At 45.1% G+C, this 288,358-nt stretch overlaps 2 protein-coding genes across 15 annotated transcripts in view; one reads left to right on the forward strand and one right to left on the reverse strand.

Annotated features, from left to right (window-relative positions):
* Positions 1 to 219: 219 nt before the first annotated feature.
* On the reverse strand, positions 220 to 143,752 carry GPR107 (G protein-coupled receptor 107). Its single transcript, XM_068248460.1, has 18 exons — positions 143,614 to 143,752; positions 130,063 to 130,188; positions 122,349 to 122,399; positions 115,066 to 115,145; positions 112,035 to 112,336; positions 107,932 to 108,101; positions 106,993 to 107,034; positions 103,940 to 104,041; positions 91,366 to 91,499; positions 74,600 to 74,675; positions 73,640 to 73,713; positions 67,481 to 67,598; positions 63,920 to 64,050; positions 58,921 to 58,964; positions 17,762 to 17,811; positions 12,335 to 12,418; positions 9,970 to 10,097; positions 220 to 906 (listed from the first exon to the last, which is right to left on the reverse strand). Exons 1-18 carry the CDS (start codon positions 143,710 to 143,712, stop codon positions 810 to 812), a joined length of 1,908 nt encoding a protein of 635 aa, XP_068104561.1. The 5' UTR covers positions 143,713 to 143,752; the 3' UTR covers positions 220 to 809.
* A 36,693-nt stretch (positions 143,753 to 180,445) lies between these two features.
* FNBP1 (formin binding protein 1) overlaps positions 180,446 to 288,358 on the forward strand; it is a 243,885-nt gene continuing 135,972 nt past the window's right edge. For 13 of the 14 annotated variants that reach the window (XM_068248463.1, XM_068248464.1, XM_068248465.1 and 10 more), the window contains exons 1-2: positions 250,190 to 250,374; positions 287,500 to 287,556. In XM_068248463.1, coding sequence (XP_068104564.1) covers positions 250,193 to 250,374; positions 287,500 to 287,556 — 239 coding nt within the window. In that variant the 5' untranslated portion in view covers positions 250,190 to 250,192. Of the gene's footprint in view, positions 180,818 to 250,189; positions 250,375 to 287,499; positions 287,557 to 288,358 lie in introns of those variants that run through there. The other variant, XM_068248467.1, reaches the window with a different exon arrangement.

The following is a 288,358-nucleotide window of genomic DNA, read 5'->3' on the forward strand; positions in this document are numbered from 1 at the left end:
CAGCAACTCCTCTCAGTCTACTTACCCTGTCCACAAGGGACAAGAGGGGCTTTAATTCTTGCCTAAGCCCAATTGTGGCTGGTTTTGTTTGCTGTACCATACATAAAATAACACTCTACAGCTCTGTGAATGGCAGTCTCATCAAATCCAATTAAAATGTTCATTTTCTCTACATTATATCTATAAACCCGTTGTAATGAACGTCTCCTACAAAAAAAATTATTATATGTATATATGTACACAAACTTTTATTCTTTAGCTAACCGAGGCGTAGATATGCAGCTGACATAGGGTGTCGGGGAAATGAGGGTGGAAATCACAAAAAGAAAATAAGTGTCAAAAAATTCTGCCATATCAAATAGCAATTTGCAACCGAGTGCAGTAATTGCACAGCCAGCAGATCCCCAGATAAAATAACTTATGTACCACTCATTCATTGGGCTAACGATCTCCGAAATATAATATACAAACCTGATTTGGAGAATTACATTTTGCTGTTTGGATATCATTAGTTCAAATGGAAAAAAAAAAAAAGAAAGAAAAAAATTAGAAATTTAAAAGGTCTGTTTATACTGAGTCCTATCATCTCAGGTGTTGGATGATCAGATGTGGCAGAGGATGCCACATGGCGGGTTACGCTCGGAGGTGCGGTTGACCAGTGCTGGTTGTTAGGTCCGTTCTGTGTCTGCTCAGGGAAGATGCAGCATGTGATTAGTGAGATGGAAAAGTGGCTCCTCCCTGACCAGCTTGTTTTGTGTGGATAAGAAGAGTTGGTAATAAATAAAAAGCCGATTGGTCAACGTGTCCATTCACGCAGAGCTCTCCCATTCCGAACGAGGCTCTGATGAGCCGTTGATCACCTTTTTCACCTTCTTCACCCCCTCTGTGGCTCCTGTGGTCGTCACTCTGCAATTGACAAACAGAAAACTTTATTGCATTTGCCTGCTACGACTCTCCTTAATACTTTACAGCTATGTTTAATTAAAACAGCAAGGGGTTTTCAAGGTTTGTAAATTGATACTGCTACTTAAAGGTTACCTAAAGTGTTGGTGGAACTATTAACCCACTTGGGACTAGCATGCGTTGTCACCTTAAAGAGAACCAGAGACGAAGCACCCTCATGTATTTTTTTACATTTATCAGTGGGAACATGACAGTAAACACCAACCCTGCTTTTAGTTTTAAAGCTGGCCATACACTGGCCCGATTTGCCGCCGTTTCGACAGCAGATTCGATCACTAGGATCGAATCTGCTGCCAATCGTCGCGCTACACGCCGAATTTCGATCCATTTCGTCCGATCCCGTCGATCGCTCCGTGCGGAAAATTACTGTTGATCGCCCGCGGGTAGGGAGCGCGTCGCTAGCGGCGTTCGAGTGCCCGACGACCGACGCAATAGAGCGGCAATACATTACCTGCTCCGCCGGCGCGACTACCCCCGGTCACCGCTGCTCCGTGTCCGCGCTGGTCTCCGGCATGCTTCAGTTCCTCCTGCCCGGCAGGAAGTTTAAACAATAGAGGACGTTCTACTGTTTAAACTTCCTGCCGGGCAGGAAGAAGTAAAGCATGCTGGACCTGGAGACCAGAGCGGAGAAGACAGCGGAGACCTGGGGACTGGAGTCGCGCCGGCGGAGCAGGTAATGTATGCGGGCGGGGGGAGAGGCAGCACCACCACCACAACAGATTGTGAACGGTTTCAGGCTGAAATCGGTTCACAATCTGTTTGCAGTAAAGGTAGCCATACGATCCCTCTCTGATCAGATTCGATCAGAGAGGGATCTATCTGTTGGTCGAATCTGATGGCAAATCGACCAGTGTATGGCTACCTTTATTCTTCTCAGTCTAATCTATCTGTTATCAACTGTGATAAGAATCCACCGACTGATTCAGTCTATGTTTGACCTGGAATCATTATAGCTGAGTCACTCTTCTGTGGAGTCTTTTCAAGCCCAAGCCTGCCCCCTCCTGGCTCAGATTTCCTACTCAGAGCTGTTGACATGGGAGGGGCTGCTGCTGCCGAGAAAGAAGCTCTGACACACACAAGTATATCTGTGTGCACTGTGCAGCCAGTCATTATCTACTGTATGCAGTTTCATTTCTATGAGAGATACTTCCTACAGGCAGCCACACAGCATTCCAGAATAATAGTTGAAAGCAGACAGATGAAAGGCTGCAGCAGCCCTGCTTGTCTATAGTCTCATAGAGGCTAGACAGCACATCCAAAACAACTCATAACCCGGAAGCAGAACAGGTATGAGCCGGCGGCCATATTGGATATTTCCTGGAGCAATAATGGATAAACAACACTCAAAAAGGCACACCAGAGTTGACCAAATTATCAGGTAGAGCATTTATTCTTTACAAGCTATCAACTGATATGTTTATTTTGTGTGAATTGTTCATCTCTGGTTCCCTTTAAGGACCAGAGCATTTTTTTTTTTAATTTTACACTTCCTGATTAATGTGATTGGCTTAGAGTGATAAGGCAGTCAGGAGGCAATGAAAACAGTTCCTGCCCAATGTACGGAGATCTGTGTGGGTGGGGAGGCGCTGTTGCGTTAAACATATAGAAAGGTGCCACCACTCAATGGGTAATGCAAATAAAGGCAATCTTTAATGGGTATATGGTAGGAAACACGATCACAATACATCTAAAACCATTTAAAACATAAGTGATGGAGCGCTCCACTCATTACACCATGGCTCTCTCCAAAATGTTCAGCCACCGAGCTTCTGTATTCTCCATTCTTTTGCACACACGCCCGGATATCATTTAAATGCTCACCAATTCGTTTTTTGAGAGCTCTCGTTGTCATGCCAATGTAAATTTTTGGGCAAGGGCATCTTCATTGGTAAACAGTCCATTCGGAGTTGCAATTAATGAAACTCCGAATCTCCCATTCTTTCTTGTCTGTGGAATTTGAGAAAGACTTTGTCACATCCACCAGCTGACACACAGAGCACCTACCGCACCTAAACATCCCATTCAGTGGTTTTCATTTCAACCGCATTGAGTCACTCTTCGGGGGCAGACAAGGCTATTTGTTTGCTGCTGCTACCCTACAGCTGGCTTGCCTCTCTTCCCCCACCACCACCTGAAGATACCACTGTTTGTGTGTGTTTTGCTGGTACCGGTGTGTGGGGGTGAAAGGATTGGCTGTCGGCTGTGAGTGTAATGTGTGGAGTGCTCCTTCACTTATGTTTTAAATGGTTTTATTGCCTTTATTTGCATTACCCATTGAGTGGTGGCACCTTTCTATGTTTACTGCTTATTGCCCTTTGGTGAGGCCATTCCTGCCTTGTGCAGTTGATGGGAGCATATGCGTGGATGAGTATGTGCATAATATGATTGTGTCAAGGCGCTGTTGCGTCCCGTGCATGTGAGCCACCGGTGTTAAAACACCACCACATCAGTCCTAGGCAGCCACAAGTGTTGTGTAGCTTTAGGCCTTTGGCAGTCAATTTATTTAGAAGCTTGCAAGTGCTTCAGCTAATTTATTTTAACACTTTCTAATTGGTTACATTTCCTTGCTACTAAGTAGTACTGTTTTAATGTGTATTTATGACCACTTTTAGCTACGGGGCATTGTGAGACAATAACAATAGACTGCTGCTTTCAGTTTCTATATCCTCTGCTAGCAGAGAGACATCAAAGCATTCCAAGAATTTACAGCACAACGGCTAAAAAGCATTGCACTTTCCTTTGAAGCTGCTAATGGTTTAACTATTGGCAGTCGTGAGCCAGTTAAACTAAACATGCCAACAGGTACCCAAACCCCCACCATTTTAAAGCAAAAGGTTTTACTGTTCTGTCACAGTCTTATACTGGGTAAACATGATTCAATTGACTGGTAATCTGATGGGAAGTTGTATCGTGTGTACATGGCCAAACTGCTCCCAATCGACAAAGGGATCGATTTTCCAATACCTTTGCCAAATCAATCCCTTTATTGAGCAGAAGCAGATCGAACATGTTGGAAATAATCTTCCGATTCCAGTCAATCGGCTGGGACATTGAATAGTCTGCAGCTAGCATTATGCTATGTATCCACTGGGGATCACTGCTGCGCCTTGCAATTGTGCAAGCGCTTTGTGCAGTGATCCCCAGGGCGATTGGCACCACGATTCTTGAGGAATGTGGAAGTTCTGATTTTGTGTGGGAATAAATAGAGAAGTGCTTGTGACCTCTTGCTAGGGAGCAGGGCTACAAAAGCCAGGACATTGGTACACCTGGTAGGTATATTAAACTTCATAAAAAAAATTCAAAAAAAAAAATAAATTGACACAAACCCCCCTTTCCCCAGTAATATAGCTTTTGAAAAGACATTTAAAAGTGATTTTGCAGCACTTGTACCTCTTGCATTGGAGAGCAATCTCTCCCAAAACTCTGCAGGACCCACGCAATTGCGATTTACCCTTATTGCAATCACTCGAATGGGTCCCCCTCAAACTTGCTTTGGAATCGTCGCATTTGTCGGCGATCCATAAACGCTGCCAAAAACGCTCAAGTGTGTCCCAGACCTAACTTTAAAAATCTCCCGGTGACCTGACATGACACAGGAAATTTGGTTGTAACCCAGAAGCTGAACACGCTCCCTCCCATTCTCACCCAGTCAATGATGCAGCTTTCCTGTGAAAGAACAGGAAGGTGAGCTGGGGCGGTGCTACTGGCTGGGCAGGGATGAAAGGAGTAGTGTTCAGCGCTTTCCTATGAAAGAACAGGAAGGTGAGCTGGGGCGGTGCTACTGGCTGGGCAGAGATGAAAGGAGTAGTGTTCAGCGCTTTCCTATGAAAGAACAGGAAGGTGAGCTGGGGCGGTGCTACTGGCTGGGCAGAGATGAAAGGAGTAGTGTTCAGTTCTTTCCTATGAAAGAAGAGGAAGGTGAGCTGGAGGCGGTGCCACTAGCTGGGTGAGGATGGGAGGAGCAGCGTTCAGTGTCCGGGTTACAGCCAAACTTCCTGTGTCATGTCAGGTCACCACGAAATTTCTAGTGTTACACTGTGGCTGGATGGTATGACCTTCTGCTGTAAAACAATAGCGCTTGTCAGGCAACTGGCATGGTTTATTGGAGAATAAAGATGGCAGCCCCCCCCCCCCCCATCACTTCAGGTTACCTTTAAGGGTTTGTCCTTTATTATATACGCCCTAAAGGGAAAGTAAAGCTAGAATCTTCCTGGCTGTTTTTTTGTGTTTTGGTTACTGGAGATTATTTTTATCTACACAACCCCCATTTTGTTTTTGTGATTGGAGTTACGATCCCCAGAACACATGGAAGGAACATTACCACCAGGTCCTGAAAGGAGAATTGGGCAGCAGCCATTGTATATACACACACACAGACCATCCCTGGGAGATGGGACTACAGAAAAACAGGCCCATAGGATGCTTTGATGTTTTAGGTGGGGGGTGGGGGGACTGGGCTGCCTAAACTAGGACATCTGACCGGGTGGACACAAAACAGACACGCATACTGCAGAGGAAACTGCTTCACATGGAAAACTCTCCCTCATCTACGGGGGATTTAAAAGACTTTCTCCATATTAAGAGCATTCAAGGTGATCTTCTCAGGATCTCAAGCAAGGTTGGCTTGACTGTTATTCTGATGAACCAACCGCTGTGGAATCCTGCTTGTTCTTCGCTCAACTAATGTAAGAATCGGAACTACCATTCCTAACTTTCTGACCAGTCTTTTCTTTAGGTGTACAGCCTGTCCTTAGTGTTAGCACGAGCTAGCAGCAGTCATAAATAACAAAAGCAGTCAGCAGCGCTGCCTTGGCTTTTCAGAATCTCTATTACCAATGACTAGTCTGTAAATGTAAGGGATCACCTGCACTCTTAATTTAAACAATTTTTTGGGAGAATGAAATCTAAGGTGTATATGAACCAATGCTGGGTACACACGATGCAATTTCCTGTTCGATCGACGTGTAATCTGACAGAACGTTGCATTGTCTGTACATTTCCAAACTGATTCCGGTTGTTAACGAGATCAATTTTCCTTTGATAATTTTGGGAAAAAAGATCCCATTATCGAACGGAAATAATCTTCCAATTCCCATTGATCGGTCGGAAAATTGCATAGTGTGTTCCCAGCATGAAAGCTTCCAGAGCACAGTGATCAATGCCCCGTTACCCCTGTCAGGGCACTGTTTCAATCGCTCACCAGTGCGCACTCAAACCATTCTCATCACTGCTGCCAATTTCATTGGCTCCTGACCCTGTGATCACTGTTAGCCAATGCGAACGATTTCTGTGACACCCCTTGGTATGTAACACACACTTTAAATAATGGTCATCCAGACAGATTCTGGGGAGGTTGTACAGATGCGCAGGGCCGGGCCGAGGCAGAGGCTGGAGAGGCTCCAGCCTCAGGGCGCAGTGTAGGAGGGGGCGCACAATTCATTCAGCTGTCATTCCTAATTGTGTATAAAGCAGAAAGAAATAAGAAAAGGGGATACATGGCAGTGACTGCAAGCCAGATAACTAGATATTAAGGTGTTGGGGAGGTTGTGGGCCCTGTGGCACCTCTTAGTCTAATAGCAATCAGTGTGTGATGGCTGGGGTGGCAGGGATGGAGGGGCGCACTTTGGTGTCTCAGCCTTGGGTGCTGGAGGACCTTGTCCCGCCTCTGCAGATGCGCAGCATAGAAGCCTGTTTTGTTCTATGGAGAGGGGACAGGCACCCTGCTGCGAGGAGTGCAATAGAAACTTGAGTCGGTCATGAGTCGGAGAGTGAACTTCAAGATTTACAGCAGCTAGGAGTCATTTAGACCAGATGGGCTTTGCACTGAGGGCTGTATGACAGTTTGATCTGTGAGTGACTCTGTTGAGTGAGCACCTGTGTGGGGTGTGGTGAGTTTACCTGAACATTGGATCAAAGATATGCATTGCAAGATCAAAGAGCTATATTAGAAGATACTGACTATTAATAGTGTCTTGATTAAAGGGCACCCGAGGTGAAAATAAACAAATGAAATAAACAATTGTATCTATCCACCTCCTAAAAATGACTTAAGATATTCCACAGTTTTATTTTATATTTAAATCTACTTTTTAAGGGTTTACTGTTTTATTGTTTTTGATCAATGACACATTCAATGAAGTATGCCAGAGTTAAAATCTATGAACCATTGACGCTTTTTATCTCTTTCCTGCTCTCAGAAGCCATTTTCTGCTAGGAAAGCGTTTTATAGTTGTAATTTCTTATCAGTGAGGTAGTAGTGTATATAGTAGTATCACTGTAGTCTGACCCAGTCCTGACTCAAGAACTGCCACTTACATAACTGATGTTTAACTCTTTCAGGCAGAGAAAGAAAAAAAGGAACACAGAATACGGTAGTTATTTGTGTGCTTGGCACGGTACATACACATGTCTATCTCATGTCACATGTCACCTCGGGTATCCTTTAACCATTTTACTGTATATACTATAGCTATTTTAGCAGTACAATCTGAGTTAAATCTTGTACCATACACAGTGGAGGAGACATGCCAGTATTACAGTACAGAGCTAAAAATCAAGAAAAATGCAGGGTATATTGCACAATTGATGAAATTGCTGTTTTACAACATTTTAAAGTGACATGAAACTCAGCATTTCTTCTTTGCTCTAAAGCAATACATGGTATCATCTTGATTCAAAACTTCTTTCGTTGCTCTAAAAGATTCTATACAGCATAAAACATACTACCAGGAAAAAAAATGGAAGCAGATCAGCATTCAAATAGTTAAACGCAGTACTTCCTTCTTCAGTGGGAAGCTTAGCACAGATGCTACCCTACAGCTGCAGCATCTGTTCGCTTTCATTGCAGTTTACACAGTACCATTTCTTCTTGAGGGATCTCCACCATCAGTCAATATATCAATCCTAAAGGTTAAAAGCTTGAAGCTCTATCGGGCGGAGGCTGGGTTCACACTATGGCAGAGTGCATGCGTGCCATCAAATGAATGGCAACGCAATCTGCAGTCAAGATCTGAGTCTTTCTAGAGGGTCAAAAAGAACAGATTTATGTGAATTGATTCACAGAAAAAAAAAGTCCACTGGCTATTCCATTAAACTGTAGGGCAACAAAGCCATTGTGACTCACTGTAAAAAGTCAGATACTTACCTAAGAAAAGGGAAGGCTCTGGGTCCTAGTGAGCCTTCTCTCCCCTCTCCCGGTGCCCATTCCAGCTCAGGATCCCCCATAGCAGCATTGACCAATTTGGTCAAATGTTGCTCTCTCCGCTGCCGAAGAGAGACTTCGGAAGTCTTCGGGAGCACAGGCTGCTCCATACAGCGCACGTGCAAGTGCCCTCTACCGCATAATTGCGCGTGCGCAGCATGGAGCCACCTGTCTTCGGGAGGACTTGGCTCCCGAAGTCACCCACGGCGGGAGATTTGAACAGAGGATCCTGAGCTACACGGAGGGCAACAGGAGAGAAGAGGGAAGGCTCATTAGAACCTCTCCTTAAAGGACTTACGAGGCGAATATTAGAAAAAAAGTTAGTTACCTTATTGCAATATCAGACCTCAGGGCAGACGATCAGTGCTTCCCCTGTGCGTGTCAGGCACTCTGTTATCTAAATCCAGGATTCATTACAGGTCCCGACCCTCTGCAGGGTCGCCTGAACTGATGGGATAAGAATTGCCACTTTAAACAACAAACGCCTGCGCAGTTTGCATGCCGCTGGTGCGGCTGCGCAGGTTTCCAGCCCGGTATACGGGAGATTGGTTAATCTCACGGTGACCGCAGTATTTAATAGATGTAGATTATAAGTTTATTTATAGGGTCATAGGAAACCCAAGACAACTGTACAGAGCAAGTCATGGTGGCCACATTTGTATCCATTTTGCATAAACAGCACTTCAGAAGGATCAGCAAGTGTTTTAACGTGTTATAAAGAATATTAACTAATCCATAAATCCTGTTTGGTATTCCGGCTCGTCTGTGTTCTCATTTAGCTGCCTGTTTGAAATCGGCAGGTAACTCATTCCACGAGCAAAAAAACAGACTAAACTAATACATTACTCAGAGGAATTACTCTTCTCAATCGGTTTCTTTCTTTTTTTTCTAAATGATTATTATTTCAGTATTCTAGAGCCATTTACTGTTCTTAGTTTATCTTTTGAAGAGGTTAAAGGAAACCAAAGATCAATATTAATCAAATATTTAAACATACTTGGGGCTTTCTCCAGCCCCATCCGCATGGATCCCTCCCATGCCGCTGTCCTCTGCTGCCTGCATCTCCAGTATCGGGTCCCAGTACAGTCTGCACAAGTGAAGTGCGCTGTCTACTTAACTCTCCAGTGCTGCTGGAGAGATATGTAGAGAGCGCACTTCCTTGCAAGTGCTCCAGGCCAATTTATTTTAGCACTCCTCCTCCTATTTCTTACTTGTTTACATTTCATTGCCTTCAAATTAGTACTGCTGTAATGTGTATTTATGGCCACTCATCACTAGGGGGCAGTGTGAGACAATAAGAGGACTTCTGCTTTCAGTTTCTGTATTTTTTGCTAGCAGAGAGAGATCAAATCATTACAAGAATTTACAGCACAACGAGTTCTGCTGACTGAAGTCAAAAGCAGTGCACTTATCCCAAATGAGATAACTCTATTCAAGCTGCTAATAAGTTAATGGGGGATCCACCAGTTTGACAAGTATATCATGCCTACAGGTACCACCTGTGGGCTTCACAGGGAGAGATATTTTATAGTACACATTGCCCAAAAAGGCTAAAAGATTGGATCCATCAACCTCAGGTTTGCTTTAAAGGGATCCTAAGTGGAGCACTATACAACAGCATGAGATGGAGCCCGACTACAAGTCCTATGTGAAATACCAATTATCCGGAGTCCCTGACAGTCCTTGAAGTGGGATAAAAACTGACTTCAGCTCCAGCAGCAGGTATGAGGAACAGCTAGGAGCGGTTCAGCAAAGTATTAGTGGCGATTCAGAGAACGGAGAGGCTCGGGTTTGTTTTTACTTACACGGCTTCCATTTCCAGGTCATCCATGTCTTCATCCTGTGGAAGCTGAAGGTACGGGTTGTCTGACGCTGGTCGGAATTTGTACCCGGTCAAAACAATGAAGACAAATGTGGCCAACTCATCCAGGAGCTGCAAGAAAGTCAAGAGGAGGATACGTTTGTTCAATCAAATACACAAGCTGTGTGGCCGATTTTGTGGTGAAACCCTCCCACAGTGTGATGTCGGGGCTGTGGCCATGACAGTTTTCCTGTCTGTGAACTTGATTGCATTGGGCTCTATTCACAAAAGCTCTCATAAATGTCTTATCACCTAATTGATAAAAAAAAATACCCTTTCAGCACATTTACAACCAAAATAATCACTTAAAGTAAATTGTTCCTGATTAACTTAATTTCAATATTACTTTTCTTATCTTAAAGTGGACCCAAATTAAAAATACAAGATTTCAGAAATAAAAGACAGAATCCAGCAAAATGCTGGAGTAGGTGGTGTCCGGCAATGGAGGAATTGCTAATGGCTGCCACCTGTATAACCCTAGTTATGAAAAGAGAAGGGTGAAAAGCATGCACTGAAATGCTCATAGGTTTGAAGGAGTGTGTATTTATCTTTGTATGTGTCAGAGTGGTGCAACTAAATATTTTGAATTAAAAAAAATGTTTGGTTTGGGTCCGCTTTAATTATATACTATTTTTTGCTCTTTGGAAGATTAAAAATGTAACAAAGATAAGGTGAAAACAGAGGAAAACCGGTGAAAAAGCTTTGTGAATTATGCCCATTGTGTTAGATATCGGCTGTTACCAACTGCCAAGCAAGCAGCATATATACTTTATATTTTGGACTATAAGACTCACTTCTCCCCCAAAAGTGGTGAAAAAAGTCACTCCATCTTATAGTCCAAATGCTGGGAGTTCCTGACTTGTGAACGCCTGCCAATACCAACCTCCAACCCGCTGCTATGTCGGGGACTCCCTATACCAGGCTTTCTCAACCAGGGTTCCCTGGAACCCCAGGGTTCCTTGAGGACTCTGCAGGGGTTCCTTGGCATTTTACCCCATCGTGGGGGAAGTATAATACAGCACACCATAATAGGTGGTACTGTAACAAGAAGCACTAAATTGGGGGGTCAGGAGACAGTATAATGAGTGGCACTGTAATAGGAGATAGTGAAATTAGCAGCCTAACCTACTTAAAGACCATGCCTCCTGAAAAATAAAATGTAGGGGTTCCTCGAGACCAAAAAAATTGTTTGCAGGGGTTCCTTGAGATCCAAAAGTTATTTACAGGGTTCCTCCATGGTAAAAAGGTTGAGAAAGGCTGCCCTATACTGTGCCCATGCAGAGGGGGACACAAAGGGGCATTGAGGAGGACACAAGGGGGGCAGAGGCAGACACATGGGGACACAGGGAGAGACAAGAGGTACAAGGGGGCATGAGGTATAAACAGGGGCATAATCCACAAGATGCCTCTTCACCAGGTTTAGTATATATTTTTTCGATTATAATATATATTATAATTATATTTTTAGTCTATCATATTGTTAGTGTGTGTGTGTTCACAGATGAGGGCAGTTGGTGCAGTCCTTTGTTTTTCATGCCTGCCAGCAGTAAGGCTTGGTTCTCACGTGAGCGGATGCAAAATGGACACAGTAATGGACATGGTAAGCGCTCTGTCCATCTTGCTTCTGCTCCATATACGCCCTCTGTCCAATGGATTGCCGCTCACCTGTTCCACTGCTGATTGTCACCACTCAGTCCCTCTATACTCAGTGCAGACGCTGGCAGGAGCATGGGGCTCTCCATAGGCTGCATTAAGACAATTCTCCCTAGCAACTGTCCAACATAAACCAATGAGAACCCATTGGTGTTTTGCAGCCCAAAGGGGAGCCCCATGCTTTTTTTCCTGTGTACAGGGAGCGAGTGGCGGCGGGGCGCGTAGCCTGGGGCAGATGCAGATATATCTGCCTGCTGGGGATTATCGTGGACTGCACAGTGATGTAGATTCCGCATATTATTTGCAGAGTGACAAGTGTGAACACACTGTTTAGCATTCACCGCTCTAGTGGGAACACAGCCTAAAGATGCTGCCCTACTGGCTCACAGAGGATCAAACAACATGAACAAATTATATGGCGAATAGCAATCATTTCTTGATCTATCTTCTACTTTTTTTTTTTTTACTTCTCACTTTGCAATGCAATGGTTTATTTCCACCCTACCCTCCTACTATTTTCTGTAAAGTTCATCTTTAGGTTTACCTAACACATTACAAATCCACTTTCAGTTCACGTATAATTAGTAGAGGCGTTCAATCGATTGGCAGCATTGTAAAGATAATGTCATGCGCTAATCAGCAGTGTCCTTACTTACCTGGTACATCCATTTCCATTTGAAAGGGACAGCGAATCTGATGAACATAGCGATGATCCGGGTGAAATAGATGAAGCAGACAATCTGTAGAAAGGAAGAAAAAAAGAAAACAGGACGATTGAGATATGACCCTGCAGTATAGAATGTGGAGGCCCAATCCCTTCCCACACAATAACTCAACTCCTCAGCTCTGTATGCTCTCCCCCCCAGTCCTCAGGGCTGCTTGACAGCGACCTGCCATCTCTATGAAACGCATGTCAGCCTGCGGATCTGGGATTAATCTGGCTGAGAGGAATTTATGGCACCCACTTAATAGATTGCTCTGTGAGCTGCAGGTTATTATGTCTGCATCTCAAGCACCCACGGCCATCTCGCAGCTAGATTAATCTAATACAATTACTGCGGGAGCCAACTATCTATCCATCCACCCACCCTGCCAGGCGTCCCTTCTCATTCGCAGAGGGGACGGTAATGGCTTTAGTGTCGCTGCGGTTTTAAGACCTGCTGGGTGTCAGCTGCAGAGGAAAGTGGATCAGGTCCGCGGCTTGTTAACAATATAGGTGACAGGTGGTAATTAATCACAAGAGACGGGCTTGGACAAGGTAACAGGCGGCTACAGGACACATCCGAGATGCGTTAGACCATAAACTTGGATATCTATTATGATTCAAGGGAACCTGAACTCAAGATATGGGGGATGCCAACTTTAGCACCTTTTAAAAAAAAAAGCCAATTGCACTATTTTAATGTGGATCTTCGGGTTGTATTATTTTTCTGTGTCTCACATCTACAAAGGCGTGCAAGCCAGTGCAATAAAAATCTGTGATCTGTATATATGATCTGTGTCACCCATTCAAGATGTATAAAAGGCAGAGGATCCTAACAGCAATAGAACAGCAGTGTAAGGCTGGCTATACACTGATCCATTTCTCTAAACACAGATTCTGCACTCAACCCGCTCACTTCCTATCCCCCCCCCCCCCCCCAACTGTATGGTGTAGTTCACCTGTCCGCTTCGGGGTCCTGGTCTCTGCTCTACTAGTCGGCCTGTTGTTTCTTCACTCCAGAGTTTCAAGCGCCTGCGTGACACAATGACAGACACTAGGGACAGTGTGGCACACACATTATGCAACCACTAGAGGCCACTAGTGTTCGTTACGTCACACAGGCGCTCAGGAACTCCCTGGAGAGAGAGAGGAAGCAGCAAGCGGGGAGAGAAAACACCGGACAGGTGAGAGAGTAGCTCCTGCTGCTACATTGATTGACTGCTCGTGACATGCTCCTGATCTGCTGTCGATCGACCAAAATGTTTCGTGTGACTGAACGATTTTGGCCCAAAAATGTTTGACTTTTTCGATCAAATGATCGAATTGGCTGGATATTGATGCAAAAGATCTACTAACGTAACTTGTAACTGTCCCCCAATAGTCTGCACCAATCATGGCCACATCACAAGCTGAAGTGAGGCCCTCTACCAATCAATAGAGGGAGGGTTAGTGTGAGATAAAAATTAGGTTTAGCAATAGTAGAATATCTGTAACAATTACTGATATTCTACTATCTTATTACCTGTTGCCCAATAGTAGAATATCCGTAATTAGTGGCTATTCCTGGTGCCTTTTTACATGTACCTGATTTTCCAACATATCTGATCAGATTCAATTGATAAACTGCACAAAATCAATCAAAAGTCACTTAGCAGGATATGTTGGAGCAACACATTACTGATAGACACCAGCTTTACTTAGCTATTTGCGCTCCGATAACCCATCTGTGATGCATTTATCAGCCTGGACAAAGCTCTCTGCATTCCCCATTTTTCCTGCCCAGGATCAGACCTGACAAGCAGACATTTGATCACAGGTATGTGAATCACAAGAAATGCATTGAACCAAAGTGGAGTGTGGACAGCTGGCAGCAGTCACAGCACTATATAAAGTCTACAGAATGCTGGTAAATGGAATTAGGTTGATAATGAAGTAAAACCATGGGAGCCTCAGACCTCCACTGAAAGCATCAAGGATGGATTTGAATCACAATAATGAGCCATTTTGGGTTTAGACAGACTTCAATGCAAACCTGAACTGAAAAGAAACTTATGAAATTATTAATTACAGTGGTTTGTATTCAGCCCCCTTGAAGTTTTTTTCCACATTTTGTCATATTACTGCCACAAACATAAATCAATTTTATTGGAATTCCACGTGAAAGACCAACACAAAGTGGTGTACACGGGAGAAGTAGAACGAAAATCACACATGATTCGAAACATTAGAAAAAAAACAAAAAACAAACAAACTGCAAAGTGAGGTGTGTGTAATTATTTAGCCCAGAGTCAACACTTTGTAGAACCACCTTTTTCTGCAATTACAGCTGCCAGTCTTTTAGGGCATGTCTCTACCAGCTTTGTACATCTAGAGACTGAAATCCTTGCCCATTCTTTGCAAAACCACTCCAGCTCAGTCATATTAGATGGACAGAGTTTATGAACAGCAGTTTTCAGATCTTGCCGCAGATTTTCCATTGGATTTAGATCTGGACTTTGACTGGGCCATTCTAACACATGGATATGTTTTGTTTTAAACCATTCAATTGTTGCCCTGGCTTTATGTTTAGGGTCGTTGTCCTGCTGGAAGGTGAACCTCCGCCCCAGTCTCAAGTCTTTTGCAGACTCCGAGAGGTTTTCTTCCAAGATTGCCCTGTATTTGGCTCCATCCATCTTCCCATCAACTCTGACCAGCTTTCCTGTCCCTGCTGAAGAGATGCACCCCCCGAGCATGATGCTGCCACCACCATATTTGACAGTGGGGATGGTGTGTTCAGAGTGATGTGCAGTGTTAGTTTTCTGCCACACAGCATTTTGCATTTTGGCCAAAAAGTTCCATTTTGGTCTCATCTGACCAGAGCACCTTCTTCCACATGTTTGCTGTGTCCCCACATGGTTTGTGGCAAACTGCAAACGGGACTTCTTATGCTTTTCTGTTAATGGCTTTCTTCTCGCCACTCTTCCATAAAGGCCAACTTTGTGCAGTGCATGACTAATAGTTGTCCTATGGACAGATTCCCTCCACCTGAGCTGTAGATCTCTGCAGCTCGTCCAGAGTCACCATGGGACTCGACTGCATTTCCGATCAGCGCTCTCCTTGTTCGGCCTGAAAGTTTAGGTGGACGGCCTTGTCTTGGTAGGTTTACAGTTGTGCCATACTCCTTCCATTTCTGAATGATTGCTTGAACAGTGCTCCGTGGGATGTTCAAGGCTTTGAAAATCTTTTTGTAGCCTAAGCCTGCTTTAAATTTCTCAATAAATGTATTCCTGACCTATCTGATGTGTTGTTTGGACTTCATGGTGTTGTTGCTCTTATTCTCTTAGACAACCTCTGAGGCCGTCACAGAGCAGCTGTATTTGTACTGACATTAGATTACACACAGGTGCACTCTATTTAGTCATTAGCACTCATCAGGCAATGTCTATGGGCAACTGACTGCACTCAGACCAAAGGGGGCTGAATAATTACACACACACCACCCTTTGCAGTTATTTGTAAAAAATGTTTGGAATCATGTATGATTTTTCCACTTCTCACGTGTACACCACTTTGTATTGGTCTTTCACGTGGAATTCCAATAAAATTGATTCAGGTTTGTGGCAGTAATATGACAAAATGTGGAAAACTTCAAGGGGGCCGAATACTTTTGCAAACCACTGTATATGTGGAGCACTAACAGTAAATAAAACATTAGTAACACAGAACAGAGATTGCTTTTTAAAAAGCAGCCATGACAGTCTGAAGAAAAAAAACGGCTTTATTTAGCCACAAACTAAACAGTAGTAAGGAGCTTTTGAATGGTACAGCATTAAAATGCTATCAGCAGTGTTTTCTCCGCGAGATTTAAGTGTTTTGCGCGCAATTTACTTTTTAGGATAGCAGGTTTGTATTAAGACTTGCAGTCTGACAGTATAACTTGTACAGATAACAGAACTAGTAACACTTGCAGTGCAGGAAAGTAGAAAGGGGATCTCAGACAAGTTATTAGTAGGACTAGTATTATATGTGCCCATTTGTATTTTCAGTTCAAGGGCTACATTTTTAAATAGCAGCCATGACAGTCTGAAGAAAATCTGCCTTATTTAGTTGTAAAACAAAACAGAAGTAATGAGTCAGTGCTGATAGCATTTTAGTGCTGAATAGTTCAGTTTCCTCAGCCAGTTAAAAGTGTTTTGCCTTCTATTTACTTTTTGACATCAGGTTGTATTAGACTTGCATTTTGACTGTCACATTTGTATATATATATATATATATATATATATATATATATATATGTTATGGCCAGAACCCGAAGTTTGGCCACTTCTCGTTCTGGCTGGCCACTTCAGGTTTTGGCCGGCCAATGTGTGAAGTGGCCGCGGCGCTGCGGCCAATGTGAGAAATGGAATGATTTCTGTAACATTAATGTATCTTCTGGCCGTCTCGCTGCGGCCAAATTTATCACAAGTTAATTTAATGAAATGAAGCCGGCGGCAATGTAGGAGATGAAGCCGGCGGCTTTTGCTCTGCCTCCCTCCCTCTCCTATGGGCAGCCGGCGGGGACACGCGTGTCCCCGAGAGTCGTTCGTCGCGCAAGGGAAGCAGAGCGGGGAGGCTGCAGACATTGCTTCTGCCAGCACCCGCTCTGCAAGAACGGCAGGATTCCCTGCCGCGACTAATGACTCTCTGGGACACACGTGTCCCTGCCGGCTGCCCATAGGAGAGAGAGAGAGGCGGGGGGAGGAGAGAGAGGCAGAGCAAAAGCCGGCGGCTTCATCTGTCACATTGCCGTCGGCTTCATTTCGTTAAATTAACTAAGTTGTGATAAATTTGGCCGCAGCGAGACGGCCAGAAGATACATTAATGTTACAGAAATCATTCCATTTCTCACATTGGCCGCAGCGCCGCGGCCACTTCGCACATTGGCCGGCCAAAATCTGAAGTGGCCAGCCAGAACGAGAAGTGGCCAAACTTCAGGTTCTGGCTGTAACATATATAACAAAATTTATAAAACAACTGTAGTGCAGGAGCAAAGAAAAGGGACCTCAAACAAGATATGCACCTATATTTATCTCATGTCAGATCAGGAACACTTTAAGCAGGCCTAAATGTGAGAAACCCTGGACAAACTGCTGTTCTCACACAAAGGCGAGGAACTTTTTTCCCCATATTAAAGATTAAAATGAAATTACACAAGCAAGCAGAGTACAGCATGTACCGGAATCGCCTGTAGATGTGCATTATAAAATATTGAACTTGTTTTGAAATTCAGTGAGTGCTTTTTACTAGAATGGTAACAAAAGAACCAGCAGCTCCGCTGACGAGGATCAGTGACAGGGGCTTCCCAGCGACCTCTCATCTGCCCCGTTACACCGAGCGCCAGTCACCTCCTCACACTCACCATCACATAGTAATGTCTGAAGAGCTTCAGCTTCGCCAAGTTGATGGCAGCTGTGAAAACAGAGAAGGAAAAAAGTCACACAGATGACAAGAGAGCAAATGAGGCATCGGCTGTTTGACAGTTACTGTGTCTACAAACGCTAAAACCCCAGACACGTTAGATAGACCGCGCAACCTGTGAACGCCTCAGAGTTCACTCTTATTTAAAAGGCCACTACAGTGAAAAAAGTAAGCAATTGCCGCTTACTGACAGAAATCTGAGAAGCAACAGGTTTTGGACTCCATCTCCTAATGGGGGATTCTCAGGGTTTTGTTCGTTTTCAAAAGCATTTCCTGAATGGCAGTTGCTCAGTCTGACAAATAGTGTGCAAGCAAGTAGGGTGGCTGGCTGGTATCTTACTATTTTGGCAGTAACACTTTGCAACTGCCATTCAGGGAACGCTTTTGAAAACAAATAAAACTCAGAGAATCCCCCATGAGGAGTTGGACTTGTCCAAAACCTGTCAGTTCTGTCAGATTTTAACTGCTTACTTTTTTTTTTTTTTTCTTTCTGTAGTGGTTCTTTAAGGCAGACCTGAACTCAGAACTTCCTCTTTCCTATAAAAGATAAGAAACAGCCTAATAACCTTTACAGAAAAACATTTTGTTACGGGTGGTACAAATCCTGCAATAAATTCGCAGTGTGTCTACTTCCATAGAAGCAAACATAGGGTTAAAATCCTGTCTTCACAAATTAGCTGCTCTGCAGGTCTGTCGTAATTCCTGAGCTGACAGCCCCAAGAGATTAAATTACACCGGTTTGTGATTAGTCATAGATGAGGGGGGATTGGACAGGCTAAACTCACTAACTACATACAGGGTGGATGAATCTCTGTTTTCCTTCTGTCTGGTGCAAGAGTTCAGGTCCACTTTAAAGGGGCTGTCACCGTGGGCAATGCAGCTTATGTTGCTTTATGGGCAACAATAGCTGAGTGGTTACATAAAGAGTGTGTGTGTGTGCGTGCGTCCTAGGTATAGAGGATTGAGGAGAATATACATGCATAAGCTAAGGGTCAAATCATTTCCGCTTGCATGCTAAATATAATGCAAATTGTATGCCGTTTGGAACTGGACCAATCAAGATCAGTAGGAAGTGCATTTGATCAGGAACTTGTTATTGCTGCACATTGGTGGTAGTTGAGCATCTGTTTTGCTTGGTTATTTCCCATGACCATCAACCCGCATGAGACCGCCAAAAGACAATGGCCTCAATTCTGCTAGCTATGTGAGGTAAAAAAATTTTTGCAGGTAAAATATCTCATGCGGTATTTTCCTCTTTTTTGTTTATGTTTAAGCAATTCTGATTTTTTTTTAAATTTCCGAACATACGGTAAAACGTGCGGTAAATGCATAAAGTGCGGAAAAACGTGCGGTATTTCAGCGGTAAGCATGCAGTAAAATGATAGTAGTCTTCAATTGTCTTCCATAAGTTAGGGTTAGGGGGAGGGAAAGGTGTATTTAATTATGTAGCCACCTATGAAAAGTATATTTATAGGCATCCCCTATAAAAGAAAAATCCAGTAAATGTTTGGAGTTTTATTTCTACTATTTTTTCTATTACACAGCCTGAATAGGAACTCCACTAAAACAGCAATAGGAACTCCACTAAAAACTGAAAAATGCATACAAATTGACATTACCTCCAGGTACAGGCAGGTCTTAAACTGATCAGTAAATTACGTGCCAACATGCCCCCTAATTTCCACAAGAACAGCTATTTTCGGTAACATTAATGCAAATTAACTCACGCATTACCTCATAATTTACCGCATGATGCAAAACATGACTAAAAGCTACCAGAGGTGCTAAATGCCATTACCTCATGAGGTAAATTACCATACAGGTAATTTGTTTGAAAACCCTACCAGAATTGAGGCCAAAGTAAGTAGTATCCTCTAAACAGGCCAATGTCAATATTAAACATCAGTGGGAACAAAGGTCACTATTAAAGCCCTGTGACAATGAGGAAACACCTGCGTTAAACGCTTGTGTGAGCCGAACTTAAAACCAAGTACACACATCCAATTTTGGTTGGCCATTGATTGCCCAATTTTATCAGTTCCATTTAGAAGAAGATTTGTTCATAGTATTCAAAAGTTTGTTGGTCCCCATACTTCATGGATTTGGTAAAATTGTTCAGCAATTGGCCAATAAAAACTGGATGTGTGTATGCACCTTACAAGAGACCTTACTGTTAATCAGTTTATTACTAACTTTGAAGATCTCAGAAAATCATCTTCAGCTGCATAAATAATCTTTATACAAGAACAACAATTTCTCATCCTGGCATACAATGCTAATAGGTTATTTTTCTTTAAACCTCTCTGCAGTGTCTAATGATGGGGTTGGGACACCTTAATTTATGTTGGTTTTTTTTTTTGGGGGGGGGGGGGGGGGGGGAAGAGAGAAAAGTGGGAGGAAAATTAAAGCATATATACTTAAGCGGAATATAACCCTGCATTTCAACTTTGCTCTAAAACATTATTTACAGCATATTATATGCAAAAAGCATTTTTTTTTTTTACTAGACCAGCATTGGAAGGGTTAAACACAGAGGTTTTAAAGAGACTCTGTAACAAATTGTTTATCTTTATTTCTTCTATGCTATAAGTTCCTATGCCTTTTCTAATGTGGTCTGGCTTACTGCAGCTTTTCCTAATTGCACAGTAGCTGTGTTATCTCTGTTATATGATCTAATATTCTCTCTATAGTCGGCACAGTCAGGCTGAGGCAGTCAGACTGGAATGTGCAGGGCTGCTTGTGATTAGCTAGAAGCTGTACACACCCCCTGCAGGCTCTGTGTGACTAACACACTCTGCTTAGCTGAGCCTATTAGAAGCTGGTTAGTTTGTTTGTAAACACTGCCTAAAACTGGCAATTACAAGCCAGGTTTGCAGCAGAGAATGGCAGAAACAGCACAGAGGGGACCAGGAGCACATAATGAATAGAATGGTATGCTTTTTATTGTAAGAATTTCAGAGTACAGATTCTCTTTAAGTTCCGTGCAGACATTCAGATGGTTACATTCTATTTAGTTAGTGTGTAACTGTTTATCAATAGATACATCTCTTTGGCTGTCCTCCAAGCTCCTTCTCAGTGAGAGAGATGAGTCATAATAAACACATATTTGTAAACAAAAAGTATCTAACTCAAGTTCGGATTCGGTTGCAGAAATCTCTAGGGACTTTAAAGCCCTGTGTAACCCTTCCAATGCTGGTCTAGTAAAAAAAAAAATGCTGGTTGCATATAATATACTGTAAATAATGTTTTAGAGCAAAGTTGAAATGCAGGGTTATATTCCGCTTTAAATAAAAATAAAAAAAAGGAACAAATGTATTAAGGATATATTGAACTACAGCGCTGCACTATTCGATCCCAGTGCAACACTGTGGGACGTTGATCTGCCGCAACTCTGGACCCGGCTGCCGATCAACCATGATTTTCCATCTGGACCAGACAATCTATTCGACTGATTTTGTGGAAAAAAAAACCTGTTCAATTGATCAATCAAGCCGACCACTGCGACGATTTACTGCGGGTTCAATCGGAGTGCTAAAATCTGCCAGATATTGGATGGGCACCTGTACTATTTGCGGTAGTGTAATAGATAGATAGGTACCTTAACCACTGAAGCCCACAGGGTTGAAATTTTTTTGCATCGGAGCAACTTTCACCTCCCATTCATTTGCCAATAACTTTATCACTACTCATCACAATGAATTGATCTAGATCTTGTTTTATCCGCCACCAATTAGGCTTTCTGTGGGTGATACATTTTGCTGAGAATTTATTCTAAATCCATTTTAACAGGAATATTAAGAAAGAAATTGGAAAAAAATCATTATTTCTCAGCTTTTCGCCATTATAGTTTGAAATTAATACATGCTACCATAATTAAAACCCATGTACTTTATTTGCCAATTTGTCCCGCTTATTACACCATTTAAATTATGTCCCTATCACAATGTATGGCGTCGATATTTTATTTGGAAATAAAGGTGCATTTTTTCAATTTGCGTCCATCACTATTTAAAAGCCCATAATTTAATAAATTATATTGACATGCTCCTTTGACATGCATATTTAAAAAGTTCAGACCCTTAGGTAACTATTTATGTTTGTTTTTTTTATTGTATTTTTTTTTAAAGAGACGGGGGGGGGGGGGGGGGGGGGGAGTTCCGATCAGTGAATGGGAGTTCCTGACTTGTGAACACCTGCCAATACGAACCTCTAACCCGCCGCAATGTTGGGGGCTCCCTGTACTGTACCCATGCAGAGGATGTGTCGGAAGACAAATGGAAGACACCAAGAGGGACGCATAGGGGCATAGAGGACGTCACAAAAGGGGCATAGAGTATGACACAAGGAGGACAAAGGCAGACACAAGGGGACAGAGGAGGACACAGGGAGACACAAGGGGGCATGAGGTACAAAGGGGGCATAATCTACAAGATACCCCTTCACCGTGCATGCACCAGGTTTAGTATATATATTTTCCCACTGGTTTTGCCCTCTAAATCTAGTGCGTCTTATAGTCCAAAAAATATGGGTAACTGCATGATACTGTCACAGTTTAGAATCCACACTCTGCCTTTTAAACTGTAAAAGAAGGAGAAGTAATGACCCTTTTAAGTCTCCTGTTGTAAAACCTTATCTCAAGCTGCCTCTCACTGTTTCTTGGTTGTATAGTCTCTATTTGCTTTCCAGAAAACTGACTAGAAGCTCAGTGAAGCTCTTTTGCATAGATAACACTCAAGGATTTTTGTGTTTTTTTGTTTACCCTTCCTGTACTGGAAAAATACTTTGCATAATTTCTTAGTAAGACTAGTACTATATGTGTATATGTTTATCCCATCATGTCTCATGCTGCTTTTGGTTCATATTAGGGCACTACTAAAAACTTGCGTTGCACAAGGTGGGGTGCTGGGTATTGCGTTATTTCCTGAAGTTCAGCTTTGAGAAGACACCGCCACCTATTAAATGCTGAGATCTAAGAGATGACTAAACCAATAATGACAAAATGTTATTAAAATCAGATAAACAAATAACAAGAAAGCCAACCTAATGCCAGAGCAACAGAAAGGTTCTCATGTTTCCTCTACTTGACTGAAAGAGCTCCCTTCACCAAAAGGACCTGCAAGTGGTAAGCTGATCCCTGAGGGCTGAAGTGACATCCCAGAGAGGGTAGGAGGAACACCACAGCAAAGTGCTGGGCTCACACACAGGACAGCTCTCAGCTAATGTGGCCAAATATTTATTTAGGAAAACACTGAGCAGATGAGGAAGAGCGGGAGATTTCTGCACTCGGTGGGCCATGTGGACATTGTCTGCAGGCAGAAGCCCTTGTGATCCAAGAAGCAGAGGGCTCTGCTCCAGCACAGAATTACAGGCTAATTGCAAGGAGTTTATTACATGGTTCCCCGAAGAGGCACTTGTTCTGGAAAGGGAATCTGTAAAATCTATTTAAAGAGAATCTGGCCTTGACTTACGAAGAGGTCTACGGACTGGAGATCGCTGAAGAACGCAAACAATCCTGCACGACTATTCTGGATTTATTAACAATGATCTGATTTTACATGTCAAGTTGGGTATTACAGACTATGCTGAGAACTGCTAAAAGGTCAGTGAACACCCACAGTGAATCTTTTTTAATGCCCAATAATATTGCGATTTGGTAACTTGGACATGTACCCTATTAATTGGCGTGAACAGGCCTGGATTTACCTCACAGGAGCCTATAGGCATAGATGTCCTGGCTCCTTAGGCTTCACCTCCATGAACCTACAAACCCCCACCAACCTGCACTGCAAGTGTGCTGACTGTCCCAGCTGTCACTTCACCCTTACTTCCCTTGCCCGTCATAGGTAGTTACAGGTACACCTCAGTATTAGGTAGCCAGAAGTACCCTCAGTACCAAGTAGCTAGAAGAGTCCCCAAGTATTAGGTAGCGAGAAGAACCTCAGTAGTATTAAGTTGCTAGATGTGCCCCTGACTGAAGGGGGATCTCATCAGTGGAATGCTGATGGAAGGGCGAGTGACCTCATTTATAGCCTCATCAGGACTACGCATAAGGAGGGGGGGGGAAGGCGCAAAGATCTGCCTTTCCATCATCAGGTGTCTATAGGCACGTGCCTACAGTGCCTTGTGGTAAATCCGGCCCTGGGTGTGAAGTTTAAAAGTGTAACACAATTACTTAAGTGTAAAAAACGGTGATTCATTCTATATTCGAGAAATGAGGTTTCCAAGGATTTCCAAGAATGAGAAATAACTGGGAAAGGAAACAGACGACCAGGTGCCAGATGGTGCAGTATGTCTAGGTACTCGGGCAATAAATAGTCTGATTTTATACCCACAAAGGTGGGTTGCAAAAATTGCAACCAACAGAGCCTGTGGGGAGATGCCTGCGCCGCTCGGGTTTTCCAGGTACTGTGCTGCAGGAACTGGATGGTCACATTCCTAAAGGGTTATGTAGGGCCAAACTAAAAACAAAAAAAAACACACCTCCCAACTGAGGTGTAACTCGATAAACAAAACACTATTTTGAAGGCACTCAATGCAATAATAAGAGTTTTAAAAAGGAGAGGCAGTATTTGTCTTACCTCTCCAGAAGAAAACTTCCAGAACAAGATGGGTTTGTAAGTTTGTATTGAGCAGTATAACAAACAACGTGTTTTTCTGGACTTTCCCTGCTTCCTCTGGTCTGTACAACAAAAAGGCCTATCAACTGGCGCAAGCAGGTTTTATTACCTCTTCCTGTTGTGCCAACATCTTGAGAAATGCGTTGTCCACTAAAGCGCTCAAAAAATGGCATGGATCCAGTTTTTTCTGGCTGTCTTCTTCAAGAGAGGAAAGACCAACACTACCTCTCCTTTTTAAAACGGTTTTAAGTGTATTATTACATCAGGTGCCTCCAAAATAGTGTATTTATTCATTTTAAATGCATGCTACTGGCAGTTTGACTGCCTTTGCCCCCAACTTTTTAAATGCCTAAAGACTAAAGCTTAGTATGCATATTTTCTTGCTGACCTCTGGAACAATTGGTGAATATTCCAAATGACAGTTTCAGGAATAAGTGCTGTACATGTATGCTGTCCTGCTATTGGCTGTTCTGTCTGATGTAGAGAGGAGGGTGGATAAGCAGTTGCTTCCTTCTGCCATAGGAACTATGAGCCCATCTGTCATTTAGGAATGCATCATCATAGATCACCAAGAGACGCTGTGGGACTGCTATACGGCAGCAGTTTCTTTTACACGAAAAATTGTTAGACAAAATTCTGGTGTGTGTATGTACCTCTACTGCTGGGCTCATACCCCCTTCCGCTCCCTCACTTATCTTAAAAATGTGTGCATGCTAGTTTTTTTTTATTGCAATACACCACCACACCCCCCTTTCAAACTTATTTGGGAGTCACTAAATGGGCTTAAGTCCTGCTCCAGATGCTGCATCAACTCTAGACCATACCATAGGGAAGAAAGGGAGTGGGCCATGCTGCCTTCCTTGAAGCAAGCCAGTAACCTCCATGATCATTACACCTATCTGGGAGGGACTTTTGGGACCCTTCAGTGTTAGGTGCAACAACTACCAACATTTGTAAAGTGCTTTTCTCCCGTGGGACTCAATGCGCATAAGCATGGCTCAGACCAGTAATTGGTTGATTGGTAAATTTTGGTGTAGAGGAGCAAGTGCCAGGCTATACAGGTGGCTTTTCAGTCTGGATTTGAATAACTCCAGGGAAGGGGCTGTCCCTTACTGTGTGTGGCGGGGGAATTCCAAAGTGTAGGGGCCGCATGACAGTAAGCTCTGGCTCCAAAGGTTTTTAGGCACACTCTGGGAGTAAGCATGTTTCCTAGACCTAGTTTCAGCAAGTCCTTCATGTATCATGTGTGTGTGTTTGTGCGCGTGTTCGGTTTTTGAGTCCCCAGGGAGAAAAGCGCTATAAAATTATTGTTATTCAGTCTACATTTTCTGTGGTAATAGTCATTCTTTTTCCCACAGCCCCACCCAGGGCCAGATTCACCATAAGGCACTGTAGGCATGTACCTACAGTCACTTGATGATGGAAATGTGGCTCACACCACTCTCCAAGTGCCTCCCTCCCGCCTTACCTATGCAGAGCCGAGTGGGGTGTAAATGAGAGGTCACTCAACAAGGTCTCAGCATTCCACTCACCAGATCTCCCTTCAGTCAGGGGCACCACTAGCTACCTAATACTTGGGGACACCATTAGCTACTTCATACTGAGGGTACCTTTGGCTTCCCTAATGCTAAGGGGCACCTGTGGCTACCTATGACAGGCAAAGGAACTATGGGGGAAGTGACAACTGGGCCAGCCAGCACACATGCAGTGCGGTTTGGCAAGTGTTTGTAGGTTCATGGAAGGTGAAGTCTAGGGGGCCAGGACATCTATGCCCAGGGGTGGGCTTCAGAGTCCAGAAGGACTAGAATTCGGAATTCAAATGAAGTCTAATGACTTCAGATGTGAGCACAGGCAGCAGAGAGTTAACTTACCCAGAAGTCTTGGGGACATCTGTGTTCCATGACTCACTATCGCGCTTCCTCTTTCAAGCCGGACAGTTACCTCCCTGCTGCCTGTGGTCACACCTGAAGTCATTAGACTTCATTTGAATTCCAAATTCGAGTCCTTTTGCACTCGAAAGCCCACCCATGTCTATGCCTATAGGCTCCTGTGATGTAAATTCCGGCCTGGCCCTACCATTGGCTATTCAGCAGTTCATGCGACTCTTCTCAGCGCTACAGGAGTTATCAAGTCTTGCAGCAGAGACTGCTGTCCTGCTGATGAATCAGCAAGCCCTGTTCACACCAGGATATCACTGCCAAAGCTAAACTTGAAATGAGAAAGAAAAAGTACAGTACTCTGGGTGGACTAAGAGTTTAAATCATTCCTAATGCAAGTCCAAAGCTGCAAAGGATAGAGTCTTGTGAGCTCAGCATCAGTTTTAATGATCCTCCAAGATAAACATATTAAATCACTCTAATACATTGGAACAGAAAATCGAAGCTTTATCTGCAAATGCTAAACTACGAAATACACAGATAAGGCCACTTTGTACCAATTACGCTCCCTACAGCGCGCCTAAATGATTAATGGCTGCAGGGCGGCAAGTGGGGAACCGGACAATGGTGGATACAGAAAGCAAGCCAGGAAGGAAGACCAACTCATTGTGACGAAGGCTCAAAATAGTCATAATCACTACCTTCAGATCAGGCTGTTAATAACGCCCTGTCACTATGTCTAACCGACGCAGAAGCTCTGCTCCAAACTGACTGATGCCAAGAGCATTATGGGAAGGCCTGGACTCATAGAGCAGATAGGGATCTGTACATTGCGTGGCGTCTGCAGCCAGGGTGCCTCTTCCTCTGTGTTTAGGATAGCGCACGCCACCATTAATTTCCTGCATTTGCCAATGTCAGTTTGTATTGTGGAGAGCTGGTATGAAACGCTGCCCTGCTACTGCTCTTCCAGCGATCAAAACTACAGATAATAAAACACTTAATGTGAAATCAATCCCCACCTAAAATATTACAGTGTGTCTCCCTAGGATTAAACTAGGATTTCTGTAGATATAGCAATGAGTTTCATTAACTAGGCTTATATAAATCAGATTTTTTTTCATAAATGTATTATATTGTTAAATCAGAATATTAAAGAGGCAGTGGAGTGACATACAGAAGAATGCAGTAAAATTACAGCAAAGTACCCAGTATCCAGCACTGACGGAGTCCGCCTGATACATGTGCTTGCGGTTACTTGGGCAGCCGGCCTAAAAAGCACAAACCCCCCAACAGAAACCCCCCTCCCCATGCAGAATTAAATACCGAGCCTCCAGTGATGTCCTGTAGCTCCTGACAGCTTCCCAGCATCCTCCCTGAACAGCTTGTCACCTGACAAGCATGGACGACAGAAAGCCGCTAGGAGCCACTGGACATCGCTGGAGGCTCGGTGAGTATTTTAAAGGGATAAAAACAGAATTTAGACTTACCTGGGGCCTTACTCCAGCCCACCGTAGACCGCGAGGTCCCCGGTGTCGTCCTGGCTCCTTCCCTGGTCCTGGCTTCGGTTACAGGACGAATTCAGGCCTGCTACCCGCCTTCTGTGGATTGCGCCATTACACCGGTTGGCTAAGTGTCATCATGCCGTCCAGTGTGAGAGTCCTGCTCATGCCCGCTTCAATCTTAGAGAACCGCTCATGCGCAGGACTCTCACGGCAGCGGGAAGCAGACCTGCCAACTTCAGTCCGAAGTCGTCCTGTAACTGGAGCGGGAAAGGAGCCAGCAGGACGCTGGGGGACCTCGCGGCCTACGGTGGGCTGGAGGAAGCCCCAGGTAAGTGTAAATTCTGTTTATCATTTGCTCAGGGTCCCTTTAAGGCCGGAAATCCCCCTTTTCCCATCCCCCCCCCCCCCCCCCCCCCGCAAAAACAGTTCTCGTTATCCCCTCAGGCATGCCAGTTAGTTAGACTTCCGGTTGTCCAAGTTTCAGATAACGGGGACTTTGCTGTATTCAGGATACCCACTTTTATAGTAATTTTCCTGGTTTCCGCACATCAGAAACACTTCCTATAGCTATCTATATCGCTGTATACTGTATGTCGCCCCGCCGTTTCAGCGATGTTTAGCCTAGGCTGATTAGGTCTTCCCTCCAGAGCATTCTGGGAGACAAGGTATATTTTGGAGAGGAAAGGAAAGATTTTACAATGGGCAAAACACTGACTAAATAGTTTATAAATGAATATTGTAAATATAACTAAAAAAAAAAAAAAAAAAAGCAATTTCATGCCTTAGGTTTTTTTTTCACAATAGTTTGAGGCGAGCCAAATTCCTCCTCATCAAGTAATTACAAGTGTAATTTGATCTCTCAGCTGTGTCAGCACAGAAATTCTGCAGTCCTCAGTAAGCACAGCTTATCTGTAAGCCCAGGATGTTAACCCTATGTCTGCTTCCATGACAGCAGGAAGTAGACACTGCAGATTTATTGCAGGATTTGTATCAGCTGTAACAAAGAAATGTCTTTCTTTAAAGGTTATTATGCTGTTGCATATCTTTTATAGCAGAGGGGAAATTTTGAGTTCAGGTCAACTTTAAAGTGCAACTCTAGAGAAAAATGGAAGTTTTTCTACATGTTTTTCTACACACTGACTTTCTGAGTTAACTGACTTCTGTTTACATAACTGACGTATGAAAGAATGATGGTGGACGCAGCGTTTCCTGTCAGTGCTCCGCCCATACAAGACGGGAAGTCTTGAAGTCAGTACATTAGTCATGGGTGGTTGTTTTCCAAACAGTCGGGTGTACAGTGACATTTTGATGCATTTGCAATTTCCGACGGGAGAAAAAAAAAATGAGCGGGTAAAATATTCTGAATGGCCAAATTGTGAAAAATTGCACAGTACCAAAATTGCTAGGTGATTTTTCTGCGCTCGTAGTCAAAAACCATATACTGGCTGTAGGAATAGAGGCACCAACAAAGGTAATAATCAATAACTTGTTTTATTAGAATACTAAATGCAACACGTTTCGCAGGTACAATCCTGCTTCATCAAGCAAATAGCAAGCCAAGTGCCTCTGGGTGTCAGATTTTTGCTACCTACAAGCAACATACGAAAAAAGTAATTTATGGTGCACTGTACTCTAGAACAAATGTACATCTTATAGGTACCGTATGTGTATACGTCGATTTTGGTTTTGATGTTCCAACATTTTAAAAAACAAGCTTAAAAAATGAAATTCTCTTCCTAGCAGAATGACACTTTAGAACTGTAAGAAACCAAAATATCCATGTAATGGTTGTGTCCTTACAAAGCCTGCCTCCTGCGTTGTTTTAATCTCTGCTGGAATGACGCGCTAGCAGACAGCTTTGCAGTTGACAGGTTGATAATTAAAATGTAGCAGTCCCCTCCGCATGATTGGGGCTAATGTAAGTAATGGAGGTTTTGTTTACATGCGTAAACATGCTGTGTTCCCGGGGTCACAGCGTCACACAGACAAAGCCAGCGGCGTATCCCCAGCCCTTATATAGACAGGCCTGGAGGAGAGGTATGTGAAAGCGCAGATCGGCTACCTAGCACAACATGATTAATTACACAACACAGCACAAACAGAGCCCAGTGATGGGAAGATGAGTGTGCAGAACAGGCCTATGTCCCAACCTCATGATATGTCACCTTTACTTCCACCTAAGCCTGGCCACCTCTAACCCAACATCTGCTGAGCAAAGAGAACTTCCTTATCTCTACAGCAGAGCACTGGCTTGTGGTCGTTCCACTAGAATATGGGTAGATAAGGAGGGAATGTCCACATGCTGAACTCTATAAATGCAAACCTGAAGTAAAAAAAAAATCCATTTATGAGCTATGTTATTTTAGCTGGAAACCTCATCTGAAAGAATGAACTTTATAGAGTTCCGTACTCTAAGTTTAAAGCACACCTGACCCAAGACAAAGCTACCTAAGGTAAGCACAGAGGCAAGTTCATGCTGGATCCACATACTGTACAACACATGTGCATTGTCCACTCTTCTCATTCTACCCCAGTCCAGACTTTCTGCTAAAGTCAAATTTTCAGACTGGAAGAGGCAGGCCTGCTGCAACGTTACCGCCAATCAACCTTCCATTCCCTACACTTGAAGTAAATGGGGTGAAGACAGACAAAATTCAGTTTTTTCAAGGGCATCCTTTAACCTCCTTAAAAACCACTTAAGGACCAGGGGTGTTTTGCCTGATCTGTGCTGCGTGGACTCTCCAGCCCGCAGCACAGATCAGGATTATGCCAGGGCGATCAGACCTACCCCCCCTTTTCCCCACTAGGGGGGATGTCCTGCTGGGGGGGTCTGATCGCCGCCGGCTTGCTGAGCTTTGCGGGGGGGCTCTTCAAAGCCCCCCTCCGCAGCGTTTGACGCTTCCTTCCTCTCCGTCCCTCCCTCTCCTTTCATGGGCTGCGCAGGACGGATATCCGTCCTGCGCATTGTAGGATAGGCTTCAGCCTATCATATGCTGGCAATCCCCAGCCAATCAGAGGCCGGGGATCGCCGATCTGCCTTACGGCTCTGCTGCGCAGCAGCAGCGTATGATGTAAACAGCAGGGTTTTCTTCCCTGCGTGTTTACATTTTGCCGGCGAGCCACGATCGGCGGCTCTCCGGCTGTTCACGGAGACACCCTCCGTGAACTGACATGGAAAGGATCGAGCGGCCGTTTCCATGGTAAACCACTTAAGACCTGCCGACGCCTATCGGCGTTAGGCGGTCGTTAAGTGGTTTTTAACGGTAATGACAAGTTCAGCTCAGGGTGGAACAAACATGCCAGGAGCTGTATGGTATCCCTGAGCTGAACTCGTGGTAGCCGCCGGAAGGTTACTTGAGAGTATAGCGTGCAGCGGGCGTTTTAACTCCCCTCCCGGGGGATCCCGACATTGGCGGCCATTGTTCTTCCTCTCCTCCGAGGCTCTGCCCCCCCCTCCCCCGGTGAGATCGCCGTCTATCATCATGATGACAGCCGGCAATTTCACAATAGGGTTACAGCACCACCCGGAGGACGGAGGGAAAACTGCAGTGCTGGATTCTAGGGAGGTGAGTGAATGCTGAGCTGCTGCAGATCTCCCTAGCTGCATGATTTTTTTCCAGGTTTTAGGATCTAAAAGCATGCAATAAAAATTGCACCACTTTAAAGAGGAACTGTAACGACAAAACGTCCCCTGGGGGGTACTCACCTCGGGTGGGGGAAGCCTCAGGATCCTAATGAGGCTTCCCACGCCGTCCTGCGTCCCTCGGGGGTCTCGCTGTAGCACTCCGTACAGCCGTGACGCAATATTTACCTTCCTGGCTCCTGCGCAGGCGCTCTGATGGCTGTTGGCGCCGAAGTAGGCGGAAATACACGATCGCCGTCGGGTCTGCTCTACTGCGCAGGCGCAAGTTTCCGGCGCCTGCGCAGTAGAGCGGACCCGACGGAGATCGGGTATTTCCGTCTATTTCCGTGCCGAAAGTCGCCACAGCGCCCCCGCTGGAGCCAGCAAAGGTAAATATTGAACTGACAGTCGGCACAGTCGCCGGCTGTTCGGAGGGCTGCGGCGAGACCCCCGTGGGACAGAGGACGGCGTGGGAAGCCTCATTAGGATCCAGAGGCTTCCCCCACCCGAGGTGAGTACCCCCCAGGGGATCTTTTTGTTGTTACAGAGTCTCTTTAAGACCCTAAAATCCGGAAAGAATCATAACGCCAAGGGGGTTAAGAGCCAAATACATAGAAGGCAATGTTGCAGAGATCCCTCAGCTCAAGTCTGTGTGAGTAACGTACTGGACATTCATGTGATGATGCCTACAGGTGCTCCAAGTTGTGTAATACTTTCCCTTAGACTATTTACTGACCTGAGGAAACAGGTCGACTCCCATGAAATGCACGGTCTAATTTTTTTTCTCTCTTTACAAATAAACAACCTTTTTTTTACCCTAAACTATGTGTCATCCTGAGATAAGTTCCTTTTAATTTTTTTTTTATACTTTTTGGGGTGCCTCAGTCCCTCCCAAGTTACATTACAACCCCCTATGGGGGTGGTTATCTGTTTGGGAAGTCAACGGTCTCCATGTTTGGTGACCCTAACTACATTTTTTTTTTTTTTTTGAGAGTGACCCATTTCAAGTTGTCTACCTCCACAAGTGTGATTGGATACACACCCAAAGCTTATGTACTGTGGTTATAGTTCCACAACCAGAGTTCGTGAATAACCCTTTTATTAGTCATAATTATACCATTTGCAAAACAATACTGCACCCCCCTCCCCCCAGGACCAAAGAGGAGAGACACATCAGCTGTGCATTGCAGGCACTGGCACTATGCTTACCTCCCTATGCTTCCTCCAAGACAGCATCTCCTCTCTGCCGGTCCGCAGCAACTAAACCCCAGGATGCCAGGTATGTGCTGCACCTGCACCACATCACTCACCTGCACTCAGCAGATTAGCGATGGGATCACCAGCCACACAGGAAGTCCCGTCATTCACGTTGCTTCATGGAAGACCCAGCCCTGGGCAAAGATCAACACCCTTGCATCACTAGACTTTTCAGGCGTTTGTGCTACAGTAGCTGCTCTGTGGGATAGGGCCAGGCACACTAGAGGTCACTTCCCAAGCATGTGAATAAACTGTGGGCTCCATGACTGTCACCAGTGAGCTGGTTCTTCATCCTTGGACTAGTTTAGTAAGCGCTAACCACTGCACACTGGGAGTATATCACAAGACCTGCTTATTTTGGAGATACTCAGCTGTCCGGTCATCACACCATGACCCTTCTAAAAATGGCTCATATCCTTATTCTAGTCCATTCTTCCTGCTTCCAAAACATCCGCTTCAGGAAGGTATTTACTTGCCAATTTATCCTATCAGCAGGTGCCATTTTAACGAGATCATCAAACGCTATTCATGTCACCTGCCAGCAGTTTTAATGCTGTGGTCCATTTATGTATTACTTTATCCTGAAGAGATAAAAATCTAGTATGAATACATAGATACACATTACACATCAAAAATAGATCTTTAAATCTGGCCATACAAATAGTACACATACAGTCCTATGAATTCATTTACAAAGGTTTATATATACATCCCGCTAAAGGGTTTACAAAAAGAGGTACCAATCACATAATTGGGACATATTAAATCCAGTGGATCCCCAAATCTTTAAAAGCAAGCTTCCATTAATCAGGGTATAAATAAGTTGAGTGTATAGATTTTTTTTTCGTATAGAGGATATGTGCAAAGATCTCAAATAACTCCTCATAAAATTGATAAGCACATAGGCGTGCAGACATGTTATGTCCACAGAAATCTCATGATGCATCTAGTTCCAAAATTAATCATATTAAAGCGGACCTGAACTCAGATCTTCCTCCCTGTTCTAAAATATAAGCAACAGCATAATAACTTTTAAAGAAAAACATTTCTTTGTTACAACTTACAGAACTCCTGCAATGCATATCTGCAGTGTGTCTACTTCCTGGTTTCTTGCAAAGAGACAAAGGGTTAACGACCTGCGTTTACATATGAAAGTGGACCCAAATGAAAAATACAAGATTTCAGAAATAAAATCTATTTTCTAAATAATAATAATAATAAATAGCAGCCTTTTTTTCAGCTGCATGATGACAAATATAAAATATTTTACGTCTATTGGAGGAACCCCTCCCTTCCTTTCATATTGCCGGGGCAGAATCCGGCAGACTGGTGGAGTAAATGCATAAATCGATGAAAGATTGCACACCACAATTGAGGTGCAAGGACCCATATAAGTCAAACGAGAAGATCCAAGAGGTCCGCACACTCAAATGGTATATTTCCAAGATTTATTTAGACAATGTGACAACGTTCCATTCCAGATTCCAACGATTCGTTTCGGGGCCCCGTGGGGTCCCCTTTGTCAAGGCAACACAAACAGAATGGTTTGTGTTGCCTTGACAAAGGGGGCCCCACGGGGCCCCGAAACGAATCGTTGGAATCTGGAATGGAACGTTGTCACATTGTCTAAATAAATCTTGGAAATATACCATTTGAGTGTGCGGACCTCTTGGATCTTCTTGGTGGAGTAGATGGTGTCCGGCAAAGGAGGAATTGCTAATGGCTGCCACCGGTATAACCCTTGTTAAGAAAAGAGAAGGGTGAAAAGCATGCACTGAAATGCTCATAGGCTTGAAGGAGTGTTTATTTATCTTTGTATGTGTCAGAGTAGTGCAACTAAATATTTTGAATTAAAAAAAGGTTTGGTTTGGGTCCGCTTTAACGGTGTCTGCCAAGGACTGCCAAATTTCTGTGCCGACGCAGTTAAGAGGTCAAATTACACTGATGAGGGAGATTAGACAGACTTTTCTCTAAAAACACAAGGTGCATTTCTCTAGGTTTTCCTTCTGTCCTGTGCAAGAGTTCAGGTCCACTTTAAGAGAAGATATAATATTCTAAGCAATATTTAGCCAAATCAAGTGATTAGCGCTATTTTTGTTGTTGCAAAATCCTTTCGGTGGTATGTTCATATATTCATCATCCTACTATGGGTAAATAAGTCTACTGGATTTTATGTGTATTAGGTGTATAGCCAGATTTTTGGATTTGGTACCAGTGTCCAGTTATTTTTTTCTCTCTCCTGAGACTTACAGGTTTAGGGTTAGGTAGTCAGTGAGGAGAGAGTTAATATTTTAACATTTAGAGTTAGGGGGAGGTATTTGGCCAGGAGTTCATTTTTTAACATTTAGGGTTGGGGGAAATAAAATTTAGTGAGGTTAGGGTTCATTTTAACATTGAAAGACAAAATTTGAATGGCCGATGTCAATGGAAAGATATTGCAGAGGAATGATTTAATTTCTCAAATGAAAGATCATTCTCAGCCTGATCTGCTGGGACAGATTCTTTTTGGCTATGCATCAGGGGAGAGTGTGGTGTAACCATGGCAATCCACCTGGAGGCGAAAGGAGTAGTATTATTTACAGCTGCAGCAGATCATCACTGGCTTTAGTATATGGCAGAAACAGGGTCAAGCAGCTCTGCTGAAATAGACATTGCTCTGCAGCGGCTATGCTTAGCTATTCTACAGATGGTAGATGATACAGATAGATGATGCTCGGTTTTCCATCTTGTATAAGGTCCCATTCCCATGCACTTTTTTGGGCTCTCGTGCCATTGGGGAATTGCAATGACCTGGGCTTTCTCATGCAATTCTTGTCATAAATACAAATGCATGGCATACTATTTTTTTTATACATTTGCAATTAAACGGGACTTCGTAAAAAAAAAAACCCTGTAGCAAGTGCAGAGGAAAACCCTTATGTCTTTCCTTTGGCACTTTATAGAGGGAAATGGCCCTCCAAAACTGATAGTGCAGAAAGGCTGCATCTGAGTAGCGTCATTAGCTCTAGAATGTTGCCCCCCCCCCCCCCCCACTTACTTAAAGAAGAACTGTTGCGAAAATCTTAATATTTAAAACACATACAAATAAGTACATTTCTCCCTAAGTAAAATGAGCCATAAATTACTTCTCTCCTATGTTGCTGTCACTAACAGTAGGTAGTAGAAATCTGACATTATCGACAGATTTTGGGCTAGTCCATCTCTTCATGGGGGGGGGAGTCTCAGCATGGCCTTTATTCTTTATAAATACATTCTCTGAAAATTACTAATACAAAGATGCTGGCCAGCCTCCCTGCTCGCTACACACTATTTTGGCAGTTGGACAGAGCAACTGCCATTCACTAAGTGCTTTTAAAAATAAAGAAAACCCTGAGAACCCCCCCCCATGAGAAGATGGGCTAGTCCAAAATCTGTAATGTCAGATGTCTACAACTTACTGTAAGTGACAGTAACATAGGAGAAAAGTAATTTATGGCTCATTTTACTCTGGGAGAAACGTACCGTACTTCTTATTTGTATGCGTTTTAAATTGTAAGAATGTCCACACACCAATATTCCAAATGACTAGGTCATTTAAATACTGTGAGCGCAAGTGGAAGCGACATTTCACATGGCGTGCGCGCATGAAGTAGAACAGGGCTGGCCAACTGGCGGATGTGTCCCCCGGGCTGCCCTCACTTGCCCGGACCATTTTTATTTTTTAGGCCTTCTCCTCTGGCAGGCCCACATTTGTTTGCACTTGGCTCTGTACCCTGAAGCCAGGACATTGATGCTCTGCCCCCTCCTTTTGAAAAACTCCGGTGCTGGACACAACCCTTGCCCATGCAGTTGGACAAGCACTGCTGTACAATTTAGTGCACAATTTCTGCCTAACAGTTGATCCTCCACTTGGATCGGGTAAATCCCAGATATCTGTCTCTCGCCGTTCTCATTTGGCTACATTTTTCACGACACCCGGTTTCACCCCATTCCCTGCACAGTGCATGTCTTGCGGGAGGAATGGCCAAGACATCAAGTATGCAAACGCACTCAATAAAGTACCATGCATTTATATGCCAGTACTATCACATAGCCAATACTGGAGTTCCTACATGTTGCTTCTTTATTTGGGCACCAGCTATTCCGTTATCAATGGACGGGTGTTTTTTTTTTTTTGGGCACTAGTAATCAGCTAATAATAGCTGATGCACCGGATGGTAAGATGTTGAATCACAATGCTTGGATTTGGCTCTGAGGGAGAAGACAACAGAAGGGGATTGTCTGCACTTTTCCTCAGCTCAGTGACACTGATGGGGAACTGAACTAAGGGAGAAAAACAAGCTTTTTTTTTATTGAATGCTTTTAAAAATACTGGACGGTCTCTGGATTGTAAAAAAAAACAAAACTGAAAGGGCTTTGAACAATTGGATAATTTGTAAACCAGCATGGTACTTTATTGAGTGCGTTTGCATACTTGATTGGCATACTCGGGAAAAGCCAGGTCATCAGTGGGCGGAGACCAATACAAATTTCACTGGGAAAATGTAAACTGCAGCCATTCTTACACTATTAATGGCAGGGTTCTTAAACTTTGCACAGTTGGTCACTGGGTGACTGGGATTAATATTCAGAAGTGGGCTGAGCCTACAAAAGCCAATCAAAATTCACCTATTGCTTTTGAAGGGGAATATGTAATTGCTGCCATTCTTGCACTATTAATGGCACAACCCTCAAACCTGGTACAGTTGGTCATTGGGTGACTGGGGTCCAAATTCAGAAAAGGGGGTGGAGTCACAGTCAGATTTGTTTCATTTCAATGCAAATTATTGATGACAAAAAACGCAAAGCTCAAAAACTAGGTCACTGAGTAACTGAGTAATTTCTGTTAGAATTATAAAAAAATAGGCGGAGCCAACACGAGACCAATAAATACCCGGGCAACGTCGGGCCATTAGCTAGTATTTGCATAAAAATGTACATAATTCTGCATGAACACGGGACTATTTGCATCTCATCGATCATCACTAATCACAGCATAACGTGTCGGGTCTGTGACAGCCACGCAAAGCGTTTCAACCTGACAAGTTCTTCCTCAGGCCATCAGGACACAATGCATTGCATCTTGACAGCCTGAGGAGGAACTTGTCAGTTGGAAACTCCGTGTGTTGCCATCATAGAGACCTGGCACATTATGCTGTGATGTTCTATCCTTCATTTTAATGAAGATACAGTTTAATATTGAAGTTTTAGGCAGTGGGATTCTTTTGAATTTCCACATTGATTATCCCTTCCACATCAAGGGGTGGATCCTTCACGCCGGTGATTTGCATTGGTGCTTAAAGCGGACCCAAACCAAACATTTTTTTAATTAAAAATATTTAGTTGCACCACTCTGACACATACAAAGATAAATAAACACTCCTTCAAACCTATGAGCATTTCAGTGCATGCTTTTCACCCTTCTCTTTTCATAGCTAGGGTTATACTGGGGGCAGCCATTAGCAATTCCTCCATTGCCAGAAACCATCTACTCCATCAGTTTGCCGGAAAAATCCCGGCAATTTGAAAGGAAGGGAGGGGTTCCTCCAATAAATGTAAAATATTTTATATTTGTCATCATGCAGCTGAAAAAAGGATGCTATTTATTATTATAAATTAGAAAATAGATTTTATTTATGAAATCTTGTATTTTTAGTTTGGGTCCACTTTAAGCTCTTCACTGTATGGTAATGAGGAGAGGAACGAACAATGCACAGTTATGTGGATCCAGCAGGAACATAAATCTGTGTTTATCTCATCTTAGGTAGCTATGCCTCAGGACGGTTCTATGTTAAAGGTGCCGATACCTCAGGCGATGATGAGCAGATTCGACCAAGAGACAAATCTCTCTCTGATCAAATCTAATGGGAGCAAGATTTGTCGGCTGCTCATACACCACAGGCCGATTCCCGATCAATTTAAAGAGAAACTCCGACCAAGAATTTAACTTTATCCCAATCAGTAGCTGATACCCCCTTTCACATGAGAAATCAATTCCTTTTCACAAACAGACCATCAGGGGGCGCTGTATGGCTGATATTGTGGTGAAACCCCTCCCACAAAGAAACTGAGTACATACTCTTGGCAGTTTCCTGTCTGTGAACCTTGCTGCATTGTGGGAAATAGCTGTTTACAGCGGTTTCCAACTGCCAAAAAAACATGCAGCAGCTACATCACCTGCCAACAGTAAAAATGTCACCATATGATAAATGTCAGAATGTAAATCAGGAAACAGGAAAGATTTTACAATGAGCAAACACTGACTAAATCATTTATACATAATTGTAAAAATGAAGCATTTTTTCTTATTACATTATTTTCACTGGAGTTCCTCTTTAAGTATGAAATCTCAAGGGAATTGGCAGAGTCGGGGTTCCCTAGTGTGCAAATGTGCATGTATGCGTGCGTTTATACATTCCCTGTCCTGTGTCACGGTGCCCAACCATCTTCCAAACCTGCCGCTCTTCATTAGCCCTATACACGCTGCCAGCGTGCGATGTCATATGCGTGCCACGTGCCAGCAGCATGAATGAGGCTGATGGAAGAGCGGCGGATTCCGAAGACAGACACCGTGACACAGGACAGGGAATGTATAAACACACATACATGCACATTTATACCCTGTTGCGTTCGTCCCAATATCACTCGAGTTACCACCGCGCAACCAATGAATCAAGTCGGCCCTGCATTTTGCAGCACGTCTGACCGGTTCATGCGACCAATTTTGATAATAAATCGGATGGTCGATCGGCTGCCAAGTCGCCTGATGTATGGCCACCTTAACAGGGCAAGTAAGGGATAGGTATCAAAAGGGGGGGGGGGGGGGGGGGGGGGGAGGGCAAATAGGAATAGGTAATGAAAAGGGGGGGGGGGTGAGAGAGACAAAACCACTGATAAAATTAGTGTAGTAAAGCCTGAAAATACACAGACCATGCGGGATATCAACCTGTCTACTATACATATATAGCGCTCGTATGGTAAATCATAGATAGCAAGCAAGGGAGCACAGAGCAAATATCTATACGACATTTATTGAAGAGATATAGCAATGTAAGCAAACTGACCAAAACCTAAAAAAACAAACCTAAAATCAAGCAGAACCATCAGGGCTAAATACACCTATCCCAAATCGGAATGCACTTCCTAGAATTCAGGCCCAAGCTGGAACTGCAAAAAGTGACATCCAGAATACAGGCTAGCATACAACAATCCTCAGCACCCATTACCCCCCCCCCTCCCCCCCGTGTGCACAAGTACACGCCTCTGTATACAAATACATACGCAACCATTACTGACATACAGATCTGATGTTTGTCAAACCTCACCAGCATCATGCTGCTATGCAAGTGTGGTAACAGCTAAGCAAAGGGCACTTTCCAAATTCAGATGTATACGTTACAGTCCTACAGAATATGGTGATGCCATTCCATAGAAAAATATCATCAGCTTGGTGCTTAACTATATTCTCTCAACAGAAACAAACATGCCAGCTTATGTCATTCCACGGTAGGCTTATCTCATGCCTAGGAGCCGATTTGTGATAGTGGAATACCAGACAGCAGAAGACCCCGTAGGGATCTCGTCACATTGCAGAGTCTATGGAGAGCAGATGATCACCCCAGACCACTCAAATAAGCTCAGTGGGAAACATTCTAATAATATTCTGCGAGTCTCAGATCTCGGTTACATGACCAGATGGTAGAGGCTGGAAGTCAATTAACCTTGTGACTCGAGTGACAGTGATGGGATTACATAAGGGCAGAGTGGTATGGACATGGGTAATGACTACAGATATAGCTCAGAAAGCCCGTAACAGCATTACCAACAGCATCCACGCCATCACTTCATTAGCTTCACACTGACTGCAGACTGATATTATCTGAGCTTCAAGACACACTGCAGTTCTCAGGTTATACATCAAAGCAGACCGGAACCCAGAACTTCCTCTCTGCTCTAAAAGATAAGCAACAGCATAATAACTTTTAAAGAAAAAATCTTTGTTACAGCTGATACAAATCCTGCAATAAATCTGCAGTTTCTACTTCCTGCTTTCATGGAAGCAGACAGAGTTAACATCCTGTGTTTAACAATTAGCTGCTCTGCCAGGACTGCCGAGATTCCTGAGCTAACAGCAGAGAGATCAAATTACAGTTGTGATTAGTCACAGATGAGGGGGAATTAGACAGGCTAAACTCTCTAAATACATACAGGGTGCATTTCTCTGTTTTCCTCCTATCCTGTGCAAAAGTTCAGGTCCACTTTAAAGGACAACTGAAGTGAAAGGAATATGGAGGCTGCCATATTTATTTCCTTTTAAACAATACCAGTTGCCTGGCAGCCCTGCTGATCTAGTTGGCTGCAGTAGTGCTTGAATCACACCAGAAACAAGAATGCAGCTAATCTTGTCAGATCTGACAATAATGTCAGAAACCCCTGATCTGCTGCATGCTTGTTCAGGGTCTATGGCTAAAAGTTTTAGGGGCAGAGGATCAGCAGGGCTGCCAGGCAACTGGTATTGTTTAAAGAGAAATAAATATGGCAGCCTCCATATACCTCTCAGTTCAGGTGTCCTTTAAATGGAACATGATTGCAAACACATGTAAAAAACTGTACTGAAAATAATGCAATGAATAAAATTGCTTATTTTTTTACAGTATTCATTTATAGATTATTTAGTCAGTGTTTTCCCATTGTAATATCTTTTCTCTCCCTGATTTACATTCGGAAATGCATCATAGGTGGTGGCATCTTTAGTACTGGCAAGTGATCTCTGGGGAATGTTTGGGTACTGTGGGTGAGAGTCATCAAAGCATTACCGACAGTTTTTTTCTTCTTAAACTGTTCTAACCAGCAGGGGGAACAGTTCTGCATAAGAAGATTCTTAAAATTCTATGTAATAGCGTCAGTTTAGCATACATTTCTAGAGCTGCACTACAGTTAAAGAACAAGCGACACCCATGCTAACCTAGAAATAAAAAAACATATATATAAGTAGATAAGTACTACTTCTACTTACATAACAGATCTATTGTGCTATCCACGTAATGATTCCTGTGAATTTTACAAAGGAAAAGCAGAAAATCCTATTCTAGACAGTGGCCATGTTGCCAAGCTAATGCTGACATTATATCCTCCCTGACTCTTGTTTTCCCCCCCCTGTTCTCTTGCTCATTGTGTATTCATTAGCTGCCCTCCTGGCAGAGTCTTCAGACACTCCCACTGAGGTTTATACTAACAACTGCACTGTCTTTTTTTTATTTACACATCCAATCACTGAGTCACCTTAGCCTTGCTTGTGAACACAAGTAAGCAGAGGGTGTTTCTGATAAGCAGCTAGGCAGGGAAATAAATGGAATATTTTAGATAAAAAGAACTCCCAGCATTCAACTGTTTGGCACTAGGGTCAGTGTTCCTCAAGTATGTGAAAACTCCAAACCATAACAGCAGAAAAAGTTTTGCAAGTTTTGAATGCAGGATTAGCATCTTTATCACTTAATACACTCAGACCAATTGCTGTAGAAAATTGATTTTTATGGTGACAATTCCGTTTTAAGAAAAGTGCAAATCCATCCCTAAACGGCTGCAGATTAAGAAGTGCTTGAAAGCAGTTCTACAGATGGTGCAGAGTGCAGGGTAGAAAGGATTTGTGAAGTGCTCCTGCCCCCTGCTGAATTCCACAGTCAGAGCCTGCCAGTAACAATACAGCAGATGTATTGGTTACCTCAGCAACAGCAATTCCCCTCACACACTGCACTGTCTGAGAAGCCTTCCTAGCTCATCCAATGTTATAACAGCTTAAGAAGGAATCTGCACTATCTAGTGATTCTTAAGATGTCTGCATGTTCTGCATGGATTTCTAAAAACCTAATATTTTGTCTCAGACACTCTTGATAAAAGGTCCCGCTGAGAGGAAACATCCATATCCCTCTCAGTTAAGGTTCCCTTTCTGCAGATCAGCAGTACACACAACCAGAACATAGTTCCGCTAATACCCGATTCATGCCACAAGTCATGTTTGGCCAGCTGACAGCTATGGAACTGACAGGGGAAGAGGGAAAGGTTACGACTAGCGGGTATGCAAGTGCCCCGAAGTCGGCAAAATAAATACTACGCCCTTCTCTGCCATTCTGCAGTGCCGCAAGTCCATAAGCAAGCCTGCACGATAGCAAAACAGAGTGAGAATCCTGCATGAAATCTCTTTCCTATCTGCACTGGGAAGCCTGTCCCTGTCAGGCCTTGTTCACATTATAAATCGCCAGTGCAACCGCAAGCATTGAGAGATTGAGAGCTTTTCTAAGCGATTTCAGAGTGATTCTCGCTTTTTGTGTAACGATGTTTTGTTCACTTTCTGACGTCAATCGGGAAGTGAACTCTTTGACCTGGAATATATTGGTAGGTGAACAGAGGCGCCAGAAGGATAAAAGTACATAAAATTTTTAAAAAATTGCTGGGGGGAAGTGGTGGACTCGCCTCCGTTAAAGCAGACACCAAGGACTGTAAATATATAGATATACACATTTAATGAAAATACCCCAAAGATGCAACGCGTTTCGCGGGCACAGCCCACTTCTTCAGGCAATAATCAGGGGATAAACAACAGCAATTCAGTTATAGCAAGCAGAGCACCTCTTTGACCTGGAAATTAATAAATACAATGTATTTATTCATTAAAGTGAACCAGAGACGAAGCACCCTCATGTATTTTACCATATATATCAGTGGAAACATTAGAGAAAACATCTACCCTGCTCTCCGTTTCATCCTCACTGCGAAAAGGGTCTGTTATCAGCTGTGATAAGAATCCTGGACTGAGCATTCAGTCTGGCTTTGCAGGGAATAATTATAGCCGAGTCATTATAGCAGAGCCACAAGGGGGCAGGCTTGGGCTTGAAAAGACACCAGAGAAGAAAGACTCAGCTATAATCATTGGTAGCAAAGCCAGACTGAATGCTCAGTCGGGGATAACAGTCAGATTAAACAGAGAACAATAAAACAAAGAGCAGATTAGGTGTTTACTGTCATGTTCCCACTGATTTATAAGGTAAAACACATGAGGGTGCTTTGTCTCTGGTTCTCTTTAAAGCGCTCAAATCGCTTTTTCAAGCGCTTGTTGATTTTGCTATGCTTTCTATTGAATAGCAAACCCTCTGGAAATGTTGCAGGAGCCGCATTTGCGACTGGATAGAAAGCTCATCGCTTATGTGAGAACACTCACATAAGCTACAGTGTTCTCCCCAGAATTTTTTTCAAGCCGGGTGGTATGAAATAGTAGCCGAATGGCATAAAAAAGTAGCCGGGTGGGGTGAGATGAGAGAATGCAGGGCCGGTGTTTCCGTTTGCCACTCTGCTTACAGCATAGGAGGAGGTGAGCCAATGACAGCCGGGTGCTCATCAAAACTAGCCGGGTGGAGCACCCAGCTAAAAGAGCCTGGGGAGAACACGGAACTAACATTGCACAAGCACTTTTAAGGCGATTTTTAAAATCACCAGCGCTTAAAAATAAGCAAAATCGCCCCTAATGTGAACAAGCCCTCACTGTTTCCATTACAGGGAAAAAAATCTACTCTAATAACAAACCTCAAAATAAAGCACACAAGGCTGGAATGTAAGTCAGACCAACAATAAGGAGCCCACACATCAGGTGATGTATGGGCAGATCGACCATGAGAAAGATCTCTCTCTGATCGATTCTGATGAGAGGATATGCTGAGTGCCCATACACCGAAGACCAATTTCCAATAGATTTCAGCGTGAAATCTATCCAAAATCCGCCTAGCACCGCCGCCGCCACCACCTGGCAGCCCCCCCCCCCCCCAACAAACGTATAAAAATGTTCCCCCAGGTGCCTAGGCTCTGTTAATTGTCACCTGTCCGCTAATGTAATTCTGGACCTCCTCCGCAGTCACTGAAAGCACGTGTATCACATGGCAGAGAGAGATGCGCCTCGTGCCACATGGTAAAGGCCGAATTTATACTTTTACCGCCCATAGGCCAAGTATGTTGGGTCTCCCCTTCTATGAGCAGCGGCGCCCCTCCCATTCCATGTATTGCCCCTCTTATAAAAGTAACAGCCCCTCATGTGTGGCTCTTTTGAGCATTAGCTTCCCTTTTTCATGTGTTGCTCACAGTTTGCAGCTTTCTCTTTCATATGTAGTAACCCCTATTTCAAGTTCAGATGCTCCCTAGGGCTGCAACCACCCAGGGCCTGGGCCTTTCTGACATTTCCAGAAATCCGACCCTCCAGTAGTGGTGGACACGGAGGTGACGGCAGAGTAGGTCAGGAGTTGTGCCAGGGGACAGGTGAGAATTCAACACAGCACATGGGGGGGGGGACAATTTATACTTGAGGGGTGGGGCGGGCAGCCGGGGATCCATCACAATATCAATGGCCTATACCGCCGCGCAAATGATCAAGAACGAGGTTTTCCAATTTCGCCCCGAAATTGATCAAATCATAAATCAGGCGGACATGTTGTGGCACCGATTTTTATCTGATTCATGACATTATCGAAGCGGATGGTCGATGGCTAGAGGTATGGGTACCAGATTGGTGATCTGCACCTCACTCTGCGCAGCGGATGGTCGATGGCTAGAGGTATGGGTACCAGATTGGTAATCTGCACCTCACCCTGCACATCAGATGGCTAGAGGTGTGGGTACCAGATTGGTAATCTGCACCTCACCCTGCACATCGGATGGTCGATGGCTAGAGGTGTGGGTACCAGATTGGTGATCTGCACCTCACCCTGCACAGCGGATGGTCGATGGCTAGAGGTGTGGGTACCAGATTGGTAATCTGCACCTCACCCTGCACAGCGGATGGTCGATGGCTAGTGGTATGGATACCAGATTGGTGATCTGCACCTCACCCTGCACAGCGGATGGTCGATGGCTAGAGGTGTGTGTACCAGATTGGTGATCTGCACCTCACCCTGCACAGCGGATGGTCGATGGCTAGAGGTGTGGGTACCAGATTGGTAATCTGCACCTCACCCTGCACAGCGGATGGTCGATGGCTAGTGGTATGGATACCAGATTGGTGATCTGCACCTCACCCTGCACAGCGGATGGTCGATGGCTAGAGGTGTGGGTACCAGATTGGTGATCTGCACCTCACCCTGCACTGCTCTGCCTACATTATGTATGATGGAAGAACATCTTTGTGATCCAGTCACCCAGTATAAAAGTACAAAGATCAGAATGGAGGATTTCCTGCAGCTTCACATCTACATTCCCAGCGCCTTCTGGAGCGATTACCCCAGCGGGTGTCACCCGTGACCCACAAATCACCTGCCAGCGGCAAAGGCCGGGTACTGTGGTAAATAAGCAGAGTGAGGGCTGTAGGAAGAGGGGAGGAATGGGGGAGGGTGAGGGGAAAGTACAAGAGAAGCAGTGTGTAATGTCAGGATACACGTCTGATGTGGGAAGAGGCGGTAATAATAGCGGAATTAGGCTGCGGACGGGGAGGTGAAGAAGGGTCATTGCATCTCATTTCAGCCTGACAATGCAAGGCAGAGTATCACAAATGCTCTGCAGAAGGCAAGAAGCCCTCATTTTATACAGCTGCTCCGCACAGCACAAATATTGTACAGCTAAAAAAACAAACCAGCAACAGATAATGTAGTTACAATAGTAAATATCCTGCCACCCTTATGACATAACACAATATTCAAAATTACAACACCTTCCAGATTAGGACGACACCAAAGTAGGAAATATAACTTTTATTCACAACTTTAGATATAAAAACAATCCCGAATAAAACAATAAGGGATTTAAAAACACCAAGTAGTGATACAATTTAGACCTCTGGATACACAGGGCCTGACCCTCGAACCTGCTGGCAATATTGCCGTGCACAGCCAGCCATTAGCATCACCAGCCATACATGAGTAGCACACGTTAATGTACTTGCATTCATGCATGCAAGATTTCTCTTCCATTGGAATCCCCTTACAAAACACATTAGTCACTCTCCAACCTTTGAATTCTTTAAAGGACATCTGAAGTGAGAGGGATATGGAAGCTGCCATATTAATTTCCTTTAAAACAATACCAGTTGGCTGGCAGTCCAGCTGATCTCTATGGCTGCCGTTATGTCTGAGTAATCCACCTGAAATCAAGCATGCGGCAAATCCAGTCAGAAACATCTGATCTGCTTGCTTGCTTGCTCAGGGGCTACGGCTAAAAGTGTTCGAGGCAGAGGATCAGCAGGATAGCCATGTAATTTACATTGTTTAACCTCTTGAGGACCAAAGGTTTACACCCCCTAGTGACAAGGCTGTCTTTTTACAATTTGGCACTTTAACAGTTTATTGCTCGGTCACATAACTTAGCCCCCAAATTAATTTTACCCCCTTTTCTTCTCACAAGTAGAGATTTCTTTTGGTGGTATCTTTAGCTGCTGCAATTTTAATTTCTTTAAAGATTTTTTTTTAATAAAACCCCCCTTTTTTATTACACCCCCCCCCCCCCAAATTAACCCTAGGCTACATTACACACACACACACTACACATCTCTTACATAGACATCTGGCTATGACAGGGATGAGATTATGAGCCCCTCCTTGGGACACTTAAAGGAACACTGTAGGGGGGGGGGGGGGCGAAATTAGTTGAACTTACCCGGGGCTTCTAATGGTCCCCCCCACAGACATCTTGTGCCTGCGCAGCCACTCACCGATGCTCCGGCCCCGCCTCCCGTTCACTTCTGGAATTTCAGACTTTAAAGTCTGAAAACCACTGTGCCTGCGTTGCCGTGTGCTTGCTCCCACTGATGTCACCAGTAGCGTATAGCACAAGCCCAGTATGGTCTGTGCCTGCGCAGTACACTCCTGGTGACATCAGCGTGAGCAAGGACATGGCAGGCACAGTGGTTTTCAGACTTTAAAGTCTGAAATTCCAGAAGTGAACCGGAGGCGGGGCCGGAGCATCGGTAAGTGGCTGCGCGGGCACAGGATGTCTGTGGGGGACCGTTAGAAGCCCCGGGTAAGTTCAACTCATTTTTCCCCGACCCCCCTACTACCCTTTAATTAAGCGATAAGGCTTTACTTTGTACATCGCTGTGCAAGATCACAGCGATAGATCAATGTTTATTTCAATGGCTGGGCGCTCGCGCATGCGTAGTAAGGAGCGGCCCGTCTTCGGGAGCCCGAGTGCTCCCGAAGGCTTCCAAAAGCTCCCTTCGGCATGTGGAAGTGGCAGTATTTGACCAAACTGGTCGAATACTGCCACGGGGGATCCTGCGCGGGACCGGGCACCGGGAGAGGAGAGGGAAGGCTCATTAGGACCGAGCCTTCTCTCTCCTTAGGCGAGTATCCGACTTTTATTTTTAAATTGGTAAACACTCACTTTAAGAGATAACATCAATTGGATTGGGCCCATTGTATAATACCCCAACCTCTTGTTTGCTCCCTATTCCTTTAGATTGGAAGCTCGCAGGGCTCTCTCACCCTTCTGCGTCCTGATATTTGCTATACATTTTGTTCATGCTGTTACATCTGTCACTGTAATTATTATGTCTACGAATTCTGCATTTGCCAGTGTTTATATTTGGTGTATACCACTTTCTGTATTATGTTCCCCATATTGGTTTCTTACTCTGTCCAGCACCATAGAACATGTTGGCACTTTGTAAATCAGTAATAATTATTTCAAACCAGACGTCTCTCGCCGCAGTTCGCGGGCTCTGCCTGTCTCTATGACGGCAGAGCCATGCGAGTCGGTCAAGAGTCGATTTCATTGGCTCCTGGCTGTGTCTATCAATGTAAGCCGCTCCCATTGATAGACACGGTCAGGAGCCAATGAAAGCGGCTCCTGACCGGCTCAAATGACTCTGCCGTCATAGCTGTCAGCAGGATCCCGGCGTGCGGCGGCGAGTATGCGTGGCAATTCGTCTGGATTCCGTCGTCTTTGTACCAGCGGCACTTAAGTGGTTAAAGGATACACGAAGTGACATGTGACATGATGAGATAGACATGTGCATGTACAGTGCCAAGCACACAAATAACTAGGCTGTGTTCCTTTTCTTCCTTCTCTGCTTGAAAGAGTTAAACATCAGGTATGCAAGTGACAGTTTCTGTCCAGTCAGGACCTGGGGGATTATAGTGTAACCCTCACTGATAAGTGATTACAGCTTTAAAACACTTTTCCGGCAGAAAATGGCTTCTGAGAGCAGAAAAGAGATAAAAGGGGTCAATAGTTCATAGATTTTAAGTTAAAAGTAGAGTTAAACCGTGTGCAATCTTAAAAAAAAAAAGAAAAAAGAAAAAAAGTCATTTTAGGAAGAGAAGGATAGATACAATGTCAGGTAGGCCCTGTCGGTGTCCCTCTGTTCCCTCTGCACCCATTTCGAGCTGCAGTAAAATGTGAATATCCACATACAATAAGCAATGAAAACGAAATCTACATTGAACTGATATTTGAATAAAAAAAAAAAATCTTTCCTGCATTTGTCTCCATGAACAAAAAGCAAAAATTATGCAAAGCCAAAAGGGTTCGAGAGGCTCTCATTCAATGCTCACATTCACAGCTTGCCTTCAGAGTCAGATAAAACGTATTAATGAAGAAATGGTCTGGTTGAATCATCTTTTAAAACTTATATAACCAGAATCAATGCAGCGCTCTGAGATCAGTGACGCAGTACCTTCAGCGCATCATAAAACAAAGGACTGCTTACACTTATGAAACTGTACTTTGGAGGAAATGGACTTGATGCACTTTTATGTCACTAGGACACGAAGAGAAAAACTCTCTATTTTTTACTGCAGGGGTGGAGTGAGCTAAGCAGGATGGGAAATGTAACAACTGATGGCTGTTTGTCAGAAAGGGCTCTGGAGAACCAGAACAGGCCTCCGCAGAGAGGAACCTGAACAAACAGCGCTAATGAATTACAATATTTTCACCCAAAGCTAAACTCCACAGGCAGAAGGTGCCAAGTGTTTGGGTTTCCCAGACGCGGATCCTGCAGCGCTGGCGCTGCCTCAGGCACCCCCGAATACACAACTCCTAAAATATGCAAACATTGAGCTACAGAATATCATTGTGAGAATGAATGCCAGCTCCATGTTTTCATGTGTAAATATTGTTTATTAAAAAGAGTACCTCCAACATAAAAAGAGAGCCTGTCATGTCAGGGTCTGTATTAATGCTGCAGGGAAGGGGAGGGGGGAGGGGTCCTCAAGGTTAACCATTTACCTGATCCTATGTAATTGGGACACAGGTGATGCTCCGCCTCCTCAGCAATGCAGTCACAGCCATGTTTGTTGAAGTGGATCTGAGATAAACTTTTAATCATTGCATAATTGAGTTCCTTTCATATAGTTTATAGGATATTCCTCAAGCCGAATACTTTTTTTGTTTTGTTTTAATACTCTAATTCCCTATAAACTAAACAAGCCTTGTCCATGGCTCCTTTTGTGCCTTGGCATTGTAGCAAGGGCTTATGGGAGCTCAGTTTGGGCAGGAGGAGGAGGTTACTAGCCATTGATTTCAGAGGCAGAGGGAAGGAGGAGAGGGGATAGAATTTACACACAGGCAAGCTGATAGCATCTCCAGCCCTCAGCCTGTGACAATGTGACAAACAGAACATGGCTGCCCTCATTGTATCACAGGAATAAATCATAAACTTTTTAAGTCGTTTGCAGCTAGATATGCCGTGTAATCAATCTAAACTTTAGATAAGATATATAGACAAGCTACTTGTTATAGTTTTTCATCTCGGATCCGCTTTAAGTCTGCCGAAGCTCGTCTGAATTACCCCGGCCCACCCCCAGCTCAGAAGTCACAAATTGGGTTGTGGCTAATGAGCTGGGGGTGGGTCATTGTAATGCTGATGGATGTGGCCAGAGACTCGGACGAAATATGAAAAAAAAAAACCTGTCAAGGCAGCAGGTGCTAAGTGGGGGTGGAGCGACCCCCTGCCTGCATGAATTACAGTGGATCAGGTAAGTATTTAACCCTGAGACCCAGCCCAGTCCTGTCATAGCAGGCTCTGTTTTTTTTACTTTTGTTTTCTACCCATGGTAGATGGACCTCGGCCAAGGTGGCCTATTCAGGGGCCAGGGGCGTATCTGGGTAATATAGAGCCTTTGGCAAATACTGAAATTGCTCTCCCCCCCCCCCCCCCCCCCTCCAGAGCCCCTTTCCCCTATAAAAACAGCATCCTTTCTCTTGTACATTTATATGGTTACCTGTGTTTTTTGGCTCAGGACATTGCTGAAGTTACATTTTTGGGGGAAATATTTCTGTCCTCTTTTCTAACACTAAGCAAAGTGCGCCCTACATACATAAGCCAAGTAGCCATGAATCTGATTTGAGGTCTGAGTGCCTGGAAGGCACGGAGGCAGGCATGGCAGCACAGCACAGTGGCAAGCATGGGTGCACAGCACAGTAGCAGGCATGGCACACATGGTGCTGTGGCGCCCATGCCTGCACCCCTCTAGATACGCCTCAGTCAGGGGCGGTCTTAGCCGAGAATTTACTGTATGTACAGCCTGTCCTGATATGTTGCTAGAAGATCATGAATGCCAAATCATCTTGTGTATGCATCGCTCCTCTCCTTACCCCAGCTACTCTAAAATGCTCAATCATGATCTGTGCTGTCACCCCTCCTATCTCCATAGCGACAGTATGTCTTTACGAGGCTCGTTTCAAACAGCGCCACCCACAGGATTAAGTTAGATCCAGATGGACATTGCTAGCGGAAGGTGTGTACATCTATAGAGAGGAGACAGCACAGCTTCCAGCGTGACCAGGATGAATGCCAATAGTCTGATTTCACAGGGAAAACCTGGATGCGTTAAATAAAAATAGAGTACTTGTTTTTAGTCAGTGCAAATTTCAGTAGAAAATTTGTATTTATTTAGTACTAGCCAGTGGCGTGCACCAAGCTGCACAAGGCATGAGTACGCACACCATCTCCTTAGCCATCTCGCATGCAATCCCACTGCATGCATGCCATCCAATCAGCGCTGTGGCCAATCGTAGCAGGGCAGATGGACACACATAGGGTTGACAGCTTGGAAATTATTACTTCTTTACATAGCGCTGAAAACTTCTGCAGCGCTTTATAAAGTGTAACGTCTTGTCACTAAGTGTCCCTCAGAGCTCACAATCTAATCCCTACCATAGGCTCCTTCCACAATATGCACATAAGGTTGTGATTGCTATGCAACAGAGCCAGAAAGTCACATCCCAGGTTAACAGCACCATGCGGCCATACAGTGAGGCATACAGTACAATGAAAGTAAGCCTCAATGCCACTGTAAACGTGTATGTTACCCTGTAAAGGCCCTGCATACTGCTCATTATCCTAATGGAACCCGCTGCACTGCACTCAGTGCGATAGCCCAATAGGAATATCACTGGGCGACGCAACATGCATTGGGGTGTATGCAATAAACAGGGTTAAAGCATACCTAAACTCTTAGACAAGACAGAAGGAAAACAGAGAAATGCACCCTGTATGTATTTAGAGAGAGTTTAGCCTGTCTAATCCCCCTCACTTGTGACAAATCACCACTGTAATTTGATCTCTCAGTTGTGTCAGCTGGCTGCCTGGGCAGAGCAGCTAATTTGTAAACACAGGATGTTAACCCTATGTCTGCTTCCATGAAAGCAGGAAGTAGACACTGCAGGTTTATTGCAGGATTTGCATCAGCTGTAACAAAGAAATGTTTTCCTTTAAGGGTCATTATGCTGTTGCTTAACTTTTAGAGCAGAGAGGAAGTTCTGAGTTCAGGTCCGCTGTAAGCAGCATCACCTGCATGATGAGTAGAGTGTAATGCATTACATGTACACATAATTCTGCTTAACACAGTTGATTGCATACATCCCTTAGTGTGAAAAGGAGGGGTCCGGGAGACAACTCTCCAGTATGTTCTTGTGATGTGGGGAGACATCAGAACATGTCGAAAACTAACGTTAACAACATACAAACTCCAGAGTCCTGGTCCAGATTCATATCAGGGAGCTAGTGCTGCTAAGAGAGAATTGCTAAGCACAGTGTGTAAATCACATGTACAACACAGTTACACCACACGGTTGCATACCACCCATCTGAAATAAAAAGAGGGACACTTAAGCCACACCCCTGACACACCCCTAGTCCCACATACCATAAAGAGTTCATAAGAATAATGTGTGGTTTTATAATTCAAACCCTATTGGTCATTTCTATCTTGGTTCATTTTCCTTCTTATTAACACTTGAAAATAAGAAATATTTCAATTGGGTGGGACTAACTTTTAAGTCAATTCAATACATTTTGCAGTAGAGAAATACATATTTTGACACAGACCCATACAGGAGTCCTGAAAGAGGGACAAATGAGGAGGAAAGAGGGACAGAGGGATTGGGTTCCCAAAGAGAGACTGTCCTTCCAAAAGATGGACACTTGGGAGCTATGCGGATTGCTAATAGACTGCGATATGGAAGTGTCCAGGCTATGCCAGTCTCCGCACAAGACTGGGAAAGCAGACTGACCGTCAAACCGCGGACAGGACTGGCAGGACAGACTGACTAGCTGGAAAAACATCATGGAGCCACACTGTAGCTGATTAATGCAAGTCCGAGAGCCTTCACAGCACAGTATCTGCTTTAGTAAATACTGCCACCTGGTGGAGGACAGCTGCAGTGAACTGTAACAGTAAAGCTATTTTATAAAAGCTTTGTATACAAGAACTCCCTTGGTCTACTCAGACTTCCTAATTTTGCAGTGGTGGTAATGTTATGGTAGCCTTACTGGCTATCTTTTTCTCACTTTCAGGAGAACCTGGTGTTTGTTGTACATTTCTCAGGTGGATCAACGCATGCTCACCTATCTACCAGTTATGATGTTTATGTATCTAAATGCTGTATTTTCTTTTTCCTTAGTTTATGTTTTTGTAATTACGCATCCAGATATGTATGTACGCTGTTTGACGTTCTGGTCCATTTCTTGTTTTATAAGCGGATTTCTGTTAACTTATAACTCAATAAAACTAGAAGTTTAAAAAAAAGCTGTGTTCACGCCGTCACTATTTTTGTGGTACATTACTTTCAGTTTTAAAAAGATCACTGTACAGACATGCTCCTTCTATTCAGACATGCTGTTAAAGAGGAACTCCAGTGAAAATAATTTAATATAAAAAGGTGCTTAATTTTTACAATAATTATGTATACATGATTTAGTCAGAGTTTGCTCATTGTAAAATCTTTCCTCTCCCAGATTCACATTCTGACATGTATTACATGGTGACATTGTTACTGTGGGCAGATTATGTAGCTGTTCTGGCTTTAACAGACAGCTATAAACAGCCATTTCCTGTGTGTGTCATTGTTACATTGTGGCAGTTTGCCCAGAGTACCGTATGGTACCAGAGCCTCTTGTGGGAGGGGTTTCAGCACAAAATCAGTCATACAGCGCCCCCTGATGGTCTGTTTGTGAAAATCATTATATTTTTCATGTAAAAGTGGGTATCAGCTACTGATTGGGATAAAGTTCAATTCTTGGTCGGAGTTTCTCTTTAAGCTCACAGTGGGGTTGTTTGTTACGTGCGTTACCGTAGTAACGGTCGCACTACACAAGTACCGTTTCTTACTGGTGTTAGTAAGGGTAATATTGCAGTGTGCTGTGTATATGACTGGGCAGATCGCTACAAGGAAGGCCGGGGAAATTAATTGAAAACCTATACGGCCTTCGGATTCCAGCTGAATTGTTTTAGAAGGATCATTTCAGCCAAGGAGTAAACAGTCAGACGTCCATTATAACACATCACATTTAATAAACTACATCTACTACAAAATGAAACCGCTGATGATGTACCCAAATGTATTGTAAAACAGAGAAAAAGGCCCCCCTGCCATAAAGGAACAGAATCACATGCTACTACATATAGGACAAAGTATGATCAAATCATTCATTTATTCAAATACTTGCTACGAAAAAATATAAATACATTTAAAAGCAAGGCATGGCCACGGGAACCTCCAAAATAATAATAATAATAGTTGTGAGAACGGGGAAAGCAGAGGCAGATAAGCATAAAATACCATGTTAGCCCCTTGTTGGCCAATGTAAAATAAGCACGGTCCCTGTCCAATTAAAGCAATGTCAGGGAAAATAGTCTCCGCAGTTGGTCAGATGCATTCAAACTAATAATATATAGTTACATAGTTATTTTGGTTGAAAAAAGACATACGTCCATCGAGTTCAACCAGTATAAAGTACAACACCAGCCTGCTCCCTCACATATCCCTGTTGATCCAGAGGAAGGCGAAAAAACCCTTACAAGGCATGGTCCAATTAGCCCCTAAAGGGAAAAATTCCTTCCCGACTCCAGATGGCAATCAGATAAAATCCCTGGATCAACATCATTAGGCATTACCTAGTAATTGTAGCCATGGATGTCTTTCAACGCAAGGAAAGCATCTAAGCCCCCTTTAAATGCAGGTATAGAGTTTGCCATAACGACTTCCTGTGGCAATGCATTCCACATCTTAATCACTCTAACTGTAAAGAACCCTTTCCTAAATAAATGGCTAAAACGTTTTTCCTCCATGCGCAGATCATGTCCTCTAGTCCTTTGAGAAGGCCTAGGGACAAAAAGCTCATCCGCCAAGGTATTATATTGCCCTCTGATGTATTTATACATGTTAATTAGATCCCCTCTAAGGCGTCTTTTCTCTAGACTAAATAAACCCAGTTTATCTAACCTTTCTCGATAAGTGAGACCTACCATCCCACGCATCAATTTTGTTGCTCATCTCTGCACCTGCTCTAAAACTGCAATATCTTTTTTGTAATGTGGTGCCCAGAACTGAATTCCATATTCCAGATGTGGCCTTACTAGAGAGTTAAACAGGGGCAATATTATGCTAGCATCTCGAGTTTTTATTTCCCTTTTAATGCATCCCAAAATTGTTAGCTTTAGCTGCAGCTGCTTGGCATTGAGTATGATTATTTAACTTGTTGTCAATGAGTACTCCTAAGTCCTTCTCCAAGTTTGATGTCCCCAACTGTATCCCATTTATTTTGTATGGTGCTAGACCATTAGTACGTCCAAAATGCATGACCTTACATTTGTCAACATTGAATTTCATCTGCCATGTATGTGCCCATATAGCCATCCTATCCAGATCCTGTTGCAATATGACACTATCTTCCTGAGAGTTGATGATTCTGCACAATTTTGTATCATCTGCAAAAATAGCAACATTGCTCACTACTGCATCTACTAGGTCATTAATAAATAAATTGAAGAGCACTGGACCCAGAACAGACCCCTGTGGGACCCCACTGCTAACAGTCTCCCATTTTGAGTACGATCCATTGACCACAACTCTTTGTTTTCTGTCCATTAGCCAGTTCCCTATCCATGAACACAGACTCTTCCCCAGTCCTTGCATCCTCAACTTTTGCACCAGACTTTTGTGGGGAACAGTGTCGAAGGCCTTTGCAAAGTCCAAGTATATCACATCTACAGCATTCCCAATATCCATATTAGCATTCACTACCTCATAAAAGCTGAGCATGTTAGTCAAACAGGACCTGTCTTTAGTAAACCCATGTTGATGCTGAGAAATAAGATTATTTTCTACTATGAAGTCATGTATAGTATCTCTTAGTAACCCCTCAAATAGTTTGCATACAACTGATGTTAAACTTACAGGTCTATAATTTCCTGGATCAGATTTTTTACCCTTCTTAAATAATGGGAAAACGTGGGCTGTACGCCAATCCACTGGGACTCTGCCAGTTGCAAGAGAGTCACAAAAGATAAGATAAAGGGGTTTATCTATAACTGAACTTAATTCCCTTAGGACCCGAGGATGCATGCCATCTGGGCCAGGTGCCTTGTCTATTTTTAATTTATTTAGTCTTGCCTTCACTTCTTCCTGCGTTAAGTATTTAATATTACAGTTAGAAGATTGAGACTCTTCCGCCTCTGTAGTTTGCAACAGTGCTGTTTCTTTTGTGAAGACAGAAGCAAAGAAAGCATTTAATAACTCTGCCTTACCTTGGTCATCCACCATTGAGTTCCCATCCTCATCCTTTAGGAGTCCTATACAGTCAACCTTTCTTTTTTTAGAGTTAATGTACTTGTAAAACTTTTTTGGGTTAGATTTGATATCCTTAGCGATTTGTTTTTCAGCTTCAATCTTTGCCTGCCTAATTTCTTTTTTACAATTTTTATTGCACTCCTTATAATTGCTTAGTGCAGCCTCAGTCCCCTTCTGTTTTAAGACCTTATAGGCATTCTTTTTCCTCTTCATTTTATCTTTAACCTTTCTATTCATCCATAGAGGCCTTTTTTTATTCCTAGACATTTTGTTTCCATATGGGATATACATACTACAGTATTGATTGAGTATAAGTTTAAAAGCTTGCCATTTCCCTTCAGTGTCTTCCCCTTGTAGTACATTATCCCAGTTCACCAAACTTAGTGCCTGCCTAATTTGAGTGAACTTTGCTTTTCTAAAATTCATAGTTTTTAGTGGTCCCGCTGCCCCGTGGCCTATCAGTCACCAGATCAAACATTATCATGTTGTGATCACTATTTCCCAAATGTTCTTGAACCTGCACATTTGATACATTATCTGGTCTATTAGAAATTATCAGATCCAGTAACGCATTCCCCCTAGTTGGTTCAGTTACCATTTGAGTCAAGTAATTGTCCTGTAGTGCTGCCAGAAATCTGCTGCTTTTACCAGAATGGGTAGCCTCAATACTCCAGTCAATGTCTGGAAAGTTGAAGTCGCCCATAATTATGACCTCATTTTTACCTGCAGCTTTTTCAATCTGCTGTAGTAATCGCAGTTCTGCAGCTTCATTAATAAGAGGTGGCCTGTAGCATACCCCAATAAGCAATTGGCAACTTTTATTTCCACCATGACTAGCCAAAGGCTGTACTCCCTGCAGAGGAAAGTGGCCAGTGCTTGGGGGGAGGGGGGTGGTGCAGGAAAGGCCAGTACAGTACGGATTCAGTAAGGAGTCATTGGGCAAGACTTCCTAACACTGCAGGGTGGCCTGTTGAGCACGTCCCAGTGGCTGCAGCTCTCAAGTGCTTTTAGTCCGACAGGAGAAACACTATAGAATGTTAGGATTATTAAGAGGAAATGCATATGCTTTGCAATGCTTGTAGTTGAGCAGTACATAACTTGTGGTGGCAGCAGAGTACATGGCATTAGATTAGATCTCTGTCGACATCTGATGTAATATCGTCAATGAAGTAAATTATTAATATCAGGTAGGTTTAGATTGTGTTACACATCTTGCAATCTACCAGGAAGCCTCCAATTTTGAAACACAAACGCCATACTAAGCCGCCACCCACATCTGTGCTGCCCAGACTAAGTTGCTGGCGCCCACAGGCGCGTCCGTAGATCTACCACACTAAGCCGCCATCTACAAGTGCTTTCGGGTCCCTGCATATTTACAACCTTTGGTTAGTATAAAGGATGTCAACCTTAGAGACAGTCTCACCATTTTCCTTTAAGCTTTTCTCTTCCATAACAGACAGTGAATATCTAAAAAGCAGCAGACCGGTCCAATTTCAACTGGCATAGATTAACAAAATCTGCCTCATTCCAAAATCATTAGCATCCCTGATTATCTCATTTGACACAGACTTCTGCTACGTACACACTTGCGATAACGATCGTTCGCTAGGAACGATAATTGAAAGACGAACGATACGGCAACGATAGGAATGCAACGATGGGATGCAGCGATCATCATACACATTTTAACGATCGTTCTCGCAGAAAAGAACGATCAGAAGGAAATGTTGCGTACATATTTATATATAAAAAAAAAAAAAAAAAAACACCACTAACATGGAGTTACAATAGATAGAAATATAGGATTGTTAACTTGAGCACAAAGTTTAATTGAAATGAGCAATGTAACAATCTTTACGGCCGCGCTACAAAGGAAGTACTGAAGCTGGGTACAGGCACATTGGCCCTTGTAACGATCATTCTCGGCCGATGTCTGTACACACTATAGTTTTGTAACGATTGACGGTAGATACGATCTGTCAGGTTGGATATTTCCATCTTCCCGATGTCGTTCGTGTTAATGATCGTTGGGTAAAGTTTTTTTCCCCCGATTGCCGGTGGAACGATCGTTAATTACCTGTTTCAAATGACCATAGTCGCCAGTGTGTACGTAGCATTAGACTGTGATTAGAGCAGGGTGACTGGCCAAATTGGTACAGATTTACCTTTTCCATCTGTTGCCGATGCCTCCTGTAGATGCCGGATAGACCTGATAGAAACAAATATTAACACTGATTAAAAAGTTTTTAAAGGAATGCTACAAACATGGATAGTTTATTTAAAGAGAACCCGAGGTGGGTTTTAAGAATCCTATTAGCACACAGAGGCTGGTTCTGCATATAATCACCAGCCTTCGTTACTATACTGTTCCCCCAGGCCCCCCCGTGCTCTACTGTCCCCCATAAATCAAACTGCCGTGCTAGTGACATGCAGACCGTCACTCTCCACTGCTCCCGCGCCTCCTCTATATTGCCGCTCCCTGCTTGTGGCCCTTCCCTCCAATCAGCTTACAGAGGCGAGGAGGGAAAGGGCGCAGGCAGGGAGTGGCGCTATAGAGGCGGGGAAGCGGCAGAGAGCGACAGTCTGCATGTAAACAGCCTGCTATCGACACGCTGCGTGTCGCTAGCACGGCGGTTTGATTTATGGGGAACAGCAGAGCGCAGGGGAGGTCTGGGGGAACAGTATAGTAACAGAGGCTGGGCATTATATGCAGAACGAGCCTCTGTGTGCTAATAGGATTCTTAAAACCCACCTTGGGTTCTCTTTAACCATTTCAACCCACAGGGATTTTTCACCTTATGCATCAGAGCAATTTTCACCTCCCATTCATTCGCTAATAACTTTATCACTACTTATCACAATTTATTGATCTATATCTTGTTTTTTCCGCCACTAATTAGGCTTTCTGTGGGTGGTACATTTTGCTAAGAGCCACTTTACCGTAAATGCATTTTAACAGGATTAATAAGAAAAAAAAATGGAAAAAATTCATTTCTTCTCAGTTTTCGGCCATTATAGCTTTAAAATAATCCATGCTACCATAATTAAAACCTATGTATTTTATTTGCCCGTATGTCTCGGTTATTATACCATTTAAATTTTGTCCCTATCACAATGTATGGCGGCATTATTTTATTCCGAAATCAAGGTGCATTGTTTCCGTTTTGCGCCCATCACTATTTACAAGCTTATAATTTAAAAAATGTTTGTAGTATACCCCCTTCAAATGCATATTTAAACAGTTCAGACCCTTAGGTTACTATTTATGTGGGGAATATTTTGGTGTGGGACATAAACAGTTAATTTTAATGTTGCTATATGTGTAAATTGTAATGTATAAAATGTGTAGATGTAGTTTTACTATTTGGCCACAAGATGGCCACCTACGTTTTTGGTTTCCCTCCTTGTACTTCTCGCTAAGCGGAAGTACAAGGGGGATGCGGAAATTCTTCCGGGCAGAAGAACTGAAGCCTCACAGGTGAGCGCTTCGGTTTTTCTGCAGGGGAAAGGGATCGGTGATCGTGAACCATGTTCCCTTTTACTGATCCCAGGGCTACCGGGGGACACCACGGGGAGACGGGGGAGCGTGCCGAAGTGCGGGAGCGCATCAGAGCAGCCACCTGGACATGAGCTTCACGTCTGGGCGGCTGAAATGGTTAATGACTACCCCTGGTCAAAAAAGTTGAATGGCAATACATATATGTACTCTATGCACTGTGTACAGTTAGAGCGACATATAAAGTTTACATCTGGTACATTGCAGTGTCTAGAACAGACACATTTAGATCTGTACAGTAGTAGCAACTCCATCTTTCTCCTTATGCAAATGCCTTGCAAGTACACTGCAAGCATTGTGTCCTCCCCTACAGCTTTGTGCCCTCCCCCTCATGCAAATATGCCTGTGAAATCCTGCACATGCCTTGTACAGATTATCGGCTGGACCGATGACATAAGTGCCAGGCTTGTTTTGGTACATACAGCACTTGGGAAAAAAATGAGATAAAGATAAGAAATCTGAGACCACATGCTATAAATTCTTTTCCTAGATGTCTGCCTGGATCAGATTACATCTCTTTTCACAGTGAGTGTGGGCTGGAGCCATAACATCAACCCCCAGCATCCTCTGCGCCCATGGCTAGGAAAGAAAAACATTTACAAGGGCCGATTTCTAACGGGGGCAGGGATTGCAAGCCCATATGTGGAATACGAACCCTGGGGGTAAGAAAATAATACTTTATTATTATGTGTGATTTAATATATTTTAGCAACTTATTAGGTTTAAAGCAAACTGTAATTCATAATCATGGCTGGGACATCACCAGAGGTAGATCACTGTATGGAACATGCATAAAAGAGGCTTGTGTGTGAACTTGGCACCCATCTAATAGCTGGTCTGCATTGACATTTGAGCTGATCAAAAAGGAGACAGAAGAGCATGCTGCACTTGAGAAACTGAGGAGCAGTTTTCAGTTTCCTCCGTGGCCAGGAAACATCAGTCTGCTGTGCTGAATGTGGACCCTAAAGTTGGACATAAGCTTTTTAGGGGAAAAAACACAAAGATATCAGTTACCTGGATGACATGCACCAATAGATATCCAGGCAGCAACTGATTGGAATGCCACAACTACATGGTCTACATCCCTTGATTGAGTACAAAGCTAGCCTGCCAAAAGCTGCACCCTGTACACCATTGTTTGTTTGCAACCCCCCCCCAATTAACTTTCTATATCTATATAATGGTATGTAGTCCCTGCCTTCTCAGAGATGCCACATCCTAGGCTGTTTAGCTATGCGGAATTATCCTCCAAGTACATTTTGGGAGACCAGGTATTATTTTTTACTGACTTCAGGAGGTCTCAATAATCAAACATTCCGCACAGATGCACCGGCCAGCACTGAAGAAGTCGCCACCTGTGATAAACTTCAGATTGTAAATTAGGGGGAGGAAAGATTGGGTAAATACTGACTAAATAATTTATAACGTAATGGATGATAGGCGACTGTGCGGTCTGAGGTGGCTCAGGACGTAGCAACTGAGCTGCGAATGAGGAAAGAAGAGCAAGGGGCAATCTCAGGACAAGTTGAGTATTTATTTGTTTAAGTATTTACATAGGGCCGACATATTACACAGCGCTGTACAGAGCAGGGCTGTGGAGTCGGAGTCAGAGTCGTGGAGTCGGAGCAATTTTGGGTGCCTGGAGTCGGAGTCCGGAAAAAATGCACAGACTCCAACTCCCAATGAATTTAAACTGTAATTAAAATAGAAAATATGATAAAATGTTCTATTTATCAGATAATAGTCATTATAAATAATGTATACATACAGTAATAGCTGTGCTTAGTCCACAAAAATGAAATAAACCAATCAAAATGAGTTACTTGTGCTGCTTCAATAAAGCAGTCCCCGTATTTTTAAAGTCCCCGTATTTTTAAAGTCAGATACAGTACACATATCTGATTGTGACTGTATATATGATGTGTACACAGGAATCTCTTATATATACTAAATAACATCTATGCTGTAAGAATAAAGCCTGATGTGTAGCCGTGTCACTAATAGAGATGGTCAATGAGATAGAAATAAATCTGCGTTGATTCTGATTTATGCAAATGTACACACTCTTTTCTCATGAAATCAAATAATTTGATGTTAAAATTTGGTTTGGTGACTACGAATTAAATGGTACCTGAGAAGGATGAAAAGTAAAGTGTTATACATACCTGGGGCTTCCTCCAGCCCCCTTCAGGCTAATCAGTCCCTCGCTGTCCACCTCCACCACCTGGATCTTCTGCTATGAGTCCTGGTAATTCATCCAGTCAGCGCAGTCCGGCCGCATGCCGCTTCACCAGCCAGGAGCGTTCTGCACCTGCGCAATAGTGCTGCGCAGGTGTAGTACGCTACCGGCGGCGGAGTGTGTGCATGCGCACTACGCCAGACTGGCTCAAGTACCTGGACTCATAGCAGAAGATCCAGGTGGGGGGAGGAGGACAGCGAGGGACTGATTAGCCTGAAGGGGGTTGGAGGAAGCCCCAGGTATGTATAAAACTTTAATTTCATCTGTCTCAGGTTTACTTTGTTACACAGTAGTACTATACTCTACATATGCACTCCCCACAGAGCTGCAGGGAATCCACTGAGAATGTTGTGCACATTGAACACAGAGGTGTTGTCTATCACCCATAAACCGGGTTCAGATTGTGCATGAAGAATGTGTAATAGAGGAAGAATCCCCTCATTCCCCTGCAGAGTACTTGCACATCACTCTTACATGTACCCACAGTTACATTGCCTAGGGCCTAATAGATGTTCTTTGTTCCAGTCTGTACCTTTTACAAGTACTCTTACCCAAGGACTAGTTTTAGTCTATGACTAAAGGGAATAAATATGGCAGTCTCCATATCCTTCTCACTTCAGTTGTCTTTTAAAATTCCTAAGCACTGGCAGTTAAGAGACGAATTTCATGTTACATACTTTCAATCAACAAGATTTTAATATGCAAATCAGAGGAGTCTCCACAGCCCTGGTACAGAGTATATAGTCTTGTCACTTAACTGTCCCTCAGAGGGACTCACAATCTAGACCAGGCATGGGCAAACTTGGCCCTCCAGCCGTTGAGGAACTGCAAGTCCCACAATGCATTGCAGGAGTCTGACAGCCACAGTCATGACTCAAAGGCAAATGCATTGTGGGATTTGTAGTTCCTCAACGGCTGGATGGCCAAGTTTGCCCATGCCTGATCTAGTCCCTACCATAGCCATAGGTCTATGTATGTATTGTGTAATAGTGTATGTATCATAGTCTAGGCTAGAGTTAATTTTAGGGGGAAGCCAATTAACTTATCTGTATGTTTTTGGGATGTGGGAGGAAACCGGAGTGCACGGAGGAAACTCACGCAGACACGGGGAGAACATATAAACTCCTTGCAGATGTTGACCTGGCTGGGATACGAACTGTGGACCCAGCGCTGCAAGGCGAGGGCGCTAACCACTATGCCACCGTGCTGCCTAGTAGGAGACTACTGTCAATTAGTCCCACAGCCCTTCTCACAGTACACTGGCACATGCATATGAATCCCAAACGTAACATACACTTCAATCTTTTATGAGAAAGAACCAACTATTTGTTCTGCGCACAGGGTCACTTTAACAAAAGTAGCGACTTACCAGATGACTGGGAACAGAATGGCACCACAACACAACAGGTCGACAAGGAACAGAATCTCTATCCACAATCCATAATCCGTAGTGCCCCGCTCTGTGGACTCTATGATGATGTATGCTACATTGGCCAGCACCTGCCAACAGAAGCAAGCAATTATCACCTGCACACGGGTGGATTTCATCAATGACTCTGTGCTAAAGTCTCTGCCTCAGTCTCCACAGGGTTATGTGTGGAGAATTATTGCCTTAGGCAGTCATATTATAAAACAAAACTGAAGTGAAAATAAACTAAACTAATGGGATAAACATTGGTATCTACAGTCCTAATCCCAAATAGACATTGCTAGAATCCTATAGTCTGATTTTATACATTAAAGTTAAAATCTTCTTTTAAACTTTTCTTCAGATACATGAAGGTTGTGTATAATGTAACTCAGCTCCCACACAAACAAATCTTATAGAGAACCCGTGGTGGGGTTCTAAGAATGATATCCAAACACAGAGGCTGGGTCTGCCTATACAGCCCAGCCTCTGTTGCTATGTAGTGTCCCCCCAGCCCCCCCCCCCTGTGCTCTGCCTCCATCAGCGGGGAGGGAAGAGCCCCGGGCAGGGACCGGAGGAGGCAGGGGGGAGCGGCGAGAGTGACACTACATAAACACAGCCCGCTGCGACACGCTGCCAGTCAACAGTGCGGCTGTGATTTATGGGGGCATAGCAGAGCGCAGGGGGGGCGCCTGGGGGGGACACTACATAGCAACAGAGGCTGAGCTGTATAGGCAGACCCAGCCTCTGTGTGCGGATATCATTCTTAGAACCAAACCTCGGGTTCTCTTTAAGCTACTTATGTAGTTTTCTGTTCCTTGCACTGAACAGATGCATTGACATGTATTTTTCAAAGCTACACAGAGTTTTACAACCCCGCTTCATTTTTTAATTATGAGTTACGCTAAAGTTAACTGCAGAGAAACTGTAATTTTAACTTGTGAATTCTTAACCCTTACAGCAAGGAAAAAAAAGGCCTAGTTCTAAGCAGGTATGGGACTGTAGATACAAGCATATATTACATTGCGTCACTTCAGGTACCCTTTAGGCTACTTTCCCAGCAAGACATTGCGTTTTAGGGGACGTTATGGTCGCATAACGTGCCCCTAACGCAACGCATGGTGATGCGTAAGTTGGACGTCAGATTGAGCTGCGTTATGCAACTCTCAAAGCATCCGCTCCAGGTTAGTGATAGGAAGTCCGGATCTTTTTAAGGATTGGGATCATTTGAATTGGATCATTGAAAAGATCCGGATCTTTGAACCGAATCATTTGAATCATTTTACTAGGGAAGCAGACTGGGTGAAATGACTAGCAGGACAGGACTTTCCCTGCACTGTACATTCTGTATGTTCTTGTTTCAGACAGACATCCACTGTGAACCGAATCGTTCATTGTGGTGATCCGGATGATTCGACTCACAAAAAAGATCCGGATCAAATGAACGATTCGTTCATGATCCGGGACAACATTAGGAGTTCCACCACAAGTCACCACAGTGCAGTAAATATTAATTAGCCATGTGGCTGGCCGCAGAGGAGGAGGGGAGACCTCCTTCTCCAACATTACTGAGCATGTGCAAACAGTCTAACGTTACTTAGCCCAGTATAACGTACAGCATGCAGCACTTTGTTTAAATGTGCTGCGTTACTGTGTAATGCAACGTGGGCACTGTGAACAGCTCAATGATTTTACAGTGCTGTGAGTTAGGCTGCGTTACTGGCTGCTGTAACGTGGGACTTTAACGTCCCACTGTGAAACCAGCCTTAAAAGGACAAGAGAAGCCGCAAAGTAAATCTATCTTTACTTACCTGTGGCTTCTTCCAGCCCCTAGAAGTCACATGTGTCCCTCTCAGCGTCTTCTGCGCATGGTGCAGTGCACTCCCTATGAAGTGGGCGCATACACCGACCCATCGGGGGCTGGCGATACTTCAGAGGCTGCCAGCGGGACCCGGAGCTGTGGCGAGGGACACACGTGACTAAGGGCTGGAAGAAATCCCAGGTAAGTAAGGATAGCTTTATTTTGACGCCTCGCTTGCCTTTTAAAAATGTATATAGCACCATTACATTCCATGGTGCCATACCCAGTAAGATACAAACAGTGAGTAACAAACAATACATACACAGTACAAGTAACAGCATCTGTATATTACAAACACACACAGAGTTGGCTAAACATGTACAGCAATGACAAGAATCCACAGACAGAAGGCCCCGCTTACAAGAAGGGAAGAAACACACACAGGTAAGGCAATGAGTACATGTAGCTGAGGTAGTGCTCAGTACCCTGTCAGCGCACAGAGAAGGAAGTGGAAGTGGATCCATATCTTAAACATAACTAGGTCAGATTAGGTGCTGCTCTGAAGAAGAACATTTTGAACTAACAAGTGTTCCATGTTTCATGGGCATGATGGCTGCCTATCCAATATCTGTCAGCTGCTTGGAAGCTATGAGTGCAGCTGAGTTGCAGTCAGCACCACCTTATCTCCAAATTCAGGACTGCATCACCAGGGGCGTATCTGGGCAATATAGAGCCCATGGCAAACACTGAAATTACGTCCCTCCCACCCCCAAGCCAACCAATACTAATAGGAAGCCAGATGTGCCACTGAGCATTATGTAGCCAGATGTGCCCCTAATATTAGGACAGATGTAGCCCTCCAGTATAGGTATCCAGAAGTGCCCAGTATAAGTAGCGCCCCCACCTAGTGAAGGTAGTGAGAGGTGTCCACAGTTCCCTCCCCACCTTTGTTCCTTTTAGTATAGGGAGCATGCCCCCCTTCCCCCATTAGTGCATTGCATTGGTGTCAATGGGCTTTCCATAACTCACAGACTTCAGATCACCAGCAACGAGAGAGAGAGAGAGAGAGAGAGAGAGAGAGAGAGAGAGAGAGAGAGAGAGAGAGAGAGAGAGCGAGAGCAAGCACAATGCCCGCGTGACGCACTACACACACACACACAGGAAGTAAACAATGACGTAACTTGCGCATATGAAGTTTTTGATGTCCCCGGTCACTGTGTCAGGGGCGTAACAATAGACCCTGCAAGGGATGCAGACGAAGGGGGGCCCAGAAGTCACAGGGGGCCCCGTCCTGAGAGACTGACAACTAAGGGAAGGAGAGAAAAAGCTTTCTGATCTCTGCACAATTGTTCTAATGACTGCATCAGCTCAGCCACTGACAAGGAATCATACAAAGTTTTGCAAAGATTTGTAGACAGTCCCTATTCAGTGGGCAGCGTCTAGCCCCCAACCTCTCTACCCCTCCCCGAGTGCTCTGTCCTGGCAGGAGGGGGCCCCATCCAAAGCTTCTCAGGGGGGCCTAGTGATTTCTAGTCATGCCCCTGACTGTGCTCCCTCTTTCTCTCTTCAGGTGCCGCTGAGCTGAAGTCTGGTGTGACGGGGAAACACCGGGGCAGGCACGGTGGCGTGCAATTTTTAGAATTGCATTTCTGTGACGGTATTTAGTCAGAAAAACCTTTCAACTCTTTTGTGAAGAATGGGCAGTGTTTTGTAGCACTGACCTGCAGGGGAATCACAATCATGAAGATCTTCTTGTCCTTGTCAGAGAGGATGTGCTTCACAAAGGCCCAGCCTGTTCCAATTAGAGCTATGGTGATAAAAAGCAGCGCCCCCTTCAGCCTGGAAGACAACAAAGATAGAAATTAAACTGACCTGCAAGGCCATACAATAGTGCTTGATGGAAATATGAAGATGTTAAGGTGTCCATACATGTATAGATTGGCACACAATGTGGCAAAAAGACAGACAAGACACAGAACTTTAATATTACGCTTTCCTCCCGGCAAACTTAAAGCGCCAGAGCTGCAGCCACTTGGATGCGCTCTATAGGCAGTAGCAGTGTTAGGGAGTCTAGCCTCAGGTCTCATCACTGAATAGGTGCAAAAATATATTCGTTCAGTCCCTAGAGACTGTATTAGCTCCGCCCTTAATCCACAAAAACATTAAAAATATATAAACATTAAAACAAAAATCAAATTGTACAATACAATACAGTCCTATACTTCTGCTCTTGTGCAGCTACACCAAGCCACACAATGCAGATTGAATGAATCAGTCCAGCTCAGTGCCCTCAACACTTACGGAACGGAAATAGCCGATCTCTGTCGGGCCGCTCTACAGCGCAGGTTCAAGTCTCCTGCGCCTGCGCAGTAGAGCGGACCAGACGGAGATTGGCTATTTCCACCTATCTCTGTTAGAAGAGCCGAAACAGCGCCCCCGCTGGAGCCCGAAAAGGTAAATATTGAACAGGCTCTCGGATTTGTCGCGCTGGGTTTGAAGGGCTGCAGCGAGACCCCCGTGGGACAGAGGACAGGGAAGCCTCATTAGGATCCTGAGCCTACCCCCCAGGGGACGTTTTTCTCGTTACAGTGTCTCTTTAACCAGTACACTATCCAGCCAAAATCAATCCATCTCTGATCTGAATCTGATCAGAGAGGGTTCAAATCCCCCCATACACTGCACACAGATTTTGAAAAGATTTCAACAGGAAAGCTATTGAAATCTATCAAGCCGCAGCATTGTACTGATAGATACAGTGCACCGTTATACGCCATTGATCTTTCACCATTCCAGACTCATTACCGAGTGTTCAAAATATTTTGACCAGCTCGATCGTAATATCAGCAAATAGTTGCTGCAAGTTGATTGATGCAGCTCGTAGCGCTACGGCTTTCCGGCAGCTTCAGAGTGACTTAATCTGCAGGGAAAAACAGATCCGTGTATGAGGAGCAGCGGGGAAGAGATGCGCAGTGAGTGAGAAAAGACAGACTGCTGCTTTTCTCCCACACAAATAAACAGGATATGAACAGGATAGGAGGTATACATGAAATGGCTGTACCCAGAACTAGTTTTAAGCCCGTACATACTCTAGATTAAAGTCGGCCGAGGCAACCGTTATCGACCGCCTCTGCCAATAATCTGGCGTGTGTACAGCATCCCCCGACCTTCACTCGGCCAGCAATCAGCCATGCGATAGCTTTGTGCTCACCGTGTGACATGTCTGTGCCTCTCCTCCGGGGCTTAGCCCCCGCCCCCCCAATATCGCAACAGAACACATTGTTAGCCTGTAGGCTGACTGTACATGTGTGTCTGTATATGCTCGTCCAAATAATAGCACCCGAGGTTTAGAAATCCTGATCCCCATTGGGCGACATTATTTATTTATTGTATTTATAAAGCGCCAACATATTACGCAGCGCTGGACAATAAATACATCATCAATCTAGGATTGTGATGTTTAAACAAGCAATATTACAAAGTGCTGATAACATATGAGGTAAGGAAAATAAAAACCAGAAGCTTTGGGGAACAGTATAGGAGCTCAAAATTCAAGAAGTCAAGAAATCATCACAGCATGTGGGTAGTTTACAATCAGGGCCCGTTCTCACTTGAGCGGGAACCGCTACAACATGTAACACATGGCAGTGTTCTCACTGCCGCATTTGTGGTTAGCATTAACCGCAAACGTGTCACATGCAGCGGTTTGCCGGTGATTCGCGAGTAGCGATCGCGATTAGCATGCATAGCACCGCTAATCGTGAGAGCTCCAAAACCGCCAGTGATTTTTCTGCGTTAATCGCGGGAAAATCACACCAGCAAAACGCCAGTGGTAATCACCGGTGTTTTGCGGTTTTAGATGTGAACGGACCCTCAGTATTAAAGCAAACCTCAACCAAAAATAAAACGGATGATAAACACTTTATCTATCATCCTACACCTACATAGGACTTTTCTTGATGCTCACCATTTTATCCTGCGTTTTAAAACAAAAAAAAAAAGTCTGGAAATGAAACTTCATACCTGAATTCTTAACCCATACAGTAAGATAAACAACACAGCCTGGTTCTATGCAGGAATGGAACTGTTCCTTCACATGTTTATCTGATCATATCACATACAGTGGGATGCGAAGGTTTGGGCAACCTTGTTCATCGTTATGATTTTCCTGTGTAAATCGTTGGTTGTTACGATAAAAAATGTTGGTTAAATATATCATATAGGAGACGCACACACTGATATTTGAGAAGTGAAATGAAGTTTATCGGGTTTACAGAAAGTGCACAATTATTGTTTAAATACAATTAGGCAGGTACATAAATGTGGGCACTGTTATTTTATGGATTCCAAAACATTCAGAACAAATTATTGGAACTCAAATTGGCTTGGTAAGCTCAGTGACTCCCTGACCTACATATACAGGTGAAACCAATTATGAGAAGAGTATGTAAGGGGGTCAAGTGTAAGTTTCCCTCTTAATTTTCTCTGAAGAGTAGCAACATGGGGTCTCAAAACAACTCTCAAATGACCTGAAGACAAAGTTTGTTCACCATCATGGTTTAGGGCAGGGGTCCCCAATCGTTTTCAGTCAAGGGCCGGGTCAATATACTTCAATGTAATGTTTTCTACATATTATGTATACTCCGGCCCTCCATTAGTTTGAACCTAGATAGTGTAAACTATTACCTGTTAACTTGCGCAGCCCTTTTGTTCCCATTTAACCAAAGCAGATATTATGCCCCCAATACAGCATGTGCAGATGCAAAAAAACTCTTCTCACCAGACAGTGAGGCATACTCAGGGGGTAACCTGTTGCCCAGATGGGTAGCAGTGTCACCTGATGCAGAATTGGTTTGGAATCCAGCGACAATACTGCTCACTGGCTTTCCTGTGGATTGATGGTACCAGCACTGCTATTCTATATGCGAGACACCAATATTTAAAGATGTAGTGGACCACATCTATAAGTAATACATTTTGTGAGTGGGGGGCCGGTGAAAACGCCTTAGGAGGTTGCATTCGGCCAGCGGGCCTTAGTTTGAGAACCACTGGTTTAGGGGAAGGATACAGAAAGCTGTCTCAGATATTTCAGTTGACCGTTTCAACAGTTATGAACATATTGAGGAAATGGAAGACCACAGACTCAGTTCAAGTTAAGGCTCGAAGTGGCAGACCAAGAAAAATCTCGGATAAACAGAAGCGACAAATGGTGAGAACAGTCAGAGTCAACCCACAGACCAGCATCAAAGACCTACAACATCATCTTGCTGCAGATGGAGTCTCTATGCATCGTTCAACCATTCGGCGCACTTTAGAAAAAGGAGATGCTGTATGCGAAAGTGGTGCAGAGGAAGCCTTTAATATGCCCATAGCACAAACAGAGCCGCTTGAGAAAAGCACATTCGAACTTTGAAAACTAGAAACCCTTAGGGCCCATTCACACTTGTGCGGGAATCGAGCGATTCCCGCTCACGGCAAACCGCTAGCGGTTCTGCAAGAACCGCTACACAATGTAGCGAGTGGCAGTGTTCTCACTGCCGCGGTTGCTGTTAGCGATAACCGCAACCGCGCTGCATGCAGCGGTTTGCCGGCGACGAGCGTTCCGCGATTAGCGATCGTGATTAGCGTGCACTCAGGTGTCTAACATCTGAGTTTTTGCATGAATGAGTGGGATAGACGCCAAAAGTCCCGGGGAAAAACCTGGATTTGACGCAAAGCAGTGTTTTAAGGGCAGAAATCCCATTGCATGCTAAATTGGAGGCCTAAAGTGCTTTAAGACATCTTGCATGTGTATACATCAATCAGGGAGTGTAATTAGAGTACTGCTTCACACTGACACACCAAACTCATTGTGTAACGCACCGCAAACATAGGATTGTGTAGTGACGGCCGTGATGGACTGGTGCGCACCATGGCGAGAGTGCAGGCGATAGCGGTTTTCAAGCCCATATGGTCGCCAGTCTGAGGTAGCTCAATGACAGAAAAAAAGTGACTGTCCAGCTGATCGAATTTGGTCTGTCCACAATGAAGCAGCGACCTTATCTTTGGTGTGCTCCCCCCCCCCCCCCCCGAGGCACCCATATAGCCGGCGGTCATTGCTTCATTGTGATATGTAAGCCCCTTCACTGCGGCAAGGTAATGATCACGAAGGGAAATTGACACATGTACATGCCTTTTGTTTTGTTGTTGCAGCCACAGTGCAGCCAGAAAAATTAGGCTGGCATGTACACACCAGAAAAATTATTATAGCGGCCGCTGCTACCAGCGGCCTAAAAATTCAGGAATCCACCTGGAGTCCTGGACCCTGTTGGTGGTGGCTGAGAAGGCAGTCAAGCGGCCTGCAGGCAGAGATGGTGCGTGGGGACTGACTTACGGGCAGGCCTGAGTGTGCTTTGCAGACCAGGCATCCGTGGTCAGATGGACCCTTGACCCAACGCTGTGTGCCAGAGATGTCACCACTTGCCTTTCAACATCACGGTACAGTTTAGGTATCGCCTTTGAGAAAAAAAAATTGTGGCCTGGTATCTTCCACTGCGGTGTGTGGCTTTGCTTTTGTGTGCTGCTTTTCCACAGGTGGTCATCCCATTGCACTTTGTGCTTTGTAGTAATGCGCCTTTGTAAGGTAGTTGTCCCTACACGGGTCTTGGTCTTTCCACGGCTCAATTTTCGATGGCAGAGAGTACAGATGGCATTGCTCTCATCTGAGGCAGGCAAACAAAAAAAATTTCCACACCACTGAGCCCTGGGGTGATGGCACTCTGGTGGTGGCGGCCGACTGAGTGTTAAGTGGGGTGCCAGGATCAGAGCGGGAGGAGGAAGAGATGTCACGCTTCCGTGCAGAAGCTGAGAAAGATGAGGTGTTCTTTGTTAAATAGTCAACTACGTCCCGACAATATTGGGGGTTGATGGCACGTGCCTTCTTCTGAACACTGTACTTTGGTTGAGGGCCGCACGAAATCACAACAGCGCGACCTCGAACAGACCTGCCAGGTGGCCTGCCTCTGGCTCTGCCTTTTGTTTTGTCCATATTGGGGGGATGAAGTGAAAGGTATGCACTGACTTGACTTATACAATGTACAGTTACACAGGTGCAGTGAACAGGTATGCAGTGACTGCTGGTACAACAATGTGCGGTTACACAGGTGCAGTGAACAGGTTGCAGTGACTGGTATTACAAATGTGCAGCTGCCTGACACACACACACACACACACACACACACACACACACACACACACACACACACACACACACACACACACACACACACACACACACTGAACAGGTGCAATGACTGGTGATATTAACAATGCGTGCGCTCACGTAGGTAGGTAGGTGCACTCAACAGCAAGCTCTCCCTTCTCTAATTACTACAGCCACACGAGTGAGTGAAAAGACTGACGCTGCCTGCCTGAGTGTAGCCTGATTGGCTACAATGTGCCTGCTGACTGTGATGTAGAAGGTCAAAGTTGACCCTAATGATGCACTATGGGGGTGAAAAGAACTTCCGCAAGTTTGCGGTTTTCTGCGAACGACGGAAGTTTGCCGGGAACCGTTCGCCGGGGAACAGTTCAGGCCATCTCTACTTGGGAATCTTGTCAAAGTTGAGAGATGTATGGATTCCACTGAGTATCAGCAAATTCTGGAGCCCAGCAACTGGCTTTTTTCAAAATAGAATAAGCTTCTATAGCATACTTATTACTGGTTTCCTTACTGAGCTCCTCAGCTTTGACTGGAACTCCTACCTTCCCAGGCTCCATTTAAACACCTAATGCTCCTCCCACAATGATTTTGATGTTTTATTTTAGCTGTTTACGCAAACAGCACATATTTTAGGTTTTCCTCATACAAGTTAATCAAACAGTATTGCCGGCATAATACTTACAAGTGGGTGATGTAATATACCACAGCCCATGCCTCAATCGGGGAGCCTTGCGTTGAGATGTAATGATAATCAATCTAAATCAAAAAGAAATTCAGTAATAAAGTTAACATGAATACTGCATATTTCTACACAGAAGCACATTCCAGTTTGTGAAAAAAATTAAAAAAAAAAAAAAAATTATAAAAAAACAAAAAAAACAAAACGTGATCACATCAGATACGGTTGCCCAGGCTTCACAATTGGGAATGGTGCAAATAATTCAGAAATGATGCAGGATTATACAAATTCTGTATGCAAATATACTCAGCTTGAAAATGGACCAATCAGATCCTGTCAAGATGGAATTCAGGTGGTTCATTTTAAAGCTGCAAAAACGTGCATAATCCTGAATCAACTTTGCACTGGATACACTGAAAGAACCTGTCTGGCAGCATCAAGCTGATCCTTACTATCAGGAGAGTAAGCGTTCCTTCACCAGCAGAAAAAAGATCACCTGACCCAGCCCACCTCCTCCCACTGCGGAGGTTAACTGTTTGTGACCAGCATTACAGCTACAGTTCCTTCTTCTTCAGTGTGTAATAAAAGCTGTGTGTACCTCTCAGCATCCTTCCCTGCATCTAATAAGAAACAATTTCTCACTGCTCTGTTATTTTACTTTTTTGTACACTCTGAGGAGGGTGTGTATGCATGGTGTCAGGTGATACAAACTCTGTGTCACAGTGAACAGCTGTTCCTTCTCATCTTCTCCCTATGAGGGATGATGGTATAGGTGAGGAGTATGGTTTGTTCATAGACTTAATTCAGTCTAACCAAGCGGTGATTAATGTTAGGAAGAAGAAGTGGTGGGGAATGGGGTAGTGTAAGCCATAGGTTGAGGTGGTTAGTGTTAGCTGGAACTAGCTATTAGGGTTGAAGGAGAGCAGCGTTTTGTGCATGCATCTTCACAAGTAGGATACTTACAGCATGGAAGACCAGGGACAGGGACTTGGTGAAGGGCAGAGCAGCCATCAGCCAATGAATCTTGAACACGTCACTCCTATGGCAGAAGTAAAAAGCTGTTAATACTGCGGTCTAGATATAGGAAACATCCAGATCCATTCCTTTACAAATGTGCACACTGTGGCCAGCAGAGGTGGTCAATGAGATGGAAATAATTGTTGGAGTTGATGCAAACAGTATGGTAGTTTAATGTAAATATATGCAGCTTGGATCAATGGACCAATGATTTGCAGTTGCTGCATTTGACATCTTGAATCTACATACATTTATCATACAACTTGGTATAGTTGCCCAGGGCAACCAGCCAGAATACTTTTTTCCTTCAAAAGGTGAAATCAGACTGGTCGCAAACGGTTTCTTGATCACTCAAGATTTTCTTGTGCCTTTCATTATAAATCAGCCCCTCAGGTTGTTCTGTTTATTTTAAAGGAATCACGTCAGCTGCCTGGACTAAATGCTGATATCTCACACAAATTAGTACAAATGAAATTAGCCTGTCAGGAACATATGCGAAAAATATAACTAAAAGCTCTGATATGTGGCAGTTATCAGCAAGAAGAGAAACAGAAGCAGAAAAGGCAGTATGATTTGCAACTGAGCACATGTGCCTGAAAATATATAAAATAAAGAAAAAATATAAAATGGATCTCCCCATAAGGGAAGTTTATAATAGAGTGTGCCATGGTGGCAGGGTGATTGTCCGTATCTACGTGTGCCCGCCGCAATGCATGCTGGGAGATATCATTAGTGGATGAGTCCCGGCAAATGCGCAACTTCGCTGAAATCTTTAGGCTACTTACACTCCAGGACGTTGCGTTTAGGGGACGTTATAGGGCACATAACGTGCCCCTAACGCAACGCCTGGTGGTGCTGGAGCAGGACGCTACCAAGAGCCGCGTTACAAGCAGCTCTTGGAGCGCCTGCTCTGTCGGAGGCGCTGTGGAGACCACGTGAGCGGAGCTCTCCGTATCACGTGGTCCCGCCAGCCAATCAGCGGCCGCTCCAAGAAGAAAACACTGCAAGTGCAGTGAATATTAAGTAGCCATGTGCCTGGCTATGTAGCGGCCTCTCCCTGCCTCCTCTCCGCCCCCAAAATAAAAAACCCACCCTTACTGAGCATGTGCAAACAGTTTAACGCGCTTCGCCGCGTGTAAAGTACTGCATGCAGTACGTTATCTGGACCTGCTGCGTTACAATGTAACGCAACGTGGGCACTGTGAACAAGCCCATTGATTTTTCATTGCTGTGCGTTGGGGTGCGTTACAGGCTGCTCTAACGTGCGCCTGTAACGTCCCACCATGAATCCAGCCTTAAAATGCGCCACAACTTGCAATCTCTCCTGGGGAAGATGGCAGATCCCAAACGGACAGGGAACCAGAGGAGCAGCACCCCACACCCCTTAAGGGGAGGTTCATTTTATATATTTTCAGTCACAGGTCCCTTTAACTACAGTTTATTTATCCCTAAGTAAAAAAAAACAAAAAAAACAAAAAAAAACAAACCCTTCACTGTTATGCTGGGCATACACGGGTCAATCCGGTGGCCGATTAGCCGCTGGATCGACTCCCGCCGCGTCCCCATGCGGATCGATTCCCGCTCGTCCCCGCCGGCGCTCCTTATCAGCCGCTCGATTCCCCGCTATTGTCCGCCCGCGGGGATAGAGCAGGGAATCTATCCGGCAGGTCATCGGACCTGTCGGATATTATCTATCGAGTCATCAGCGGCTCGATTGATAACAGCGCACCTCGACGTGTATGCCCATCATCCGGGACGATTTCCACTTCTGAAATTCGCAGAGTTCAAATGATCACAAAAGCCTATTCGTGTAAGATTTGGTTCCTGCAGTGGCTATTAGGACAGAGCACTTCCAAAGCTCTTGTGACCGAGGCAACGGAAGAGCAGATAGATAATCTGGTAAGTGAGATCAGCGGTTATCTGATTAAACTTCAAAAGCACCAAGGACAAGAGTCAGAGGGATTACTGAGCACAATTCTCATTTTATCAAAGCAGACAATTTTACAGCTGAACAAGAGCTACTTTAGGAAGAAGCACCAATAAAATTACAACTCTATTAAAAGGGCACAAATTAATCCGTCTTTTTCCTCCAAATACTCCTATATACGGTAAGCAAGAAAAAAAAAAGTCCTCAATTACCCAAAGATTTAAGCTACACTTCGTTTATGGTCCCTTGGGATGGTTAATGAGAGGTTAAAGGGACACCGAGAAGTGCATAAAAACAAAATCTGAACTTACCTGGGGCTTTCTGCAGCCCACCGTAGGTCGGGAGGTCCCTCGGCGTCCTTCTGGCCCATCCCCCAGTCCCTGCTCCGAAATAGCTTCCGGCGACACCGGGGTCGAGTGTCGGGCTCTCTCTTCCTGGATGACGACGTTAGATTAAACCGCGCATGTGCAGTACTGTCACGCCGGCCGCCGTGATGATGCAAGGCGGCCGGCGGGACAGTACTAAGCATGTGCGGTTTAATTGCGCATGCGCAGTACTGTCATGCCGGCCGCTGTGATGACGACTAACATCTTCCAGGAAGAGAGCCCGACATTCGGGCCCGGTGTCGCCAGGGGCCATTTCGGAGCAGGGACTGGGAGATGGGCCAGAAGGACGCCGAGGGACCTCCCGACGTACGGTGGGCTGCAGAAAGCCCCAGGTAAGTTCAGATTTTGTTTTTATGCACTGCTCGGAGTCCCTTTAATAGCCCAAAGTTGATGCAAAGTTTATGAAAATGTATGCAGCTCTAATTAGTTTAGGCATATAACTCTTGCAAGTCTGGTATAAAGCTGTGTATCAAGACAGAGGAGCTAAGCTTGATACCAGACTTGCATGAGTTATATGCTCTGTTCATAGCCTGAGGAAGCGGGATATGCCTGTGAAACGCGTTGCACTTTCTGGAGTATGTAAATGAATATTTTTGTTGAATAATATCAACAGCGTCTCGTGTCTGCTTGGAGGAGGCAAGTCCACCTTGACCTCTTATTTTAGCGATTTTTATCCTTTTGGCACCTCTGTTTTGCTTATACTGTACATTACTAACAAACATGTATAAAGTTGTTCATCTGACCCACTAACTACTGCATAAGGGTGCCTATTAATGGTACATTTTTTCCCCCACAATCCTTCAGGGCAAAGTTGAGACGTCGCTCCTCCCAGGAACAGACAGCAATTCCCCTATAAAAAAAAAGTCACATGGTTAGTCCACCCTCAGTGCTGTTTGTTCCTGCGTCCAAGCAGGTCGGCATCTTCCCTTTGGGTGAAGCCTGTGTGCTGGGCTGCAGGTGGATCCTTCTGGGTGGCTGAGACTGCGGTACTGAGGCAGTCTGGCTGTGCGCCCCAGGCTGGAACTTTTGCTGGGGTTTGCCTACCTTTCTCTCCTGCTTCTAGGGAGAGCAAGCGTGGAAGGTGTGGGTTTCCCCTTGGCGGCCTTGCAGCAGAGGAGCAGGACGGAGGTAAGTTGGCGGCCATGTACAGTGTGGAGCATTGCGGCCTTTAAGACTCTTGGCCACATCCGGATGCGTAATTTCCGGCGCGTATGCCGAATATAGCAATTTGTAGATGACGGCTCATTACTGCTTCTGAACTTCCGGACCGCCCCTCGTCCAATCGCGGCAGGCCAGATGTGTTTTAAAGGGGAGGCTGCGCGGGCCTGTTAGCACTGTTGCTAAGAGGGAGTTTGGTCCTGCGCTGGACGTGACAGTTTGGAGACATGTCACGTCCCTGAGAGGATTGAGAGCAACCAGACCGCCCAGAAGGTGAGAGAATGGTTTCTCTTTCTGGGCTGAATGTGCTATAGCTGTGAACAGAGTTACATGCCTTGTTGTTTTGCTTGTTTGCAGGCCAAACTGAGGCTGCTGCTAAAACTGCTGAAGCTGCTGCTGCAGATAAGCATAGGCCCCCTCCTAATTATAAAAGATGCCCTTTGTGCAATTTTAAGCTGATGTTGCCCTATGCAAAGACTGTCAGTTGTGCATAGAAAGGGTTATGGGGAGGAGCCGGGTCACTCTGTTCAGGAGACTTTGAAATCCTTTAGAGAGGAGATTAATGCTTTATTGGAATCAATTAACCTCCTTGCCGGTTATCCCGAGCTCAGCTCGGGGTAACCTGCGCAGGAGGATTTCTCAGGCCCCGCTGGGCCGATTTTCACAATTTTTTTTTGTTACATGCAGCTAGCACTTTGCTAGCTGCTTGTAACATCCGATTGCCGCCGATCCGTGCCGACCCCCCCCCCCCCCCCTCCAGACCCCTTGCGCAGCCTCGCCAATCAGGGCCAGCCAGCGCTGAGGGGTGGATCGGGATTCCATCTGACGTCCCGACGTCCATGACGTTGGTGACGTCATCCCGCCCCGTCCCGTTCTGAGCGGGATTTCCTGCTTACTCGCGATCGGAGTGGCTGCAGAGCTGCCGCTGCTCAGTGGCAAGGGGGGTTAAGTCCTCATTATTGAATGCTAATCCATCTACTTCTCAGGTTGCTGTATCTGGAGTATCTGTGACTGAGGTTGATGTTGGTCAGGCTGAGGTTGCAGCTAGTTCTGAGGATTCAGACACTAGAGAAATAGAATCTGAATCTGCTTCAAAGTTTAAATTCCGTATTAAGGATATGGAGGCATTGATTGCTGCCATTAATCACTCTTTTGGAGTTAAGGATGTGGTAGCTAATTTGTCTATTCCTGATCAATTTTCCATGTTTCCATGGCAGCACGATAGGGTTAAGTCCCACCCACTTCACCCCATAGGACCAAGAATGAATAAATTAAATCCCTCAAGTGTCCCTCCCCAGTCTTTTGTCCTCGCGAATCACCTCACCCCTGGGACCGGTGCTAATCAGAAGTTCAGGGATTACTAACATGATGACCGATAGTCTGCTTCCTTCTACCAGCAGGTTCAGCCTCTCCTGCTGAGGTTCCCTGCCAGCAACTAAATGGCGCAGGCTGGTGAAATCACCATTTCTGGCCATGGTGCAGGTCGTATGGTTGCAATGCTCCCTGTTATGATCTTGTGTTACTGTATTCAGATGTGTAATGCACTTAATTGGGTACTCCATACCTCTCCTCTTACTCGTTCTCTCTCGCTCTGATTTCGGAGACGCACTGGCGTGCGCTCCATCTCCCCTCTCTTCTCGCTTCCATGTGCTGGGACGCGCTGGCGTGCGCTCCATCTCCCCTCTCTTCTCGCTTCCATGTGCTGGGACGCGCTGGCGTGCGCTCCATCTCCCCCGCTGGGATGCTTTGGGAGTGCTGCATCCTTACTTATTAAGATTCATTCTTCTTCCACAGCAGGATTGCTGTAGTATGGAGGCATCCTTACCTGACAGTGACCAGCCTGATGGCCAGTGGCGTAGCTAAGGAGCTGTGGGCCCCGATGCAAGTTTTACAATGGGGCCCCCCATGCACTCTATACATAGCAATTGAAATGGCGCACTAAAAGCTGCCAATGGCAACTACAATGTCAGAGGTGCAAGAAGGGGATGGGGAATAGTTTGTTAATGATTACCACTATTCAAAGTATATATATATAAATGATTATTATGAGCACAGGACCAATATAGAGCTAATACTGTAGTTGAGGGAGGGCCATTCGGGGCCCCTCTGGCCCAAGGGCCCTGATGCGGTCGCTACCGCTGCACCCCCTATTGCTACGCCCCTGCTGATGGCCTAAGGTAGGAAGCAGATAGTAAGTGGCCTATTTTTGTTTAGGTAAAAAAGAGTGCTTATTAATTAGGCTCTATTTGTTTTTCAGCCTAATGCAGGAGCAAGTTCGGGGATTGGACCAGTCAAGTTTATAAGAAGGTCCTTCGGAGGCATACTCTCTCAAGAGGAGACTAACCCCTAAAAGGAGATCTCCATCTCGATCCCGTTCCTAATCACGCTCCAGCAGACGCTCCTCATCTAGGAGACAAGACAGGAGCAGATCGCCTAGACGTAGAGACTGTCGATCGGATTCAAGAAAGAAATGCTGGGCCTGCGGCAATGACGTGATGAGTGGGAAGCTAGTGTGCAGAACTTGCTTTAACTCTATGGCCAGGGAGCCGGAGCAACACATGGACATCTCCAGCATGATTTGACAGGCGGTACAGGAGTCCATGAACCAGTACAAAGCCTCCTTACCCGCTCAGACCAGCCATCAAAATAGAGAATCTGAGACCCCGGTGGGCCTCTCGGCTAACATGGAGACTGATCCTGACCAACCGGCAGTTGGTTTTGAATTTGGTTTAGTGCAACCTTATATTAAGTCTGTGAGAGAGGCCATGGAGTGGCAGGACGAGGAAGTACCGTCTACGTCAGCACAGGCACGAAAGGATTATTACGCTCACCTGAAGAAAAGTACTAAGATGTTCCTGTTTATCGACAGGATTAATGAAGTCATTCTGGATGAATGGAAGAAGATAGATAAAAAGCCTTCTTTAGCCAATAAATTTAATAAGCTATACCCTCTGGAAGAGAGTAAAACGGCGGTTTTGGACGAACCGCCTAGAGGGGCTGCATCGGATTTGAATTTAGCCAGGCATGTGACATTACCCCGTGAAGACTCGACTTCATTCACTGATCCTTTAGAGAGGAAGATTGATTCAGAACTGAAGAAATCGTATGTTTCGTCAGGAAGTGCCTGCAAACCCGCGGTGGCGCTAACAGCAGTGGCAGAGGCGTTAAGGGGCTGGACAGACAATATCGAGGAAGCCATAAGATCAGATGCGGATAAAGTTGTTACAACGGTTAAACAAACAGAACACGAAGTTAGAGGTAAGATTTCACCATGATCCAGGTGATCTTAACGAGGTAGAACACAAAAATAAGCTGGTGAGTTCCAGTCTGACCTGGTGGAAAAGGTTTCCGGCGATGTTCCAGGGACACTCGGACTGGGCCTCTGCAGTTCAAAATTTCTTCCTACACCCACTGGTCGTCGGGATGGGGATGACAACTTTGGGCATTATTATCCAGGTGAGGTTGTGTGTCAAATTACGCAAAACAAATTAACCTGGTCAAGAGATTGGTGCCTCAAACAATTTCATGAACCAATATTTCCAAATTAAGGGACATACAGGGTTACGGGTATAGGTTTAGTAGTACCTGTGATGGAGCCGATTGTATAAAGGCGCTCTTTTAGAAGCAAGTGACGCAAATGCTGAGAATGTGGTATAGAGGGACTTAGAAGTAGGGCATCCCCAGAGAGCCTGGTTACAGGAAGACCAAGAGGTCTTTCCCTCTCTTCCAGGGATAACCGCCTAGAGCAGAGAAGTTGTGTGAGCACGGGCATCGAAAAGTGAAACATAAAGGAAAGAAACAGGTACTGTTGGGTTCCGAAGCAGGGATCTGCGGATCAAGCCTTTTTTAGGGGGGGGGGGGGGGGAATTGTTATAATTTAGGTAGGCCTCAGTGATTTGGACTGAGTTAGTCAAAAAGGCTTGGGGTGCAGACTTGCCCTTTAAAGAGAACCCGAGGTGTGTTTAAAGAATGTTATCTGCTTTCAGAGGCTGGATCTGCCTATACAGTCCAGCCTCTGTTGCTATCCCAAACCCCCCTAAGGTCCCCCTGCACTCTGCAATCCCCCATAAATCACAGTCGTGCTGTGAGGCTGTTTACATCTGTAGTGTCAGTCTCGGCTGCTCCCCCGCCTCCTGCATAGCTCCGGTCCCTGCCCCCATCCCTTCCCTCCAATCAGCAGGGAGGGAAGGGATGCAGGCGGGGACTGGAGTTCTGCAGGAGGCGGGGAGAGCAGCAGACTGACACTATAGAGATAAACACAGCCAGCTCTGACAAGCTGTTTGTCAGCAGCGTGGCTGTGATTTATGAGGGATTGCAGAGTGCAGGGGGACCTTAGGGGGGTTTGGGATAGCAACAGAGGCTGGGCTGTATAGGCAGATCCAGCCTCTGTATGCAGATAACATTCTTCAAACCCACCTCGGGTTCTCTTTAAAGAGATTTTCTCTTTAGAGAGAAAATCTACAGTTCTGACTGGTAGCAGAACTAGTACATACCAAGAAGCTGTTCTGTGGGCAAGGCCACAGGTCTCACTGCCCTTAACATGGACACCATAATAACAGTAAACAAAGCCATGTTTATTCAACATGGAAATTCTTTGTATCTAGGGCACATGTCTTATAGAATATTAATCGAGTAGGTGTGTGTCCTGACATCACAAGGGATCTGAACCAATCATAGATGGCTCAGATGATGTCACATTTAACTCTTTCTGGTTCATATAAAACCCACAGCCGGAGTATGGAGTAGCACTTTGTCTTGCTACCTGTCCCTGCCGGCTTAAACCTTTATATAATCCATTTCTGTTTGATATCTTGTATGCTATATCTTGTATGCTGTATATACTTAGTTTAGACGTAACTTAGTGTAGACATAAGAGGACCGGATTACCTTCAGCAGGAAGGTAATCACGAAGCTGTAACGCAACGCAAGAATCTGTATATCTGTGTATTGAATAAACAGCTTGGAACTTGAAAACGCCTGAGAACGGTCTATCTCCAATAATGCTTGCTGGTTTGAGAGTCAAGTTATCTCACAGTCTGTGAGGTGCAACTCTAAGAAGTTGCTGGTGTCGAAGCAAAAAGGTGAACAAGATAATTATAGCAGCTCTTGACGATTTTAAGTTAACAGCCGACTTTGTCGGTGAGGCAGCCTTTGATATTCTCCGTTGCTCATCAAGATCCATGTTACATTCTGTGGTTTCCAAGAAAGCCCTATGGCTCAAACATTGGTTGGCAGACCAAGGTTCCAAGCAGGAGTGGTGTAAGATTCCCTACGATGGAAAGAACCTGTTTGGACAGGCTATGGATTCTGCCATCAGTAGAATGACTGGAGGAAAGTCCGGAATGATTCCCCAGGACCATAGGGGTAGGAAGCCGACTTCAACTCAGAGGCCAGCTTATCAGCAGGGCAAGTTCAGATCTACAACCGGGTATAGACCTTCAGGAGGTTTTGGACGAAACTGGCAGAGCTCACAGACAACCTTGCAGAGACTGAATAAACAGAAGAAGACTACCCAGGGGTCTAGCCAGCAAAAGTATTTTTGATGGTTGGACCGCTCAGGCATTGCCAGTAGGCGGAAGGCTTCAGGCCTTTGCGGATGTCTGGGTGGACAACATCAAAAACCCCTGGGTAGTACAGACTGTACGGTCCGGACATCGGTGGAAGTTCACCACAATGCCCCCAAGAATATTCAAAACTACAAATATTCCAGTATCGCAGGAAAAGAAACACATTCTGATGGAGTACATTCAAAGTCTACTAGCAAAGAATGCGATCATTCAGGTTCCTCAAGTAGAGAGAGGGAAGGGTGTCTATTGCCCGTTCTTTGTGAAAAAGAAATCCGGAGACCTCCGTCCAGTGATGGATCTAAGAAGATTAAACAGACATAAGTCTAACAAAGTACAAGATGGAAACATTACAATCACAAAAGGTAATCATGAAGAACGACTGGGCCCTCTCAGTGGATCTAGAGGATGCCTATCTGCACATTATGATCCACCCTCATTACCAAAAAGATTCCTCAGATTTGCCATTGGCAACCTTCATTTCCAGTTCCGCTGTCTTCCCTTCGGGATCTGTACAGCGCCAAGGACTTTCTCAAAGATATTACTATCTCTGGTGGAGATCCTGAGAGTACAAGGACTCAAGCCCCATCTACACGGAGGGACATTGTAGCGATCCGGCAGCTCGATTAGCCGCCGGATCGCCTCTTCCGCGTGCCCGCCGCGTCCCCGCTCGCCGCGCGTGCGCCACATTCGATTCCCCGCTCGTCCCTGCCGGCGCCGCTTATCTCCCGCACGATTCCCTGCCATTGTCCCCTCGCGGGGATCGAGCAGGGAATCGGCGGTACGGAGATCCGTCCTGTCGGATCTTACAATCGAGCCGCATCAGCGGCTCGATTGATAAGCAGCATCGCGGCCGCATCTACTCGTGTAGATGCGGCTTCAGACTGTTCCATTACCTGGACGATCTGCTACTGTTAGATCAAGACAAAGATCAGATACTGCTACACAGACGCACACTATTATCACAGCTGGAAAACTTTGGGTGGAGAGTGAATCTAGTAAAGAGCCAACTAGAACCATCAAGAAGGATCATATTCTTAGGAGGCTTGTTCCACACCCAATTGAACACCATAAGTCTTCCGCTGGAGAAGCAAGAAAAGCTTATTCAGAAAGTACGGAACATGATCTGTTTGTCAGCAACATCAGCGTCTAAGTTTACTTGGAACAATTACTTCAACGATCCCTATGGTTCGGTGGGCGCAGTGGCATTGCAGGACTTGGCAGATTGGTTTCCTGATTCAGTGGCACAGCAGGGAGATGTCCCAGCAGATTCTGATAGCTCAGGCAATGAGGAACAGCCTGTTCTGGTGGACAGACAGGAAAAATCTGACAGTTCCCAGCAAACATACTGGAGATACGTGCGGCCTATCTAGTACTACACAAGTTCAAAGCACGCCTAAAAGGAAAGCAGGTTCTTCTACGGATGGACAACCGCACCGCGGTAGCCTATGTCAACAGGCAGGGCTAAACAAGGTCCAGGCGACTTCTGCAGGAAGTAGCTCCAATATTCTATTTGGCGGAGAACCATTTACTCAATCTAACAGCAACATATATTCCAGGTCCCGAAAATACACAGGCGGAGTTTCTAAGCAGGAACCGCCTGGACAACAACGAGTGGTCCCTCAACGACGACATATTTCAAAGGATCTGCAACCAGATAGGAGTACCAGAGGTGGACCTGATGGCAATTGCCAAATAGCCAATTGGTTGGTCAAGAATATCCAGGAGGCGTATAGGATACATAATCTGGTTCCTCCAGAACAAATCTGTGCACACTCAACAAGAGGTTTGGCAGCCTCTTGGGCAGCGTTCACTAAGGTGTCACCCGAAAAAATATGTCAAGCCACAAATTGGAGTTCAATTAACACCTTTATGAGACATTACAGGGTAGATCCAGCTGCGAGTTCCTCTGTACAGTTTGGTACAAGTGTGTTATCTGTAAATACTGTGTGATTATCATTAAAACTTCTGAATTGCACCTCATCCCTCCCTTTGTATTATTTGACTAGTTAGCTCCCTATCGTGCTGCCATGGAAACATATGGAATAAGGAAAAGTGTATACTTACCTGCCAGCAATTTTCCTTTCCAGATGTGTCCATGGCAGCACGAGGCTCCCTCCCTAGATTCGGTGATTCCAAGTTACAAGACTGGGGAGGGATGCTTAAGGGATTTAATTTATTCATTCTTGGTCCTATGGGGTGAAGTGGGTGGGACTTAACCCTATCGTGCTGCCATGGACCCATCTGGAAAGGAAAATTATCGGCAGGTAAGTATCCAATTTTCCTCAATACAAAGCTAAAGGATCCACTTGATAAAAAAAAAAAAGAGGATGCTTATTTGAAGGGGTCTTGGGAGGCTAGTGCGGCTATGTTTAGGCCAGCTGTTGCCTTTTCATGTTTGGCCAGAACTTTGGAGCTGTGGATTAATCAGCTCAGAGCTAATATACTGGCTGGTGCACTTGTTGAGCAATTGTTGAATTCTATTGCAATTCTCACTAAAGCTGCTGCATATTTAGCAGATGCTTCTGCTGAAGCAATTAGGTTTACAGTCAAGTCCACTGCTCCAATGAATGTTTCTCGTAGAGCTTTGTGGCTTAAAACATGGGATGGCAACATGTCATCCAAAAATAGGCTGTGTGCTGTGACTTTTTCAGGAGAATTTTTCTTTGTACCAGAGCTGGATTCAGCTTGAGAAAGAACATTGAATAAAAATAAAGTTTTTCCTAAAGAACAAAAAACGGTTGCAACTAAAATTTTTTCGTAAGCCAAGGTATGAACAAAAAGATGCCTCTAAAGATCAGAAAAAAGGCAGGAGACGGACTTTTGACAAGACCGGGAAAGGGGGCTTTAAATCTAAAGCTCCGAAGACCCAGTCAAAATCCCAATGACTCGTGTCAGGTGGTGGGAAGAAGGCTAAGATACTTCTCCCTCAGGTGTGCAAAAGTGGCAAAGAGCCCGTTTATTCGCCAGACAAAATTTGTTTACCAGATAGAGTTTGCACTCCCTCCACCATCAAGATTTGTGGTCTCAAAGGCCCCAAGAGATCCCATTCTGGTTCCAGAGATTGAGTATATTGCAAAACATGCTAAAGCAGAATGTAATTCATCCTGTGCCAGTAAAAGAACAAAAGCAGGGTTTCTATTCAACTGAATCCATTTATGAAAAAGAAAGTTTTGGATGGAATAAATCTTTTTAGTAAGGGAGCTACTGTTTCCAGGGGCCTTTGGGACATTTCTGGATCTAAGAGAAGCATATTGGAAAAAAAAAAAAAAAAATAGCAAAAATTCCTAAGATTTGCAGAAAGGGTAAATGGGATGGTAGAACACTACCAGTTTGTTTGCCTCCCGTTTGGGATCACTTCTGCCAAGAGTGTTCTCAAAGACTCTGGGAGAAGCATTGATTCCATTAAGAGAGCAGTCAATTGAAATCATTCCGTATTTAGACGACTTGCTTATTTTCAGAAGTTCAGCAGATCAGCTGAAAAACCATTTAAATCTGGTATCGGATCATCAACCTGAAGAAGTCCTCTCTGATTCAGAAAACTCCCTTTCTTGGCATGTTAGTGGATTCAGTAAAGCAGATGGTTTTCCTTCCTCCAGAAAAAATTGCAAAGAGAAGTTTGGCAGTACACTTATTACAGAGGGAAGACAAAGTTTCCCTAAGGATTATTTCGTCTGTGCTGGGATTAATGTCATCCACAATGGTGGCTCTTCCCTAGGCGCTGGCGCAAATCAGGAAGCTGCAGAGTTTTCTTCTAAAGAATTGGGACGGTCGTCCACAAACATTAGATTTCAAAATCAAAATCCCTCAAACTGTTGTGTTGTCTCTGCAATGGTGGTTGGAGGAATCCAACCTTGTGAAGGGCAGGCTTTGGAAGGAACCTGTAGACAAGGTAATAACTATGGATGCAAGCGCTTGGGGCTGGGGAGCTCATATAGCTCACCAAGCCTTTCAGGAGATATGGACAAAATTGGAGTCTCAAAGGTCATCCAACTGGAGGGAATTAAGAGCAGTAAAGCTGGCTTTATTTCAGGCGCAATAGATACTGTGGCAGTCCAATGTTCTGATCCAGTAGGACAACGTTACGGCAATAGCGTTTATCAACAAACAGGGAGGCACGAGATCCCCGTTGTTGCAGGAAGAAGTGGAGGAGATCTTGTCTTGGGCAGAAAAGAAAATGTTATCCTTGAGAGCAGTTCATCTCAAGGGAACACTCAATATAGAGGAGTATTCGACAAGGCGGCCTCTACATTGGATTGGTAGCCGTAAAAAAAAAAAATTACATCTTTGGTTATCTGGCTCTAAGTTTGATAGCCTGTCAGTCCCAGCAGTCCTGGATTTTCTTCAGGATGGTTGGGAAAAATAGTGCAGATTGCTGCCTTATCAGGTATCCCCTTGTCTTCCTCTCCTTTGATAGTGAGGTTTCTGAAGGCTCATTCCAGAAAACTGCCAGTTTACAAACCATACGTTTCCCCTTGGGATTTATATCGGTGATTTTAAAAGGGACTGTCCAAAGGTCCTTTTGAGCCTCTAGAGGACATTAAAGACGGTATTTTTAGGAGCCAATACTACAGCCAGAAGGGTCAGTGAGCTACAGGCCTCGTCTATGAAAAGTCCTTATTTTCAGGATAGGTTAGTGCAGGCATGGGTAAACTTGGCCCTCCAGCTGTTAAAGAGGATCTGTAACGTCAAAAGATCCCCTGGGGGGGGTACTCACCTCGGGTGGGGGAAGATTCCGGATTCTAATGAGGCTTCCCACGCCGTCCTCCGTCCCTCAGGGGTCTCGCTGCAGCCCTCCGAGAAAGATGACGTCAATATTTACCTTCCTGGCTCCTGCGCAGGCACTCTGACGGCTGTCGGCTCCGAAGTAGGCGGAAATACTCGATCGCCGTCGGGTCTGCTCTACTGCGCAGGCGCAAGTTTCCGGCGCCTGCGCAGTAGAGCGGACCCGACTGAGATCGGGTATTTCCGTGTAGTTCGGAGCCGAGAGCAGCCACAGCGCCCCCGCTGGAGCCTGCAAAGGTAAATATTGAACTGACAGTCGGGCCTGTCGCCGGCTGTTCGGAGGGCTGCAGCGAGACCCCCGTGGGACAGAGGACGGCGTGGGAAGCCTCATTAGGATCCGGAGGCTTCCCCCACCCGAGGTGAGTACCCCCCAGGGGATCTTTTTGATGTTACAGAGTCTCTTTAAGGAACTACAAGTCCCACAATGCATTGCAGGAGTCTGACAGCCACAGTCATGACTTATAAAGGCAAATGCACTGTGGGACTTGTAGTTCCATAACAGCTGGAGGGCCGAGTTTGCCCATGCCTGGGTTAGTGTTACAGACAGATCCAAAGATTTGTCCGAAAGTTATGTCCAAGTTTCACAGGTCGCAGGATATTATTTTGCCTACTTTCTGTGTGAATCCAAAGTGTGAAAAAGAGAGGATTTTTCACTCATTAGATGTGAGGTGATGTGTTCTGGAATACTTGAGCGGAACTTCAGATGTCAGGAAGACAGATTCCTTATTGGTTTTATTTTCAGGGAAAACAGTAGGTCAGAGAGATTCTAAAAGGTACATACACACGTCGGAGTTTTCCAAACGACCGGTCGTTTGGACGTCAAATCGGGCGTGTGTACAATTGGTCGTTCAGCAGATAACGCTGGTTTTGACGGATCCGTCTGTCTGTTCCTGTTACTGGGAGGAGCGACGTCTCACCTTTACCCTGAAGGATTGCCCTGAAGGATTGTTCAAAACAACGTTAGCAGGTACTAACATTGGTTTTCATCAGATGGGTTTTTTTGACGCAATTTTTGGCAGTATGATTATTTCTGGATCTTGGGTCTAAAAGCAGTGCACTTCTTTTTCTGCTTTTAGAGACTCTATAGTATAGAAATAAAAAAAAAAAAAAAAAAAAAAAAAAGGACACGCCAGAAGGATCAAGCTCAGGCAGCTCTCCTACAGAACCAACTTTCCCTGGATCCAGACCAGTGCAGCATTTCTGCCTCCTATCCTCCAGGGGTGCTCTCTCTCTATGGTGAGAACGCCGTCTCTCATGCGACAGGTGGCTATCTCACCCGAGAGATGGGGAGCCATCAATGGACGCGATAAAGACGGACTGCGCTCTCTGCAGATCCTGCCCGGCAGTCTCCCCAACCAAATCTTGGGATTATAACAATCAAACACCAAGGATTAAGGCTAGATAGGGCAATGAACAGACAAACACATGGATTTTGACCCCATTATCTCAAAGTGGATCCGAGATTAACTTTTACTCATTGCATGATTGTGTTCCTTTCATATAGTTTATAGGGCATTCCTCAAGCCAAATACGTTTTATTTTAATATTCTAATGCCCTATAAACTAAACAAGCCTCGCCCACAGCTTCAGAGTGCCTTGGCATTCTCAGACTCATGTAGCAAGGGCTTATGGGAGCTCAGTCTAGGCAGGAATAGGAGGAGGCTACTAGCCAGAGATTTCAGAGGCAGAGGGGAGGAGAGGGGATTGAGCTGAGGGCTGGAGATGCTATCAGCTTGCCTTTGTGTAATTTGACAAACAGAACATGGCTGCCCTCATTGTATCACAGGGATAAATAATCCCTGTTGACGCTGCTTGCAGCTAGATTTGCTGTGTAAACTATCTAAACTTTAGTTAAGATATATAGACAAGTTACTTGTCAGTTTTTCATCTCTCAGCTTGTGCAGGTGGAGATGGCCATGAATGGCCTCACAGGGCCCTCTATCCACTCTGTATATGACAAGATGATTTGGTTTAAAATCAACCCTATAGATATTTGTAGTATAATAAATTGTTCCCCCTCCCCTTATATCCTTTGGTGATGGTGTAATAGCCCTGATGTTATAGATGTATGATTAAAAGTTAAGTTTTAGGTAATAATTACCATCTCCTTAACATATAATAGGGTCTTTGGGGATTGCAAAATCCCAGCGTTTGTCGATTATTGATAATAGCAGGATTTGTGTCACCCCAAGCCTGGGTCAGGAATACCAGCAGGTAGTTAGCAGTTGGCTGATGGTGTAATGGTTAAGGGCTCTGCCTCTGACACAGGAGACCAGGGTTCGAATCTCGGCTCTGCCTGTTCAGTAAGCCAGCACTAATTCAGTAGGAGACCTTTGGCAAGTCTCCCTTACACTGCTACTGCCAATAGAGCGCGCCCTAGTGGCTGCTGCTCTGCTCTGGCGCTTTGAGTCTGCAAGGAGAAAAGCGCAATATAAATGTTATTTGTCTTGTCTTGTCTTGTCTAGTTAAACAAAACCAGTTGCCTGGCAGGCCTACTGATCATTTGGCTTCAGTAATGCCTAAATCGCACACATGAAATAAGCATGCGACTAATCCAGTCAAACATCTGATCTGCATGCTTGCTCAGGGTCTATGGCTAAAAGTAATAGAGGCAGAACCTCAGCCGGACAGCCTGGCGATGTGCTTTACGGAAATTAATACGTCAGCCTCCATACCCATCTCACTTCAAGTGTACTTTAAAGGAAAAAGGCAGGAATGTGAAGGCTGCCATTTTAATTCCTTTGAAAAAGGACAGTTTCCTGGTGTCACACTGATCTGCTGGGTTCAGCATATTTAAGCTCACAAACTGGAAATCTATCATAAACGCAACAGACATCAGTTCTCATATCCAGCCCATCTTGCAGCAATATAAATGAGTAGCTAATTCTACACCTGCGCTTCCGGAGGATGTGAACCCAGACAAGGCCGGCCAGGAAGAAGAACAGAGCCATGGAGATGTACAGCCTGGGTAGGGGGATCTCATCCGCAGACAGGTAGCTCTCAGGGTTCCGCTCTGTGATGTGAATCTGCAGGAACACAACATCAAAACAAGGATTTTCAACAAAGAAGAGTCCAGAACAACTGTCACTGGCAGCATGTAGAAAAATGGATTCCATAAGGGCAAACGTCCACCCCTCCAGCTCTCACGCTAAATGTAGAGTCCCTGTTTATTCAAACAATTATCTAAACAACCAATCCTGGGAGAAGTACAGGGCATGCAGCTAAAAGTCATGTGCTTCAATTAGTGCTCCAATCAAACACCTGAATGAGGAATAAAAGTGACCTCAGCAAATTTGATCACTGGTATGATTGTTGGTGACAGGTGGGTGGTTTGGATATTTCTTCTGAAAATAAATTTGCCTTTTCAGCGTAATGAGAATACAAATGAACTCCAAAGATGCATCACAGAGTATAAAAAAAATATTCCTTTATGTCCATGCAAAGCCAAACAACTTCAAGTCTGCTGCTATACATACTTTTATAGAGCCGTGTCTGCTACTGAGGATCTCTGTTTGGTTTCTCAGGGACATACAGGAATGCTCTGCATCTTAATTCGCTAAGTGGAAGTAATGCATCATGGGAGTTCCTTCCTGCTCACACACAGCTAAATGATAGCAAGTACCTTCTGTATTAAGACGACAAATGCATATTCAGCACAACTTTTTTTTAATTTGAAACTCAAAAAGTTAAAGCACATCTGAACTAAGCCAAAAGATGTGATATTTACTTACCTGGGGCTTCTTTCAGTAGCAGAATTCAGTTTCAGTATGCAAATAATAGTCCGTTTTTAAAGCGGATCCGAGATGAAAAACTAATAACAAGTAACTTGTCTATAGATCTTATCTAAAGTTTAGATAGTTTACACAGCAAATCAGCTGCAAACAGCTTCAACAGTTTATGATTATTTATTACTGTGATACAATGAAGGCAGTCACATTACACACAGGTAAGCTGATAGCATCTCCAGCCCTCAGCCTGTGGAAAATTTCACTCCCCCCTTCTCCTCCCTCCTCCCCTCTGCCTCTGAAATCGATGGCTAGCAACCTCCTCCTCCTGACCAGACTGAGCTCCCATAAGCCCTTACTACCTGGCAATGAGTGCCAAGGCTCTCTGAAAATCTGTGGGTGAGGCTTGTTTAGTTTATAGGGAATTAGAGCATTATAACAAAACAAAAAAAGTATTTGGCTTGAGGGATGCCCTCTGGCATCACAGACCCTACTCCACAAATAAACGCATGCTTAGCTGAGCTTCAGGAGTGGATGAATATGAATTGGCTAAAACTTAATGCTGGCAAAACTGAGGTACTTGTTATCGAGGGCCAGGGCTCAACAGCAAAGCAGCCCCAGTCTCAACCAACACCACTAAGGATAGGGAGCTCAGACCTCAAAAACTCAGACTGTGTGCGCAGCCTGGGAGTACTGATTGATAGGAAATTAAGCTTCAGGAATCAAATCTCAGCTGTTGTGAAACATTCCTTTCATCTAAGGAATATTGCAAAGATTAAAACCCTAATTCCTTCAGAGGATCTTCCAACCCTAGTCCATGCCTTCGTCACATCAAGGTTAGACTACTGCAACGCCCTCTACACAGGCCTGCATAAGAAAGACTTACGCCGCCTGCAATTAGCATGGAATGCCGTCGCAAGGCTGTTAACGAGCCAACCCCGCCATTGCCACATAACACCAACCCTGAGTTCACTCCACTGGCTACCGATAAAATGGAGAATTCTGTTTAACCACTTCAGGACCACAGTCTTTTCGCCCCTTAAGGACCAGAGCCTTTTTCTCCATTCAGACCACTGCAGCTTTCACGGTTTATTGCTCGCTCATACAACCTACCACCTAAATGAATTTTACCTCCTTTTCTTGTCACTAATAAAGCTTTCTTTTGCTGCTATTTGATTGCTCCTGCGATTTTTACTTTTTATTATATTCATCAAAAAAGACATGAATTTTGGCAAAAAAATGATTTTTTTCACTTTCTGTGCTGACATTTTTCAAATAAAGTAAAATTTCTGTATACATACAGCGCGAAAAATGTGGACAAACATGTTTTGGATAAAAAAAAACCCATTCAGTGTATATTTATTGGTTTGGGTAAAAGTTATAGCGTTTACAAACTATGGTGTAAAAAGTGAATTTTCCCATTTTCAAGCATCTATGACTTTTCTGACCCCCTGTCATGTTTCATGAGGGGCTAGAATTCCAGGATAGTATAAATACCCCCCAAATGACCCCATTTTGGAAAGAAGACATCCCAAAGTATTCACTGAGAGGCATAGTGAGTTCATAGAAGATATTATTTTTTGTCACAAGTAAGCGGAAAATGACATTTTGTGACAAAAAAATAAAAAAAAAAAAGTTTCCATTTCTTCTAACTTGCAACAAAAAAAAATGAAATCTGCCACGGACTCACCATGCCCCTCTCTGAATACCTTGAAGGGTCTACTTTTCAAAATGGGGTCATTTGTGGGGTGTGTTAACTGTCCTGACATTTTGGGGGTGCTAAATTGTAAGCACCCCTGTAAAGCCTAAAGGTGCTCATTGGACTTTGGACCCCTTAGCGCAGTTAGGCTGCAAAAAAGTGCCACACATGTGGTATTGCCGTACTCAGGAGAAGTAGTATAATGTGTTTTGGGGTGTATTTTTACACATACCCATGCTGGGTGGGAGAAATATCTCTGTAAATGACAATTTTTTAATTTTTTTTACACACAATTGTCCATTTACAGAGTTATTTCTCCCACCCAGCATGGGTATGTGTAAAAATACACCACAAAACACATTATACTACTTCTCCCGAGTACGGCGATACCACATGTGTGGCACTTTTTTGCACCCTAACTGCGCTAAAGGGCCCAAAGTCCAATGAGTACCTTTAGGATTTCACAGGTCATTTTGCGACATTTGGTTTCAAGACTACTCCTCACGGTTTAGGGCCCCTAAAATGCCAGGGCAGTATAGGAACCCCACAAATGACCCCATTTTAGAAAGAAGACACCCCAAGGTATTCCGTTAGGAGTATGGTGAGTTCATAGAAGATTTTATTTTTTGTCACAAGTTAGCGGAACATGACACTTTGTGGAAAAAAACAATTAAAATCAATTTCCGCTAACTTGTGACAAAAAAATAAAATCTTCTATGAATTCCCCATACTCCTAACTGAATACCTTGGGGTGTCTTCTTTCTAAAATGGGGTCATTTGTGGGGTTCCTATACTGCCCTGGCATTTTAGGGGCCCTAAACCGTGAGGAGTAGTCTGGAAATCAAATTCCGCAAAATGACCTGTGAAATCCTAAAGGTACTCATTGGACTTTGGGCCCTTTAGCGCAGTTAGGGTGCAAAAAAGTGCCACACATGTGGTATTGCCGTACTCGGGAGAAGTAGTATAATGTGTTTTGGGGTGTATTTTTACACATACCCATGCTGGGTGGGAGAAATAACTCTGTAAATGGACAATCGCGTGTAAAAAAATCAAAAGATTGTCATTTACAGAGGTATTTCTCCCACCCAGCATGGGTATGTGTAAAAATACACCACAAAACACATTATACTACTTCTCCCGAGTACGGCAATACCACATGTGTGGCACTTTTTTGCACCCTAACTGCGCTAAAGGGCCCAAAGTCCAATTAGTACCTTTAGGATTTCACAGGTCATTTTGCGACATTTGGTTTCAAGACTACTCCTCACGGTTTAGGGCCCCTAGAATGCCAGGGCAGTATAGGAACCCCACAAATGACCCCATTTTAGAAAGAAGACACCCCAAGGTATTCCGTTAGGAGTATGGTGAGTTCATAGAAGATTTTATTTTTTGTCACAAGTTAGCGGAACATGACACTTTGTGGAAAAAAACAATTAAAATCAATTTCTGCTAACTTGTGACAAAAAAATAAAATCTTCTATGAATTCCCCATACTCCTAACTGAATACCTTGGGGTGTCTTCTTTCTAAAATGGGGTCATTTGTGGGGTTCCTATACTGCCCTGGCATTTTAGGGGCCCTAAACCGTGAGGAGTAGTCTGGAAATCAAATTCCGCAAAATGACCTGTGAAATCCTAAAGGTACTCATTGGACTTTGGGCCCTTTAGCGCAATTAGGGTGCAAAAAAGTGCCACACGTGGTATTGCCGTACTCGGGAGAAGTAGTATAATGTGTTTTGGGGTGTATTTTTACACATACCCATGCTGGGTGGGAGAAATAACTCTGTAAATGGACAATCGTGTGTAAAAAAATCAAAAGATTGTCATTTACAGAGGTATTTCTCCCACCCAGCATGGGTATGTGTAAAAATACACCACAAAACACATTATACTACTTCTCCCGAGTACGGCAATACCACATGTGTGGCACTTTTTTGCACCCTAACTGCGCTAAAGGGCCCAAAGTCCAATGAGTACCTTTAGGATTTCACAGGTCATTTTGCGACATTTGGTTTCAAGACTACTCCTCACGGTTTAGGGCCCCTAGAATGCCAGGGCAGTATAGGAACCCCACAAATGACCCCATTTTAGAAAGAAGACACCCCAAGGTATTCCGTTAGGAGTATGGTGAGTTCATAGAAGATTTTATTTTTTGTCACAAGTTAGCGGAACATGACACTTTGTGGAAAAAAACAATTAAAATCAATTTCCGCTAACTTGTGACAAAAAAATAAAATCTTCTATGAATTCCCCATACTCCTAACTGAATACCTTGGGGTGTCTTCTTTCTAAAATGGGGTCATTTGTGGGGTTCCTATACTGCCCTGGCATTTTAGGGGCCCTAAACCGTGAGGAGTAGTCTGGAAATCAAATTCCGCAAAATGACCTGTGAAATCCTAAAGGTACTCATTGGACTTTGGGCCCTTTAGCGCAGTTAGGGTGCAAAAAAGTGCCACACATGTGGTATTGCCGTACTCGGGAGAAGTAGTATAATGTGTTTTGGGGTGTATTTTTACACATACCCATGCTGGGTGGGAGAAATAACTCTGTAAATGGACAATCGCGTGTAAAAAAATCAAAAGATTGTCATTTACAGAGGTATTTCTCCCACCCAGCATGGGTATGTGTAAAAATACACCACAAAACACATTATACTACTTCTCCCGAGTACGGCAATACCACATGTGTGGCACTTTTTTGCACCCTAACTGCGCTAAAGGGCCCAAAGTCCAATTAGTACCTTTAGGATTTCACAGGTCATTTTGCGACATTTGGTTTCAAGACTACTCCTCACGGTTTAGGGCCCCTAGAATGCCAGGGCAGTATAGGAACCCCACAAATGACCCCATTTTAGAAAGAAGACACCCCAAGGTATTCCGTTAGGAGTATGGTGAGTTCATAGAAGATTTTATTTTTTGTCACAAGTTAGCGGAACATGACACTTTGTGGAAAAAAACAATTAAAATCAATTTCTGCTAACTTGTGACAAAAAAATAAAATCTTCTATGAATTCCCCATACTCCTAACTGAATACCTTGGGGTGTCTTCTTTCTAAAATGGGGTCATTTGTGGGGTTCCTATACTGCCCTGGCATTTTAGGGGCCCTAAACCGTGAGGAGTAGTCTGGAAATCAAATTCCGCAAAATTACCTGTGAAATCCTAAAGGTACTCATTGGACTTTGGGCCCTTTAGCGCAGTTAGGGTGCAAAAAAGTGCCACACATGTGGTATCGCCGTACTCGGGAGAAGTAGTACAATGTGTTTTGGGGTGTATTTTTACACATACCCATGCTGGGTGGGAGAAATAACTCTGTAAATGGACAATTGTGTGTAAAAAAATCAAAAGATTGTCATTTACAGAGGTATTTCTCCCACCCAGCATAGGTATGTGTAAAAATACACCCCAAAACACATTATACTACTTCTCCCGAGTACGGCGATACCACATGTGTGGCACTTTTTTGCACCCTAACTGCGCTAAGGGGCCCAGAGTCCAATGAGTACCTTTAGGCTTTACAGGGGTGCTCAAAATTTAGCACCCCGCCCACTTGCCAGGACAGTTAACAAACCCCACAAATGACCCCATTTTGGAAAGAATACACGCTAAGGTATTCCATGAGGGCCATGGTGAGTTCATAGAAAATTTTATTTTTTGTCACAAGTTAGCGGAAAATGACATTTTGTGAAAAAAAAAACAAAAACACAAAACCACAATTTCTGCTAACTTGTGACAAAAAATAAAACATTCTATGAACTCACCATGCACCTCACGGAATACTTTGGGGTGTCCTCTTTCCAAAATGGCATCATTCGTGGGGTCTGTCCTGGCATTTTAGGGTCTCTGCAATCATTACATGTATGGCCAGTATTAGGAGTTTCTGCTATACTCCTTATATTGGGCATAAGGGTAATGCACTGTGGGCTGAAAGGAAAAATGAACGTCAAACAATCAATCAATGTGGATGCCAAAAAATTTTGAAAAAAAAAAAAGAGGAGGAAGGCGTCTGCCAGGACATAGGAGCTGCCGCCCCAAAAATCCAAACCCACCAGCTCGTATGCCCTGGCAAACCTGATTTATCCATTCACACTGATCGATGTGGATGAACAAATCATTGCCAGAGTTCTTTTTTGATACAAAGTGTTTGCCAAAGCATATGAATCCCCAACACCACTCCTCGGCCCATATGCCTCGGCAAACGTATCTTTTTGACTGCGGAGGAGAAATCTCGTCCTGCAGCGCTACATGCACCGACTTGTGTGTAAGCTGACAGGCGCGCAATGTTCTGTCAGGATGCACCATCAGTGCTGCAGCTGATTGGTCGGTCTGGATAGAAAAAAAGACAAAACAATACAAAAAGGAGGGGAAGGCGTCTGCCAGGACATAGGAGCTGCCGCCCCAAAAATCCAAACCCACCAGCTCGTATGCCCTGGCAAACCTGATTTATCCATTCACACCGATCGATGTGGATGAACAAATCATTGCCAGAGTTCTTTTTTGATACAAAGTGTTTGCCAAAGCATATGAATCCCCAACACCACGCCTCGGCCCATATGCCTCGGCAAACGTATCTTTTTGACTGCGGAGGAGAAATCTCGTCCTGCAGCGCTGCATGCACCGACTTGTGTGTAAGCTGACAGACGCGCAACGTTCTGTCAGGATGCACCATCAGTACTGCAGCTGGTTAGTCGTTCGCTCGGTCCACCTGGAAGGTTATTGGATGGAAAAAGAGAAAAAAACCCCCAAAAAACAAGCAAGCAGCAAAGCAATTACTTCATTAACATTAATAACCTTTGAACTTTTTTAATAAAAAACTTAACATTGCAAACCAAACATTAACTTCTTTGCTTACCTGTTTTTTTTTTTTTTTTAACTTACCTCCCGAGGACAAACCTCTCCTCCCCCATGGAACAATGTGCGAAGTGCAAATCGCACAGAGTTGTGGCGAAATACATTACGCAATTTGTCCCAAGTGAAAGGAGAGGTTTCTGGCAGCCCTGTGTATTAGGGTCGCTGGAAACCCGATGTTTGGTTTCACACTGCATATTGACATATCCGGTGGGTCGAGCCCGCCGCACCGTATCGTCCAAAACAGACCTTCAGGCAATACCACAAGAGTAGCATTCGGCCTAGTAATGAACTGCGTCGCCATAGACTAACATGACTTCCGCGCCGATCGATATTGCCACAGAAGCCACGCAGTAACGTAGGCATGCACTAGCGTTAAGTCAAGCACTTCCGGCGTAGGGGGGGACCGCAAAGTGTGACTTTTGCTAGGCATTTTGCCCTAACGCATCGCAGCAGTGTGAAATAGCACTGAGAGACCCTTGTGTGCCTACCGCTGTGTGTGGAGTTCCCTATTCTCTAATAGTGTACCTGCTCGTGGTACCTCTCAAAACACTCCCCTAGGCATAGGCCAGGCTGGTCAGGACAGGTGGGACAATAAACAGTGGTGTCACGCCTTATTCCAGCCCTGCTGCAGACACGACAGCGTTTTCTTCGGATTCGTTGACCTGGGGTAGTCGGAATTGGATAGGCGTAATGCCTTCCATGTAGCCGGCTAGTTGCATCTTGGGGTTGGGCCACGGCACCTCCTGGATACAGGAGTTCCATCACGATCTGTTTATTAAATTGAATAAACGAGCCAGTTCTCCCAGCCTTACTGTAGAGAACAAAGCTGTTGTAAATTGCCAATTGAATGAGGTAAAAAGACACTTTTTTATACCAGCGTCTTGTTTTTCGGGCAACTAAATAGGGCGCTAACCTCTGGTCATTGAAGTCCACCCCTCCCATGTTAGTATTATACTCGTGGACGACAAGGGGTTTTTCAATGACCTTAGTTCGCCGTTGAATTTCAACTGTCGTGTCTGCGTGAATGGTGGACAGGAAGTAAACCTCCCTCTTGTCCTTCCATTTCACCGCGAGCAGGTCGTCAGCACACAAGGCGGCCCTCTGCCCCCGTTGAAGTTTGGTGGTAATGAGCCGTTGGGGGAAGCCCCGGCGACTAGGCCGCACGGTGCCACAGCATCGGATTTTTTCTATTTTTAAGTGCTGAAAGAGGGCCACACTTGTGTAATAATTGTCCACAAAAAGATGGTACCCCTTCTGGAACAAGGGTGACACCAAGTCCCACACAACCTTTCCACTGCTCCCCAGGTAGTCAGGGCATCCGACCGGCTCCAATTTTGAGTCTTTTCCCTCATAGACCCTAAAATAAGATGTATAGCCTGTGGCCCTTTCACAGAGCTTATACAGTTTCACCCCATACCGGGCGCGCTTGTTTGGGATGTACTGTTTGATGCGAAGGCGCCCGGTAAAGCGTATGAGGGACTCGTCTACGCAGATGTCCTGGTCAGGGGTATAAGCATCTGCAAATCTGGATGACAGGTGGTCTATGAGGGGTCGAATTTTGTGGAGCCGGTCAAAAGCAGGGTGGTCACTTCGATGACAGGTTTCGTTGTCATTGAAGTGCAGGAAGCTCAGGATGTTCTCAAATCGTGTCCTGGACATGGCAGCAGAGTACAGGGGAACATGATGTGCTGGGTCCGTAGACCAACAAGACCGCAACACATTCTGCTTTACTAGTCCCGTGTGAAGGAGAAGGCCCAAAAAAATTTTCATTTCGGAAACTTGGACTGGTTTCCACCGAAAAGGCTGGGCAAGGTACTTTTCTGGATTGGCGGTTATATATTGTGTGGCCTTACGGTTGGTCTCTGCCACAATTAAGTCCAAGAGATCCTGGGTGAAGAACAGATAGAAAAAGTCTAGGGCCGATCCTAGATTATCTGTCTCCACCTGGACTCCAGACTGGGCGGTGAAAGGGGGAAGTACGGGTGCGGCGGAATCAGGGGATTGCCAATTTGGGTTTGCCAGCACCTCTGGTAAATTAGGGGTAGTACGGGCCCGTCTTCTTGGTGGCTGCGACTGGGATCTTACTGCACGTGCCACCGAACCAGTTTCAACTTCCATGCTGGTGCTCGCCACTTCACCAGGGTCTACGGAAGTACTGGTGCTAGGTCCAGGAGATGTTGTGCTGCTGGTGCCTGCCCCACTATGAAATCTCAGACCAGCACGAACACCACTCTGCTGCCCTTGAGGCTGATCCTGCGCCACCTGCGGTCCAACAACATGGGGTGTGGTACGCCTGGCTTTAGCCGGGACCTCAACCTCGTCATCACTATCGGTCAGTGAGCCACTGCTCAATTCAGGTTCAAACTCTGACCCAGAAGATTCGTCGAATGAGGCGTCCCAATCGTCCTCATCCGACTGGGCCATGTACCTGAGAACCTCATCATCGGAATACCCCTTTCTTGCCATGGTGGGCTGCTAAATTTAGGGGGTATTCCTCTGAGACTACGCAGAAAAAAGAGCACCTACCTAGCAAAAGGGAGTATTTGAGAGGTAGAAAGCTGTGCTCACTGAGTTTTGATAAAAAAAATAAATCAAAACTGAGGTTTACAGTGCCACAGCTATTGTACAGTGTTTTTTGCAGTGATCAGAAAAAAAATTCTGTCACTGCGGTGGGGCGGGCTGAACGCAAGTGCAGGCGAACGATCAGGCCTGATCGGGCAAACACTGCGGTTTTTTTTTGTGGATCCTAGTGACCCTAATAGATCTGACTGCGATCAGTAATGATCACTTACAGATACTATATAGTACCAATGTTGATTAGCGACAGTGATGACGCTAATTAGTGACTGTGGTGCAGTGGGCTGAGCACTAACTGACACTTACAAAGGGGCCTAGCTAACTGGCCTAACTGCTAACACTAGTGATACTAAAAAAGTGACAGTTTTCACTGTTTTTAGATCACTTGGATAGTGACAGGGGGGTGGTGGCGAGTGGGGAATCGGAGGCAATCAGAAACAATCACAGGACAATCAAAGGCAATCACAGGGCAATCGCAGGCCAATCACAGGGCACTCAATTCCCGGGACAATCAAAGTCAATCACAGGGCAATCAAACCAATCACGACACAATCAAAGCCGATCACAGGCCAATCAAAGCAAATCACAGGCCAATCACAGGCCAATCACAGGCCAATCACAGGCCAATCACAGGGCAATCACACCAATCACGACACAATCAAAGCCGATCACAGGCCAATCACAGGCCAATCACAGGCCAATCACAGGCCAATCACAGGCCAATCACAGGGCAATCACAGGGCAATCACAGGGCAATCACAGGGCAATCACAGGGCAATCACAGGGCAATCACAGGGCAATCACAGGGCAATCACAGGGCAATCACAGGGCAATCACAGGGCAATCACAGGGCAATCAAAGCCGATCACGGGACAATCAAAGCCGATCACGGGACAATCAAAGCCGATCACGGGACAATCAAAGACGATCACAGGCCAATCAAAGGGCAATCACAGGGCAATCACGGGACAATCAAAAAAATCACGGGACAATCAAATACAATTACAGCACAATGAAATTGAATGTCAGCACAATGAAATTGAATGTCAGCACAATCAAATACAATTGCAGCACAATCAAATACAATGCACTGGGAAGGTGATTGGGGGGGGGGGGGGGAGGGGGCTGAGGGCGATCTAAGGGTGTGGGGGGTTGATTAGGTGCCCGCACGGGGCAGACTGGGTCCTGATCTGGTGGGTGGCAGACACAGGGGGTGACGATAGGAGATCAGTGAGGGATTACAGGGGAGAATAGATGTAAACAATGCACTGGGGAGGTTATCAGGAGGGGGGGGTCTGAGGGCAATCTGAGGGTCTGGGTGGGTGATCAGGTGCCCCCAAGGGACAGTTTAGGGTCTGCGCTGATGGGTGGTGGTGACAAGGGGTGATAGACAGGTGATAGATGGGTGATAGACAGGTGATCAGTGGGTAAGACAGCTATATAGCTGTATACAGCATACAGGGGGGTGGTCTGGGAGGGGGGTCTGGGGGGGATCTGAGGGTAGGGGGGGTGATCAGGGGACCCTAGGAGGCAGTTAGGGACCTAACCTAGGGGATAGCGTCCCTAGATAGTGACAGGGAGTGATTGATGGGTTTTTAGGTGGGTGGTGGGGTGCAGATGCTGGTGTGCTGGGGTGGTCAGGGGGGGTTCTGAGGGCTGGGGTGGGCGATCGGGGGGTCTGTGTGGGGCAAAGTGTGTTTTGCTTTCACCTAGCTAATGGCTGCCGTCCTCTCTGATGGTCGCACGACGAGTGACCATCAGCGGAGGAGGCAGCCAGTATAATACACTTTGTTACAATAACAAAGTGTATTATACTCCTCTGATTGGCCGGATCGCCGCATTTGAAACCCGCCGGCGCTGCTAATTGGCCGGCGGGTTTCCGTGCAGAGTGGGCGGAGCCTATTGCCGGCGGCGATCGCGTCATTGATGACGCGATCGCCGCACAGCCACCGCTGATGCCGCCCCCGCCGATGGGCGTATTGCGGTCGTTTGGGCCCGGACTTTGCCGCCGCCCATCGGCTGGGGGCGGTCGTTAAGTGGTTAAGATTGGCTTACTGACATTCAAATCCTTGCACAATCTGGGCCCTGGATACCTGAAGGACTTGTTGCAACTGCATCACACCCCCCACATTCTTAGATAAAAAGGACGCAACACCATGGTCACCCCCAGAGTCCACCTCAAAACCTTTGGAGACAGAGCTTTTTGTCAAGCTGCCCCTACACTTTGGAACTCCCTGCCACACCCAATCAGGACAGCTCCATCCCTGGAAGCATTTAAGTCTAAACTGAAAACCTACCTCTTTAGTCTGGCATTCATGAACATCTGACTATCTCCTCTGTAACACAACCCAGCCTGCAACCCTGTATTAATCTGAGACACAACTATGCGCTTTGAGTCCTATGGGAGAAATGCGCTTTACAAATGTTATTGTATTGTATAGTATAGTATAAACTATATGAAAGGAACACAATCATGCAATGAGTAAAAGTTAATCTCGGATCCACTTTAAGCTGCATTAATTTGCATAAAAAAAATGTATATATTGGTGTATCAACTCAAAAATACTTGCGCCTCATTGACTATCCCTAATAACGAGTATCGCAAGTGTCCTTCCTTACCTCCAGGCTGAATGGATTCTGATCCCTCAGGTCTTTAGGACAAGTGTGAAAGTACAGGCTGTACAGTCCCTCCAGGGAGGGCGAACACACGGTAAACACAAACTAAAATTATAAATTGGAATAAAAAAAGGATTAGGAGTCATCAGATTACAGAGACCGGTTGCATACTCATAACACAAAGCAATAACAAATCTTCCTAAACCAGCTGCTTCCTGCGATGGTAAATATGAAAATTGTTAGTACTCTGCAGGAGTATCAAGTTGTGGGGCTCCAGAGAACCCTACAAGCAAGCCTATGGATAGTTTTACAGTACTGAAATAGGTTAGAACGAAATAGGGTATGTATGGCTGTGTAAAGCCTTCCTTACACTACTAGATGTCTTTAACCTCCCTTGGCAGTAACCCCCAGTCAGGCTCGGGGTCAAAAAAAAAAGTCAAGAGCGATAAGCCCGAGCCAGACACTGGGTAGCCTTTTGGAGGTATGCAGACAGCGTAGCGTGGCGATGTTTCTAATTCACCTCCCCCGGGATCCAGTTACTGGCAGCCATTTTTCTTCTGGTCCTCAGAGGTTCTCAATACCTCAGGTTAGATCGCAGCTTGTCGTCATGACGACATACAGCAATCTCACTTTAAGGGTACAACGCCACCTGGAGGAGGGAGGGAGAATTGCAGTGCTTGATCCAGGAGGGCGAGTAATTTCCAGGGCTGCTGCAAATCTCACGGCTGTATGGATTTTTCCACCTTTTTTTAGGGTATTAACCACTTGCCGACCGCACACTCATAACGTGCGTCGGCAAAGTGGCAGCTGCAGGACCAGCGACGCAGTACTGCGTCGCCAGCTGCAGCCTAATTAATCAGGAAGCAGCCGCTCATACGAGCGGCTGCTTCCTGTCAAATCACGGCGGGGGGCTCCGTGAATAGCCTGCGGGCCGCCGATGGCGGCTCGCAGGCTAGATGTAAACACAAGCGGAAATAATCCGCTTTGTTTACATTTGTACGGCGCTGCTGCGCAGCAGCGCCGTAAGGCAGATCGGCGATCCCCGGCCAATCAGCGGCCGGGGATCGCCGCCATGTGACAGGGGACGTCCTGTCACTGGCTGCACAGGACGGATAGCCGTCCTGTGCAGCCCCGATCACCGGGGGAGGCAGCAGGTAGGAGAGGGAGGGGGGAATTTCGCCGCGGAGGGGGGCTTTGAGGTGCCCCCCCCCCGCCACCCACAGCAGGCAGGAGAGATCAGACCCCCCCAGCACATCATCCCCATAGGGGGGAAAAAAGGGGGGCAATCTGATCTCCCTGCCTGCACCCTGATCTGCGCTGGGGGCTGCAGAGCCCACCCAGCACAGATCAATCAAACCAGCGCTGGTCCTTAAGGGGGGGTAAAGGGTGGGTCCTCAAGTGGTTAAAGCTTGAGAAAAAAATAGCAACGCTTTTAGACCCTAAAATCCAGAAATAATCATACCGCCAGGGAGGTTAACAGATCAGACATTTCAGATCAGACATTTAATTCAATAAATATATTGAATGGAATGAAAATCCATTAAAACATGGGCCTACTCAATTTCTGTTTAGAAAATTCGTTGACCAAAAGGCAGTTTGAGCTTATTAATACTGAATAGCGCAAGGCAATAAAAAGATATTTATTCCCCATATTTTGATCGGGGAAATAACTATCACTATGTTTGACCCCATATTTAATAGTGTATGGTAACCTTAAAGTGAACCAGAGACGAAGCACCCTCATGTATTTTACCATATATATCACTGGGAACATTAGAGAAAACGCCTACCCTGCTCTCTGTTTCATTCCTCACTGCACAGCTTGCTGCTTATTAGCCCTGATAAAATCCCAGACTGAGCATTCAGTCTGGCTTTGCTATAATGGCTCAGCTATAATGATTCCTTAGCAGAGCCACAAGGGGGCAAGGCTTGGGCTTGAAACAGACACCAGAGAAGACAGACTCAACTATAATGATTCCTGCGCAAAGCCGGGGATTGCTCAGTCGGGGATTTTATCAGGGCTGATTAGAAGCAAGCTGTGCAGTGAAGAATGAAACAGAGAGCAAGGTAGGTGTTTTCTCTTATGTTCGCACTGATATATATGGTAAAATACGTGATGGTGCTTCATCTCTGGTTCACTTTAAAGGAAAACAGAGCTGGTATACAGCCAACATTTTATACATACCTGGGGCTTCCTCCAGCCCCATACGCACGGATCGCTACCACGTCTCCATCCTCAGTCTTCCCGCAGCTCAGATACTGGTCCCGTCACTTCAGCCAGTCGGGGCCAGTCTTTGCAGAAGTGCGCTCTCTACGTATCTCTCCAGCAGCTGCTGGAGTGATACGCAAAGAGCACACTTCTCCTGCGTCAGACTGGCTCCGACTGACAGGACCCGGTACCGAAGCTGCAGGAAGGCTGAGGACGGCGGCGTGGGACCGATCCGTGCATATGGGGCTGGAGGAAGCCCCAGGTATGTATAAAACGTTAGCTTTATACCAGCTCTGGTACACTTTAAAGGACACCGGAACTGAGAGAGATATGGAGGCTGCCAAATGTATCTCCTTTTAAACAATACCAGTTGCCTGGCATCCTGGCGATTAACTGGCTTCAGTAGTGTTTGATCACACACCTGAAACAAGCATGCAGCCAATCTTGTTATTTTTTTCTCAGAAACACCTGATCTGTTGCATGCTTGTTCAGGGTCTATGACTACAAGTATTAAAGGCAGGGGATCCGCTGGATAGGACTCCTATAAAAGGTACTTGCAAGAAAAAATAAATATCCTTTTCCATGAACATGAGAGAGAGAGAGAGAGAGAGAGAGAGAGAGAGAGAGAGAGAGCGCGAGAGAGCGAGAGAGAGCGAGAGAGAGAGAATGAGAATGACCAGCCATTCACAGACTTACGATTCTATCACATGTTCACTAGAACTTCTCTTCCAGTAGCTTAGTGTTCTTAAATTATGCTATTGATCATCAGTTATGATCGCTCATTGGCTGGAGTCTACGTTACACCTGTCCCCCATGAATAAAAGAAACAAGGAAGCAGAAAACATACCTGGAAAGATGCAAAATCGTTTTCAACATGCATTGGATAACACTGCAAAAAAGAAAAAGGAGGAAAACAATTAATAAAGGTGAAGTGATTACATGTGAATTACAAATGCAACAAGTCCAGCACTGGTTGCCAGGGGCAAACACACCAATTGTTCCCATGCTTGTATTGTTGCTCTGTCTAGAGTGTTTCTGATTAATCAAAGATGGTGATGTTAGTCAAGCTACACATCAATTGTATGCATCTGTTCTTTTGTCACTGGTTATCCTGATTGTACAGTATGTTAAACTGCTTATGTATCTATGCTCCCCATTGCTTTATGTTTTACAAGTTATACACAATGTTACCGCAACATAAGCAAGAGGAAGGTTGTTTTGTGAAAGCAAACTTCTCTCCTTTAAGGAAAAGGATACGAATAAAGAGTATCTTCCTTCACAACATGCCTGGTTAATCAACTGGTTCACAGTTAATGGCTTCAGCTTCATAGTACCCCATCTCTGTAAGTCATGCATAAGGTAGTATTTCTCATAAACAATACAAGGTCCTCATTTCAGTGGAGGGACATACACTTTAATGATCTGATTGAAGTACTAGTAACATCCTGTTTGCCTCTTAAAATAACATTTTTAAATGGTATCTATACACTCCTACACGGTTTTGGCTACCGACGCAATGTCAGAATAATGCAAAGGTTCCTGGGATGCGGCAAAGGACAAGCTGTGAGGGGCGGAGTCAGGTCAACACCTATCAGAGCCAAAGCAGCTTCATATGTGCTTCAACTCTATGGACTGTCCAGTCAGGTGGAGATCATGTGATCTCAAAGCTGAAGACCCTCAGAGATGAGTAAAGGGACGTGGGAGTATACAGCCAGGCAAGTTGGGTGGGAAAACGAGGAGAAAAAAAAAATCCTGGACCAGAGTTATTATTAAGGTGGTAACTTACTAGAGGATCGCTAGTTTCTGTCTTTTCTGCCTTTGGAACAGGTTTATCAATCCCTTTTTGTTCCAGTTTCAGATCTTTTGCTGCACCCGGATCAGATTTTCCATCAATTTTCGGTTTTGATGGTTCTTGTGCCTTCGTATCTATGTTCTCTTTCTTATCCGGCTCTTTACCTAGATATAAAATTTGACAAGTCATTACAAATGGCGTATCACAGGATGCTTAGTGTTGTCCACAAGCTTTGCTAATTATCCCTCAACCAGCACACCCATGTGATGCTAACTTCCAGAAGACATTTCCACGGTACAGTTTACATCTGCTAATTTATATGGTCTGTGAATGACCTCTCTCAGTGGTGCTACGCTTATAGACTGTAACTGATGTTATAGATCCGCCCCTTCTAGTTATCCTATGCATATCTGTCTGCATGGTGTACCACCTCTTGCTTACTTCCAACACGAGTCTCATTCAGAGAACCTCAGAATGCATCTGGGTCCTGTGAGGAGAATTTCTGCTGTAATAAGCCTGAGTAGCATTTCTCCCCACATGTTAAAGTGGACTTAAAGAGAATCTGTATTGTTAAAATCGCACAAAAGTAAACATACCAGTGCGTTAGGGGACATCTCCTATTACCCTCTGACACAATTTCGCCGCTCCTCGCCGCATTAAAAGTGGTTAAAAACAGTTTTAAAAAGTTTGTTTATAAACAAACAAAGTGGCCACCAAAACAGGAAGTAGGTTGATGTACAGTATGTCCACACATACAAAATACATTCATACACAAGCAGGCTGTATACAGCCTTCCTTTTGAATCTCAAGAGATTATTATTTGTGTGTTTCTTTCCCCCTGTTCTCATGCACTGAAGTTTCAGGCTGCTTGTTTCTTCCTGCAAACAGCTTTGCCCTTGTCTGTAATTCTTTAGTATGTGAAAGCCCAGCCAGCTCAGAGGACGATTTATCCAGCTTGTAAAAGATAAGAGAGAAGAGAGAAGCTGCTCTAATCCTAAATATCACACAGGCAGTGCGCATACAGGGGCCTGGAAAGGGGAGTTCATAGCAGAACCACAACACTGAAGAACTTGGCAGCCTTCCAGACACAGGCTGACAAGTCTGACAAGAGAGAGACGAGTTGATTTATTATAGAGATGGTGATAGTAGAACGTGCTGCAGTAAGCCAGAACACATTAGAATAGCTTTTTGAACTTGTAGGATGATAAAAAAACAGGATGCAATTTTTGTTACGGAGTCTCTTTAAAGTTAAAACCTACCAGTAATCTTATAATGAAATTCAACGTTTCTTAAATAACAATTCTGAGACTAATAAATGCAATACAAGCCATTCTGTACTGTAATACTAAAAATTATACTTCCATTTTGGAGTGCGCTATAAATATCTTAGAGCAAACCTGGAGTGAAAATAAACTTACAAATGAGTTCATATTTTTTTCACCTCCCCAGCACGAGTATCTACATCCCAGTATATAAACAAATATAAACACGTGTAAACACTTGGTTCTGTCTTCTATTTTTAGAACACACTAACTATCTCCATCTTGTGTCCAAAAAGTAAAACCACATCCAAATACCCCATTATACACCTTTCCATAGAAAAATGAAATGCATTTTCATTATTTTTAAAACCCCTTGGAGCTGAAGTAGCTTAAGTGCATCTGAAGGGAAAAAAGTGACCCTAGGGGTTACTTACCTCTCTGGATCCTAAAGAGGCTTACCCCATGCGCCTCAGGAGAGGCAATCCAGCATTGTGACTCCAGAAAATCCTCTGACTAGGAGTGGTCAGCGGTGCACGCAGGTGCAGAAGCTTCAGCAGAAATAGCCAAGCCGGATCGGGTTCGTTCTACTGCACAGGCGCAGCTGGTTCGTGCCTGCGCAGTACAGTGCGCACCGCTGAATGTAAATATCATTGTAAGTTACACTGCAGGGGTGCCAGCGCTGGAACAACCTTGGCTGAGGATAGGGGAAATCTCACTAGGATCAAGAGGCTTCTCCCTCCTGAGGGGTTCTTTAAAGGGGTTCTAAGAGGGTTAAAAAAAAAAAAAACAAAAAAAAAAAACACAAAACACTGACACTTACCTGGGGCTTCTATCAGCCCCCTGCAGCTGTCCCGCGCTGTCCTCTACGATCCGCCATTCCCTGTCTAATTCGGCATCTAATCCAACTGCAGCTGTGCGGTCTTGGCCGCACGTGTCATCGGGTGATTACTGCGCAGGTGCGGTACAAAAAAAACTTTGAACTGCACAGTAAAAGCCCAATGACGCGTGCGGGAGTGGGCCCTATTCGTCTATTTAGATGAATAATAGGCCGATGCCAGCGGCGGGGAATGGCGTATCGTAGGACGGCGCGGGACAGGACAGCTGCAGGGGGCTGGTAGAAGCCCCAGGTAAGTATCCGTTTTTTTTTTTAAAGCCTCAACAGAACCCTTTTAAAAGAGTCATCTGGGGTTTTAAATGAAAATAAGTGCTACTTACCTGGGGCTTCTTCCAGCCCCAAGCTCCCAGCATGTCCCTTGCCGCAGCTTTGTCCCGGTCCCCGGCGATGAAGTCAGGGCGACCTCCAGGTCGGCCTGTACTGCGCGCCTGCACGAGTGGCGCTGTCAATCACTGCCACGTGGACCGGAGCGGCGGTGATTGACAGCGCCGCTCGCGCAGGTGCAGTACAGGCCGACCTCCAGGTCGGCCTGACGTCATCGCCGGGGACCGGGATGGAGCTGCGGCGAATGGCTGACTGCAGAGCTGCGGCGAGGGACATGCTGGGAGCTTGGGGCTGGTAGAAGCACCAGGTAAATAGCACTTCTTTTCATTTAAAACCCCTGACGACTCCTTTAAGGACTTCATATTAAAACTGGATTCTAAACAGCAGCTGTGACAAATCTGCTTTGCTGAGCTGAAAAATAAACAGAAGTAATGACCCTTTGAAATTTCCAGCACTAAAACCTTATCAGAAGCCTTGACTCAAATTGAAAAATGTACTGATTTCATAGTAAAAAAACAAAACAAAAAACAAAAGTGGGTGCTTGTCCCTCAACGCTCTCTGTTTTAAGCACATCCTGTCTACTACTAGAGGCTGAACTAATTTTCTGCATGGAGGGGATTAGGGGTTGCCCTATCAACTCCTTGTCTTATGCTCAAATAACCCCCTTGCAGTAAGAATGTGTTACTGTTATGGAATCGCCACAAGCAACCATGCAATAGCCTATACCAGGAAGTATAACATTCACTTTCCCAATAACCAGTGCCGCTGCACTCTCGCCCCGAATACTGGATATGCACTGCACTCTGAAGGCAAAGAAATGGTTCAACTGACACTCACCACCCTTTCCACTATAATCATCTGAGAAGGTTGTGGTAAAACTGACAATAACCTCCCCTTCCCATTAGCTTGAATAGATGAGGAGGCGTAGCCAGCAGATGGGAAGGGGGCGTGGTCCAGGCAGAGGGCCTTAGAAAGTGTGAATGGGTGGAAGTCGCTGAAGCCACACAAGCAGCAGCAACAAAACAAACATCTTTGTGATCAATGTATTTTGGTATATGTGATTGAGCCACTGTGGGCGTTAAACGAGTTGAGGTGGGGGTGTGGGAGTGACATTTTAGGTGGAAAAAGCTTTACAGTATAAACATTTTTATCAGCTATATTGGAATATGGAATGGGTGGGAGGAACTGCACACCAGAAATTGTATTATAAAGAAAAAATAATGAATCTTACCTCGAGTGAGGAGTAGGTTATAAAAAAAAAACAAATTTTTGGCCACATCAAACGACGATGCGTTTTACAGGTCTTGCCTGCTTCTTCAGGTCAAGGTTCCAGTGTAAATAATATAGAACACCAGAGACTTGGAGCACCTAGTTTGTGGTGTTGCCCGTTACTATGGTTGCCTCTTAGCAACCAGTTTTGTTAGTAGAATTCCCATTTTTCTAAATACACTATATTAGTGCTCCGGGTGTTCTGTTTCTTCTTCTCCCCCCCACTTCCTGGAATTCTTTCATAGAAGTTCATCCACCGGACACACCCACTATATAGGAATGTAGCTGAGAAGAGACAGAGATTTCTATACATTTCTAGCTAGAAGCCCATGTTCTACTGAACCTACCTGCATCTCTGCGCTGTTTTTGTGGCGGGTCTTTCTTGGGCTCCTGTTTCTCTCCCGTGTCTTTGTTGGGCTCCGGTGTGTCTTTCTTGGGCTCCGGTTTCTCTCCCGTGTCTTTCTTGGGCTCCGGTGTGTCTTTCTTGGGCTCCTGTTTCTCTCCCGTGTCTTTCTTGGTCTCCGGTTTGTCTCCTGTGTCTTTCTTGGTCTCCGGCTTCTCTGCTGCGCTGCTTTTCGCTGTGGCGAGCACGGGAATGCTGAATACCAATTCCGGTAGCTGTGCATCGGTGAAGTTGGTCAGACAGATGCTGTGGAGACAAAGGGAACACAATAAGTAATATTTACCAAGAAGGAAGAGCACACGAGCTGAGGAAGCACTGCTTGTTCCATTCACAGCACGTATTCAGATGCTTCCCAACCCGACCCAGCCGCAGAACTAAGCAGCGGATCTCCAGACGGTGTCACACAGTATCTCCAGACACAGGTGTCACACAGTATGCGTGAAACATCTCATCTTCCAAAATATTTTTAAAGAGAAATCCACTTCTCTAGAAAAAAAAATTAAAAAAAAAAAATCAAGACTTTCAGCTTAGCTCTATACAATATACTCTAAAAATGAGAGACACCCCTGATTTGAAAGTAAACCAGTCCAACAGTGGCGTAACAAAGCAGAGTTGATTATACAGTATAAGGAATACTCATCTTCCGACGACGTAATTATCACGGAAGTTAACGTCAAAGTGGGTAAAACGAAAGATTTAAGTGACTTTGAATGAGGGATGATTGTCGATGATTGTGCTAGCATCTCAGAAATGATGATGATTAAGATTTTCTCACCCAACAGTATCCCAGGTTTTTAGAGAGGGGCAGTTGAGAAAAAAAGGTCGACCCATCGCAATATCGGGGATTCCCTGTATTGTACCAGTGTTCTCCTCCGCTGCTGCCACAGCTTCAATTGATTCAGGGGGAGCAAGCTCCAATGGATTAGGTAAGCTGTGCTGCCACATCTTTCATTTTTTCAGGTAAAGCAGAAGGAGACGTCGGGGACCCACGGGGGACCAAAAGGGAGACTCATGAGGTACAAAGGGAACACAATAATTGGCAAAGAACGTCTGCAAGATGCTTCTGACCATGGACTGGGGGGGGGGGGGGGGGGTGAGAGAAGATCACTGGCCACCTATACTTGGGGGGGGGGGGGCACTTTGGCTACATATAATGGAGGGGGTTCTGGCCACCTATACTGGAGAGCTATGGTACAGGGGTCTACCAACTACAGTACAGGAGGGCTACCTAACACTTGTGTCCCCACGTCTCTGGCTGCCAATCCTGGAGAGGGGGGGGGGGGGGGCATTGTGTAACCTAAGGTCCAGCCCTGGAAGTAGTGATTGTTTTCACAAAATGTCACCTCTGCATTTCACAACAAGGTCAGTTCCAGTTGCTTGGCTTTTGCTCTGATCTGCAGCTCAACATTTCCTCTTTGTTCTAAAGATCAAAATCAGATCAGACGTTGCAGATATTATTTATAGAGCCCTCTATCTGCTGAAAAGAAACTCATTGTGTATTCCCAGCATAAGTTACAGCCAGCCACGTGCTGAAAAGGAACTGCACTGAGCTGACAAGCAAAGAGATATGATACATTATCACTAGATAGCTGCTGTATTTATATATTACAATCTTTGATTAAAATGCAATGGCAGCTTTCAGAGCAGATAAACTGTACTTTGGGAACTTGTAATTTGTAAACAGACAATATTAATTGAGCACAAAAGCAAATATGGCAACTGTATGGGCAATAAAAAGTAGGAAAACACATTTTTATTGAATGTTATGTCAGAGTTTTATACCACTTTAAAGTCGGGAACAAAAGCCTTTGTGAATAGCCTAAATCAGTGCTGTCCAACTTCGCGGGCATGGAGGGCCAGTTTTTTTCCAGGCCACATGGTGGAGGGCCGGCAGACAACCCCCCCCCCCCCCCCCCCCCCCCCGAAAAAAAAAAATCTAGCAGCAGTTTCCCCACAAAATGCACTCAGATTGGCTGCAGATGTACCCAAAAAATGCTGTCAGATTGGCTGCAGATGGACCCACAAAATGCTGTCAGATTGGCTGCAGATGGACCCACAATATGCTGTCAGATTGGCTGCAGATGGACCCACAGAATGCTGTCAGATTGGCTGCAGATGGACCCACAGAATGCTGTCAGATTGGCTGCAGATGGACCCACAATATGCTGTCAGATTGGCTGCAGATGTACCCACAATATGCTGTCAGATTGGCTGCAGATGTACCCACAATATGCTGTCAGATTGGCTGCAGATGGACCCACAAAATGCACTTACATTGGCTGCAGATGTCCCCACAAAATGCACTTACATTGGCTGCAGATGTCACCACAAAATGCACTTACATTGGCTGCAGATGTCACCACAAAATGCACTTACATTGGCTGCAGATGTCACCACAAAATGCACTTACATTGGCTGCAGATGTCACCACAAAATGCACTTACATTGGCTGCAGATGTCACCACAAATCGCTGTCAGATTGCCTGCTGTAATGTAATATTTCCAGCCCCCCTCTGCTCCTCTCCTCTCGTCTCGTTCCCCCGTGCTGCCGCCGCCACACCTCAGATCAGCCGCGGGTAGGAGATAGCAACCAGCCACACCAGCGCTCGGCAGCCGCGCGGTGAATTTAAATGCAGGAAGTGACATCATCGGTCACGTCCCGCATTTAAAGTCCCCCGTGCGGCTGCCGTGCGCGGTGTAGCTGGTTCCTATCTCCTGCTCGCCGCCGGTCTGAGAGTTGAGGCGGCGGCTGCATGGGGGAACTAGGGGAGATTAGCGGAGGGGGGCTGTAATTTATTACATTATATCAGAGGAATGGGGGAAAAGTTTATAAAAAAAAAAAAAAAAAGCTCTGGGGACTCGGAGGCTAACACTGCCACAGCAGGGGGGCCGCATTAGAAGGCCTGGCGGGCCGGATGCGGCCCGCGGGACGCCAGTTGGACAGCACTGGCCTAAATTAAAAAGCAAGTACTCACTGCTTTGTAGAGAAATTCAGTTTCAGGAGAGTGACCCCTGTTGGTCGATTCTGTAGAACGCAGCTATGTAATTCTTGATCCTAAAACACAGAACAAAAAATAATAAACAATGGGAGAAATAAGGCATACAGCAAAGATGCCATAAACATGTATCAAGGCTGAACATATGTTCTTGTAGTTTAATGTTATTAAAAATGATATTTACATTTTAATTTGTTGACAAACATCAATTCACCTAACTGGTTGCGAGGGCAAACAGGACTATTTTCTAGCCTTGGATCTGTTAAGTTTTTACTGTTTCATTGTCGAGCTCAATTACACCTTCATTGAAGTAAGCCAGAGCTCAAATCTATGAATTATTGACCCCTGTTATCCTTTTCCTGCTCTCAGAAGCCATTTACTGACAGGAAAGTGTTTTATGGCTGTAATTACTTATCAGTGAGGATTGTACTATAGTCTGACCCAGTCCGACCCGGATAGAAACTGTCACTTGCATACCTTATGTTTAACTTTTTCAGGGAGAGAAAGAAGAAAAGGAACACAGCCTAGTTATTTGTGTGGTTGGCACTGTACATACACATGTCTATCTCATCATTTCACCTTGTGTATCCTTTAAAATGGCCATACACAGATTTTCTCATTTGATTCTTTGCAGATTCGATTTATCTGCTGGGAATCTATTCCACAGGAGGTGTGGGGGAGGCTGGGCAAGAGCATTGGCAGATCGATATTGATGGCCTAAAGCTTTTCACTGCTCTGAACAGTGCAACTCTGCAGTTTGCTTGGTTTTCAGCCTCTTGCACACTGCAAATCCGATTTCAATTTTCCCTGAATGCTATAAACACAAGAACAGAAAAAAAACACAGAAAAAAATGCAGCATGCAATACTGATTAAAAATCCCAAATCGGAATCATATGTTAAATCGCGTCAAAAATCGCAAACTGGAATCACATGTAGTGTGCAAGAGGCCTTCCATAGAGTCCCAGCTGGAATCTATTGGAGATTGATGCGCAGTGTATGGTAGGAATTGATTCCTTTTGAATCTATTCTTTTCAGAAAGGAATCCATCGTTTTAGAACATGGAGTGAAAATCTGTAAGTGTATGGCCAGCTTTAGGGGAGATTATTCTTTTATGGAGTTTTTTTTCCCCCAAGAGATTTTCTGAAGTGAACATAGGTCCTATAAACTGAGCATCAGTGTTGCCAAATCATTACTTTAATTATGGACACATCTAAGTTATACAGATTCTTGGGCTACTAACAGTGCTTAACCACTTGAGGACTGCAGGGTTAAACCCCCCTAGTGACCAGGCCATTTTTTAGCAAAATTGGCCACTGCAGCTTTAAGGCGAAGCTGCAGGGCCGCACAACTCAGCACACAAGTGATCCCTCCCCTTCTTTTCTCCCCACCAACAGAGCTCTCTGTTGGTGGGGTCTGATCGCTCCCTCCATGTTTATTTTTTTTTAAAATAAATATTATTGTTTGTCGTTTTTGTTTAAAAACCCGTTTCTTTAAGACCCTTCCCTCCCTCCCTCCCCACAGCCGGCCAATTATGGCGATCGGCTGTCATAGGCTTCTGCCTATGAGAGCCGATCGCTCTCTTGTCCCCCATGGGGACAGCCGTGTCACACAGCTGTCCCCAGTGCAGCGCTGCTGCTCATCGCAGCGCTGCACGTAGTAAATAGACGGCGTGATCGCCGTCTAACAGTCTCCCGAGCGGCAATAGCCGCTCGGACACTGAAGGAGGGGCGGAGCACCGCCCTCCGAGCATGAGATGCGCGCGCACCATGCGCGCGATCTCATGCAAAACAGAGCCCCAGGACTTTACGCCAATTGGCATTAGGCGGTCCTGGGGCTGCCGCCGCGGCCACGCCTACTGGCGTGACGCGGGCAGCAGAAGGTTAAAGTGAACCAGACGAAGCACCCTCATGTATTTTACCATATAGATCAGTGGGAACATTAGAGAAAACACATACTGTGCTTTCTGTTTCATTCCACACTGCACAGCTTGTTTCTTATCAGACCTGATAAATTCCCAGACTAAGCATTCAGTCTGGCCTTGCTATAATGACTCAGCTATAATGATTCCTGAGCAAAGCCAGCAGGGGGCAGGCTTGGACTTGAAAAGACATGAGAGAACACAGACTGAGCTATAAATATTCCTGAGCAAAGCCAGACTGAATGCTCAGTCAGGGATTTTATCAGGGCTGATTAGAAGCAAGCTGTGTAGTGCAGAATGAAACAGAAAGCAAGGTATGCGTTTTCTCCAATGTTCCCACTGATATATATGGTAAAATACATGAGGGTGCTTAGTCTCCGATTCCCTTTAAAGAGACACTGCAGCGAAAAAAAAAGATATAATGATTTGTATGTGTAGTACAGCTAAGAAACAAAGCATTAAGAGCAGAGACATAAGTAACATTTGTTTCCAGTACAGGAAGAGTTAAGAAACTCCAGTTATCTATGCAAATAGCCATTTAGTTCTATGACTTTGAAAGTTGCAGAGAGCTCTGACTTCTGATAAGGTTATCTAAACTGCATTGTGTTTTAAGGTAGCCATACACTTGTTGATTTGCCATAAGATTCGACCAACAGATAGATCCTTCTCTGATCGAATCTGATCAGAGAGGGATCGTATGGCTGCCTTTACTGCAAACAGATTGTGAATCGATTTCAGCCTGAAACCGATTCACCATCTGCTAAGCTGCCGCTGTCGCCTGTCTCCCCCTCCCCCCCCCCCCCCCCGCATACATTACCTGAAGCCTGGTCCCGGGCATCTTCTCCGCATCACGGCATCCGCATATAACTTTCTGTCACTCCAGTGACAGCGTAAGTTCCTTCCGCTGTCACTGCAGTGACACAGGAAGTTATACATGGATGCCGTGATACGGAAGGTGATGTGGAGAAGATGCCAGCCGGGAGGTGATGTAGAGAAGATGCCGGCAGCCAGCTTCAGGTAATGTATACCTGCGTCGATCGTACGCCGCTAGCGACGCGCACCCTACCCGCGGGCGATCAACGGTAGTTTCCCTCACGGAGCTATCGATCTATTTCGGGACGAAACCGATCGAAAATTAGCGTGAATGATTTGACAGCAGATTCGATCCCAGTGATCGAATCTGCTGTCGATCGGTGGGTAATCAGCCTAGTGTATGGCCAGCTTTACTTTTGCAGTGAACAGTTCAGGACAGGTCAAAAGTTTACTGCCTGTTCTGTAAAAAAATGTATAATGCTGAGTAGTGTGTAAATTGCACACATTAGAGAATGATGCAATGTTATAAAAATTAAAACAGCTGTATAAATGAAAATAAAAATAGGAGATTTTTTTCTTTTTTGCTACCAATGTTCTAGTAATGACCCCTACTACACAACCAATTCATGATATAATTTTTTTTTTTTGCTTCAGTGTCTTTAACCTCCATGGCTGGATTTCTGAGCAAAAAGTGGTTCAATTTTCATGAAATGTTTTCCTGTAACTTACCAAAATGTGTCATGCAAGGGTCTAGAATACATTTTGAGTATCCATCTTGGCACAAAATAATGTCAAAACTAAAATTTCTTTTGATGTTGGAAAAAAAAAAAATTAATTTCATTTTCCCCTTCTGCCAGGCAAAAAAAAAATAAAAAAAATCCCGTCTTCAGCTTTTTGCCAGAAAATGTGCAGTTTTTGCATGTGTTTTTTCGTATTAAAATTTGCATTAGTGTTAGTTAGGATTTCCAGAGCATGCAGAAATTTGCATATGAACGCAAATTTTAATGCAAAAAAAAAAAAAAAAAAAAAAAAAAAAAAAAAAAAAGTGAAAAAAATGGGACCCTGCCTTAGAACTGCTGGCCGAGTCTGACTCATCCATACCGGTTTCAGGTATTTTTCTTGGATGAGTCAGGCTCGTCCATACCTCCAGGGAGGCTAAAGGGCTGAGTTTGCGACAATGCTGAGCATAGAGTCTAAAAACAAAACAATGTTAAACAATGTTAAATGAAAACTGCACAAGAAAGTCAAAGGGAAGATCCGAGAAGATCTACTCACCTGGTGCTTCCTTCTAGCCTCCGGCAGCCGATATGTTCCTCACCGCAACTCCACTCCCAGCCGGTGGCCCGCGGTTCCCTCCATTGCAGATGCCGAACAGCATCTACTGCGCAGTCGCACTTACGTAGCCTGGAGCGTTCTGTGCCTGCGCCTACTACTGCACAGAACACTCCTGACCACGTGAGCGCGATCACGAGCGGCGCAGAAGATGCCAACCTGGCCAGATCGGCATCTGCAACGGAGGGGACCCCGGGCCACCAGCGGGTAGCAGAGCTGCAGCGAGGGCACAGGACGGCTGCCAGGAGCTGGAGGAAGCCCCAGGTAAGTAGAGCTTTTATTTTGCTTGGACCTTCCCGTCAAGGAGCGTGCTACTGATTGTTAAGAGCGTCAGAAGATACTTCCTCCAATTTGATATTCCACGCCACCCTACTGGTCCTGTAATCCTTCACCAACAACTATCTGTACTGTGGCTTTCCCTTATGCTTGGTACACACCATGCAATTTTCCCATCAGATCTGCTTCCAATTGAGAAAGGGATAGATTTTGTGCAGTAATGATCTCAAAATTGATCCCTTTCTGAATCGGAAACAGGGTCAGTCAGTCTGATGGGAAAATTGCATGGTGTGTATTAGGCAATGGCATTGCATCTACTCCAGTCTGCTGACATCTCAGACTTTTACAGTTTTGACTGAAGATTACCTCTGTTTAGATTTTCTGTCTGTCACTTTGAAGAGAACCTTTACATATTCACCTATTACTATGCCAAACATATTCACCTTCTGAGTAAATATTAAAGCGGACCTGCACTAAAACATAAGCAACAGCATAGTAACCTTTAAATAAAAAAAACATTTCTTTGTTACAGCTGATACAAATCCTGCAATAAATCTGCAGTGGGTTTACTTCCTGCTTTCATAGAAGTAGGCATAGGGTTAACATCCTGTGTTTATAAATTAGCTGCTCTGCTGAGATTCCTGAGCTGACAGTTAATATATTAAATTACACTTGTGATTAGTCAAAGATAGGGGGAATCAGACAGTCTAAACGCTCTAAATACATACAGGGTGGACTTCTCTCCATTTTCCATCTGTCCTGTGTAAGAGTTGAGGTCTGCTTTAATGCAATATACAACACATATGAAAAAACTATCCTTCCTACTTGGAATCTATTTCTGTGCTGCCTACAGAATAACCCTTAGAGAGATGTAATGTACATGGATTGTTGCCTTTCCACATGATGGGAGTGCCATAGCCTGCTGACACTTTTTATATTATTGACCCGATAAGCCAGTGAAAAGTTTGGTCTATTTTTGGGCGTTCTTCTGTAGAGGCAAGTCCTTTTTTTTTTCTTTTTTTTCAATTTCAAAAGTTTTATTAAATTATAAAGGAAATGCAACAATAATTGCATTGGTTTCCCACGCAGGGAAGTCAGCAGTTTTTCACGTTTTTTGTTTTGTTTTTTTTGTGTGTACCTCCTTTGTGTACGGCCTTCCTTGCCGCAATAGCAGTGTAGGGGGCGATATTGTGGCTGGGAACGCGAAGAATCACTCGACTTCCCAGCCTGTCCGGTCCTGACGGCGAAACCGGAAGTAGCCGCCGGCGGGGACGGGAGGATCAGAGAGACACGGCCAGGGCACCGATCAGCTACAGGGGGCTGAGGGAAGCCCCAGGTGAGTAAAACTCATTTTTTTTGTTGACTTAAAGAGAATCTGTATTGTTAAAATCGCACAAAAGTAAACATACCAGTGTGTTAGGGGACATCTCCTATTACCCTCTGTCACAATTTCGCCGCTCCTCGCCGCATTAAAAGTGGTTAAAAACAGTTTTAAAAAGTTTATAAACAAACAAAATGGCCACCAAAATAGGAAGTAGGTTGATGTACTGTATGTCCACACATAGAAAATACAACCATACACAAGCAGGCTGTATACAGCCTTCCTTTTGAATCTCAAGATATCATTTGTGTGTTTCTTTCTCCCTGCAGTTCTCATGCACTGAAGTTTCAGGCTGCTCTTTTTTCTCCTGCAAACAGCTTTGCCATTGTCTGTAATTTTTCAGTATGTGAAAACCCAGCCAGCTCAGAGGACGATTTATCCAGCTTGTAAACGATAAGAGAGAAGCTGCTCTAATCTAAATAATACACAGACAGTGTGCATAGAGAGGCCTGGAAGGGGGAAATCATAGCAGAACCACAACACTGAAGAACTTGGCAGCCTTCCAGACACAGGCTGACAAGTCTGACAAGGGAAAGATACATTGATTTATTACAGAGACTGTGATAGCAGAAAGTGCTGCTGTAAGCCAGAACACATTAGAATAGCTTTTGGAACTTGTAGGATGATAAAAAACAGGATGCAATTTTTGTTACGGAGTCTCTTTAAGGTTCACTTTAAGCAATACCAGTTTCCTGGCTATCCTGCTGACTCTCTGCCTTAAATATGTTTAGCCACAGACCCTGAACAAGCATGCAGCAGATTAGGCATTCCTGACAATATTGTCAGATCTGACAAGATTAGCTGCATGCTTGTTTCTAGTGATTCAGACATTACTGCAGCCAAATAGACCAGCAGAGCTGCCATTCAACTGGTATTGTTTAACAGGAAATAAAAATGGCTGCCTCCGTGTTCTTCTCACTACAGTTGTCCTTTAAAGAGACTCTGTTTTAAAAAAAAAGCTCCCCTGGAGGGTACTCACCTCGGTAGGGGAAGCCTCGGGGTCCCAATGAGGCTTCACCCTCCGCTGTAGCTGCAGTTAATGCAGCGCTGGCTCCCCCAAAGTCTCCTGCAATCCACGCTCGACATGCCTGACAAGGCTTGCTATATTTACCTTCCCTGGCTCCAGCGGGGATGCGGTTGCGGCTCTCCACACTGAGATCTCCGTCGGGTCCACTCTACTACGCAAGTGCAGGAGACTTGCGGCTGCGCAGTAGAGTGGGCCCACAGCGATCGGCTATTTCCACCTATCTCTGAGCGGAGAGCCGATACTGCGCCTACGCTGGAGCCAGGAAGGTAAACATTTACATCCCCGCTGTTCGGGGGACCAGAGCGAGACCGCCGAGGGACACAGGAGGACAGAGGTAGCCTTGATAGGATCCGGAAGCTTCCCCCTACCGAAGTGAGTACCCCCCAGGGGAACTGATTGTCGTTACAGGTTTTCTTTAAGCTGTTAATTGTCAAAATCAGCTGGTCACCTCTATCAACCCATTTTACTGTAAGTGCATTTAATGAAGGACTAGCATGCAGTAAGGTATATTTACCAGGTACGTTGAGAAGCCATCATTCTTGGTCATGTCCAAACTGAATCCAAACTGTGGGAGAATAAAAAACATGATATGAGCTAATCAAATTATTTTTTACACTTCATGCCTTTCAAGAACTGAACATTGTATGAAAATGTCAGGGCATGGCCATATAGGGGGGCCTTGTGGGGGTTTTAAGCTCCAATTCACTGCAAAGTGGCTGCAGTGCCTAAGAATTGCACCTTTGCCTACCCCATAAATGTTCTGCTCATTGGGGGCAAGCAGCGCACTTAAACCTATAAACCTGGCCTGATTCAGGTCACACAGCCATATTATACAACATAGTAGGGAGAAATGGCAGTGCATGCAAAACCAGGCTGTACCTGATTTACTTAAAAGGAAGAAGGCATGCATAGCCTCTAAAAGGAGATGCAAATGGGTGCATCTATGCCTTTAAAAGACCACTATTGCGAAAAATTGTAAAATGTAAAATATATGTAAACACATACAAATAAGAAGAGTTTCTTTTGGATTAAAATAAGCCATGAATGACTTTTCTCCTATGTTGCTGTCACTTACAGTAGGTAGTAGAAATCTGACAGAACAGACAGGTTTTGGGCTAGTCCATTTCTCCATAGGGGATTCTCAGCATGGCCTTTACTCTTTATAAAGAGTCTACCAGAGGCCCCATTCACACTTAGAAACGCAAAACGCCAGAGATTTTTTCAGGCGTTTTACAGGAGTGATTTTTCCGCGATTTCACATGGAAAAAAATTACTGAACACTGCGGCGATTTTGCCGCAATCACGTTTAGCGCTTCTAAAGCACTGAAAGACGATCGCCGGGAAGTCGCCTGAAAATGGTGCAGGCAACGCATTTGCGTTTCGTGTTTTTTGGGCGATTTGCACAAATCGCCCAAGTACGAACGGGCCCATAGGGTTTCATTAAGCTAGCGCTTTTAAAAAGCGCTAGCGTTTGAGCGTTTTGCTAGAAATCGCGGCAAAACGCTCTAGTGTGAATGGGGTCTGAAAAGGATTTATACAATGATGCTGGCCAGCCTCCCAGCTCGTTGCACACTTTTTTGGCAGTTAGACGGAGCAACTGTCATTCACTAAGTGCTTTTGAAAATAAAGAAAACCCCAAGAATCCCCCATGAAGAGATGGGCTAGTCCAAAACCTGTCGCTAACGTCAGATTTCTACTACCTGCCGAAAGTGACAGCTACATAGGAGAAAAGTAATTTGTGGTTCATTTTACTCTGAAAGAAATGTACCTCTTATTTGTATGTGTTTACATGTATTTTAAAATTTTAGGGATAGTGGTGCTTAGGGCTTGTTTCCACTGTTGCGACGCGATTTCGCCGGCATTCCGACGCTTGTAAAAACGCATGCGGATGCGTTTCCGCATGCGTTTTTACCCGCGATTTCGCATGGCAGGGTGCCATGCGAAATTAACCATGACACTGCCAGGGCAAAATAAAATTGAAAAAGGTGCGAAATCGCACGCGAAATCGCGGGTAAAAACGCATGTAACAAACGCATGCGTTTTTACTATTAAATACATTAGCGGCGATTCGCATGCATTTCACTCGCAGGCGAATTCGTTGGCTCTTTTGTGCGTTTTTTTACCGCTGAAAAAAACGCACCTCAACAACGCTACAGTGGAAACAGGCCCATCCACTTGCATTACATGTGCGAATCTGCATGCGTTGGACGCATGCAGATTCGCGATAGTGGAAACGAGCCCTGAAAGAGGCTCTGCATGACTTCTTGCTGTTAAGCCATTCAGAGTCTACCTGGTTTAACTATTTTATTGTGTAACTAACCTGGAAGGTTGTGCGCAGCCCACGCTGCACCCCTACCTCTACTTTAATGGCTATCTGCTGTCAGGTCAAACGCATGTTTGCATTTCGTTTCCTGGTAGTTTAAAGCGGGATTGTCACCATAATAATCGAATTTCAACAGCAACTGGTTTGAGTGTATTAATTGATAAGGATGCTAATCCTGCATTCAAAACTTTTTCTTCTGTTATGGTTTGGAGTTATCACATACTTTGGGAGCACTGGCCCTTTAGTAGTCAGTGCCAAACAGTTGCATACTGGGGGTTCTTTTATCTATAATATATTCCTCCTCTTTCCTTTATTCCCCTGCCTAATTGCCTTGCTGAAACCTGATTCCCTGCTTGCGTTTCCAAGCAAGGCTGAGGTGAGTCAGCTATTGGAAGAGAACAGAAAAAAAGTTAAGGGAAAAATGACATCAGTCTTTAGCCTCAGCTGTGGGCAAAAAACATGGCCCTCACCAGGAACAGAATTCTCTTCATTAAAGTGGACCCAAATTAAAAATACAAGATTTCAGAAATAAAATCTATTTTCTAAATTATAATAATAAATAGCAGCCTTTTTTCAGCTGCATGATGACAAATATAAAATATTTTACATTTATTGGAGGAACCCCTCCCTTCCTTTCAAATTGCCGGGACAAATTCCGGCAAACTGGTGGAGTAGGTGGTGTCCGGCAATGGAGGAATTGCTAATGGCTGCCCCCAGTATAATCCTAGTTATGAAAATAGAAGGGTGAAAAGCATGCACTGAAATGCTCATAGGCATGAAGGAGTATTTATTTATCTTTGTATGTGTCAGTGGTGCAACTAAATATTTTTAATTAAAAAAAAATGTTTGGTTTGGATCCGCTTTAAGGGCTGGTTCAGACGGACGCTTGCTGAACGTTTACAGCCAGCGTTCGGGGCTTGGCGTTAAACGCTCCCATTCAAGTTTGTACCAAGCTTTCACGCACGTTTACACAAACGCGGTGTTTGGGTCCCGATTTTCCCTGGCATTCAAGGAGCCCCTGGAAGCTACATGTAGCTTCCAGGGGCGGTTAACCGCGACGGGTAATGTCCTCCTAGGGGAAGAAAAAACACGACCGCATCCGAACGGAACGCAAACGCTGCTGAAAGCCCGAGCGCATTGCCGCCGCGACGCCAATGAACGCAACACCTCCAAACGTCCGTCTGAACCAGCCCTTATTATATAAAATTCACTGAAATCAAAATGTGGACAGTACAATAAATGTGTTATGTAAGTAGATCAAGTATTTATCTACACACACACATTGTGTGAGTGTGTGTGTGGAAGTGTGTTTTCCCCTGGCATAGTATGGCTAATCCTCCTGCTTTAAAATAGAGGTTAGGGTCCCTTCCAATAGGATGACCTCACTGCGGTGGAAGGGTCTAGTACAAATTTTTTTTACATGCATGCATGTTTTGGAAGCTACTATCCTCCATTTCTGTAAATTGTTGAACCTGTTTCAGATGCAGTTGGGTGCATTTATGTCTTTAAAGGGAACCTAAATTGAGAAGGATGTGGAGTTTTCCTTTTAAAATAATACCAGTTGCCTGACTCTCCTGCTGATCCTGTGTTTCTAATACTTTTAGCCACAGCCCCTCAGCAAGCATGCAGATCAGGTGCTCTGACTGAAGTCAGACTGGATTAGCTGCATGCCTGTTTCAGGTGTAAGATCCAGATACTACTGCAGCAAATTGATCAGTAGGAGAGTCAGGCAACTGGTATGGTTTAAAAGGAAACATCCATATCCCACTCAGTTTAGGTTCCCTTTAAGAGGCTCTGCATACCATCTTGTTGTTAAGTCATTCAGATGCAGCTTGGTGCGGCAATTTCTCCCTACTGTGTACAAAAATGTAAGTTTAACATTTTACAATATGATTATCACCTTCACAAGCATTGTTTCATGGAACAAGCAAACTTGTAAGTACCGGTAGCTTAGTACAATTATAATTGTGCTTGAGGTTGGCTGACAGACTGCAAGTCTGCAACTTTAAAAATAAAAGTTGTTAAATAGTCTTCAAACATCTTCTGCAATAAAGACTTGCAAACACAACTTCTGCTGTGAGCAGAAACAGGAAATGTAGTCATACATTGAGAGGTAAAATACAGTACTCCTATTTTTAGATATGTGCTATGTGAAGTGGGGCTATAGATATGGCCTGTACACAGGCGAGATGGATGTCGTCCAACGGGGTCGGGAAGGCTAACAACACATTCTGCTGCAATGTGATGGGAAGGGGAGCAGCGCAGATGTGCGACGTCACACTGTGGAACAGGAGGCTATCGGCTGTCGCTCAGCCAAATTGATCCACCTGGCAGATTGCTGGCCAAATCCCCTCAGCACCAGTAAATTAGCCACAACATAAGGAATTTTATATTCAAATTATTTTTGCTAGATAATTAGAGAAGCAGTCACAGCATCTTGACCCCTTAGTGCAGTAGGTAACGGTGATTAAACATAACAGAAAAGGTTTTCTGCAGGATTCAGTGCGACTGTAAGAGAGGAGAAAGTTTTCCTTGCTGCTTAGGTACATACACACATTAGGTAAAAGTCGGAGAAAATGGCAGTTAATGATCGGTTGGCACAGCCCTCAGCCTTAAAGGGACTCCGAGCAGTGCAGAAACTATGGAAAGATGCCTATCATTTTAAAGCTCTCTTTCTCCTCTTTCCAATGATATATAAACCGCCGCCCTACGCCTTTTAGTTTTCGCTATTTTCGCGATTGAAATTGCGGCCGCGATTTAGAGCGACGATTTAGGTGTCGCCAGAAAGAGAGCTTTAAAATGATATCCATCTTTCCATAGTTACATTGTATTACACAGGCCGACTTTTTCTGCTGAATGGAGCTGCTGACACTGGGGAAAGTGTCGTCCTGTGTAATACAATACAATACAATACAATACAATGTAATACAACAAGAGGGACTGTAGTGAAAAATATGCAATAAATAAAATTGCTTTTTTTGTTTTACAATATTCATGTATAGATTCATTTACAGATTATTTAGTCAGCGTTTGCCTAATGTAAAATCTTTCCTCACCCCGATTTATAAATTTATAACAGGCACAGAGATCCCCCTGCCAGGGGATCTCTGTGCATGGAACTCTCCATAAACGAACATTCCGCAGAGAGAGATATGGCTTGCTTTACAGTTGGAAACAGCCGTTATTTCCCACAATGCAACAAGGTTAGAGCTTGTACACACTGCTACGCTTGGTTAAAAAAAAAAAAAAAAAAAAATCAAAGCCTTCATGGAAATAGAAAAATCACATTGCACCAGTGTGTACAGGTTTTCACGATTTTCATGATTTTTCAAAAGACCTTGAGATAAAAAAAAAAAAAAACAAAAAAAAAAAACGCATGCGATTTTAAAAGCACAGCAGTGTGTACAGGCCCTTACACAGTAAACTGTCAGGACCATGGCCCTGATATCACACCGTGGGAGCGGTATCATCACAATATCAGCCATAAAGAGCCCACTGATCATCTACTGGAGAAAAGGTAAAGGTTACTGAAGTTGGGTTAAAGATCCCCTTTGGGATGACCTTGGGTTAAAGTTTCCTTTTAAATGACCACTATCGCAAAAAAAGTAGGCAGTTAAAATCTGACAGAACCGACAGGTTTTGCACCAGTCCATCTCCTCATGGGGGATTCTCAGGGTTTTCTTTGTTTTCAACAGCATTTCCTTAACAGCAGTTTAACTGCCAAAATAATAAGATACCAGCCAGCCTCCCTACTCACTTGCACACTATTTTGTCAGTTAGACTTTGCAACTGCTGTTCAGGAAATGATGTTGAAAACAAAGAAAACCCTGAGAATCTCCCATAAGATTAACTGGCCCAAAACCTGTCGGTCCTGTCAGATTTTAACGGCTTACTTTTTCCGTGATAGGGATCCTTTAAAGGGAATGTCCAAGCAAAATAAAAAAATGAGTTTCACTTACCTGGGGCTTCTCCCAGCCCCATGCAGCCATCCTGTGCCCTCGTAGTCACTCACTGCTGCTCCAGTCCCCTGCTGGCAGCTTGCCGAACTGGGAGGTCGGCGGGATGCATTGCGTACATTTTTACGCATTCCCGCTAGTGCAGGAACATTAACACATACATTTTTACGTGTTACTTGTTCAATGCGTACATTTTTACGCATTGAACCAGTAACGCGTAAAAATATGTGTTAATGTTCCTGCACTAGCGGGAATGCGTAAAAATGTACGCAATGCGTCCCGCCGACCTCCCAGGTCGGCAAGCTGCCAGCAGGGGACTGGAGCAGCAGTGAGTGACTACGAGGGCACAGGATGGCTGCATGGGGCTGGGAGAAGCCCCAGGTAAGTGAAACTCATTTTTTTATTTTGCTTGAACCTTCCCTTTAAAGCAGCTCCGAGATGAAAAACTAACTATAACAAGTAACACGTCTATATATCTAATCTAAAGTTTAGATAGTTTACACAGCAAATCTAGCTGCATACAGCTTTAATAGAAAATGAGTATTTATTTATCTGATACAATGAGGTCAGCCATGTTCTGTTTGTCACATTGTCACAGGCTGAGGACTGGTGATGCTATCAGCTTGCCTGTGTGTAATGTGACAAATTCAGCCCCCCTCTCCTCCTCCCCTCTACCTCTGAAATCTCTGGCTAGTAACCTCCTCCTGCCCAGACTGAGCTCCCATAAGCCCTTGCTACAGTGCCTTGGCACTCTGAAAACGCTGTGGGCGATGCCTGTTTTGTTTCAATAATCTTAATTCCCTATAAACTAAACAAAAAAGTATTTGGCTTGAGGAATGCCCTATAAACTATATGAAAGGAACACAATTATGCAATGAGTAAAAGTTTATCTCGGATCCACTTCAAAGAGAACCTGAACTGAAAATAAAAAGTCAAAATAACCACACACAGGTCATACTTCCTTCCCATGTAGTCTACTCAATCTCTTACTCCTCTCCTGCATCCCATTTGTCCACTGTGATCAATGGAATTCCCTGTCCTCCATTTTAAAAATGGCCATTACCCCATAACAGCTACTGGGTCAGCATAGTGTTAAACTGTAATATTACCCACTTGAGCCATAGGGAAACATGGACATTACCTTGCAAATTCAGTTGCAACTGCCAGCTGCTGATATATAACTGACAGCAACTGGTATATTTTATTTCTGACAAAATACTGTATTGTTAGGGCTCTTTCACATCAGAGCTGGAGTTGGAGAACGCTCAATGCATACGTTTTGTTGTGTGAGTTTTAATATGTGTTGCACTGCAGTAAGTGTGCGTTTTTAATGCGTTTTCAATGCGTTACAGCACATAGGAAAACGCAGGTAATTTTAGTTTTCAACTTTCTACATTGTTCCTCTGTTGCATTCTGGGACTGATTGCCTGCATCAACGTTTTAAAAAACGCACATAGCGTGCGTTTTACATTGACTAACATTGTAACGCATAAAGCTAGCGTCGGCCGAAAAACTGCGCCTGGGTGCAGTGTAACGCAACGCACAAAAACGCAGCGTTATATGTGAAAGCTAAAATGAAAGTCTATGGACTTTCATTTTACCTTGGGTAACGCAAACTTTACCCGTTGCGTTAAAACGCAGAAAATCTGCCCTGATGTGAAAGAGCCCTCAGAACTGGAAGGGATCACTGTACGAAGGAAATGGTGAGCTTCTGAGAGGAACTGATGGTGAGGTTAGTATGTAATATTCATTTGCAGCTACGTCATGTGTTTATTTTAAATAATTTTACTCACTTCAGGTTCCCTTTAAGTACAGCACTGCTGCCACACGATTGGCTAATTAGATGACTGCATGTATAAGTAGGTGTACCATTATGAAGTGCTCAGTAAGTATACTGCTACCACACACCCAAAAAGAAAATGTTTATTTCAGGAAAGCACCGCACTTACCAATAAGCTGCCCACACTGCTAAGGTTATCGATCCCCTTGACAGATAGGCGGCTGACAGTCACGTTCATCGATCCGTTGGCGAGTAAGCCGAACGTGTTGAGGTGTACTTTCTGCCGCATGTCATCCTGAACACAAACAAAGAAGCATTGTAACAGTTACCGGTAAGCCCTGAGCGGAATTCCTCTTTTATATTTGCCTACATTGCACAAGAGCTGGGAAATTTTAATGTTTGCTAAAAGGGATAAGAATAAAGATTTCACATCATCCCACACTGATAACAGCGGAGTCACTGGCTAGGAGAATATAGACATTACAATATTAAAGCAGCAAGGACAGTCATACTACCCAGGAAAAAAAACATATATAGTATATAAGTAGATAAATACTTGTTCTACTAACAAAACATATGTATTGATATTGCACGTGACATTTATATAGTAAATAAAAACTGTTCCAGGCATTTTCCATCCTTAATGCCTCTGACTGAAGCCAATCCTGATGTAATTTCCTCCCTTACTCTTTTTCCCTCCTAGAAACTGCACAGTCATATCTAGCTTGCTTTGTACACACATGTGAGTGCAGCATAGATTAAATTTAAGCATCTTCTGCAGAGGGGTGAGGTTTATTTCCCTTCTCCGCCTCCTGTCACACTGAATTGCCATCAGCCAATCTGTGAGGGGCGTGAATGTGGGAGGGAAGATAACAAGCTTCCCTCTCCCCGGCAATGTACTAGAAAGGAGCCAGGTTGACTGAGATAAGATTAATTTCAGCAGAAACATTTATGATTATATTGGAATGCTAGCAATGCAGACTGCATGTAGACTACATAATAAACACAGTGTAGTGGGTAAATGGAATTTGATTTTGTGGCTGACAATCTCCCTTTAAAGTGGAACTCTAGCTCTGCTGGAGGAATAAAATAAAGTTAAGGGGCCCATACACTCAGCCGATTAGCGGTCGATCGATTGCCCGATCGATTTGCGGCCGATTTCGTTTGCTTATCAATTTGCATTGGACCTAATGGAAATCTGATGACAAAAAAATGCCATCAGATCGATTTTCAATAGATTTTATACTGAAATCTATTGGAATTCTGTCCCTAGTAAAAAAAAAACGTTCCTAAACACATCAGATATCTATCTGCTATCTGCTGCTAATCTAACGAGTGTATGGCCACCTTTAGACATATGCTGGCAGATGACCAACAGATAGATCCCAAAAGATAGATCCTTCTTTGATCAAAATCTAATCAGAGTGATCCATTAAGGTAGCCATACACTGGTCGATTTGCCATCAGATTCGACCAACAGATAGATCCCTCTCTGATCGAATCTGATCAGAGAGGGATCGCATGGCTACCTTTACTGCAAACAGATTGTGAACCGATTTCAGCCTGAAACCGTTCACAATCTGTTGTGGTGATGGTGCTGCCGCCGCCGCTCCCCCCCCCCCCCCCGCATACATTACCTGCTCCGCCGGCGCGACTGCCCCCGGTCACTGCTGCTCCGTCTCCGCTCTGGTCTCCAGGTTCGGCATGCTTTACTTCTTCCTGCCCGGCAGGAAGTTTAAACAGTAGAGCGCCCTCTACTGTTTAAACTTCCTGCTGGGCAGGAGGAAGTGAAGCATGCCGGACCCGGAGACCAGACCAGAGCGGAGACGGAGCAGCGGTGACCGGGGGCAGTCGCGCCGGCGGAGCAGGTAATGTATGCGGGCTCTATTGCGTCGGTCGTCGGGCACTTGAACGCCGCTAGCGTCGCGCTCCCTACCCGCGGGCGATCGACGGTAATTTTCCGCACAGAGCGATCGGACAAAATGGATCGAAATTCGGCGTGTAGCGGGAACGATGTGACAGCAGATTCGATCCCAGTGATCGAATCTGCTGTCGATCTGGCGGGAATCGGCCTAGTGTATGGCCAGCTTTACTGTCACACACTGCAAATAGATTTTCACCTTGGAATCTGCTTAAAATCTATGGAGCGAATGTAGTGCAGAGCTGTCTGCTGGTCCCCCAGGCCAGCCCCACCCTCCAAAAAAAAAAGCATATTCTCCAGAGCCGTGCAGTATGTTGGCAGCAGAGTGCGCACACACCTGTCGGCCAGTGTACTATCTCCATCCCCGCTGGGAGCCTGTACCTCATAAACTGCGACACGTTACATAACATACATGCCCCTAGTTCATGGGGTACAGGCACCCTGACGGGGATGGAGTTAGGACACCGGCTGACAGGCGAGTGTGTCCAGGGGGAGCACATTTTAGACAGAAGTAGACTGTCATCCTGAAATCCACTGCCATACACCCAGCCTCACCTTTTCGAGTGGGAGCTTTCCATCTGGAACAAATCAATAGTTTCAGTCTATTTTAGATTGAAATTACAATTGGGCCACCATGTTGATGCACCGATCTCTGGCAGATTCGACATTACTGATTGAATCTGCCAGGGAAAATTAACAACTGAGCACCTTAAAGTGTAACTGTCGGGCATCAAAATCAATTCTTTATTTTTATCTGGTAACCAAGTAATAAGGATGCTAACCAGGGAATCCAAAAGTTAAAATCACTATTATTTTCCTTGTTGATAAATGATCATTCCTCAGTTTACCTGACTCTTATTTGGACACACAAATAACGAATGCAGTCTGATTGGCTGAAACCTCTTTCCCTCCTAGTTTCCCCTCCCACACCTCTGTTCCTCTCTGATTGGCCAATATTTCTCATGCTGAGACAATGCACTTTCTATAGTGGAGGGCGGGCAATGCATACACAATCAGGCAGCGGAGAGTAAAGGTGGAAAGGACATCAGGATTGGCTTCAAAATAGCCACAGTTAAAATGGGAAATGCTAAGAAGGATTTTCTTTTTTTTTACTGTAGAAAAATCACTAAAATCAAAACATGGACAGTGCAATTCATATGTTATGTAAGTAGAGCAAGTATTTATCTACTTATATATGTGTGTTTTTTTTTTCTGAGATAGTATGGCTGACAGCTCCTCTTTAACATTGTTAGGAAATTAGCGAAGCATACCACAGATCCTGAAGTATTACTGTTCTGCAGAAAACCAGGCAGCACATAGTGTGTTACTAGCAGTATTCTATCCAAAAGTACAACAAGAAATTCTCCTTACATGCAAATCTGATGACCCAGGGAGGGATCTCCATTTGGCCAATCAAAGCCACTGGCTGTTAGTTAAATAAAGCCCCAGTTCAGCTTCATTTTTACCGTATCTTGGGTACACACTTACCCAAGAAGAGGGAAGCCTCTGGATCCTAATGAGGCTTCCCTCGTTGTCCTCCGGTCCCCCGTCGCACAGCGTGGACCATCTAAAGATTGCTGGCAATGACTTGTCAGTAATCTGTTCAGGGCCGTGCTTATTTTGAAGCAAGAGTGTAGCCTTACTGCTACTATAAGCTACAAGAGGAGTGCGACCCCTGGTCAGCTGGAGGGTCCCTGGCAGCAGCGGAGGACCGTAGGTCACCGTGGGAACCCTGAGTCTGGAGGATCCCAGAAGAGTTGATCCAAGGACTTATCTGACTGCCATCTGGACTCGGGAAGGAATTTATCCCTTTTAAGGGCTGTCTACACGGGGAGAGGTTGTAGCGATCCGGCGGCTCGATTAGCCGTCGGATCGCCTCTTCCGCGTGCCCGCCGCGTCCCCGCTCGCGCCGCATTCGATTCCCCGCTCATCTTCCGCTCGATTCCCTGCCATTGTCCCCTCGCGGGGAGCGAGCAGGGAATCGGCGGTGCGGAGATCCGTCCTGTCGGATCTTATCAATCGAGCCGCATCAGCAGCTCGATTGATAAGGAGCATCGCGGCCGCATCTACTCGTGTAGATGTGGCTTTAAGGCTAATTGGCCCAGGCCTTGTAAGGTTTTCCACCTTCCCCCTGGATATTTGCAGGTTCAGGTTGTTTTGTTTTTCCTGGTTGGATTTGATGGACGGATGTCTTTTTTCAACCACACTATGTAACTATGTGTGTCTAGTAAATTTGCATTAATTTGCAATACACAAAAGTTTTATGCATTGCACATCTATACCTTTAGCAATACAGATGTTGAAAACAGTTGGCTTTCTTCTTGAGATGTCACTGCAAATGCATTTAGCACTTCTCCCTGAAGGTGCATACACTCTTTATACCAAACTCGGCTGATCATCGAGCGTGTACAGGCATCATTTAAATGACAAATGAAGTGATAAGAATATGGAGGCTGTCATATTTATAAACTTTTAAGCAATTCCTGTTGCCTGGCAGCCAGGGCTGTGGAGTCGGAGTCGTGGAGTCGGGCAATTTTGGGTGCCTGGAGTCGGAGTCGGGAAAAAATGCACCGACTCCGACTCCTAATGAATTTGTAACTGTAATTAAAATAGAAAATATGATAAAATGTTCTATTTCTCAGATAATAGTCATTAAAAATAATGTGTATATATACAGTAATAGCTGTGCTTAGTCCACAAAAATGAAATAAACCAATCAAAATTAGTTACTTGTGCTGCTTCAATAAAGCAGTCCCCGTATTTTTAAGGTCAGATATACATATCTGATTGTGACTGTATATATGATGTGTACACAGGAATCTCTTATATATACTAAACAACATCTATGCTGTAAGAATAAAGCCTGATGTGTAGCCGTGTCACTAATAGAGATGGTCAACGAGATGGAAATAATTCTGCATTGATGCTGATTTATGCAAGTGTATGCACTCCCTTTGCTGATGAAATCAAATAATTTGATATGTTATTAAAATTTGGTTTGGTGACTACAAATTAAAGGGTAACTGAGACGGATGAAAAGTAAACTTTTATACATACCTGGGGCTTCCTCCAGCCCCCTTCAGGCTAATCAGTCCCTCACTGTCCTCCACCACCCGGATCTTCTGCTATGAGTCCTGGTAATTCAGCCAGTCAGCGCTGTCCGGCCGCATGCCGCTCCCACAGCCAGGAACATTCTGCACCTGCGCAATAGTGCTGCAAAGGTGTAGTATGCTCCTGGCGGCGGAGTGTGTGCATGCGCACTACGCCTGACTGGCTCAAGTACCTGGACTCATAGCAGAAGATCCAGGTGGTGGAGGAGGACAACGAGGGACTGATTATCCTGAAGGCAGCTGGAGGAAGCCCCAGGTATGTATAAAACTTTAATTTCATCTGTCTCAGGTTTACTTTGTTACACAGTAGTACTATACTCTACATATGCACTCCCCACAGAGCTGCAGGGAATCCACTGAGAATGCTGTGCACATTGAACACAGAGGTGTTGTCTGTTTACAATCTCCTCAGAGTACCTGCACATCATTCTTACATGCAACCACACTTACATTGCCTAGGGCCTGATAGATGTTCTTTGTTCCGGTTTGTACCTTTTACAAGTACTCTTACCAAGGACTAGTTTTAGTCTAAAGGGAATAAATATAGTAGTCTACATATCCTTCTCACTTCAGTTGTCTTGTAAAATTCCTAAGCGTTGGCAGTTAAGAGACGAATTTCATGTTACATACTTTTAATCAACAAAATTGTAATATGCAAATTAGAGGAGTCGGAGTCGTGGAGTCGGAGTCGGTGGAATCCTAAACTGAGGAGTCGGAGTCGGTGGATTTTTGGACCGACTCCACAGCCCTGCTGATTTCTCTGGCTGCAGTGTGTCTGAATACCAGAAACATGCGGGAAGGTGTGTAGTCCAGGAGTCCCAAGACTTCCTACGGATACAGGAAAGAGAGAGACCGGAGCGCCTTATGGTGTAGTACATTAACCACTTCTCTACCACAGGGTTTTTCACCTAAAAACCACAGCAATTTTCACATTTAAGGGAGGCAAGGGTTAATGGGCTTAATGGGGGTATAATTTATTTTAAAAAAACCTCACTGATGCTGATCAGTCACTAATGCTGTGTTAGTTATCGGAGATCCTCTCACAAGTGATCTCAGTAACTGTACAGCATAGAGACTGATGCAATGTTTACACACATTCTGCATGAATGAGCACCGTCATTGGCTTTGTGAACACATGTTCACATCAGCCAATCACGGACCAGCGGGTGCCCGACGCGTATGCACATCCGCGCACGCGAACGCGATTGCGCACAGCAGCAAAATAAACAGGAGTTGCATATCTACGCCCCTGTGACTCAGGTGAAGTTTAAAGGGGCGTAGATAAGCGTGGCAGAGGTTGTTAAGTGGTTAATGTCAAGTTCTGGATAAATATAAAGTGATGAGGTACTCACAAAAGTGCAAAACCAGGAACTACAGTATAAAAACCAGTGAGGAAAACCCTCTAATAGCTTGGGTGCTGTAAACAATATCACTGGGAGGGAGCAGGCGCCCCAGAAAGATTTTAGACGCTCCAAGCTCTGCACCTTGGCTACCAGACACTGTTTTATTTGATCTGAGGAAGCGGACTGTGCTCCGCAAAACGTGTTATGGTTTGTGTGTCTGAGTATTAAAATTTCTTTCTTATATTGGCGTTTTCCCTTCTCAGCGGTAAGCCATTTTATGTTTATAACATCCATGATTATTTTCCGGGAGCCTTCTCCCTGGGAGTAATACCAGAAACAAGCATCCAGCTAATCTTGTCAGATCTGACAATAATGTCCAACACCTGATCTGCTGCATGCTTGTTCAGGGTCTATGGTCAAAAGTATTAAGAGGCAGAGAATCACCAGGACAGCCAGGCAATTAGTATTGCTTATAAGAAAATAAATATGGCAGCCTGCATATCTCTCTTGCTTCAGTTGTGCTTTAAACAAAAGTGACCCCAAGAACATTGTTCCCCTATTGCCAGAGGCTTCACCGTCAGATGCTGCTCTGTGGGCTCCCCTCCTCTCCCCACAGAGGCTATGCGTGTTACTCTGCTAGAGTGAGGGAGCATCGGAACAGTCCTCGGCCCTCTAAAGGTGGTCATGCAGCGCCTCCTTACAGGGCTACACAACTTCTGAGTTACTCCTATCTTTATTATTGTCCGAGGAAGCGGGCTAGAGACCCACGAAACGCGCTGCATTTGTTTTGGTGTACGAATTAAATCTTGTTTAAACCATACATAGTGGTTGTGTTTGGGGAGGTAAGTCCACCCTTGCCCCCCAGCTTTTATCTTTTTTTTTACCTAAGATCAATTTTTACTCTGCTGGCGCCTCTGTTTCCATTGCAATGCACTGGTAGATGGCCACTCAAGGTGCCCAAAAAACAGATCACTCTCTGATGGAAATCTGAGGGATCTTCTCCTTACACATAGAGCAAAAAAATTAAAATCTATAAAAGAAATCCAAGGACCTGCTGCAGAGCAAGCTGCTGGGCCCCCCAGGTCTTTCCACAAATAACCACTTCCCTGCCACAGGTTATTTCTGCTTGGTGCACATATCGTGACGTCCTCTCTTGGGACAGATAATGCATCAAACTAATCCCACAAGGGAGCTAAGAAAATATATGCATGCACACCATACACACACCGGCATAAGCTGTGTGTATGCCGAGAATAGTCACAGACATAAGAAGGGGAAGTGCACTGGATTAAGCCCTGGCCACAAGCGTCAGTTACAAGAAAACACAAATTTAGGCACATCGCCTCAAGTTAGGATGTTTAAAGACCACCTCCAGCCAAAAAAAGGTCTGAATGGCAATACATATACATATATGTAGTCTAGGCACTGTGTACAGTCTAGGCACTGTTGTACTGTGTACAACATATAAAGTTTACATCTGGTACATCATATTCAGGGCCAGGCCAAGAAAGGCGAGAGAGTCTCCAGCCTCAGGGTGCAGTGTAGGGCGCACAGCTCACTCAGCTATCATTGCCCTTTTGTGTTTGAAGCAGAAAGAAATAAGAAAAGGGGATAGATGGCAGTGACTGCAAGCCAGATAACTAGAGATAAAGGTGTTGGGGCCCTGGGGTGCCTCTTTGTCCAATAGCAATCAGTGTGTGATGGCTGGGGTGGGAGGGATGGGAGAGGGGGTCTGCACTTTGGTGTCTCAGCCTTAGGAGCTGGAGTACCTTGTTCCACCTCTGATCATATTGGATAGAACAGACTCAAATTTATATATGTAAGTAGAACTTATTATAGCACTTATTATTCCTCCTGTAGCTGAAAGCATTGCCACCTCTTCAGCCTGGTTAACTCCCCCGCCCCTCCCTTCCCAGCTGTCTGCCTGCCTGGATCAAATTACTTCTCTTTTCACAAACTGTAGGGCAGAGAAAAGATAGGAAAACTGCAGAAGCCTATCTTATGTCTGTTTGCTATAATTCTTGTTTCACATGTCTTTCTGTCTGCCTAGATTAGATCACATGGATATGAGGGGTGGAGTTATGACATCAATCCCCCAGCATCCTTTGCACCTATGGTTTGGTAAGAAAAAAAAATGCCCCAGGCCCAACTTCACACTGGGGGCAGGGATTTCAAGACCATATGTGGAATACGGACCCTGGGGGTGAGAAAATCACTTTATCATGTGTGAGTTTATATAGCTTGGCAACTTATTAGGTTTAAAGCAAACTGTAATTTTTAATGAAGGTATTCTTGAAATAAGTTACTGGGGAGGTCCTAAAGGGGGTGTGGCCAGCAAAATGGCAATTTGCATACAGTGCACTCCCCCTTTCCCATGTCTGTGACCATTCTCAGCATGCACACAGCTTATGCCGGTGTGTGTATGGTGTACATGGATACATTTTGTAAGCTCCCTTGTGGGATTAGTTTGATGCGCTATCTGTCCCAGGAGAGGACGTCAGGATATGTGTTCCTAATCTGTAGATATATTTGATGCAATGAATGTTTGCCTGTATGCATTATGCATGTTACAAAGTCCAGAGTGCAGACACCTAGGCAAGAGAAATGTATTCTATTGTACCAAGACCCCAGCTTTTGACTTAGCTGTAGGGATAGCAGTGGTTCCTGGATGATTGATTTGTGTGAATGCATTTGTGTGAACATTTGCAGGCTCGCTTGTGTGTTAAGTGTCTTTGCCATTTTGCTGGCCACACCCACTTTAACACCTCCTTAATAACTTATTTAAATGTCGTAACTTGAGGATATGTGCCTGAATTTAGGTACAGAAGCAGGACTGGAAGTAGGTAAAACACCTTTAAATGGATTTCATCGTTTGCTCCTCAGAGAAGTTATTGAGTTCCCATGGCCTCCTCCTGTACTATCTTTGAGATACAGGACTGACAGGATCTCTTATCTTATTTATCTGCTAACTTAATGTTACAGAGCGGGTAACACCAGGATGCCTTAGGCTTTTCCACTGATTTAGTAGTCTCACTATCACTCTAGAACATAAAACTAGTATAAGTGAATGGATTTCATTAAACACCTCTAAAGGTGCCAATACATCAGACCATGCATGGGCAGATCGACCAAGAGACAGATCTCTCTTTGATCGATGAGCTCTTTCCTGCCCATACATGCAGGCAGATTCCTGGTCGATTTAATGCTGAAATCGATTCGGAATTGATGCCGCACCTGCTGCCTCGCCGGCCCGCCACTGTCCCCTCTAATGTTAAATGTGCCCCCCTCACCATCCCGGTGCCCTATACTTTACCTGTCTGCATCCGCCGCTGGCTCCAAGTTGTTGCCAACACACACACATGCCCCCATTACTCCGGCAACCATGTGGGGGCGTGTGTATGTGAATTGTGGCGAAGCCTGGAGTCAGCAGAGGAGAGATAAAGTATAGTGCACTGTGCACGGGGGGGGGGGGGGGGGGGGGGCATGTGGGCAGACATCGCTGGGGGGGGGTTCATCACTTTCACTGCTCATCCCAATCTGGCTCGTATTATCACCATGCACCCGATTGACCACAACAGCCCGACATCTTGCAGTGTGTTTGAACGACAGACTCAGCCCGAAATTGGTCGCATTGTCAATTGGGCATGCGCTCTGTGGCAATTTTTGGGTACCTGAAGTTGAAGGTTTTATAAACCGAGGGGTTGGAGTTGGATGATATTTGTACCCATTCCATAGCCATGCAAGGGCTGTGGAGTAGGAGCCATTTTGGGTACCTGGATTCGGAGTTTGAGTCGGTGGTTTCAAAACTGGAGTCAGGGTCTGAGTTGGATAATTTTTGTACCAACTCCACAGCCCTGCTTGGAGGCACCGATTTTCATCCAATTCAATCCCTGTCACACTCCCGTGGCCGGGAGCATACTGCGCAGGCACAGAATGCGCCGGGGGGAGCATGTGCGGCCAGACTGCACCAGCTGGCCCCAACCAGAGGATTTTCCAGGGCCAATTTCAAAAGATCCAGGAGTCGGATTAGGACGGCGAGGGAGCGGTCAGCCTGGAGGAAGCCCCAGGTATGTATATTCCCTCCCCCCCTTCCCCACCAGCCACAGTTCTCTAATCACAGCACACAACTCCACAACTTAAATCATTATAATTGGCCAAATATGTGGGCATATTACTACAACCTCTTTGAAACCTAGCAGTTTGAGAGGGTCCACCCAAACACGTTAGGGGTCTTTTCCACTGGCTGACTTCAACCATACTAGCGCCAATAATGTTCTACTAAAATTCATCTCCAGTCACAAATGTTATTGTCAAGGCTACAAAGACATTCAATTGTAATTGTTTAGCATTTCTTTGGTGTCATTAAAACAAGAAGCATGTTTATCTGTTTCCTTCCAATCAGGTGTACAGTGTTTTCTGGGCTGGGTCTAGTGTCTTTATGTCTGTAAGTAGATTACAAACGGCTTGTACACTGAATTGGTATCTGAAAATGCCCCCATCTACCTCCTTGGATTTTCTTATGTTTAGAATGCATTTTTAACACACCCTGAGGTTCTTTTTAAATGTTTCCTATAAAAGTAAAATTTTTCAAGACTGTGCTAAATATTTACTCAACTAGTCTAGTCTATTATAAAAAGCTGAGTAAACACATTAAGGCATTTGATAACAGATACGATCTTTATGAATATTTGTAGGTGATAGCTAACAATCATTGTTTAAGTACGTTGTTGGGTTCCTTGCCTTGTTGCCTGTTCTGCGGAGGGGGGAGAACAAAAAAGAGACATGACAGGCTCTTTATTTTTACTGGACTTATGCTGGGCATACATGGCTCGATCATTTCGCTGCTCAATTTCGCGGTCAATTCTCTTATTTTCCACTCGTTTTTCTTATCTTTTTCCATTCACTTCAATCCAGAATTGAGGGGCGAAACGATCGGGCGGGAGATTGGACATGTCGGAAATTATCTATCGAGCCATCTTAATGGCTCAAAAATCGAGTCGTGTATTCCCAGCATTACTCTACAACTGTTTGTCAGATGTTGCCGTTTATGAACTGGAAGCTGGCTTCAAGCCTCCAGCACTAGCAGTGGTCCCTTACCAGGGCAGTAACGATCGTATAAATTTTCAACAAGAAGGTGCTTATTCCCGGAAATTAGACAAGGTGTGAAAGACCTTAGTGTGTTGCACCTCACCACAATGAAGTGAAATGATGGTAGTTCATGAACTCAGCTAAAAGCTCTGAGAAGGTGGTGCAAAGTGGTCTGCATCTGCAACACTCAATACCACCTCCAATGTGAATACTACAATGTGCATTTGTTTCACGCAGGTTCTTTTCTACACATGTCGATGTGTTTTCACCTACTAAACATGTGTAAAGCAAAACAACAAAACAAATATCTTAAAGACAATATGGTTTTCCGATGGAATCTACATATGTACATACACAATTTCCCCTTATTTTGTGTTGCCTGCCAGGTTCAAGCTTGATCCTAGGGGTGGCACTGCAATACTCCAACTCTGTACAGATGTATTGCTAGGCAAGAAACTAGTGATGCATCAGGTGCCTATGAAGAAGGTACAACGACACCTGGAACAATGAAGATGCCTACACCATTAGGTTAAGAAGGGAAACAACAGGCAAAGACCTTGCATGTCTGATCATTAAATGATCTCAAAGGACACCTGTACACACACTAGATTTTCTGTGCCCTCCTTCCTTTGTCAGAATCAATCTCCAGGGGGGGCCTTATTGATTACAGTTAGGCTCTTCTGTCCAACACATCCCTTCTCAGGCCGCGTTCACATTACAAATGCGGACGGGCACGCACGCGGAACGCAAGCCATCCGCGTTTGTATGCGTTGCGTGGCTGATCCCATCACTGAAAAGTGAATGGGACAGCCACGCGTTTTGGCAAAAAATGCATGCAGCATGCGTTCCCGGACCGCACAGGTCCAGAACGCATGCAGTGTGAACATCAGACAGTGCACTCTATGCACTGTCTGATGTCGTGCGTGTCAGCCACCTGCACGCGTTTCCAAAACGGGGCTGGAATAGCGTGCAGTGTGAACGGGGCCTCAGTCACAATCCAACACATCCCTCCTCAGTCACAATCCTAAGTCACAGACAGGCTCTCCTCTCCAGTATACCCCTCATAGGCCACAGTAAGGCACTCCTTTCCAGTGTATCTCTCCTCTGCCACAGAATGGCTCTCTCCAGTGGAGCAGTGCTTTCCAGCACTGCTAGATTTGGGCACAGCCGGTGCCTCCATAGACAACAATAGGAATCACTCCTATTGCAGCACTCAGTGAGTAGCGTCAACTCCGTCAGAAGACGGAGCCGAGGTTGCTTAAAAAACATAATTCGGCCTCCAGCAATTGCTGGAAGCCGAATTATTTCATTCCCCCACTATCTATGGCAGCCTGGAGGGGGAATAGTAATTAATACGGCCCAGACTTGTGCAGAAGCTGGATCAGCTATATACCACTGTATCCTGCGCCCAAGTCTACCGGCGCCGATTTCAAATGTACTCCTCTCCAGTGCCCCCTCCTCAGCCACAGGCAGGTTTTTCTCTACAGTACCCACTCCACAGTCACAACTCTCCCTAGTGCCCCTGACCACACTTACAGTCAGACTCTCTCATGTCAAAGTCACACTCTCATACCCTGGGTCATTTGCTGCCACAGTTAGGCAAGCCTTTCTTGTGTCCCTCTTCCTGTCATGAGTCAAGCTTCACCCTTCAGTGCTTATTACACTCAGGTTCTTCTCTCAGTGCCCCCTCCCCCTCTGTCACAGGTAGGCTTCACTCCCCAGTGCCCCCTCCACGGTCACAGGCAGACTCTCTCTAGTGCCCGTTCCAACCTTTCAGCATACCCGACAGAATAGCATACAAATGCTACTGAGCATGTGCAAAGTCATGCAGGTCATAAATTAACCCCATGATGCCCACCAGGAGCACTAACCTTGCAACCTGAACACCTGTTCTCAGTCACAGTCAGACTTTCCTGTCACAGCCACACACACTCCACTATTCTGGGTCATTTGCGGTCACATTTAAGCAAGTTTTGCAGTGTCTCCCTTTCTCTGTCATGAGTCGGGCTTTACTCTTCAGTGAAAGCCCCCCCCCCCCCCCCCCAATACACTCAGCCTCTTCTCTGCAATGCCCCCATTCTATTACACTCAGCCTCTTCTCTCAGTGCCCCTCCCTCTATTACACTCAGCCTCTACTCTGCAATGTCCCTCTTCTGCTGTCACAGCCAGGCTCTCCTCTCAGTGCTCCTCTTCAGGCTCTCCCCTCCAGGCCACCCGGATATCCGGGATCTCCTTACACTGCCCCCATCTCTTCTCACCTTCAGGACGAGATGATGGATTCGGGCTCGGCACACTGACACAGCCAGCAGGACGGTAATCGCCCACAACCCCAAACAGACCACACTGCGCAGCGCCATGTTTATTCCAGCATCAGCATCGCTCTCACTTCCGGGAATAAGCCCCACCCCTGATCACATGACCCCGCGCTGCCTGGCTACAACTTCCCCAGTGCATTGCAAAGCTGCTACGGCGGTGACATCAGCTGGAGAGTAGCAGCTGGGCGGTGACGTAACCAGCAGAGTGGAGAGGCGGGGCGCGCACCAGGTGACAGGCACGCGGGCAGGTGGAGACAGAGGGGAAGTGATGCAGAGTGACAGCATCAGGATGTGTAACTGGTGTAAGGTGACCATACACTGATAGATTTGCAGCAGATTCGACCATCAGATAGATTCCTATAAGATGCCTGTCAGGTCGAATCTGACAGGAATCTATCTGATGTGTGCTACACACTAGGAACAGATTTCCAATAGATTTCAGAATGACATCTATTGGAAATCTGTTGAAAATCGTTCTAAATGCATTATTGCACCATTAAGGGGCCCATACACTGGTCAATTTCAGCCATCATTCGATCCATCGATTTGTGGCCGATTTCGATCAATTTGATCTATCTGACAGGAAGGAAGATCTAGGTTGATCTGCTGCTGGCAGCAGATCAATGGCCCATAGATTTGGATTGGATCTAATGGGCCAATAATGCATTTAGATAGATTTCCAATAGATTTCATTCTGAAATCTATTGGAAATCTGTTCCTAGTGTGTGGCACACATCAGATAGATTCCTGTAAGATTTGACTTGACAGGCATCTGACAGAAATCTATCTCATGATCAGATCTGCTGAAAATCTATAAGCGGATGGCCACCTTTAGAGCTAGCAAGCGCACCTAGACTTTCCATCCTGTCAGATAGATCAAATCGATCAAAATTGGCCACAAATCGATCAGCAGAACAATTGTGCATCAATTTGCGGCCAATCTATCGAATCAATCGATGGTTGAAATTGACCAGTGTATCGGCCCCTTAAGCTATGGTGTGTATGCTTGATCTGGTGTACAGGCCTGATATTGATTGCTCACCACCTTGCAACAATCCATATTGGCTTCAGTTCACAAAAGGTGGCCATTAAAAGAGTACCTGTAGTGAAAAAAAGTGCCCCTAGGGAGTACTTACCTCGAGAGAGGGGGCACTTATACCTGGCTACTTATACTGGGGCACCTATACTTGGTTATAATAATAATAAATCTGTGCATACTGAGTCTGAGAGCCTTTTTTTCTTTTTTGTGCAAATTACTGGGTGCTGTGCGATTATTTCAAATGTGTGTGTGTGTGTGTGTGGGGGGGGGGGGGGTGCATACAAGTTTGCTTGAGGCAGCAAAAAGTCTAGAACCAGACCTGAAAGGGGACAACCAACTAGTTAAGGCAAACCCAGCTCCACTCGGGTGTCCGGAAGGTACTGGACGCGGTCCCCTTCTTATGAAGACACAACTGGTATTGTATGGCTATGGCACGTAGGACCAATAACGCCCCTTCAAAAGAGGTTGAAAGGCAAGACAGCAGGCAAGAGAAGCCCAGGAATGTATAAAACTGAGTTAAAAACAACTAAAATGCAAAAAAAGGAGAGGTGGCTAACCTTAACAATGACAACTTCATATGACAAATTTTAATATGCAATGGCGTGTTTCATGGTTCTCAGCCCACTACCTCAGGGAAATTGTGAAGAGAAGTGGAGGGAGCCGCTCACTCCGTCCAGGACAGTGCTAGGACCAGGACAGCCAGTCCAAAGGTAAACGTCAAACAAGGGAAGGTCCACACAATGTCCATAAAAGACAGATAATTTTATTATGGACGTATCTGTTATAATTTAAGTAGGCCTCAGTTACTTGGCCTGAGTTTTATGTAAAAGGCTTGCCCGCAGTGTATGCCTTTAAAATAGATAGAGGGTTGGTGATGCAGGCAGAGGCATCTCAGGGTCTGCGTGTAGCAGAAGATACACGCAGATACTGAGAACATGTTCCTAACAGAAGGCCATCGGCCACTCTGACCTCAACAGGAACAGAAAACATTGGCCATGTTTACTAAACATCTACGGTCCTGCATCTGGGTCAAGTGCCTCATTGATTATTAATCGAGTAGGCGGGTATGATGACACCACGAGTGGGTCCACCAATAGACTGATATAGGGGGTGGCGAAGATGATGTCATATTTAACTCTTTCCTAGTCGGTATTAAATCTGGAGCGAGCGATGGGGAACTCACTTCTGCTTCTTCCTTCTGCACTAGCTCGCAAGGCCGACTTGGACCTCTAAGCATGTTATTCCTTTATGTAAGCTGATATAATGTATGCTATGTACATAGGTAGTTTAGTGTAACGTAGGTAGGAAGAAGGTACCTGATAGACTTCGGTAGGGAGTCTAATCATGAGCTTATAATGCAACATGAAGATTTGCATAGCTAGGATATGATGACTGTATCTATCTGTCCTTCTGTGACTTGAATAAATAACGGAAACATTGGAGAAGCCTGAGAAAGTCTATTTCCTGTTTGCTGTGTGGAGAGTCAAGTGATCTCACAGTCTGTGAGACGATGGTGTCGAAGCAAGGTGATAAGAACAGTTTATAACAGTGGTGCCTGAAATCCTTCCCTGCCTAGCAATACAGGCAGACGGGGCCGGGGGCCAAAAATGGTTTCAAGATATTCCACAGCAAAACAAGCGGAATAGACGGACGCAGACGGTAAAGCTTATCAAGCTGATACTGATAAGTGGGAGTGTGCGGGAGCCAAGCACACAGCTGCAATTCGAGAAAACCGGCGGCGACACTCGTGGATGTTAAACTTAGACTGAAAGTGCACATCAGTCCTAGCCTAAACCGGGTCGCAGGTGTCTGGAAGCTCCGAGGCCGGCTGGCAGCTGCCGCTGGAGATTGATCCGCTGAGCCAGTGTGGGTACACAGAGCTGACGCTCAGTAGTTCCAGAGATCCACTCAGTGTCGTGGAAAGTTGCCAAAAGCTGGTCGAATTCGCAGGCTTACAAAGTCTTCTGCTCAGGCAAGTATGTTTTTCGTTGTTGTGTTGCATTATCTTTATTGTATGAGAAGAGGTTAATGTGTTAATGTGTATATTCTGTGTTAATTGCGGTGGGGAGGCTGCGGGCTTCTCATCTCTCCTGTGCGTGGTGGGAGGGGTGAGGAGAGGTGCAGCTCCGATGTAAATACAGAAAGTGTTGTCAGAGTTTATGTGCTTTGTTTTTTTTTCTTCGGATTCAAGTTTTCTGTGTTGCATATTTATGTGGTGGTTATCTCTGCATTTGTCTCAGGCATGTGTTTGCTGGAAAGAAGTCGATTGGGTTTTTTTCTCTCTTCTCTTCTCTCCCCGTCTCTACAGAGGCTGGGAAAAATGTCCAGATAGAGCAGGGGGGGGGGGGTCCCCTGCAGCAGGAGGGGATAGAGAGGCGCGTAGTGGAAAAGTGTAGTGAGAGGTAAAGCTTATCTAGTTCCAGTCAGGGCTGATAAATGTTCTAAAAGTTATATAGGTTTAATGTTGTAGTCATGTCAGACTGATAAATGTTGTTCGTCTCAGTAATAGTGCTGTAATAGTTCTGAGTTATGGCTGAGATAAGCTGCAGATGAGTTGTGGAGAGAGGGGATAGAGGGAGAGAAGAGGAAAGCGAGTGTCTTTCTGTTTGTGAGATGTTCTGCACGTTTCTCGCATTTCCAGTCGGTGCTGCTGCTAACATGTTTTTTCAATGTCTGTATTGTGTTGAAGTTCTAGCTGGGATGTTAACAGTTAAAACAGTTACAGTGGTTTGGAGTCGTATAGCTCGCTCGGGCGGTTCTTAGTTATGTCTGTGATACAGTGAGAAAGATTCCTACGTCTCTGGGGATCCGTATGTCTGATTGCAGTTCGGATTACAGCTGAGACGTGAAGGAATGCTGAGGCTGATTTTTGTGCACTGTGGATAGATGCTGTGTGTAACGATGCATAAAAAAATGTATGTTCTATTTGAGTTTTGTTCTCTCTCCTAGGTCTATAGGAACGAGAGGCTGCTATGGGAGCGGCCATCTTGGCTGGCAGTCCAGGACTCAAAATGGCGGCAGTGGAGAGAGCCCGCCCCCGTGAGTCATGGCCCCCACACGTCATGGCAGGGGGGAGGAGGGGCTGGGGGATCCACGTCACGTCAGGCTGTGCTCGCGGCTCCGGGCAGAGCAGCTGAAAGGAAGGGGGGTAGAAATACAGAGACATTCTCCTGTGTGTCTCGGTTCTCAAAGTATTTCCCCAGAGCTTTTCCCTGGGTCCATGGACAGGAATGCCAGAATAGGAAGTGTTTCCCAGCTCGGTGCAGGGACACACGGAGCAGTACAGATCGGAAATGGGTCTGTACTGTGTTGCTTATGGGATTATTCCTGTAAGTGAGGCACCTTAATGGGTGGTGCAGCATGAGTTCCCAATAGAAGGAAAGGGGGACAGCGCATCAAAGGGGGTGCCGGAGTTGGAAAAAAGGGAGTTGACCAATTCGGGTTTCCGTCGCCGCTTCTGCAGAGCGGTAACGTTTTTTCCGGTTTTGTCGTGAACAGGGCCAGAGCTGGACTGAGAGGTCTATGCTGGGCTGGAGCTGTTTTTGTGTGCGTTTTTTTTTTCGTCCACTGATTGGTCAAATATGTTTTTTCCAGCTCCTATCAATTGTAGCACAAAGAACAAGGACTGACAGCAGTTCATGGGGCAATTATACAGATGATAGAATTGCCGTTTACAGAGTGACAGTGTATCAGTACGGTGTTTGCCATGTGGCTACCTACCAAGTGGGCATTCAGGGATCTGCATACAGGCATGTGACGCTGGTATGCTTAGCCCTGCACCCTGTGTAGTTTAAGTGCAAAGTGCTCCTTCCTACAGGGAGGCAGCCAGTTTTTTTGGTAGTTTAGGTGGTGGCACGGCAAACATTGATCAGAGGGTACAACACACAGAACTTCTAGCAGAGCTGGTATCGCGATGAAGTTCTAGACAAGTAAATGCGATAATGAGTAAGAGCATTGCAGGCTCACCTGCAAAGCAGCATCAGGTGTGGCATCCGTATTCTGTGCATGCGACGGCCGCGCATGGACAGATAAGGGGGGATGTGGAGTGAGCTGCAATGGGGTGAGAGCTTCCAAAGGTGAAGCGAGCTTCCATAGGTGAAGTCCGCGGGAGCATATTTTAAACAGGTAAGTACTGAGGATAGTACTGAGGTAGGGGGGTGAAGTTTAACTCCAATCTACCAATAAGAGTAAACAGAGTTCATGAGAACCATAAAGCAACGAGATCAATTACGATATATATTGATCAATTTAAAGTGTAAAGAGTACAAGCCGCAGGGCGAATCCCAAATCATTAATAAGAATTGATTTGTTTGTATTTCGATTTCAGGTGTTTGGCAATATGGATTTGTGACAGATGCCGTGCTGGCAGCAAAGCTGGAGATGTCAGTCGGATACGCGAAAGGTTCCAGATGCTAATCTAAGCTTGGAGAACAGCGAGATTCCTGAGATTGGAAAGAGACTAAAACACGAGATTCCTGAGATTGGAAAGAGACTAAAACACGACATTCCTGAAATTGGAAAGAGACTAAAACACGAGATTCCTGAAATGGGAAAGAGACTAAAACACGAGATTCCTGAGATCGGAAAACGTCTAAAAAACTGTCTGAGCAAAGCATAGTGCAAATTGCTAATGTTTTTCTTTCCCAAGGTGGTGCTTTTATAATGAGGAGTACCGTGCTGATGGTGATCCTAGGTTGCCATTCCGTCCTAGGAGAACGAAGAGAGGACATTCTCATGTATAATAAGGGGTTAATGAGAATGCAAGGCCCAAGCATGTTAATGTTGGGTGACAAAGGTACTGATCCTTTCACACCTCCCTCCGCTTGGCACAGATGGACCATGCAGGGACGGAGGAAAAGAGCACTTGTGCCAGGAGAAAGCAAATTTCATGGCACAAGGCGGGTGAAAGGTCTGAAGGGTCAAGTGTGCGGGCAGTGGGAATTTAATGGCAGTGTAAATCTGCTATCGAATGCCACACTCCCAGAATCAATGCACCGATCCAAAGGTTTGTTAAAAGGTACATTGCAGTACAATGGGTACATGCAAAAGGTGGAGTGTGTGATTCAGGGGTACCTTGTCTTGGTTATGCAGAGTGAGATGGTTCCAGATTGGAGAGGAACGAGCAGGAGGCGTCAATTCTCATACCAGAGAGACGCAAGGGACAACATCACACTCTGGAGCTACCAACAGAGAGTGCCTCTGAAACAACTTTACACACGTAAAGGCTGGAAAGCCGAGGGTGGGTGGTTCTCGAAACAAGAAGTAAAAATCGAGATCAAGCCACATTTCCAGGTGACAAAGAGGGTGGGGAGAGCGGTCCCGGGGGAGGGAAAGCCCACACAGGGAACCCCATTCACACCACACGGGTCACAACCGGGGACGATATTACACAGTCCATATGCAGCAGCTTATCCTCATGATAGTTGGGTAAGTGAAGAGGTACTCTTAATCGAAAGATTGCAGAGAGTACAATCTTCCCGACCTCAGGTACATATTGTGCCTCAGGACATAAGGGGGGAAGAGGTCCAATCAGGACAGCTGGGGACATATTTTGTCAGCGAGAGATTGGACAAGGGGAGGTATATTAATTTTTCTGGAGAAGGATCTTTTGCATGGCAGCTTCGAGATGTTTGGGTGAACAAATGGAAACAGTGCAACATTCCTTTAGGCACCGCTACTTCCTTAGTTCCCACCTCAACCCGTGTCTTACACCAGGACCTGAGAGGTCAACCGTTTTTGGTGCTAGACGGGGAGGTGAAGCAAGTAGAGTTGTCCTCATGCGGGCAATTCTTGCAGAAGTATCTGCGTTGGCCGGGGCAAGTCAAATTTAGTGAAGAAGCCTGCAGGCTCAATAACGCAGAAGGCGAGGCTACCATTCAAAAGATCCACCCTGAAGCCCAACCGATAGTTCCGGTGGCTGAAGGAAAGGGTTGGTTTTTTTAACATAAGGTCTAATGATACATTCAAGGTATATTCTCATAATTGTTCCGATAAGGGGGAGTTTCCAAGGGGAACAGGGTTTGATCCAAGACGACCACATTTTGTTACAAAGGTTAAACAAACAGGTGATCTTAACGAGGTAGAACACAAAAATGAGCAGGTGAGTTCCAGTCTGCCCTGGTGGACAAAGGTTCCGGTGATGTTCCAGGGACACTCGGACGGGGCATCTGCAGTTCCAAAGTTCTTTCTACACCCACTGGTCGTCTGGATGGGGATGACAACTTTAGGCATCATTATCCAGGTGAGGTTGCGGGTTAAAATTACGTAAAATAAATTAACCTGGTCCAGAGATTGGTGCCTCATAAACAATCTCCGGAACCAATAGTTTAAATTAAGGGATATACAGGGTTACGGGTATAGGTTTAGTAGTACCTAGGAGCTGATTGTATAAAGGCGCTCTTTTAGAAGGCACCTGGCACTGCTCTGTTTTGTAACAACCAAACGAGTTTCAGTTTTCTGTGGTCATGCAAGTTTGTGAGTGATACGCAAGTGACGCAAATGCTGAGCATGTGGTATTGAGGGACTTAGAAGTAGGGCCTCCCCAGAGAGCCTGGTTACAGGAAGACCAAGAGGTCTTGCTCTCTCTCTTCCAGGGGTAATCGCCTAGAGCAGAGAATTTGTGTGAGCACGAACATCGAAAAGTGAAACATACAAGAAAGAAACCAGGTACTGGGAGGGTCAGACGCTGGGATCTGCGGGTCAAGCCGTTTTAGGGGGGATTGTTATAATTTAAGTAGGCCTCAGTTACTTGGCCTGAGTTTTATGTAAAAGGCTTGCCCGCAGTGTATGCCTTTAAAATAGATAGAGGGTTGGTGATGCAGGCAGAGGCATCTCAGGGTCTGCGTGTAGCAGAAGATACACGCAGATACTGAGAACATGTTCCTAACAGAAGGCCATCGGCCACTCTGACCTCAACAGGAACAGAAAACATTGGCCATGTTTACTAAACATCTACGGTCCTGCATCTGGGTCAAGTGCCTCATTGATTATTAATCGAGTAGGCGGGTATGATGACACCACGAGTGGGTCCACCAATAGACTGATATAGGGGGTGGCGAAGATGATGTCATATTTAACTCTTTCCTAGTCGGTATTAAATCTGGAGCGAGCGATGGGGAACTCACTTCTGCTTCTTCCTTCTGCACTAGCTCGCAAGGCCGACTTGGACCTCTAAGCATGTTATTCCTTTATGTAAGCTGATATAATGTATGCTATGTACATAGGTAGTTTAGTGTAACGTAGGTAGGAAGAAGGTACCTGATAGACTTCGGTAGGGAGTCTAATCATGAGCTTATAATGCAACATGAAGATTTGCATAGCTAGGATATGATGACTGTATCTATCTGTCCTTCTGTGACTTGAATAAATAACGGAAACATTGGAGAAGCCTGAGAAAGTCTATTTCCTGTTTGCTGTGTGGAGACTCAAGTGATCTCACAGTCTGTGAGACGATGGTGTCGAAGCAAGGTGATAAGAACAGTTTATAACAGTATCCAGATCACCACATCATGCAACTCAGGGAAATTGTAGTGCCACAGTAGTCTTTGTAGCTAGACAAAAGTGCTCTTTGTTCGGCTACACAGACTACTGTGGCACTACAGTTGGCCTGAGGAAGAGGGCTGAGACCCACGAAACACGTTGCCACTGCATATTAAAGTGGTCTGAAAGTCAGCATTTCTAACTTAGCTCTAAAAGATTCCTCACAGCTTTAAAGCTACTATCCCAGAATTTTTTTTTAGCAGAACATCACTGAAATGGTGAAACAAAGCACTTTGTTCTGCTATTGAGCTTCAAATCTGCATCCAAACTGGAGATAACAGTATCTTTGTTTACATTCCAATGTAGATACATTGTGTGTAACAAGTAAAAAACACTTTTTGAGATGCTGTCTTTGCTCCAGGCACACACACAGCTCAGGAACAACTCATTAGAATATTTTAGAATATTTTAATATATAATAAAAAGCAGTCAGTATAAAATGCAATGTAGTAGTTCAGGGCCAGAAAATGTACACTTTGGAAACTTGTAATTTGTAGACAGACAACATTACTTGTGCACAAAAGCAAATATGATAACTGTATGAATAGTAAAAAGTAGAAAAACTTTAAAATGTATTTGTCATATGAAGTTATCATCACTGAGGTCAGCAACCTCTCCGTTTTTCCCATATAAGGGGCGGGGAGAGGCGGCGATTGACCGGAGAAGAGGCAGAGCTACTGTACAAAGCTCTGCCTCCTCCAGGAAGCGAAGGGGAAATTTTGCCCCGGGGATTTCGGGGGGGATAAATACATCGTTCTGCCACGCTGTTGCAGCAAATCAGCTTTGATTTTACTGCGTAACATAAGTGGGCAATAAAAAGACCAAATAATTTTGGCTTCAGACTTTCTTTAACTCCGTTTTATAGATTCCTGGTGCCTCTTTAGTACTGTTGTTTGGTGTTAGGTAGATCTCGTGGCAGTTTTTAAAGTAGCTCGCGACCCGAAAAAGTGTGGGCACCCCTGGTCTACCTAATGTGTGCACAGGTCAGAAAAAAAACTTACCAGTACAGGTGGTCCCCGACTTACGAACGATCCGCCAATACATGGATTCAGTGTTTCCATGGGAACAAGTCAAAAAACAAATTTTCAAATTGGACTTGTAGTTTTTAAGAAAATCGATTTTTAAAAATTCTAAGAAAAATGGCTTTTAAACTTGTATAAACAGGTACAAAGGGCAGAGGTGACACAGAGAGGGACACTGGAGACACGGGGGGCACACAGGAGGTACATGGGACAGAGATGGCACAATGTTCCGAACAGATTCAGGTTAAGAACGAACCTATAGTCCCTATCTCGTTCGTTAACCGGGGACTACCTTAATGTCTTCAGTAATCATTTGTTAAGTGTACGTTATCCATTTGTAGAAAACCAAATGTGGTATTTTAACAATCAAAACTTGCAAATGCATCGATTTCTTGGTAGTAGAGGGAGGTATTTAGAACATGAGACACCATTTGACACATTAGTTTCTTTCTGAAAGGAAGCAGGCAATCTATTGAAAAGTGATTGAACTGCAATATACTGTAGCACTGTTAGTTTCAGTGCAACATTTCAGCCCATCGCTCTACCTCCACTCTTGCCCCACTCCCAATCGATTTAGATTTTCTGCCCTTTCCAATTTATACTTACGATCAAAATCCTTGCAAACTCAGTGATGCAAATTTCGAATGGCTCCAGCTTGTCTCTCTGAAACCTGATAGATAAATGAAATACCAACAGCTAGACGAGGGCAATAACTATTTGTTAATCCCCGAATGAACACACACCCTTTTTTCTTTGTGAATTCAGTTTTCTGCAGAAATACCACGTATTTGTTGAAAATGTATTGAAAATAATACCACTGTCAGTAAAACTGATCAGTATTTCATTGTGAATTACACATTTGAAAAATTACCGCTCGTTCGGTAAGATGATTGGTAAAGTTAGTAATTCTGATTCAATCGACTAAGTGATCGACTTTTTTGGGCTATCAACTTCAGTTTGTTGATTGAAAGTCCACTAGAGTCCCACACACTACAAGCGATGTACTATGAGATTCACCTTCACTAGTCAATCTGACCGATGTTGTGTCTCCATGCTTTGAATGCAAAAATCGATTCAGATCAAATAATATGTGAACAGTAGCTGATTCCTGTGCGGTCGACCAATGTCTTCCATCATGCTTTATCGACTAAGTTGGTCGATACAACATGATATTGGCCACGTTTCATCGATCGGGCATACTGGCGCACACTCGATTCTGTCTTGATTCGATAAAATAATCAAATGATCGATAGCACAGACAAATCGCTAGATGTATAGCCACCCTAACACTTTGTGGACTGGAACTAATTTATTTGTATTTATTTTATGTATTTATATAGCGCCGACATATTACGCAGCGCTGTACAGAGTATATATTGTCTTGTCACTAACTGTCCCTCAGAGGGGCTCACAATCTAGTCCCTACCATAGTCATATGTCTATGTATGTATCTTGTAGTGTATGTGTCATAGTCTAGGGCCAATTTAGGGGGAAGCCAATTAACTTATCTGTATGTTTTTGGGATGTGAGAGGAAACCAGAGTGCCTGGAGGAATCCCACACAGACACAGGGAGAACATACAAACTCCTTGCAGATGTTGACCTAGCTGGGATTCAAATCAAATTCAAAAATCCAGCATTGCAAGGTGAAAGCACTAACCACTATGCCACCGTGCTGCCCCAAAGACCTGATTGCTCCCACCTGAATCTCCACTGCTAGCCCTGATGTATTGGTGCACTACAAAGCTATAAAGCTGTCAATTGCAAACAAGAATTAGTTTTTTTATTCATTTTTTAAGAAATATTTTTTATTGAATTTGCACAATACTTGTACATGCATTAAATGAAAAGAGAGAGAAGTACACTCAATACCAGCATTTGTATAACATTTTAAAGCAAATCTGTAAGAAAACAAACAAAAAACTAAAACTTATACTTACCTACCGTAATTAGTGAGAAGTCTCTGGAAAGAGGCTTCCCGGATCCTCCTAAAGCCCACCACTACTGTCCCAGGAGCCTCTTCTTGCTGGCCGCTCTCCCATCCAAGTGTGTCTTCATACTGGGCATGTACAAATACAGTCCACACATGACCGGTGGAACGTAGCCAGCTTGTGCATGGAGGAAAAAGCCACGCACACACGCCTTCATCCTTCTAGGCATGTGCAGACTGTACTTGGGCATGCCCAGTACAAATAAGCTTGTACTTTGACCAGAATTGTGACAATGAGAGCATATTTGATAAGCTCTGGTGAAATATGCTTAGAGGGTCCCAGCTCTGGACTGGTGGGCACCTGGAGGATCAGGGAAGCTTCTGGACCATCCAGTGACCTCCCTCTACTGAGTAACCAAGCAGCATGGGGTGACCCAAACCACTAAGAATGTATAGGGTGCTAAAAGAGACTGAAAAGCCTTCCCAGAAGTTTCCTTCTGTTTTTAGAAGGCAAATTACACCAAGTGTTCCCTCTACTGAGGTATCTATTTTTTTTTTCCACTTCAGGTTCAACTGCAGTAGCCGGGACAGCAGAGTCCATGTGCATTCCATCATGAAATAAAAATTTCAAGTTCAGTAAATTACCTAATTTATTCTTTGTCTTCTATCCAGTCTTCCAGCCTGTCATACTCAAGTGGCTCTGCTCCGTCCCCGGCAGCTTTCGCGTGCAGTCCTGTCCGTGCACTGGCATCCTCTGGTCTCAGCGCGTTGTCGGCCGTGGTTCAGCGATGCTGGTCGGGGGCGTGCGTACGTTCATACGGAATGGCGTCAGACCTCGCGTACGCATGTGCAGGGTGTTGGTGGACATTAGTACGCATGTGTGGCGTTCGAGATTACGCGCCAAAGTGCAGCCCTGCCCCTATAAAAGGCCTGCACTCCCAGGGGCCAGTGCTGTTCGTTCTGACAGCTAGTGTGTGGTTCACCTGCTAGCCCTCGAGCTCTGGCCAGCCTGCTTCCTTGTTTGATCTTCCGTAGTGACCCGGATTGCCTGATTACTCCTTGATCTGTTACCCCTGGTCTACCTGATACTTGACTACTCTTGATTGCCGCATGCATCGATCTCTGCCTGAATCTGGACATACGCCTGCCTGCCGCCTGCCCTGACCGCCGCCTGAACTTGGACTATGCCTGTCTGCCGCCTGCCTCGACTTCTGCCTGAATCTCGATTACGCTTGCCTGCCCCGACCTTTGCCTGGATCTTGACTACGCTTAATTGGATACTCTATATTGAGGTGTCACTGTTCTCTCGACCACCAGCTGAGATTATCCCAGTAGTGCCCTGGTGCACACTAGGCAGCAAAGTCCAGCCTTCCCTTTGGGGTTTGCTGGTGAACACCCGTGGACGCTTAGACTCCACTACTGCGTAACATCTCCTCCTGTGGTGGAAGAGTCAACAGCGGCCGAAGACTTAACACAGCCTATCAATGAGCAGAAACTAAAGGGGTGTGTCTTGGACTAAAGGTCCTGCAACTGCCGAGCTTACAGCAAAAGAAAATTTAAAGGTTTTACAGCATGTACTGCTCCATAGACCAGTACAGGTCAGTTGGTGATGACATTTTTGCTACAAGGGAGTGATAGACATCATTTCCACTACTAACATTTTTCGTTTTTTTTTTTTTTTACAAATTTCAAAACTACACTTGCACATGTACACGTGGTGTACCTGTGTCATTTAACTATACAGTAGAATCCCTTTATCATAAGCTCCAGGGGACCAGGCCAAGTAGTTCACTATATTAGAAACTGTCATACTCAAGCACATAAAGTATACCGTAGTGCTGTCTTAATACCATTGTCTTTTCAATGCTAGCAAGCAAGCACAGACAGCGTCTAAGTTAGATCAAAATGCATAGTGCTCAATATGCAGGTATTTGCATGCAATAATCACGCAACAGTTTTCACAGGAAGAATGAGTCTCACCAGTTAATGCAGGCACTGTACTGATGGTGTGTCCCTGATACTGTAGATTTGCAGCCATGCACAAGTAAGTCCCAGATGATAGACAATTCTCTTAGTACTCAGGCAGCAGCTTACACAAGAGCATCGGTCTCACCAGTAGATGCAGCTTGCAGATTTTAACTCTTGCATCGGTGGGTCTCCAAAGTAGCAAGCAGGCTACAAGTTATTGCCAGTCCGGGCCCCCAACAACGGCTTATGGGTCTCCCATATGATGCTTGCACTCGCCCACTTTCTACTATAGCCAGATACAAAATACTGCATGGCTATATCTGGGTTTATTATACCCAGCGTTACTCCCATATACTTTTAATGGCACTTGGTCGGGACCTGGACATTTGGTTTACTATACCGAAACATCTATATCAGAGTTTACTATAACAACTGTATTTAAAATTGTAGTTTTAAGAGTGGCCACTGCCAATATGTTCATTGAAAGTGACGAGACTGTGAGCTTTCTGGTGGGCTGTGGGCTAGTCCACTACCTTGGAGTGGGGAGGAGGGGGGTGCTCAGAGCTGGTTTTTTATAGGAAACCTCCAATCTCCCCTGCCTGAATATGTACATAAACTTGGGCAAAAATAGCAGCTTGCGAAGTTATACTTGGAGGCTAGTTATACTCTAGAGGGGGGTGCAGGCATGGCCAGGGGCGTAGCTGGAAATGACTGGGCCCCATAGCAAAAAAAAGTTATGCCCCCCCCCCCCACAACCTTCCAACCCCACGGGCCTCCCACCCAAACATTCCTCCAGAACCCTCCACCCCAACATTCCCACACCCCTCTAAGTACATTATAAGTAGCCAGGTCTATAGGTGTCCCCAGCATAGGTAGCCAGGGGTATATGTGCCCAGTATATGTAGGCCGGGGTACAGGGCCGGTTCTAGACTGGCACACATGAGGGTGCAGTCAAAAATGGGTAGGGGCAACATGTTCGAGGAATTTTTTTTTTTTATAAATGGGCGGGGCCAAGATGTCATGTGGGTGGGGCTAACTGTAATGTAGTTATACTAGCTAATGTAGTTACATAAAAAAAATGAAGTAAATGCACATAATGACAGACAGCGTTTCCCCAGTAAATGCATGTAATGAGAGACAGCGTTTCCCCACTAAATGCACATAAGAGACAGTGTTTCACCAGTAAATGCACGTAATGAGAGACAGCCTTTCACCAGTAAATGCACGTAATGAGAGACAGCGTTTCCCCAGTAAATGCACATAATAAGAGACAGCTTTTCACCAGTAAATGCACATAATAAGAGACAGCTTTTCACCAGTAAATGCACATAAGAGATAGCTTTTCACCAGTAAATGCACATAATTAGAGACAGCTTTTCACCAGTAAATGCACATAATAAGAGACAGCTTTTGACCAGTAAATGCACATAATGACAAACAGCCAGTGTCCCCAGTATATGTAGCCAGGGATATATGTGCCCAGTATATGTAGCCAGAAGTATATGTCCCCAGTATATGTAGGCAGGGGTATTTGTCCCCAGTATATGTAGTCAGGGGTATATGTGCCCAGTATATGTAGTCAGGGGTATATGTGCCCAGTATATGTAGTCAGGGGTATTTGTGCCCAGTATATGTAGTCAGGGGTATATGTACCCAGTATATGTAGCCAGAAGTATATATGCCCAGTATATGTAGCCAGAGGTATATATGCCCAGTATATGTAGCCAGAGGTATATGTTCCCAGTATATGTAGGCAGTGGTATATGTACCCAGTATATGTAGCCAGGGGTATATGTGCCCAGTATATGTAGCCAGAGGTATATGTGCCCAGTATATGTAGCCAGAGGTATGTCCCCAGTATATGTAGGCAGGGGTATATGTGCTCAGTATATGTAGCCAGGGGTATATGTGCCCAGTATATGTAGGCAGGGGTACAGGGCCGGTTCTAGACTGGCACACATGAGGGTGCAGTCAAAAATGGGTAGGGGCAACATGTTCGAGGAATTTTTTTTTATATAAATGGGCGGGGCCAAGATGTCATGTGGGTGGGGCTAACTGTAATGTAGTTATACTAGCTAATGTAGTTACATAAAAAAAATGAAGTAAATGCACATAATGACAGACAGCGTTTCCCCAGTAAATGCATGTAATGAGAGACAGCGTTTCCCCACTAAATGCACATAAGAGACAGTGTTTCACCAGTAAATGCACGTAATGAGAGACAGCCTTTCACCAGTAAATGCACGTAATGAGAGACAGCGTTTCCCCAGTAAATGCACATAATAAGAGACAGCTTTTCACCAGTAAATGCACATAATAAGAGACAGCTTTTCACCAGTAAATGCACATAAGAGATAGCTTTTCACCAGTAAATGCACATAATTAGAGACAGCTTTTCACCAGTAAATGCACATAATAAGAGACAGCTTTTCACCAGTAAATGCACATAATGACAAACAGCCAGTGTCCCCAGTATATGTAGCCAGGGATATATGTGCCCAGTATATGTAGCCAGAAGTATATGTCCCCAGTATATGTAGGCAGGGGTATTTGTCCCCAGTATATGTAGTCAGGGGTATATGTGCCCAGTATATGTAGTCAGGGGTATATGTGCCCAGTATATGTAGTCAGGGGTATTTGTGCCCAGTATATGTAGTCAGGGGTATATGTACCCAGTATATGTAGCCAGAAGTATATATGCCCAGTATATGTAGCCAGAGGTATATATGCCCAGTATATGTAGCCAGAGGTATATATGCCCAGTATATGTAGCCAGAGGTATATATGCCCAGTATATGTAGCCAGAGGTATATATGCTCAGTATATGTAGCCAGAGGTATATGTCCCCAGTATATGTAGGCAGGGGTATATGTGCCCAGTATAGACCAAGATGGCGCCCACGCAGGTTGCCTCGGTCACATGGCTCCCACTTTTAGGCAGTTTTTAATGTTTTTCCTTTATAGTTTTATAGTTTTAATTACCTTGTTTTGTGCTCAGGAGTAGTGTAGGGATAGCTTCATCTTCTTCTGTGCCTCCGACTGCCGCTCTGGCTCCCTGCCACCGGACACTGTCTCCAGACACTCGGCTCCCGTCCACAGCTCGGTGTGCATCTTTGCAAACCTCCCGGCTGCAACACTCCGACTGCCGCTCTGGCTTCCTGCCTCCGGACACTGTCTCCAGCCACTCGGCGGCCCCTCACCGCAGTCCGCAAACCTCCCGGCTGCTCCGGAAACCTGGGCGCCGCTGCAACCCTGGCCTCCTGCATTCTGGCCCGGCTGCCCTCGATTCGCTCACGCACGGTCTGCCGCTGCATCGGGCGGCCGCACCTCAGCTACTCTGCGCCCAGCTGGCACCGGACGCTGCTCCTGGTCCCGGCATCCGGATTGCTCCTCCCGGCTGTTTCTCGAGCTACGAACAACTCTGCCACCGCATCACCAGCTTCCTGATCCTGGCACCCTGGTCGCGGCTCCCGGCGGCCGCCGCATCACCAGCCTCCTGACGCTGCTCCTGGTCCCGGCACCCTGGTCGCTTCCCCCGGCGGCCTCTCGCCGCTACAGTAACTTCCTTGGCCCGCTCTCCTTTTGCAGTACGCCTACCCTGCTGCACCCACGTGGCCAGGCCTGCAGCCACGTGGTCATCAACATCAACAACCTGGTCTCCTTGGTCATCAACATCAACAACCTGGCTCCCCAGCGGGCAGCATCTCGCCTGTTGAGGTGGTTCTCCGCTCTGCCCAGCCTGCATCCCACCAAACCTGAGGGCTCACTGCTGCTGACGATGACTCCGCTCTGCCCGGCCTGCATCCCACCAACGCTGCTGGAAAAAACATGACCTCTTCCAACTGCACAGCCTGTCCTGTGTCATCCTGGTGAGTTCTGCAGTTCTTCTCCCCACCTCCTACTGGGGATCCTCTGTTGTAAGCTGTGCTGTGCCTGCTCCATACCATCTTCTGTGCTGTGCCTGCTCCATACCATCTCTGTGCCTCTGCCTGTGCTGTGCCCCATGCCATTCACCTGCCTGCTCCATGCCATCTATCTGCCATTGACACTGACTGTGCTGTGCTGCCAGCTCCATTCCATCCAGCTATCTGTGTCACAGACTGTGCTGTGCTGTCGCTCCATACCATCTAGCCTGCTCCCACCTTCTTATCCGTGCCTTTGCTTGACTGTGCTGTGCTGCCTGCTCCATATCATCTAACTGTACCCTGGTCTGTGCTTTGCTGCCTGCCCCACATCATCTATTGGGCCTGTGTCCGTCTGGGCTGCCTGCTTCGCACCACACACTTGGACCACCGTCTGTGTTGTGCTGCCTGCCCCACTTCACCTGTTCGGTCCACTTTTTGTGCTGCACCCACCGCACCATCCAATGTGCCACACTGTGCTACGCCGCCTGCTCCAGCCCATCTAGTTGTGCCCCATTCCGTGACGGGCGGCCCGACCCTCGCCATCTATCTGTGTCTGTCCGGGTTGTACGCCTGCTCCACACCACCTGCACCTCATCTGAGTCACTGTGGGTGCACACTGCACCTACCGTGGTAGCTGTGCCATGGCCGGAGTGCGGTCTGCCACCCTTTCTAGGGAGGCCCTACTTAGATGGGAACCCACGGTCAGTCCCAATCACTCACCGGATTCTTCCCTGTGGAATACTGTCACCGATCACATCAAATATCTCTCCACCAAGCGAGCCCCAAACAAACGCCGCCACAGAGGTAGGAGGGCGGGGGCCCAGGTCCGACTCAAAAGGAAGGGCCTACGCTCCCCTGTCCCTGCCATTCTACTAGCAAACGTCTGCTCACTCCCCAACAAACTGGACGAGCTGCTCCTCTTACTCGGCAGCAAACCCCAGATCAGCAAGTATACCCCTGTTTTCTGTTTCACAGAAACCTGGCTGTGCGACAGCATCCCCGACGACTCTCTGCATGTACCAGGCCACAGCCTCCTAAGAGCAGACCGTGACGCAGCCCTCTCTGGGAAAACGAGAGGGGGTGGTATCTGCTTTTACATAAACACCTCCTGGTGCTCCAACACCATCACTCTCCACAAGGCCTGCACCCCAGATGTTGAGATCCTTGCCATAAACTGCAGGCCTCGGTACTCCCCGAGGGAGTTCTCTTCCCTTGTCCTCGTTGGGGTCTACATTCCTCCAGACGCATGCTCCAGGACTGCCCTGCAAGAAATCAGCGACTGTATCTCGCGCTGGGAAACAGCCCTCCCGGAGGCCCTGTTCATCATCTTGGGCGACTTCAACAAGGCGAACCTTCGGCACGTGTTGCCCCGCTACAAGCAGCACATCACCTGTCCTACCAGGAACTGTAACATCCTAGACCACTGCTACACGGTCCACAAGTGTGCTTACAAGGCCATCCTTGGGAACTCTGACCACAACACAATACACCTGATCCCCACCTACAGGAGGCTCCTGGAGACCTCAAAGCCCATCGTCAAAACCTCAAAAAAATGGACAGCAGATGCCAAACTGGAGCTCCAAGCTTGCTTTGAAACCACCGACTGGTCGACTCTGGAGGCACCCACCCTTGATGAATGGGCAGAGAATGTCACCTCCTACATTAGCTTCTGCGAAGAAGCGTGTATTCCGTCTAAGTCCTTCAGAGTCTATCCCAACAACAAGCCCTGGTTCAACGACAGACTTCGCCGGCTTCGGAAACGCAAAGAGGAAGCGCACAAGTCCGGCTCCCCTGAGGAATTCAGAGAGGCCAGGCACGCCCTGAAAAGAGAACTGCGTTTGGCAAAAAGGGCCTATGCCGAAAAGCTGGGGCTCTGCCTCCAGTCAACCAACACACGAGAGGTATGGAAGGGCCTGAGAGCAGCCACGAACTTCAAATCGGCACCCCTGACGGTGACCCCTAGTCCTCGACTGGCGGAGGAGCTCAATGAGTTCTACTGCAGGATCGAGCAACATCCCATCCAGTCCATCCAGCACGTGAGCCACGCAGTTTCGCCCCCTCCCCCCATGGGTGAACTTGTCTCCCTGGCGCCTGGTACCGTTCGGGAATCAGAGGTACTCCGGCACCTCCGCAAGCTGAACCCCAGGAAATCTTCCGGCCCAGACGGTGTGTCATCTATCTGCTTGCGAACCTGTGCCGACCAGCTAGCCCCTGTGCTCACCTCCTTATTTGAGAAGTCTTTATCGGGGGGTACAGTCCCCTCCTGTTTTAAGAGGTCTACAATTGTACCAGTCCCAAAAAAAACCAGGCAGTACTGAGCAAAATAACTTCCGTCCGGTGGCCCTAACCTCTAATATCATGAAGCTCCTTGAGCGGCTGGTCCTTGCCCACCTGAAGAGGTCCGCGGACGCCCTTTTAGACCCGCTCCAATTTGCATATAGGGCAAACCGATCCGTGGAGGATGCCATCAATGTCAGCATGGCCCACATCACTGAGCACCTGGACAGCCCCGCCTCCTATGCTAGGATTCTGTTCCTAGACTTTAGCTCAGCGTTCAACACGATCTGCCCTGACATCCTGATCACCAATCTGACGCAGCTCGGAATTGATCCTACTCTCCGAGCATGGATCAAAGACTTCTTGACTAACAGAACGCAGCAGGTGAAGCTTGGCAACTACTACTCCAGCGTCCGGACAACCAATACAGGGGCTCCACAAGGCTGTGTTCTATCACCTCTACTGTTCTCCCTCTATACCAACAACTGCATCTCATCCGCCGGCTCTGTGAAGGTCATCAAATTTGCAGACGACACCACCATCATCGGCCTTATTGGTAGCAACGGGGAGCACGAATACCGCAGCGAAGTCGAGAGGATATGCAACTGGTGCAGTGACAACAACCTAGTCCTCAACACAGCAAAGACTGTTGAACTAGTCGTAGACTTCAGGAGAAACCCTCCACCCCTCCCACCTGTCCTCATTGGAGGGACTGAAGTCTCTAGGGTGTCATCGGTTCGGTTCCTCGGCACGACTCTCACTAAAAACCTGAAATGGGGGCTAAACACCACCAAAATTCAGAAGAAATCCCAGCAGCGGCTGTTCTTTCTGCGCCAACTGAAGAGATTTGGTATGCCCAAGGAGCTGCTGACCAGCTTCTATACCGCCACCATAGAATCCATCCTCTGCTCCTCTGTAATTGTCTGGTATGCGGGCGCTGCGGCGAGCGACAAACACAAGCTGCAGAGAGTCATAACTGACGCGGAGAAGATCATCGGTTCTCCTCTTCCGCCTCTTGATCTCCTCCACTCCTCTAGGATGAGGAAGAGGGCAACCATGATCTCCCGCGACCCCTCTCACCCAGGCAGCCATTACTTCAGGCTCCTCCCATTGGGCCGCCGCTACAGGACTATACCATCCAAAACTACCAGGCGGAAGAACACCTTCTTCCCCCAAGCTGTTCGGCTACTGAACTCCAACCTTCCCCGGCCCGGCCTGCATTTCTAACTGCTGGGCTGGTCACCCGGTTCCCGCCGCTGCCTGCCCCTGGTTCCTTATCCGTAAATGGCCTGGCCCTTCACCAGCACCTTCTTATTTTCACCGGACTGTACTGCACAGCAGTGAAATGGCCGTTACGAACTGACTACTGCATTCTATTTCTGTATGTGTTTTTGTGTGTCTGGTTATACTCTGTCTGTTTTTACTCTGTCTATGCCATGTGTACCACAAATAATTCCGATTACAGCTCTGCTGTACCTGGCGAAATAAAACTGATTCTGATTCTGATATGTAGGCAGGGGTATATGTCCCCAGTATATGTAGGCAGGGGTATATGTGCCCAGTATATGTAGCCAGGGGTATATGTGCCCAGTAAATGTAGCCAGGGGTATATGTGCCCAGTGTATGTAGCCAGAGGTATGTCCCCAGTATATGTAGGCAGGGGTATATGTGCCCAGTATATGTAGCCAGGGGTATATGTGCCAGTATATGTAGTCAGGGATATGTGCCCAGTATTTGTAGTCAGAGGTATATGTGCCCAGTATATGAAGTCATGGGTATATGTGCCCAGGATATGTAGCCAGAGGTATATATGCTCAGTATATGTAGCCAGAGGTATATATGTTCAGTATATGTAGCCAGAGGTATATGTTCCCAGTATATGTAGGCAGTGGTATATATACCCAGTATATGTAGCCAGGGGTATATGTGCCCAGTATATGTAGCCAGAGGTATATATGCTCAGTATATGTAGCCAGAGGTATATATGCTCAGTATATGTAGCCAGAGGTATATATGTTCAGTATATGTAGCCAGAGGTATATGTTCCCAGTATATGTAGGCAGTGGTATATGTACCCAGTATATGTAGCCAGGGGTATATGTGCCCAGTATATGTAGCCAGAGGTATATGTGCCCAGTATATGTAGCCAGAGGTATGTCCCCAGTATATGTAGGCAGGGGTATATGTGCTCAGTATATGTAGCCAGGGGTATATGTACCCAGTATATGTAGGCAGGGGTATATGTGCCCAGTATATGTAGTCAGGGGTATATGTCCCCAGTATATGTAGGCAGGGGTATATGTGCCAAGTATATGTAGCCAGGGGTATATGTCCCAGTATATGTAGTCAGGTATATGTGCCCAGTATGTGTAGTCAGAGGTATATGTGCCCAGTATATGTAGCCAGAGGTATATGTGCCCAGTATATGTAGCCAGAGGTATGTCCCCAGTATATGTAGGCAGGGGTATATGTGCCCAGTATATGTAGCCAGGGGTATATGTCCCAGTATATGTACCCAGTATTTGTAGTCAGAGGTATATGTGCCCAGTATTTGTAGTCAGAGGTATATGTGCCCAGTATATGTAGCCAGAGGTATATGTGCCCAGTATATGTAGCCAGGGGTATATGTGCCCAGTATTTGTAGCCAGGGGTATATGTGCCCAGTATATGTAGTCAGGGGTATATGTGCCCAGTATATGTAGCCAGAGGTATATGTGCCCAGTGTATGTAGCCAGAGGTATGTCCAGTATATGTAGCCAGAGGTATATATGCCCAGTATATGTAGCCAGAGGTATATATGCCCAGTATATGTAGCCAGAGGTATGTCCCCAGTATATGTAGGCAGGGGTATAAGTGCCTAGTATATGTAGCCAGGGGTATATGTGCCCAGTATATGTAGCCAGGGGTATATGTGCCAGTATATGTAGTCAGGTATATGTGCCCAGTGTTTGTAGTCAGAGGTATATGTACCCAGTATATGAAGTCATGGGTATATGTGCCCAGTATATGTAGCCAGAGGTATATGTGCCCAGTATATGTAGCCAGAGGTATGTCCCTAGTATATGTAGGCAGGGGTATATGTGCCCAGTATATGTAGCCAGGGGTATATGTGCCCAGTATATGTAGCCAGGGGTATATGTGCCAGTATATGTAGTCAGGTATATGTGCCCAGTATTTGTAGTCAGAGGTATATGTGCTCAGTATATGAAGTCATGGGTATATATGCCCAGTATATGTAGCCAGAGGTATATATGTTCAGTATATGTAGCCAGAGGTATATGTTCCCAGTATATGTAGGCAGGGGTATATGTACCCAGTATATGTAGCCAGGGGTATATGTGCCCAGTATATGTAGCCAGAGGTATATGTGCCCAGTATATGTAGCCAGCGGTATGTCCCCAGTATATGTAGGCAGGGGTATATGTGCCCAGTATATGTAGCCAGGGGTATATGTCCCAGTATATGTAGTCAGGTATATGTGCCCAGTATTTGTAGTCAGAGGTATATGTGCCCAGTATATGTAGCCAGAGGTATATGTGCCCAGTATATGTAGCCAGAGGTATGTCCCCAGTATATGTAGGGAGGGGTATATGTGCTCAGTATATGTAGCCAGGGGTATATGTGCCCAGTATATGTAGGCAGGGGTATATGTGCCCAGTATATGTAGTCAGGGGTATATGTCCCCAGTATATGTAGGCAGGGGTATATGTGCCCAGTATATGTAGCCAGGGGTATATGTCCCAGTATATGTAGTCAGGTATATGTGCCCAGTATTTGTAGTCAGAGGTATATGTGCCCAGTATATGTAGCCAGAGGTATATGTGCCCAGTATATGTAGCCAGGGGTATATGTGCCCAGTATATGTAGCCAGGGGTATATATGCCCAGTATATGTAGCCAGAGGTATATATGCCCAGTATATGTAGCCAGAGGTATGTCCCCAGTATATGTAGGCAGTGGTATATGTGCCTAGTATATGTAGCCAGGGGTATATGTGCCCAGTATATGTAGCCAGGGGTATATGTGCCAGTATATGTAGTCAGTTATATGTGCCCAGTATTTGTAGTCAGAGGTATATGTGCCCAGTATATGAAGTCATGGGTATATGTGCCCAGTATATGTAGCCAGAAGTATATATGCCCAGTATATGTAGCCAGAGGTATATATGCTCAGTATATGTAGCCAGAGGTATATGTTCCCAGTATATGTAGCCAGGGGTATATGTGCCCAGTATATGTAGGCAGGGGTATATGTGCCCAGTATATGTAGTCAGGGGTATATATGCTCAGTATATGTAGCCAGAGGTATATATGTTCAGTATATGTAGCCAGAGGTATATGTTCCCAGTATATGTAGGCAGTGGTATATGTACCCAGTATATGTAGCCAGGGGTATATGTGCCCAGTATATGTAGCCAGAGGTATATGTGCCCAGTATATGTAGCCAGAGGTATGTCCCCAGTATATGTAGGCAGGGGTATATGTGCTCAGTATATGTAGCCAGGGGTATATGTGCCCAGTATATGTAGGCAGGGGTATATGTGCCCAGTATATGTAGTCAGGGGTATATGTCCCCAGTATATGTAGGCAGGGGTATATGTGCCAAGTATATGTAGCCAGGGGTATATGTCCCAGTATATGTAGTCAGGTATATGTGCCCAGTATGTGTAGTCAGAGGTATATGTGCCCAGTATATGTAGCCAGAGGTATATGTGCCCAGTATATGTAGCCAGAGGTATGTCCCCAGTATATGTAGGCAGGGGTATATGTGCCCAGTATATGTAGCCAGGGGTATATGTCCCAGTATATGTACCCAGTATTTGTAGTCAGAGGTATATGTGCCCAGTATTTGTAGTCAGAGGTATATGTGCCCAGTATATGTAGCCAGAGGTATATGTGCCCAGTATATGTAGCCAGGGGTATATGTGCCCAGTATTTGTAGCCAGGGGTATATGTGCCCAGTATATGTAGTCAGGGGTATATGTGCCCAGTATATGTAGCCAGAGGTATATGTGCCCAGTGTATGTAGCCAGAGGTATGTCCAGTATATGTAGCCAGAGGTATATATGCCCAGTATATGTAGCCAGAGGTATATATGCCCAGTATATGTAGCCAGAGGTATGTCCCCAGTATATGTAGGCAGGGGTATAAGTGCCTAGTATATGTAGCCAGGGGTATATGTGCCCAGTATATGTAGCCAGGGGTATATGTGCCAGTATATGTAGTCAGGTATATGTGCCCAGTGTTTGTAGTCAGAGGTATATGTACCCAGTATATGAAGTCATGGGTATATGTGCCCAGTATATGTAGCCAGAGGTATATGTGCCCAGTATATGTAGCCAGAGGTATGTCCCTAGTATATGTAGGCAGGGGTATATGTGCCCAGTATATGTAGCCAGGGGTATATGTGCCCAGTATATGTAGCCAGGGGTATATGTGCCAGTATATGTAGTCAGGTATATGTGCCCAGTATTTGTAGTCAGAGGTATATGTGCTCAGTATATGAAGTCATGGGTATATATGCCCAGTATATGTAGCCAGAGGTATATATGTTCAGTATATGTAGCCAGAGGTATATGTTCCCAGTATATGTAGGCAGGGGTATATGTACCCAGTATATGTAGCCAGGGGTATATGTGCCCAGTATATGTAGCCAGAGGTATATGTGCCCAGTATATGTAGCCAGCGGTATGTCCCCAGTATATGTAGGCAGGGGTATATGTGCCCAGTATATGTAGCCAGGGGTATATGTCCCAGTATATGTAGTCAGGTATATGTGCCCAGTATTTGTAGTCAGAGGTATATGTGCCCAGTATATGTAGCCAGAGGTATATGTGCCCAGTATATGTAGCCAGAGGTATGTCCCCAGTATATGTAGGGAGGGGTATATGTGCTCAGTATATGTAGCCAGGGGTATATGTGCCCAGTATATGTAGGCAGGGGTATATGTGCCCAGTATATGTAGTCAGGGGTATATGTCCCCAGTATATGTAGGCAGGGGTATATGTGCCCAGTATATGTAGCCAGGGGTATATGTCCCAGTATATGTAGTCAGGTATATGTGCCCAGTATTTGTAGTCAGAGGTATATGTGCCCAGTATATGTAGCCAGAGGTATATGTGCCCAGTATATGTAGCCAGGGGTATATGTGCCCAGTATATGTAGCCAGGGGTATATATGCCCAGTATATGTAGCCAGAGGTATATATGCCCAGTATATGTAGCCAGAGGTATGTCCCCAGTATATGTAGGCAGTGGTATATGTGCCTAGTATATGTAGCCAGGGGTATATGTGCCCAGTATATGTAGCCAGGGGTATATGTGCCAGTATATGTAGTCAGTTATATGTGCCCAGTATTTGTAGTCAGAGGTATATGTGCCCAGTATATGAAGTCATGGGTATATGTGCCCAGTATATGTAGCCAGAAGTATATATGCCCAGTATATGTAGCCAGAGGTATATATGCTCAGTATATGTAGCCAGAGGTATATGTTCCCAATATATGTAGGCAGTGGTATATGTACCCAGTATATGTAGCCAGGGGTATATGTGCCCAGTATATGTAGCCAGAGGTATATGTGCCCAGTATATGTAGCCAGAGGTATGTCCCCAGTATATGTAGGCAGGGGTATATGTGCTCAGTATATGTAGCCAGGGGTATATGTGCCCAGTATATGTAGGCAGGGGTATATGTGCCCAGTATATGTAGTCAGGGGTATATGTCCCCAGTATATGTAGGCAGGGGTATATGTGCCCAGTATATGTAGCCAGGGGTATATGTCCCAGTATATGTAGTCAGGTATATGTGCCCAGTATTTGTAGTCAGAGGTATATGTGCCCAGTATATGTAGCCAGAGGTATATGTGCCCAGTATATGTAGCCAGAGGTATGTCCCCAGTATATGTAGGCAGGGGTATATGTGCCCAGTATATGTAGCCAGGGGTATATGTCCCAGTATATGTAGTCAGGTATATGTGCCCAGTATTTGTAGTCAGAGGTATATGTGCCCAGTATATGTAGCCAGAGGTATATGTGCCCAGTATATGTAGGCAGGGGTATATGTCCCCAGTATATGTAGGCAGGGGTATATGTGCCCAGTATATGTAGCCAGGGGTATATGTGCCCAGTATATGTAGCCAGGGGTATATATGCCCAGTATATGTAGCCAGTGGTATATATGCCCAGTATATGTAGCCAGAGGTATGTCCCCAGTATATGTAGGCAGTGGTATATGTGCCTAGTATATGTAGCCAGGGGTATATGTGCCCAGTATATGTAGCCAGGGGTATATGTGCCAGTATATGTAGTCAGGTATATGTGCCCAGTATTTGTAGTCAGAGGTATATGTGCCCAGTATATGAAGTCATGGGTATATATGCCCAGTATATGTAGCCAGAGGTATATATGCTCAGTATATGTAGCCAGAGGTATATGTTCCCAGTATATGTAGCCAGGGGTATATGTGCCCAGTATATGTAGGCAGGGGTATATGTGCCCAGTATATGTAGTCAGGGGTATATGTCTCCAGTATATGTAGGCAGGGGTATATGTAGCCAGGGGTATATGTCCCAGTATATGTAGTCAGGTATATGTGCCCAGTATTTGTAGTCAGAGGTATATGTGCCCAGTATATGTAGCCAGAGGTATGTCCCCAGTATATGTAGGCAGGGGTATATGTGCCCAGTATATGTAGCCAGGGGTATATGTGCCCAGTATATGTAGCCAGGGGTATATGGGCTCAGTATATGTAGTCAGGGGTACATGTGCCCAGTGTATGTAGTCAGGGGTATATGTGCCCAGTATATGTAGCCAGGGGTATATGTGCCCAGTATTTGTAATCAGGGGTATATGTGCCCAATATATGTAGTCAGGGGTATATGTGCCCAGTATATGTAGCCGGGGGTATATGTGCCCAGTATATGTAGCCGTTGTATATGTGCCCAGTATATGTAGGCAGGGGTATATGTGCCCAGTATATGTAGTCAGGTATATGTGCCCAGTATTTGTAGTCAGGGGTATATGTGCCCAGTATATGTAGTCAGGGGTATATGTCCGCAGTATATGTAGCCAGAGGTATATGTCCCCAGTGTATGTATTCAGGGGTATATGTGCCCAGTATATGTAGCTAGAGGTATAGGTCCCCAGTATATGTAGTCAGGGGTATATGTGCCCAGTATATGTAGCCAGGGGTAAATGTGCCCAGTATATTTAGTCAGGGATATATATGTCCTGTATATGTAGCCAGGGGTATATGTGCCCAGTATATGTAGTCGGGGGTATATGTGCCCAGTATATGTAGCCAGGGGTATATGTGCCCAGTATATGTAGCCAGGGGTATATATGCCCAGTATATGTAGCCAGGGTATATGTGGCCAGTATATGTAGTCAGGGGTATATGTGCCCTGTATATGTAGCCAGGGGTATATGTGCCCTGTATATGTAGCCAGGGGTATATGTGCCCGGTATATGTAGTCGGGGGTATATGTCCCCAGTATATGTAGGCAGGGGTATATGTGCCCAGAAATGGGCGTGGCCAAGATGTCATGTGGGTGGGGCTAACTGTAATGTAGTTATACTAGCTAATGTAGTTACATAAAAAAATGACGTGAATGCACATAATGACAGACAGCGTTTCCCCAGTAAATGCATGTAATGAGAGACAGCGTTTCCCCACTAAATGCACACAAGAGACAGCGTTTCACCAGTAAATGCACGTAATGAGAGACAGCCTTTCACCAGTAAATGCACGTAATGAGAGACAGCGTTTCCGCAGTAAATGCACATAATAAGAGACAGCTTTTCACCAGTAAATGCACATAATAAGAGACAGCTTTTCACCAGTAAATGCACATAATAAGAGATAGCTTTTCACCAGTAAATGCACATAATAAGAGACAGCTTTTCACCAGTAAATGCACATAATTAGAGACAGTTTTTCACCAGGAAATGCACATAATAAGAGACAGCTTTTGACCAGTAAATACACATAATGACAAACAGCCAGTTTCCCCAGTATATGTAGCCAGGGATATATGTGCCCAGTATATGCAGCCAGAGGTATATGTCCCCAGTATATGTAGTCAAGGGTATATGTGCCCAGTATATGTAGTCAGGGGTATATGTGCCCAGTATATGTAGTCAGGGGTATATGTGCCCAGTATATGTAGTCAGGAGTATATATGTCCAGTATATGTAGCCAGAGGTATATATGCCCAGTATATGTAGCCAGAGGTATATATGCCCAGTATATGTAGCCAGAGGTATATATGCCCAGTATATATAGCCAGAAGTATATATGCTCAGTATATGTAGCCAGAGGTATATGTCCCCAGTATATGTAGGCAGGGGTATATGTGCCCAGTATATGTAGCCAGGGGTATATGTGCCCAATATATGTAGCCAGGGGTATATGTGCCCAGTATATGTAGCCAGATGTATGTCACCAGTATATGTAGGCAGGGGTATATGTGCCCAGTATATGTAGTCGGGGGTATATGTGCCCAGTATATGTAGTCAGGGATATATATGTCCTGTATATGTAGCCAGGGGTATATGTGCCCAGTATATGTAGCCAGGGGTATATGTGCCCAGTATATGTAGCCAGGGTATATGTGGCCAGTATATGTAGTCAGGGGTATATGTGCCCTGTATATGTAGCCAGGGGTATATGTGCCCTGTATATGTATATGTAGCCAGGGGTATATGTGCCTAGTATATGTAGTCGGGGGTATATGTCCCCAGTATATGTAGGCAGGGGCATATGTAGTCGGGGGTATATGTCCCCAGTATATGTAGGCAGGGGTATATGTCCCCAGAATAGGTATCCAGGTGTCTCCCCAGCAGGAGGGGAGCAGCGCAGGGAAGAGGGAGAGCTGTGGGGAAGGGAGCCATCTTCCCCCCCCCCCCTTCCCTCACCTTGGGGCTCTCCCTAACTCGCTGTCCCCTCCAGAACGAAGTGTTGTGCGGTGGCTGGCAGCGGGCGGAACTTACCTGCGTCTCGTTGCAGCGCGGGATGATTTGCCGCTAGTCTGGTCTGATCCAGACCTGAGCAGCGGCACCAGATCAGAACTTCCGGCGCTTGGAGTGAGACGGAGGTAAGTTCAGCCCCTCTGCCAAACGCCACACAGCACTTAGTTCTGGAGGAGAGAGCGAGGGAGGGAGAGCCCTAAGATGAGGGAGGGGGGGGGGGGAAGATGGCCCCCCTTCTCCGCTGCTGCCCACAGCTCTCCCTCCACTGCACTGCTTTCCTCCTGCTCTCAGGGCGGATGCTTACGGTATGCCCGTTGGCAACACTGCTGTGGGCCTCCTGTGACGTAGGGCTCGGGCGGGCCCCATAGCAACGGCTATGGTTGCTATGGTGATTGCTACGCCCCTGGGCATGGCTCATGCCATTGGCGCCACAGCACCATGGGCACCAAGCCTGGCCCTGGGCTGCACCCCCACACCTGTCCCATGCCTCCCCGTCACTCAAACCTCAGATCAGATTCAGGGCTGTTGCAGGGCTGAAAAGCACTAGATCAGAGCAATTTTCCAAGCGTTTTTGTTACAGAAGCTGTTCAATTATAACTCTACTGTAACAAAAATTAAAACATGCTACACCAAAACGGTCCAAACAAACCGCTGGCCATGTGTAGAAAATCACTCTGCACATGCCTAGAATCGCTCTAATAAATCACTTCAAAAAGTGCTGAGCGTTTGCGATTACGCTATCGCTTTTAGGTGTGCACTGGGCCTCATTCTGTTATCTGGGAAACATGGCTGCTTAATTGACATATGTAGGGCGCACTTGGCTTAGCGTTAGGGAAGAGGACAGAGAGGAAATAAGAAGAGATGTTTCCAAAATAGTAACTTCTGCAATATCCTGAGCCAAAAACACAGGCAAACATAAAACAAAAGGATAACAACAACAATAACAATAATATGTATATAGCGCTTTTCTCCCTGGGGACTCAGGATGCTGTTTTTAGAGAGGAAGGGGGCTTTGACTGGGGGGAGGAGGGGGGGAGGCGCAATTTCAGTGTTTGCCATAGGTGATATTACCCAAATATGTCTCTGGTTATACTCCCAATCAACAAGACAGAAAAGGCAGCGCAGGTCTAAATTATTAACAGGGATGATAATTGGAACTAAGTAAAGTGAAAGAGACTCTCTAATAAAAAAAAAGTGCTTCTGGGGTGTACTTACCTTGGAAGGGAGAAGCCTCTGGATCCTATTGAGGCTTCCCCATCCTCCTCCATCCCACGGTGGTCTCGTTGGGTCCCTCTGAAGGCACAGTTGACAATTTGTCAGGCTGTGGTGCAGGTGCAGTAATGCCTGCAATATTTACCTTCCCGGGCTCCAGAGCAGGCGGAGTAGCGGCTCCCCGAGATGGGCTAAGGCGGAAATAGCCGATCCCAATCAGGTCCACTCTACTGCGCAGGCGCAAGTTGCCTGCGCCATGGAGCAGACCCGAATGGGATCGGCTATTTCCTCCTGATTCCGAGCCGAGAGCAGCGCCTGCGCTGGAGCCAGAAAGGTAAATATTTACATGGCCGACGTTCGGAGGGGGCCCAGCAAAACCACCGTGGAACGGAGGAGGACGGGGGAAGCCTTGATAGGCTTCAGAGGCTTCCCCCTCCTGAGGTAAGTACCCCCAGGGGCACTTTTTTATGTTACAGGTTTTTTTTGAAGTATAACAGATATCCTCTCTATCTAGGTACCTAAATCCATTAACCCATGGAGCCTCGCAGAGCAAAGATAAGCAATTCGCTGTTTTGGAAACTTGAAAAAATTCACAAAGGAATTTATCATGTGGAATGCTGCAGATGCTAATTGGCCAGAGTCACTTACATACAAAATTGCATTATCTGCATAAGATGGAGTTTCTTCCTCAGTCAAACCTAAGCCGAAGCTTGGGTTCAAAATCTGCACTTACCATGTAGAGAGGGCAGCCTCAGGATCCTAATGAGGCTTCCCTCGGTTCTGACAAGCCCCCGTTGCTGAGCATGCAATAATGTTGAAGGCTTTTGCAATAAAAAGCTGAATTTACTGAGACTTCAGTGTTTCTTTAAATAATTTTACTTGGTTTAGGTTCACTTTAAGCTCAACTGTTTTGTATGATTCGATTATTTTTTTGGTCCATGTTTTGTTTCCTAGGCTATTGTTCACCTGGGAAGGACACGCATTAAAGAACATTCTTTTCATTCGTGTGTGGTTTCACAAAAACATTCCAATGCAAATATTGTTTTTTTTTCCAACTTTATTTTTATTGATAGTGTTATGATAAACAACATAAAAGAAACAGGTAAATCAAAAATCGCAGAGTAGATACAAATCACTTAATGATAACTGTACAGAAGTATTAACATGAATTGCAGTTTTAGCTACCAGGGTAGGCAATTACTGTAGCACCTTTCAGTGACCCGGTTCTCCCCTTGTCTAGGTGGGTTTCCTCTGGGCACTCCGGTTTCCTCCCACATCCCAAAAACATACAGATAAGTTAATTAGCTTCCCCCTAAATGGATCCTACAGTAGACTATGATACATGCTCTTCACGATACATACATAGATATATGACTATGGTAGGGACTAGATTGTGAGCTCCTCCGAGGGACAGTTAAGTGACAAGACAATATACTCTGTACAGCGCTGCATAATATGTGGGTGCTATATAAATACTTAAATAAATAAAATAAAAGTAAGAGCTGTAAGGATTAGGGCTGTTATAGAGGAACTGTAGAATAAAGAATAAAATAGCTTATTTTTTCTTTTTACTAAATGAATTTATAGATTATTTAGTCTGTGTTTGGCCCATTGTAAAATCTTTCCTCTCCCTCATTTACATTCTGAAATGTATCACTGGTGGTGACATCTTTAGCCCTGCCAGTTGATCTGTACAGAATGTTTGTTACTGGGAGTTCTATGCACAGAGGGAGATAACACAATAAGGGTATAAGAGGCGCCCTGGTGTAATAAAAGCATCTAAAAGCAGTTTAAAAACGGAAAATAAATTTGAGGTAGCTTACCTCAGTGACGAAAAAATCTTTGTATTTTACAAAGGTTTTTATTAGTAGCACAGGCAACGTGTTTCGCGGGTCAGAGCCCGCTTCCTCAGGCCAATAACAGTGCCAAACTAAATGACAGATTCAGCAAAGGGAGCCTCACTTTGCTGAAACTAAATGACAGATTCAGCAAAGTGAGGCTACCTTTGCTGAATCTGTCATTTAGTTTGGCACTGTTATTGGCCTGAGGAAGCGGGCTCTGACCCGCGAAACACGTTGCCTGTGCTACTAATAAAAACCTTTGTAAAATACAAAGATTTTTTCGTCACTGAGGTAAGCTACCTCAAATTTATTTTCCGTTTTTAAACTGCTTTTAGATGCTTTTATTACACCAGGGCGCCTCTTATACCCTTATTGTGCAATCATACCCCCTTACCTCACCCGTCTGAGGGGTGGGTACAGACCACACGTGGCTTCGACCACGGCGGATATCTGTCCCCTTTCTTTTACCAAGGAGAGCGACCGCATCCAGGTCCCTAGGGACCACCCCGAGTGGAGTTGGGTTTGTTGTCTCCACCTGCTTCCTGTGGTCGGTTGCCCCCCTGCAACCCACCTTTGTGAGTAGTGTCTTACTTTTATTACGTTCCATTGTTTTTGACATACTACACCATTGGGCTCCCACTTTTGTCTCCTGTATCTTTTCACTAGAGGGTGTTTTTGACACCCACACCCCACTATACAGAGGGAGATGCTTGTTTGGCAGTTGGAAAAAGCCATTAATTCCCACAATGAAATAAGGTTTACAGACAGCAAACTGTCAGTACCATGGTCATGACATCACACTGTGGGAGGGGTTTCACCACAATATCAGCCATATACTGTAGACATCCGTGATGATCTATTCAAGAAAAGGTGAGGATTTTTAGTGGGAAAGGGGGTATCAGCTACTGATTGGGATGAAGATCAATCATTGGTTAAAGCTCCTCTTTAAAGGAGTTACCAGGCAAAAATTAATAAAACAATCGCTACTTACCCGGGGCTTCCTCCAGCCCCAAGCTCCCAGTATGTCCCTTGCCGCAGCTCTGCACGCAGCCGTTCGCCGCAGCTCCCTCCCGGTCCCCGGCGATGACGTCAGGCTGACCTCCAGGTCGGTCTGTACTGCGCCTGCGTGAGCGGGACTGTCAATCAAAGCCACCTGGACTGAAGTGGACTGCGCAGGCGCAGTAGATCTGCATCTGTGCAGTCCGCACCGGTCCACGTGGCAGTGATTGACAGCGCCGCTTGCACAGGCGCAGTACAGGCCGACCTGGAGGTTGGCCTGACATCATCGCCGGGGGCTGGGAAGGAGCTGCAGCAAACGGCTGCATGCAGAGCTGCGGTGAGGGACATGCTGGGAGCTTGGGGCTGGAAGAAGCCCCGGTTAGGTAGTGCTTATTTTATTAACTCCTTTAAAGGACTTCCAAGGCAGTGGCGTTCCTACTGTAGTGCGCAGGGGGGTGTGGCGCACCGGGTGACAGACAGTCAGGGGGCTGTCGCCACGACTCCCCACAGCAGCAGAGCAGGAGGGGGAAGCAGCGCTAGAAGGAGGAGCAGTGGGGGGCAGCGGTGGGGAGGGGGGAAATATCCCCCCCCCTCCCTCACCTGGGACCCCTCCTTTTGCCTCTCTCCCCCCTCCATTTAGCGGTGGCAAGTACGGGGCTCGGCGGCGGGGAGACAAGCGGAGAATTACTCATCACTTCCGCGTTCCAAGCGCTGGCAGTGTCATGTCGTCACAGATCTCCGCCTTCAATGCCGCCCACTGTGTTTCCTGATAAGCGGAAGCACAGTGGGCGGCATTGAAGGCGGAGATCTGTGACGACATGACGCTGCCAGCGCTTGGAACGTGGAAGTGGTGAGTAATTCTGCGCATGTCTCCCTGCCGCCGAGCCCGCACTAAGTTGTCACCGCTAAATGGAAGGAGAGAGAGGCAGAAGGAGGGGTCCCAGGTGAGGGAGGGGGGGGGAAATTTCCCCCCTCCCCACCGCTGCCCCCATTGCCCCTCCTTCTAGCGCTGCTTCCCCCCTCCTGGGACATCTATACTGGGGGCAACTGTACTAGCTATACTGGGGCAACTATACTGGAGGCAACTATACTAGCTATAGTGGGGGCAATTAAACTACCTACACTGGGGGCAAATAAACTACCTACGCTGGGGGCAACTAAACTAGCTATACAGGGGGCAACTAAACTAGCTATACTGGGGCAACTAAACTAGCTATACTGGGGGGGCAGCTATACTGGGGGCAACTATACTGGGGACAACTATACTAGCTATACTGGGGGCAACTATACTAACTTCATTGGGGGCAACTAGCTTCACTGGGGGCAGCTATACTGGGGCAAACTACTAGCTATACTGGGGCAACTATACTAGCTAATACTTTAAATTACAATAGCTCCGCCCTCATCCGGTCATGACCACGCCCATTTTCCCCGCAAAGCACGCCACAGGTTGTGGCCACGCCCATTTTTTAGGGGGGGGGGGTGTCTTTTAATACCCAGCACCGGGTGCCAAATGCCCTAGGTACGCCACTGTCCAAGGTGAGGGAGACGTCTTCCAGCCCCTGGCAGCCGTCTCAGTCCCTCGCCTCAGCCCCGGTCCTCCTTGGTGTCCCCGACAACCGCTTATAATGATTGCGACCCGCCAGCGGGGTCGGCTCTTCTGTGCCTGCCAGGGGAGGACTGGCCAGGGGGGAAGGGGGGCGATTTCCCCCCAGGCTGCCTCTCATTTAATGATTTAGGGCTGGCACTGTGCCTGGTGAATTCAAGTTTTTGTATAAGGCAATGTGAAACACTAGGCTGAAAGAGGGAAATAAACGCCCAATTACAGAGCAATTGCAGGGCGGACAAGCTAGTAAATATACACAGCATGATACAGAGCAGAGGCTTGCCTGCAGGGTCCGTGGGAAAAAATCTGTCTGGTCTCTCACCATTGTTAACTGCATGGGCACAGCTACATATTGTCTAAGTTGAAAAGTTTTTGACAGTCCCTAGACTCCAGAAGGCCTGCTTGCAGACAGACCTTAGACTCTAGAAGGGCTGCTTGCAGGACTTGTGTAAGAGATAGAAACCCCGACCGTTGTTACTCAAAATGTATTATGCGCCCCTGGTGCCAGTGCATTTATACTTTACCTGTCACGCTGTCCCTCGAGTGTCCTTGCTGTATTTCCCACGTGACTACCGGCATATAGCACGTGGGACACGTGTGTGATATCATTTGGGCTGGGGCTGCCGTGAAAACGGGCCTCTAGTTTGTGTTTTCCCCCCAGGCCAAAAGGTCCCAGTCCTCCCCTGGTGCCTGCGCATCCATGTCATCTGGTGCCCCAGTTGCCGTGCGGGCACTCGTGGAGGAGAAACCAAGATCACTCGCGCAGAGAAACCAAGATCACCAAGAAGCTAACGTTTCTAAACCCCTGCATGTCTCTCCCCTGCATGTCTCTTTATCAAGGCAAGATGGTCAAAAGCCTGGTCTATCCATAGTGAAAGGGACAGGAAGCAGGAAATTTGGGCGCATGAGGCAGGTGGACAAAAAGGGCGCCGCCATTCACTCCCATAATAAATATCGTTTAATGGGCGCCCAACAGGAAAAAAGGGCGCCGGAGAAAAATAACGTTTTTTCTACACTACGTATATAAATATAATATTCACTAATAAAGTATATTATGAGTACACAAAGCATACATTTTGGAAAACGGATGATGCTAACCACTGGCTGGGCTCTTCAAGTATGTAGTATCTGATTCAGACTTCCATTCACTATTTATTGCAAATTTCCTGGTCAATTTTCTCACACTAGGAAAAAATACCAGGCTTATTTCTAAGTTGTGTTAATGTGCTGATTTTAACGCCAAGTGGCGCTGCGTGTCCTAGAATAGCATCGTTCTATAGGACGCGCCCACTTTCCTACACTGCTGCGTCCCAAGCCTCGTCGCAACAAGCGAAAACCCCGCCCGCTGAGGTACGATTGGTTCTCTGGAAGATCCCCCACTGACCGTTATTCTAGGAGATGTGCTCCCGAGCTGTCAAAGACGACCCCGCCCCGTTCACGCTGCAGTCACGCCCATCCAGTGCCGAGGTCACGCCCAGAACCTGTATCTTGCTCCCTTAGCTAGGCAACATAGCCCACCCACGCCCACTGAGGCTGTCTAGCCGTGCCCCTTCATTGGTGTTACCGCCACGCCCACTCGCATTCGCACGCCGGAGCAAAGCCCCCAGTGCGCGCGCCCGCGGTGCCTCCTGTGCTGTCCGCATCTCTGTGCCTCCGCCCGGCTGGAGATGATACCGTGACACCCTTATCTCGGGAGATACCACTAACCCAGCCCCCTCCGGGGCCACAGCATCCGCCGAGACACGCCCCCTGACGGGCTGCTGTCACTGCTTGTTCTGCAGCGCTAAGCGGGCGAGGGTGCCCGCCGCCCCCTGAACATCATGAGCTGGGGCACCGAGCTCTGGGTGAGTGGCTGCCCTGATCACTGCCCCGCAGTCGCCACAGTCCATATTATTATTGTTAGCAGTGCTATTTCTATTTACTATTGTTGTAATGATTTATTATTACTACTACTATGTGCTGGTATGTATATATTCATACCTACTACCCTTTCCTGCCCATCCCCATATATGCCTCCTTGCTTTCTATGCCAGTATCTATGGGTATCATCAATCAGGGAGCTGCACTGGATGCATGATTTCTGTATATTGCTAGTTCCATCACTATATTGTATGATATATATGTGTGTGTTCACTGTGCTCTCTATAGCTTTTCATAGGTGCACTATGTGTGTGTATATGTATGTATATATGTATATGATGATTATATACTATTTATAACACTGCACCTCTCATATTTATATCTCTGTACACTGCTTATATCTGTATCACTGTAAATTATTTATCTGTATTACGATGCATGGCTTATTATTTCACCACCTCTCACCATATGCAATGTCTTGCCCTGAAGAATTCTGTTATATACATTATAATGTAGATAGAGAGAGATGGATATCATTTGCTTATTTATACAGTATGTATACCCCCATGCAGATCTCCCAGTGCCCGCCCTGTATAGTATACCACGGTGCCCATCCTCAGGGACACACACACACTATACATAATCTTGAATTTATATCGCTGTGCGTTTTGGATCTGTCACCTTGTACTCGTTGTGCAGTGCACTGTCAGTCGGGGACACACATGATTTCTGTGTGTTTTATCTGTATATCTATGTACTGCTTGTGTTGCTTTATTCTCTATGTTAATTGCTTGACCAATTATTTGACTACATTGCGTTGGCTGATATCACATATCCATTTATTTTATCAGTATTGACATATTTTGATGTGTATCACTGTTTTTGCAAAGCCCTCGGTCAGCAAATACACCCAGAGACAGGCATATGGCATATGTGCTCAGTGCTTCCCTCGCTGTCTATAGGATTAGCTAGTGACAGGCGCTGTCTGCATGCAGTGCAGGCTGAGTGCTCTCTGTATATCTGCATACTCCCTATATAGCGTGTTCTAAAGGCACATGTCTTATGTATACTATGCCTCTGTGCTTTATAGGTGTTTCATGTTCCATATCTAGTATGTGTTTATGGTTCATTATGCATGCTGGAAATAACATCCGTATAACGTGTATCTGATAGTCATTCCGTGCACGTTATACTGAGAGTGGTGTGCCTGATAAGCATTCTATGTACATTAAAGCTGGCCATACATTACTTGATGTGCCACCAGATTGACCATTAGATAGATCAGAGAGGAGTCTATTGCCTGCCCATACATTGCACACAAATTTCCAATAGATTTCAGCATAAAAAAAATTCTATTGGAAATTCTCCTACTGCTGCCCCCAGAGTGTATGTGTGCCCCCTTGTGCAGTGTTGAAAGCTCACCTAACACACCGGCGCAATTCCTGGCCTCTTCCGGTTGTACCATGTGACATTGCTATATGCGCCGGTGTCACGTGATGCCGGACACCGGAGGAGGCAAGGATTCAGCACTGCATACGAGCGAGAACATACACATTTGGGGGGGCACCAGCTAGGGGACCATCAGGTGTCGGGATATCGAACAAACGCTGTTACCGCCACGCACTCAATCGAGCCTCTGCGACCTTGCAAAGATTGATTGGTTGGCCATGTTGCTGTATCGAGTCTCCTTAGATCCAATAAAATTATCAGATTGAAATGTCAATTTCATATATGGGCACCCTGACTCTATACAGTGCTGTATGTCTGATAATCAGCCTGTGTACATTGTCTATATGAATTATTGTATGTCTGATAATTTCTATGCATGTTATCTATATATAAATAGTAGGTATGCCTGGCAGCCAGCCCATATACCTGATATGTAATATATTCCTGTTGGACTGTATATATCAATTATGTACAGTACTGTAAGCCTGATAGCCAGTTGTTTAGCATAACATATAATGGTTTTATTTGTGCTAATCCATATACTGTATATTTGTCATTTCACAAGTATTACATAGAATCATATATGCATATAACCAGGCCTATGTACATCATGTACAGTACTATATGCTTGATAACCTCTATGTATATTATTTATGTACAGTGTTGTGTGCTTGATAGCCTGATCCTTTACATTCTATGCAATGGTGCTAATCCATGTACATTATCTATGTGTATTGCTGATAGTCCTTATATATTGTTTACAGCTCTCAATTTCTGACGCTTGGTCCGTATATAATATATTATTTACATACAATGTTATTTGTCTAATAATTGCACTGTATATGGTGATTTCTAAAGGTGTATATATGCATTATCTATATGCATTATCTGTGTATAGTACTATATTACTGATAGCTTATATAAGTTATCAGTGTACAGTTCTTTACTCCTGATAGTTAAGGCCCATACACACATCTGATTTTTTTGGAACGACGGGGTCGTTTGAACGTCCCGTCGTCCAGATGTCCGCCCGCTAAATCGGGCATGTGTACATACTGTCGTTCGTGTGATAAGACTGAGTTTAAGCGATCCGCCTGGCGGATCGCTCAAACTCAGTCTTATCACGCGAACGACAGTCTGTACACACGCCCGATTTAGCGGGCGGACGTCTGAACGACGGGACGTTCAAACGACCCCGTCGTTCCAAAAAATCAGATGTGTTTATGGGCCTTTAGTCTGTATACATTATCTATGTACAGTCCTGTATGCCTGATGGTGTATATGCCTTATCTATGTAAATTGATGTATGCATGTATGTTAATTATTAATGAATTAATTATTTAATGTATGCTTGCAAATTAATGTATGCATGTCTTTAGACATCATCAATGTACAGTGCTGTTTGATATATTCTTCATAATCATTTTGCATATAGAATGGCCTATAACCAATAAACGTGGATCAGGTCAATTGGGCGCCGTGATTGGCCCCTGTTTAATAGACACCCATGTTAATTTATCAGTAATCAGACACCCAGGCGGTCATTTGGGTGCCTGATCGGCTACTACACAGTATTTAATGGTTTAGCTGATCGTAGACTGTAAACTAGGCTACAACTATTGGTCTTTTGGGTGCACGATTCTCACTTACTGGGGAGGTTAAGATTAGGCATGGGGGGTGGGGGGTGGAGAGTGTTAAAGCGGACCTGAACTCAGAACTTCCTCTCTTCTCTAAAAGATAAGCAACAGCATAATAACCTTTAACAAAAAATATTTCCTTGTTACCGCTTATAGAGTTCTTACAGAAATGCTGCTAAGTGGTTACTTCCTGGTTTGCTGGGAGCACAGAAAGGGTTAACCTCTAGCATTTACATATTAGCTCACAACTCTGCAGACTTGGCAGAGAACCGGCAGCTCAAATTACTCTGGTTCATTGAATAAGGGAGAATTAAACGGCACCTATTCAGTAAAGAGTCCTTGGGCTAGACTCCCTAACCCTGCTTTTGCCTACTGAGCGTGCTCTAGTGACTGCAGCTCAAGCACTTTTGAGTCTGCCAGGAGTAAAGGGCATTAATATTGTAGGGAGAAAAGTCAGTGCACAGGACCGTGACAAAAACACCTGGAGTTCTATAGCCCAATTGCAATCCATGCATTCATAAAAAAGAGAAAGTGGGCACGCACATGCAATGCAAAACGTCGTTAATTTCCTTATGAGATTGTAAAAAACATAACAGGCTACAGTACCATTTCCAGGAGAGGAGTACAAGTCATAGGGGGGGTGTCTACAGCTTTTTCACGCCAAAGTGTTGTGGCGATTCATCTGGAGTAAAGAGCAGTATAAATGTTATTTGCTTTGTTTTCCATAAACACACACAGGGTAGATTTATCTGTGTTTTCCTTCTCTCCTGTTCAAGAGTTCAGGTCCACTTTAAGGTTAGGCACTTATAGAGGGTTAAAGAGAACCCCGAGGTGGGTTTGAAGAATATTATCTACAATACAATAACATTTCTATAGCGCTTTTCTCCCATAGGACTCAAAGCGCTTAGGCTCTCTCAGATTCAGTAATTAGTAGGATGAAGTATTCACACAACAAAAGTTATATTTCTGCAAATGCCAGACTGAACAGGTGGGTTTTCATTCTGGATTTAAACACGTCCAGGGATGGGGCTGTCCTGATCTGTTAAGGTAAGGAGTTCCAAAACGTAGGGGCAGCATGACAGAAGGCTCTGGGACCAAAAGTTTCCAAGTGGACTCTGGGTATGACTCGATTATTAGAACCTGAGGATCTGAGAATGCGGGGATTGCTACACAGCTGTAACATATCTTTCATGTATCCAGGGCATAGATTATTCAGGGATTTAAATGTCAGTAGGCCGATCTTGAATAGGACCCTCCATTCTATAGGTAGCCAGTGAAGGGAATGCAGGACTGGCGTTATGTGGCAGTGACGGGGTTGGTTGGTTAGCAGTCTGGCAGCAGTATTCTGTATCAGCTGTAGGCGGTACAAGACCTTTTTTGGAAGGCCAGTGTAGAGAGCATTGCAGTAGTCCAGTCGGGATGTGATGAAGGCGTGGACTAAGGTTGGCAGATCTTCTGGGGGTATGAGGTGCTTGATTTTTGCAATGTTCTTCAGGTGAAAATAGGATGATTTCACCACAGCAGAGATTTGAGTTCTGAAGTTTAAATCCCCATCAATTAGAACTCCCAGGCTACGCACATGATCAGAGCTGCGTAGAGCCGTGCCTCCTATTCCCAGTGGTGAAGACTGCAAGTTAAGTTGTTTTGTTATCATGCTCTGCCCTCCAATCAGAAGGACTTCAGTTTTGTCTGCATTTAGTTTCAGCCAGTTGTCATTCATCCATTGCTGTAGTTCACGTAAGCAGGCGTTTATAGTTAGAGTTGGGTCTGTCACACCAGGCTTGAAGGAAAGATATAGTTGGGTGTCGTCTGCATAGCAGTGGTATTTCAGGCCATGTTTTTGGATTAGTTTTCCCAACGGTAGCATGTAAATCGTGAAAAGCAGGGGAGAGAGGATTGAGCCCTGGGGCACCCCATACTTAAGTGTTACAGGGGTGGACAGGAAGGGCCCCATAGACACTTTGTGGGTTCTGCCACTCAAGAAGGATTGGAACCACTGAAGTACTATGCCATCAATGCCGCAGTATTCCTGTAGCCTGTTTATCAAGATGTCATGGTCAACTGTGTCAAAGGCTGCAGAAAGGTCTAGCAGTATGAGGATGGAGCACTCTCCTCTGTCTCTTGCCATGAGCAGGTGGTTGCATATTTGGATGAGGGCAGTTTCAGTACTGTGGTGTTTCCTGAAGCCAGACTGGAATGGGTCATAACTGTTATTTTGTAGGATTCTGGCTTCTAGCTGGAGGTATACAGCTTTTTCAATTATTTATCAACTTTTAGCTGCATACAGAGGCTGGATCTGCCTACACAGCCCAGCCTCTGTTGCTATCCCAAACCCCCCTAAGGTCCCCCTGCACTCTGCAATCCCTCATAAATCACAGCCACGCTGCTGACAAACAGCTTGTCAGAGCTGGCTGTGTTTATCTCTATAGTGTCAGTCTGCTGCTCTCCCCGCCTACTGCAGAACTCCAATCCCCGCCTGCATCCCTTCCCTCCCTGCTGATTGGAGGGAAGGGACGGGGGCAGGGACCGGAGCTATGCAGGAGGCGGGGGAGCAGCTGAGACTGACACTACAGATGTAAACACAGCCTCATAGCGTGGCTGTTATTTAAGAGGGATTGCAGAGTGCAGAGGGACCTTAGGGGGGTTTGGGATAGCAACAGAGGCTGGGCTGTATAGGCAGATCCAGCCTCTGTATGCAGATAACATTCTTTAAACACACCTCGGGTTCTCTTTAGGTAGCATTAGGTAGGGTGTCTTTTTTTTTTTTTTCTTTTTTTTTTTTCCTTCCTAGGCACTTACAGGATGTTAGGGTTAGGCACCTACAGGATGGGTTAGGCATTTATAGCAGATAGTCAAGGTTATAATAGGTGCCAGGTAGTGCATATAGCATGTATACCAGTAGTACCAATATTTTACTATTATGGGCTCCACCCGGCATTCAAATGATGTGGCAGTGCATACTCCAATATTATACAATATATATACAGTACATACTCCAATAAACACGCTTTAGTGACTCAATATAATGTCTTTTTTGGACCACAAGACTCACTTTTTCTCCCCCAAAAATGGGGGTAAAACGTTAGTGCGTCTAATGGTCTGAAGGTGTCCCCCATAAGTGCCCCCTCTGTCTTCCATTGCTGCCTTGTGTCTCTAGTGTCATCCTGTCTCCCCTCTGGCTGGTGTCCCCTGTGTCTCACTGGCCCCTTGCCATCCTGTGTCCCAGCTGCCCTCCTGTGTTCGGTGTCCACCTGTTAGGCCTGAAAGATAAATCGAATTTAAACCGAAATCGTGATCACCAAGATCACAATTTCGGAATCGTCAAAGCAGCAATTATCGCGATCACGTCATTTCCACATGGGGAAGTTTGAAGAAGTGGCTTCAAACTTCCCCAAAGTCCCAGCGCGTGCGGCCCGCAGCGTTGGACTTAAATTCCGCACGAGTCCAACGCTGTCTGTCCTCTATCGCCATCTGCCGGCTCTTGTGCTTGGCAAAACTCCGGGTTCCTCTGTCACATGACAAACAGGAAGTATTCCGGGCATTAGAACCTGCAGGAGGCGAAGTGGATAGATGGGCATCGCTGGACTCGTGCTGGAAGCTATGTCCAGAACTGATGCAGCTTGGGGGACAGAGGAGGCACAAAGCGGGCACAGAGACAGAGCGGGCACAAAGAGAGGCCTAGTGCACACCAGAGCGGTTCGGTTGCGTTTTTAGGAATGCTTGTGGCTGAGGAAACGCTTGGGTAATGTATTTCAATGGGCTGGTGCACACTAGAGCGGTTCGGTTTTAGCAGAAACGCAAACTCCCGGGCAGCAGCATTTTTTGAATTTCTGAGGCGTTTCTTCCTTCAATGTTAAGTATAGGAAAAAACGCAAAACGCTCTGAAAAACGCTAGATCAGAGCGGTTTTCCAAGAGTTTTTGTTACAGTGGCTGTTCAGTAACCGCTTTACTGTAACAATAGTTTTAATCTGCTACACAAAAACGCTCCAAAAAAACACTAGGCATGTTTAGAAAACCTCTCCAAACAACAATCGCTCTGAAATCTGCTTCAAAAACCTCTAGTGTTCTGCGGATCTGCTAGAGGTTTTTGGTGTGCACTGGGCCAGAGACACAAAGGGGGCACAGAGAGAAACAGAGCGGGAACAGAGACACAAAGGGGGCAAGAGAGAGACCCAGAGGAGGCATAAAGAGACAAAGGGGGCACAAAGAGAGACAGGGGGACAGAGGGGGAACAAACAAGCACAGAGGGGGAACAAAGCTTGATTTGAAGGAAATCGTGAATTGAATCGAAATCGCAATTTCAAACAGAAATCGCTCAATTCAATTTTTTCCTAAAATCATTCAGGCCTACCACCTGTGCCTCTCCGGCACAGGGGGGCAAATGTGACACAGAAGGACGCGGGGGACACCAGCCAGAGGGGTGACAGCAGGGCAGATAAGACACTGGGGACACAGAAGGATACATGGGGAAAAAACATCTACAAGACGCCCCTGGACCATAGACGCACCAGGTTAAGTATATATGTTTTTTCCCTGGTTTTTGACCTCTAAACCTGGGTGCATCTTATAGTCCGGAGCATCTTATAGCCCCAAAAATACGGTAATTGTGTTTATGTTGATAAGCTCTTGAATTGAATTATAGTGCCAGTCCTCTGTGCTTAATATTCTAGTAGTGAAATATAACCTTTTAGCTTTATTTGTTGTCAGGCATGCAGCTCTCAGCAATATGTCTCTGTATTGTGGTCAGCTCTGTTGTCTGAAGTGTCCAGAGGTCAGCTGAATTATCTGTACATAGCTAATGTTATCTGTGTATGGCCTCCCACTATTCTCTCAAATCAAATCAAAAATAGCTTTATTGACATGACCGGCACTTCATACAGAGCTCGGTGCTGTCTCTTCTCTCCTTACATACAGTGTCCAGTTTCTGTATGCATACAGTCTGCAGTTTTAGGTATTGTATTGGTACTGAGCTTATTAGCTCATGAGAGTGTAACAGAAAAGCTATATTGGTGGCACCCAGGTAGTTTATAATAAGATTTAAGCATTGCTCTTACCTCTAAAAATGATCTAACTCAATTCTGTATGCCAAAACGTAATTGACATAATGTATTTCACAGGTCTTGCCCACTTCGTCAGGTATTGTGTACCAATATAATCATGTTACTGTAGTACCATAATCATGTTTGTATTGTGATTATTTGGCATCTATTTATATTGTTCATTTGTAAACTTTTGATATTAATAAAGTTAATCTGTTATATCTATAATATTGCTCTTCATTGAACGTTGGTTGGACTCCTAAAGTTATTGTGCTTTTCCCTTTCCCCCATTCCGATTATACAAAATTGTGTTCTGATGTGGCTACAATCTCTTACAATACCACTATGAGTGCCCCTTTGACTACCATAAATTTTTGTGGCAAGTGCAATACTTACCTTTTATTATATTTTATCATATAGTATTGGGGTGCCTCCACTATAGCTGTTCTTGTTGGTTTTAAGTTTTATGCTTTGCAGTCCTAGATCTTCATTGCACAGAAGGCCTAGTTCTAGACCATCACTGTGTGCAAGGCCCAGTCCTAACCCTCATTGTGCACACGGCTCAGTCCTAGATCTTCATTGTGTACAAGGCCCAGTCCTAGACTTTCCTTTTGCGCAAGGCCCAGTCCTAGACTTTCCTTTTGCGCAAGGCCCAGTCCTAGACTTTCCTTTTGCGCAAGGCCCAGTCCTAGACTTTCCTTTTGCGCAAGGCCCAGTCCTAGACTTTCCTTTTGCGCAAGGCCCAGTCCTAGACTTTCCTTTTGCGCAAGGCCCGGTCCTAGACTTTCCTTTTGCGCAAGGCCCGGTCCTAGACTTTCCTTTTGCGCAAGGCCCGGTCCTAGACTTTCCTTTTGCGCAAGGCCCGGTCCTAGACTTTCCTTTTGCGCAAGGCCCGGTCCTAGACTTTCCTTTTGCGCAAGGCCCGGTCCTAGACTTTCCTTTTGCGCAAGGCCCGGTCCTAGACTTTCCTTTTGCGCAAGGCCCGGTCCTAGACTTTCCTTTTGCGCAAGGCCCGGTCCTAGACTTTCCTTTTGCGCAAGGCCCGGTCCTAGACTTTCCTTTTGCGCAAGGCCCGGTCCTAGACTTTCCTTTTGCGCAAGGCCCGGTCCTAGACTTTCCTTTTGCGCAAGGCCCGGTCCTAGACTTTCCTTTTGCGCAAGGCCCGGTCCTAGACTTTCCTTTTGCGCAAGGCCCGGTCCTAGACTTTCCTTTTGCGCAAGGCCCGGTCCTAGACTTTCCTTTTGCGCAAGGCCCGGTCCTAGACTTTCCTTTTGCGCAAGGCCCGGTCCTAGACTTTCCTTTTGCGCAAGGCCCGGTCCTAGACTTTCCTTTTGCGCAAGGCCCGGTCCTAGACTTTCCTTTTGCGCAAGGCCCGGTCCTAGACTTTCCTTTTGCGCAAGGCCCGGTCCTAGACTTTCCTTTTGCGCAAGGCCCGGTCCTAGACTTTCCTTTTGCGCAAGGCCCGGTCCTAGACTTTCCTTTTGCGCAAGGCCCGGTCCTAGACTTTCCTTTTGCGCAAGGCCCGGTCCTAGACTTTCCTTTTGCGCAAGGCCCGGTCCTAGACTTTCCTTTTGCGCAAGGCCCGGTCCTAGACTTTCCTTTTGCGCAAGGCCCGGTCCTAGACTTTCCTTTTGCGCAAGGCCCGGTCCTAGACTTTCCTTTTGCGCAAGGCCCGGTCCTAGACTTTCCTTTTGCGCAAGGCCCGGTCCTAGACTTTCCTTTTGCGCAAGGCCCGGTCCTAGACTTTCCTTTTGCGCAAGGCCCGGTCCTAGACTTTCCTTTTGCGCAAGGCCCGGTCCTAGACTTTCCTTTTGCGCAAGGCCCGGTCCTAGACTTTCCTTTTGCGCAAGGCCCGGTCCTAGACTTTCCTTTTGCGCAAGCCCCGGTCCTAGACTTTCCTTTTGCGCAAGGCCCGGTCCTAGACTTTCCTTTTGCGCAAGGCCCGGTCCTAGACTTTCCTTTTGCGCAAGGCCCGGTCCTAGACTTTCCTTTTGCGCAAGGCCCGGTCCTAGACTTTCCTTTTGCGCAAGGCCCGGTCCTAGACTTTCCTTTTGCGCAAGGCCCGGTCCTAGACTTTCCTTTTGCGCAAGGCCCGGTCCTAGACTTTCCTTTTGCGCAAGGCCCGGTCCTAGACTTTCCTTTTGCGCAAGGCCCGGTCCTAGACTTTCCTTTTGCGCAAGGCCCGGTCCTAGACTTTCCTTTTGCGCAAGGCCCGGTCCTAGACTTTCCTTTTGCGCAAGGCCCGGTCCTAGACTTTCCTTTTGCGCAAGGCCCGGTCCTAGACTTTCCTTTTGCGCAAGGCCCGGTCCTAGACTTTCCTTTTGCGCAAGGCCCGGTCCTAGACTTTCCTTTTGCGCAAGGCCCGGTCCTAGACTTTCCTTTTGCGCAAGGCCCGGTCCTAGACTTTCCTTTTGCGCAAGGCCCGGTCCTAGACTTTCCTTTTGCGCAAGGCCCGGTCCTAGACTTTCCTTTTGCGCAAGGCCCGGTCCTAGACTTTCCTTTTGCGCAAGGCCCGGTCCTAGACTTTCCTTTTGCGCAAGGCCCGGTCCTAGACTTTCCTTTTGCGCAAGGCCCGGTCCTAGACTTTCCTTTTGCGCAAGGCCCGGTCCTAGACTTTCCTTTTGCGCAAGGCCCGGTCCTAGACTTTCCTTTTGCGCAAGGCCCGGTCCTAGACTTTCCTTTTGCGCAAGGCCCGGTCCTAGACTTTCCTTTTGCGCAAGGCCCGGTCCTAGACTTTCCTTTTGCGCAAGGCCCGGTCCTAGACTTTCCTTTTGCGCAAGGCCCGGTCCTAGACTTTCCTTTTGCGCAAGGCCCGGTCCTAGACTTTCCTTTTGCGCAAGGCCCGGTCCTAGACTTTCCTTTTGCGCAAGGCCCGGTCCTAGACTTTCCTTTTGCGCAAGGCCCGGTCGTAGACTTTCCTTTTGCGCAAGGCCCGGTCGTAGACCTTCACTGTATGCAACAACGTTCCTAGGGGATCACTCTAAAAATGGGCCAGTTTTAGACCTTTTTTGTATACAAATTTCAGTTTTAGGCCACCTCTCAGTACAAGTCTCAGGCCTAGTCCTGTCTGCACCAGGCTCAGGCATAGAGACTTCCTCTCACTGTAAAACTGTGTCAGCTCATCTGTTCATACCCCATACAGTCCTAGTTCTTCTTTCTGCGCAGTACCCATCCCAGTCTTCCTCCTTGTTCAGTGCCCAATTCCAGCTTACTTTTGCACCCTTTGATCAGTAATAGCTCAGCTGAAGTGAGGGTTGGTATAACAAAGCTAAGATTTGAATGGCTGTCCTGGCAAGAACATGCTCTGCCACTAGTTCCAGTCGTTAGTTACATATCAGCTCCATGAATCTGCATGTAATATACTGTTTTCTGAAATGGTTTTTGGAATTAGGCCAATCAAATGCTTGACAATTTGCATTGGCCAGATCTCAATCTAAATACAGATTCGGCCCTCTTGAAGTTTTCCACATTTTGTCATATTACTGCCACAAACATGAATCAATTTTATTGGAATTCCACTTGAAAGATCAATACAAAGTGGTGTACACGTGAGAAGTGGAGTAAAAATCATACATGATTCCAAACATTTTTTACAAATAAATAACTGCAAAGTGGGGTGTGCGAAATTATTCAGCCCCCTTTGATCTGAGTGCAGTCAGTTGCCTATAGACATTGCCTGATGAGTGCTAATGACTAAATAGAGTGCACCTGTGTGTAATCTAATGTCAGGACAAATACAGTTGCTCTGGGACAGCCTCAGAGGTTGTCTAAGAGAATATTGGGAGCAACAACACCATGAAGTCCAAAGAACACACAAGACAGGTCAGGGATAAAGTTATTGAGAAATTTAAAGCAGGCTTAGGCTACAAAAAGATTTCCAAAGCCTTGAACATCCCACGGAGCACTGTTCAAGCGATCATTCAGAAATGGAAGGAGTATGGCACAACTGTAAACCTACCAAGACAAGGCCGTCCACCTAAACTCACGGGCCGAACAAGGAGAGCGCTGATCAGAAATGCAGTCAAGAGGCCCATGGTGACTCTGGACGAGCTGCAGAGATCTACAGCTCAGGTGGGGGAATCTGTCCATAGGACAACTATTAGTCATGCACTGTACAAAGTTGGCCTTTATGGAAGAGTGGCAAGAAGAAAGCCATTGTTAACAGAAAGCATAAGAAGTCCCATTTGCATTTGGCCACAAGCCATGTGGGGGACACAGCAAACATGTGGAAGAAGGTGCTTTGGTCAGATGAGACCAAAATGGAACTTTTTGGCCAAAAAGCAAAACGCTATGTGTGGAGGAAAACTAACACTGCACATCACTCTGAACACACCATCCCCGCTGTCAAATATGGTGGTGGCAGCATCATGCTTGGGGGTGGGGGGGGGGGGGGGTGCATCGTGCATCTTTTCAGCAGGGACAGGGAAGCTGGTAAGAGTTGATGGGAAGATGGATGGAGCCAAATACAGGGCAATCTTGGAAGAAAACCTCTTGGAGTCTGCAAAAGACTTGAGACCGGGGCGGAGGTTCACCTTCCAGCAGGACAACGGCCCTAAGCATAAAGTCAGGGAATGGTTTAAAACAAAACCTGTCCATGTGTTAGAATGGTCCAGTCAAATTGCAGATCTAAATCCAATCGAGAATCTGTGGCAAGATCTGAAAAATGCTGTTCACAAACGCTGTCCATCTAATCTGACTGAGCTGGAGCTGTTTTGCAAAGAAGAATGGACAAGGATTTCAGTCTCTAGATGTGCAAAGCTGGTAGAGACATACCCTAATGCTGGGCATACACGGCTCAACGCAGGCTTATCAATCGAGCCGCTGATAGCTCGATTGATAATATCCGACGTGTCCGATGACCGCAGGGATCGATTCCACGCTCAATATATCGATACCCGCGGGCGGACAATAGCGGCGAATCGAGCGGAAGATAAGCGCCGGCGGGAATCGATCCGGGCGGACTAGCCGGGATGCGGCTTGAGTCGATCCGGCGGCTAATCGGCCGCCGGATAGACCTGTGTATGCCCAGCATAAAAGACTGTCAGCTGTAATTGCAGCAAAAGGTGGTTCTACAAAGTGGGTGAATAATTACGCACACCCCACTTTGCAGTTATTTATTTTTTTAAATGTTTGGAATCGTGTATGATTTTTTTTGTTCCATTTCTCACGTGTACACCACTTTGTATTGGTCTTTCACGTGGAATTCCAATAAAATTGATTCATGTGTGTGGCAGTTATATGGCAAAATGTGGAAAACTTCAAGGGGGCCGAATACTTTAGCAAACCACTGTACATTTTGTGTTAAATGTGCATGAGAACCAGAGTTACCAGCATCTCATTGGCCATCTGTAATCAACAAGAACGAGACATGACCAACTCTACGACTACAAAAGCAAACTTCAGTAATGATGTAGGTCATCATTATCACAACCCCACTGTACTTAATGGGCTTCAAAAAAATTTCAGGTAAGTAGGGGAACAATGCACATGACCGAGATGATTTGGTACTCCGAATCCCTCAGCAACACATCAGGAAGGCTGTACACACTCTAGATTCTTGGCAGAGATGGCCCAAACTGGCCAACTCATCAGAGAACCATCTGGTGCAGTGGTGGCGAACTTATGTCTCTCTGTCCGAGGCGGCATGCAGAGCCATCTCTGGGCATGCGGGCTTTGTCCCATCACTGCCTCCGATCAGTCCGGACGCTGCATGCCTGAAGTGGGTGGAGTGGGAAGAGCATCTTAGATGCTTTTCAGTGTAAAGACATGTTCTTTTCTTCCTTTTTTGGCCTAAAAGAGTTAACCATTCAGGTATGCAAGTGACAGTTTCTCTCCAATCGGGACCTAGTCAGACTTGCTGATAAGGAATTATAGCTATAATACTCTTACCTGGCAGACAACAGTTTATAAGTGCAGGGGATAGATAAAGAAAGTCAATAGTTCATGTGTTTTGCCTCTGGGGCGCTGAGACTCTGTGAAAGGCTGCATCAGTCATATGAGACAATAAAACATTAAACCTACTTTTTACAGCTCTTAAATGAGTCATCAGGCACTGTCGTACGCTGTCACCTCCACTCCCCGCCGCTGTCCCGGTCTCCGTTCTCTGTCCGGAAGCCGACCCTGAGGTCATCCGCTCTGCGCATGTGCGAACCGCTGTTGTCAATCAAGCCCACGTTGTACGGGGCTTACTGCGCAGGAGCAGGTAAAGGTTTTTTTTTTTTTAAATTCGCCTGATGACTCCTTTAAAGTGAACCAGAGACGAAGTACCCTCATATATTTTACCATATATATCAGTGGGAACATTAGAGAAACCACCTACCCTGCTCTCTGTTTCATTCTTCACTGCTCAGCCTGCTTGTTATCGGCCCTGATAAAATCCCTGACTGAGCATTCAGTCTGGCTTTGCTCAGGAATCATTATAGCTGAGTCTGTCTTCTCTGATGTCTTTTCAAGCCCAAGCCTGCCCCCTTCTGGCTCTGCTCAGGAATCCTTATAGCTGAGTCATTATAGCAAAGCCAGACTGAATGCTCAGTCGGGGATTTTATCAGGGCTGATTAGAAGCAAGCTGTGCAGGGAAGAAAGAAACAGAGTGCAGGGTAGGTGTTTTCTCTAATGTTCCCACTGATCTATATGGTAAAATACATGAGGGTGCTTCGTCTCTGGTTCACTTTAAACAGAAAATTAAACTGGGGGATTAAAAACAAAAATAATACATTTTATAGGACTAGAAGGATAGATACAGGTATTTATCTTGTCAGTTTATTTTCACCTTGGGTTTTCTATAGTAGAATAGATGTTAATGCATGTTAAAACTACAGTATTTCATTTAAATTGTGGTGTTGGTACTTTGTGATAGACAAGTGACTTGTATTTTGGGCACTCAGCCTCTGAAAGCTTCGCCACTGATCCAGTGTGTTATTTATTTATTTATTGTATTTATAAAGCGCCAAGCTATTACGCAGCGTTGACAGTGTGTTTACAAGTCTGTAAAAGAAAAACAAACACAAGTCTTGGGAACACTATAGGATGAGCTGGTGATTCTGCATGGCAGGGTTTCCCATCTTAAGGTGGCCATACACTGGTCGATGTGCCATTAGATCGACCAGCTGACAGATCCCTATCTGATCGAATCTGATCAGATAGGGATCGTATGGCTGCCTTTACTGCAAACAGATTGTGAATCGATTTCAGCCTGAAACCGATCACAATCTGTTCAGCTGCTCCTGCCGCCTGTCCCCCCCCCCCCCCCCCCTCGTATACATTACCTGAGGCTGGCTCCCGGGCGTCTTCTCCGCACTGCACCGCACCGCTGTTCTTGCTCCATCCCGGCGCTTCCTGTGTTACTCTGTGACCAGGAAGTTCAAATAGAGCGCCCTCTATTTCAACTTCCTGGTCACCGGAGTGACACAGGAAGTATAAGCGTACACTGGGACATGCGGAAATGCGGTGCAGCGAGGAGAAGAGGACCCCGGAGCCAGCTTCAGGTAATGTATACATGCTCGGATCGGGCCCGAATCGTACGCCGCAAGCGACGCGCTCCTACCGCCGGGCGATCGAGGGTAATTTCCCGCACGGCGCGATCGACGGACCGATCCGATTTCGGGAGGGAATCGGATCGGCGGGTGCGTTTAGCGCAAGCGATTGGCAGCAGATTCGATCCCAGGATCGGATCTGCTGTCGAAACGGCCGTGAATCGAGCCAGTGTATGGCCTGCTTTAGTCATCAGTGTTCTGTACAATCTGTGTGATCGAGGACTGTCTCACACTCATTCTTCATGCTTATTGCCTCTTACTCATAATGATTCACTACTAGCAATTCTTTTACATTGAACAGGTCCTTAGCTTCTTTTTGTGAACGTGAAAAGTTTGTTTAAAAGGAAATGTAATTTTAATGAGTTGTTAATTGTTGTTATCCTACTAATTCTGCTTTCACCCGCCAGTAGAACTGCTATTATTATTGTGCATTTATCTGGGCTGTGGAGTTAAAGCGGATCTGAGATGAAAAACTAACTAGAACAAGTAACTTGACTATATATCTTATCTAAAGTTTAGATAATTTACACAGCATATCTAGCTGCAAACAGCTTGTAAAGTTTATGATGATTTATTCCTGTGATACAATGAGGGCAGCCATGTTCTGTTTGTCACAGTGTCACAGGCTGAGGGCTGGAGATGCTATCAGCTTGCCTGTGTGTAAATTAAATCCCCTCTCCTCCTTCCTCCTCCCCTCTGCATCTGAAATCAATTTATTATTATTTTATTATTATTATTATTTAGTATTTATATAGCGCCGACATATTACGCAGCGCTGTACAGTGTATATATATATCTTGTCACTAACTGTCCCTCAAAGGAGCTCACAATCTAATCCCTACCATTGCCATATATCTATATTATGTGGTGTAAGTACTGTAGTCTAGGGCCAATTTTTAGGGGGAGCCAATTAACTTATCCATATGTTTTTGGAATGTGGGAGGAAACCGGAGTGCCCGGAGGAAACCCACGCAGACACAGAGAGAACATACAAACTCTTTGCAGATAGTGCCCTGGCTGGGATTCGAACCAGGGACCCAGCGCTGCAAGGCGAGATAGCTAACCACTACGCCACTGTGCTAGTAATCTCCTCATCCTCCTGCCCAGACTGAGCACAAGCCCTTGCTACAGTGCCAAGGCACAAAATGAACTGTGTTTAGTTTATAGGGAATTGAAGTATTAAAATAAAACGAAAAAAAAAAAGTATTTGGCTTGAGGAATGCCATATAAACTATATGAAAGGAACACAATTATGCAATGAGTAAAAGCTTATCTCGAATCCACTTTAAACAAAACCTGTAACTAAAAAAAGTTCCCCTGGGGGTACTTACCTCGGGTGGGGGAAGCTTCCGGATCCTATCGATGCTTCCCCCACCCTCCTGTGTCCCACGATGGTCTTGCCATGCCCCTTCGAACAGCTGGGATGTAAATATTTACCTTCCCGGCTCCAGCGCAGGCGTAGTATCAGCTCTCCACTCGGAGATAGGCGGAAATAGCCGATTGCTGTCGGTCCGCTCTACCGCACAGGTGCAAGTCTCCTGCGCCTGCGTAGTAGAGCGCATCCGAAAGAGATCGGCTATTTCCGCCTAACTCCGTGCTGAGAGCCGCGACACCGCCCCCACTGGAGCCAGGGAAGGTAAATCTAGCAAGCCTTGTCAGGATTGTCGGGGGAGGATTGCGGGAGGCTTCGGGGGAGCCAGCGCTGGACTGCCTGCAGCTACAGGGGAGGGGGAAGCCTCATTGGAAACCTTAGGCTTCCCCCTCCCGAGGTGAATACCCCCCAGGGGAACTTTTTTTTTTTTGGTTACAGAGTCTCTTTAAGGTGGCCACACACCATACAGTTTTCATGCAATCTGTCTGTACAATGTTTATACAATCTTACCAACATCCATGTAATATAACAGCACTTGGTGGAGCAATTCTTTTGTACCTAGAGTAGGAGTCGTCGTTTCATAAACTGAGGAGTCTGAGTCAGAATCTGTTTTTGTACCGACTCCACACCCCTGGTGTTTATACAGTGCTGACCTCTTCCGTAATTCCGTAGAGTCGCGTCCCTAAAAGTGGCCAAGCTCCTTTCAGCCTGCTACCAGATCGACCATCTGATAGATAGATCTGATGCCTGCCCACACACTGCAGACAGGTTTCTAATAGATTTTAGCATGAAATTTATAGGAATTCATCCTAGCAATGCCTGCTGGGCCAGCCCCCCAAGTGCATGTCATCATCACTCCCCTCCCGGATGTATGTGTGCGCCCGCTGGTGAGCTGGGCACAGGGTGAGTCCAATAACTTTTCATCCTGCTGCCGCTCAAGTCCCTGCAGGCGTTAAATACTATCTAACCGACCGTACCCCCCCCCCCCCCCCCCGAACCCTCACACACATAACAAGTGTAGCCACAAAAACACCTGATCTGAAGGATGGACCCCTTTATTGGAGGGAGTGTAGTGGTAGTTGGGTCCCACTTACAGCTGTAAGCCCCCGGTGGCAGGGGCTGCTGCCCTGTAGTTACACCCCTGAATAAAAAATATGGGGCAGACACACTTTAAAATCCCCCTCAAACGCACAAAGTGGACAATTGCAAAGATGACAAAGTGCACTTCATACTTTTTTTTTTTCCCCCACGCGCATTCCGCGTTTCTGCATCTGAAATTTCATTATTATTTACTGTAGTATTTATATAGCACCGACATCTTACGCAGCACTGTACTGAGAATATTGTCTTGTCACTAACTGTCCCTCAAAGGAGCTCACAATCTAATCCCTACCATAGTCGTATGTCTATGTATGTATCGTGTAGTGTATTTATTGTAGTCTAGGGCCAAATTTTAGGGGAAAGCCTATTAACTTATCTGTATGTTTTTGGGATGTGGGAGGAAACCGGACTGCCCAGAGGAAACCCACACAGACACGGGGAGAACATACAAACTCCTTGCAGATAGTGCCCTGGCTGGGTTTCGAACCGGGGACCCAATGCTGCAAGGCAAGAGCGCTAACCACTACGCCACTGTGCTGCGATCAGGGCAGCCATCGGGGGGGGGGGTTAGAACAACTGACTCTGCAGTGAGGGGCCTAGGGCGTCCCCACCCCCAAAGCGCTGGAAGGGCCTGTGCTGGCTGCGGGCCTGTGGCTCACTAACCAGCACACCGCGTTCCAGCACTGAATGTGAGGAACAGATGAGTGAGCCCGCTACAGTTTCTGGGGCGCTGAGACTCTGTGAAAGGCTGCATCAGTCATATGAGACAATAAAACATTAAACCTACTTTTTATAGCTCTTAAATGAGTCATCAGGCACTGTCGTACGCTGTCACCTCCACTCCCTGCCGCTGTCCCGGTCTCCGTTCTCTGTCCGGAAGCCGACCCTGAGGTCGTCCGCACTGCGCATGTGCGAACCGCTGTTGTCAATCAAGCCCACGTTGTACGGGGCTTACTGCGCAGGAGCAGGTAAAGGTTTTTTTTTTTTTTTAATTCGCCTGATGACTCCTTTAAAGTGAAGCAGAGACGAACCACCCTCATATATTTTACCATATATATCAGTGGGAACATTAGAGAAACCACCTACCCTGCTCTCTGTTTCATTCTTCACTGCTCAGCCTGCTTGTTATTGGCCCTGATAAAATCCCCGACTGAGCATTCAATCTGGCTTTGCTCAGGAATCATTATAGCTGAGTCTGTCTTCTCTGATGTCTTTTCAAGCCCAAGCCTGCCCCCTTCTGGCTCTGCTCAGGAATCCTTATAGCTGAGTCATTATAGCAAAGCCAGACTGAATGCTCAGTCTGGGATTTTATCAGGGCTGATAAGAAGCAAGCTGTGCAGGGAAGAATGAAACAGAGTGCAGGGTAGGTGTTTTCTCTAATGTTCCCACTGATCTATATGGTAAAATACATGAGGGTGCTTCGTCTCTGGTTCACTTTAAACAGAAAATTAAACTGGGGGATTAAAAACAAAAATAATACATTTTATAGGACTAGAAGGATAGATACAGGTATTTATCTTGTCACTTTATTTTCACCTTGGGTTTTCTATAGCAGAAAAGATGTTAATGCATGTTAAAACTACAGTATTTCATTTAAATTGTGGTGTTGGTACTTTTTGATAGACAAGTGACTTGCATTTTGGGCACTCAGCCTCTGAAAGCTTCGCCATCACTGATCCAGTGTGTTATTTATTTATTTATTGTATTTATAAAGCGCCAACATATTACGCAGCGCTGACAGTGTGTTTACAAGGCTGTAAAAGAAAACAAACACAAGTCTTGGGTACACTATAGGATGAGCTGGTGATTCTGCATGGCAGGGTTTCCCATCTTAGTCATCAGTGTTCTGTACAATGTGTGTGATCGAGGACTGTCTCACACTCGTTCTTCATGCTTATTGCCTCTTACTCATAATGATTCACTACTAGCAATTCTTTTACATTGAACAGGTCCTTAGCTTCTTTTTCTGAAAGTGAAAAGTTTGTTTAAAAGGAAATGTAATTTTAATGAGTTGTTAGTTGTTGTTATCCTACTAATTCTGCTTTCACCCCACAGCCAGTAGAACTGCTATTATTATTGTGCATTTATCTGGGCTTTGAAGTTAAAGCGGATCCGAGATGAAAAACTAACTATAACAAGTAACTTGACTATATATCTTATCTAAAGTTTAGATAATTTACACAGCATATCTAGCTGCAAACAGCTTGTAAAGTTTATGATTATTTATTCCTGTGATACAATGAGGGCAGCCATGTTCTGTTTGTCACACTGTCACAGGCTGAGGGCTGGAGATGCTATCAGCTTGCCTGTGTGTAAATTAAATCCCCTCTTCTCCTTACTCCTCCCCTCTGCATCTGAAATCAATGGCTAGTAATCTCCTCATCCTCCTGCCCAGACTGAGCATAAGCCCTTGCTACAGTGCCAAGGCACAAAAGGAGCTGTGTTTAGTTTATAGGGAATTGGAGTATTAAAATAAAATGAAAAAAAAAAGTATTTGGCTTGAGGAATGCCCTATAAACTAGATGAAAGGAACACAATTATGCAATGAGTAAAAGCTTATCTCGGATCCCCTTTAAACAAAACCTGTAACTAAAAAAAGTTCCCCTGGGGGTACTCACCTCGGGTGGGGGAAGCTTCCGGATCCTATCGATGCTTCCCCCACCCTCCTGTGTCCCACGATGGTCTTGCCATGCCCCTTCAAACAGCTGGGATGTAAATATTTACCTTCCCTGCTCCAGCGCAGGCGCAGTATCGGCTCTCCACTCGGAGATAGGCGGAAATAGCCGATTGCTGTCGGTCCGCTCTACCGCACAGGTGCAAGTCTCCTGCGCCTGCGTAGTAGAGCGCATCCGAAAGAGATCGGCTATTTCCGCCTATCTCAGTGCTAAGAGCCGCGACACCGCCCCCACTGGAGCCAGGGAAGGTAAATCTAGCAAGCCTTGTCAGGATTGTCGGGGGAGGATTGCGGGAGGCTTCGGGGGAGCCAGCGCTAGACTGCCTGCAGCTACAGGGGAGGGGGAAGCCTCATTGGGAACCTTAGGCTTCCCCCTCCCGAGGTGAATACCCCCCAGGGGAATTTTGGTTACAGAGTCTCTTTAAGGTGGCCACACACCATACAGTTTTCATGCAATCTGGCTGTACAATGTTTATACAATCTTACCAACATCCATGTAATATAACAGCACTTGGTGGAGCAATTTTTTTGTACCTAGAGTAGGAGTCGTGGTTTCATAAACTGAGGAGTCTGAGTCAGAATCTGTTTTTGTACCGACTCCACACCCCTGGTGTTTATATAGTGCTGACCTCTTCCGTAATTCCGTAGAGTCGCGTCCCTAAAAGTGGCCAAGCTCCTTTCAGCCTGCTACCAGATCGACCATCTGATAGATAGATCTGATGCCTGCCCACACACTGCAGACAGGTTTCTAATAGATTTTAGCATGAAATTTATAGGAATTCATCCTAGCAATGCCTGCTGGGCCAGCCCCCCAAGTGTGTGTCATCATCACTCCCCTCCCGGACATATGTGTGCGCCCGCCGGTGAGCTGGGCACAGGGTGAGTCCAATAACTTTTCATCCTGCTGCCGCTCAAGTCCCTGCAGGCGTTAAATACTATCTAACCGACCGTACCCCCCCCCCCCCCCCCCCGAACCCTCACACACATAACAAGTGTAGCCACAAAAACACCTGATCTGAAGGATGGACCCCTTTATTGGAGGGAGTGTAGTGGTAGTTGGGTCCCACTTACAGCTGTAAGCCCCCGGTGGCAGGGGCTGCTGCCCTGTAGTTACACCCCTGAATAAAAAATATGGGGCAGACACACTTTAAAATCCCCCTCAAACACACAAAGTGGACGATTGCAAAGATGACAAAGTGCACTTCATACTTTTTTTTTTCCCCCACGCGCATTCCGCGTTTCTGCATCTGAAATTTCATTATTATTATTATTTACTGTAGTATTTATATAGCACCGACATCTTACGCAGCACTGTACTGAGAATATTGTCTTGTCACTAACTGTCCCTCAAAGGAGCTCACAATCTAATCCCTACCATAGTCGTATGTCTATGTATGTATCGTGTAGTGTATTTATTGTAGTCTAGGGCCAAATTTTAGGGGAAAGCCTATTAACTTATCTGTATGTTTTTGGGATGTGGGAGGAAACCGGACTGCCCAGAGGAAACCCACACAGACACGGGGAGAACATACAAACTCCTTGCAGATAGTGCCCTGGCTGGGTTTCGAACCGGGGACCCAATGCTGCAAGGCAAGAGCGCTAACCACTACGCCACTGTGCTGCGATCAGGGCAGCCATCGGGGGGGGGGGGGGGGTTAGAACAACTGACTCTGCAGTGAGGGGCCTAGGGCGTCCCTACCCCCAAAGCGCTGGAAGGGCCTGTGCTGGCTGCGGGCCTGTGGCTCACTAACCAGCACACCGCGTTCCAGCACTAAATGTGGGGAACAGATGAGTGAGCCCGCTACAGTGGACTTTCTATACTGGGGCACCGCCTATATCTGGCTATAGGTTACCTATACTGGGCCAACACCTATACCTGGCTACCTATACTGGGGCAGGAACCACCTATACCTAGCTACCTATCCTGGGGCGCCATTTATACCTGACTACCTATACTTGCCTACCTTTACTGAGGGCACCACCTGTACCTGGCTACCTATACTGTGTATACCTTCACATGTATTGGAAACGGCCCTGCATTTTTTAATAAAAATCTTTTAATGTGAAATGAATCCGAGGAAATGTGTGCGGGGGAATTTCCAGGAACCTGAAGTTAATAGTTCTGCCTTTTTATGGATCTAGCTTTGTGTACATTTTAATAATTGTCAGAATAGCAATGATGTTTATTTAAATGATAATTTGTAACAAAAATGAGTTGAACCGTTTGGCTGTTTGATTTGGGCCGGTAATACTAGGAATGTTTACACACTTAACTGTTCGGATAGACCTTGTTTGCTTGTTATAATATGATTACTTTGTATTTGCCTACTTTGCTCACTGATTGGCGTTATGCCATGAAGCTGTTATTGTAATTTTCTGCAAGGTACACACAGTATCACCCTTATAAAACAGAATGTGCGATCATGTCCTCTTGATGAAAATGCAACACTCGTAATACATCACTTGAGGACAGTGGCCGCAACTATGCAAATCATCCCCTTTTTGCCTCTGAGTCAGGTTTCATATACTGTAGAACTGCTTATGTCAGGGGTGTCAAACTCAAATACAAAGTGGGCCGAAATTAAACACTGGGACCTAGTTGCGGGCCAACCTCAATGTCTACTGGCCACCTTATGAAGTTCTCTGGTGTCTAATTGCCCCTGTCTAACTCCTACACAGTTCCCTGGTGTCTACTAGCCCCCCCATCATACAGTTCCCTGGTGTCTAGTGGTCCTCCTTCCTCCCCTATACAGTTCTCTGGTGTTTTGTGGTCCTCCCTCCACTATACAGTTCCCTGGTGTCTAGTGGCCACCAACCTCTCCTATAAGGTTCCCTAGTGTTTACTGCTTTCCCCCTACTCCCCCATATGGCTTCCCTGGTATTCTAGAACTTCAGCTCCAATATAGCTTCTCTGATGGTCTAGAGAGGGCCAAACATAATGTGAAGTGCGGAAACCCTTTGAGGGCCAGATTTAATGGCTCTGAGGGCCAGATTTGGCCTGCGGGCCGAGTTCAACATGTATGGCTTATGTGCAGCATAAGAAAACCTGAAGTGAGAAAATCCACTTCAGGTTAGATATGTAACTACGTAGAGGGGAGGCTCTGGACACTACAGAGCCTTCACGGTGCTCGGTCTGCACCATCGTTCCCCCGCAATACCCTGTTGAAGTTACGTGACCGACTATGTCATCAGTACACTTCGGGCTGCCTTTGGAGTTGTGCTTGAGTGCTCCCAATGACGGGCATATCCGTACTGCGCATGCTTGAGCCCTGACTTGCGTGTGGAAAGTGCACGGAATACAAGTACTTCCCAAGGCTAAACACTAGCATGGATCTGGCACTCCAGGCCTGGAGATCGACACCTGTGATCTAGAGATTAGTAAGGGGTTCTTTTTGAGCCAGAATTCAGCAGCTCTCTATTCAGGGTGTGGTTTTGTGCAGGGCGGTGGAGTCGGTACAAACATTATCTGACTCCGACTCCTCAATTTATGAATCAACCGACTCCAGGTACCCAAAATTGCTCTGACTCCTTAGTCTAATACTTACCAGGGCTGTGGAGTTGGTTCAAAAAATACTCTGACGCCTCAGTTTATGAAACCGCCGACTCCTGGTACCCAAAATTGCTCTGACTCCACACTCCTGGTTTTGTGACTGACAGTGTGCAGCTGATTGAAAACCCCACTCTCTTCCCAGTCTGTAGCAGATGCAGGGCTTCTGTTGGTTGCACACACAGTCCCTCCTCCTAAACTGAATAAGTTGATTTAAGAACAGGAAAACTGTGACCATGTAACCTTATTGGTTATCAGTCAACATGTTTATGAGGCTGCTTTACTGCATCTGAAATATAATTGAATTAAACCACACATTATGATAAACTAGACTTTTTATGGAATGTTGTACACTTTTCTCACAAGCTTGAGTATTGTTTGTTGGCAATTCAGCGTTTTGACCACATTGAGATAACACGTGTGGGCTGCGTATTGTTTTTGCTTCAAGAGTGCAGACACGGGATGGTAATACAGCTACGATAAAGAAATGGTAATTTTTTGTTTATTATTTATGTTGGCAGCACAGTAGCTGAGGGCTTGTTTTAGCTATAAACATTTAGAAGATGATTGTGCAGCTTTTTAAAACTTTTATTGGTCAGTGAGCCAAATATGAAAAGGCTTGTGTCTATGCAACGGATAGGATTTGATTAAACAAAAGCACATCCAGTAATCCCTCAAGATACCAGTGGGGAAGCCGTAAGTGGCCCCGCAAAACAGATTGAATTAATTAACAATGGCTGGGTATTAGTCCAAGAGAGGGAGCAGGGTTGTATGGCGAGGGGCATTCAAGGACTCCTGAAGTGAGAAGGATATGGAGGCTGCCATATTTATTTCTTCTTAAACAATGCAAATTGCCTGGCTGTGCTGCTGATCCTCTGATAGACTCTGAACAAGCATGCAGATCAGATGTTTGAATGCATTTGCTGCATGCTTGTTTCAGGTTTATGTTTCAGGCCAGTTTTACATCTGTGTGAAGCGTTGCGGTGCGATGCGTGGCCCCACCTTGCATTGCACTGCAACACCAAAAAAGCGATTCATATGACCCTTTGGCAGAGTGTGTCGACAGTGTCATATGCATAGCACCACCTCACCCCCCTCGCATGCCCTTTGCTGCCACCCCTTGGACAGTGAGGTACTCCCTGCTGGACAGGAAGTATGTCACTGGGATTCCCGGTTTCCCTGTCGTATCTGCGTCGATCCACGCTTATGCAATTCACCGATGCCACCAACAAATTTCACATTTCTGCATCGCGCATTCAGTTCAGTTCATTCCGCCACTGCTGTGTCATCATAAACGTTGCATGGTAACACACTGTTGACTTTGCAGTGGGTCGACAGAGCATCAGATACTTCCAACGCAACATGGAAAGTGTACTGGGCCTTATACACTTTCCTTGCTGTTGCGCTACCCTGTGTGCAGAAAGGGCAACGCAATACAAAAAAAGAGTAAAAGGGACCTCTGACACCACCACCCCCCTTCCCCCGTGGTGCCTAACCCGAAGACCCCCCCCCCCTGTGGTGCCTAACCCTAAGACCCCCCCACACACACACACACCTCAACCCCCTCCCCACCACAGAGCCGCAATTCACAGTACATTTCGGCACCACCACCGCGAAGCCGGGACATTTCGGCAAAGAAGGTAAATTTGGTGCCCGCTAGACATTGCCGCAATTTACATATCTGTATGCCAAATTGCGGCTTTCGTAATAGGCGACTGTGGCGGCACCCTATTTTCTGGATTCATATTTGGGAATACCAGGGATACGCGTTACTGAGGATGCCGTATTGTCCATAACCCCTAACTGCTTCCAATCATCACTTCCGGCCAGGAGGGGATTGCAGTGCATTGCATGCTCACATTGAGAGAACAGTAGGTATATTGGTGTAAAACAAGAGTACTTTAATGCAAACCTGTAAATGTTAAAAAAGAAAACAAACCGATACTTACCTCAGTAGAGTGAAGGCTGTGCAGCCTCCATAGGCTTCCCACGTCCCTCAGGACCCCATGGAAGTTCACTGCTGCGGTCCTATCCTTAAAAATCTGCGCAGTACACCCGTGCTCGTACTCAGACAGGTGCGCGGCCATGCAGGTTGGCAGGTTCCTGGCCAGAAGCGGAGGGGTCAAGGAGGATTGGGGAAGCCTCTGGACTATCCACTGGCTTTCCACTACTGTCAGCTCATAAATTCCTGCGACTGGAACTCCAGCCGCCACGACTGCACATTAGCAGCAGTCCCAACTGCGTGCGCAGCACTATCGCTCTCCCATCGCCAGGAGCAATCTGCGCTGTTCTCAAAAGAGCATGGTTGTGGAGATCGGACTGGACCACACATGTGGAGCTCCAGACTCCATGAATTTCAGAGCTGACAGCGGGAGATCGGAGGAGACCTAGTGGATGCCGAGACTTGACGGACTACGAGGAGCTGGAAGAATCCCCTGGTAAGTTTAAAATCAACAGGTTTGCATCCAGTTCAGGTGTGCTTTCAAGGAAACACAAGATGAAAATAAACAGATGAGATAAACAACTGTATCTATGCTCCTCCTCCTAAAAATTACTCTATAGTCTGACCCAGGCCCGACCCAACACAGAATCTATCTATGATTTTTAAACTCTTTCAAGCAGAGAAAGGAGAAAAGGAACACCGCATAGTTATTTGTGTGGTTGGCAATGTACATACACATATCTCATCATGTCACGTCACCTTATGTATCCTTTAAAGTGTACCCGAGGCGACATGTGACATGATGAGATAAACATGAGATGTACAGTGCAAAACATAAAAATAACCAGGCTGTTTTACTTGTTTTAGGGCTGGTTCACACGGGCGTCTGCTGAGCTTTTGCTTGGCATTGCGTTCAAACGCCAGCGTTTAAACGCCAGCGTTTAAAAGCTAGCTTTTGAAAGCTTTTGAAAAGCGTTCAAGGCTAGCAGTTCTGGTCTCTGCTATTGTTTCCTGGCGTTTACTGCCTCTGAAAGCAGCATGTTGCTTTTGAGACTAGACGCAACGCTGGGATCTACTGCCAGGCTTTCATGAAAGCCTGCAAAAGCCAGCTCTAAACGCTCCCATTCACTTGCATGGGATGGCAGTAGATCCCAAAAAACGCTGCATCTGAAACGCTGCGTTAAACGCCACAAAAACGCCCGTCTGAACCAGCCCTTTATTTTGCTGCCTGAAAGAGTTAATTTCTAGGCACGGAACAGCTTCTGTCTTGTCAGGAGCTTGTTGGGAATATAGTAAACATCACTGATAAGCTAATTACAGCCATAAAAGTTTTCTTGGCAGAATACAACTTCTGAGGACAAGGGGAAGATAAAATACATGAACTGTTGACCTTTTTCTAACTCTGGGACACTGAATAGACTGCCACTGATTAGAGGCAGTAAAACATTCAACCTACTTTAAATATAATAATATAAAAGAAAACCATGGGATATTAAAAAAAAAAAAGTCCTTTTAAGGAGAAGAAGGATAAATATAATTGTTTATCTTATCTGTTTGTTTTCACCTCGGGTTCACTTTAAGCAGTTTGAAATGATCTGTGCAGAGCTGAACTGAAGGTATTGCTTATTTACCAATAAAAGTGGAATTTTGGTTCAACACCTAGGGGCCATAATGTGAAAACGCAATCTCCTGCAACCTGCTCACCACACGCCTCACTGTATGACAGGCAGCGGCTGCTAATCCACTTGTTGCTCCTCACCAGACTCCTCTGCATGAGAGCCCAGAATGGTGGTTTTTCCCCAGCTATGGAAAACACTATCATTAAGCCGGCCATGCAAAAGCCCTGACATTTCTGCAGATTCTTTCTGCGGTCGGACGCTTCCCAGTAGAGGAAGCGGTGAAAAAATAATTGCAGTATAAAATGACAGAAGACAAGCCAAGAGGAAAGGCCCAGCGCATTGCCGGGGGTACGCAGGGCTGATGGCTATCACAGAGGTGCACAATGCCTCCGCTGCAAAGCAGATGGCAGGAATGGGGATGGCTGAGGAACCAGACAACTGCTGTTTCAGGATTATTCCTTAATCGGCAGTTCCTCATAGATCTAAAGTCATTATATTTTGTTTAATAGGTCACGCCAGCGCAATCAGCTTTACAATATCTATTTCCTCATGTCTACAGTAGCATGTCAAGCTGTGCAATTGTTCTATTTTAAAGGGCCCATACACAGAAATATATACTTTGGCTTATACTAAAGTGTATCTGCAAATAAAGGTACATTATTTTTTAGCCCCAACATGCATTGAATGGCTTCCCTCATCACTCCTACCCTATTCCTAGGGGCCTGTACACACTGCAGCACTTGCGCTGCATTTTTAAAATCGCATGCGATTTTTAAATTGCAAAGCCTTCATGAAAATAGAAAAATCACAGCACACCAGTGTTTACAGGTCTTCATGATTTTTCAAAGGACCTTGCGATTAAAAACGCATGCGATTTTAAAAGCGCATCGCAAACGCAGCAGTGTGTACAGGCCCTAAGGGTGCACACACATCCAATTTTGATTGATTGTGTGTATCGGGATTAAAGCATCAATTTTTTTTTTTTTTTTACTGGGGTATTGGATCACTGAATCTAAAGGTTATTTATGATGCAACGAGCCCCATCAATCGTACTTTTGATCAACGCAGCAGTAAATCGATCGCCCATAGAGCTGCGCTTTGTCGAACAGTGAAGTGCTGCAATTCGATAGATTTCATGGCGAAATCTGTGTGCTGTGTATGTTGGGAGTCAATCCGTGTGTGATCAGATTCAGATGAGGGAGGAATAATTGATCTGTTTGACACATTGGATGGCAGTCTACACGTGTATGGCCACCTTAACTCACCTATAACCACGGACTTTCTGGCCCACTAATGGTGGCCTACCAGCTGCAGGCTAGCCCCACAAAACCCATTTCAGTAAACAAGGTTCATAGTTACCATGGATACTCCATGCTCACCAATGCTCAGCCAGAAAAGATTTACCTCAGAATACAGGGTTTTAGTGCGGAGAACGGCTTTTCTTATGCTGCGAATACACGGCTCGATTTTGCCGCTCAATTCTCCCACTTATCCGATTTCCCCGCTCGATTTCGCAGGCGATTCTCTTATTTTCCGCTCGTTTTTCTTATCTTTTGCCATTGCCTTCAATGCAGAATCGAGTGGCGAATCGATCGGGCCGGAGATCGGATGAGTCGGAAATGATCTGTCGAGCCATCTAAATGACTCAAAAACGAACCATGTATTTCCAGCATTTGGCAGTGTGAACAGCCAATTCTCCATCAGATGATCAACTTTGAGCCAACCAAAGTCTTGTGCCTGTAGATATTATTTGTAATACTAACCTTATTTTATGACATGAAATCCTTGCACTAGGTTTTTTGGCTAAATCAATCATGTTTATTATTTAGGCCAAAATCCTGCCAGCAACCAATCACAAGATGCTCCAGAGGTTTACCCCTATTTCCACGACCCTTCTGCTGATGGCTGTGACCCTCTTTTCTTCGTGGCCATGCTTTCTTCCGTGTGTGAATGTTGTCACACTCTGCAGGCACCACTAGGGTTGGCGCCTGTGCAGTAGCACAGAGCCTCTCGTTCACAGTGTTAAATGGCCTAACAAGGTGGCCCCATGCTACTAAGCAGGTGCGGGATGTATCTTGCGCCTGTGCAGTGTGGCTGCACATGTGCGTGGAGGGGAACCCAGATACCAGCAATAGTCGACATTAATACACACATGCACACACACACTTACTTTCTTATAGTTCCATGCCTAGAGACAAGCATTGCATTCTGTTTCTATGGAGCGGGCAGGGTAAGGGGGAAAACAATGGACTCCGGCATTCTGAATCTTTAGTTGATACCTTGGGGCCTCCATACACAGACTAACATGTGTTACAAGGCTTTATTATACAATCTGTGATAGAAAGAGATGCAGTATATGGAAGAATAAGACAGTGACACACAACATGGCTTTATAGACCATACAAGTGGTTCAGAAATAGCATGACAATGCTTTAGAAAGCTTCCTCCGGTAAGCTGTATTCTTCAGCACCGCAAGAGGAAACAGCTACTGAGCTCAGAACAGGAAGACAGAGGGTTGAGCTTGCAACATACTTGTGCAAACCTTCACAGCATAACTAAAGCCTTCAGAACTCGCAGTGGGTTACTTACTAAAGCACTCCTCTGTCTAGGCCTTTATCTCCTTTCTGGGAAGTATAGAAAAACAAAACAAAAAAATCAAGCTTAGGCCTCTTGAACACTACATGCGATTCCGATTTTTTTTTTTTTTTTCTTCTTATGTCAGATTTTTGATCCCGATTAAAAAAAACGTAGCAGCATGCAGAACGTTTTTTTAATCAGAATCAAAAATCGGATCAGATAAAAAAAAAAAAACGGAATCGCATGCAGTGTGCAAGAGGCCTTAAACAAACTTATCTCCCTGATTCAATTTTTTTTTTTTTTTTTTTTTATACATGCACTCTGTGGCCACATATGTATATTTTCAATGGTTATTTATGACCATTCAGTCAATAGTAATGGCAGTAGTGAAAACTGTGGGCCATCAATCCCTTACTGCTCCTACTGCATCTGCCCCCCATTCTCCCAGCACATCATCGGCTGTGTAAATACCCAATGAAGTTATGCACGGCTCTGTCAGACAGCCTGGTAGTAGTACTGCCCAGGTGTAGATCACTCCCGGCGACAGGCACGCAATGGTGGGGGGGATACGTGCGTGGCCTGACGCGCATGCACAGTACGCGTAGAGTACATGGGCGACTGGAGATGGAGACGAGGCGCCGGCCAGGGGAGGATTGGAGTATCCCGGGAGGGTGACGAGGGAGCTAACGATCTATAGGGGGCTAAAGCCCCAGGTAAGTATAAATGCTTTTGCATTTTTGGTCTCGGGTACCCTAAAGATTGGATTCTGCAGATCCCACAATATATACCCAATAGTTATACCCATTGGCGTGAACACATTTTTTTTCTTATGTCTATAGACTTCAATGTATTTGGTTAAAAAATGCGTTCTCATGGTCATAGGCTTCATTGCATGTGGTGGAAATGTGTTAACTACTACCATATATTTTTGCAAAAATGTGGCATTTGGGTGACCATTATGGCGAAATGGACATATTTGCTAGTCCCTAGATGTTAGCACTATAGAAGTCCATAATAATTATACAAACGGCAGCACGTCTTATGGAGCAATGCAGATACATGCGTAGAGGTTGAGATTGTTCATTCAGGTGCAGGATGTGGAGACCTGACATCATGCTTCCTGTCCATGTCTATATGTTCAGCGCTCTCTCAAACAACCTTACTAAATATGCTGCAACCATGTTCCAGATAAAAGATAGACTAGCTTTACGTGGCCATTCAGGGCGGATCTGTTGTCCCGGCTTCGCACGTGTGGTGAGTAGAAAGAACATGGAGACATTCCGCGTTTTGGTGATCCTTTTAATAATGATCAGTTATGACTTTTCACTTTTTTTCTTTTCTGTGTGCAAGTGGTCCTGAAATAAATTTGAGCAAAATAAACTACCGGTAATCATAACATGACAAGAAAAAAGTTGATAACCTAAAGTTATCTTTATTTAAAACTCTATAATGACTCCTCTTAGACCTTCTTAGAAGCCCTGATTGGTCCTTTAACCTGCCTGGCGTTCTGATTCCCGCGGCCCTGCAGCCGCGGGAACGTTTTTTGCATATTTTTTTTCTTATGTAGCTAGCCTAGCGCTAGCTACAAGATTCCCCCCTCCCTGCGGCGTCCCTCCATACCCTCCGATCGACGCCGGCGCAATGGCCCGTCCGGAAATCCCGTTCTGAACGGGATTTCCTTGAGGGCTTCCCCCGTCGCCATGGCGATGAACGTCGTGACGTCACAGGGAGACCCGATCTACCCCTCAGCGCTGCCTGGCACTGATTGGCCAGGCAGCGCACGGGGTCTCGGCTAGGGGGGCCCTGTATCGCGGTGGGTAGCGGCGGATCAGATTTTCAAGCTGCATAAAATTGGTTTGACATTTACTTTGAGGTTGGTTGCAATGTTGACACCACAGAATGAGCTCTCCAAGTGGATCACAGCCTACCAATGTTTTGTTTTGAGTGGTGCTTTTAATATAACCAATGTGGCAGGCACAGGAAGAGAGTACCTGGGAAAATGGTCAAGTAGTACATAATTATTTTATAAATTCACTACTCTTTGAGCCAAGTGCTCAGGTGAAAATAAAAGGACTACTGGTATTCCAAAGGTATTAGAGTCTTGTGCTGTAAACAAACTTGCTTGTGTTTTCTGTTGTTTTGATTTGGAACAAACAGCAGGTTTGCTCTCAGTAGAGAGGATTCACATATTTCAATTGTAGTCTCTCATCTAGTAGCAAGGTTGTGGTTTATGTTTTGTTACCTGTATTTTTTTTTTCTGGAGATATTGTAAATAGCTGGTACAGCACAAATAAAGCAGTGGTGTTGGTGAAACACAAGGACTGTCTCCGCGGGCGCTGTGATTACAGCGCAGGAGATTTGGGTGCAGCCTGCGGCACCATAGGCCGCAATAGGAATTACAGCTATAGTGACGCACAGTGAGTAACTTCGGTACTGTCAGAAGACAGAGCTGAAGTTGCTTCTAAAACACTGTAATTCGCCTTCTAGCAATAACTGGAAGCCAAATTACATTATTCCCCACTATCCACGTGGACCTAGAGGGGGAATAGTATTTAACTCCGCCGGGAACTTGTGCAGCAGCAGGATAAGCCATACCGGCTGTTTGGCGAATCTCGGCTCTGCCTGTTCAGTAAGCCAGCACCTATTCAGTAGGAGACCTTAGGCAAGTCTCCCTAACACTGCAACTGCCTATAGAGCGCGTCCTAGTGGCTGCAGCTCTGGCGCTTTGAGTCCACCAGGAGAAAAGCGCTATATAAGTGTTTGTCTTTTTGTCTTTATCCTGCGCCCAAGTCTCCCGGTGGCCAATTCATATGTATGCTGTCTCTCGACTTGCTTTGCACTGTGCCTGTCCCAGATGGCAAAAAGCACCCGCTACCTATCCCACTGCGTTGCACCACTTATACTCTTATTAATATCACTATAGATGTCACGATCACAACCGTTTCCCATACAATTCCTCAAATCCAAATGACACTGGATAGGAAAGCCTTCACCACACCCTAGTGAGAGCACTCACCGTGTGGTAAGACCTTCTGATAGGTCTATTGGCGCTTTTGGGACCGTTTGCTGGTCGTCCCCCACCACCTCCGCTATGTCACAGATCCTTTCTCCTTCCTGATTTCTTCTCAGTAACACCTCAATGAAAAGGCTTATGATAGTGTAATACTGTCGCTTTTATTTAAAAGTAATAAAAGATTTGCACTTACAATTTCCAGTTAAAAACAAGGCGTAGAGTTTACCACGGGCTCTCCCCCGTTAGGTGGCCGGCTGGCATAGATATTACCCGATGACTGAGGAAATTCTGACCGCCGCGCGCTCGGTCATCCAATCACTCCCGCAGCCCCGGATCACGCCGTCACCCTCGTGCGTACTGTAGTCTCTTCCGCGTCCTGGCCCCGCCTTACATGTTTCGTCATACGTGACTCATCAGAAGCGTGGCCAGGACGCCATCAGAGACTCATCTTATGCTGAATTCCTATTGCGTGCGCATCTACGGGTCCGCCCCCTTACCACGCAAGAGGATTGCGTGGTAAGGGGGCGGACCCGTAGATGCGCACGCAATAGGAATTCAGCATAAGATGAGTCCAATAGACCTATCAGAAGGTCTTACCACACGGTGAGTGCTCTCACTAGGGTGTGGTGAAGGCTTTCCTATCCAGTGTCATTTGGATTTGAGGAATTGTATGGGAAACGGTTGTGATCGTGACATCTATAGTGATACTCTTTGAAGTTGCTGGAACTGTGGCTGGGACTTTTATGGACATTGCTAATTATATACATGTACTAGGTGCTGCTGTTTTAGGTTTTTTCTTACAGGGTTGGATAATATCTGACATCATTTAGTGCTGTGAGCGCCAGCCTCTGGGTACATACAATTATTATATATACAGAGGAGGCGAACCAGTGGGTCAAGAGCCAGCGCGCAGTGTGTATTTTTGAAATCTTATTAATATAGTTTCACCTGTATGCAGCTTATAGCCACTGGTTATGTTTGTGTTTTATGTGCTAGAAAAGCTCTCCTGGAATGTGGATGACTCTGTCAGACTCGCCTTCAGGAAGGAAGCCTTCTTGTCTTTAGCGTGAAGGTCACCACAGTGTCATTAATAAAGCCACCAATCGATGCGGCCCGGCCTGTATGAGAAATATGCATATTAATAACATCCCTGCGAGCCGTCACATTGTGCGGTGACAGTTGCACAGGGAATAACCCGCTGCTTTCTCACCTCTCCGCGGAGGAATGAGTCATAGCACGTTTCTGTGGCAACCGCCCAGCTTTCTGGTCCCGGTTCCCCAGCCATGCAGGTGCATTCCTGAGCCGCTTATTATGCAGCCATTATCTCATCATCCATTTTCATTTAATGCAATAATTACTTTCGTAGCTGGAGAGATTCACATACGTGGGATGACTTCAATGTAAACAGTTTCACTTCTATCCCCATTGCATAACTCCCACATTCCATAGGATGTAAAGCAGCAACTGATATGTGTGTCAATACAACCTGGAATATATGTGCCGGTCAGGGCTGTGGGGTCGGTAAAAAAAAATCATCCTACTCCAACTCCTCAGTTTATGAAACCACTGAGTCCGACTCCAAGTACCCAAAAAATTGCTCTGACTCCACATCCCTGGTGCCAGTAGCCTGCAATGTATCCATAGATAGTGTGTGATGGAGTAAAGGTGCCCAATAACAGTACAATCTACTAATAGATCATCCCTCCGATCCGATATTTGCGATTGGTCGGAAACAATATTTTAGGCCCACAAATGAGGAGGAAAATGTTACCAATAAGATCCGATTCCATGGATCTGATCCAATTTCAGAACAATCAATACATCACTTGTTCGTTGTCAGTTGGTACTGTCAACACTACCCAATCCGATTTATCATACAGTTAATCTTTAGGGGGATTTTATTGGCAATGGGGACCTTAAAGTAGGATAAAACTCTGACATAACATACAAAAAATTTATTTTCCTACTTTTTATTACTCATACAGTTATCAAATTTGCTTTTATGCACAAGTAATATTGTCTGTCTACAAATTACAATTTCCTGAAGTACAATTTATCTGCTCTGAAATCTGCCAATGCATTTTATTGCATAGCTGCTGTATTTATATACAACTTATTTCAAACAGCAAAAGAAATCTAGCACCGCTCCAAGGGTTCTTGTTCTGTCAGTTTTAAACGTAAACTGACAGAACAAGAAACCTTGGAGCGGTGCTAGATTTCTTTTGCTCTTTGAAATGAAATATATTGTATCTGTTTTATTAATCTGAGCACGCAAAAGGTGATGCCCTGCACTCCAATACCAGGAAGTGGAACCCTCCCTAAGGCAGATATCCACTGTGCCTACTTCTTTACTTCTATCTACAATTATATATGACTCTGTCTAGTGATCACTTCTAAGCTCCTTCTCTCTTTCTCTTGCTCAGTTTCGGCAGTTTGCTAATGTTTACTAAATGTATCTGACAAAGGAATGTAAACAAAAGATAATGTTATGTTATCACCTCTTGGGAGGCAGCCAGAAGCTGCCCACTGAAGCAAGGAGATTTCCATTAAAGAACAAAGTGCTGTGTAACTGTTTGAATAATGTTCTGCTGCAAATTTTTTTTCGTGGAAGTGGATTTTATGCTTAAAATAATCTTTCAGAACAAAGAGGAAATGCTGAGTTTTATAGCACTTTTAAGTTTTCCCTGGGCTTAAGATAACGTGTGGCAAAAGTTAGGGATCGTCAACTGAGTCATGTTGGATCTTAGCAAGTGTGTATTTCAAGACATTGTTCTCTACCTCTTAGTGAAAGATAGTGTTAGATTGTATGATAGTAAATTGGTGGAGAAGCTGTTGATGTCCTCACTTAGAATTTGCACAAGTACTGATGCAAGGCAGCTGTCAGGTGGAAAGGGAGTTGGCAGTTGAGTCCACAGGGCTCAGTTGAGTAAAGGTGCGTACACACGCACTACGGCCACCAACGACTGGTCCGTCAGAACCTTCCGCTGGGCGGACTTTCAGACGACAGTAGCGTGTGTGATTGCTCAGAAACAGCCTTATCAGTCCGCCGACAGTACGTACACACACGCTACTGTCGCCTGAAAGTCCGCCCAGCTGGAGAGTCTGACGGACCCGTCGTTGGCGGCCGTAGTGCGTGTGTTCGCACCTTAAAGGTGCCCATATATTTTCTCAATTTTACCGGCAGATCTAATCACTATGATCAGACATCTGACAGAGATCGATGCAGACTGATCATGGCTGGCTGAAATCAATCAAAACAATTGATCAAGTTGGAAAGAGCTTTTTTTGAGAATGGTCGATTGGGTGCGCAGCAGTAGATTTCTGGATGATCAACTGGTGTGTCAGGTGCTTCTGACTAAAGTCTAATTGGGTTAGCTGCATGCTTTTTTCAGGTGTGTGATGCAAATACTACCGCTTCCAAATAGATCCGCTGGGCTGGCAGGCAACTGGTATTGTTTATAAGGAAATAAATATGGGAGCCACATATGCCCAAAATATGCCCACAATGGTATATGGGAATAATGAAATGCGCTCGTTACACAAATTCACCAATTGAAAAAGAGGAAACGCATGGTTTTTGTTTCGTGATCAATACACAAAAATGGGTATAAGAAGGAAGAGGACTTAGAAGAACAAGCAAGAGGGAAATGGAGGCTGCTATATTTATTTCTTTTAAACAATACCAATTGCCTCGCAGCCCTGCTGATCTATTTGGCTGCAGTAGTGTCTGAATCACACCAGTAACAAGCATGCAGTTAATCCAGTCACATTTGACAAACATGTCAGAAACACCCACCTGATCTGCTGCATGCTTGTTCAGGGCTATGGCTAAATGTATTAGAAGCAGAGGATCTGCAGGGCTGCCAGGCAACTGGTATTTCTAAAAAAGAAATATGGCAGCCTCCATATAATTCTCACTTCAAGTGACACTGAAGCGAAAAAACCTTATGAGATAATGAATTGTATGTGTGGTACAGATAATTAATAAAACATTAGTAGCAAAGAAAAGGGACTCCTATTTTTATTTTCAGGTATATAGCTGTTTTGTTTATAACATTGCATCAGTCTCTAATATTTGCAGTTTGCAAACTACACACTGCATTTTAAACTATGAAACAGAGCAGAGCTAATGACCCTTTGAACTTATCTGCAGTAAAATCTTGCCTCAGAAAATAGCATTGCTCTTTCATAAGTTTATTTTCACTTCAGATTCCCTTTAACCACTTCAGGATTCTCGGTGCGTATATGTACGCCCCTGAATCCTGAAGTGTATTCCATGGGTTCCATGTCAGTTCACGGAGGGTGTCTCCGTGAACACCCTGCGAGCCGATCGGCGGCTCGCAGGGTAAATGTAAACACACGGGGAAGATCTTCCCCGGTGTTTACATGTATACGGCGCTGATGCGCAGCAGCGCCGTAGAGGAGATCGGCGATCCCCGGCCTCTGATTGGCCGGGGATCGCCGGCATCTGATAGGCTAAAGCCTATCCCATCAGGCGCAGGATGGAAATCACAGGGGGAGGGAGAGGGAGGGAAGGGGAAGGAGGCCAGGAAGCGCTGCGGAGGGGGGCTTTGAAGAGCCCCCCTCCCGCAAGCGCAAGCAGCCGGCGGCGATCAGACCCCCCCAGCAGGACCTCCCCCTAGTGGGGAAAAAAAGGGGGGAAGTCTGATCGGCCTGGCTGCTATCTGATCGGTGCTGCGGGCTGGAGAGCCCACGCAGCACCGATCAGCAAAAAATAGCGTGGTACAGAAGTGGTTAAAGAGACTCTAACACAATTGTCAGCCTTATTTCTTCTATCCTATAAGTTCCTATATCTGTTCTAATGTGGTCTGGATTACTGCAGCCTTTTCTAGTTGCACTGTCTCTGTAATATATGTAATCTTCTTTTCTTTGTCAAGCCTTGTCGAGCCAAAGAGGAATGCACTGTCTCTGCTGTGATAGGGAGAAGTTATGCACGTCCCCTGCAGGCTCTCCTGTGTGTGTGTATAAGTCACAGGCTGTCTCTGCTAACAGCCAGCGTCTCTGCAAGGCTCCTGCAGCTGAGACATTTCAAACAGCTGTGAGTGCAGAGAGATCAGTGCAGAGCTCAGACAAGCAGCTAAGGCAACACATGGGAGTAACATTCCAGCAATCAAGTCACATTTGAGAGGAGCATCTGCGAACAGGCACCTGCTCTGATGATGTATTTCCTTTTTGGCGGCCATCTTCATTGTTTACAAAAACAATGAATAAAACAGTGATTTTATCACCAGGAAAGCGGCAGGGAGCGTCAAATGACACAGAGGGGGCTAGGAGAAGACAACAAACTGACTGGTACGTTTATTTATGTAAGATTTTCACAGTACAGATTCTCTTTAAAGGGAACCAGAGAGGAACAAAAAAGAAAAAGCTTTTATACATACCTGGGGCTTCTTCCAGCCCCATGAGCCTGGATCGCTCCCACGCCGCCATCCTCCGCTTCCTGGATCGGCGGTACCGGGTCCCGTCACTTCCGGCGGACGCGGCCAATTGTCGCATCACAGGGGCTCCCTCCATGTATGTACGCGTGAGGCTGCGCAGTAGGCAGTCTCACGCGTACATACATGGAGGGAGCCCCGTGTGATGCGGACAATTGGCCACGTCTGCCGACCGACTGGCGGCCATGACGGGACCTGGTACCGGTGGATCCAGGCAGCAGAGGACGGCGGCGTGGGAGCGATCCGTGCATATGGGGCTGGAGGAAGCCCCAGGTATGTATAAAAGCTTTTTTTGGGGGGCTCTGGTTCCCTTTAAGTTTTAAGGGCTGGTTCACATGGGTGGTTGGGTAGCACCTACACCATAGTTTGTCGTATTGGTACACAAGCAAAGAGAGAAATCGGCACTAGATAGGATCCTGGCAGGTCAGGGGATGCAGGTGCATGAAACAATTTGTGCCTCCAGTGGGTGATATATCAATTGGAAACAAAGAAAAAGAAGAACTTCTGGGCACCAAATTGCATAAGGACGTCACCTTTAATTAATCCTCCCGACACCTTCAAAACATACATGCAGAAAATTCAGCCTAAGGCTGAATTTTCTGCATGTATGTTTTGAAGGTGTCGGGAGGATTAATTAAAGGTGACGTCCTTATGCAATTTGGTGCCCAGAAGTTCTTCTTTTTCTTTGTTACCATAGTTTGTCGCCGTTTCCCGTTTGTGGAAACACCGCGTCCCCATCCCAATTTTTCCCATTGTTTTAGCCATGCTTCTTTCAGGGTCACTTACTGCTACGTTTCTGTGTCCCCCTGCCGGGAGGGAGCCCACCAGAAGCCCAGAAAGCTGCTGGAAGATGTGAAATGCTTTTCTGCACGCTTGCAGATTCTCGTATGAACCAGCCTTAAATTGCACAAATACAGGGCACATAAATCACTCACAAATACAAGTCTTGGTAGAGTCAATTCCTCAGAAAGAAAAATTAGAGTCATTTAAGATCATTAATTTATCCAGTCAAGGACTTGGATTGGAAGAACGTCATGTTCTTGGAAAAGGTTACTTTGTCCTGAATAGGAACGGTAATAAATATGAAATGACCGTGTTTTTATGCGCAGAGATAAATCTCTACTCTACAGAAAGTTACACCATCATAATTTAGTTTTGTCGCTATTGTCCAGCGCTGCGTAATATGTAGTCACAGTATAAATTACAATAAATACAGTCAGGTCCATAAATATTGGGACATCGACACAATTTTTGGCTCTATAAACAACCACAATGGAAACAAACATGATGTGCTTTAGGGCCCGTTTCCACTATCACGAATTCGCATAGCTAGTGCAAGTGGATGGGACTGTTTCCACTTGTGCGTTTTCCTGCACGTTTTTCTGTGCAGAAAAAATCTGCAGGGTAGGGCCCTCAGAATTCGCCTGCGTGTGGAATGCAGGCGAATCGCACGCAATGTATTTAATAGGGAAATCGCATGCATTTTCCCCATGCGTTTTTTGCCGCGATTTCGCATGCGATTTCGCATAGGTACCCATGTTAATTCACACAGGCAGTGACATGGTTAAAATCGCATCACCCTTACCTATGCGAAATCGCGGCAAAAAACGCATGCGGAATCGTACCCGCATGCGATTTTCCTGCGGTGATTCGCCAGGCGATTCCGCAACGCTATAGTGGAAACGGGCCCTCAACTGCAGACTGGCAGCTTTAATTTGAGGGTATTTACCGTACATCCAAATCAGGTGAACGGTGTAGGAATTACAACAGTTTGCATATGTGCCTCCCACTTGTAAAGGGACCTAAAGTAATACGACAGAATAATAATCGTAAATCAAACTTTCACTTTTTAATACTTGGTTGCAAATTATTTGCAGTCACAGCCTGAAGTCTGGAAAGCATAGACCAAGTCTCTACTGCAACTGTCTTTAGTTCCTGCTTGTTCTTGGGGCATTTTCCCTTCAGTTTTGTCTTCAGCAAGTGAAATGCATGATCAGCCGGATTCAGGTCAGGTGATTGACTTGGCTATTGCATAACATTCCACTTCTTTCCCTTCAAAATCTCGTTGGTTGTTTTTGCAGTATGCTTTGGTTCATTGTCCATCTGTAAATGAGTTCTGAAGCATTTGGCTGAATATGAGCAGGTAATATTGCCTGTAACACTTCTGGATTCGTTCAAACCCCTTGATTATCAAAATGTGGAGAACATAGTGATCATGAAACATGATGGACTATGGTCAAATGTTATAAAAACAAAAATAAATGAGAGACCAATATAGTGTAGTATTGTAACACAAAGGGAATATGGTTAATAAGTAGGTATAATACTTACAAATGTGGGTTGCTACTCAAGCAACCACTGTAAATGCATTTGGTGAAAATAAACTTGTCCCCACTCAGGTTAAGAAGTTGCTGTCTGTAAAAATAGGGGCAAAAACCACCCATCCACCCAGGTGGATAACAACTTTTAGTAGGATACAGAGGTGCAAACACATAATAAGATAATTAAAAAAACGTTTTGAAATGGGGATATATTGGTGGACCTACCTCCCAACAGAAGACATACATTGGGATGTTCACCAAAAGTTCAACATTTATCTTGTGCTCCAAAAACAAACTTCCAACGTGTTTCGTGCGTCTACAGCACGCCACCTCGGGCAAAAATACAAGGAGCAACAGATATTTCATCAGTGTGGGCAAGAGCGCCTCTGAAGCGGGCTGTTGGCCTGCCAAAAGCGTTGCAGTTTTTTTTGGAGTACGAGATAAATGTTGAACTTTTTCTGAATATCCTAGTATACCGTATATACTCGCAAATAAGCCGACCCCTGTATAAACTGGGTTACCAACTTTTCCCTCAGAAACCAGGAAAAAGTGATTGACTCACGTATAAGTCCCCTCCACAGTAGCCAGAGGTGCCCCCAGTACAAGTCAGCCTTCTTCCCCATAGCCAGATGTGCCCCGAGGATACTACAGCTGTGTATCAAGGTCCCACTAGATGGCTTCATAGATATGAGACACAGCAATTGCCACACAGGAAGAATCTCCGATCATTGCACCGCTGACACATTGCTTGCACACTCTGCTTCACAAGCCAGGGAACACAGGTATTCCTGAGCAGCGCACTCTGCACACCATGTTACAGGGGATGGGGGGCACGCACACAGCAGGGAGCCAGTAACAAAAACCTGCCAGTAACAAAACCTGCTCCACCATCTGTTCTGCTCCACTGACTTGCATATAAGTCGAGCGGGTAACTTTTCAGCACATTTTTTGTGCTGAAAAATTAGGCTTATATGTGAGTATATACAGTATGTCTTCTGGGCGCAAATAGGTCCACCAATTACCCGTCATTTTTAAATGTTTTTTAATTATTTTATTCTGTTTTGGAGCCTCTGTATCCTACTAAAAGGTGGATTATGAGGCTCTGTATCTAAATATCCTTAGAAACGGATATCTATGTATCCTAAGAAATAGGGTTTTATAAAGTTTTGTTTTTTTAACCCTCCATTATGTCATCACATTGTTTTTTCAGATAGTGCCAGGACATAATAAAAGAGGCGTCATTAATTTACAAACTCGTGATTTTTTTTTTTTTTAATAACTTAAAAAAATGTGAAGTATGGTACTTACCCAAGTAGTAAGAACCCTCTGGATGATCCAGCAGATGCTTCCCAGAGGCTGGGACCCTCTCTGTTGTCACGCTCCCATTCGTGTACGAGCGTGACCATGCTGCACGTGCACAAGTATGGTCTGTCTATGCCCAGAAGTGCAAAGCCATCCGCGTGTGGAGGAAAAGGCCGTACACTCTTCATGCCACTGGGCCTGCATAAATTGTCATTACGCATGTACAGTTCAGAGGCGCTTGTCGATAAACGGGAGTGCAGCCAGGAAAGCATGTTTGATAAGCCCTATGCTTGGAGGGACCCAGCACTGGAGCTGTGGCCAGCTGGTCGATCAGGGAAGCCTCTGGACTATCCGGAGGAAGATCTATTGGCTCCATTAACCATAGGATCCATTAACACAGGAAGATGCATTGGCTCTAGCAAGTAGGGATGATCAATGAGATGCAAATATTTCTGAGTTCATGCAGATTTATATAATTTTTATGCAAATATAAGCTGCTTGAAAATGGACCAATCAATTTAAACCTGGGAGGGACTTGATCGGTCCATTTTCAAACTGCATATATTTATGATTTACATAATTCTGCATGAATTCAGAAATAATTTCATCTCATTGATACTAGCAAGCGAGTGCTAACAGGGAATATAAGCATCTACAATGTTTACTAAAAATTTTAAACGAGCTGGTAGTACCTGCTGGCATCTTGAAAATGGTTACTTAATATAAGAGTGTTTTATTTGAACATAGCTCATTAATTCAGTTTTCTGATGACAGGCTGTTGATGTGCCTGTGCCAAGTTTTATCCTGTTCTCTAATGATAGGGCCTTGATGTGCCTGTGCCAAGTTGTATCCTGGTCCAGGTGTATTGAAAACCACAACCATATCTAACCTATTAAGATTGGATAGTTCACATACTAACCTCCTTATCCATGGAATCCCTGTTGGACATGTTTAGAGAACTGGATGACATTGCTCTGACTCCGTTAAATTTGAGGAGAAAAGTCGTTTTAACAAATTTCTACCTGTTTCGAGACCCACACATTGATTGGGCTATTGATTATATCACTTACTATGCACATTTAGCTCTACACATTTTTATTATTTTCCTGACAAAGCCTTTTTAATGTAATAGGCGAAACATGTTGAGTTTTGATGTACTTGTGTAGATTTGTATGTTTATGTGAGAGGTAGTTTACACTCTGGGCTCATTCGCTTCAGTAGGGGAACGGTGGATACTAGTATTGCATCTGAGTCTCTCCTCCCAGTGTTAATGCTTTGACCTGATAACCGCTGAACACTGATAAATTGCAGGTTCAGTACTTACAGGACACCCGAGGTGAAAATTAAGTGATGTGATAAACAATTGCATCTATCTTCTTTCTTCTAGAAATGACTTAGATGATCCACAGATTTATTTTATATTTTAATCCACTTTTTAGGTTGTTACTGTTTTATTGTCTCTGCTCAGTGACACATTCATTGAAGTATGCTAGAGCTCAAATCTATGAATTATTTACCCCCTTTTATCTCTTTTCTGCTCCCAGAAGCCATTTTTCTGCTAGGAAAGTGTTTTATGGCTGTATTTCCTTATCAGCGGGTGTTATGCTGTAGTCTGACCCAGTCCTGACGCAGACAGAAACTGTCACTTGTATACCTGATGTTTAAACCTTTCAGGCAGAGAAAAAAAAAGGAACACAGCATAGTTATTTGTGTGCTTGGCACTGTACATACACATGTCTATCTCATCATGTCACATGTCACCTTGGGTATCCTTTAAAATTTATTGCACCTTATTGTTTAACTTTTGTTCTAATTCTGCTAAACAAGCAATTCAGACCTCTGCAGTTATCTAATGGGTGTCTGAATATACTACAGCACTCTAGTGACATTCTTCCTATCCCTCATATGAGTTTGGTGGTGGTGGTGGATAGCCCATCTGATATATTAATTGAACGCATTAAATGTTATATTTTAGGTACGACAGTACCATTTGAGAAGGGCTAATAGGGGTTCGTTTGAAATCTCAGCGTTTTGCTATAATTACCCAATCTCTATTTGGTTAGCTATAAGTGTTTTGTGTAGCCCATAGAAAGACATTAGCCAAGTGCTTTTCAAAACTCTAGCGCTTTTGAAAACTCTTAAAAGCGCTATTGGTGTGAAGCAGGAACCAGTTCTTAAACATGACCATCACTAGCCAGCAGTGGTCCGCTGCAGGTTTTATTGCTTATTTTGGAAAAACTGCAAAGTTTCTTTTCCATTTTGTGGCATGTTTGCCCCCTGAAAAGTGCAAAATCAGGACGTTTTAGTAATTAAAGTGGACCTGAACTCTTGCACAGGACAGAAGGAAAACCTAGAAATCCACCCTGTATGTATTTACAGAGTTTAGCCTGTCTAATTCCCCCTCATTTCTGACTAAGCACAAGTTGTAATTTGATCCCTTAGCTGTGTCAGCTGACTGCCACGGCAGAGAGCTCATTGTGAACACAGGATGTTAATTCTATGTCTGCTTCCATGAAAGCAGGAAGTAGACAAACTGCATATTTATTGCAGGATTTGTACCAACTGTAACAAAGAAATGTTTTTCTTTAAAGGTTATTTTGCTGTTGCAAGAGAGGAAGTTTGGCGTTTTGGTCCGCTTTAAAAATCCAGGGGACATTGGGACATACTTGGGATTGTCACGTCAGGTGTGCCGTCCTGTGAACGCAGTCACAGCATAGATCTCACCACCACAGTCCTTGATTGACAGAATATAAAAAAAGTGGATTTAAATTCCCAGCATCTGGAAAAACCTGAAATATCAGCTCTGGGTGAGCTGGCCCTTTAATCTCTGTAGTACAGAAGCCACTGGAAGGAGCAGCAGATGGTTTCTGTAACCTCACAAGAGGAGCGGAAGTGAAGATTCGCAATGATTTGTGTCTCATCAGGCAGTCACAGAGGGGGGAGCAGTGACCGTTCTTGCCAGTTACACAATTCACACAATACAGGAGCACTAATTCTCTCCATACAACTAGAGCCAAAGGAAAGACTTGCTATTGGTGTATAGCTGGCTTGCTTTATACATTGGAAAATACACTGCAATTAATTTTGGGCGCACATATCGGTGGAGGGTGAGTTAGCCGGAAAGGCAAGGTTGGTATCAGCAGATATTGCAGCGGAAGGGGTCAGTTATGGTAGATACACAATGCAATTTCCCGTCAAATTGACTGGTCGAATCGAAAATTTCGGACATATCTGATCTGCTCCTGATTGATAACAGGATCATTTTTTTAGATCATGTTATTGATCAGGAGCAGACCAGCCATGTCGGAAATTATAATTTCGATCCATTGATCTAATGGGAAATTGCTTTGTGTGTACCAGGCATCGATAGAGGGAGGATTCAAGTAACAATAGGGTTAGGTTTAGCGACAGTGCAATATCAGGAAAAATCGCCAATATTGTACCATCGTATTACCCATTGCTCAATAGTGTATATATTAGTAATTTTACGATATTCCACTTGTGGCCTTCCTCCGGCGCTTCTTTTAGATGTACTCGGACTGTCAGAAAAGGGCAGGGAGCTGACAGGTAGTCCCATGGGGAGGAGTCTGGCAGGAAGCCTTGCCCTCTGCTTGGAGAAAGGAGGTCAGTGGGGTGAAGTTGATCCCCTGCATTAGTAAAAATAATTTTGACAATGCGATTTTAAGTTTTTAAAATTTACTTTATAAGGGCCGGTTCACACTATGAGCGTTTTGAGCTGTTTTTTTTAATTGCTAGCATTTTAGAAGCGCTTGTATAATGAAATCCTTTGTGAGTGTTCTCACATGAGCCTTCTTTCCAATCACAAATGCGGGTCCTGCATCATTTTCTGGGCAGTTGCGCTTCAATGCAAGGCATAGGACAAATTGCAAATTGAACAGTGATTTTGTGAGTGTTTTTCAGGCAGATTTGTTAGAAGTCATTAAGTTCACTACCTGTTTGCACACACAAAATATCAAATCGCAAAACAAAAACGCATACAAAATCTCTAGCAAAAAAAAAAATCGCAAAAAAATGCCGGTAATCACTTCACAAAATCGCAAAACAAAAACGATTAGCTATTGTGCTTGCAATTTGTAGTGTGAACTAGGCCTAAAGGTGGCTATCAGTTTACAGCTATCACTTTTATGATGGTTTGCTTGTGGCCTTTTTGTTGGTAACTGTCAGCAGTATTACAGCATCAGAAGTGTGTAAGGGGCTACAAAGGACCAAAAAGCCCTCTTACTAAAATGTTATGGAAAGCAAAAGTTTGCTTTCTTAAAACGGAAAGTATTTGCAATAATGCAGGTTGGAGTGAGCTCCAAATGCATCACTACTGAAATATGCAAATCAACCATTGTTGTCCATGAACGCTAAACACACCTTTCAGATCCGCTGGATTGCAGTGATGTGTCAGCTTGTTATTTTGTACAGAGCCATAACAATCCAACATGCATACAGACTGTTTCTGATTGGTTGGTCTTCATCAGTGCATTGCATGGATTAATGTGGCTCTATGGAGTGGGACTTGAAACACTCAGAGGTACAGACTAACCAGCAAGCTCATGGTGACCCAGAACTCATTGGAGTGTGTAATGGACTTCAATGGACCTAAACGCCCCCTTACTAAAATGCTATGGAAAACAAACATTTGTCTTCTTAAAACAGAAAGTATTTGCAATAATTCAGGTTGGAGTGAGCTCAGAGATGTCTCCCAGTGCATCACTGCTGAAATATGCAAAGCTTCTTCCAGGGTCTAGCTTTCAGGGACAACAATTGATAATTTGCATATTTCAGCAGTGATGCACTGGGAGAAATCTCGAAGCTCACTCCAACCTGAATTATCGCAAATACTTTCTGTCTTAACCTCTTGAGGACCACAGTGTTAAACCCCTCTAAAGACCAGGCCATTTTTTAAAAAATAGGCCACTGCAGCCTTAAGGCCAAGCTGCAGGGCCGCACAACACAGCGCACAAGTGATTCCCCCCGCCTCCCCCCTTTTCTCCCCACCTACAGAGCTCTCTGTTGCTGGGGTCTGATCGCTCCCCCTGTGTTTGTTTTATTTTTTTATAAATATGTTTGTTATTTATTTTTTAATAAATATGCCTATTTATGTATTTTTTTTTCCCCCTCCCTCCCCACAGCCAGCCAATCATGGCGATCGGCTGTCATAGGCTTCTGCCTATGAGATAGATCCCTCTATGATCAGATAATGATTTGACAAGGATCTATCATGTATGGTCACCTTTAAGGCGCGTATACACACCGTATTTGTTTGCGGGAATCCGGCGTGTGTACGTGCCTTTAGTAAGATTAGATTGAGTAGAGATAATGGTAGTATTGCTCGCTACTGTCTGGATGATTTTTTGAATGCTTTGAAGATTGGGCTGTTATCTACCGGTGAAATGCTAGCTTTCTCCAGATCATGACTGCCCTTGATAGGCCTGTTGGTGTACCTTGGCGATGACACCAACGCTTGTAATTATCGGTTTCTGTAAGGACAATGGGGGCTGGCCAACACGAGAACCCATACATGCTCTATAGCACATAGGTTTCATTGTTTCATATGGCCCTGGCTGTAATGCGACGACGTGTGCGAAAATGGGAAGAAAATGGCCTTTCTGTGCTCGGGTAAACCCGAGTCTGTTATCTGCATAATGTTGTTTTATTCATGAATAGATAAAACAAAAAGCTGTGTTTTCTTTGTAGCAGGTCAGCATTTCTGCAAATGTTTCTCAGTTGCTTCTCCACCCACACGCATACAGACGCCATTCTTCCCTACGCAGCCTTCGCACACAAAGGGAGGCCTCTGTCTGTCCAATCTTCCCTCAGTAGCTAGAGGAGAGCCGGCCAGGAACGCGTCACACTGAAAAAATGTTATTGCACTGAAAGATGTTCAAACCCAGCTTGAAATACACTCTTGGAAGTCAACTTTCAATAACTTTACAGTGGCAGTGTAGCATGAGGAAATTTATACTGTGTGTGTCTCATTTTTTATTGTCTGTTTATGCTTTAGCAGATTAGTGATTTGGTGGAAAGTTTTTGTTACGGAGATGTACCTCCTCTCAATAAAATTTGTTCGAACTTTGTTTTTAAAGAGGAACTTCAACCAAGGATTGAACTTCATCCCAATCAGTAGCTGATACCCGCTTTCCTACGAGAACTCTTTAACTTTTCTCAAATAGATCACTGTATGGCTGATATTGTGGGGAAACCCCTCCCACATTGTGATGTCATGGCCATGGTCCTGATAGTTTGCTGTCTGTGGACCTCATTGCATTGTGGGAAATAATAGCTTTTTCCAGCTTCCAAGCAAGCTGTATCTCCCTCTGTGCATAGAAATCTCAGTAACAAACATTTCGTACAGATCACATGGCAGAATTACAGATGTCACCACCAGTGATAAATTTCAGAATGTGAATCGAGGAGAGGAAAGATTTTACAATGGCCAAACACTGTCTAAATAATCTATAAATGAATATTGTGAAAAATAAGCAATTGTATTCATTGTTATTTTTCACTACATTTCCTCTCTCAACCAAACTTGACAGGTAGGGGTTTTTTGAGGGGAAAAGTTGTTGACTGCTGTAGCTCTGAGTCACATGGTCAGCTGAATAGCCAATGGAAACACTAATGGGGAAGGGATGAGGCTTTTACCTCAGAAAGCAGAATTGAGACTTGATGAGATCTTTTTGAAATCATGCACATGATGAACAAAGTACTTTCTGTAGATCTCTAAGCAGGGCTGTGGAGTCAGGACAAAAATCATCCGACTCTAACTCCGACTCCTCAGTTTTTGAAACAACCGACTCCAAATCCGACTCCAGGTACCCAAAATGGCGTAGATTCCTTGACTCCGACTCCTTAGTCTAATACTTACAGAACTAAAGATTTGGTATAAAAACCATCCGGTTCCAACTCCTCAGTTTATAAAAAACCTCCAACTCTGGGTACCCAAAAATTATTCAGACTCCTCGACTTCAGCCCTGTCTCTAAGTACTAGTTGCCAATTTTAATATAAGGGCTCTTTCACATTAGGGCAGATTTTCTGCGTTTCAACGCTAAGGATAAAGTTTGCGTTACCCAAGGTGAAATGAAAGTCCATAGACTTTCATTTTAGCTTTCACATATAACGCAGCCTTTTTGTGCGTTGCGTTCCACTGCACCCAGGCGCAGTTTTTTGGCCAACGCTAGCTTTATGCGTTACAATGTTAGTCAATGTAAAACGCACACTATGCGCGTTTTTAATCCGTTAACGCAGGCAATCAGTCCCAGAATGCAACAGAGGAACAATGTAGAAAGTTGACAACTAAAAGAAAAAAAAATTACCTGCGTTTTTCTATGTGCAGTAACGCATTGAAAACGGATTAAAAACGCACACTCACTGCAGTGCAACGCATATCAAAACGCAGTAAAAGGCATACAACAAAACGTATGCTTTGAGCGTTCTCCAACGCAAGCTCTGATGTGAAAGAGCCCTAAGAAGAATACATTGGTATGGACTGGTCAGGTTCAGGAGCTGCTAGTCAAATTATCGGCAGCTGATTGAATAAAGTAGAGCACGGTAAAGTATCATGGTATTATTATTATTATTTAGCATTTATATAGTGCCGACATCTTCCGCAGTGCTGTACAGAGTATATTGTCTTGTCACTAACTGTCCCTCAGAGGAGCTCAAAATTGGATCCCCACCATCGTCCTATGTCTATGTATGTATGTATTGTGTAGTAGTGCATGTACCGCTTCCCACCAATTTTAGGGGGAAGCCAATTAACTTATCTGTATTTTTTTGGCATGTGGGAGGAAACTGGAGTAAACCACGTAGACACAGAGAACAAAACTCTGTGCAGATAGTGCCCTGGTTGGGAATCAACCTGGAGACCCAGCACTGCAAGGCAAGAGTGCTATCCACTATGCCACAGTGCTGCATTATTTATGATTTAGACCTTTAAAAAGATGTTTTGCCATTAAATGTTAACAGCTGCAGAAGTTTTTACTCTCTAGCCAGCTGGCCGACTCACCTAATTGAATGAGTCAGGAGATGAGCAGAGAAACCTATTATTTGTATTACAGCTTCAATAGTGTATTCTTTAGACAGCATACAGTGCCTGCCAGAGGCTATTTATCATTGTTAATACAGTGGGGGGAGGAAAAGGTTTCTGCAGGCCCCTCTTAATTCCCCTTCAAGTAGAAGAAGATGACAAAGGCTTGAAATATGCGGAATTATCTGAATTTTCATTACAAGTAGTGCAGTCAGATGGTTCCGCTTCTACTTGTTTACTTCTTCTGACTGAGCAGCATTGATTTCTGGGAGAGAGAGAATGGCCAGACTGCTACTCATGACTCCTCCCATTCAGAATGCGGTAGGTAGGTGTGGCGTAGCCACCATGCTACTCACAACACCTTCCGATCAGAATGCGGAAGGGAGGAGTGGCCTAGCTTCTTTACCACTCACAACTCTTTCAAACAGGATTCGGTAGAGAGGTGTGGCCTAGCTGCCATTCGAACACCATCCATAGAGTTGAATGGAGGAGGATGGATTGGACTTGCGGGTAAGGACTTGTTTTGAGTCACATGACCATGCTGCAAAGATGTAAGATATTTCCACACATCTTTAACTTTACTCAATAACTTAACTAAATTAAGCCTGGAGAGTTACGTTAAATACTGTAGCCCACGGGTTGTTTTCATCTTATAAACGCAAACAATTTTCACATTTAAGTGTTCCTCCCATTCATTCACAAGTAACTTTCTCACTACTTATCACACCTAAATGGTCTATATCCTGTTTTTTCAGTATATGGTAGAGAACAGAGGCGCCAAAAGGATAAAAACAATATTTAAAAGTTTTAAAATTATTGCTTAGGAGGCAGTGGTGGACTCACCTCCCACAAGCAGACACAACAACTGTGTATTCACAAAAGGGACATTTATTGGTATACTCCAAATAAGGTTGCAACGCGTTTCGCAGGTCAAACCCGCTTCATCAGGCAATTACAGGAAGGAGCACACAACAGCAGTATGTCCAGATAGCACCTGGCGCCGGCGCCGATTTGCTGAGTTGATCGGAAACGAACCGCTCAGAAGTGAACTCTCTTGTAGGGAATCATTGCACAAGCATTTTTAGGGCATTTTGAAAATCGCCTGCGCTTAAAAAAAAAGGGCAAAAACGCCCTTAGTGTGAATGAGCCCTAACAGTTGTTTTTGGTGATACTTCTTGTAGATGTGTACGTAGCTTAAACCATTGTGGACAAAGGGGGGCTTTATTTTAGTTGGAGCCTTGTGAATAATTCTGCGACTGTTTGTTGCACATTCTACTGGAAGGAAGTAAAAGTGAGCGTATCTCTTTTCGTGTTTGCTTGTCTCATTTTGAGAGTAATTTGCAGAGCTCAGACTTGGTATCCATGATCCGTCAGACTAACAGCTTTTATCTCATCATTGTTCATCACAACAATGCGCAGATGAAAACTCTCTCTATTATTCATGAGTTGGAGGGATAGCTGTGTGATTTCCAGCGCTAACACACTACCCATGTGTTGTAAAACAAAAGTGCTGTCTAGGTGAAGTCTAGCTTTCTGTATTCACTTGCAGAATTGTCTTGAGGTAAATCCTTAAAGCAGGGCCTCTAACTTCCTGTCCACAGCCTGGTGCCGTTCCATGGGCTGTTTTGAGGTAGTCCACAGGCCTGGTCTCTACTGGTTTTAATTTGTATGCAGTAGTCCGTCACCATCGCCTGATAGCTGTCTACTGCATTGCCTCAGCCTCCGTATGGTGCTCAATGTATCGCGAGCACCATGAATGAAGTTAGAGAGAAAGGCTAGGCCAGCAGATAGGTGCTCCTGACTATATGGTTGATTTTCTGTGTGCTGCTCTGCATGTAAATACGGGGCACACTCTGTTGGGGGGGCAGTGTTTGCTGTTTTGGGGAGGCCCTGGCCTACTTAAAATGTGCCTGTGTGATGTTTAGGAGGGCCCCGCAAGACCCCCCCCCCCCACTCTTATAACCTGGCGCTCCACCATACACCATACTCCTCCCACTGTGCAGCCCCTGAGACAAACACTTCTATCAAGGACTCCCTTCCCCAGGTCCCCAGAAAAAGTTCACACTGGAAAACGGTCTGCAGGCCAAATAAAGGCCAATGGTACTTGATGGTAATGAGAGAGAGATGGAGGTTGCATATTTATTTCCTTTTAAACAATGCAAATTGCCTGGCTGTCCTTTTGATACTCTGCCTCTAAAGCTGAGTACCCATTGGCAGATAAATTGGGGCTCTCCACCGACGATTGATCGCCCTAATCCATCTGGCCCTATTGGCAAGCGTGTTTGCACCACCGTGAATGAATAATTATGTGAGCAATCGTTGAAATGATTGCAGCAAAACCTGTGGAAGTCAATGGGGATCGTAACGATCCTGTGCAATTCAATCCAACTTGACGGTCCTTCAAAAACGAATGATCGCTGCGGGTTGCTTGCATAGTGAAACATGGTTTGATGAATTATACAGTTATACAATGTTGCGTGGTATCACAACAAAAATAAAAATAGTTCACAAAAATTGCGTTGTGGGTATGGACCTCGGTACTTCTAGTCATAGACTCTGAACAATGACTTAAGTTTGACAGCGTTTGCCACGTGCTTGTTTTTAAAGTCAATGGGAATCATTTAAAAAAAAAAAAATCAGCCAGATACTTAAGGAGAGGGAAGACTCTGGGTGCAATAGAGCCTTCCTGCTCCTCTCCCATCTCCGTCCGTTAAGCACTGGCTTGCCCGTTTGAATTCCCTCCCTGCGGGGGACTTCGGAAGTCTTCGGGTGCCCAGTCCTCCTGAAGACAGGCGGCTCCATACTGCGCACGCGCGAGTGTGCGAGAGAGGGCACTTGCACGTGCGTTTGGGCTCCCAAAGACTTTCGAAGCTGCAGAGGGAGCAGGATTTGGCCAAATTGGTCAAATGCTGCTACCGAGGAGCCAGTGCTGGAACGGGGACCGACAGATGAGCGGGAAGGATCTATAGGACCAGAGCCTTCCCTCTCCCTAGGCAAGTGTCTGGCTGTTGGTTTTTTTTTGTTTTTTTAAATGATTACCATTGACTTTAAGGTGTGTGATTCAGATGCTACTGATGCATGGAAGATCAGCAGGACTGCCAGGCAACTGGTGTTATTTAAAAGGAAATAAATATGGCAGCCTCCTTTTTATTCTCACTTAAGTTCTATCCAGTTTATTCTAAACTAGTTTTACACAGGACGATTATGGCTAGATATACTAAGCTAACCAAGCCCTGTCTGATTGCATAGTGATTGATTCCTACCCTTTTGGCAAGCTCAGTTTAAAGGGAACCTTAAAGCTATCCTTAAACAAAAAAAAAAAAAAAAAAGTTTTACTCACCTGGGGCTTCCAATAGCCCCCTGCAGCTGTCCTGTGCCCTCGCCGTGTCCCTCCGATCCACCTGTCCCCGCCGGCGACCACTTTCAGTTTCGCCATCAGGAGCCGACAGGCTGGGAACGCGAGTGGTTCTTCGCGTTCCCAGCCACAATAGCTCCCTCTATGCTGCTATAGCATAAGCCAGAAGTGAACCGGAGGCGGGGCCGGAGCATCGGTGAGTGGCTGCGCGGGCACAGGATGTCTGCGGGGGACCATTAGAAGCCCCGGGTAACTTCAACTCATTTTCCCCCGACCCCGTACAGTATCCCTTTAAGGGTCACTTTAAGAAAAACAAAAGTTTGCTTTCTTAAAACAGAAAGAATTTGCGATAATTCAGGTTGGAGTGAGCTCGAGATGTCTCCCAAGGCATCACTGCTGAATATATGCAAATTAACCATTGTACCCTTAGAAGCTAAACACACCTCCAGAACCGCAGGAATGCAATGATGTGTCAGCTTGTTAATTTGTACAGAGCCAAAATAATCCAACATGCATACAGACTGTTTCGGTCACTTTAACTGAGAGAAGTTTGGAGGTTTCCTTTTAAACAATACCAGTTGCCTTTCAGTCCTGCTGATCTCTTTGGTTGCAATAGTGGCTGAATCACACACCTGAAACAAGCATGCAGCTAATCCAGTCTGACTTCAGTCAGAGCATCTGATCTGCATGCTTGTTCAGGGGCTGTGGCTAAAAGTATTAGAGACACAGGATCAGCAGGAGAGTCCGGCAACTGGTATTATTTTAAAAGGAAAAATCCATATCCTTCTCAGTTTAGGTTCTCTTTAACTCCTGTTGGCTTTAGCAGCAGTAGATGTAGATCATATCATTCTACCACACCAAGAGACTGTTTGTTTGCAGGGTTACCCTTTAAGAAGCATAAGAATAATGCAGCTGGGCATGAATCATGTACGCTTCTTTGAGCCAATGAAGATGATTAATGTTTTTTGGATCCTCACATCTTAAAAGCATCTCTTTGGTGGTTTGATATCAGCTTACTTATTTAATGGGCCCCATAATGTTTAAATGGCTGTGGAAAGGCTGCCAGTTGCTGTAAACAAATGACTATACTTAAAGTGAACCTGTAAGAAGCAAACCATACATCAGATCATAGGGTTGTATTACTGCAGGCACCATAAGGCTTCATGATGTACTTTTATGATGATTCTGTGCCTCTGTAGGCACTCATAGATAGTTGGAAGCACAGTAGCCACCTCCTGCTCCCCGCCAAAGTATGGTATGGACTTGAGACTACGTGGACAGTTGGTGACATGACTGTTTGCTTTATACAGTGTTGGGGAACCCTCCCCTACTTGTGCCTAAATAGAAACTCCCCACCTAAAGCTTAAAGAGAGTCTGAAGCGAGAATAGATCTCGCTTCAGACCTCATATGTAGCAGGGGCACGTGTGCCCCTGCTAAAACGCCGCTATCCCGCGGCTTAACGGGGGTCCCTGTCCCCCCAAACCCCCTCCGTAATGCGGGGGAGCGCTTCCTGGTTGGGGCAGGGCTAACCGCCGCAGCCCTGCCCCACGCGCGTCTGTCAGCGCGTATCTCCGCCTCTCCCCCGCCCCTCTGTCTTCCTTCACGGGGGAGAGGCGGCGATGCGCTGCTGATAGACGCGCTGGGAGGCAGGGCTGCAGCCGTTAGCCCTTGCCTCCAGGAAGAGACAGCCAGCGACCATTTTCCGACCAACTTTTGCGGGGGGTGGGTTGGGGGTGAAGGGACCCCCGTTTAGCCGCGGGATAGCGGCGTTTTAGCAGGGGCACACGTGCCCCTGCTATATATGAGAGCTGAAGCGAGATTTAGTCTCGCTTCAGTGTCTCTTTAACCCTGACTCCTCCTCTAAGTACATAAAATGAGCACAAAAAATATAAACAGACAGTAGTTACATTTGTACATGGAAAAATTGGTAGTGCTCAATCAGGCTACAACTGAAATGAAACCAACAGAGGCGTGCACCGCCCCCCAGGGACTTAAATTACACACCTTGAATGCAAATCAGATGCAAACCTATGCACTAAACCCTAGTCTAAGTTAATTGAATGCAAACTGATACACATGGATGCAGCTACCCATAAGTAGACATACATTTTTGTACAACAGAAATATTGGCAGCGCTTTCAAATACAGGCTGCACCCGAGTTGACCTGCTGCATAGTTTTGCAGAGCCCACGAGCAGATTACACAACTTGCATTCAAATGCAGCAAAGCACAGCCTGTGCACAGGTTGTTCAATACTAGACTTTTCCACGACGATGACGTGCCCTCTCGGAAGAGACCTAACCACTAGCTAACAGTTAAAACATAGTATGAATCTGAGGCTGCTAGCCATAAATGGTTTACTCATTTTCTACAGAACAGGGAAAAGATTGGCAGTGCTCAATCAGGCTGCAACTGAAATTAAACCAACATAGGCGTGTACATCTGTACATGGATTTAAAGCAAACCTGAAGTGAAAATAATCATAAGAGGAGATACACAATTGTATCTGTAGTAGGGATGACCAATGAGATGCAAATACCGTAATTCTGAGTTCATGCAGGATTTTGAAAATTTTGCATACAGATGTATCTACCGGTAGCTTGAAAATGGGCATATTAGTTTAAACCTTGGTGGAACTTGATTGGTCCATTTTCAAGTTGCATACAGAGTTTGCATAATCTTGCATGAACTTGGAATTATTTACATCTCATTGATCATCCCTAAGCTATAGTCCTTTTTTTTAAATCGCCTTATTTTGTATTTAAAGGTTCAAATCTACTTCCTTTAAACTTTTGATTGTTTTAGCTGAATTTCAGCTCCTATACAGACAGATAATGAAGTATGAAATGTCTTAATTGTTCCCTGAACAAAGGGCTGGTGCACACCAGAGGGCTGCAGTATTTTTTTTAGATTTCTGAGGCGTTTCTGCCTCAATGTTCAAGTATAGGAAAGTGGAAAACCGCTCTGAAAAACGCTATATCAGAGTGGTTTTCCAGGCGTTTTTGTTGCAGAAGCTGTTCAGTAACCACAATCTGCTACACAAAAACACTCCAAAAACCGCTGGGCATGTTTAGAAAATGTCTCTAAACATGCCTAGAATCGCTCTGAAATCTGCTTCAAAAACCTCTAGCGTTTTGCGGATCTGCTAGAGGTTTTTGGTGTGCACTGGGCCTCAGATGTGTTTTTTTTTTTTTTTCAGCCACTCACAGCTTTACGACCCAAATTAGTTAACAGGAAGAGATATGGCAGAGTTTGTCTATACAGGTAGTCCCCGACTTAAGATCGCCCGACTTACGAGCGACCCGCCGATATGGATTCAGTGTTTCCATGGGAACAAGCCCAAAAAATGTTTTCAAATTGGACTTGTAGTTTTTGAGAAAATCGATTTAAAGAAATTCAAAGAAAAAATGGCTTTTAAACTTGTATAAGCAGGCACAGAGTGCAGAGGGGACACTGGAGGCACAGGGGGGCACAGAGAATGTACAGGGGACAGAGAGAGCACATTGTTACGACTTAACAGATTTGGGTAAAGAACGAACCTACAGTCCCTATCTCGTTCGTTAACCGGGGACTACCTGTAGTCTTGATATAGAGATGTCATTTTAAAGCTCTGAATTCTTAACCCTTAGAGTAAGAAAAAAGGAGCACAGCTTAATTCTAAGCAGGTTTTGGACTGTACTTGCACATGTTTTTCTTATCATGTCACGTCACTTCAGGTACCCTTTAATTTAACACCTGAAGTGTTGCAAAACGTGGAATTTAAGGACATGGTTGGCTAAAGTACCTACTACAGATTTATCATTGTCTTCGGGGTCCCTCCCCCCGTTCACCTTTCCAGGACCTTTGCATCCCTCAGCCTCTTGAAAGTTCACAGGGAGGTAAACAAGCAATTCAGTGAAATGCACAATTTCGAACTGCGCATGCCCACTTCTTCCTGTAGTACCCGGGCACTTCCTTTTTCTGTTCATGCATGGTCCAGAACTAATGCATGCCCAGTTCAAAAACTCTTGTGCACCGCCCAAGAAGCAGCCTGGAGAATAATTGACAATGTCAAATTCACAGAAACAGACCCCTGAAGAGCATGAGGAGCATGAAGATCATCAGCAGCAGATAATCTAGCCTATCATGAGCTTAATTCACAATGTGTTTATTTTAAAACTGTGTCCCAGGCGAGTCTAAATACTTCCTTACTTAAAGAGACACTGAAGCGAAAAAAAAATGATGATATTATGATTTGTATGTGTAGTACAGCTAAGAAAAAAAACATTAAGATCAGATACATCAGTCTAATTGTTTCCAGTACAGGAAGAGTTGAGAAACTCCGGTTGTTATCTCTATGCAAAAAAGCTATTAAGCTCTCCGACTAACTTAGTCGTGGAGAGGGCTGTGATCTGACTTTTATTATCTCAACTGTAATTGAACTGTTTACTTTTCCTCTGCTAGAGGAGAGTTCATTGCTTCACAGACTGCTCTGAAAGACTCATTTTGAATGCTGAGTGTTGTGTAATCTGCACATATTATAGAGTGATGCAATGTTAGAAAAAACAACACTATATACCTGAAAATAAAAATATGAGAATATTTTCTTTGCTGCAAATCTTCTAGTAATTATTCATAGTACACAACCAATTCATTATATCATATATTTTTTTTCGCTTCAGTGTCTCTTTAAGAAGATGGAAGCCTCTGGATCCTGCAGAGGCTTCAGACGTCCTCCTGCTGACCACTGCTGACCCCCGGAAGATATACAATGAACTTGTCTGATATGTTATCATGACTGTGCTCCTCTTCATTCATGAGTCCGGCCATACTGTGCAAGTTTGGTTGCACAGTAGTGGCTCTGTGCTACAGCAAAGGCGTGTCCACGCTCACTGGGGTGTAGCACAGGTGTGTTCGTGCATGTAGAGGTGCACAGTTACGATCTTCAGAGGGGTCCTAGACTCCTAGGCAGTGGTCTGGAGGACCCAGTGCCTTCCCTCCTTTTAGTAAGTAAATTGATTTTTTTGGTTTTAGGATTGCCTCAGGTTCTCTTTAGGAACAGTTTTGGTATAGGTTTAGTCCTAAAGTAGTTGAAGGGCACTCTGGTATTTTTCTTATTTCTGTACGTTTCTCTTAAAGTTTGCATGAATAGTACATTGTTGTGAATGTACGGTGAGGCCCCATAGCTGACCTCCAGTGGAGATGAATTTCTGTTATGTCTTCCGTTACTACGGCCCACGCGTCTGATTAATGTATGTGATTTCACCATGTGAGTCCACCCTGCATAATACAGGAGAGAATGAAGAAACAGTGTTTCATTAGAAAAAATAAATGGATGCATTCCTGGAATAGCATGCAATGGCAGATACTTCTACAACAGTTAGAGACCCCATAAATCAGTGCAACACAAGCCCAGTGAGGCTCTGTCTTGGACCAGTTTTATATAATGTTGAGAGTTTTGTTGGAATGTTAAATATTTTGTGTATTTGTGTTTAACATTACATTGTTGAGGGCAGTATGTTGTCCCAGATGTAGAATTATAAACAGAGGGTCCCACAATGGGATTTTATTAGGGGCCCTTGGTAATAAGCACACTTCCCAAATCCACCAGTGGACAACTGGACATGGTGACTTACTGTGAAACGCTCTTTTATAAGTAAAGCATAAGGACATGAAGATGTATATTCAACCTACCCCGGTGACTGGCTAGTGTACTGGTTAAGGGCTGTGCCTCTGACAAAGGAGACCTGGGTTCAACACTCGTCTCTTCCTGTTCAGTAAGCCAGCACCTATTCAGTAGGAGACCTTGGGCAAGACTCCCTAACACTGCCTGTAAAGCGCATCATATTAGCTGCAGTTCTGGTGCTTTGAGTCCGCCAGGAGAAAGTGGCCAAAAAATTAGAGGCACCCTCTAATTATGAGTTTGTCCACCTTTAGCTCTGATCACAGCTGATATACGTTTTGGTATGGATTCAACAAGACGCTGGCATGTCCTGATGGCATGTCATGTGACGTGTGTCACGTGATGCCCTGTGGCCATGGGGACCTGATGCAGGAAGCAGCGACGGCGAGTAGGTGAGCATTAACCCTTGGCTTCCTACTGCTCGGGACTCTGCAGGGAGGGAGGAGGAGGGGAGAAATTTTAGGCATGCAGCCTGGGCCATGCAGAGTTTGCCTAGCCCTGTTGTAATGGAACTCAGGTAGTGATATGCAGGCACAACACGACAGGCAGTGGTTACAACTAGTGTCAGATACTGTGGGTGACAAGCAGTGGGTGCTCAGCCACAGTGATTGCACAGCTGTTGTAGGCAGTAATGTATGGTGGTTGATGGTTCCACCTACCGCACTCTCCTCTCCCTGCTCTCTTCCAGGCTGCCCTCTTTTGCACTCTGACCTTTAGCTTTGTTTTCCCCCAGCTTCCTGGGCTTAGCTCTGCAGGACACAGACATCCTCTGGCAGAGGAAGGTGCAGTTCCCTACAACCATCCTCACTGCTGTACGGTGGAGAGCTAGCCAGCCTCTCCTGCAGCCCATAGAGCTACCGGAGAGAAGCTCTGCCTATAGATTACCAGTAGCTACAGCAGGATTTTAATACATCGGGGCACATTAAGAAAGGGGCAGGACACGGGATGAGGGGGCGAAGTCCGGGATTGTCTCATCCAAATTCGGGACTGTTGTGCCCTATGGATTTAGTGAGCATTTGCTAGCAGCTAAAATTGGTCAGCCTGCCATAGCGATAGATTGTCCACAATGTTGTTTACTTCCCAAATGCCCTCCCCAAAATCTGACAATTGTTTTGGGGTCACGTAGAGTTCTCTTTCTGAGTCTGGATATGCAGATTATTTGCATTACGGCTGCGAGGACAAAGGGTCATCTTTAAGCACAAAAGAATGCCCCAGAGAAATGGCTTATCAGTCTTAACATAACATAATGCAGTAAAAATAAAATTGGTTTATGATATCTGAAATGACAGCTTAAATTTGTCAGTACATAAGTAGGGGAAAACTACCGGTATATAAGAAGCGATTTTTGCCCTTTTTGTGATCAGTACCTCATTGGCTGGGCGACAGCCCCATAGCTTGCATCTATGAAGGCTAGCCAGAAATGGCAGCTGCCATATTTGTTTAGTAAGGCCCCTTCATGTTTACCTCTGGCGTTCCCCACCTCAGTTTTTTATCCTGCATGGCTCTGATGTTTACATCTATCTGGTGTTCCCCACCTCAGTTTTTCTATCCTGCAAGGCTCTCAGTGGTTTATTAGTAGATGGCCTGCTCAGTAGCCTTGGAGTGATTTTATCAGTTTTATCCTTGTTTTCAGTTTATCATGCAGATTGTGTATGTGGCGGAGAATTGTTTAGGAATGGGCTTCTCTGTGTTGGCTGGCGCTCTCCTCCGCGCATCCAACTGGCTCCGGCATACAACAGCTTTTTCACCCATTCCCGTCTACTCCCTTCTGGGGAAATGAGCAAATTCTGTTTTTCTCAATGCAGCAGATGTGTAATCCCGACAGCTGTTCAGCATTTTCCTAAAGCTTTACCTAATTGTGGTCTGTCCTCTGTCAGATCCCCGTCCCCACAGCATGGAACGCCTGCCTTGCCGGGGAGAGAGCTTTCTGTAATGGGGATACACTAACGAGAGCTTTATAAGACATCCTCAATGTGTTAAAGTGAACCCAAGGTGAAAATAAACTGAAGAGATAAACAATTTTATTTATCCTCTTACTCCTAAATATAACTTTTTTATGTATCTCAGGGTTTTCTTTTATATTTACACATTTACAAAGTCGGTTGAATTTACTGTCGCTAATCAGTGGCAGCCTATTAAGTGTCCCAGAATTGGAAACATGTCAATAGTTCATGTATTTTATCTTGCCCTGCCCTCAGAAGTTGTATTCTGCCAGGGAAACTTTTATGGCTGTAATTAGCTTATCGGTGATGTTTATTGTATTCCTGACAGCTACCGACAAGTCAGAAGCTGTCACTTCCATGCCTAGAAATTAACTCTTTCAGGCAGCAAAATAAAACAAGTTTATCAGCCTTGTTATAAATATTTTCTACTGTATATACACATGTTTATCTCATCACATATGGCCTTGGGTACACTGTAAGGTGCCCATGAATGGTAGAATATTTTCCTCCTTCGATCAGATTTGTGGGATCAAAAGTAATTGGAAGGTAATTATTAATTGTTCCCACAGACAGTTTGATTCTATATAAGTTCTCAAAAGAGTTGCAGTCGTATGTGTTTGTATGTGATTGAAGAATCAGTACTACTGTACTGTGTGTCTGTGGTGAATTTTGCGTTAATGTGCTTTTGGAGTGCAGAGCTGTGGAGATATCCATTTAGAAGATTCCTCTAATAGTTCCTATGTTGTGAATATTTCTTCACATAGAAACACACGCATACTGTATTCCAGGGCTGTGGAGTCGGTACTAAAATCATCCGACTCCTCAGTTTATGAAACCCCCGACTCCAATTCCAGGTATCCAAAAATTGCTCGGACTCCTTGACAGCCCTTCTGTATTCATTATTTTTAACCCATGCCTTTAAAAACCAACCATCATGTGGTCATATTACCTTCTACTATTATTGTATTTTCAACTGCATTGTGTTAAAGAGTACCCGAGCCAAAGCTTGGGTACAAAATTAGATACTTACCTAAAGAGAGGGAAGCATCAGAATCCTATTGAGGCTTCCCTCGTTGCCCTCATGTCCCTTCCCCGCCAGAAGATTACCGATAAGGCATTGTCACTAATCATATCGGGGCTGCACAGCTCCTCTTCTTGCAGCGTGGCCGCCTGAGACCGCCCGCGCATATGCAGTAGGCGGAGCCGCAGGCTTCATGCTATGAATGAATCTTTTTTTTTTTTTTTTTTTTTTTTTAAGTGATGAATCATTTTTATAATGTAAACAGTACTCACAACACAATTCACAATTACATTGCTTTATTGTTTCTTGATCAGTCTTTTCCCCCCCTAAATATTGGCCTATTACGAATAGGAACATAAGACAATGACTGACTTTTAAGCCCCCTTAATTGTGTCTCTACCCACTGCCCTGCAGCAATGCATTATGCATATTCCATTTCTCACAGGGGAAGTGATGACTTGCAATTGCCACCTGTTTTAAAACCTCTAAATTATACTTTACGGTAAAATGGTCACTGACATTTCAAAGAGTCACTGTAATCAAGGTTTGAATTTCATCCCAGTCAGTAGCTGCTACCCCCTTTCCCATGAGAAATCTTTTCCTATTCTCGAATAGTTCATCAGAGGGTCTGTATAGCTGATATTGTAGTGAAACCCCTCCCACAGTATGATGTCAGGACCCCCGCTGCCTGCAGTCTCCGCATTCCGGCCCGGTAATTCGGCAAGTCAGGGCCAGTCGGCGCAGGCGCAGTAAGGCCAAGCGCTCCCCCGTCTTGCTCCCACGGCTACTCTCCCCGTGACAGGAACGCAAGGGGGAGTGCACGCATCCAGGCCGCGCATGCGCAGTAAGCCCAGACTCCGGCAGTTACCGGGCCAGAGTGCGGAGGCTGCAGGCAACGGGGGAGGACTGGGAGGCACTAATCAGCGCAAAGGGGGCTGGAGGAAGCCCAAGTTTGTATTAAACCTTTTTACTCTATCGTCTCAAGTTCCCTTTAAGTTCCTCTTTAAAATAGGTTACATTTCAGTTAACTGTCCCTTTAAATGATAGTTTAGCCTTTGCAGAGGGTTTTGGGGGGTGGGGGAATGAAATCTGGGTCACAAAGCCTTTCCTATCCCAGGGGACACGGTGGAGGTCAGAGCTGACAGTGATGGAAGCCTCCAGTGAGATGATTTGGCCAGGACTCAATGACCAGCAGAGCCTTTTCAATACATTCTTTTAAAATAAACTCAGAAGAATGGGCTGTGAGTCACTGCGAGCTAACGGGATGAGAAGAGAGGTGGGTGGTGGGAAATGTTTCAGTGTCACAGTGTGGCTTCCAGTAAAACACTCATTAATTGCAACTCCAATCTGTAGGCTCGGAGCAGTAAATATTTGTATTTGGTGATTGCTGGTATTGTTAGAGGCGAGAGATCACACTGTGGATGGTTATTTCCAATGAGTATAATTTGGGCCAATTGAGTTGTTAGCTGGGCAGGGCGGATATCAATTAATGTTCTTCACCCAAATGAGCAATCTGTTAAATGGTAATTAGAGCGGACCTGAACTCAGAACTTCCTCTCTGCTCTAAAAGATGAGCAACAGAATAATAAGCTTTTAAGAAAAAAAAAGTCTTTGTTACAGCCCTCAGAACTCCTGCAATAAATCAGCAGTTTGTCTACTTCCTGCTTTCATGGAAGCAGACAAAGGGTTAACATCCTGTGTTTATAAATTAGCTGAGGCTGTCAAGATTCTTGTGCTGACACAGCGGAGAGATCAAATTACAATTGTGATTACTTGCAGCTGAGGGGGAATTAGACGGGCTTTTCTCTCTAAACACAAACCGGGTGGATTAATCTGTGTTTTCCTTGTGTCCCGTGCATGAGTTCAGGTCCACTTTAAAGCCTAACTTTGGGGGTAATATATACATTCGTTTAGGATAGTATGAATAGGGGTATTCATATCTTTTTGGGTTCTTTTTTGTTTTCTGTGTTCCTGTTTTGGAAAATAAATTGCTCCATTTCCTCTCTTGCACAGGAAATGGGTAAATCTATCCAACAGTGTCAGACATGGCAACACGTAATTTCTTTTTGGTAGAGTAAGGAAGAGCTAGAACCTGGTTTCAGTTATTATTGCTGTTATACATACAAGTATATACTAAACTATACTGTATATATGAAAGACATAGGAAGTGAGTTAAAAAAGCTGAAGGAAAAAAGGGGAGTATAAAAGTAAGTATATTATTATCTGCAGGGGCGCTCTTGGCCCAAGCAAACCAAGTGGCAGCTTGGGGCCTTATTTTGAGTAAAGGTATTGCAGAAGTGAAGACTGTATTCTATTTTAGGTTAGTCTTAGTTATACCGAAAGGCTGTTTAGGAAATGAAAGGAGAACCGTGGTGTATTCACATGCATAATTCACAGGCTTCATGGTATTCTCACACACTTACCTCAGGAAGGAAGAGTATGTGTGTATATGTGTATATATATATATATATATATATATATATATATATATATATATATATATATATATATATATATATATATATATATATATATATATATATATATATAAATCATATAGCCCTGTTCCTCAAGGCAGATTTAATCCAGCTCTTCCAGGTTAGTGGGGCCTTCTCCACAGGTTTCATCTGACCAATTGTTCTTTGGATCAGGACTTTGCCAAACCTCCTTGCCGATATTTACATAGTAATTGTTACCCACCGGCGACAAATCCAGGACCAATCCCTCAGGCAACAAATCCAGGAACAATGATGTACAGAGAGTTAGCAAAGTATTCTTTAAATGAAAGGGGTGGAAGGTTGGCGCACAATGGAGCGGATTCCTGCAGGGGGTGGGAGCAGAAATAACATTGAGATCGGTCCTGCTTGGGCGTTGGGGGTCATTAAAGATCTGGCATGACAGATCCTTTACAACCTCCGACGCCCGATCAGGATCCATCGGGAGGGTCTCTGTACGCAGACTCTATTGTCGGCTGATTCGGTCATTAATAGTAATTTCCACCGAAAATTCTCACATGTGTAAACGTACTTCTAAGGAGATTAGGCTCTGCTGTAATACTAGGAATACACTACTGGATGTACGTCTGATGTGGGAAATGTTTGATATTCCCCTGGTAGAAAATGGATCGAGGAATGCTAGTTGCTAATCTGCCTTGCTTCCACCACTTCATATCGATTTGGATCCCAGTGAAAATCTGAATATTACTTGGATTGCCATCACGACTAGCTTCGTACTGTAGTACCAAATTCAGGAACGGGCGATGTGGCCGTAGATCATACATGATTTCCCCCCACGCTGAAAGGATTGCCTAACCCAATCAATGCTGGTTTGATAAACCAATTGAATATTGATTTAGATCACCTTAGTCAATATGTTTTAAGGTCCAATGGTATGTTTATGAGATATGTTGGTATGTATGTGCGGGTTTGGCCCGTGCCCAGCGCACCCCTCATCGAATGCTCATGTCCTACGCATTAGTTTCAAGAGTTCAATTGAGCATACTGTTTTTATATATCTTTGTATTGGCATACTGGGCTCCGGACCAAACAGTTTGTAATTTGATATGCCTTTTTTTTTTTTTGTTACATCTAATAAAATGTTAAATACAAGAAAAAAAGACTCGCCCTGCTCCTGCGAAAGTCCAGGCAACGTTAATTACTGGTGGCCGAATTACACCGTTTTTAAAGTAATATTGGCTCTGTCTTTTGACAGCACTCAAATTACTGTCTGAACGGTGTTATAGACATAATTCACATAACGGCCTATGGACTCCCCCCCCAAACCCAGGTCAAATCGTACTCTCCTCCGGGCCCTATGCTGTCACACTCCCTCCTCTGTGCTGCAGTCATCTCCCTGTGCCTATGGTGACCTGCTGCTGGCATGTGTGTGCTCACATACACCGCTGGTTCACAACGGGCAGCTGGAGATGATGGCAGCACAGTGGAAGGAGCAGGCCAGCTGAGGAGGAGGTGAGTGCGAGTACTTCACCCCCCCCCCCCCCCCCGGCATAGATATTGCCACGCCCCCACTCTTAATGGACCAGCAAAAATCTGTCCGATCCATAATGTTATTGATTTCTGCCAGAAATTTTGGCAAATTTGATCACGGTGATGTATTTACCTGTACTGTCCTTGTGTATTATCTTTTCTGCCCTTGTTAGTCTTGTTTATTTGTTTATAAAGTAATTATTTGTACAGTTTTGCTGAAAATGTTGCTTTATGAAATAATCATGTTTTGATACATCGAATTGGTCTTACAAATTGTTCATCACTCTACATGGCTAGGAGAGTAAGCCATGAATTCTTGCTTAATAGTTTTGTTTTTGTGCCAGATGAGAGAGAGGCTCCATTTTTTATGTGTTTTAGATGTATTGTTAATGAGGGAATGGTTCTCTTAAAAAAATCTTAGATCTGCGCTATAGTCCAGAAGTTGAAAATGTGTTTAGAAGAACATCAAAATAGGACCACTATCTCTCCATTTGCCACCTGTGCTCAGATTTGGGCACATACCTTAAAGTTGCAAAATAACTTCTGATTCACGGGTCCAAAATTGGTTTATTTAACATAATCTAATAAAGGAACGTCCGTGTTAGGGTGGCCATACATGGTACAATTTTTCATTTTTTTTCGATTAGATAATTTAGTTCGATTATTCCGTTAGATCGAATATAAAGATTTTTCCAGCATGTCCGATCTAATTTTTCTCGAAAAAACAGGATAATCGTTCGAATTTCTTGATCGAAAAAAAAAAATATTTTTAACTTTCATTCGATTCGATCATTTAGATCGAATAAACGGGATAATCGAACGTTTTTATTGTACCATGTATGGCCACTATTAGTCTAATTTAGGGGACCCAGCAGGAAACCTCATAGGGAACAGTTCTCCAATCACAGCACCCCCTACAGTATGAAGCGTTTGATTGGCCGAATAGCGTGGGCGTAGTTTACCACAAGCTATTTGCCACCTAAAAGTTTAAGTGGGTGCTGTCCACCCAATCACGCTAACAGAATTTTCCTGTGTGGTTTCCTGCTGGGTGCCACAAACTAGACTAGTACTGGAACTTTTGCCAAGTTGTGAACAAGCCCTACTACTGAATAAAGTTGCTTGTCTGTCGCAGAACATGTGATAGGCTGATTTGCTTACCACAATTATACATCACTTTTGTTCCTGCGGAAGCGTGAGCAGGAAGTGGTTACAGTACATCAGAGCTTTACAAGTCTGTCACCTGACAGATCACAAAATTTACCATGACTTCTGCATAGGAGCATATCTACCACCAGGGGCATAATTACTAATTATGGGGACCTCCCCAGAGAAAATTGTATGGTCCCGTCTGCCTAAGTTCTAACCCCCTCCCCATGGCAACCACCTTAATCTCCCCTACTCTTCCCCATTGAACGACCAGCAAGGGTGGGGAGTTGCCGCAAGTGTAGTAACCATTCTCCCCCTCCATAACATCCACTATTTCCACACACAGAAATTGGTGTGCTCAACATAACCAACTCTCCCACCAACCAACATGTAAACAGCTGCTGCAGAAGCCCCGCCCACTCACTTGTCAACTGTGAGCAGATAAATTACCCCTCTCCACCCCTCAATAAAAACAAGTGGACAATGTTGTCCCCCCATAAGGTGTTTTTTAGGTAGCATAACACCCCTCCATTGCAGGTGGGAGCAGCCAGTCCTCCCTCTCGTAGTAAAATATGGCCAATATGACAAAATAACCCCCTCCCCCTTACTTCATACGTGCGCCCAGTATTAAAGGGAACCTAAACTGAGAAGGATGTGGATTTTTCCTTTTAAAATAATACTAGTTGCCTGACTCTCCTGCTGATCCTGTGTTTCTAATACTTTTAGCCACAGCCCCTCAGCAAGCATGCAGATCAGGTGCTCTGACTGAAGTCAGACTGGATTAGCTGCATGCTTGTTTCAGGTTGTTTCAGGTGTGTGATTCAGCCACTACTGCAGCCAAAGAGATCAGGACTGACAAGCAACTGGTATTGTTTAAAAGGAAACATCCATATCCCTTTCAGTTAAGGTTACTTTTAAGTTTGCTCAAAGCAAGTGTTCCCCTCCCAGACACCCCCAGCCAAACATCCTTAGCTTAGTACTTTGTACAGCACCACAAAATATGTCGGCACTTTATAAATCAATGATAATAACAGGGCTGTGGCGTACAAAAATCATGCGACTTCTCAGTTTATGAAACCTCCGACTCCAGGTACCCATAATTTCTTTGACTCCGACTCCACAGGCCTGGATAATAATAGTAATAGCACATTTACCTGCTTCAGTGCTGGGTATGCTTTTCTCTTCCCCTTTTCACTGCAGCCTTTTAGCATGTCAGCAGCGTTACTCCATAGGGCATGTCATGTGCTGTGCTGCTGCATGCTGAACTACTACAGTGAAGATGAGACAAGAGTACCCAGCGCATGAGCAGGTATGTGTGCTTCGCTGCTCTGCCGTACACATTAGGCTGGAGGAAGGGAGGCAGGCCCCTTAGCCTCCAAGTCTCCCTCCACGGGGCTACATTTACAGCCCTTGTCATATTTGTTCTTGGGGTTGTGCTTTTACTAGTAAGAGTTAATAGCCCTCTATTGGTATGTAAACAGTCCTTGAGGTGAAATTAGGTGTCATGCGTTTCCAGATGCACTTTACAATGCCGTTGAGCGATATTTTCTGTTTATTGCAATGGGGTAATGGCCGCAACCTCCTCGGGGACTGGGCTGTTCCTGCTCATGCTGCCTCTTTGGGGATGTTTTCATTTTACCCTCCATGTCAGACCATAACCAGTGACTCCTCTCTCTTTCCATTGCTACAGGATCAGTTTGACAACCTAGAAAAACACACACAGTGGGGGATTGAAGTGTTGGAAAAATACATCAAGTTCGTGAAAGAAAGAACAGAGATAGAAATCAACTATGCAAAACAGCTCCGGTAAGACGGCACACGTTGGCTTGAAATGTTCGTGTTATGCTGACCAAACCAGATCATTGATAATAAAACCGTGATAACATGAAAACTATAGAGACTAGTTTCCTAATTGGTTCTGCATTTTAATATTAGTGGCTAAACCTTACCTTTACCCCAATTTGCACTACCCATTCTAAAAGATTTTCTTCAAGTCTACCTGATGTGACGTGATGAGGTAAATATAGGTGCACATAGTACCAATCCTTCTAAAAACTTCCCATTTTTGTATTTTTCATTGCACAGGTCAGTCAGTGCCGCTGCATCGAAAACACTTGTGTCTGGTTAAACACACACTCCTGATAACAGCATAGTACTGAAAAGTTCAAAAGGTCATTAGTTCTCTGTGTGAGTGCTGAGTACACAAGATTTTACATCACACTGACATGGCTGCTGTTTACACATCATACATTGAATTTAAATCAGAGATGAAAATAAATAAAAAAAAAAGTAATGAGATAATCAATTGGATCTGTCCTTCTACTCCTAAAAATGACTCTTTTAGATATCTCAAGGTTTTATTTTATGTATAAACATATACAAAGCAGATTTAATGTTTTATTGTCTCTGCTCAATTGCAGTGTCTCAAGAGTCCCAGAGTGAAAATACATGAACTTTTGACCTTTCTATCTTTTCCTCTCACAGTAAAAAGCCCAGGTATCTGCTTAGGAAAGTGTTTTATAGCTGTAATTTGTTATCAGTGAGCCGACTGGGTCCTGACTGGAGAAAAATTGTCGGTTCCATAGCTAATTATAAACTTTTTCAGGCAGGGAAAAAAGAAAAGGAGCACAGCATAAGTGTCTGTATGCTTGCCACTGTATATATACACATGTCTATCTCGGCATGTCACACGTCATCTCTGGTACACTTTAAAGAGGAACTCCAGTGAAAATAATGTAGCAAAAGAAGTGCTTCATTTTTTTTATCATAATTATGTATAAATGATTTAGTCAGTGTTTGCTCATTGTAAAAACTTTCCTCTCCCAGATTCACATTCTGACATGTATTACATGGTGACATTTTTACTGTGGGCAGGTTATGTAGCTGCTCCTAGCTGTTTTGGCTGTTAGAGACAGCTGTAAACAGCTATTTCCTGTCTGTGAACATTGTTACATTGTGGCAGTTTGCCCAGAGTACCGCGGTACTCAGAGCTTCTTGTGGGAGGGGTTTCAGCACAAAATCAGTCATACAGCGCCCCCTGATGGTCTGTTTGTGAAAATCATTATATTTCTCATGTAAAAGGGGGTATCAGCTACTGATTGGGATAAAGTTCAATTCTAGGTTGGAGTTTCTCTTTAAGCTGTTGTGGACTGCTGGACTCTGGTCGCTTAAAGTGAACCTCCAGACTAAAAATTGACTCAGCAGCACTGGAGAGGCCTGGTGTTTCTTTAACTGTTTCACAGCATCAGAACTTTTTTTCTCTTATACAAGCCTCATTTTTAGCTGCACAGAAAAAAAAAAACTGCCCAGGCATTTTTCCCCTAATGCTGTGCAAAGCATGATGGGATTTCTGTTGTTGTTCTCGTTCTGCTGTTTTGGTGCAATTTTTTTTTTTTTACATTTTGAATTTGACATTTGAAGCCTAGCGTGTGCAGCTGGGAGGGGTGATCAGGACACAGGACAGTTGGAACTGTGTCTCCTGCTCCCTGTCACCTACTTTCAACCAAAAAGATGGCTGCCCCCATGACAAAGATGGCAGCCCCCATGAATCACAAACATTTGCCTGTTCTTTTAAAAAGGGGTGGGTAAGAGATTATATTACCTATCTATTCTAATTAACATAACTAATGTAACTTAATGACAGTAAGTTTGTTTAGGCTGAAGTTCCCCTTTAAGGACCAGAGCCTTTTTTTTTAATTTTTACTTTGTGATCACTATGATTAGCTCACAGTGATCACTGGGTCAGGAGCCAATTAAATTACCATTGAGTTTAGCAGTGATGGAAGCATGGTGGTGGGAGCAGACAGAGCTGATTTATTGAAATCTACGTCCTCAAAGATAAGGCTGCATACAGCATGTATCTAAAGCAGGGGTCTCAAACTCGCGGGCCATTTGCGGCCCTCGATACAATATTTTGTGGCCCTCACAGGCAAAAGCTTCCTTATAGTTCACTTCAGTGCTCCCAAGTAATCCGCCGCATCCCCGCCGCTAAACGAGGGCTGCAGAGCCCCCAAATTGCCCGGGGGAAATCCGCCGGCATTTCCTGGAAGGGGCAGAGCTTTCAGCTTCAGCTCTGCCTCTCCTGACGTCAATCGCCGCACGGATCGCCGCCTCTCCCCGCCCCTCTCTGTGAAGGAAGAGTGAGAGGGACGGGCAGAGGCGGCGATGCGCTGCGATTGTGAAATTCCTTATGCGGCCCAGCCTCATCCTGACTTTGCCTCCTGCGGCCCCCCAGGTAAATTGAGTTTGCAACCCCTGATCTAAAGGAAATCTAAAGCCAAATAAAAAAAAAATCAGTTTAACTTACCTGGGGCTTCTTGCAGCTTCCTGGAGTCATCATGTGCATGAGGCGCTGTTCGGGGACCCTCTGGCCAGCAGCGGCGACCCTTGCAAAGCTGGGCATGCTTAGTACACGTTAATCGCTATTCCGCATGTGCAGATTGCTCCCAGTAGCCTCCGACTGCCGGTGGGTGCCGCTGCTTCTTGGAGAATCGTGGAAGGACAGCACAGGCACAGGATGACTGCAGGGGTCTGCAAGAAGCCCCTGATAAGTCAAAGGGATTCTTTTAACTTGGCTTTAGTAACCCTTTAAAGAACAAGTGACACCCATGCTATCCTAGAAATAAAAAACACATATATAAGTAGATAAATACTAGTTCTACTTACATAACAGATGTATTGCACTGCCCACGTTATAATTCCTGTGAATTTTATAAAGGAAAAGCAGAGAATCCTATTCTAGACAGTTTCCATCTTTATTACCTTTGACCTCCTGACATTATTTCCACCTTTACTTTTTTTCTCCTCTTGCTAATTGTGTATTCGTTACCCGCCCTCCTCCCAGAGTCTTCAGACACTCCCACTGAGGTCTATACTAGGAAGTGCACTGTCTTATGTCATTAGGAGGGGGAACTAAAGGGAAGAGGAGGAATATATTATAGATAAAGATCCCCAGCATGCAACTGTTTGGCAATAGCACTTAAAGGGCCAGTGCTCCTAAGGTATGTGATAACGCCAAACCATAACAGCAGAAAAAGTTTTGAATGCAGGATTAGCATCTTTATCACTGAATACACTCAGACCAGTTGCTGTTAAAATTTGAGTTTTATGACGACAATCACGCTTTAAGCCATACATAGGAGAAGGCTTATGCCTGTAGGAAATAAATAGCTCAGATGGGGCAGAGTAGTCAGTCTGTTTCTTAGTAATAAAAATACCTATGGTTCCCTCGAGGCATATGTAGATTTGTTTGTTGTCGTCAGCGTATAGGTTAACTACTATACAGTGCAGCATCCATGCAGCTTATTCATGCTCAGAGCTGTGTTGGGGACTTGTTTGTATCTGGCTTGTCTAGCAGGTTTCTTCCTTCTGGGAGTCCAGACACCAGAGATTAGAGATGGCAGCTCTGTGTAGCCATGACCACCGTGTGACATCACGTCCTGTGAGGCTATGGCTGATACAACTGTCCATAACTCTTGCACCTTCACCACCTAATTGCCTGTAGTGTTAGTATACTTATTGTAAGTACTCAAAATAAAGTCAAGTTTGAAAATAAGACGATTCCTTAAAGAGTTACCATAGTGACATATAATAGAACGTAGTAAATTATTCAGTATACTCACTGTTAGGTTAATTATCCTGGTTTCAGCATCAGAAATAATTCCTGTATCTATGTATTGCTGTAAATTGTAGCCCCGCCCTCCCATCTCAGCCTAGGCTGACTAGCTATGTGGAATTCTACACCCAGAGCACTCTGGGAGACCAGGTATTATTTCTACTTTCTTCAGAACACAACATACAAACACCTGACAGCACTAAAGATGTTGCCACCTGTGATAAGTTTCAGAATGTAAATCATGGAGAGGAAAGGGTGGGTAAAGATTTTGCAATGATCAAACACTGACTAAATCATTGACAGAGAAATATGTAAAAGAAAAAGTTTTATTAATTGCATTTTTTCAGCACAGTTCTTCTTTAACCATTTCAGGACCGAAGTGTTAAACCCCCATAAAGACCAGGCCATTTTTTGCTTAAAGTGGATCCGAGATTAACTTTTACTCATTGCATAATTGTGTTCCTTTCCTATTGTTTATAGGGCATTCCTCAAGCCAAATACTTTTTTTGTTTTTGTTTTAATACTCTAATTCCCTATAAACTAAAAAAGCCACGCCAACAGGTTTTCAGAGAGCCTTGGCAGTGGCAAGTGCTCATGAGAGCTCAGTCTGGGCAGGAGGAGGGGAAGATATTACTAGCCAGAGATTTCAGAGGCAGAGGGGAGGAAGGGGGGGGGGGGGGGTTAGGTTTTTTTCAGAGGCTGAGTGCTGTGTGTAATGTTTACAAACAACATAGCTGCTGTCATTGTATCACAGGAAGAAATAATCTTATTCTATTAAAGCTGTTATCAGCTAGTTTTGCTGTGTAAACTATCTAAACTTTAGATAAGATGTATAGACAAGTTACTTGTTATAGTTAGTTTTTCATCTCAGATCCACTTTAATTGGCCACTGCAGCTTTAAGGCCTAGCTGTAGGGCTGTACAACTAAGCACACAAGTGATTCCCCCCCCCCCCCTGTTCTCCTCCCCAACAGAACTTTCTGTTGGTGGGGTCTGATCCCTCCCCAACCGCCCCAAACCCCGTGTTTTATTTTTTTTGTTTGTGTAAAAAAAAAATGTATTATTAACCACTTTACCTCCGCAGTGCTAAATTTCTCCGTCCCTCTGCGCACTGCTTCTCCCCCAGGGACGGAGAAAGGCGTATGTTTCTGTTTACATGCCTGGAGTGGGCGGGGCAACACGCTCGCACACTCTAGCCAGCCCGCACAGCAGTTGACTAATTGGACATTAGGAACGAGTGTTCCTAAATCCAATTAGAGTCCCCGATTGATGTATGAAGGCTGCTTCAAAGAGAAGCAGTCTTCATAACAAACCGCCGGCACATTGTTATTGTGTCCGTGTGCGCGCGATCACGCGATCGCGCGTGCACACACCCACCCGCACAGCCCCTGCAGTCCAATGATTGGTTATTGGGGACCCCAGTCCCCAATAACCAATCATACCACATGACAAATAAATGAATGGAGACTGCCTCTGCTTGAGGCAGTCTTCATTCATAACAACAGTTGTAAACAAAGGTGCAGCGCGCGATCGCGCGCCCCCGCGCCGCGCGCACGTGCACACCAGCTCCACAGTCCAATGATTGGTTTTGGGGACCCCAGTCCCCAATAATCAATCATATTGCCTAATAAATAAATGAATGATGACTGCCTGGGAGGAGTGAAAAATGTTCTGGTTTTTAAGGGGAAAACCCCTCAGTTGTGAAGTGGTTAAATTTCCTATTTATTTCTTTATTATTATTATTTTTTTTTTACCTGACTCCCTCCCACCCCTCAGCCAGCCAATCATGGTGATCGGCTGTCATAGGCTTCCGCCTATGAGAGCCTATCTCTCTCCTGTGTCCCAGGGGGACAGCCATGTCACACGGCTGTCCCCAGTACATGGCTGCTGTAGATCGCAGTGCTGTACTGTGCTAATAGATGGCAGTTTCGCCGTTGGGAGACTGAGGGCAGAGCTCCGCCTACCAAGCTGAGTTAATGCACGCACGATCTCCTGAAAAAGCCAGCCCCAGGACTTGACGCCCATTGGCATTAGACTGTCCTGGGGCTGCCGCTGCGGTCACGCCCACTTGCGTGACGCAGTCTTTAGGTAGTAAACATATTATCCTCCTAATTTGGAAAATGTTAAAGGGATCCCAAGGTGAGAGGGATATGGAGGCTGACATACTGTATTTATTTCCTTTTAAACCTTGCACATTGCCTGCCTGTCCTGCTAATCCTCTGCCCCTAAAGGTGGCCACACACGATACAATAAAATGATCCGATTTTATGGCAACTCGATAAATATGATCTGATCTCCCCCCCCCCCAAAAAAATAGATAGCTTTCTTTTCATTCAACTAAAAAATCCGATCAGATTTCCCGGTTTGTTTTTTTTTTTTTTAAATTTTTATTGATCTGGAATGCTTGAAATGATTCTAAAGATTGTATGGTGTGTGTTTATTAATATTAACACACCCTAGCAACTTTCCCAGAGTCTCCACACATTTTTATCATAATTAAGGAAAATTGAAAATTGGTCATATTTTTGAAATATTACAATCAGTCAGAAAAATGTATTGTAATTTTTAAATTGAACAGATATTTAAAAATTGTATGGTGTGTGTGACCACCTTAAAGGACTTCCGAGGCCAAAATCTGCCCCCAAAACGTTAAAAAAGTTAACTACCTGCATGACTTTGTAAGGCACGGAGGACGCCGTCCGTGCCCTCCGTGCCGTTCCACCTGGTCCCCTCTGCTCAATAGCCCTCCGAAAGGCTGCGACCCCACGGTCCGGGTCGGTATCTGCAGCCTGCATAAAGATGGCCGCCGGAGCTGGCCACGACTGCGCAGTTTGCATAGCTGCTGCTGCGGCTGCGCAGCTCTAGAGCCAACCCCCCGATCCATGTAACAGGCAGCGTGGATCGGAGGGTTGGCCCTAGAGCTGCGCAGCCGCAGTAGCGGCTATGCGGACTGCGCAGCCGTGGCCAGCTTCGGCGGCCATCTTTATGCAGGCTGCAGATACCGACCCGGACCGTGGGGTCGCAGCCTTTCGGAGGGCTATTGAGCAGAGGGGACCAGGTGGAATGGCACGGAGGGCGCGGACGGCGTCCTCCGTGCCTTACAAAGTCATGCAGGTAGTTAACTTTTTTTACGTTTTGGGGGCAGATTTTGGCCTCGGAAGTCCTTTAATATTTGAAACCATAGACCAGTGGTTCCCAACCTTTTTGGAGTCGTGACACATCAAACCAAATGTTCAGATCTCCGTGACACGTAGACTAAATGCATGTAATGAGACACAGCGTTTCCCCACTAAATGCACATAAGAGACAGCGGTTCACCAGTAAATGCAGGTAATGACAGATAGCCTTTCACCAGTAAATGCACGTAATGAGAGACAGCGTTTCCCCAGTAAATGCACATAAGAGACAGCTTTTCACCAGTAAATGCACATAATAAGAGACAGCTTTTCACCAGTAAATGCACATAAGAGACAGCTTATCACCGGTAAATGTACTTAAGAGACAGCCTTTCACCAGTGAATGCACATAAGAGACCTCTTTTCACCAGTAAATGCACATAATAAGAGACCTCTTTTCACCAGTAAATGCACATAAGAGACCTCTTTTCGCCAGTAAATGCACATAAGAGACAGCTTTTCACCAGTAAATGCACATAAGAGACAGCTTTTCACCAATAAATGCACATAAGAGACAGCTTTTCACCAGTAAATGCACATAATGACAAACAGCTAGTTGTCCCCAGTATATGTAGCCAGGGATATATGTGCCCAGTATATGTAGCCAGAGGTATATGTCCCCAGTATATGTAGGCAGGTGTATATGTGGCCAGTATATGTAGGCAGGTGTATATGTGCCCAGTATATGTAGTCAGGGGTATATGTGCCCAGTATATGTAGTCAGGGGTATATGTGCCCAGTATATGTAGTCAGGGGTATATGTGCCCAGTATATGTAGCCAGAGGCATATGTGCCCAGTATATGTAGCCAGGTTTATATGTGCCCAGTATATGTAGCCAGGTTTATATGTGCCCTGTATATGTAGCCAGGTGTATGTATATGTGTATATGTATATATATATATATATATATGTATGTATGTGTGTATATATATATATATATATATATGTGTGTGTGTGTGTGTGTGTGTGTGTGTGTGTGTGTGTGTATGTATGTCTGTATGTCTGTATGTATGTATATATATATATATATATATATATATATATATATATATATATATATATATATATATATATATATATATATATATATATATATATATATATATATATATATATATATATTATATGTGTATATATATATATATATATATATATATGCCCAGTATATGTAGCCAGGGGTATATGTGCCCAGTATATGTAGCCAGGTGTATATGTGCCCAGTATATGTAGCCAGGGGTATATGTCCACAGTATATGTAGCCAGGTGTATATATGCCCAGTATATGTAGCCAGGTGTATATGTGCCCAGTGTGACGAATATTACGAAAGTCGTGCGCGTAAGCGCCATCGACTTTCGCATGGTCGTGCACAGTTCCTGTCAGTCTTGGGTAAATGCACAATAGATGTCAATTTCCCTCTCTCTTACTGAGTACAGTAACCTCCCCCGCATCCTGTGTCAGGAAAGAATTTCACAAGTAGCCAGACCACCTGGGGAGCAGCATTTGGTACATAGCTCATCTTTCCCCAAAAGGAAAACCAGCTCAAACTGGTTGAGATTCAAAATTTCCCTCCAAGCGTATAGCTTCACACAAAGGGAACGTTAACTTATTAATAATTCAAAATAGGTTTGTCACAGCAAGACCAAAATTACATTTCCTGATACCTAGGAAACAGGTCTATAATTCACATGAATTATCCTTCTCTAGCTATCAGGAATCAATTGAGAAACCGCTTTATCCGGCATGCGTAGAGCAAATTCGTTAGACTAGGTGTGTATAGTCTCATGTAATACAGAGTCGCATGCTGCTTATGAATATGGTCTCGGATCTGCGATGCACCCATCTGGGGCGGAATTACACAAATTATTAATAATTGGTACATTCCTTGCTCCAAGTCTGTGGGTGGTAACCTGACTTGCCAGGAGGTAACCCTGCCTCCAACACACCTACTTTCCAGGTAGTGACCGCCCCAAAACACTGGTCAGTAAAAAGCGTTTGCAAGGAACTCCACCCAGTTCTTCAATTTACATCGACTAGGGAAGTCCAGACATGTGCTCACGGAAGAACCGGGCGCATGTTGTGTACAAAGGACTTTTAAGCTGAATGCCTACGTTTAAACTGGACTATTTTCTTCATGCTTCAATGGACTGCTCAGCTAACTAAGTAAGGACTTTCTGTTTTATTCCTTTTATTTTTAAGCTCTGTGTTTTATATGTTAATAGGTGTATATAACTGTATGTAATGCATTTGTGTTATTAAACGTTTAAAAATCGTTTAGCGGTTATGACCTGTTGCTGAACATACACAATCGTACCTATTCTCCTGAACTCGCTACCCTGTGTTTAATAGAAGTATACATTTATAACCCGTATGCGAGAACCCGGCCCAGACATAACGATCTGGCCCAGATTCTTGCATACTGCTAGGGGTTACTAAAGTGTTCTCGAAGTCCTAGTAAAATTACAGTAGCGGGCTGTGTAACTCGCTTGGTGGCAGATCTTTGAATTGTATATGTGTGTGGAGTGATTCGGTTGGTATCAGAACGCTCCCTTCGCGAGTCAGTTCATCAAATTGCGAATGCGGGTTACCCTTCGTGATGAACAAATGACCGTGTAAGAGGATTTCTGACGCTGATCGATTTACCCCATCCGCAGACCGGCTCACGGTCTGTGACATTTGTTTGGCAGCTTTTTGGGATTTGTGTATGTTCAGAACATCAACGGCAACGTTATTTGATTAACCTGCCAGAACAGATCAAAAATCTGTGGTCGATAACCGGTGCATTACCATTTATATAGACTAAACGTGTAGCACAGAGTTCCCCCCCCAATCTCTTTTGCTATCCTATCTTTTATTTGGCAAAAATGGCTGCAGCAAGATACAAGAAAATGTCAGTGGCAGACCTAGCAAACTTGTGTGAGGAAAAAGGCATTATGACGTATAGAAAAAAGAAAGCGCAATTGATTGACGACTTATTGCGACTGGATACCCAGCCGGAGCAGATGCTGGGAGAGCACACTCCTGGTTCAGACGGTGCTGTAACTGGGGCAGAGGAAAGTGAGCGGTTGGAGCAAAGCAACCCACTTCCAGACCCAGAGGAAAACGGTACCGCGTCTGAACCGGTCGCTGTAACTGCTGAGGAGCATGGTGGCCGGCAGGAGCCCGCCCATGCCAACCGTTCCTGTGTTCCTGAGGCTGGAATGCAGCATGCTTTACAAAGACTGGCGGATACAAATCCTGAGCTGTACATGCAGATTGTCAGAGAAAATGCTGACCGTGCAGAACGCCAGGCGGAACGGGAAGCCTCGGAACGCCAGGCGGAAATGGAAGCCTCAGAGCGAGAAGCGGAACGGGCAGAGCGCCGGTGGCTTGCTGAGAGAGAAGCGGAAAGAGAGGAGAGAGCAGCTGCACGCAGACATGACCTTGAAATGGCCAACCTGCGAGCGCAAGGCCAAAATCCCTCGCAAAGTGCTCCGGAACCCCGGCCCACAGCAGGCCCGTTTGGGACTCCAAAGTTTAAATTCCCAGAAATGGAGAAGGGAACCGACCCGGACACTTATTTACACTCCTTTGAAAAGACTTGTCGTCAGCATCATCTGCCCCAGGAGCAGTGGGCGAGATATCTGACACCCAACTTGCGGGACAAAGCGCTTGAGGCGTTTGTGGACTTACCCACTGACAAGGACAATGACTATGAGGCGATAAAAGCTGCAATTATCGCCAAATACCAGCTGACCCCAGAGGTCTATCGCAAAAAGTTTCGCTCCCTGCAGAAAGGCCACACCGACTCTTACACCGACCTGGAGAGTCGCCTGCTGACCGTGTTCCGGCAGTGGTCGCGGGGCCTCAAAAAAGACTCTCACCAAGGTCTGGAGGACCTCATCGTACAGGAGCAGTTGCTGAACTGCTGCACTCCAGATGTCCGGCAGTTTGTCTTGGAGCGGAAGCCGGACTCCGCCAAAACTGCCGCAGAACTTGCAGACACTTTTGTGGCCACCCGTGTGCCGGACAGCCGCAAACCTCCAGCCCAGAGCTGGAAAGGGGGGAGACCTATGCAACCCAGCTCTCCTCCCCCTGCTAACCGTGGGAATCGGGTCCCACAGCCACAGAGGCCGGATGCTGCCCCTGCTACTCATCCGCCTGATGCCACATATGTTCCGAAGTGTTACCACTGTGGACAGCGAGGACACCTCAAGTCTGCCTGCCCCGAGGTGAGGACGCCGTCTCCAGAGCCTAGCGCAGAAGTGGCTAGCGCATCCTCTACTGCACACGCCTACCTCGTCATGGGAGCAGCAAATCCTCGACTTTCCGGAAATCATCAAGTCGTGGAAGTTAACGACCAGATCGCTGTTGGTTTCCGCGACACAGGCGCAGAGCTTACCTTGGTTCGCTCTCATCTTGTAGCCAGGGAGAATTTCCTGCCTAATGAGCGTGTCACACTTTTGGGAGTTGGTGGCACACACGCACGCATCGCCAAAGCTCGTGTTGTTCTCGATTGGGGAAGGGGCCGCCAGTCAAAAGTTGTGGGGGTGACAGATGACATCCCAGTGCCTGTGCTGTTGGGCACCGATCTTGGCACCCTACGATCCTTTTATGAACCTGTGATCAACACCCAGGATTGCCAGTCTGGACCCACTCAGGTACTGTACAAGCTTGGGGTGGGACAGAGGGAGGCAGCAAGGGTAATGGTACCTAGCCCTCCTAGGGAAGGAGGCAAGGAAGCGGTACCTGTTTCTAATGGACAGCTGGCTAATCACGGTTTGTCTGATTCTAAACCTGTCACTGTTGTTCCAGATACCTGTGTACATGATGTGAAAAATGAACGTAACTGTGATGTTAATGTTGTACCAGATGTTGCTAATAGCTTTCATGCTGAATCTCACAGTGCTAAAAATGATGTATGTTTAAATGTGACAGTCTCTAATCTAAGAGGTAACAGTCTTGTTTTGCCTGGGTCATATCCGTCCAGGGCAGTGGAAGCAGGCCAGGTGTCAGAGCAGGCAGCTGGGGGCCTAGACCTCCCCTCCTGCTATGACAGCCAGAGTGCTCCACCATTGTCTGCTGTTAACAAACAGCTGGTGGAGACAGGCCGTTCCTTCCCTGTCTCACCCTTGCAGGTCTTCCCCTTGCAGAAGCAACCCAGTGCAAAACTGCCCACAGGTCCACCCTCTATCCTTCCTGGAGAAGGGGCAAGCCTCGCCACCCAGGTAAAGGCTAATTCGTTTTTAAAAATGTACTCTAATGTCCACCTAGGTTGTGCTGACCAAAATGTTGTGCCAAGGTGTAGTCAGTTAGAGCAGGGGTATGCCACGCTGCTTCCAGATTCGCAGGCTGACACCCGAGAGTCAGGAAGTGACCCGGATGTCAGCCAGCGACTCTCTCCCTTACAGGAAGCGCTACGCAAACCCAGCCAGGCCTTTAGCGGTAAGCCTGTTGGTGTGCATCGCACCGTCTGCAAAGCGGACACTGGGACACACCGGACCATGAGGCCTTATGCTTCTGGTGAGTTGTCTAACGGGCAGTCAGATAAGAAGTCGAGAACCCGTTCAGTAGCTAAGCGCCGCGTAGAGCGGGTCATGCAGACCCACTCTGTGCGTCCGTCTGGTAGGGGAGAGATGTGACGAATATTACGAAAGTCGTGCGCGTAAGCGCCATCGACTTTCGCATGGTCGTGCACAGTTCCTGTCAGTCTTGGGTAAATGCACAATAGATGTCAATTTCCCTCTCTCTTACTGAGTACAGTAACCTCCCCCGCATCCTGTGTCAGGAAAGAATTTCACAAGTAGCCAGACCACCTGGGGAGCAGCATTTGGTACATAGCTCATCTTTCCCCAAAAGGAAAACCAGCTCAAACTGGTTGAGATTCAAAATTTCCCTCCAAGCGTATAGCTTCACACAAAGGGAACGTTAACTTATTAATAATTCAAAATAGGTTTGTCACAGCAAGACCAAAATTACATTTCCTGATACCTAGGAAACAGGTCTATAATTCACATGAATTATCCTTCTCTAGCTATCAGGAATCAATTGAGAAACCGCTTTATCCGGCATGCGTAGAGCAAATTCGTTAGACTAGGCGTGTATAGTCTCATGTAATACAGAGTCGCATGCTGCTTATGAATATGGTCTCGGATCTGCGATGCACCCATCTGGGGCGGAATTACACAAATTATTAATAATTGGTACATTCCTTGCTCCAAGTCTGTGGGTGGTAACCTGACTTGCCAGGAGGTAACCCTGCCTCCAACACACCTACTTTCCAGGTAGTGACCGCCCCAAAACTCTGGTCAGTAAAAAGCGTTTGCAAGGAACTCCACCCAGTTCTTCAATTTACATCGACTAGGGAAGTCCAGACATGTGCTCACGGAAGAACCGGGCGCATGTTGTGTACAAAGGACTTTTAAGCTGAATGCCTACGTTTAAACTGGACTATTTTCTTCATGCTTCAATGGACTGCTCAGCTAACTAAGTAAGGACTTTCTGTTTTATTCCTTTTATTTTTAAGCTCTGTGTTTTATATGTTAATAGGTGTATATAACTGTATGTAATGCATTTGTGTTATTAAACGTTTAAAAATCGTTTAGCGGTTATGACCTGTTGCTGAACATACACAATCGTACCTATTCTCCTGAACTCGCTACCCTGTGTTTAATAGAAGTATACATTTATAACCCGTATGCGAGAACCCGGCCCAGACATAACGATCTGGCCCAGATTCTTGCATACTGCTAGGGGTTACTAAAGTGTTCTCGAAGTCCTAGTAAAATTACAGTAGCGGGCTGTGTAACTCGCTTGGTGGCAGATCTTTGAATTGTATATGTGTGTGGAGTGATTCGGTTGGTATCAGAACGCTCCCTTCGCGAGTCAGTTCATCAAATTGCGAATGCGGGTTACCCTTCGTGATGAACAAATGACCGTGTAAGAGGATTTCTGACGCTGATCGATTTACCCCATCCGCAGACCGGCTCGCGGTCTGTGACACCCAGTATATGTAACCAGGGGTATATGTCCCCAGTATATGTAGCCATGGGTATATGTGCCCAGTATATGTAGTCAGGTGTATATGTGCCCAGTATATGTAGCCAGGTGCCCCCCCTCCCCCCAGGAGGAGAGAGCGAGGGAAGGAGAGCGGCACCTCAGGGTGCTCTCCCTCCCTCGCTCTCTCCCCCGGAACGAAGTGCGGTGGCTGGCAGAGGGGCGGAACTTACCTTCCGTGTTCTCTGTCTGGTCTCGTCGCAGGCGCGGGATGATTTGCCACTACTCTGGTCTGATCCAGACCAGAGCAGCGGCTGCGGCACCAGAACTTCTGGCGCTTGGAGGGACACGGAAGGTAAGTCCCGCCCACTGCAAAAGCCTGACCGCAGTTAGCTCCGGAGGAGAGAGCGAGGGAGGGAGAGCACTCTAAGGTGAGAGAAGGGGGGGGAGATGGCCCCCTTCTCCGCCGCTGCCCACAGCTCTCCCTCCACTGCGCTGCTTTCCTCCGAGAGCTGACACTGCGACACATACCCGAAGCTGCCGCGACACATGTATGTGTTGCGACACATGGGTTGGGAACCACTGCCATAGACCCTGAACAAGCATGCAGATCAGATGTCTATGACAAATCTTACAAGATTAGCTGCATGCTTGTTTCAGGTGTGTGATTTAGACCCACTGACCAGAAATATCAGTGGGACTGCCAAGCATCTGGTATTGTTTAAAGGGAAGGTCCAAGCAAAATAAAAAAATGAGTTTCATTTACCTGGGGCTTCTACCAGCCCCATGCAGCCATCCTGTGCCCTCGTAGTCACTCACTGCTGCTCCAGTCCCCCGCTGGCAGCTTGCCGACCTCGGATGTCGGCCGGCCGCATTGCGTACGTTTTTACGCATTCCCACTAGTGCAGGAACATTAACACATACATTTTTACGTGTTGCTGGTTCAATGCGTAAATTTTTACGCATTGCACCACTAATGCGTAAAAGTGTATGTGTTAATGTTCCTGCACTAGCGCGAATGCGTAAAAACGTACGCAATGCGGCCCGCCGACCTCCGAGGTCGGCAAGCTGCCAGCGGGGGACTGGAGCAGCAGTGAGTGACTACGAGGGCACAGGATGGCTGCATGGGGCTGGTAGAAGCCCCAGGTAAATGAAACTCATTTTTTTATTTTGCTTGGACCTTCCCTTTAAAAGGAAATAAATATGGCAGCTTCCTTAGGTCTCACACCTCGGGTTCCTTTTAAAGGACTCCAATACTTTTAGCCATAGGCCCTGAACAAGCATGCAGATCAGATGCTTGACTGAAGTTTGACAGCATTTGTCACATGCATTTTTCAGGTGTGTGATTCAGACACTACTGATGCATGAAAGATTAGCAGGATGCCAGGCAACTGGTATTGTTTAAAAGGAACTAAATATGGCAACCTCCATATGCCTCTCCCCTCGTTTCCCTTTAAAGAGACTCTGTATAAAAAATAGTCCCCTGGGGGGTACTTACCTCGGGTGGGGGAAGCCTCAGGGTCCCAATGAGGCTCCCCCCATCCCTGTAGCTGCAGGCAATGCAGCGTTGGCTCACCTGAAGCGTCCCGCAATCATCGCTCGACAAGCCTGACAAGGCTTGATATATTTACCTTCCCTGGCTCCAGTGGGTGGCGCTGTTGCAGCTCTTAGCACGGAGATAGGCGGAAATAGCCGATTCGAGTCGGGTCCTCTCTACTGCGCAGGTGCTTACACCTGCGCAGTAGAGCAGACCGACTGGAATTTACTACTTCCGTCTATTGCCGAGACCAGAGCAGCAACTGCGCCTGAGCTGGAGCCGGAAAGGTAAATATTTACATGCTCACCGTTCCTGGACCTGCAGCGAGACCACCGTGGGACGGGGGAAGCCTCCATAGGATCCAGAGGCTTTTTTAATACCAATTCTCTTTAAGCTTTGTAAAAACAAATTCACACACATCGTGGTAATAAACAAGATCCTTCCCATACATTTCTGGATACTTGGGAGATAGGAGAAGACCTTGTTGCAGTGAGGTTGTGTGTATGAGAGCACCTCATCAATCTACAGGTGTCAAGATGAAATGCAGTGCGGCTGACACGGCAGTTTCTAGATACTTCAGGGGATCTCACGCTGATCTCTAACCTGATTTCTAACAGCCGAGTTATGTTGGGACAAAGGACTCATAAAAGTATCTTGTTATCCAGAGGAAAAAAAAGATTTTTAATAGGATAACATACTAAATACACACAATTTCCAATTCAAAAATACCAGGTCTTGTAAATGTTTAAACAATGCAGATTGCCTGGCTGTTCTGCTGATCCTCTTCCCAGGGCTGTGGAGTCGGTACAAAAACCATCCGATGCCTCAGTTTATGAAACCGCCAACTCCAACTTCAACTCTAGGTACCCAAAATGGCTCAGACTCTGACTCCTCGACTCTGACTCCTTAGTCTATTACTTTTGGATTTGGTACAAAAATCACCCGACCCCCGACTCCTCAGTTTATGAAACCACCAACTCCAACTTGGACTCCCAAGTACCCAAAATTGCTCCAACTCCGACTCCACAGCCCTGCCACCTCCTCTAATACTTTTAGCCACAGACCCTGAACTTAGAATGCAGATCAGGTGCTCTGACTGAAGTCTGACTGGATAAGCGCATGCATTCCGAAATTTCATCGGAACACTCGTGGGACTTGACTTTCTGTTCAGGGTTTTCTGCAAACTATAAAACTTTGCTATCAGATTACATCAAGTCGGTAGATAGAACTATTTGGATGAAATCACAGCTAGTGAATGTGTAATGACTACAGTTCCTCCAGCGATTACATCTGTGTACCAGGCATGGTCTGCTTCTTATATTGCCACCATCACACCAACAAACTGTTAGAAATTGGATTTCTCATTACCTGTCCCTATTGGTTTTCATCATCGCAGTTCTGCACCAGGAACAGTTTGTAAAATGATTCTTTCCTCTTCTACGTTTTTTTCTAGAATCTGGCCGAGGCTTTCCTGTTGGCCTCAGTTCACTAAGCTTTATCAAACACTTTATCAAACGTTTGATAATTTACCTCATGGGTAAAATCTAATTTTGAATTCACTAAGTTGTTATAGATTTATTGAACGTTTTATCAATAAAACATTTGATAAATCTATAACACCTTAGTGAATTCAAAATTAGATTTTAGCCATGAGGTAAATGATCAAACGTTTGATAAAGTGTTTGATAAAGCTTAGTGAATTGAGGCCATTGTTTGTGGTTACTGACTTAAAGGATAACTGGACTTGGGGCTGGTTCACACGGACGCTTGGAAGGCGTTTGCTGTCGGTGTCTGGGACTCAACGTTAAACACTCCCATTCAAGTGAATGGGAGCGTTTGTACTGGGCTTTTACTATCGTTTAACCACTTAAGGACCACGGGATTTTCTTCTGATCGGTGCTGCGTGGACTCTCCAGCCCGCAGCACCGATCAGGAAATAGCCAGGGCGATCAGACTTCCCCCCCCCCCCTTTTTTCCCCACTAGGGTGATGTCCTGCTGGGGGGGTCTGATCGCCGCCGGCTGCCCGCACTTTCCGGGGGGGGGGGGGGGGGGGGGCTTTTCAAAGCCCCCCTCCACAGCGCTTTCCGCCCTCCCTGGCTTTCCCTCCCTCTCCCTTACCCTGTGAGCGGCGCAGGACGGATATCCGTCCTGCGCCTGATAGGATAGGCTTCTGCCTATCAGATGCTGGCGATCCCCGGCCAATCAGAGGCCGGGGATCGCCGATCTACGTCACAGCGCTGCTGCGCAGCAGCGCCGTGTGATGTAAACAGCGGGGATTTCTTCCCCGGATGTTTACATTATGCGTGCGAGCCGAGATCGGCGGCTCGCACACTGTTCACGGAGACAGTCTCCGTGAACTAGCATGGAAAGGCCGCTTTCCATGCTATACCACTAACGACCAGCCGACGCCTATGGGCGTTAGGCGGTCGTTAAGTGGTTAAGCATACGTGGAATTACAATCCTGATTTTCCCTGTCGTTTGAGGCGACCCTGGACGATAAATGTAGCACCCAGGGTCGATTAACCGCTGTATCTAATGTCCCACTGTGGGAAACGAAAGCCGCCAAACGAGATGCCGCTGGAAGCTGGGCAGACGTCCGTGTGAACCAGCTCTTATGCACATTAGTTAAGTTATCTGTGTACTCCCAAAAGTGTTAAGGACCTCCCGCCTTGGATGCGCTGATAGGCAGACCTGGCCCTCACTAAACCCTCTGTTCCTCATTAAGCCCTCTGTTATACAATATAGAGAGAATGTGGGTGAGCCTGGCGATGTTTTTGGTGGGACATTCATTTGATGACTGAGGTTCAGGACAGGCCTAGGTAAATATGGGAGCAATATTACTTACCAAGCATATACAGTGGGTTGCAAAAGTATTCGGCCCCCTTGAAGTTTTCCACATTTTGTCACATTACTGCCACAAACATGCATCAATTTTATTGGAATTCCATGTGTAAGACCAATACAAAGTGGTGTACACGTAAGAAGTGGATCGAAAATCATACATGATTCCAAACATTTTTTACAAATAAATAACTGCAAAGTGGGGTGTGCGTAATTATTCGGCCCCCTGAGTTAATACTTTGTAGAACCACATTTTGCTGCAATTACAGCTGCCAGTCTTTTAGCGTATGTCTCTACCAGCTTTGCACATCTGGAGACTAAAATCCTTGCCCTTTCTTCTTTGCAAAACAGCTCCAGCTCAGTCCGATTAGATGGACAGCGTTTGTGAACAGCAGTTTTCAGATCTTGCCACAGATTCTCGATTGGATTTAGATATGGACTTTGACTGGACCATTCTAACACATGGATATGTTTTTGTTTTAAACCATTCCATTGTTGCCCTGGCTTTACGTTTAGGGTCATTGTCCTGCTGGAAGGTGAACCTCCGCCCCAGTCTCAAGTCTTTTGCAGTCTCCAAGAGGTTTTTTTCCAAGTTTGCCCTGTATTTGGCTCCATCCATCTTCCCATCAACTCTGACCAGTTTCCCTGTCCCTGCTGAAGAGATGCACCCCCCGAGCATGATGCTGCCACCACCATATTTGACACTGGGGATGGTGTGTTCAGAGTGATGTGCAGTGTTAGTTTTCTGCCACACATAGCGTTTTGCATTTTAGCCAAAACGTTCCATTTTAGTCTCATCTGACCAGAGCACCTTCTTCCACATGGTTGCTGTGTTCCCCACATGGCTTGTGGCAAACGGCAAACGGGACTTCTTATGCTTTCTGTTAACAATGCCCTTTCTTCTTGCCACTCTTCCATAAAGGCCAACTTTGTACAGTGCATGACTAATAGTTGTCCTATGGACAGAGTCTCCCACCTGAGCTGTAGATCTCTGCAGCTCGTCCAGAGTCACCATAGGCCTCTTGACTGCATTTCTGATCAGCGCTCTCCTTGTTCGGCCTGTGAGTTTAGGTGGATGGCCTTATCTTGGTAGGTTTACAGTTGTGCCATACACCTTCCATTTCTGAATGATCGCTTGAACAGTGCTCCGTGGGATGTTCAAGGCTTTGGAAATCTTTTTGTAGCCTAAGCCTGCTTTATATTTCTCAATAACTTGATCCCTGACCTGTCTTGTGTGTTCTTTGGACTTCACGGTGTTGATGCTCCCAATATTCTCTGTGAGAATATGAGACAACCTCTGAGGCCCTCACAGAGCAGCTGTATTTGTACTGACATTAGATTACACACAGGTGCACTCTATTTAGTCATTAGCACTCATCAGGCAATGTCTATGGGCAACTGACTGCACTCAGATCAAAGGGGGCCAAATAATTATGCACACCTCACTTTGCAGTTATTTATTTGTAAAAAATGTTTGGAATCATGTATGATTTTCGTTCCATTTCTCATGTGTACACCACTTTGTGTTGGTCTTTCATATGGAATTCCAATAAAATTGATTCATGTTTGTGGCAGTAATATGACAAAATGTGGAAAACTTCAAGGGGGCCGAATACTTTTGCAACCCACTGTATTTAAGTAGGCTATGTTATTATTATTTTTTTTTACTTGCCTGAAAGGGTTAAACATTCAGGTATGTAAGTGACAGTGTCCCTCTCTTTATAGTTCATAGACTGGCTCTGGCTCTGAACTGTGTCAGACTGTGTCATTCAGCTGAGACAACAAATCGACCTACTGTTTTAGTTTTTAAATAGAAAATAAAAAATGGGAATATATATATATATATATATATATATATATATATATATATATATATATATATATATATATATATATATATATATAATTTATTTTTTTAATTTTTAGGGGTAGGGTAGGCGGATAAAATACAGTTCTCCTCGGTTTATTTTCAGTTCAGGTGTTTTTTAAGGTGCCTTCACACTTAACCCTGCTATTCTTTGAACTTTTTTCTTCATATTTGCGATTCAGCATTTTGTGGAGTTTTTTTTTCGCATCCAATTCTTTTTCTGTTTGTGTTTTTTACATGAATTTGTATGTAATTAATTTTACATTTGTATGCAAATTTTTTCATTGTATGCACTTTGCATGTCCGTTCCAAAATAAAAGCATCCATTTTTTTTTCCACAGAAAATTTGTATGTGAAAATTCACATTAAAACACACATAAGTGTGATGCCATTTACTTGCATTAGATATGTGGCAAATGCGGATTCAGAAAGACGCAATTCGCATACGAATTCTGTCATGTGTGAACGAGGCCTTATGCTTCATGCATATGCTTGTCTGAACTTGGCAGACGCAGCTGTTTTGGGCCATCTCTGCTGACAATGTAGCAATGTAGTGCATTCCCCTCTCCCAGAATGTCGATGGGCGTGGTAGTGTCTGAACTTCATCATTTGTACTGTTCAGACTGTAAGGTGGCATGCCCAGACTGAATTTCTATGAAACATTGCTGCCTATAGCAAAGACAGTACAGTACAGTACAGGATGGGGCCAGTGTTTTGGCTCCTGACCAGTTATGTAAGCTCTGCCACTGAGTGCCTACATGGATCTAGGAAAACATTTGTTTAGAGTGAGCTTGTGTCAAAAAAGGAAATACTTACCTAAGAAAAGGGAAGCCTCTGGATCCTATAGAGCAGATGTGGGGAAACTTTCAGAGACTGAGGGCCCAAACTGAATCCTAAAACCTACTTGTTTATTACAGTGTACCAAAACGGCAATTTAACCTGAATACTGCCTTTTGGCCCACCCCCCTTCTCCACAGGAGGAAGGTATATATGGTTGCATAGTGTCATTTGATCTTTTAGCTATGAGTAAGAACCTGTTGGTTCGAAACATGTCAGCTATATGATGTGTGAGCTTGTTTGGATACGTCCATAATTAAGGAACCTGATTTATAGGATATTGTGCGGACACTCTTCTGTCTATTAACCTGAATACTGATGTATATGAAGCTAGAGGTAACCCCCTGTGTAAAGTAGTCCCCCAATATATGTAGCCTGAGGTATCCCCAGTAAGCCGTTGGCAGCCACCAGTAGGGGTAGCTAGAGGGGCCCTTAGTATTAGGTATTTTGCAGAATAGGAAGCCAGTTGTGCCCCCAGAGTAGGTAGCCAGCAGTAGCCTCCCAACATAGGTGGCAAGAGGGGCTCCCAGTGTAGTTAGCCAGATTAGCGATTAGCTCTCCAGTAAAGGTAGCTTCTTCAATAAAGGTACAAAAGGGGTAACCCTTGACATAGGTAGCCTGAAGTAGCCACCCAGTATAAGCAGTCAGATATGGTCCCCCCCCCCCCCCTGTATAGATAGTCCGAATTGGTCCACTAGTATAGATAGAGGGGGCCCCAATGTAGGTAGCTAGATATGCCCCCCAGCGTGGGTAGACTGAAGTAGCCCCCAGGATAGGTAGCAAGAAGGGAATGCTGTGGATCCCCGTACCGCTGAATCCCTGCGCCACCAGCTGGGGCAACAGCGCCTGTTCCCACAGAGAGGGCTCTGGGTGTCCCCTCTGGCATGCGTTCCATAGGTTCGCCACCACTGCTATAGAGGCTTGCCCGGGTCGTCCTCATTTCTCTCGCTGCTTGCTGGGACCTGTTCCTGTTCTGGCATGAGCATGCCTATGAAGCTGCACGATCGCAGGCGCAGCTGTACTCATGCCGGTGCAGTATTTCCCTTTTGACCCAACCTTGGGCTCAGGTACACATTAATTTCCTAGGCCTTGTTATGGAGCAGATATGGACATTAACAGCAAGGCAGAGGCAGCAGAGGCGGTGACTCACCAGAACATAGCACAGAGGGTCTGAAGATCTTTAATGGCCAGAATCTTAAACTGCAGTGATTCTGGAAGATGTTCTATTGAGGGATTGAGAACAACAGGGTTAAAACTGAGACTTTCCACTCATGTAACAAAGCACATCCATCCCAATCGAGTGAATCTTGTTTCTGCACAAAATCCCTTTATAACATAATGGTGCTTTAGCCTGCTTTGTGGAACTTTCACTGCTAATCCATATAAATCTGGCTGTGGAATGAGGCCCGTGATCCTGGAGTCTGGATGTGATAGATCTGCACATGCTGTGTGTGTGTTTTCTTCGTGAACATGGTCCAGTAATGAGACGTGTAGCACGCCTCTCCTCCACACACTGCTCTGCCTATAGGAACCAGCTGTGCTGTCAGGGAATGTTTGTATTCTGATTGCCGCAGTGTGTAAAGGGAAACGTGTGGATGCAGCTTTGGGGTGAATATAGGAGGTCTGCAGATCTTCCTAGACATCTGCACTGTTTCTGCTCTCTCTAGAACCGGGGTGTCAAACTCAAATACCAAGTGGACTGAAATTGTACACTGGGACCTAGTCGCTGGCCAACCCCATGTCTACTGGCCACCTCTATCCCTTATAAAGTTCCCCAGTGTCTAACTGCCCCCCTCCAACCCCTATACAGTTCCCTAGTGTCTAGAGGCCCCACCCTCCCCTATAGAATTCCCTGGTGTTTAGTGCTTTCCCCCTCCCTCTCCCATAAGCCTTCCCTGGTGACCTAGGGCTTCACCTCCAATATTGTTCCCCTGGTGGTCTAAGTCTGGTGCACTTCGCATAGAGTTTAATGGCGCTGCTTTGCGCGCGGGACTTTGCGCGCGATCTAAACTTATCACGACTAAACTTATCACGCCTAAACTGGCTTTTCACCAGCGTGGTGCAATGGTTATCACGCCTAAAGTCTTTAACTGGGTTAGCACCGCTTTGTGAATTAAGCCCATAGAGCGAGTTTTACTACATTGTGAACAAAAATGTTACAATTTTACCATGCCTTCTAATGTTTTTATACTGCGCCTTTATTTTAAGTTATTTCTATGGGTCATTATATTTGTATATATTTCTGTTTGTTTTATAGTTATGCTCCTGTTTGCCTGATGAAGCAGGACCACACCTGCGAAACGCGTTGCACTAAGTGGAGTTATATAAAAAAAATTTGTATTGATATTTTGTGACTCAATTGAGTTTTATATTTTCGAGGGAGGTAAGTCCACCTGAACATCCTCCTCTTTTAGACGGTTTTTAAACGTTTTAATTCTACTCTGGCGCCTCTGTACACCAAGCCTTGCTCAAACATAATGCAAAGTGAGGAAAGCACTTGAGGGCCAAATTTAATGGCTCTGAGGGCCAGATTTGGCCCATGGCCCGGAGTTTGACATGTATGCTCTAGAAGGTCACAGCATAGAGCCACAGACTACCCAAGCAGCTTGGGGTGACCCAAAACTACTAGGAAAGTCTAGGGGACTAAAAGAGACCAAAAAGTCTTCCTATTAGAAAGCAACACTCAGTGTAATTTGCCTTCTTAAAGTAAACCAGAGATCTTGTAAACTAAATATTTGATACTTACCCGGGGCTTCCTCCTGCCCCATAAACACGCCTGAGTCCCACGCCGTCCTCCCGTGGTCTGCAGTTCAGCCCCGATCGTCCCTGGTAACAGCCCAGTCGCATCTGTCTGGGTCTACTGCACATCCACGGAAGGCCCATGCATGTGCAGAAGACCCAGACTGGACCCGACTGAGCCAGTTACCGGGGCTGATCATGGCTGAACAGCAGACCGTGGCAGGACAGCGTGGGGCGTGTTTATTGGGCGAGAGGAAGCCCCGAGTAAGTATCAAATCTTTCGTTTACAAGATCTCTGGTAAGCAAAAGGTATTTGCAATAATTCAGCTGTAAGTGAGCCACTGTGGCTTCCCACAATGCATCACTACTGAATATGCAAATTATCTCTTTATGTCCCTGAAGCCGGGCTTACATCCAGAACCGCTGGTGTATAGCAAGCCTGTAGCTTATACATTTTACAGAGCCAGATCCCAAATCCAGGACAAAACTTCTGTGCAGGCAGTCATTGGATGTGTAAAAAGCTCTTTCATAACATGTAGTTATATCAATTGCACTTAAACAGAAGGTCCAAGGAACTAAAAAAAATAATCCACTTACCTCGGGTTTCCTCTGGCCCCTAGCGCAGTACAGTCCGAATGATGTCAGTGCGACTCTGAGAGCCGCTCACGCAGGCACAATGGACATCTTGCGCTGGAGGGGAGCCCGGGCCACCAGCAGGGAGCGGAGCTGCGGCGTGGGCACAGGACAGCTGGCAGGGGCTGGAGTAAGCCCCAGGTAAGTAGATTGTTTTTTATTTTTAATCTTCTCGGATGTGTCCTTTAACCTCCTTGGAAGCCGCGCAGGAGGTTTTCTCCGGCCCTGCTGGGCCGATTTGTTTATTTATTTTTTTTGCTGCACGCAGCTAGCACTTTGCTAGCTGCGTCAGCACACCGATCGCTGCTGCCCGCGCTCTATCGCCGCTATCCGTCGCGCCACACGCCCCCCCCCAGACCCCGTGCGCTGCCTGGCCAATCAGTGCCAGGCAGCGCTGGGGGGTGGTTCGGGAGGTGACGTCATCCCGCCCCGTCGCCATGGCGACGGGGGAAGCCCTCCAGGAAATCCTGTTCTTTGAACGGGATTTCCTGATCGAAGAGGGCGGGGGGATGCCGCTGAGCAGCGGCTATCATGTAGCGAGCCCTGGGCTCACTACATGATATAGGAAAAAAAAAAAAATTTTAAAACTGCGGCGCTCCCTCCTGGCGGATTTTTTTATACCGCCAGGGGGGTTAAAAGACTGCTACATGTAAGATTTGGTTCTCTGTTATCCCCAAGTTATTTATTCGGCCCAGACAAGCTGACAGTAAAGGTGCTCATACATTAGATGATGTATGGGCAGATCGACTAAGAGACAAATCTCTTTCTGATAAATATGATTAGAGAGATCTGCTGGCTGCCCATATACTGCAGGCTGACTCCCATTCGATTTCACCTTGAAATCTCTCGGTAATTGGCCCCTGTGATGCCACCTGGCCATCCCCTGAATATTGATGTATGTACCGTTTATACTGGAGTATAAGCCGAAATAAGGGGATAAAAAAAAGTGTCCCAACATTGGGGGTCTAGGCTTATACTCGAGTCATACCTCTCCTGAGCAGTGATGCGGTGTGTGAAGTATGATGTTTGGGTCCCCCGGCATGTGCCCCCACCAGAGAGGTATGTGCAGATCATTGTTTAGTGTACCCCGGCATGTTTCCCCTTTAGAGGTGTACACAAGTCAATGTAAGCTGCCAAGTGGCTCCCGGCATGTGCCGTGAAGAGATGGAGAAACATAAAGAAAAGTGAGCCTGAATAGGCCTCAGTGGAGAGTGCAATGACGGGATGTGAGGTTCAGGAAAATACAGTGGTCAGACCGTTTATTTTCTGCTAAAGATGCTGAGGTTAGAGCCTCGGGTTAGTGATCAGTCTTATGAGATCATCTGTAAGTGCTGCATTTCCTACCTTTGGCTTATACTCGAGTAAACCATTTTCTTCTGTTTTTAAGGTAAAAGTTGGTGGGTCGTCCTATACTTGGTTGTACTCATATATATACTGTGTATATATACAGTACATATATATACTGTATATGTACACATTTTATATAGTAAACGCCATGCCCACTGAGCACTATATTCTGCAACAGGTCTTGCCATGTAAACAATGCATGTTTCCTTCCATCCTCCATTTTACCACTTGACTTTAATACTAATGGAGTTTTGGTACAAAAATAGACTTTTTTTTTCCTTTTTTGAGTTTTCATTGCACAAAGTGCTTTTTTGTTATTTTGCCGGTATACAGTTTATAGTTTCTGCTATCCTGGCTTTTTTTCTTCTGGATTGAGGTGTACTGAGGTTCAAAAGACTGAGTTTTGATTCTGAAGACTTGTTTAGTACAAAAGGTAACATTTTTGCAGTCTAATCACTAAACTATCAGATGATATATATTCAGATCTGTGCCTGCAGATGGGCTCTGAAGCGGAACGAAGTTTTACCTTTCAAATGTAGCTGTCACTTGTCGAGCAAAAAAACCTGAATCTTTCCCCAGCTTTGCATAATGAGATGTAGAATGTATCTTACTTACTGAGTCACGCACCTGGGACAGGTATGCACTCCAGGGGACATCAGAGCCCCCATCTGCATTCTTATATGCATTCTTATAACAGGCCATTGATTCCCAGAGCCTGAATTACTTAAAGTGCACATTAACAGTACAATTTTTATGAAAAAAAAAAAATATTTGTAAATATTTTGATTAGATCACGTTGTATCGTGTGTGTATATATATATATATATATGCATGCACAGTTGCTCCAGATTAAAAACTGTCATAGTCGATCACATATAGCTGGTTTGTCAATCTGCTTGGCAAATTTTTATGATCAGATTTTTTTGATCAAGTTGAAAATCACAGCATTGATATATAAATGATCTATAATGATTTTTTTCTAAAAAAAAAAAAAAAAAAAAAATTCTTAGCAAAGTTTTATTGTTAAAGAGGAACTCCGGTGAAAGTAATGTAATAAAAAAAAAGTGCTTAATTTCACAATAATTATGTATAAATGATTTAGTCAGTGTTTGCTCATTGTAAAATCTTTCCACTCCCTGATTTACATTCTAACATTTATCACATGGTGACATTTTTACTGCTGGCAGGTGATGTCACTGGAAGGAGATGCTGCTTGCTTTTTTGGCAGTTGCAAACAGCTGTTATTTCCCACAATGCAACAAGGCTCCCACAGTGTGATGTCAGTACCTCAGTGCTGTGAGGTGCTGACATCAAACTGTGGGAAGGGTTTCAACACAAAATCAGCCATACAGAGCACCCTGATGATCCATTTGAGAAAAAGAATCGCTTGCAATTGTACCATTAATAGGCACCTCATGGGTTATGGCAGAGCTGTTTCTCAGCCTCGCTACCATTTGGATGAATTTGGGAATGTGTGATAAGAAGAGGGGGTGGGGCTTGAACAACACGTTGGGCAGCACGGTGGCGTAGTGGTTAGCGCCCTCGCCTTGCAGCGTTGGGTCCATGGTTTGAATCCCAGCCAGGGCACTATATGCACGGAGTGTGTATGTTCTCCCTGCGTCTGTGTGGGTTTCCTCCGGGCACCCCGGTTTCCTCCCACGTCCCAAAAACATACAGGTGAGTTAATTGACTTCTCCCTAAATTGACCCTAGACTATGATACATACATGATACATACATAGACATAGGAGTATGATAGGGACTAGACTGTGACAGGACAGTTAAGTGACAAGACAATATGCTCTGTACAGTCCTGTGGAAGATGTCAGCGTTATATAAATACTAAATAATAGGCATCCAGGGAATGAGGGAGGGAGTCATGCTTATTGGAACAGGCACACAGCACAGGTCATGTGACCTCATCAGTTTTTGCATTTACAGCGGTTCTTGTTTTTAACTCTCCCTTATTTTTATTTAGTGTGCGGGGGAAGATGCTTACAGGGAAGTAACATTAGCAGCAGTAGTAATAATATTCTTAACTGAAGTTGTGCTGTGAACACTGCTAGTGCTCTTTTTAAGTGCCAGCAATCTGAAAGTGCTTTGCCTATGTAATGCTATGTGTGATTTATTTATTTATTTATTTGCATAAATATTTTGGAAGCACTTTACAAATTACCGACTCTTAGAAAAAAGTCGTCGTTTGAACCAGCCCTAAAAGGTGTCCATTAACGGTGCAATTTTGCCGAATGATTCCCCTTCTGAGCCTATAATTGCCATCAGAAGGAGACTATCGAAAATCATTGATCGGGCCCATAAATGGAATAAAAATGTGATCATTTCTAGATGGAATCAGTCCGAAAAACGGATTGATAAAGCAATTGTTTGTAGTCGATTGACACCATCAACAGTTTCCAGTCTGATCGATTGGAAGGTCAGTGGTTTGGTAATATTGCATCATTAATGGACTCCTTAAAGAGGAACTCCAGTAAAAATAATGTAATAAAAAAGTGCTTCATTTTTACAATAATTATTTATAAACGATTTAGTCAATGTTTGCCCATTGTAAAATCTTTCCTCTCCCTGATTTACATTCTGACATTTATCATGTGGTGACATTTTTACTGCTGGCAGGTGATGTCAGTGTAAGGAGATGCTGCTTGCTTTTTTGGCATTTGGAAACAGCTGTAAAGCGCTATTTCCCGCAATGCAACGAGGTTCACAGGCAGGAAACTGCCAGGACCATGATCCTCACAGTTTCCTGTGGGAGGGGATTTACCACAATATCAGCCATAAAGAGCCCACTGATGGTCTGTTTGTGAAAAGGAATAGATTTCTCATGTAAAAGGGGGTATCAGCTACTGATTGGGATGAAGTTCAATTCTTGGTGCACTGCATAGTAGGCATTCTTAGCGCCAGTTCATAATGTTGCAATTCACCACAGGATATATAAAGTATCTCCCCCATACAACAAAGTGGCATGTGATAAAAATGGTTAACAATAGTGCGGTTATGCGAGTCACGCTAAGGCCTCTCCACTGCCACTAACTGATCATTAGTGCACTTCAGTCCTCTGGGGCCGGCCTGTTGGAATCTCAGGCCCCCTCCGTTGATCACAGTGAGTCGGATGCTGAATGACAGTTTGCCTATGCCCTCCTTGTAGAAAACAATTATAGGAGAAAGAAGGTGCCTGCGACATACAATCCTGCGCACCACAGTGAGACTTAGTGGGATGTGGGTGTCAAAAACACCCTCTAGTGAAAAGATACAGGAGACAAAAGTGGGAGCCCAATGGTGTAGTATGTCAAAACAATGGAACGTAATAAAAGTAAGACACTACTCACAAAGGTGGGTTTGCAGAGGGGGCAACCGACCACAGGAAGCAGGTGGAGACAACAAACCCGACTCCACTCGGGGTGGACCCTAGGGACCTGGATGCGGTCGCTCTCCTTGGTAAAAGAAAGGGGACAGATGTCCGCCGTGGTCGAAGCCACGTGTGGTCTGTACCCACCCCTCAGACGGGTGAGGTAAGGGGGTATGATTGCACAATAAGGGTATAAGAGGCTCCCTGGTGTAATAAAAGCATCTAAAAGCAGTTTAAAAACGGGAAATAAATTTGAGGTAGCTTACCTCAGTGACGAAAAAATCTTTGTATTTAACAAAGGTTTTTATTAGTAGCACAGGCAACGCGTTTTGCGGGTCAGAGCCCGCTTCCTCAGGCCAATAACAGTGCCAAACTAAATGACAGATTCAGCAAAGGGAGCCTCTCAAAACAAGTAGAAAACAATTATAGGAGAAAGAAGGTGCCTGCGACATACAATCCTGCGCACCACAGTGAGAGGGGAAGGTGCTTGGCAGGTTTGGCCACACCTCTTCCCAGAAATCAGTATGACTGTCGTGAGGGAGGGGTTTAAATCATGTGACTGTGCTATTCAGCAGTGGAATTTATTTTTACAACATCGATCTTGTTTTCTATCTTTCGTGAGGGATGAGGCAGACAGAGGAGAGGGGCTTTCACAAAAAAAAAAAATCATTACTCATCCAGAATCAGTTAGCAGTAACTCTAGACAACATAAAAGAAAATCACACAAAAATGACAATGCCATCTAATAAAGTGAAAAAAATGTGTATAATCCAATGAAAAACTGGGAACTACAGCAAATTTAATTTGTCAGTGATTACTCATGGAATGCCAATAGCATTGTGATGCGTCAGGCCACCAGACTCGCAGCTAGAATGCTTTTGAACTTCGGTGTCCGTTGACATATTTCCAAGCATTGCTTTATTTTTCACCCTTCCCATCCCTGTTCTTCAGCCATCCCCACCCTGCTGGCCCACAGTCTCAGCTTTCAGGGGTGAAACCGCATTAGTCAGCCAGCTGTGCCACTTCCGAAATTCCTCACACAGCCTGTAAAGGGTATTGGAGAAATAATTACACTTATTGTGGATTCCCAGACAATCAAGCCTGCAATATGCCTAATTTAATTAAGGGGAACTTTTACCAAGATTGAAATGTATTCCAGTCAGTAGCAGATACCCCCTTTCCCACAAGAAATCTTTACCTTTCCTCGAATAGATCATCAGGGGGATCTGCATGGCTGATGTTGTGGTGAAACTCCTCCCACAGTGTGATGTCATGACCATGGTCCTGACAGTTTGTTGTCTGTGAATCTCATTGTATTGTGGGAAATAACAGCTTTTCCCAACTGCCAAGTAAGCAATATCTCCCTCTGTGCATAGAACTCAGTAACGAACATTTCGTACAGATCACCTGGCAGGACTAAAGATGTCACCCTCACCACCAGTGATACATTTCAGAATGTAAATCAGAGAAAGGGAAAGATTTTACAGTGGGCAAACACTGTCTAAATAATTTCTAAGTGAATATTGTAAAAAAAAAAATAATTTATTGTTATTTTCGCTACAGTTCCTCTATAAAGCCTCAGCATGCACAGATGTCTTCATAGTTCTATATAACTACTCATTTACAGAGTTTGTTTTTATCTGTGAAAACACTTCTTGTTTTTCTGATGATTAAATACTTCACTTTTAACCTTGCCAGCTGTTTTCCGTGACATGACTTACAGGGCTCATACTGTGATTTTCTCTGTCTTTGTTGGTGCTGCATGATGCTGCTTTTCCAGGAAACAGCGGTAGCCCCGCCCTTGGAGACTGTTTTTTATCTCCTTCAGTTGGGGTGCTCCAGGTTACTGGACTAAATTAATTTAGATGCAGAAGCCAGGCCCATATTTACCTCACAATAGCCTATAGGCACAGATGTCTTGGCACCCTAGATTTCGCCCTCCATGAACCTACAATCCCCCACCGAACTACACCACAGGTGTGCTAGCTAGCCCAGCTGTCACTTCTACCTTACTTCCCTTGCCTGTTATAGGTAGCGACAGCAGCTCCTTAGTATAGGGTAGCCAGAGGTACCCTTAGGGCTGGAACCCACAAGAGCGTTTTTTTGAGCATTTTGGCAGCGCTGCGATACGCTAGCGTTTTGCCAAAACGCTCAGCTGATGTTAATGGATGGGGCAACTTCCACAGGAACGTTTGCGTTTCCCAGAAACGCAAACGCAGGACCTGCAGCATTTTGGGAGCGTTAGCGCTTCAATGTAAAGTATTGAAACGCTAGCAGAAACGCTCAGCAAAACCTAAACTGAGCGGTTTTGCTAGCGTTTTGCGGTTCAGCACACTGTAACAAAATGAAAAATAATTCACAGGACCAATCAGGATAAAAACGCGAAACGCAAAACGCTACACAACCGCTGAGGAAAAAAATACACTGTTGCAAAACGCGACCGAAAACTCGCATGAATCCGCTCAGGCAAAACGCTAGCGGTTGCGTTTTGCGTTTGCGGATTTCAGTGGGTTCCAGGCCTTAGGGAGATCTACAAAACAAACCAACAAACAAAAACACATTAGGTACGAGCACTTCCAAGCAGTGCAATGCCGAGAGTCAGGTGAATAACCTCTCACTTTACACTCTGCTCAGGACTCTGCTTAGGCAAGGAGGGAGGCACTTGAGGAACATAGTGGAATTCCTTTCTATCATCTGGTGCCTGTAGGCATGAGCCTACAGTGCCTTATGTTTAATCCGGCCCTGTGCAGAACCATCATTTCACACAGAGGTAACATTTCAGCTCTGTGCTTGCTCATCTGTAACTGGGTTTAACATATCCACGTTTATAGTCTTCTTTTATTTACTGCTATGTGTGTTTAATTGTAACCTGTGAGATTGTACTGCTCTTTCTCTTTAGTTATGAGCCTAAGCTGGAGATGAGAAGTGAGATCTTTAAGGTCTTTTAATAGCATATTATTACAGTCAGTGTGATGAATTAAAATTGGAAATGACTCTAGGCTGTGAGGCTGCTGCTCCTGTTGTCTTTCATGTCACAGCAGTAGTTTCATGGTGCCCATACATGGTACAATTTTTTTTCATCCAATCTTACCATTTCTTTGTAGTATAAGGGTAAATTAAGTGAATATACTGTAAGGATAATTTAGACATTTCCTTTATATTACATAGAAATGGTAAAGCCCAATCTACACGATACGATTCTTTGTGCGATTCGATTACGATCTATTTACGATCCGATTAAATCCGACATGTCCGATCGGGATTCAATTCGATTTGCCATTGTTTTGCAATGGCAAATTGAATTGAATCGAATTGAATCCTGATCGGACATGTCGGTTTTAATCGAATTGTAAATAGAATCGTACTCGAATAGAATCGCACAAAGAATCGTATCGTGTAGATTGGGCTTAAGATTGGATGAAAAAAATTGTACCATGTATGGGCACCATAAGATACACACTATAGGCCTGATTCATGGAGGTGCCTCCAGGGATTCTCAGCAATTGTGTGGAGTGTGTAGATACTGGCAATGAGAAGTCCTAATAGATGGCAGAACTAGTCCTTTCAGTATCCCTGTGCTGCCCCACTGTGTACTTCTGGGTGCAGGCTGGAAGGAGGAGGCATGGCAGCACAGAACACTAATTGGTGCAGGCTGAAAGGAGGAGGCATGACAGCACAAGGATACTGGTAGGTGCAGGCTGGAAGGGGAGGGGCATGGCAGCACAGGGATACTGGTAGGTGCAGGCTGGAAGGGGGGGACATGGCAGCACAGGGATACTGGTAGGTGCAGGCTGGAAGTAAGAGGGGGGGGGGCATGGCAGCACAGGGATACTGGCAGGTGCAGGCTAGAAGGAGTAGGCATGGCAGCACAGAGATACTGGTAGGTGCAGGCTGGAAGGAGGAGGCATGGCAGCACAGGGATACTGGTAGGTGCAGGCTGGAAGGAGGAGGCATGGCAGTACAGGGATACTGGTAGATGCAGGCTGGAAGGAGGAGGCATGGCAGCACAGGGATACTGATAGATGCAGGCTGAAAGGAGGAGACATGATACTGGTGGGTGCAGGCTGGAAGGAGGCAGCATGGCAGTACAGGAATACTGGTAGGTGCAGGCTGGAAGTGGGGGAGGCATGGCAGCACAGGGATACTGGTAGGTGCAGGCTGGAAGAAGGGAGGCATGGCAGCACAGGGATACTGGTGGGTGCAGGCTGGAAAGAGGCAGCATGGCAGTACAGGTATACTGGTAGCTGCAGGCTGGAAGGAGGCATGGCAGTACAAGGGATACTGATGGGTGCAGGCTGGAAGAAGGGAGGCATGGCAGCACAGGGATACTGGTAGGTGCAGGCTGGAAGGAGGCAGCATGGCAGTACAGGGATACTGCTAGGTGCAGGCTGGGAGGAGGAGGCATGGCAGCACAGGGATACTGGTGGGTGCAGGCTAAAAGGAGTTGTCATGGCAGCACAGGTATACTGCTAGGTGCAGGCTGGGAGGAGGAGGCCTGGCAGCACAAGGACATTCTAGAAGGTACAGTCTAGAAAGGCATGACAGCACAGGGACACATAAATGCAGGCTAGGAGGAGGAGACATGGCAGTACAGGGACACTGATAGGTACAGGCTGGAGGGAGGAGGCATTGCAGCACATAGATATAGGTAGGTACAGTTTAGAAGGAGGCATGGCAGCACAGGGGTTACTGGTAGGTACAGGCTGGAATGAGGAGGCATGGCAGCTTTGGATGAGCCCCTGCATGACTGTCCAGAGTCTCAGCCTTCACCCCACAGCTCTCTGCTAGAGAAAGCACAATATCTACATGCTGTATAAGGAAGAGGTCAGCACTCCTAATGTAAAACATGTGAAACATACGGATATAATTACCTGCGCTGAAAGCTCACATTCCCTGCATGTTTAAGCGTATAATCTACCTTTCATTATGTCGTACAGTGAGCTTGTTAAGTTTACATAGTAATACAGAGGAATGGAATTACTGGACCAGTAATGTAATACATGCTTGTCAGCCAACAGAAAATGTGTTTTTTAATTTTTTTATTTTCCATTTTTTTTTTGTCATAAAATGCCACAGAATTTTTACTTGTTCGGTGAATGACTGGTCAGTAAATGCATTCAAAGAAATAGTTAATAAAGTAGCTGGAGGCGCCCGCAAAAAGAAATGTGTGTACATGCGAAAACTATACATACCAAGGTAGACGGAGTCTCCCACCTTAAAGAGAAACCCCAACCAAGAATTGAACTTTATCCCAATCAGTAGCTGATACCCCCTTTTACATGAGAAATCTATTCCTTTTCACAAACAGACCATCAGGGGGCGCGGTATGACTGATATTGTGGTGAAACCCCTCCCACAAGAAGCTCTGAGTACCGAGGTACTTCTGGCAGTTTCCTGTCTGTGAACCTTGTTGCCTTGTGGGAAATAGCTGTTTACATCTGTCTCCAACTGCCAAAACGTGGCAAATGAAGAGAAAGATCCGCACCACCTTCAGAAAAGCTTAGTCTGTTTTATTGGAAAAAAACATACAAATTTAAAAAGAACTTTAAGGCTGCCTTAAAGTTCTTTTTAAATTTGTATGTTTTTTTCCAATAAAACAGACTAAGCTTTTCTGAAGGTGGTGCGGATCTTTCTCTTCATTTGCCACAGTTTGAGTCCCATGGTGTCCGGGACTATTAGATCTGCACACCTGACCATCTGAAATTGATGGAAGCCAAGCAAGTGCGACTCCACACTCAAAATTCCAACTGCCAAAACAGCATGCAGCAGCTACATAACTTGCCAGCAGTAAAAATGTCACCATGTAATAAATGTCAGAATATACATCAGGGATTTAAAAGATTTTACAATGGGCAAACACTGACTAAATCATTTATACATAATTATTGTAAAAATGAAGCACTTTTTAATTACATTATTTTCACTGGAGTTCCTCTTTAAAGAGAAACTCCAACCTAGAATTGAACTTTATCCCAATCAGTAGCTGATACCCCCTTTTACATGAGAAATATAATGCTTTTCACAAACAGACAATCAGGGGGCGCTGTATGACTGATTTTGTGCTGAAACCCCTCCCACAAGAAGCTCTAGGACCGCGGTACTCTGGGCAAACTGCAACAATGTAACAATGTTCACAGACAGGAAATAGCTGCTAGAAGCAGCTACTTAACCTGCCCACAGTAAAAATGTCACCATGTAATAAGTGTCAGAATGTAAATCGGGGAGAGGAAAGATTTTACAATGAGCAAACACTGACTAAATCATTTATACATAATTATGGTAAAAATGAAGCACTTTTTTTTACTACATTATTTTCACTGGAGTTCCTCTTTAAAGAAGTAATCTGTAGTAATGTCTGTTGGAACTAACTGTAACTCCACAAAGATGCACAGTTATTGCGAACCAGGAAAAAAGAGCACAGAAGCCCTCCTGGAAGAAAGAAAGGGTGCCCCATAGTCACCTATGATAAATGCCGCAATTAGAGCCAGGAAGGGTAAATTTGGGAGCATAGTGGCGGCCGCTCAAAATTTACAAATTTACAATTTTTACCGCAAATCGCAGCTTGCGCAAAGGCTTGGTTCACACATAAATCTGTTAATTTCTGGTCCAGTCCTATCAGTTTTCTATCAGTTTTACCTGACTGGACCGGAAATGTACACCATTTATGTGTGAACACACCCATACAAAACTGATGTGAAACTGACCGGACTGGACTGGAAATGTACAGATTTATGTGAGGAACACATCCATAGAAACACATACAAAACTGATGCCAACTGTCAAAAACTGACAGGACTGGGCACTTTTTATGTGTGAACCAAGCCAGACGTAGTATTGGGCAAAAGTGCTCCATCTGAACCGGCTGTGATTTTGTGCCTGTTGAGGATTCTCATGAGCTGGAAATCCTATCTATAAGGAGTTACCAGGCTGAATATCGTGGCCCCTGGATTGTTTGTACACTGGTTGTTTAGCTCCACACAGCAGACCGTTTGTTCTGTGGGCAGTCTTTGTATACTGACCACAAAATCATTGTGTTGTTTACATGGGAGGAACTACAGAGAGAATCCGGTTAACTCATGTCAAGCCACATCTCCTAGCATATTGTGAGGGGCTAAAAGAAATGTAAAAGCCCAACAAAGACAAACAAAAGAATCTAAAAATGATGTAGAGGTTCCCGATCACATGTTATGACGTGATGTGAGCAGCGGTGGGCTGCAGAAGGATCGGAGAAGCCTCTGGAGGATGCAGCGGTTTCATTCTTATCAGGGATGTAGCAAACTTTTTTGTTTGGCAAAGTCACAGGTGTGCTTTAACAACCCTTGCAATGAAAAAAATGTTTACCTCGACATGCCCCATGTCACTTCAGGTATGCTTTAAGCCAGTTTTTCACTTAAATGTTGCAGCGATAGTGCAGTAGGGGAGCCTGCCACTGCATCACCACACTGCAGAAATCACTCTTCATCTGACCCTGCCCTACGGTGCAGTGACGGGGTCATATGCATATGCCCACCCCTGCTCAGTGGCGTACTTCCTGCTGGGCAGGAAGTACGTCATTGGGGTTCCCGTGGGTCTGATTGCGCTCCCGTCATGCACACTCACTGCGTCGCCCATTGACTTGTCTGCTAGGCACGGTTCATGCGGTAATGCACTACAAACTTTGCAACAGCATTGAGGCAATTTGGATACTTCGAGCGCATCCCGTCTACTGTGCAAGTCTCCATAGACTTGCATGTACCTTGCGACGAGCTGTGCTGGGGAAGAGTACATTGTAAGACCTCAAGGAGGAACCTGTCGCAACCAATCGAGTGTCTCTCATTGGCTGTTTACTCCATCCAGCTTTTTATAAGATGATGTACAATTGTATTGGTAATGAATAACTGTTATGTAACCAGCCTTGTTGTCTTGTGTTTGGGAAGTAAGTGGAAAATGTCAGATGTTTAAATAATAAAGCTTTTTTCCCTGTAGTGGTCAAATAACAATAGCTCTTCTTTATTGTTTTGTTGCAGAAATCTTTCAAAAAAGTACCAGACGAAGAAGAACTCCAAAGAAGAGGAAGAGTCCAAGTAAGTGTCACGTTTTGCGAGGGCGGAATCTGGCTTGTGGTTACATGTGGCTGTCCTCAGCTCATGGTGACGGTATCAAGGGCACCAAAGGGCATTTTAGAGGAAAAACAGAGGAGTGGGGAGAGCTCTTTATCTTGCTTTTTTTCATATGTGGCTTCATAAAAATGGAATTTCATGTAACTATCCATCTACAATACAATAACAGTCATACAATAACAGTGCATAGAGCCAAGGTATGCAGATATTGTTCATTTGGACACAAATCAAATATGTGCTCAGTAAATCTGTAGGCTTTTTAATGTGCAGAAGGTAAAGTGGGGGGTGCTCAAATTTTAAAAAGGGGGCCTCTCCCCTTTACCCCAAAATGCACAGTAGGACCAACTAGCAAGTGGTGGAGGACCTTCCCCCTAACCCCCTTGCCTCCTCCCCCCTCCAGAAATGCACAGTAGTACCAAATCAGAGTAGTAAGGCTCTCCTACTGTCCCACACTATCCCCCTGAGCCCCTTCACTTGACACACACATTCAGTCACAGAGGTGCTGGCTTCATTCAATGGCATGGAGTGGCCCCTCCTTCCCTCCTCCTCTTTTCTGTTTCCTTGGCAGCCGCGTCTTTACTGTCATGACGTCAGCATGGCAACAAAAGCTATGTAACCCGGGCGGCGTGCGGTTGCCATGCAGAGGCCAAGTTTCGAACAACTTCCTACTTGTTGGTGCCTGTGCCACCTGGATCCCTGCGTCTCTCGGTTACCAGTTAGTATAAGTTACTTATTGCAAGTCTGCTACAACCCTCCAGCCCGCCCC

This window comes from Hyperolius riggenbachi, chromosome 8 (assembly GCF_040937935.1).
Source record: "Hyperolius riggenbachi isolate aHypRig1 chromosome 8, aHypRig1.pri, whole genome shotgun sequence".
Taxonomy (NCBI): Eukaryota; Metazoa; Chordata; class Amphibia; order Anura; family Hyperoliidae; genus Hyperolius; species Hyperolius riggenbachi.

What these genes read in the sequence shown, in the direction of transcription:
- GPR107 (XM_068248460.1), bottom strand. Translation starts at nt 143,712, where the DNA reads ATGGCGCTGCGCAGTGTGGTCTGTTTGGGGTTGTGGGCGATTACCGTC. An exon ending in GCAGTGTGGGCAGCTTATTG is followed by an intron (nt 122,400 to 130,062) that starts GTAAGTGCGGTG and finishes ATTCTCCCACAG; the next exon opens with TTTGGATTCAGTTTGGACAT. An exon ending in TGATTGTGATTCCCCTGCAG is followed by an intron (nt 64,051 to 67,480) that starts GTCAGTGCTACA and finishes TTCTGTTGGCAG; the next exon opens with GTGCTGGCCAATGTAGCATA.